This window comes from Balaenoptera musculus, chromosome 5 (genome assembly GCF_009873245.2).
Source record: "Balaenoptera musculus isolate JJ_BM4_2016_0621 chromosome 5, mBalMus1.pri.v3, whole genome shotgun sequence".
Lineage (NCBI taxonomy): Eukaryota > Metazoa > Chordata > Mammalia > Artiodactyla > Balaenopteridae > Balaenoptera > Balaenoptera musculus.
In genome coordinates, this window is record NC_045789.1 from 2,976,088 (window position 1) to 3,196,516 (window position 220,429).

The 220,429-nt window shown below is 46.1% G+C and overlaps 2 protein-coding genes across 6 annotated transcripts; one reads left to right on the top strand and one right to left on the bottom strand.

Moving 5' to 3' along the window:
• Window positions 1-27,995: 27,995 nt before the first annotated feature.
• On the top strand, window positions 27,996-117,910 carry FNIP2 (folliculin interacting protein 2). Of its 5 annotated transcripts, none has more exons than XM_036853277.1 (19): window positions 34,665-35,291; window positions 40,736-40,834; window positions 56,970-57,096; window positions 60,375-60,503; window positions 63,170-63,270; window positions 64,243-64,314; window positions 66,023-66,123; window positions 66,291-66,380; window positions 67,991-68,062; window positions 72,883-73,012; window positions 84,194-84,395; window positions 84,694-84,782; window positions 86,945-87,091; window positions 87,210-87,379; window positions 91,704-92,838; window positions 93,520-93,676; window positions 108,730-108,930; window positions 112,596-112,711; window positions 113,557-114,363. In XM_036853277.1, the coding sequence occupies exons 1-19, from the start codon at window positions 35,131-35,133 to the stop codon at window positions 113,576-113,578; spliced, it is 3,321 nt and encodes a 1,106-aa protein (XP_036709172.1). In that variant the 5' UTR covers window positions 34,665-35,130; the 3' UTR covers window positions 113,579-114,363. The 5 variants fall into 5 exon arrangements, with proteins under 5 accessions (XP_036709177.1, XP_036709172.1, XP_036709171.1 ...); XM_036853276.1 differs by lacking the exon at window positions 113,557-114,363 and adding an exon at window positions 114,373-117,910 and having other exon boundaries at window positions 34,671-35,291; XM_036853282.1 differs by lacking the exons at window positions 34,665-35,291; window positions 40,736-40,834; window positions 113,557-114,363 and adding exons at window positions 27,996-28,396; window positions 114,373-117,910.
• C5H4orf45 (chromosome 5 C4orf45 homolog) lies at window positions 114,864-213,819 on the bottom strand. The gene is made up of 5 exons (XM_036853419.1): window positions 213,756-213,819; window positions 163,481-163,713; window positions 153,172-153,230; window positions 124,072-124,261; window positions 114,864-114,977 (listed from the first exon to the last, which is right to left on the bottom strand). Exons 1-5 carry the CDS (start codon window positions 213,817-213,819, stop codon window positions 114,864-114,866), a joined length of 660 nt encoding a protein of 219 aa, XP_036709314.1.
• Window positions 213,820-220,429: the final 6,610 nt, after the last annotated feature.

Here is a 220,429-nt window from a genome sequence, read left to right on the forward strand (position 1 = left end):
TGAGCATCTACTTCCAACTCGGACACTCTCCTGGGTGCTTTTTGGCTAAAATGTCTTGCAGAGGAGTTTATAATTGAAGTCTAGACCCAGGGTACTTAACCTTTCAAAAGTTTCAGGCGAAACTTTGACTGCGTTTTGGGCCAAGTTTTGTGTTCTAGATTTTGCTCCGCTTAAATCCCATTCGCTGAAAGCGCCCAAAGCCCCTCACGGCAGTTACGTGAACGTTACCAGTCTTTTGTGACCGTGGGGTGTGTGTGGGTGTGTGTTGTTATTTGGAAGGTAGGTTGTGAAGACTTGACACACCTTCGTTAAATTCCCGTGTGTTCTGTAGGTGAACTGAATCCTTACAATTCAAGCAGGGAATTCTACTCCTTTCACTGCCTTGGGTACTAGTGATGCTGTGTTGCTTCTCAGAACTCCGTAGAATTACTTCTGGCCCAGGGTGTGTAATTTCTCCTCTTCCCTGCCGGTAACCCAGACTCGGTGGAGGGAACAAAGCCTGGAGAGGACAGGGCATGTGTTCCAGGTGTCTTTGCTTGGGCAGCCCTTGTCAAGGACACAGAGCCCTCTGAATGCACGGTCGTGGTTTCCTGTGCTCTGTTGCTCACTTGCCCACCACCGTTTCCTCCATCTACAACTGTAAGGGAGTGTCTTTTGAACAAAAAAACTGTGGCTATATTTAGGGCCTGGCCATATTAGGGAAACTGATTCTAACTTTGTGGGAACATTCTCAGGGTAGTGTTCTGACTTCCTGTTGGTGTCTAGTGAAGAACACAAAATTGGGCCAGGGAGTGGTTTTGGAGGTTTGTTTTTGTTGACCTCATTAGGATTCTCTGCAAGTTTGGGAGGTAAATGCCCAGGAGAAAATTGGAGATCTCAGGGCCCTTCAGCAGTGTGTCCCTGCTCAGGGTTCCCCTTGGAAAAAGAAATGCAGTAAAGACTCAGGAAGATGAGGGCCAAATCAACCATGACACACCACGTCGACCAAGGGCACCCGGGCGAGTCTTTCTTCCTGCTCTCCTCACCTGGCTGAACTCTCAGATGCTGCGCAGCCTTCCTGGGAGAGCCTCCTGGAAAATTTCCCTCTCTCGCCCTACAGAATGATGACCTCGCGCTTCATTTCTATCCAGATTTAACCAAATAGGAGCTGGCACGTGCTTTGGGGGGAAGGGGGTACCTCAGACAGGCAATGAGCTGCCCTTGGGGGCCCACTTTGTAGTTGAATAGATTTTCAGAAGTTAAGGTGCAACCCTTAGGTTGAACCTCTAGCACGCCTAACGCGAATTTGTATTCTTTTAAATTGTGTCTGTGAAATTTGTCTTCTTTTTCCCCCCTTTGGCCACGCCGCACGGCACGTGGGATCTTAGTTCCCTGACCAGGGATGGAACCTGTGGAAGTGCGGAGTCTTAACCACTGGACCGCCTGGGAAGTCCCTGATTTTGTATTCTTTAGTGCCTTTAAATACAGGCAGTAACTTGTAGGTCTCGAGAATGAAAGGAAGATTCGGGCTGGCTTTTGGGGCGGTTTTGTAGCATAGATCGCCATACATTTTGGGGAAAAGCCTAAGTAAAAATAAGATCCGGTTTGTATATACATCTTTTTGTTTTAGAGCTCTTCTCTCTCTTTCCTCTCAGTGATGGACTTCCACTAGTCATTTTAAGCCCTTCCCCACTTCTCTGCGGTCTCGCCCTGGACGGTGCTCTGCTCACCCTGTGCCCGGCCCTGTCACCTCCCCAACTTCCCCACCGTCCTCTCGCCCCTCCAGTTCGCACTCGCTGGACTTGATTAGAGAGGAACTTTGAGGTCTGGTGGAAGTAGCTTACCTCACAGGTCATTTTCAGATCTTCGTGCTTCCCAGCATTCCACCTGCAAAGAGTCATCACAGTTGGGATTCCTTCTTAAGTGTATTTTTTCAGGATCTCGACAAGAAGCCCTTTTCATAGCTTTGAGGAAAGAGCTTGCTAGGAAAACAGAAAAAGAATCAGAAGAGATTGAATTTACAAGTTTGGGAGAAGGAGTTGGGACACTCTGCGATTATGGTGTTTGTGAAGTGTAAGCTCTAAAGTTATAAAGTTAAATCGTGGTCTTGAAATTTGAGAGAATTCTCTATTTGCTGGTCTTTACAGTGCTTTCACTTTTAACTAATTGATGTATACCTACACATACACACACACATGTATGTGTGTGTGATGTAACTCTTTTTTCCAGAAGGATAAACGAGAACAAAATGAGGTTATTTGTCTGGCGGCTCAAACAAGTAGAATTGGGTTCTTGGTTCCCTTGCATCTCAGGGCAGCATGTTCACTTAGGAACTTTTAAGAGCCAAGGTGTGCCCACTGACTTCTTGAACTGCATGTCTGGGTCAAGTTTGAAGTTTTATCTTAAGGTGTTTTTTTTAATGTCTCTGGTAAATTAGTGGACCAGTTTCCACCTCAAATGTGTATGCAAGAAGGAGGCAGAAGAGGTCACCAGTTAGGCAGTGTCTTATTTGGGACCAGTTAGACGAAGCGAGTAAGCATGCGTGTCGCTTGGGATGTGAGGAGTAAAGGAGAGCATCTCAGCCACTTGGTAGGTGTGGGAAGGAGAGACCCCACCCCTGCGCCTCTCCAGTCCTGAATATCTGAGGCCACATGGCCTAGTTAGTGCTAATCCACATGGTTCTGTTAGAACGACGTTAAGTCACCCGTTCCAGGGTTAGTGTTATATACGTATGATTTAATCCACTTACATTGTTATCCAGTAGCGTCTGATGCTCATCTCCGGGGCTTGTGGCTTTGCACTCCACCCGTACAGACCGAGGTAGGACAGTCTGAGGACAGCAGGTCCTACGCCGAGATGCATGAACAGCAAAGAACACACTGGAAACTATAACAGGAAGGTAATTCAGACGCGGATGAGGAGTTCACCCCTGCGTTAAGTACCACATGCACGTTAAGATGCACCGTTGTCACCCTTGCTGTGACCGAGGGTTTACTCTCCCTCCAGGAGGAGGGCGCCCTCTCCCCCCAGCCCCCACTGCCAGCTCCCACGACGCTAGCATTTCTACTGAGGTCGTCCTGGGGTCGGGGGGATATTCTGGAAGAAACACAGATTAGCCCCACTACGCTCGCGTTTTTACTGACTGTAACATAAGACACGTGACACAGAAATCACAGGTTTGATTTCTTTTTTTGGCTTTGCTGTGGGGATATGTGGTGAGAGCTCGTTTATTTAGTTGCAATACACGTGATAACACAAAAGGTGGTCTGAATTGAATCTGGATTCGTGCCTGAGTTTTCCTTCCCTAGACGGTGAGAACGTGAGGAAAGGGATCATGGCTTACTATCTTAATTAATTTAATTTTTATTTTATACGGGACTACAGTTGATTTACAATGTTGTGTTAGTTTCAGGTGTACAGCACAGTGACTCAGTTATCCCTCTGTATATACACCTTCTTTTTCATGTCCTTTCCCATTACACGTTATTACAAGACACGGAATGTAGTTCCCTGTGCTGTGCAGAGGGCCCCTGTTGCTTTCCTTTTACTACTTCCTAAGTCTTCCTGCAGGCTTCCTTGCGCGCTGCTCTGGATCCGTGAGCACACCCACCCGCTCACATCTCCTGGTCCTGACCCGTGCCCTGGGGCCCGGGGGGTATTAGGGGTTTGGGGCCGGTCCAGCTCACCTCGTGGCTTCTGTTCATCACGGAGGCCGTCGATTTCGTCCTGTCTCGTGCACCATGTTGACATGGGAGAGACCCACATGTCTCTCCATTTCTCTGGGCCTCAGTTTTGGCGTTTGTAACACACCCGTCCTGTGTAATAAGGTTGTGGTGAGGAGGTAATATATTTGAAAATCTTGTGAAAAGAATAAAATGCGGTACAGAACGATTTTAATAAGTGTTACGCAGAGCCTCTTAAGTCATGGAATTCAGTATCATTCATATTGAGGCTTTATGGAAATTGAACTGTTTTCTCTTTCTATAGATGGGAGACTTGAGACAGAACAGAAGCCACGTGATTTTACTTTTTTTTTTTTTTTTTTCACCTGGATGGTGTCGGTGATGAAACAGACTGAGTTTTCAGGGGAGTGTTAAGACTGGTCACTGAGACCCGGGTGGAGGGGCCTGGGTGGTCAGGGATAGTTTTAGGAGTACGGTGTATTTTTCAGAATTATTTGCAAGTTTTTCTTACCAAGAATAAAATCTTATTTAAGCAGCAGGGGGAAACGTGTTAAGTGAAGTGACACAGCTGCACAATGGCTGATACTCTGCAGCCGCCAAATCTTTATTTTATGTCTGTTTATATATATATATATATTTATATATATCACACGTACATGTGTATTTATGTATATACACACATGCACATACACATGCACACACGTGTACATGTGTGCCTGTGTATGTGCACGTGGAAAGGTGTTCTCTAGAAAAAGTAAAAACAAGATGTAAGCTTGTGAATGATGTTGAGGATGGGCGTGTGGGGTTGATTGTGTGCGTGTGTAAGAAGGTGAGCGGCCCTGCACACCAGCATTTTAACAGGGGTGGTCAACCGGCGGGTGAAACTTTCATTCGACCCTTCTGTGTTTTATATTTTGTTGGTATTTTGGATTTTACTCTAACAAATTCGTGCTGCCTCTGTGATTTAAGTTATTTTAAATGTTAAGTAGTCTTTGGAGTATTTTGCATCGTGAGGGAGGGACTGAGTGTAAGGTTGGCGGAGAGACCTGATTTGAGTAACAACTCTCGAGAGACTTCCTCCTCTTTGTGAAAATAAGTGGTAGTTCCTGTAACGGAGAGCGCTATGCTGTGAACTTTAAAGTACTTAACACCGAAGTCCGTGACGACCCTCAGGAGGCCAGTGTAGTGGGGAGGCTGGTGAGCGTGGGCCGTATCTGTGGGCACAGTTCTCATCGGCGGGGCAGGGGCCCGGCCCTCCTCCAGCCTCAGGCGGCCTGGTCTCCAGCAGGGCTCAGGAGCTGCCCCCAGCTCTCCAGTCGGTGGTCGGGAGAGACCTAGGTAAGATTTATTTGAAATATATGGAAAAAGGTGACACGACCTTTGAGATTTGGGGTACCTTGGGTACGCTGAGGGGCTTGGACTGGATACTTTGAAAACTGAGACAGGCGTTTTAATTTTCAGTTCTGAAATCCGAGTCGGTCATGTTCCACGTTGTCATTTGACTGAGTAGGTGGTCTTGAGAGATGGGCTGGCCCGTGGTCTTTCGGTGCGCAGAGTGTAGATGTAGAGAGGTCGCCGGTTTCTGTCGCTGTGGCTTTGGGTTGTGTTTCTCGTGGTCTGCCTGTGAGGCCAGCCTGAGGAAGGCCCTGCAGTTGTGTTTCCTCGGCCAAGGGGGTTGTAAAAGGTCGCCCTCGCGCTCGTGAATTGCTCTGGCTGCCAGTGTGAGCTCCTGGCGGGCGAGTCTGATTCGGGACCTGGTACCGCGCCGATTTCCCCAGCCACTGCTTGTCTTGGTGTGGACGCAAAGGAGCAAAGGTTTCATCGCGCTTGTCCGAGTCCCTCGTGGGCGTGAACGGTTAGGCCCTCAGGGTGAGATCGTGTCCTTGGCTGTAAAAGTCAGTCTTTCCCCTTGCGGGTAAGAGTGCTGAAATATTTAGTGAGTTCCTACTTACCAAGCGTTCTTTTTATCTCTGGTCTGTGAGAAATGATTACTCTGGAGAAGAGGAAAAACAGGATGGGCTTTTCCAGCTTACTGGGCATGGAATGGTGATTTCCCTCAACCCCACCCCGTCTGTAAACGGAACGTCCATGACTCATGGCTCAAACCACACAGGCACTCTTGTGAGGCGTGCTCGGTGGGAGGCCAGGGTGGGGGGGTGGGGGATGGAAGCGGGTGGGCTGGCGACCCTCTGTGTTCAGCCAGAAGCTGTCCAGCTGCCTCTGCGATGGACTTCTGGAAAGGACAGTGCGCCTTCTCACACGTCACGTGCACACTTTTTTCTTACTGCACACTTTCTGTTTGTGCCAAAATAGTGTAATCTATTCAGCGCAATAAACGCAGCCGTGAACTGCAGCCGTTGATGCTCTGATGTTGTGGGTACGGCAGGTGCTTTCTGTCACATAAGATTTCAGTATTAGCACGAGGCTGGGTCCCCGGCTCTCACGTTCCTCTCTCTTTAGCCACGTGCTTCTCATTCATATGTCCCTTTGGAATATTTTCCTTGTTACTTGTCCCTGAATCTTGTTTAATTTGTACATCGCGCTCTAGAACTTGTGCCCAGTGTAGTGTTTTAAAGAGATAAGTGTCTGCTTTACGAAGATGATTTTATCACCACGCCTGAGACCTTTTAATCATAAATAAGAGCATTTCTGTGTTTGAAGTAATACATCTTTAAATCAGTGACCACGGGTGTCTGATTATTCACAGATGTCTACTTGAAAATGACCACCAGTTCATGCAGGGCAGTCACTGGGACAGTAGAAATTCATCCCTCAAAGCCGACGGGGGCGGATGGGAAACCTGCATATCTGATGGGGACCTCACTCTAGTTTCCGGTGAGGATAATGTTGGACGTTAATAATGTAATCATGCAGCACGTGTGGACAACCTAAATATACTGCGTGTTTATGATAGAAAGATTTTTCTAGGAAAATTGATAGTCTGTTTATTTGAATATACCCTAGGTGACATTGTGTAATGGATATCAGTAGAAATGAAACATGTGCCTGAATTTACTTGACAATTTAACACAACCTAAGAAAGGTACTAACTTTAGAAGTATCTGGTTTTCCTTGATTTAAGTATACTCGAGACCCTGTCACGTGAAAGGCCACATTGCCAAGATTGACTTGTCAAACAGTCATTGTTCAATTTTATTTATTTGTGGCTTACTCTGACAAAAAGGGGTGTGTGTTTTTAAACATTTTATCCATGAAACTTTTCACAGAACACATTATCATTTATTCTGATGATTTAACAAACAGAAAACTAGCCTTTGCTTACAAGTACACATATACCAGTTATATGGAATTGAGTGGAATTTTGCATTTCATTGGTAAATTCTGCTCACTAAACTTTTCGTTCAGTTGTCATGGCAACTCTGTTCCTTCACAAGTTGAAGACAAGTTAGACGTTAACCTGCTTGTTCCTCCAGAGATGAAACAGGTGTTGATTTAGGATGTGTTAGGAAGCAGCAGCAGTCTAATACGTTCTGCCTTTAACACCTTATAAATACTTCAGATTGCCAACTGTGGTTCCCTGGTGTACCCAGAAAATTGGACATTTTCTTTTTTCTAACTTACAGTTGAAACCTTTGGGGTGATGGGGAACAAATGTAGTGTATTTGATTCCATTTAGCTCTTAATTAACTATTCTCATTTACTCAAGTTCTCTTATAAAACATGATTGAGAAATAGTAACAAGAATATCATTTAAATTTGCCGCTTTAAGCATACATTTGAGTAACTGAATGAAACAAGAAAATGTCCGTGTTATGGTTAGATTTGGGAATTCTTCTAATCCTAGCCCTCTTGTCGTGGCTGTAGTGCTCAGTGCAGGGCTTGGCAGGAGGTTGCACTTAATAAATACTTGTTCAATGAATGAATGAATGAATGAATACGTTTAAGAGTTTTCCAAACAGATGATCCTTAAAGATTCTCTGGTATTCCAGAATCTGACCTCTTGTTATATTATTCTTTTTCTTGATGTTTCTGGCATGCATATTGTCATTTTTCAAAGGAATCTTGTTATAGACAACACAGTTTCCTTCTTTCCATTAATATGAATGACTTGTTTTTTTGGTATCAAAATCATAAGGTAAATACTCTAAAGGGACCTGCCCTCTCCTCAAAATAAAAAAAACAAACCTAAAAAAGACACTTAAGTAATATATCTGAGACTCAGTTATAAACTCCCACAGCTGTTGAAAGCAAGCAACCTATAGAAGAAGTATTTTATTTAAATAATCTCTGCGAACCTCTGAAATTACCAGCTGTGTGTTGATAACTGTAAAACTGCATTCTATACCTTTTAGATGCCTTGAATTTTTGTGTGGCTTGTTGAACTGAAATACTTGATGGAATGAAATTAGCTAAGCGGTTGTTTCAAATAGAAGATGCAGCTCACTTAGTTCTGAAAACGATGTTGGTACTGCGAATCTCGCAGAGACGGCGTTTGCACGCTACCTGAAGTAAGCGCTTTAGAAAAAGGATGGAATTGTCGCTGCTTTGCAGCTGAGAAACTCACTTAAAGATGGGTTTGTAAATCTGACATGTTCTTTAGGAAGAGATGGCCCAGACCACGTGTCATTGGTGATGGCCTCGGAGGCGAAGAGGGGAGCCACGGGCAAACATCTCCCTGGCGTATCAGCCGGTGACTGTTTGCTTTAGGTTGGCACATTGAGTGAGGGAGTTGCCAGGGCCACAGCAGTGAGCAAAAGGCCAAGAAGGGCACTTGGTCCCTTCCACGCGTGCAGGTTTCCGTGGAGACCCTGAGAGCACGGGCACTGGCCAGTACCACGTGGTCTTGAGAAACGGCTCACAAATTAAGTTATGATTTTGTTCAAGATTATTAACTTTTCAGTGCACCTGATTAAAAAGTCAAACAGTATAAAATGATATACATTGAAACATAAGCCCCTCATTTCACACCCCTAATCTCTCTTCCCAAGGGCCACCCTTATTATACCAGTTTCTTTTAGTGTATCTTTCCAGCAATATTCGATGCACATACAAGAAAAAACATTCTCTTTCATTCACAGCAATGGTAGTTGCTGTACACACCATCCAGCGTGTTGCTGATAGTTGCCCGGCTTCCACTGAGTGAATGTGTGTGGAAGACTAGCTCAGTGGCTGTCAGGTCTGGCTGGACATTGCAGGGACCCAGCAAGGTTTAAATGCCCAGACCATTCTCTGAGATCCTCATCTCATTGATCCGGGCTGCCTACAGGTCTGTCGTTACGAACACCTCCCTGCCACCCCCCAGGTAATTTTAGTGGGCAGACAACTACACGAAGTTTAACCGGTCCCCTGTTGACGGATGTTTAGATTGTTTTCAGGCTTTTTTGTTAGAGATGGTGAACTTCCTGGTCAGAAGATGCTTATTCAGAAGCTCGAGTATATTTCTAGGGTCAGGACCCAGGGTGGCATTTCTGCCTAATCGCTCTTCAGAGACGCTGTACCTCCTTACACGCCTGGCAGCATCACGTGAGTGGCTGTTTAGTGGAGGTGACTTAAAGTGCCCGGAGGAAGCTGTGCTGGGGGGTGGTGGCGAAACCCGGACCCTGCCCCTCGCTTGGTAGCTGCTGACCCCTTGTCTAGCTTGTTCTAGATTTAAAAGGAAAAAGTTCTCTGCATGAAGATGTTAAAAAAAAAGCAAACAAACTTTCATGCATGGAGATGTTCTTTAGACATTATTGTTATAATGATAAATATCTAAAAGGAATTATAATAGTTGTCTAACAGCAGGAAAGTAGCTAAACTGCGATGTTTGCTTCATAGGATACTGTATGATGGCTAAATGATTATGAAGACTGTATTAATATAGTCACATTGTGTTTTAATATAATATATAAAATATATTCATGTATGTTTAATATGTCAACAAGTACATTAAATACTATATGTTAAAATATGTTAATTATAACATATTATATAATATACATATATAATGTAATACATATATACTATGTTATAATTAATATACTCACATTTAATATAACATAATCAAATGTTTGATATGATAAATAAAAAACCCCAAATCAATTGGTACCTACAAGATGAATATGTTAGTAAAGTATATAAATGTATGACCAAGGACTAGAAAGGAAAACAGAAAAATACAAGAGTTGATTCGATGGGGTAATGAACTTGTGGATAAATATCCTTTAAAAAAATTTGTTTACTGTTATAAAATAGCGTGGGCAAAAAATAAAAAATGAGAAAAAATTCTTTTGTAATGCAAGTAGCCATTTGTGACTTAAAAGATGTATTTTCATGTTGTAAACCTCATTAACTGGTGCACGTATTCTGGGCTGTGTATGTAAACAGCGTCTCTGCAGTCTTTTAAGACGCCTGTAAGTAGCTGCTTCTCCGGAGTGTTTACGGAGCCCCTCGCAGTGTTTGTGGAGGAGGGACCTGCACCGCGTGGCATTTGCTTACATCATCTCGAAGTTACCCTTTGAGGGTGGGTGTTTCATTAGTTAATTTATAGATATAAAGTTGTAATAATTTACAGATGAAAACTGAGGCTTGCTGGAGACCACTGTGTGGGTAACTAGTGGTGCCGGGAATTCTAACCCACGTCGGTCCGTGGTCTGTATTCCGTCTCTGCAGGTGAACATCTGAAGTTCCTAAGAGGCTGATGGTCTGTGGGGTTTATAAGGAAGTATGAGGTCTAACTATTATTTCTCGGGGGCTTCCATTTTAACTGTGCAAACGATAGGTATTAAGTTTAAAAAACTAACCGACACTACAAAGCAGTAAGGAGTTCAGGACCAAGTCTCTACGGTCCTGTTGAGATGTCAGGCAGGAGTGAGGGCTCTTTAGTCCGGCTGCTTCAGGGCAGGCTTTACCCAGGAGCTGGGATCTGATGGGTAGGACTCGGGTGGAGAGGATGAAGACGACGCTTACCTTGGAGGTGTTCCTGGGTCAGGGAATGGGCCGGATTCTTTGAAATAAGAGCGCTCCTGGGAGGCAGGGCCCACGGGGGCCGGACTGTGCAGGGCCTTGCAGGCATTATTCCTGCTCGGTTTTAAACTGAGGTGGCCCCGAAGAGTAGGTGAGCGTCCTCGGTCTACACTTTGAGGGTTAATAGAAAGAGTAGAGACTCCGGTAGGGTCTGTATTCTTGAGTCAAAGCCGGCTCTCCCACTTACCACGTAGGGCGCGTCGTCTCTGAGGGTTCTGTTCCGTAAGATGGGTGTAAAACGGCTTTCCTTGCACGGTTCTGAGGGCTGGAGATTACACACGTCAGTTACGCCTGGCGCACAGCGCTCGGGGCCCGCTGGGCCTGGGGTCCGCGGCAGCGCTCGTCACTCTCAGAGGCCCGCGTGGCGTGTCTCTGCCCGCAGGTGGCTTGTCTTCCTCAGGAGGTGGCGTTCCCTCTCGGCGGGCACTGGGGGCCCCCGCAGGTGTCTTGCCTTCCTCAGGAGGTGGCGTTGCCTCTCGGCGGGCACTGGGGGCCCCCGCAGGTGTCTTGTCTTCCTCAGGAGGTGGCGTTGCCTCTCGGCGGGCACTGGGGGCCCCTGCAGGTGGCGTGTCTTCCTCAGGAGGTGGCGTTCCCTCTCGGCGGGCACGGGGGGCCCCTGCAGGTGTCTTGCCTTCCTCAGGAGGTGGCGTTGCCTCTCGGCGGGCACTGGGGACCCCCGCAGGTGTCTTGCCTTCCTCAGGAGGTGGCGTTGCCTCTCGGCGGGCACGGGGGGCCCCCGCAGGTGGCTTGTCTTCCTCAGGAGGTGGCGTTGCCTCTCGGCGGGCACTGGGGGCCCCCGCAGGTGGCTTGTCTTCCTCAGGAGGTGGCGTTGCCTCTCGGCGGGCACGGGGGGCCCCCGCAGGTGGCGTGTCTTCCTCAGGAGGTGGCGTTGCCTCTCGGCGGGCGCTGGGGGCCCCCGCAGGTGTCTTGTCTTCCTCAGGAGGTGGCGTTCCCTCTCGGCGGGCACTGGGGGCCCCCGCAGGTGTCTTGTCTTCCTCAGGAGGTGGCGTTGCCTCTCGGCGGGCACGGGGGGCCCCCGCAGGTGTGAGCGCGGGCGGCTGTAGCAGCAGCGCAGCACAAATGCCTTCCCTTAACTTGGGGGCTGGGACCCAAGTTAGTGCAGTTTTACCGTGTGTGATATCCCTTAGTCTCCCCTCATCCGCAATCCCAGGACTCTCTTATCTCCAAAGGGAAGAGACCAGAACGGACACGAGCCAGCAGTGTCGCCTGTGCTTCCCCTCCCAGCCCGCGGCGGAATCCACACTGGGTAAGCCTAGCACACGTAGGGAGCGCGCTCTCTCTCTTCGTAAATAAAGACTTTCTTGAGGGCAGTTTCAGGCGTCCAGCAGGACTGAGAGGACGGCCCCGGGGTTTCCCCCGCACCCCCTGCCCCGCGCATGCGTCACCTCTCCGGTTATCGGCGTCACTCACCAGCGCGGTCCGTTTCTTAACCGATGACCAACTGCGTCCACGCACCATAATCACACAAAGCCCCTAGCTTACCTTGGGGTTCCCTCTTGGTTCACTCTTGTTCTGTGAGTTTGGACGAATGTGTAATGACACGTGTCCATCATGATAACATCATACGGAGAATTGTCATGGTCCTGAAAACCCTCTGTGCTCTGCCTCCTCGTCTCTCCCCAACCCCCAGATATCTCTCTCTCTAGCTCAGGAGCTCCTTTTTTCCCCCAAAGCAGTTTCCCGGTAGTTCTGCTTCCCGTATTGATGAACGGTTTCCTAAAATGCAGGCCTGCGCCAAGGAGAGGAGATTGCGCTTGAACACGAGTTAGATTTTTACAAGCAGGAAGGGGGAGCAAGGGGAAAAGAGAGAGAGGCGTTTGTCTCAGAAGCTAGACGAAGGGAAACCTTGCAGTTGCCCCGTAATCTCATCGAACTGAAGCGCTAAGCCCTGGTCCTCACTGTAGCGGGCCTCGGGGGTTGCAGTTCGGAAAGCCCGCGCCCTCCGCCTCCTCCCGCTGACGCTGTCAAAGGCCACCTGGCTCCTGCAGATGCAGCCGCGTCCGCATTTCACAGTGCGTTCAGCATCGCGTCTTCCTTCCTCCAAGCCGCCTCCCTTCAGGCCAGGCGGCGCTGGACGTTGCTCTCGCGGCTGATGCCTGCCTGCTGCTCAGATCCCTGCATCGAGGCTGGAGTTTTACAGCCTGGACCATAAACGTCGGTACTGTGTTTCACACGGTGGTGGCCACGTGAGTTGCCCTGAGCTTGCCTTGACTGCTAGCACGTTCAGTAGCTGTTTAACAGGAAGGTTCTTTTCAGAATTACGTCAAAACGAGCACTTGATTGCTGCGGTCCAATCAGCAGACCGTAGTAGGTGACGTCCTGGGGGTGACAGTCTTGCTGTCCATCGTATGTTAGGCCCGAGCTCTCTCCCTGTGTTTTAGAAGCCTTTGTGCGCAGGGCCCTGGGCTTCCAGGACCCCAGAGACATCGTTGCGGGGTGGAGGCACGGTTATCCTCGAGGATAAAGTAACAGGATCGCTGCTCTCCTTCAGAACAAATCCCAAAGTATTGTTAAACTGTCAGCTGTCACCCCCCTGCTCAGAAGACTCACCTTTCCTTCCCATCCTGGACGTATTCGGGCTGCAGGACTTTGGCCACCTCTGCCCTGAGCACTGGGGCAGGCAGGCTTCACAGTTCTTTTTTTTGCCAGCTCACATTCTCAGGGAGGGTCCTTCCTCACCATCAGGTTAATTCCCTGTGCCCTTTAGGGGGGCAGAGGAAGAGGTCTTTGACCTACACTGGTTAGGCTCTGAGATCCTCACGGCTGGAATTCTCCATCCGTTCCGAGCCCGGTGCAGTCCAGCGTTCCAGGATGTAAGGCTGAGACCGGGAGTCAGAGCTCAGCAAGTGATTCTGGGTTTGTCTGTCCTCCCCTGCGTTCTCTGTAGGTAGCTTCCCCGGGGGACCTAACTGGCATGCGTGGAGGACCGTGCGTCAGGCGTGTGTCAGAGGAAAAAGGGACAGGAAGTGGGAGGGACAGGGGATCGTAAACAAAAGGAGTAAAGAATTCTCAAAAAGGAGCGACATAATATATAAAGTAACTTCCAGGGCTTGAGCCAGAGTAACCTGGGCGAACGGTAGCATAGTTAATGCAAGTAGGGCAGTTACAAGGAGAAATGACTTGAAAAAAGGAACGCGCGTGTTTGTTTCTGCGCGTGAATTTGAGGTGCAGCTGGACACCCCAGTAATGACGTTCAGGAGACAGTTTAGGCCGGTATTTGCCAGAGGGCCTAGGAAATCCACATCTCTCTCTTAAGACTGTTCTTCTTCTTTCCTTTTTTTTTTTTGTAATTAAAAAAAATTGAGGGACTTCCCTGGTGGTCCAGTGGGTAAGACTCTGCACTTCCAATGCGTGGGGCGTGGGTTCGATCCCTGGTCAGGGAACTAAGATCCCGCAAGCCCCGCAGCCAAAAAATAAAAAATAAAGAATAAAAAAGATAAAATTGTGGGAAAAAATTGAAGTATAATTGGTATGTAACATTATATTAGTTTCAGGTGTACAACACGATTCTCTATTTATATATGTTGTGAAACAGTCACAGTAAGTCTAGTTACCATCCGTCACCTCACGTAGTTATAAAAAATTTCTTGTCACGAGAACTTTTAAGACCTGTTTTCTCAGCAACTTGCAAATATGCAATACAATGTTAACTGTAGTCACCATGCTGTACATTACAAGACTTTTCTTTTTCTGTTCCCTCCCTCAGAGTTACTTTTGTCCAAATTCTGTTTGCTCTTCCCAACCCAGTTCGGATGCCCCCCAACTGTCTTGAGCCCTGAGAGGGCTCACCCTCCCAGCTCCTGCACTTCCTGTTTCTTTGTTTTGTCTTTATGGCACTGACAGCGTTCTACCAGCTGGTGTTCTAATTATCCAAACACAACCAGATTCTACGGTAAGTGCAGGGAACAGAATATATCGATATACATCCCTGTAGTGCACTGCATAGCATTGAGAACACTGATTGGAGCTCAGTCATGTTTAAATATATTTATTTGAGCCTGTTTTTTTTTTTTTTTTCCTCAGCTAGTATCACTACTTAGAGGAATATAAATTGATTAGCCATTATATAAAGTTCCTTTTTGTGCATAAACTTACCTCTTTAAAGCTTTAAGGACGTCTCCCCGCGCTTACATTGCAGAATTTAACCAGTAAGTGTGTTTATCCCGTCGTGCCTCTGACTGTGTTCACCCCCTTTTTCTTCTTTCTTTTCAGTTACAGGGTTACGTAATTTTTCTTCAACCTTAGAGACTCTTCTCTATAGACCGTTTTATCTTTCTCTATACTAGTTCCAGTTTAGATTTCTAAGGTTCACTGCCAAGAAACATATGATGTATTCTCTTAAGGATATACTTTTTTGAGAGCCTGGGTTTGTCATAAGCATAGCTTGAATGCCGTCATTCTCTAAACTGACCAGACCTTTGCTCAAACTAAAACTCGTGTACCATTTACTTATCTGTTTGTTTGTCCAAAGAACCTGAAAGGGCTTACTGTGTGTTCCCCTTTAGTTGGGCATTTTCCTGCTGGAAACGTTTAGTGCCGTAGATGCACGTGGCCCTACCCCTGGCCAGCCTCTCCCTCAGACCAGCCATGAAAATGTTGAGTTCGCTCTTTGCGCATCACTGAAAAGACCACTCTGTTTATACTGCTCCTTCCAGAGAAATGTTTGTTTACGCCTACTTCTGTTTTCTGGTCCTAATCCAGATCTCTGTCCGAGATAAATATCTTACTGGCTTCACACTGTTTTATCCTCGTAAAAACAAGTGACCAGATACCTGTGGTTCGTAGAGTGAAAATGTTAATGGCAGGTGAGTCTCGGATGAATAAAGGAACGCTTGTTCTGGATTCTCATGGCCACAGTTTAAAAACACAAGCCACCGAAGTTTACTAGTGCATGGATTATATACACTTACAGCTTCAGGAACAGACGTCTGTTCCTCCCATTTGAATTTTGTGGATGTCAGTTTTGAAATGAGTGGGCCAACTAGGACTTGAGAGCATTTTATTTTTTATTTTTTATTTTTAAAAAATATTTAATTAATTTATTTTCCTTATTTTTTTGGCTGCGTCGGGTCTTAGTTGCGGCACACGGGATCTTCGCTGAGGCATGGGGATCTTTCATTGCAGCGCTCGGGCTTCTCTCTAGTTGTGGTGTGCGGGTTTTCTCTTCTCTAGTTGTGGCGTGCCAGCTGCAGGGCGCATGGGCTCTAGTTGAGGTGCGTGAGCTCAGTAGTCGTGGCACATGGGCTTAGTTGCCCTGTGGCATGTGGGATCTTAGTTCCCTGACCAGGGATTGCACTCGCGTCCCCTGCATTAGAAGGCGGATTCTTAACCACTGGACCACCAGGGAAGTCCTGAGAGCGTTTATTTCACCCATAAATTGTGGCTGTCTTCACATAGTGGTGAGAGTTGACAGTGGTTTTTACTTCCCAGAGAACACATCTTTGTTTGGGAAGAAGCTCCGATAGTCACCCTCTGTAGCCTTTATTCCTTGAGAGTCTTGTTCCATCTCCTAAAAAAGTAGTGACAAGTTCCCTGGTGTCAGAGGTATTGCAGTGTTTTTTTTTTTAAATTAATTTATTAATTTATTTATTTTTGGCTGCGTTGGGTCTTCGTTGCTGCACGTGGGCTTTCTCTAGTTGCAGCGAGTGGGGGCTGTTCTTCGTTGCGTTGCACGGGCTTCTCATTGCAGTGGCTTCTCTTGTTGCAGAGCACGGGCTCTAGGCGTGCAGGCTTCAATAGTTGTGGCTCGCGGGCTCAGTAGTTGTGGCTCGCGGGCTTAGTTGCTCCGCGGCATGTGGGATCTTCTCGGACCAGGGCTCAAACCCGTATCCCCTGCATTGGCAGGCGGATTCTTAACCCCTGCGCCACCAGGGAAGCCCCTGGTCTTGCAGTTTTGATCTCTGGGGCTTTCCGTCTCCTTTTGACTTTTTGTGGTTTCCTCCTCATGATGCTATACCCTTAATTTGCCATGTTATCAACTCGGATGAGGTAACTTCTCAGTGGGTTGTGGGCACAGGAGACACGAGGGGGAGAGATGATTTTCTTAGCACTGCTTCTCAAGGCCCGAAGGTTTCTTTTAATCCCCAAGTCTGTGATTTGATCTTTACATCTGACACAAGAGCACCTGTGGCTCCAGAAACCTGGAGGTGGGGAGACCATCGGGCATTGGAGCATCTTGTACTTCGACGTTGCTGCGAAAGCCCCACCCTGAGTGCAGCTGGCCCAAGGTCCTCTTACTCGAATCATTTCTTTTCCTTGGCAAAGACAAAGACACGGCTTATTTAGCCCTGGAAATGTAGTGGTGATGGTTTCAGAGTAGAAACAAGCCGTGCTGGAGGTTTAGAGTGCTGCAGTTAGGAATCACATTGCCATGTAAACCGATTTCCCCCATGGGTTTCTTTTCTAAAAATTGGGGTGAGAGAGAGGTGCGTATTGGTTACGTGTGCTGCTGGGCGTTAAAGACCAGTGTTTCAGAGAGAGTACACTGATGAGACGGACTTAACTGTAATAGTTCACATTACGTGGATTTTGTTTTCCAAAGTGGTTACATTTATTTCACACAGCAGGTCACAGGCCCCCTGACCAGGGTGCTGGGTGCCCGTGCAGGGAGAGCCGGGTCGGGAACACAGACCTCTGGGCTCCTGCATTGCACTGTGGCCAGTTTTCGTCCCTACAGATTTGGCCGGGTCCCTTTTTTTTTTTTTTTTTTAATTTTTATTTTATAGTGGAGTATAGTTGATTTACAATGTTGTGTTAGTTTCAGGTGTACAGCAAAGTGATTCAGTTATACATATACACATATCCATTCTTTTTCAGATTCTTTTCCCTTATAGGTTATTACAGAATATTGAGCAGAATTCCCTGTGCTCTACAGCAGGTCCTTGTTGATTATCTATTTAACACATAGTAGTGTGTACATGTTAATCCCAACCTCCTAATTTATCCCTCCTCCCCTTTCCCCTTTGGTAACCATAGTTTGTTTTCTATGTCTGTGAGTCTGTTTCTGTTTTGTAAATAAGTTCATTTGTATCATTTTTTTAGATTCCACGTATAAGTGATATCATATAATATTTGTCTGTTTCTGATTTACTTCACTTTGTATGATAATCTCTAGGTCCATCCATGTTGCTGTAAACGGCATTATTTCATTCTATTTTATGGCTGAGTAGTATTTCATTGTATATAGGTACCACATCGTCTTTATCCATTCCTCTGTCGATGGACATTTAGGTTGCTTCCATGTCCTGGCTATTGTAAATAGTGCTGCGGTGAACATTGGGGTGCATGTGTCTTTTCAAATTATGGTTTTCTTTGGGTATATAAGCCCCGGAGTGGGATTGCTGGATCATGTGGTAGCTCTATTTTTAGTGGTTTAAGGACCCTCCATGCTGTTCTCCACAGTGGCCGCACCAGTTTACCTTCCACCTACAGTGCAGGAGGCTTCCCTTTTCTCCACACCCTCTCCGGCGTGTATTGTTTCTAGCAGTTCCCTTGTTTTGCACTTGTTAAAAATTGTTATGAGTTTGTAACTAAAATGCATTTTATAGTTTTTAATCATCGTAAATATGCATGCTTTTGTGCGTCATTGAACGTGAGGTCTGTGCTCTCGTCTGGCATTGAGGTGCTCAGTGCTGTAACCTGTGACCCTCAGGAGTCAGGCCTGGACTCCTCCACGTGGCTGGGCCGGTCTCGCTTCTCCCTGCTCTTCCCCCTCCTTCTTACCTGAGTCAGAGTGGACCTGTCTCCGTTCCTCCAGCGCTTCCGGGTGTTCCCTTTGTAAAGCGCTCCTTGCCTGGGCCTGCCTCGTCCTCCTCCTCTAACCCACCGGCTCCTACGCAGTACGGGGCCGGAGCGGGCGTGGGCTCCACAGCGAGACCTCGGCTTTGCAGTCCTGCTGCCGTCACCGTCAGGCAGCCTGCGTGCGATCCTGCGCGCGTTCCTGAGCCCCTCTGTGCTGGGCTGCTGCTTTCTCGTCGGTATAGTGGGAAGCATAGCGAGCGCTTGGTGGCGCGGCCATGAGGTTGACGTGGGGTTGCCCCTGCAGCGTGAGAGCAGCGCCCGGCCCTTGGTAAGTGCTCCGGGGCTGGGGCACCCGCTCCCCAGGGGACAGGATAGCCCCGGCTGCCTTGTGCTCTTCACTGCGCTCAGCACCCCGTCCTGCTGGGTCATCGTTGCCTGTGCCTGACTCTGCCACGGCCCCGCAGGGTCAGGGGGGACGTGCCGCGTCCGTGTGTCCATGGGGGGATACGGCGCACGACACATATGTGGGCACATTTGAATAAATGAATAAGCGACGGCCCTGTAAGCAGAATGCCTTCGACTCAGCTTTCCTTCCCTTCTGTGAAGAGCTTCTTAGCTTTCGTTGGGGGCTTTGGATGAGGAGAGACATGATAGAAAAGACCGCCTCCTGGTTGGGCCTGGGGTTCTTTTGGGAGCTTCTGGGGTTGGGACTTTGCTGCTTTGGGCACTTCATCCCTGGGGAAGAGGTGGTGCATACGGACAGGCCCCTGGGAGAGGTGCCGTGTCCTCGGAGCCGAGGTTAAAGTGGGCTCCACTCACGGGGCTGGAGCAGGTGGACTCGAGGGGAGCGCCAGGGCCGCGCTGGCGGGGTCTGGCGTCCTCTCGTTGCGGTCACGGCCGCCCCACCCGGCTCTAAACACGTGCTCGGGGGGCTCTGTCGGCCGTCCGGCACGCTCTGGGCACCGTGTAGCCTGGAAGCCACTTGGCCTTAGTCAGGAATGAAGACAATGGAGAAGGAAAAGCTGACGCAAGAGGAGAAGAGTTTCTGGCCGGAAGTGACGAGAGAGAAGTGTTTTCTGCTCCGGGGGCGGAGAAGGGGCTTCGCCCTGGCAACCACCTCGTGGTGGGGTGTTCTCGGTGAAAGTAATGCCTTTCTTAGGGGCAAGGGGGCGAGGAAGGGGCTCGCTGGGCCACCGTGATCCCTTTGTTCAAAGCCCTTGGAGGTTCGGCGCACTAAGAAGAGTGATACCGGCGATCAATTGCTGTGAGATCTCTCGGATCTCAGGGGCGGTGGTGGAAAGCGAAGACCGGCTGCAGGCTGGGCTTTCCGGGCAGAGCCACCGGTAGGACAGGGTCCGCTTCTGAGTGTGTCCAGCCTTCCTCCACCTCCCCCGCCCTGGTGGAGTGACGGGCCGCGCACGCCCACTGCTCTGAGCACTGTCCGTGTGGCTCGCCGGGTGCGATGACGAGCGTGTGCGTGCCTGTGTGCATGTGTGTGTGCGTGCGTGTGCGTGCGTGTGCGCACGCGCATGCGCGCCTGTCCCACCTCTTCTCATCCTCCGTGTGACTGTGGGTGGGTTGCTTTCTGTCTCTGCGTATCTGCAGGTGGAGATACAATCCCTGCTGATGAGACGGTGGGAGCATGGTACCGTGCCAGGCCGGGTTAGTGCAGCGAGCGGTCCCCACGTGCGGTGCTGCCCCCCGCTGGGCGTGACCCTCGGCTGGGACTGGTGTCCCGGGAGGTGGACGGAACCCCCCAGAGCCCCTGCCGGGAAGCTCATGAGGGGCGTTTACCTGCGCCTCTGCCAGTAGGGGCCGCGAGCGCTGTCCCTCTGCCGTCCCAAGCCCCTGGCCCCCTTGTCACTGCTCCTGCGTCTCTGTGTGTGTCTCTCACACCTCGCTGAGCTGCCCCCAGAGCTCGAGGGACCGGACGCGCTCACGGCAGCCCAGGTCCATTCACGCCTCTTCTCTAAGCCGCGCCGCCTTCCACAGGTGCTCCCAGCCCCGGGGTCTGAGAGTCTCTGCCACCCTGCCCGGCCCTCAGCCTCCAGAAGGGCAGGACTGGGGTGGGTGAGAGAGAGAGAGGCAGCAGGCTCTTACCACGTGGACGTGACTTTCACATAGTTAAGATGGTAAAGATGCTGTTCTGTTACGGAGAGCAGCTAGTTCATGCGTTTTTAGAATAATGGGTGTGTCACAGGGGGGTTGGCAGGATGGCCAGTACTCTGACCACCTCTTATAATGATGCCTCTGGCGTGCGTTCTGAGCTCTGAACGTCATGGGTGAACTTACAGGACCCTGCACAGTAAATCTGCATTCAGAAGCATCTGTTGAACGTCTTCCATATTCCAGGTACAGCGACCTCTTCAGACACAGGGGTGAATGAGGCACAGCACGGCCCTGAGCAGTTCAGGCCACGAAGGTTCACTCCATACGGTTCCTTTGTAACAGGTGTAACAGGAGTTAACGGTGTGCCATGCGGCAGAGGCCGCGGGCCTTACAGAAGCGCCCAATAAATGTCTCTTATGTGACCAAGGTCTCTAAGCTTGGTAGACGCGTTCGTTTTTGAGGGTTTTTTTTTTCCCCCAGCACTTTCTTAGATTTTTTTTTTTTATCTTTCCGTTGGGAGAGTTAGATACTAAATATATATATATAAGTCGTTTTGATATTTGAGCTCATAGTTTTTAAATCCTTGTTGTCCTTCCATCTCATCTGCAGATGATTTACTAAAAGTGAAAGCCAAGTTTGCGTGACTCAGATGTGTCCGCTAGCTCCCTGCAGACCTGACTCGGGGAGCTGGACAGTGTGGGGGGAGTGTTAGGTGGGAGGCAGTGGCAGTGGATGGGACGTGGCCTTTCCTGCAGGACTTGGCGGTTCCTCCCCAGACCCTCAGGCTGAGTTGCTTCCACTCCCCTCTCTGACCTCGCTTTCTGTTCAGGGTCCCCAGATACTCCAGGCTTCAGACGTTTCTTCTGCAGCGAGAGCCCGTAGGGAGTTCTGGTTGTTGGTGCGTTTGCAATACTAGGCGTTTTGCCAGTTGTAACCAGCGACGGTTCAGATGCAGGAAATGCTTTTGGAAAGTCACCGCCTCCCGTCGGCTCACAGGGCGCCGCAGGGCCTCCCAGCCCTGCCCGTCACGCCGACCTCGGTGGTGACCCTTTGTGCTCCGGCTCCGCATCCCACGCTCCCCCTGCGTTGTGTGGGGTGAACCGTGAGGGCCGCGCCCGTCTGCCATCTTCTGTGCTCCGCGGGCCTTACACGGAAGTGTTGCACGTGGGTGACAGGTGTGTGTGTGGGCATCTGATGGGGCCTGAGCAGGTCACAGACACTGAGACCCAGGTAGCAGGGGCTGCTGGTCCGTCTCCTTCGCCAGAGGAGGCGCAGGGGACTGTGGGCAGGGCTCTGGTTAACTGGCACTCGCCCCGCACCTGGAGGGGGGGGGGGGTCTCTGGGACCCCCGGAGGACAGAGACAGGAGCTGCGTCGCCGGAGCTTGCGGAGGGCAGAGGGAGTGGTCCTGGAAGCCAGCCCGGGTGCCAGGCGGTCGTCCCCCGTCACTCGTGGATTCCGTGTGCGCAAGCTCGCCTACTCCCTGAAATTGGTTTGTGACCCTCAGATCAGCGCTCGGGCCGCTTTTATGGTGGGTCAGGGCCGCGGGCAGGCTGGCAGAATCCCGCCACCGCCTGACGTGCACCTCCCAGGCGAGGGCAGGGGGAGCGCTTGCCTTCGCTGCAGACACACGCCCTCTTGGCAGCCTGTTTCCTGTCGAGGTGGGTTTCTCTTTGCATCGTTGTGCTCTTCGCTGGTGACGTGGCTGTGGAAACGGCCCCAAGCATGGTGCCGGCGCGCTGTCCAGTGGGCCCAGGCAGCACGGCCCGGCGGAGAAGGCGTGCGGATGCGCTGCGAGCCGGCCTGCGCTCTGGCGCTGTGGGCTGCGAGCTCAGTGTGAAGGAAGCAACGGCGCCTGTGCAGTGACAGCACCGCACGTGAAACAAGCCTAAGTGCTCATGGGCCGCTGAAAGGCCTGTGGCCAGAGCCTGTATTTCCCCCGAAGCAGCGGTTCCCGCTGGCGAAGCCCGTCCTCCTGGGGCGTGTAGAGCGCGCGTGCACCGCGGAGGACGCCGGCCGGCGCCGGGAGGCGGAGGGTGGGCCGCGGCTCCTGGAGTGAGCCGTGGGGTTGTTCCGGCTGAAGGACTGACGAGGTGGCGTCAGAGCCAAGCCTGGTAGGGCTTGGAGGCAAAGAAGCGAAGCCCGGAGGGACCGGCACGGGAGACCGCGGCGGATGCTGTCGACGGAGGGTGGGCCTGGACGGCTGCGGGGCAGACGGGGAGGCAGCGCCCGCGGCACAGCACGCCCGGCCCCGCCGGCTGCCCGCGGGTGCGGAGGCGATGCCAGGGCCCCCGCGTGCGGCCGTGGGCGCCTTCGCAGAGGTTCCCCGCGCCCCGAGGCGAGATCGGGAACCGGGGAAGTCGCGGCGTAGACGCGGCTGCGCAGAGGCCCCTGCAGGCGTCGGGGGAGGGGCGGGGTCTCGCTGCACAGACGCGCGTGCTGCTCCGGCGTACGAGCCCCGCCCCCTTTGCCGGGGACCCAGCGTCAGCCAGGTGTGCGGGTTAGGCTGGGGGGGCGGGGCGGGGAGGGAGGGAGTGAGGACCGGTCTGGAGATGCTCCGCCTTCCGCGGAGCGCGGGGAGCTCTCGCTTGCAGCTCCCTCGTCCTCTGCCGGCGCCCACGGCCCCTCCGTTCCCAGTTCCCCGGTCCTGCGGCTGCTGCTGGCCCAGCCCGAGGCTGGCCAGGCACCCTGTGGTTCGGTACGGAGGGAGCAGCCCCCCTGGGTTCTCCTGCGAGGGGTGGGGCTGAGCAGCTTCCTCTGATGCTCTGAGAGGTTCCTGCGCAAGCCCGGCCTTCCTCGCGTCCCCCCTGCCCTGCGCCGGGTTTCCTGCCAAACTTTGCTCCGGGCTGGAGGTGGAGGAGCCGCCGGTGGGACACGTCCACGCCGCTGGCATTCTCCTTCGGGGATGTCTGGAGCCGCGGCCACCGGCCGCCTGGGGCCAACCCGAACGGAGCTGTGCTCCGAGGGTAAAATTCACGTTTGGTCCACTTCGTCTTTGTGCTTTTTCAAATGTGAGTATTAGAAAATTTTAAATTGTACGTGTGGCTCCCCGTAAATTTCTGCGGGACAGTGTTTCATTGCCCCCTTTGAATTTCTAGGAATAATTTGAAAACGCAGTTCCATGGTACTACTTCTAAAGACCAAATTCTTAGGTCCACTTGTGTTTGTAATTCCGTGGAAGTTGCCAGTGTACCTGAATGTAGCTCTTGTAAACAAGAGGAGTACTGTCGTGAAGACGAAAAATCTCTCTGCGGAGAAACAATTCTCCCTAAGAACTTTGCTCTTTTCTTGTGGAAATTCTTGTGTAATTCGGTGTCACAGTCAACATTCACTTGTACTGAGGGGACCGCAACTGAAATAAATGTTAGCGTTAGCTCATGTTTTGGACTAAGTCCAGTGGGATTTTTAAATGCGTAATTATTTTTCACAGGAGCATTTGACTCTATGCCGCCTTGAGCCATAATGAGGTTTCCTTGTCCCTGAGAGACTGTTTTCGGAACCTGGGAGAACAGCTGTGTGTGATGCAGCCTTAGGGAGTATGACTGAAGAGGGGTTATTTCTAACTTCAGAACCGCTTCCCGAGTGCCTTCTCTCTGCTGGGCGTTAGCTTTTAGCCGCACAAGCGAAACACAAAAGAAATGAAAGCCGTGGTGCTCACGTCCTCAAGAAGCTCATCATCTGGTTCAGAAGCTCGTAGCGGACGTTCTAACATCCTGCTGGGGAGAGATTAATACCTGACGTGTAGCAGCTAAAGCACTGCAGTCTGACAGCTGTTTATTACCAGGTGCAGATTCAGGGTCACTCTGAGTAAGCACCACTTTCGCGTGTGTTCTCTCACGGGGGTTGTGCGTGGCCAGCAGCGGGACCATCGCCCTGTGTGAGACGCAGGGGCCGTGGCTCAAGGTGCGGCCGAGGGGAGGTTACAGCAAGGTCGTCGGAGGGATTCTGAGCTGCTGGAAACAGACAGCCTCCTTCGGGGCCTCTGTGTGTCTGTGAGTCCTGTCTTCCCGTTGTAGATGTTGGAGCATCTTCAGGAGAAGGGTCCTTGTGGGGAGCGTTTACAGGATAAATGGCCCTGGGTTTGGGTCCTGGAAGAACCCGGAGGCTTTGACTCGGAGAGTTAGGCACACAGGGTGTTTTAGGGGGGGCAGTCGGAGTGGTGGAAGGGACCCAGGAGCTGGAAAAGGAACTGATCCGTGGAAGAAAGAGTGCCTTACGTTCGCTGGAAAGCTAATGATTTCATAGATTTCACTTCCCAGCTGTTGCAGTAATTTGTTCTAGAGCTTATCGTTCCCGAGGGGCTCTGCAGTGAGTTTGCTTTGGAAAGCTTAATCGCCTGCAGCTTCCAGAGACTTGGCCCTGTTTGAGGAGGCGGGTGGGAGGCGACTGACTGTCTCGGATAAAATTATGATTTGCCAGATGTCATTGTGGCCGAAGTTATTTGTCTTGGCTTCATGTTGTATAAATGCAGTGCAGTCATCCGTGAGCTTAGCCGCTCAGACAGGACAGCGAGTGCTTTTGGACGGGTGTGCAGAACATAGGACGCACCACCTCTGCCTGAGCGGTACGGCTTCTCAGGGGGCTTTCGCACGCTCACAGCGAGCGGCCTTAGCCACCTTCCTGGCGGGCACGGTGAGTTTCATCATCACCATTTATTTCCAGTTGAGGAGACTGAGGCTCAGAGTCACACGGCCCCTGAGCGATGGGGCTGGAGCCGGACACAGCCCCCTGCCCCACAGGCCGCGGTCCTTACCCCCGTGTGACACCCACTGACCGTGATGGGTGCTGGGCCTCCCGGTCCCCAGCCTCGTCGTGAGGAACTGACTCAGAGGAGGGGCGCGTCTGCTGACTCAGAGCTCGTACCCTTTCCCAGCTCTCCCTGCCCATAACTGACTGCTGTCGACTCCCAAGCAGCCCTCTCAGCCTCTGTGGCTGGGAGAGCTCTCAGAGCGCTTGGGGACCCTGGTGCATTTAATTTGCCAGTGATGAACTTAACATGAGAAGCTTTTCATTTTAGCTCTGTTATGGTGGTATTGCTGCTGGGTCTCTGTTAAACCAGACCGAAGCAGAACAGGCGAGAAGCACCTTCTGTCACTAACTTTACTCTTAACCTAACCTCTAGTAGGGTTCCTTGAATTACTCTCATTACCTTTACTCTGCTGGGTACGTCGACTATGCCATTGACTGGATTTGTAGCTGGCCAAGAATGGGAGGGATGCCAGTAAGGAAGCTGTTGGAATAGTCCTGGCGGACCCGGGGCTTGGACGAGGTGTAGCTGGGGAGGTGATGCAGCTGCCCTGTTTCCATGGTTGGGGGGTGAGGGGGGGACGTCAGGAGGGGGCCAGGAGCGCCACATGCGGCTCCCTCCCTCCCTAGCTTCCGTATCACCAGTGGGGAGGGGAGAGCGGGCCTGGGTACTCCGGGTACTTCTAGGAAGACCCTCTCTCCCCCTCCCACCCCCCAGGACACGGACGGCCCCGTCACACCTGCTTCGAGACTGTTCCCACACTCATTCCACTTTCCTCTGCGTCGTCAGCATCCTGAACGGGGCCTGGCGCGTCCGCGTCTGGAAGGGTGAATGAATGGAGCCCTCGTCTTTAGACAGCGTGTTTCCAAGGCAAGGTCACAAATTATTCTGCAAAGCCAATGAGATTATCTTTATAAATTGTAGAAGAGCGTCAACTGCTTTTTATTTTTTTTAATCTCATTTGGTGGTTCATTTCATTACAGCACAGTTTAGTAATTCCAGAATTACCCCAATGGCTATAATAGTTAGAATAATAATAGTTGTTGGTGGTGTGATACCATTAACAGTAATTTGATTGAATTCTTTATTCCTCTGTGAGATAAATAGCTGTATCCCCATGTTATAAATGTTTAAAAAAATTATAAATGCTTCAAAACATTTTTAAAAATGTTATAAATGTAAGAGAGAGTGGGCTGGGGGAAAGTCCTCTTCACCACAGAATTCTTCTCCAGGGAGATCAGAGACCAGTCCAGTGTGGGACACAGGCGTGTAGTTTACCTGAATCGAACAAGGCCTGTGAGGAGCTCCAGAACGATGGGAGGGCTTACTGCAGGGGGTCTGTGTGCTCAGCCAAGGGGGCTGGAGCTTCGGCTGTGGCTTGGGGGTGTGAGCTGCCGTGTCTCAATACGGACAGCACCTTAGGGACGTGCCTTTGCCCGTACAGCTCTGCGTTGTACCCTGAGCAATTTAGCATCTGCTTCAAAGCATCAATGGAGAAGTTTAATGATGTTATAGCTATATGTTCAATGAAGAGAGACAGAGACAGACGGGGAGCCCCTTCCTAGGTATTTCTCGAAACTTACTTCTTGTGTTACACAGTTTGGGTGAGAATTAAGGCAGTTTTGAATGGAGAGATGGGACCCCTGAAAACTGGCCGTCCCGCAGAGCTGCTTGAGGTCTAATAAGTCGAGTGAGGTGCTGTGCTGGACAGGAATTTCTGCAGCTGCTCTTCAGGGCGGTGTCACCGTGTGCCGCGGTGTCACGGTGTCACCGTGTGCTCCGGTCACATGCTTTGCAGAGAGTGATTCCCGGGCCGACGCCCCAGCCCTGGAGCTCAGCCCCGAACCTGTTCCCCGACCTGGACCGCTGACACTTTGCTCAGGTCCACATGCTAGTGGCAGCCTGGCCCAAAGTCAGAGTTAAACTTTAAAAGTTGTGTAATCTGGTGTCGCCAGTATGTTTCTAACTTCTGGAAGTCTTAAAAGTAATCCTGTGTGTGGGTGTCGTGGTTGTCATTAATTTCTGAGAAACGGGGTTGGTGGGGGGCGGGCCGGGCTGTAAAAGTCATAGGGAGGGAGGGTTGTAGATTGAGGTCTGATACTGGGCCTAAAAAAAGTGATGAAAGCGTTTATCTAAATTGCCGGTTATCTGGCTGACTCCAGAAAGAGTGAATCACTTCACTGGGCTGGCAAAAGAAGCAATGCTCCTTCTTGCGGGTGGAGAGTATTACCCCAAAGAGCCTTCTGACCTGGCATTAGCGAGCCTGGGTGCCCTCTCTCCTCCTGTTAAAGTTTAGATACGAAGCAGTTAGAGCCCCAGTTTTACTGTGATCCCCTCCTCAGAGCCGCCTTTTCACTTAACAAGGTTGGGGATCTCCTGGAGTCTCACCTTTCCTTTCCTCGTGTGCAGCTTAAAAATCCTCTCATTGTTAATGCACGTTGTACTGCTGCTAGGTACTAAGCTGAGTCTCCAAATAAAGGGAAATTGGGGAGTTTTGTTTTTAGTTAGGTGTTTTGAAAGAGTCTATAGCTGCAGCTCTCTACTTTTGCTGGCTTATGTAAATATTAGCGGTAGCAATCACACAGAAGGAAGAGCTGTGTGAGTAGTATAGCAGTCTCATGGTGCACGTACTTTGCTTTTCCTTCCAGCCATCTGAAATTGTTTTGACTCTGACAATTTCCTTACAATAAAGCCCGCAGAATTGTTGTAGAACAGAGAAGTGAAGTGATCATTACTGGTTTGGCAGCAAGAGTTTAAAAACGTGAAGTCGTTTTCCCCATGGTTTGTGAATCATGCGTAGCTATTGTTGGAGAATGGTAACAGGAAAAGCATTCTGAGTCTCGCTACGCACAGGCGTTCTGATGTTTCTTTTTAGTTCCTTCTTCTGCATTTGGTTTTCTGAACTCACGCTAGTTACCAGAGTGCCTCCACCGTTTTGTGCTGTATCCTGTTCTTTTTATTCGGCTTTGTAAGATAAGAATTTTTCTGTGTTTCACAGATTTCATGAAGGCGTGACACATGCGTTCATTCTTTCCGTGGCTGAGAGCCTTTTCCATGCAGGGTGCTGCGTGCTCTGTCCTCAGAGTCCGGGGATGCGGGAGTGGGAATGATCCGGATCATGATCGGGACGGCACAGGACTGTGGACTTTCAAGTAACTTTTATCTGAATCCGAAAGCTCAGTTCTCTCTCAGCTGCTTCCTCATGTTAAATCAAAGCAGCCATATTGGTTGATTTTATTGCCCATTCCATCTAACTTGGTATGGACCAAAGTCCCTCTGTTTAGGAGTCGAGTCCGAGCCTCAGCTCGTAGGTCGGGAGAGGAGGACGGAGCAGTGCCCGGGAGGGGGGCTCCTGCGCGGGGGCTGCTCTCGGGGCAGGGTTCACTGCCGGCAAGGCGTCCCACGAGAGACCTGGTCGCCGCAGCGCACGGACCGGGACTGAGTCAGTGAGAATCCGGACGTGTCGGGGCCGGGGTCAGAGCTGGAGGAGAGACACTCGGACGTGACTGTCGAGCCGGGGACATCCAGCCCCCTCCTGGATGGAGGAGGGGGCGTCCGCCCCGGAGGACCGAGGACCGAGGCGGGGTGGAGGGAGGCATGGCACCCCCGTCACTGGCGAGGGTGCCCCGAGTCCCGGCTGGCCCGTCTGCTGCGGAAATCAGTGCCGCTGACTCCCTGTGGCCGGCGACACGCGAGCCGGCGGGTTGTCGCTGCCCGAGCGCGAGCTCGTCCGGTGGGCGTCCGCAGGCCCGGGGGGCGCCGCACCCCGACTGCCGTCCTGAGGGTGGCCCGAGGCTCAGGCAGCCACGTCCGCCAGGACGTGGTCTTCGTGCCGCATCTGTCTGCGAGCCCGGTCCCCGGAAGCGTGCTGCCTCCCCCTGTCTGAGTCCATAGCTCTAGCCCGGCAGGAGGCCTTCTTTTCTCAAATTTGATACTTTTATTTAATTTAATTAACTTACTGTTTCATTGAAGTGTCGGTGATTTACAGTGTTGTGTTAGGCTCAGGTGTACAGCAAAGTGATTCACTTATACATACACATATGTATTCATTTTCAGATTCTTTTCCCTTTTAGGTCATTAGAAAATATTGACTGTAGTTCCCTCTGCTCTTCAGTAGGTCCTCATTGTTTATTTTATATGTAATAATGTGTATCTGTTAATCCCAAACTCTTAATTTATCCCTCCCCCACCCTTTCTCCCTTGGCAACCACCAATCTGTTCTCTATGTCTGTGAGTCTGTTTCTGTTTTGTAGACAAGTTCGTTTGTGTCATATTTTAGATTCCACGTATAAGTGATATCGTATAATGTTTGTCTTTGTCTGATTTACTTCACTTTGTATGATCATCTCTAGGTCCATCCATGTCCCTGCAAATGGCATTATTTCATTCTTTTTTATGGCTGAGTAATATTCCATTGTATATATGTGCCACATCTTCTTTATCCATTCATCTGTCAGTGGACACTTAGGTGGCTTCCATGTCCTGGCTCTTGTAAACAGTGCTGCAATGAACGTTGGGGCGCATGTATCTTTTAGAATTACGGGTTTCTCCAGATATATAAGCCCAGGATTGGGATTGTTGGATCATATGGTAGTTCTATTTTTAGTTTTTTAAGGAACCTCCATACTGTTCTCCGTAGTGGCTGCACCTGTGTGCAGTCCCACCAGCAGTGCAAGAGGGTTCCCTTTTCTCCACACCCTCTCCAGCATTTCTTGTTTGTAGACTTTCTGATGATGCCCGTTCTGACCGGTGCGAGGTGGTACCTCATGGTGGTTTTGATTTGCATCTCTCTGATGATTAGTGACGCTGAGCGTCCTTTCCTGTGTTTGTTGGAGGCATGTTTTTAACTTCATACTGAACGAGAATATACGGACAGGAAAGCTACGTGTTCTGCTGGTTGCATGTTCACAGCAGCAGTGCCCAGATCAAGAAAGGGTTGACCAGCATCCTGTAACTTTCTTGGTGTCTCCTGCTGGGGACCGCGCTTCGAGAGCCACTGGTAGGAGGGCTTGCTCTCAGTCGTTCCTGGGTGTGGGAAAGGCATTAGGGAGGGAGGGGATGAGCCCATCAGAGGGTCCGCTGCCGCGGCTGTGGGTCCTGAACCCTGCCCGCCGCCCCTCCTCTCCGTTTATGCTTCCCTTCTTGTCATCAAGGTAGTGTGAAGAGGCAGACGGAGAGTCGTTCGATAAGACTGATGAGACTGGACTTTTGGGGGCACTGTGTCAGGCCTTCGTTTTTCCTCTCTGCAAACCCACGTCTCAGCTGTGGTTTCTGAGTTGATTTTTCTTTACACACAGTGATCACTTTTTTGTCACCTGAAAGGTGAAACTTTAATTCTCCCAACTCTAAGTCAGGGATGCGGATGGAGTCGTCCTTAGCCGCCACGTCTTGGGGGTTGGAGGTGGCCCCGGAGCGCCGTGCTGGAAGGACTGGAGAGAGATCCTGGCTTGGACCAGGATCTTGAGTGCCAGGAACCTGCCTCGCGTGGTCTGAACGGCGCTTCTGCTCTTCTCCGGGACCATTTGGTCCAGTCCTGGGCTGTGAGGTTGGAAGCAGGGCAGATGGGCAGATGCAGCTCACAGACCTGAACCAGGAGCCTGCCTTCTGCACACCTGGCCCGTGGGTTCACACTGCCACGCTGCTGCATCCTCCCTTCCAGCCTGCGGCACAGCTCGCCCGTCGGGGGGGTGTCCGTGAGGGCGGCAGCTGCTCCAGCCAGCGTGCAGAGCTGCAGGTGGGCTGCCAGGGCCAGCGGGTGACCGGGGACCCTTCTCCCAGCATGTGAGCCCGGCTGAGCCGCGTGGGGAGATGGAGAGCTTGACCGTGAGGAGGGGCCGAGGTAAATGGTCGCGTGCGTGTTACCCTCTGTTGACAAGCAGGGGATCCAGCGTGGTAACGAGTGATGGAGCCCGTAGGAGAGGAGGATTCCGTTTCGGGAAAGAGAAGAAGGAGGTCACGGGAGGCGGGGTCAAGGTTGACCAGGACGTTACCTTTCTCTCACCTACTCCATGCACTGCTCTCGTGTCTCAGAACAGTGGATGTGACAGTATCATTATTACTTGTTTCTCCATTTACTGAAGAAATTATAAAGCTCCCTTTTAAATGTAAAGAAGTTTAGAGCCACATTGTGGCATCCCCTTTGAGTACAGTGGTAGTGGTTTTGATGTACATCTCTACTTTATTCCATACAATCAGGTTTTGGACTGTGGAATTAGGGTTCTTAAGGGGGAACATTAAACGGAAACGTTAAATGGTAAAATAGCACGCGTCACGTTGATTGGAGTGAACGCAAGATGTTAAAGCTTCTAAAGGAACTTTTGCTGCGCTAAGTAAGAGAGACAGGGAGAGTTTGAGCGCAGGCGGCGCCCTCTGGTCAGAATACACTGCCAAGAGGCAGGCAGCTTTTTGTGGCTCGATTCATGCCCTAGTTTTAATGTAAATACTCAGTGGTGCTGACCCAATTAAAAGCTCACGTGTGAGACCTGCACAGAGGGAACGTCAAGACCCAGTTTTTATCCTCAAAGAATGTATGATCTGGGTAGGATCATAAGATGCATACACTTCTCTACTGCCAAGCAGTTATGTGTTAAGTGTTAGAAGCGTGTTTTTAGAAGGTCACGGCAGAATTCAAGCCCAGGACGTCTTCACGGGGAAGCTGGGATGTTCACTGGGGAAGTGGTTCTTCAGCAGGTGCTTCCCAGGCCAGGAGCGGGAGCTCCTAGGAACTAGTTAGAATCACGTTCTCAGATTCCACCCGGGATCTGCTGAATTGGAAACCGGGGGTGGGGTTGGCCCAGCACTGGGCACTTAGGAACCTGTGAAGTTTGAGTACCACCTACGAGGGAAATGGAGGCGAAAGCTGTGCCGGCTGAAGTTAGGGAGAAACACTGATGAAGAAAGGAGAAGCACCGGTCGCTAAAACACCGCTTAAGTCTCGACACAAAGACTACAGGGGACCGTCCTGATTCCTTCCCTTGCTCATCCTTGCGTGTTAGTTAAAGGCTGAGTTTGGGCTAGAGTTTCCCATGCCACTCAGCTCAGTTTCTGTTTAAGGGGATTCTTTCCCAATGCAGTTCCATCCTTATTTCATCCAAACGTCCTTTGTAACCATGTTGTCGTTTTCTTATTATTCTTGTCGTTTAAAAGTGTTCGCATCGTCTGGATAGGGGATACAATTGCATTTCTATAACAGTGTTTGAAGCCTTGGAAAGATGTAAAACGTTGGAATGATTGAACAGCTTTGCGGCTAACTGCTAGGAAGGTGTATGTCCAGAGTACATATTTAGAAAGGGTTTATGTCCTTTCATCAGGGCCTGGATAAATAACTTTTAGAGACTGAAGTTTTAAAAGTGAATTTGTTTTTTTACACATAGAAAGTGGGATGTGTTCCCCCAGTGTTTCCTCTACAGATTTTATAGAACCTAGCTACTTGGGCATTTTTAAAGGCCCTGCCCCATCAGCGTGGAACGATGCTTTCATTTCTGCCGTGATTTTAGACAAGGCAAGCCGGGCCCTGGTGAGTGGGAGGCATCCGCCTGGGGCCTTGCTTGGGCCGCCTGTCAGGTGGGCGTGATGGTGCAGGGACTTCCTTCTGGCCTCTGCTTCCTGGGCTGCCTGGGCCGAGGTGGGCAGGTTAGAGCTGCTTTAGGTGCTCTCTGGTGTGAAAAGGCGAAAGTGGTTTTCCAGACAGTTCAGAGGAAAGAAAGAGGAACCCGTGAGCTCACCGTGGCCGCTGAAGTTAAACCTTGAGCTCCAAATGTGTTCCCTCCCTGGAGAAACGGATTCACTTCCTCCTAACCTGGTCCTGTCTGTCATTTGAGCCTGTGCCGCAGAGGAGCTAGTCACCATCGTAGGTGCGTTGCAGTCTTTCTCTCTCCGAGGAGGGTGTGGTTAAGATCTTCTGTGGGTTTGTTACAGAGGAACTTCAGGGTCACATGTACAATAAAGTCTTCAGGTAACTGCGGCTTCTGCCACAAGGCCGTTAGACCTCGTCACGCTTGCAGAGTGAAATATATGCAGCTGCCATGTGTCGATGCACTTAAAAGCCCTCTGAAGCCTGTCGATGAAAAATTAGTCAATAGTCGATCTAAGAAAGAAATAGAAAATTGTATTCGAGCCAACCTGAGGATTATAACCCCGGAGACGGCCTCTCAGAAAGCTGTGAGGACCGCCCCGCCCGTTAGAGGTCACGGCACAGTTAGATACATTTGTGAGACAAAGGGTTACACGTCAGATGAGGTATAGACAGTTTACACAACCCAGATCCGCACGCAGAGTTAGTAGTGCGTCATCCAGACCCCGCGCGGGATTATGAAGGAATGTAGCCTCCTAAGGAGGTGTGGTCCGTGCAGACACACGGCGCATGCTGGCGGGGAGCAAGGAGGCCCACACGGGCAGAGGAACATTTGAGTTTAAATTCTTCTTGTCTTGCCATGAAGTATGGATTTTATTTCCTCAAACTAAAGACCCAGCCGAGGGTTCATCAGATTTTAGGGCTCTGTTAATATTTTCTTCGGCCAGATTCCAGGATGACAAGAGGAAAACAAGTTGGGACAGTCCCTTGTAGTTTTTTGTATCAAGACTTGGCCTGTGTTTTAAGGACCAGTGCTTCTTATTTCTTCTAAAAGAAAAATTATTTTTTCCGTGAATTCACAATACTATGGAAAAATCATATTGGTATGTATGATATATCAATATGTGTCATATAAAATGTGTAAAATATAAATGTATATCATATAAAATAGCATATATATCACAAAATATAACAAAAATATAAAATATGTATGTATCATATAAAAATCATATGGAAATATGTAATATATCATAAATTCATAAAATATAAGTATATATCATATAAAATATATTTCTTAAAATATAACAAAAATGTAAAATATGTATCATATAAAGTATTGAAGTATGTGATATATATCACAGATATATCATATTGATATATAAAACCATAGTATTATTCTCATTTTACAGATGAAGTATATTCATGTCAGAAGTCAAAACTGAACTGCTTTTGTTCTTGGGTTTTGCTAGTTCAGGGCTCTCTCAGCTTGAATATGCTTAGGAATTAAGAATCCAGCGCAAGAGTTGTGAGGGTTTATGGCTTCTCAGCTTATTATTACTCTTCTTGCATAAATAAATTAAATTCTATACTGGTATTAAAGCCATGATGCGTCCCTGCCCGCCCGCCCCCATGTCACCCCCTGTGCCTTAAGCCCTACATCCGTCTGCTGAGGGTAACCATCTCTCTCCCTTGCTCTGGGTCATTCTGCAAGGTTGCAGAGTAGGACCTGTCAGCTGACACTTGGTCACAGGAGAGCCATTCACAGGGTGGTGGCCAGTGTCAGAACAACCTTGCAGCTGAAGGCGAGTCACTGCATTTCGCTTACAGCCCTGTGAGCCATAGTCAGAGGTCTTGTGATGAATTAATTGGCTGCTACGTCATCCCCAGCAGGGCCACAGATGGAGTGAGTCAGTCCGAGCCGCTCAGCCGGTTGAGTGTTTTTGTCTTTTGTAACCGGAGCACAAACCCAGGAACAGAAGTAGGAAGTGGGACTTGGACTTGTCAGATTGTGATGGCTTTGCCGGGAGCGTGTTTTACAGTGTGAGGGATGCGTCTGACTTCCCAGATCATCGGAGGGCTTAATTTACGTTACCAGCGAATGTTCCTGTTTTGTTTTTGTTTTTGTTTTTTTAACTTCTGGAAGAGGAAATTAGTAGGCTGCAGCCGGGGAGCTCGTGTCACCTCCCGCGTCTGTACGGGGAGCGCAGGGATCGTTTAGCACAGCTGGCCACCGCGGAGATCCTCCAACAACGGGACCTTCCAGGTCCACGCGGAGAGTCAGGGCCACCCAGAAGAGGGCTGGCCTGCGGGGAGATGTGCGGCTGCTCGGCCAGGACCACAGCCCGGCCGGGGGGCCGGCGGGACGCGGCCGGGGGTGTGAGCGATGGGCAGACGCACGGGGCACTTGCGCGCTCGAGGATCTGGAAGTGTGCCAGGGTGGGAAGGGACACCGATCCCCCGGAACACGACCACAGGTTTGAAACTTCAGTTCTATCCCAGAATCTCAGAGAAGTTCTTCTGTAATTCACTGGGCACCCGGGAGATAAAAGCATGCGGATGGGAAACTGGCGTTTGCAGACAGGCCCGGGGTGGCTGGCAGGTGTGCAGACACGTCCTCTCCTTTGTGGACGCAGTGGAGGATGGGCACTTCCTAGCGGCTGTTTGGACTCTGCCGCCCCTGTGCTTCCCCCTGAGGCTCCCTCTGCCCCTCCCTGCTGGAGCCACCTGTGAGCAGTGGTGCCGCCCGTCCCGCGTGGAAGCTTGAGCGGCGCTCTCACGGGGGCTGGCGGGAGACGGAGGTGCAGCCCCGCAGGGTCAGCACGCTGGCAGATGGGGCGCGGGGCCAGGGGCCTCGCTTCTCAGCCCGGGCCGTGCGCGGAGGGCTGCGCGTCTCCGGCTGCAGGTGGGTGGTGACGGAGAGCCCGGGCTTCCTCTTCTGGAAAACCCTTTCCGCGGGAAGGGAGGAAGGCGCTGGGATGCACCGGGGCCCCTGATGCAGCCCATCAGAGGAATAGCATTGTGCCTGCTGTCTTCTTTTTTTTTTTCTGATGTGCAAATAGTGGTTTACTCCAAACTCCTGCTAATTCTGTGGTACATATCTCTCAATTACTTCACTCTAAATTTAATAATACCTTCTTGGGGAAGAAAAACACGTTGTTTTTCATCGTTGGTAATTAATAATTGCATACTTTTTTTTTTTTCCCATATAACTTATTTATTTAGTTTGGTTTTCATTCTGTACTTTTGTTGATTTTTTTTTATTATTATTATTTTATACAGCAGGTTCTTATTAGTCACCCATTTTATACATATTTGTGTATACATGTCAATCCCAATCTCCCAGTTCATCCCACCACCACCACCACCCCCCCCCCCCCTTCCCCGCCTTGGTGTCCATACGTTTGTTCTCTACATCTGTGTCTCACTTTCTGCCCTGCAAACCCGTTCATCTGTACCATTTTTCTAGGTTCCACATATGTGAGTTAATATACGATATTTGTTTTTCTCCTTCTGACTTACTTCACTCTGTGTGACAGTCTCTAGGTCCATCCACATCTCTACAAATGACCCAATTTTGTTCCTTTTTATGGCTGAGTAATATTCCATTGTGTATATCTACCACATCTTCTTTATCCATTTGTCTGTCGATGGGCATTTAGGTTGCTTCCATGATTTGCTGTATTCTTTTAGGTTGATTATTTCATCCATTTTGGAAGAATTCATTAATTTTATTAATAGTAGCTCTTAATTGAAACACTGCTTGTAAAGAATTTTAGTGCATATCAGTGAAACAGAAAAATCCTTTGGGAAGTGCATTTCATTCCAAAGTTTTAGTTAGATAGACAGTGAGGAGGGGCAAAGAGTAAGCTCTGATTCTCGTGATTAGTGTAAAAGTAAGTTTCTAAATTTGCTTAAATGTTTCTACTTTTTTCCTGGTAGAAGTTTTCTCAAAATTATTATGACTCATAAACTGTTTATCCCATAAAGGTAGTTCTTGGTTGACAGATAATCAGGATATGATTTCTGGCAGGTAAAAATTGTTGTGTTTCTTCAATGGAAACTTAGTAAAATGGTATATAGTCCCCTGCAGGGTAAGCGCTCATAGGTTGAAAATCCCATGCTGTCCACTCAGTTACAGAGATTCATGTGAGTGTTCAGATACGAGTTTCACTTTTATACTCTCTGCGTCTGTTTCTTATCTAGAAAGGACGGCTGAGAGGCAGGAGGAGCCGGTGGTGGGTTGACACTCAGTCGTCTCGAGTCTTGATCTGGATCCGATCCTGATTCCAGCTCTGCTGCCCGGGAGCCATGTGACTGTGGCGAGTCCCCTTCTTTCCTGGGTCTCACTCTCAACTGTTCCGCTGTGTACCTTGTTCAGACTACTTTTGAAATTCTCTCCTTCTCTGAGATTGTACAGGGTAACATCAGGACCTTCTGGATTTCCTATTTCTGCTGTTCAGGCAATTCTGGATTCCCCAAGTAGGTATTTGGGATGCCAGGGGTGGCACCGACATGAGCAGATGACATGCAGGGCCACACCAGTTCTTACAAAACTTCTAAAGTTTTCGGTATGAACTTCTGCTTCTCACTTGCAGTGAATTTGCTCTTTGGGGCAGGATTTTAATCATTTTTATTTAAACAGTACTTTAAACGTAACAAAAAGTTTCCACCTCCATTAGCTCCTTTCCTTAGTTTAATTTCCTTTAGATCTACTTCTCAGGAGCTGAGACGTTTGTAGACTTCTGTACAGTGGTGACGTGTGTGTCATTTAGTTGGAATTCATCTCTCGTCGGACCGGTTGTCTTGGTCCCTTTCCCACTTTCTCTTCCGCTTTGTGCAGTCTTGAAAAGGTGTGTGTTGTGTGCAGGACTCGGGTCGGTCTCAGGGTGGAGTGAATTATCGTTCGGAGCTTGTGCCCTAAGGATCTGGCTCCAAGTGCTCACGAGTTGTCCGTGTGTCCAGGTCAGGTGGCAGCCAGCCAGGTGTGACTCCCAGCGCCTGCTCTGCTCTTGGGTTACCTTAAATCCACAGTTTCAGGTGGTCATCTTAGCACACTGATAAGCAGTTTTTTCTTTTTGCTGTTTCTTTCTCTCCTCATGATTTTCCAGTTAGGCAAAGGTGAAGAGAAAGATTCCACAAACACAGTGGAGAGGTTCCAGGTACCTAACAGTGGCACGGTGTAGACCTGGCGCAGTGCAGGGCAGAGAGAGAAATGTTCGACCTTCCCACTGTGGTTCTTGTGGAATGAAACATTTCAGACCTGGGAACTCTGAACTACGATGCTGGGCTTCAAATGTAATTGCTTCCAATCTGCTTTCTTAAAGCTGCTAATAACTTCATTTTCCCAGCTTTCCCAGCAAGTTAGATACACCCATAGGGCTGCTTATATGCGGACTCTGGGAGGACTTGCCAAGGTTATCCGTGAACTGCTGCTTCTCTGATGGCAGGAGAAAATTCGACACAACTTGGCCCTGAAAAGTGTACCCCACACATGCCGAAGAGGAACTGAAACGGCCCTTCAGAGTCAGTGGTGCCTGGAGTTTCACATCTTGACATTCAGATTCGGAAGAGATCCGTTGTACCGCTTTACAGTCACCAGGACGGAGGGGGCAGAGGTAATGAGTGTAGATCTCTGATTTATCTATGATTTGGATGAACTGATTTTATTGAAAAAGGTAGAGCCTTCGCTTGTTTGTGGAAGGAGCTTAAGGAGAAGACAAGTACAGAAACCAGGGTGTGTTTTCCCCAGTGCATGCCTCACGGAGATAAGCTGGCCGTGATTGCACAGCCGTCTTGGTTTAGGGTACTTGGGGTTCTGAAGATTTTAGTAAAAGGCTGCTAAAGGGAGGGTCAGGCAGGCTGGAGTGGGGAGGGGCGGGGGGTGTTCATTGTGCTTTCCACCTGGAAACACCATGAGAGCCTTCCTGCTTAGGAGCTGGAGCTGCCGGACAGGTTGCCTGAGCCCCGCCCGGGCCAGCTGGCAGCCCCGTGCTGGTGACCCGCTCCACAGGGGGCTGCAGACGCGGGGGGCGGGGGGGGGGACTCTCCCAGATGCCTGGGCATTGCCCCACAAGTTCCCTGCCCTCCCTGCCTGCCTTCCCTTTTCGCCGACTTGCTGTGCCACGGGGAGTTTTCTCTGACGCGTTAAGAGAGTCTGTTTCCACTGGTCGATGGATGGGATTTCGAGGTGTCATCTGGGGATGAGTGAATGGTTGCAGGAATGCAGTATAACTTGGTGTTGCTGCGGAGCCCTGCTGCTTCAGGTTCAGAGAACATTCATCTTTCCCCTGAGGCCGCATCTCTCGGGGGGGAATCAGAGCAGCCTCGGTACGGGGGCTGCTGCATGGAAGCGGCCAACTGGCTGCCACCCCGTCTGGCTCTTATTCTGATAAGTATCGACGACACGCAGGGTGGAGCCCTTGTTACTCGTCACCACAGAGAACTGTGGGGGGGTGACAGTGCCCCAGGCAGGAGGCAGGTCCCTGCAGCTCTGGGGTCCACAGCCAGGCGCTGGGCGGCAGCCGGAGGCTTCTCCCCGAGCTCCGCGCGGCCGCGTGAACTGGCCACGGCTCCTGGGTCTCCGGGTGAGCCCTGTTGTGGGTCAGGCTGAGGCTCAGCCTTATCGCTTCCCTGTTACAGTAACAGAAGCTGAACAACCGCTGAACAAGGGGAAGCAGGCCTCGTGGGAGTTGTGAGAGCGATAACCCGTGACCCGCCTGAGGTTGTAATTAGCCTCCCAGCCAGAGCTCACCAAGGGGGACCCGGCCGAGGGATTCCCGGCAGAGCTCCTCCCCTTTGTGGGGTCCCGGGTTTCTGTGGGATGTTGCGCATCAGGTGTACATCCATCCATCCATCAGACGTTTACGTCTTGAAGGGTTTGCTCCTCCTCTTACTCTCTGACCTTTCTTAGTTTAGGAAGGTTAAAAAAAAACCCACTACTGTCAGGTCTTTACAGAACAGATGTGAATTGAAATGCGGTCTTTTTTTTTTTTTTTTCTCGCACTCTGACATTTTCTTTCACTTTCATGCCTCCCCCTCCCCAAAGGCAAACAAAAGAAAAAAATAAGAGACCAAAACCTTGGTAGAGCTAAGCTAGTTTCTCCACTTAGTGATTTTTTTAAAAAAAGTCACCCCTAACACGGGAGAACGTAGAAGGCGGCACCAGATTTAGGGAGAGCTCCTCTGATGGGGGATCTTCTCTGCCCTGATCTCACGATCTCAGGCTCATCTCCCCCTGGAGCTCGCTGTGTCTTCGGGGTGGTCACCTCATCTCTCTGTACTTCTGTTTTCTCGTCTAAAATAAATTAAAGTGGTAGACCGGGTGGGTGATCCCCAAAGATGTGTTCTTAAAAATGTAGATTCCTGAGCCTCACTTCAGATCCACTGGACCAGATTCCTGGAAGTGGAGCCCGGGAAGCTTTGTTCATTACAAACACACACACAGAGCCTCTGGGGTTAGGCCTAGCGAAGAGTCGGGTCTGGGACCACCAGATGGGGTGTCTGAGCCCCTCCAGCTCCAACGTGCCGACTGTCTGTCAGGAACCGACGGGGCCCAGGGATGTCAAACAGACGTGAGGGCCTTGGCAACCGAGGCAGTCATCAGTGTCTCGTCTGGAGAGCAAGCCACGTGGGTGTTTGAGGAAGCATGTTCTCAGGAGAGGGCGGAGCGAGTGCAAGCTCCTAAGGCAGGAACACGCTTGGCGTGCACCCTAAAAAGCGATGCCCGAGGGCCGCAGACAGTGAACGGTCCTCCGTGGGGCCGTGAATGGGGGGTCGGGCCCGCAGCTGTGCGCTGTGGCGTGAGCGGAAGGTGCAGGTTGCCGGGACCCCCAGCCTCTCGCCCACTGGCCTTTGCTTGATAACAGACATTCCCGCCGTTGAGCCTCTTTTCTTTGTACCTAACCCTTGTTCTCTCCAGGCGGCGACTACTGCCTCAGTTTGAACTGCTTTTACAAGAGCTGATGCAGGACCACCGGGAGGCTCTGCACAGCCCGGTGCGAGGCCCCCCTCCTCCCAGGTGGGCGCACGGGCCCCGGGGGAGGTGGCCTGCCCTTCTGCTGGACAGGGGCAGAGGCCTTTGGTGGCCGCATCCAAGCTCAAGTAACATGTCCTTGGTTCTCGTCTTCACAGGGAATTCTCTAGCAGTCTAAACGATCTTCAGAGAATAATCCTATTGCAAACTTAAAACCAGTGCTTATTACTCAGAGTTCCTATATTTTAAAAGTCCCCTTGACCACTGAATTTTTTTAAAAAATAGACTCTTATGTTTTAGAGCAGTTTTAGGTGCCCTGAAAAGCTAAGCAGAAAGGACAGAGCCCCTGTCTCCTGCCTGCCCCTCACTCACCCCTCCCCTACTCTCAGCATGTGTTACAGCTGACGAACCTGCAATTGACACATCATCATCACCCCAAACCCTGGTTTACGTTTGAGGTTCACTCTTGGTGGTGTTCATTCTCTGGGTCTGGACAAACGTGTAATGAAACGAACCCATCAATAGAGTGTCATACAGAGTAGTTTCACGGCCCTAAAAATGCTCTGTGTTCTGCCTGTTCATGCGTCCCCTAACGCCCCAGCAGCCCTGATCTTTTCAACTGTCTCGATAGTTTCTGCCTTTCCTAGAATGTCATTTGGTTGGAATCATGCAGTACGTAGCCCTTTCACATTGGCTTCCCTCACTCAGTCATATGCGTTGAAGTCTTCTCCATGTCTTTTCATGGCTCGATAGCTCACTTCTTTTCAGCACCGAATAACGTTCCATCATCTGGATGTACCAGTTTATTTATCCAGTCATCTACTGAAGGACGTCTTGGTTGCTTCCACATTTTGGCAGTTGTGACGAAAGCTGCTGTAAACATCCATGTGCAGGGTTTTGTGTGGACATAAGTTTTATTCCTGTGGGTAGATATCAAGGAGCATGGCTCCTGAGTAGATATCAAGGAGTATGGCTCCTGAGTTGTCAGGTAAGAGCTTGTTTAGTTTTGTGAGAAACCACCAAACTTCTGGAGTGGCTGCACCGTGTTGCGTTCCCACCGGCAGTGAGCGAGTTCTTGTTGCTCTGCGTCCTCTTAGCATTTGCTGTTGTCAGCGTTCTGGATTTTGGCCACTCTAATGGGTATGTGGTAGTATCTCGTTGTTTTGGTGTGTATTTCTCTAATGACATACGATGTGGAGCACCTTTTTCATGTGCTTATTTGCCATCTGTATATATTTTGTGAGCTGTCCAGGTCTTTTGCCCATTTTTAAATTGGGTTGTTTGTTTTCTTATTGTTGAGTTTTACGAGTTTTTTGTATATTATGGATACCAGTGCTTCATCGGAATTGTCTTTTGCAAATATTTTCTCCCAGTCTGAGGCTTGTCTTCTTCTTCTCTTGATGTTGTCTTTCACGGACCAGAGTTTTTAATTGTAATGAGGTCCAGCATATCAGCTGTTTCTTTCATGGCGCGTGCTTTTGTGTGGTCATCACCATGCCCAAGGTCATCTACATTTTCTCCTAGGTTATTCTAGGAGTTTTATAGTTTTGCATTTGGGATCTGTGATCTATTTTGAGTTAAAATTTTGTAAAGGATTTAAGGTCTGTGTCGAGATTCTTTCTTTTGAGTGTGGATGTCCACTTGTTTCAGCACTGTTTGTTGAAAGACTGTCTTTTCTACAACGTGTTGCCTTTGCTCCTTTGTCAAAGGTCAGTTGAGTGTGTGTGACTCTGAGTCTGGGTCCTCTACTTCTCTTTGTTGATCTATTTGTCTGTTCTTTCACCAGGACCACACTGTCTTGTTTACTGTAACTGTAGTAAGTCCTGAAGTTGGGTAGTGTTATTCCTCTGACTTTGTTCTTCTCCTTCAATGTCCTGTTGGCTGTTCTGGGTCCTGTGCCTCCTCTCCATGTGAACTTTAGAACCAGTTTGTCGATATCCACAAAATAACTTGTTGGGATTTTGATTGGGATTTCATTGAATCTTTAGACCAACTTGGGAAGAACTGACGCCTTGAGTCTTCCACCCATGAACATGGAATATCTCTCTCTCCATTTATTTAGTTCTCCTTTGATTTTCTTTATCGGAGTTTTGTAGTTTTCTCCATATAGATCTTGTACATGTTGTGTTAGATTTATACCTAACTATTTCTTTTGGGGGAGGGGATGCTAGTATAAGTAGTATTGAGTTTTAATTTTAAATTCCACTTGTTAATTGCCAGTATATGAAATATTTAAAAAATATTTTAACAGGTATATTTTTCAGAGCATGGCTGCATTCATGTCAGGCTAGTTGCATTCTCCTTTTTAAACGCCTCCATCTTTTTCTTTTATATTGTTACTAAACTTCTTTTTATTATTTTTCTTAAATACTTTTTCTGATTATCAAAATGGTACAATTTTGTTACAAAGCATTTGGAAAATGCAAGCAAATATAAAAATGAAAACCTAAATTACTAGCAGTGCTATCACACAAATTTTTACTCCTATTAATACTTTGATTTATTTCCTTGCAGTCCTTTTTGGTACATGGATGTAAGCTGCACTGTATTAACTAAACCATATATTGATATATATGTATTTTACATGTATATATGTATTATATATATATAATACATATATATATATAATCTGCTTTCTCACTCACTATTTTTTTTTTTAATAAATTTATTTATTTATTTATTTATTTATTTTTGGCTGTGTTGGGTCTTCGTTTCTGTGCGAGGGCTTTCTCTAGTTGCGGCAAGTGGGAACCACTCTTCATCGCAGTGCGCGGGCCTCTCACTGTCGTGGCCTCTCTTGTTGCGGAGCACAGGCTCCAGACGCGCAGGCTCAGTAGTTGTGGCTCATGGGCCCAGTTGCTCCGCGGCATGTGGGATCTTCCCAGACCAGGGCTCGAACCCGTGTCCCCTGCATTGGCAGGTGGATTCTTAACCACTGCACCACCAGGGAAGCCCCTCACTCACTATTATGCCACGACATTTTCCCCATGTCATTAAAACGTTTTTAAGACAATTTTTAATGACTTTGTAGTATCTGAAATTGATGGCCTCAAAAATCTTGGGTATGTTCTGAATGGATATTAAGGTTTCCAGTTTTTGACGTTACAACCCTATTTGTGTTCAAACATCTGATGGTCTCCTTGGGAGGGCATTTTCCTTGGAGATTTTCCTTGGAGGAAATCTGAAGGAGACCCATTTTCCTTCCCCAACAGAATTTGAAAATTGAGACACAGAAATTGGTCAGGCAGGTGGGAAACAGGCAGCGCGTGTTGCAAGGGGCCGTGGCCTGTCGATGCTCAGAGTCAGCACCGCTTGCTCACCTGGCCCTCAGCATCCTTGGACGCCCCGGCCTTGCCACGCGGGACGCGCCCCGCGCACCTGAGGCCAGGAGTTGAGGACCAGGTCAGCATGTGTGCGCTCCGCAGGCAGGTAGATGCCGAAGAGTGAAGGAAAGTTGTCCGTCAGAATTGATTCCTCTTCCCCGGGAGGCCAGTGGCCGGGCAAGAGCAGTCAGGAGCGTGCCGCTTGTCAGAACTGGCCTCTACTGGGAACCTGGAGGCAAAGATAAGCAGGCCTCCAGGCCTAACATCTTCTGTAGGTTAAGTCACTTCGTAAAGGGTACGAACGTGAGGGGTTTTCCTTAACGTTTTGAAGAGCGTTTTATCTCTGTGTCTTCAGAGATAATACATTCCCTTGGTTCAACAAAAAAAAAATATACACCTGAATCTTGTTGTTCCTACCTCTTTTTTCTTCCCCATCCCATTCAGGTAATCAGTTTTATTAGTTTGCTATAAATTCTTTTTTTTTCTCATTTTAAAAGCCAAGTAACGCTTTCATTTTATTATGAAATATTCGTCATACCGAAAGTGCAGACTATGCTATATTGACCATATGTGTAACCACAACCCAGTTTTCTTAAATCTTAACATTTTGCCACTTTTGCTTCACATGTATGATTTTTTAAAAAAAGAACTAAAACATTAGGGAAGTAGATGATGCTTCCTGTATCATCCTTCCTGGGCCCCATCTCCCTCCCTTCCTTCCAGAGGTAACCACGGTCTGAATATGGTACTTCGCATTCCTCTGCATATCTGTCATTTACTGGCTGGGATGTATCCATAAATCATAGTGGGTTACACGTATTTAACATTTTAAAGTGGACATCATACTGTACCTGTTATTTTGAAGCTTACTTTTTTATACAGCTGTATGTTTTTGAGATTCGTTTGTATAACTCCATGTAGCTCTAGTCTGTTAATTCCAAATTCAGTATAGCATTCCATTGTGTGAATATGCTACAAATTATGTATCTGTTAGTCTATTAATGAACATTTCATTTTATTTTTACAAATTTTACTATTATAAACAATGTTGCAGTGAATAGTAGTATCACATGTGTCTCTGTCTGCACATCTGCATGGATTTCATAGGGTGAAAGAAATGGAGTTTAAGTTTTAGGAAATGTGACCTTTGGCTTTACTCAATATTCTCCGAAGTGAGTGCCCGACTCCTTTCCCACCAGCAGTGCGTGGTCGCCCTCACTGCACACCACCCTTGGCACAGGGTCGGGGAAAGGGGAATGTAAGTGGAATCTTGTTTTCTTCTAAGACAGCTTTATCGAGATGTCATTCACGTACTGTACAATCCACCCATTTGAAGTCTATCCATACTTAAGTGGATTTGCTGTGTCCTCAGGATTATACACTCATCACCACATCAACTTCGGGACATTTTCATGACCCTTGAAAGAAACCGCCTCCCACAAAAGTTGGCTGTCATTCCCCAGTCTCCTCTCAGCTCTAGGCAGCCACTAATTTACTGTCTGTCTCTGTAGATTTGCCTGTTTCTGGACATTTCCTGTAAGGAGCAGCATACAGTTCATCATATCATATGTTCTTTCGTGGTTGACTTCTTACATTTACCATCATGTTTTCAAGGTTCACCCGTGTTCTGTGCATGTAACGGCACTTCATTCCTTTTTAGTGCGGAATCATATTCGATTGAATGGGTAGGCCGGATTTTATTTATCCAGTGAGGGACGTGTGGTTTTTCCCACGTTTTGGGTCTCGTGAATAGTGCTGTTATAAAGATTCCTGGACAAATTTTATATGGACTTTTTCTTTTGGATGAAGAGATGATAGTTTGGATGCTGGGAACAGCAGACATAGGTCCCAGGCGTCCCCCTGGTGCAGGCGGGCGGGTGGGTGAGAAGCGGCAGGGGGCCATTTCTCCAGCCCCCTTGGCCAGCGTGGCTCGGGGCCTCCCCACCGACGTCGTGGAGTCACGGAGACCTCGTGGCGGCCCGCGTGGAGCACAAGCCCTTCCTCCCCCTCCCCCCGCCAGGCCTTTCCGCGGCGGTCACGCATGTTCCGGCCTCAGGTGCCGACTGCTGGTCTCTGGAGGACGGTGACCCAGTGCTGTCTTTTGCAAGGCCTGTCTTCTCCACCCAGCCAGGGAGGGTATTTCCAGGCCAGCTCATCCACCGTCTTGGCCGTTTAGTTAAAAAGCCAAGCTTAGGAGGTGTGGGACCAGCTCGTGGCCTTGTTTTGTTGGCTTCATCCCACTCCTGGCCGTGGCTGGCCGTGGACCACAAGGTCTGGAACTCCCTCTCAGAACCAATGGAGCAAAAACCCACTCCTGATAAACTAAGGTCGCTTCTTACCTGGGGGTGCTGAATATTCTTGTGACTTTTGCAATCAGAGGTCAGAACTCTTCTTCCTCTTCCTACTTTTTAAAAACTCAATTTGCTTAAACTGAATCTTTTTACATTTCTTTGGTGCGGAAGTAAGCGAATACGAATATGTATCCTTCCTTCTTCCACAGGAGGAGGAGTGCATGCCCCAGGGTCTGCTCCCGCTGTGTGGAACTGGCCGTGGGACACGGCTCTCCCCACCCCCCCCCACCCCCCCCACCCCCGTGTCCTGCTGGGTGCATCGAGCAGGAGGGATTGAATTTGCCCCGCCCGTGTTCTCTCCAGTTGTTTGTAGTTCTCTGCTTTTAGCACACATGCTACAGTCACACGTTTGCGTCTGTTTAGTTCCAGAAGCGGGATCGGAGTTCCAAGGTTAACGACACTGGTGACTCTTAAGAGCTGTGACCGGTCACCCTCCGTCTGAACTTGCACCGATTCGCACCTCTGCCTGCATTTCTCTCGTGTGGGCAGTCTTACCTTTTGGATCTTTGCCAGTCTGATATGGGCATGACTTTAATTTGCTTTTCTCTTTCCAGGACTGAGAGCATCTTTTCCTGTGTTTAAAGACCATCTTATTTTTGTTTTTCTGTGAACTATCTGTATCCATTGCCCACCTTTCCATTGGTTTGCAAACCTTTATTGATTTCTGGTTGTTCTTTATCTATGAGGGAGATTAATCCTCTGTCTGTGATACGAGTTGCTGAGGTTTCTGTGAACTTTTCAAAAAGCGCTTGATCACATATTTTCTACACAATTGAGGTCATACTGTATACATAATCCCGTGTTCTGTTTCTCAGTCTTAACACTGTATCATCAGTATTTTTCTTTTTCAAATGTAGCGTTTCTTTAAACCCTGAGACGGAAACGCAGAGGGAGGTCTTAGGGTGCAGAGCGTGTGACGCTGAGTGGTTTGCTCGTGATGATGGCCCAGCAGCGCGGAGAGAGCAGAGTTTGGGGTCAGGAGACATTGGTTCGAGTCCCGCCTTTGCCACTTACTGGTTCCAACCTTATTAAGGTCTCCAAACTTCTGCACAAAATAGGTGGTGTAGTGCCAGCTCTCACAGGGCATCTGTGGACGCCAGCTCAGGTACTTTCTGGAAAGGAGTTAGGTGGGTATTTCTTGGGCGCCCTGTGGCTCTCACCACCAGCCTCCCTGCCTGCACCCGGACGTCAGGCCTTCTGGAACTAGTGTCTCTAGTCTCTGAGATTATGCAGTAAAAATGGACAGTTACTTAATGCGGTGGAAACCAGTACAGTCCTGGAATGGTAATCACAAACTGAGAGCTGTAAATAGGTTGGATAAATGAGAAAGGGCGTCACTTTCTTAGAAACTTTGTCCTGTCTTTGGGGGAAGGAAGGGGGTGAAAAGGGGCAGGAGAATGTGGTGTATGGACGCTGAGAAGGAAGCTCAGAAAATGTCATAGTCTAAGGCCGAACTACGGGTTTGAAACTGAATCTGAAGGCCTTGAATTCATTAAGGTCGTTTCCTTGAGGGAGTTCACCCACTGCCTCAGGCTTCAGCTTCAGAAGCTTCTTGGAGCAAACTGTCATTGAGGTTGTTTGTCTTAAGACAATAGATAGCTAGTGGGAAGCAGCCGTTTAGCACAGGGAGATCAGCTCGGTGCTTTGTGACCACCTAGAGGGGTGGGATAGGGAGGGTGGGAGGGAGGGAGACACAAGAGGGAGGAGATATAGGGATATATGTATAGCTGATTCACTTTGTTATACAGCAGAAACTAACACACCATTGTGGAGCAATTATGCTCCAATAAAGATGTTAAAAAAAAATAAAAATAAAAATAAATTTTAAAAAAAAGACAATACTTGAGTCTGATGGATTTAAAGAAAGAGTGTTCCTGCTGTATCCCTCAGTTTCATTATTTATTTTTAATTTTTCGAGAGAGAGTACAGTCATATGGTTAAATATTCAAAAGCCACAGTGTCTTTTTTTTTTTTTTTAACTCTTTAATTTTTATTTTTTGGCTGCGCCAAGAGGCAGGCGGGATCTTAGTTCCCCAACTAGGGATCGAACCCGCGGCCCCTGCAGTGGAAGCTCAGAGTCTTAACCACTGCACCGCCAGGGAAGCCCCCAAAGCCGCAGAGTCTCAGTGAATACCCGCAGCTCGCTCACCGGCTTCCTGGCTCTGCGATAGGCACTTTGCAGTTAACCCTCAAGTCAACGCTCATGAGGAGGGTCCCACTGTCATTGCCATTCTGCAGGTGGGGATGCCGAGGAACACAGAGTGGGGTGCTTGCCAGGCCGCACGGCTGGGAAGAGGCAGGGCTGGGGCGCCAACGCAGGCTGCCCGGCCCCGAGCCTGCAGCTCCCTTGCTGTGCGGCCCTGGCAGACGGGCATCAGGTGGTGTCAGGAAGCCCTCTCCCTGTGCCCTGGAACGAGGGGCCCACTTGCTTCTCTCTCCCAGCAACCCAGCCTCCTGCTCCAGATGCCCCCCGTCTTACAGCTGCATGTCTTTCTAGACATACTCTGTGCAAATACAGTAAAATCCAGAGTTTTTTCCTTGTGTCTCCTTTTCAAAAATACATACGGTAGCTTTCTATACACAGTGTTTTATACTTCTTTTTCCCCAGTTAAAGTGATGTCCTAGCGCGAATTCTGTCATCACATGAGGAGAGCTCCCCATTCGGGGCTGTATCCGTGTAGCACCCCGTTGTAGGGACGTACCATCCCATGCTGACGCTTAGCTCCAGTCCTTTGCTGCTCCAAACGGTGCTGCAGGGGATCCCTTTTTGTGCGTAATCAGTTTGGACCGATGTAAGTTGATCTGTCGGATTAATTCCTAAAGTGGAATTGCTGGGTCGAGGAGTATGTGAGTGTGTGTGTTTGTACCCATCTCTCTCTCTTTCCCACGCTCTCTCTCTTTTTTCCGTATTTTGGCCCCAGCCCTGCAGCACTGCACTCCCACTCCTCCCCCACCCACTCGCCTGTACCCATCTCTTCTAGGGATAATATTTTACGACCAAAGGTAGGTACAGCTTTCCCGTTTTGCAAACAAAAGATTTATGGAGAGAATCATGCTTTTAACCTCTGCAAACCTCTAGGAAAACTGACCTCTAGAAACCTCTAGGGAAAAAGAATTATTACCTTATCTGTGTGCAAGTTAAATGGATCTAGAATTAACTCATGTATAAGGCTGTGTCTTGAATATTTACTTCGAAGTTCATTCACTTACCTGTTATGAGTAAGACAGTTTCCCTGGGTGGAGGGGAGGATGGGAAACCTTCCCTTCAGGAAAAGCTATGGAATCATGTTGATGCAAGTTAGCTTTGAGCAGAGGTGAAAATTACATCTCAGCCATCCTGGGATACAGGGATGCACGTTGATGGTTTGGGTTATGCTGACAAGAGTGTGAAAGAATTAGCTCAGGGAATTAATGCATGCGTGGAGGTGGATCGCGAAGCTGCTGTTTAAAAAAGTAGTTTCTAGCTTCTAGATACAAGAAAAGAATTAGTAGTGCTCTTTTAAGAATTAAAGGAGCCCTTTTGGAAAATATGAGCTGCATTTAGAAATTCCGTAAGTTTTTAAAGAGGAGAAAGGGAAGAACCTGTTGATAACCATAAGGGAACCTGGGAAGCCCGCGGGGGCGGCAGCCTGCCTGGTGCACTGCCCCCCAGGGACACCTGCCCACTCAGCATCACTCGTGCCTCAAGAGAACTGGCGCTTTTCCCCTTCAGGCTTTGCCAGCAGTCTCTGAACGCTCTGTCGATTCGAGGTGTGTTTGTGCTGCTTCTGTATCGCAGTGCAGACTCCTTCTAGGAAGGCGAGGGGTACCATGCAGGGATGGAAGTCAGTCCGCGAAGGTGGCTGTCCTCTTCGTACCCGGCTGGGGTCACCTGTTCTGAGTTGTTCTTTGCACACCTAGTAGATGGTTTGTGTCAGAGTCAGAAGGCTGAGGCCTTGGAGGTCATTGTGGCCGCAGTCCGTCACTTACGGAGGAGGGGGCGCTGGGGTCAGATGCTCGTCCGGGCAGGGGGCCGGGCGTCTGGCACGCGGCCTGGCCCCGGCCAGGGGCTGTGGGTACCGGGAGCGCCACACAGTCTCCACCTGCTTCCGAGTCCTACCCGACGTCACCCCGAACTCAGGAAGGATGGACGGCACTTGCCTTTCCTCTTCGGTGTTTCACAGTTCCCTGTTCGTAGCTCCCAAACCTCAGGCCGGGTGGTGACTCATGCTGTTCTGTCTTTGCTGTGTGCACATATTACGTGAAGGCTGTGTGGTTTGAGCTTGTGACCGGCGTGGCCATTCATAGCGCTGTCTCGGCGGGAACCGCACTCCCAGCCGCCGGCGGCCCCCCTACGCGTCTGCCTCCACCGCCAGCTCGTTAGGACCGCTCATATCTGGGGTGATGTGGACGGGACTTCTGGCCTTCCCTCAGACATAGCAAGCAGGACACTGGGCAGCAACCTCTTACCCTACAGTCCCCAAATCCTAAAGCCTCTGGAAAAAAAGTTGAAACTGACCTGAACTATTTATAAGACTATTTATAGTCTCTTGATAATCGTTTAGCATAAATATTCATCACTTGGGCTGGTGAGATTCTAATTTGTTCGACGTTGGGGTTTGATTACACCTCAGGCCCTAAAGGAGCTGTTATATAATATGTGGTATAAGCTTCTTTCTAAAATAAAAATAAAAATAAAAATCTGAATTCTGAAACATCCGGACCCACGGATCTCAGTTAAGGGACCGCGTATCTGAACTCACCCTTGAGGTCTGCGTTACAGTTACAAAAGTACTTTCATCCTTATTCTCTGTCTTTCCCAGCAGCCTGCTGAGGCAGGTAAGGGCTGCATTTGGGGAAAGCTGGGCTTTGGAGTCGGTGCCTTCCCAGAGTCACCTGGGGTGAAAGTGGCCGCGCTGGAGTTGGGAGCTCAGTCTACCCGAGAGGGTCACCTGTTTCCCGGGTGTCACGTCGTCTGTGACTTCGCCCCACGCTTCGCCCCCGCTAGGCGGACTTGACCTCTCCTTCCTTCTGTAGATGTTTATCTCCATCCCCGTGACGGTAGCGTTTACTGATTGGTCTGTGCGTTGGCCCTTCCGTGTCGGGTTGTAAGCATTTTGAGGTAGGCACCGATCTCGTTGATGTCGCTTCCTGGTGTCTTTCATGGCACCTGGTCAGGCCGGATGCAGGCGCGGTCACTGGGGCTCAGGTCACAGCGCTCTTGCCAAGCCAGGCTGCCAACAGTGGGGATTGATTCTTTCAGTCCACATTGCTTTTACAAAAGCAATAAAGCATTTACCTTTATTTATCACCTGCTTTCTTAAAGACAAAAAAAGTTGCAGCCAATATCCAATATAAATTTCTTCAGGGAAAATAATAGCGGGGTACGTTTAATTGGAATCGTTTAAAAACTGTATCTTTAGGTTTATATTATGTATTAAAGCTCCTGATGAGAATCTGAACCTTTAAGTACCTTTTCACTATGATCTTGGCCCCAGGACAGCAATTCAGAGGTGAATTTTTATGTAGCTCTTCTGAAAGTAAAAACCAGGCAATCTGTGGAGCTGAAGTTGTACCAGTGCAAAATAGAGGAAGAAAGACAAATCAGCTAATTTGCAAATTACTTTTCCTGTTAGCCATCTTCCTGAGCTACTAACCTAGCAAAAACGAAACAAAGAATTCCAAATATGTTACTGCCCTGTACTTACATAATTTTTTTTCTTGCAATAAATAGCTTGCTACTGGGCGGGAAGTAGCGCACATTTGTGCTGGCACGTTTGTGCTGACGGGGTGGGCTCTGATCGCCATCTCAAGCACAACCTCCCTTTCTCCTCCACCCCGCTGATGCTTTATTTCATGGCGGGAAAATGTGGCCATGAGCGCAGTGAGCTCACGGGAGCAGGGGCCGTGGTTTGCTCACGGCCGTACCCAGGGCCTGGAGCTGCTGGGCAGATGGGTGGGTGGTGTTTGCCAGTCTTTGCTGTGATCATTGTTGGTTTTGTTGATTCTGTGGTGTTCCATATTCCTTTTTCTTGGACCATTTAAAGTTCCCTATCATACCTGACTCTTTAAACATTCACAGTCTCAGATCACAAGACCGTCTTTCAACTCCGCCCGAGAACTTGACTTTGACGATTTTTGTTTCCTTGCGTGAGAGCCAGAGGAAGAAAATTTTTGAGGTCTTCTTCTCTCATAGACCGTGGTTCCACCGGACATACTGAGCCCACTTCCAGCCTGATTCCTGCAAATGTTCAGGGGAGGAATCAGACGCCCACCCTGCAGGTCCCGGAGGACAAATCACTGCAGCAAACCTGACACCTCCCGGCCTGGTCCTTGCCAGCTTGAGGCCTGGAGACCCTGGGTGCGCAGGTCAGGGCCCCTCTCCGTTTCCCAGAAGATGGTTTCTCAGCAGCTTCAGTCCTCTCCTAGCACGGGTCTGATGGCGTCAGTCGCTCCCTCAGGAGGCTGGAATGTCACACACCCCATTGCTTGTGGAGCGGACACACGTTCCTTGACGTAGCAGTCAGGGTCCTGCTCCGGAAGTCCTGAACTTCCCAGTTCTGTGCAGTCCTGCTGCAAGAGCCCTAGCCTAGCCGCCCCAGCCCTGGGCGCCGTGCCACTCGGCCGTGGGCCTGTGCCCTGCCCTCGGCCTGCAGCGACTTCCCGCTCCCAGCACGCCCGAGCCTGGCCACCCTTCACTCCTTCCAGCCCAGACGCTGCTTCTCCCGGGGACGTCTCCTGTTTCCTCTCCTGCTTGCTGCGCTCTGCCTTGTCCTCTTGTTTCCTCTGGTTACCCGCGTGCCTGCCTCTTCAAGTTCCTTAGGAATAAGGACATTTCTTATTTGTAGTATCCACCCCCTACCCCCCGAGGGCCAGCATTCCTTGGCTTTCCTGGGCTTGTAGCCCACAGCTCCGATCTCTGCCCCTGACATCACACAGCCATCTTCCAGATGTGTCTGTGTCTGTGTCCAGATTTCCCTCCTCTTAGGAAGACACCAGTCCTTGGATCAGGACCCAGCCTGATCTAGGATGGCCTCGCCTTGATGACATCTGCAGAGGCCCTGTTTCCAAACAAGGTCATGTTCACAGGTACCAGGAATCAGGAACTGGACATCTCGCCTGGGGGGGACACAATTCAGCCGCAACACATGGTTATATCTACCTTAAAGACAATTCTGTTTTCTCTACTTCAAGTCGTTTGAACTCTTATTGCTTGTCACCTTTCAGGTAAGTGATTGAGACTTTGGTCCCTCGCTTCCCGCTCTTGATGACCAGTTCCAGAAGTCAGATCTGGTTTAGTTCCAACCGGGCAAATCTTCACATCATGGAATTTTAAAACTGGAAAGGGTCTATCTGAGTACTTCTGTTTAAATTTTACAGTAGGGAAAGGTAGACAAACCATCTTCTTTTCCTGTGCCTCAGGTCGTACAGCTGTGACCATAAAGTAGACAAATAATTCCGTGTCCCCCGATGCCAGGGGCAGTATTCTTCCCTCTCCTTCAACAAAAGCCAAGACACAGGGTGTTTCTGATGAGAGTAAGTGTCTTTACAGCTGTAGCGGGATATTTTACGGCAAAGGCCCCAGGCTTGTTCTTCAGCCTCTTGCAATCCTGCAGAGTGTCGCCCTCAGCAGAGCTCCGGGAACCGTGGCTGGGGGTTGGGGTGAGCGTGGGCACGAAGGGAATACGTATGGCTGTGGTCACGGGGGACTCGAGGGTGGCACGGAGGAGCCCGCGGCCTGCTGGGCGTCCGCACCTGAGCGCCTGTCGTCCTCGTGACGCGCGGCGGGACCAGAGCCCAGGCGAGGCCCAAGCTTGCTTCCTGCAGAAGCATCGTTTAACCGCCCGCATGTCCTGTCCCGGGTGACTCGACTGTGACTTCCCCTACTAAGGTCAGAGACGGGGGACGCCAGAATTACAGTCAGGTGTTAAATCAGTGACGCTATTCATGTGCAAGAAGGGGAATAGAGTTTTCCTCGTATTTTAGAAAATGCTTTTTAAAGTATTCGGGTCAAAAAGTTGGACCATCTGACATATGTGGTTTTCCTTTCCCATGTCTTTTCTTTTCATCTTTTTAAATTGAAAAATAACATGAAATGTTTTATAGGGTGTTGTGATCATTATTAAATTTTAGCTCTTCCGGAGGGGCTGTCCTCAGTTTGACTGGCATTGGGTCACCGTTAGCCCTCAGAAATAAGGACTGAGCAGGTGCTTTGTAAACGATAATGCTGTTTTGACAAAATGTCATCGTTGGGGCAAAACAGATTGAGCATGAAAACAAAAAGCCATTCAATCTTTGTCGATTTTTCGCTGTCAATGACTTCGACCTGTGTACTGTGTTTTAGTAATTGCAGAAGGTGTTTTTAATGACCTGGTGTAAAATGTCATGGTTCCGGGCACAGGCTTCGGGACTTGTCGGGTTGGGGTGGCAGAGAGCTGGCTCCGGGGCTGTGCTCCCCGGGAACGGCTGGCTGACGGCTCCCCTCTACTTCCTCTGGTGACTCGGTCCTCAGGTCAGCTGTCAGCTCGTGCTGGCAAAAAACAGGCCCCGGCTGCACAGCCCAGGTGGGGTTAGGGGGACGTGTCCAACCAGCCAGGCCTGGACCGAGAGCAGGAGACAAACAATTTCTGAAACAAACTTGCCGAGTTGCATCAAAACTAGCACCAAGGGTGCTGGGCCTGGCAGCTTAGAGCACAGGCTGTTGAGAAGGTGCAACCAGAACTTGATGTTTTGGGGGCCAGGATTTAAGACAACAGATCTGCTCCCCGAAAAGCATGTGTTCAGTGTTGACTACCACGGCCTGAAAAGGAAAGGACCAGTGTTGCGCAATTCGTGGCTGGGGACCAGATGCTGTAGCGATGTTTCTAACAAACCGTTAACGTGACCAGTTCTTTAGCTAATTATTAGCATTCTGGAGCACTTGCCTGTGCCCACCGCTGTGCGAAGCACTCTCATTTAATCCCTGCGGCAGCTTTGTGAGCTCGGTGTTGATACTTCCGTCGCGCTGCCGGAGAAGCGGGATCTCAGAGGCTCTGGGTCGGTATCCCCACGTGTCTGACCTCACTCTGTCACTCCGTCTCTCAGCTGTACAGTGTGACGTTGTCTGCCGGCTGACTCTCCGCCTGTCGCCACCTTCCTCTTCTGTGCTCACAGCGCCTGGCACCCGCTGGTCTCCGTCCGCACCGGACCTGCCGCCGGCACCTGTGCCCTCTCCTCCCCCTCGGTTGCTGTCACTCTAGCCTTGGTTTGAAGGGCCCAGACTCTTAAGGGTAAATTCTACTTGGCCTTCCCGCTCTAGTCTTAATCCGCCCCAGCCCTGTTTTCCTTAGGGCTGCAAATTGACCTCTGGAAAGTGCGGGCTGAGTTTACCGACCTGCTCGGCTGCCCTCAGGGATAAGCTGGCCCCGGGCTTCCGCCTGCCCACCGCCCTCTGCAGCTCGCCGTCTCCCTCTGCCCGTCTCTTCGCGCATCTCCCCCGTCCCTCCCTCTTCCTGCTCTGTTCTTCATTCCCACACTTTACCTCTCCCTAACTCCTGCTGCTTCAAGTCATGCTTAAATGTCGCTTCCTTAAATCCTGGGGACTTCCCTGCCCCTCCCCGCCACCGCTTAAACCGGAAAATATGAGTCTTACCACATCCTTTTCTTTCTTGCACTTGGACATCTGTAGTTACCCATGACGACTCGCCCAGTGTTCCGCACTGAACTGTGTCCTCCCTGAGGGCAGGGACCAAGTCTGCTTAGTTAAACAGCTGCTCAGTCTCTAGCTTCGAGCACAGTGACTGTTACACAGCAGGCGCTCAGATCTGTGCTGACCTGGTTAGCAGACACATAACTGAAGATGCCCAAAGCAGCGCATGTTGACGGTTGCCCTTTCTTAGTCCTCGTGTCCTGATTTCACTTGTTGCTCGAGAACGAACCTGCGTTTGGAGCACTTTTGTCCCAGTGGCTTTGGGTTGGCTTTATTGCTGATGGTCATTGTCAGCAATTCAGACGCTGTACCGTGATGCGCTTGGTTTTCCAAACTTGCATGTCAGACCAGCCACAATACAAGAAAAGCCTAAGTTTCAGGAGATGTGATCTCTCTCTGTTTGTCCTGAGCCTGGGTGGGTGGGAGAGGAAAAGCGAGGGCTCTCCTGATTGGCTGCAGATTCCTGGCCCGATGGCGCAGAGACGTGAACGCTCCAGCGCCTCCGACCTCAGCTGTGACGCCCCCAGAACCCAGGCGCCGGGTTCAGCTCCCTCCACAGCCCTGGCCGCTCCTGCCTGACGTCTCTGCCCAAAGTTGCTTTGGAAGGAGAAGCTTTCTCTCCAGTGGTTTATCATCTCAGGAGCCTTCCCAGCCTTGGTCACGGGCACTGGCCCATTGGAGTCCACGGACAGGGCCGTGTGCCCAGGCCTGTGGGGATCGCGCCTTCCGCACACGGGGGCTTCCGTGTGCAGGCGCACGCCGGCTGGGAGACTTGTCTCTCCGCGACCATCCCGAGCGTCGCGGCTAACACGACTTCTTTCTCTCTTGTGAATCCACAGTTGGTCCTGTTCGGAGTTGGACCTGAACGAGATTCGCCTGATAGTTTACCAGGACTGTGAAAGGAGAGGCAGACAAGTCTTGTTTGATTCTAAAGCTGTTCACAAGATTGAGGAGGTGGCAACTCAGGTAGGAAACATGGATTTGCTTTCCTCCTTCGTGTTTGTTAGTGCATTGCCCGCTCTTTGGGCTGAATCGCACGGCGCCGTTAGTGGTTCAGAGGAACCACGGGCAGAGGTCCCTCCGCCCGCCCCATTTGCATTCTTATTAATACACAGGTGAGACTGTTAGCAAGTCATCGTGCAGATGCTAAGCATCGTACTTTAGATGTCACCAGAAGCGAATGTGCTGGTAAGTTGCAATCCGGGAGGATTCTGATGCCAAGTGTGTGCCGTTAATGGGAAAACTGAGAATGCTAAGATTCATGAAGCGTTCGCCTGAAGGGAAGGTCTGGTATTACCCATAGGTAGTGAGAGGTGATACATAGCACTGGGTTAGACAAAAGTGGAGAGCTTTCCTAGCCACGGGGCTGCCGGGTGCTAACATGCACTGTCGTCTGCAGAAGGGCCTGCAACCCAAGCCTGTTTGACCAGGGAAGTTTTATTTCCTTTTTATAGTGGAGGGCGCTGTGGGGGTAGTAGTGGTGGTGATGGTGGAGGTGATGGTGGTGATGGAGGTGATGATAGTGATGGTGATGGAGGTGATGTGATGGAGGTGGTGATGGTGATGGAGGTGATGGTGGTGATGGTGATGGTGGTGATGGAGGTGATAGTGATGGGATAGTGGTGGTGATGGCGATGGAGGTGGTGGTGATGGAGGTGATGGTGATGGGATAGTGGTGGTGATGGAGGTGGTGGTGATGGAGATGGTGATGGTGATGGTGATGGAGGTGATGACGGTGGTGATGGTGATGATAGCGATGGAGGTGATGATGGTGGTGATGGTGATGGTGATGGAGGTGATGATGGTGATGGTGATGGTGATGGTGGTGATGGAGGTGATGGTGGTGGTGATGGTGATGGTGGTGATGGAGGTGATGATAGTGATGGAGGTGATGGTGGAGGTGATGGTGATGGAGGTGGCAATGGTGATGGAGGTGATGGTGGTGGTGATGGAGGTGATGGTGGTGGTGATGGAGGTGATGGAGGTGGCGATGGTGATGGAGGTGATGGAGGTGGTGATGGAGGTGGTGATGGTGACGGAGGTGATGGTGGTGGTCGTAGTGCTGGTGGTGGTGGTATGGGGCGTGGGGGTCTGAGGGTGGGTAAAATGGGGACAGAGCAGCTCTCGATCCCTCGGAGCCAGAATGGGAAAGGTAGAGTGATGTGTCCAGGCAGGAGCAGGGTCTGGTCCTCCCTGTGAGTCTTCAGGATGGCCATCAGGTGTACTTCTGACTTGTCACCTTTCAACAGTTATTCAGATGTCTACGAATTAAATAAATCCCTTTGTGTTCCTTCTTTTCATGTTCAGTAACCTGATACCTGTACTGACCGAATCCTGGCAGTTTAGAGAATGTGCAGCTAAGTAGCTGAATGCTTTATGTCAGGGTGTCTGTCTCGTCAGGGCTGAGATCTCGTCCTGCTTCTGATAAGGTCGTTTCTGCAGGAAGGAAGTGTCTGGTTAACTGCGGTTTAGCTGGGCGGAACCCGTGGTGCTTTCACGTGGAAGCTGGCCAGGTAGCTAATCATTACAGCCGTTGCTGGGCTTGTTAGGTGGGTGGCTGGAGCAGGGGGGATGAGAAGTCTCTCGGTGATTCCCCGAAGGCGTCCACGGTAGATTGGTATTAGTTCAGGTGAGCCAGCACCCGGCCCTTTGTTTGGTGGACAGCACACGGCTTCCCCCTGTTTTCCCACATCACTTCCTGTCTCCCCGAGGCCTTGCACAGATGGTGTAGTTGCACACCCACGCTCCGTCACTAGGGTTCCTGAAGGTGGTAGCAGGTGGAGGGAAAAAATTCTCACCGGTTTGCAAAAATAACCGGAATCCTGTCTGTAGGAGCAGTGGTGACCCCGGAGTCTGGGACAGAAGCTTCCTGGGACGCACTCATTTCCTCACAGAGGCAGCGGGGCCCGGGGAGGCTTGGAAACTGCCCGAGGCTGCAGAGGGAGTGCAGCGGGGGCTCTGCTCACTGTACCGGGGGCTGTCGCCAGCCGTGGACGGCGCGGCGTGGGCCCAGCGGTGTGGGGGCGGGTGTGGACCGCGTGTCACTCCGGGCCCTGCAGGGCCGTGGATCGCCATGCCGCCCCGCGACCGCTGGGGACAGGCTTCCTGTTCCCCTTCTGTTCTTCCCCCATCTTCAGCCCCCCACCCCCCGGGCAGGCACGAAATGTCAGGAGTCAGCAGCAGGCACGTGACCGCAGGCATTTGCATTCGACCACCAGCGTGACTGTCACACTGGAGGTTAGATAAGCTGCACTTGCATTCATGTTTTTCCGAGCAAAGCTGCACACAAAAAAGCAAAGAAGACTCAGGATAGAAACAACCTGTCACGGAGGGTACAGGCTGCTTCTGTAGGGAGTAGTGTATCTCGGCCTAGGAGGAAGGGAAACGTCAGTGAAGGTGTATCTTTATGCCTCTGTGTCACTGTCATAAAAATCTGCTGTGAACTCCATGTAGGGAACGTGTAGTAGCTAATCCTCTACAAGCCGTGACCTCTGAAGGCCGTGTTGCCTCACATGTTGTGTAGTCACAGGAACCCCTGTTCCAGCATTTTGCCCTCATCTTTCACAAGCTTGACCTCATGACTTTCTCTAAAGCCCTGCAGGGGGAGGTGTGTCATTAAAGCACATGCTGGTCTTTCCAAATGAATAAATACTTCTGCCTTCTCAATTCTGTTTGCCTGGGGAAAATTTACATTTGAGGCAATGTCTGTACCCTCATCAATTTTATAGATTATGACTCTACATAGTACTAAAAAACCCTCTAATAACCAAAACAGAGATCAGATCTCATCGATGATTTTAACATATGAACTGAAACGTCAGTAATCGTTGAATTATTTAAAGAGAGTGTTCCTGGGGACTTCCCTGGCGGTCCACTGGTTAGGACTCCGCACTTCCACTTCAGGGCGCCTGGGTTCAATCCCTGGTCAGGGAACTAAGATCCTGCAAGCCGTGCGGCCAAAAAATAATAGTAATAATAATAAAATAAAGGGAATAGTCTTAATACATAACCCACCACCTCTATCACCCTTCTCAGCATCTGCCTCTTCCAAATGTTATAGATTCTCAGGAGCCACTCTTTTGTCCTCATTAAAAAGAAAAAAAACAACACTCCGGTGTTTCTGTGCAGCTGAGGCTCAACAGAACAGAACGATGGAAGAAAGGCGCCCCCAGTGAGCGTGTGCTGGGGAGCCTGGTACGCTCAGCGGTGGTGGTTTGTTTACCCGCCTCTCCCTCTTCACCCAGAAAACGGAGGATGTCCCCGCGAAAACGCCAGCCAGGTGCTGTCAAGGAGGTGGCAGCGGCAGCCTCTCTTCCCACGGCTCTTCCGGGGGATCTTTACCGCATGCCAAGGAGCAGCTTCCAAAGTACCAGGTACAACCACCCTTGCATGCGGAATACCCCATAGGCCGAAGCCACTTACTGTCATTTCTCCTCGGGGATAATGGCTGCTCGAGGGCCCCGTCCCTGGGATAGGAGACTAAGTATCCAGAACCCTTCTCAGTGCTCTGTGATGGGCCTCTATGGGAAAAGAATCTAAAAAAAGAGGGGATATGTGTATAGGTGTAGCTGATTCACTTTGCCGTACAGCAGAAACTAACACAACATTGTACATCAACTCTACTCCAATAAAAATAAAACAAACAAACAAAAACCCCCCGAAAACGTGCTCTTAGGCGTTTCAGGCCAGGCTGTGCTCACACTTCGGCTTTGTCTCTTGATAAAAACTACAGTGGGGCAGCGGTGACCCAGTGTAACACACACCGAGTGAAGAGAAATCCTGCGAAGGGGGTAAACCCTCCTGTTTTGCTTCCTTGGTGGTCAGGACCAGAACCAGATTAACGCACGTGTGTTTTCCAGTTTTTTTCTAAGAGCTCTGAGGGTTCTGGGGATGAATACCGTCATCCTGAGAAAATAGCACTTGCCAGTAGAAGGAAGGAAGCCTCGTATAGGAGCAGGTGGAAAGGCAAGACCTGACTTGAATGTGAAGTGTGAAGGGCTGGTATATTGAGAAATATTGGCCAGCTGGGCACGAGGAAAGAGGTTTCATAAATATCGAATAGCAGAAGGGTACTACTTGATGGAGGATATACCAGTGTTTGTTTTTATTTTGGGAGCTATGAGGAATTTTGTCTACCGTGTTGCTGGCACAGCAAAGCCAGGGAGGTTACCAGCAGCCACAGGTGTATAGCACGTTGTTCGTTTCACGGTCGGGATCTCTGCTGTGCGTCTGCCCTTATTCCACAGAGCTGCCGGCTCTCAAAGCAGTATGTGGCCACAACAGCATAGAGTGAAATTTTCAACGAGTTGAGAATCGCAGTTGGCACGTAGACCTTGTACCCCAAGAAAAAGCAGCTTCAGAAATGGAGGTGGTGGGTGGAAGTTATTCATAACGAACGTGAAAGCCTGTGAGTTTCTGTCTGCAGGAAGCGAGAAGAGGTTGGTGGGAGGCTCGCTAAATCAGGAGGATAGATGTCTGTTCCTCTTTCCCCCTTTGCGAGCAGGTGTAAGTAGGTGTGCATATGTGTGTCTGTGTGTGTGGATATATACGTGTATGTGTGTGGATTTGGAGTTGCAAGGCTGATTGCCATGGTTTTGCTTGGGTAGAAAGCGAGGCAGCAGAGAGTCTGCCTGGTGGCCTGGGTCACAGGAGATGGGGGTATGGTTTCGGTCAGGCCGTGCCGGTGTCGTGCGCACTGGTTTGGTTGACGCTCACATCCATCCTCAGCATGTGTCACCACCGCTTACAGTGGGAGCTGAGCATCCTGTATCCAAACGCATGCACCTGTGTGTCATCATATGTTCATAATACGCACAGTGTTACGTCATGTGAGTGAGGGCGTTTGGCTTCCAGCGCCTGAGCTCCAGGGGAGTCCGGGCCCCGAGATGAAGGTATGGGGGTTCCCGTCGGGAATAACCGGAATCACAGCGGCAGTTGAGAACGCAGACAGTGATAGGAGGGCCCTCTGAGGAACAACCCTGTCCAAGGGATGACTTGGGGAGGAAGAGATTTAAAAGGGAGAGCAGGATGTGAGGGCGATCTGGCTGCGACATCTGTCACCCCATTGATCGCCAGGGTTGATTCAGCCGATCGGGCTGGCTAGGCGGGTGTCCCCTTCCTCCCTCACCGTTCCAGGTGCGTCCCTGCGCGCTCGGTCGGAGAGGATGTCCTTCCCCGATAGAGGAGGACCGTTCTTCGGTCAAGGGTATACGAGTAGCTGCGCTCCCCTGCTAGAACCTCCAGACAAGCTCTCAAGGTCCATTTGTAGGAGAACGTAGGGTAGTCGAGCTTCCAAGACTCCAGACACATCCAAATGAGGCGCTGCACGTGGCAGTCTGCCTTTCTAAAAAAAGTAAAAAGTAATTTAAAAAATATAAAAAGGAGAGCAATTATGTGCATCAGATACTGTGAGACGTTTAATAAAGCAAACTGGGAAGCGCCCATTGGCTGTGACAGGAGCCGTTTGAATAGAGGGGGACGGGGGAAGGTGCCGTCCCCCCTCTGCGGTGACAAAGGGGACGCCGAAGACTGGTCAGAAGCTAAGGGGTCAAAAAATTTTTTAATGTTTCAAACTTTGGGGTGACCAGACTGTCCGTTATCTTTTGGACCCACGAAACCCTGCCCACACCGATGGGCATTTTTGTTCCACACTGTTGATTTTGGTTGGATAACCCTGAGCTATATTTCATTTCAGGATGTGTTCTTAGTATCAAGAGGAGTTACTCTGCCTCTTCCATCACTTGATCTTTCTATTTAGACTTTGTAAATGGAGACGATGAAAGTCGTTGTTTCTCATAACCAGATTAAAAATGAACCCTGGTGAAGCGCTTGCATCCTGTACGAGGATATAGTGTATAAAGAAGAAATCGTGAACATCAGTGATAATTCGGGGAAAAAAGTAGGCAGTCACCATTGTAGATTAAGATTGTAAAATGATCAGTTGCTGCTTTGAGAAATGGTTCTAATTACCGACAAAATTTCACATTGTTTTCTATCGTGTTGTACTCGACACGATTTTGGTTTCTTGCACGTCGGGTAGTACACGCGACCCGCCTCTGATGTCAACATGCTTGGGGAGATGATGTTTGGCTCGGTCGCCATGAGCTACAAAGGCTCCACCCTGAAGATTCACTACATACGGTGAGTTCGGGCCACTGCTTGTGAGACGTGGCTTGGGGAAGATGACTCCGTTCAAACATGCGCAAAAAAGTTACGCAGTAAAATAATAATCTAAACTTTGTCACCTCATATTTGCTAGCACTTGATATCTTTTATATATCTTTAACAGTTAAAATAGTCTGACATTTTCTACATCACTCTGACCTTGAATCAGCTTAGCAGGACAAAATCCTAAGCTTTAACTAAGTACTGTAAGTGAAAAATGCATACCAAAGCATTCTGAATATCTGCTAGCTTAGTAATAGCAATACTTTTAATCAGAGTTACTCAAATATTTTAAGTTTGAAGTTTCAAATTTTCACAAATTTTCCATTTTCAGATGAAAATTCGTCATGGTTTTTTCTTGTATGGAGATACATATTTTTTCCTATTTTTTAAAATCATTGAACGCCTGCCGAGTTTTGTTTTTGTTTCTAGGGAATGGTGTCTAGACTGAAAGTTTCTGCAAAAGGCAGAATGTGACGACATTAAAGAACACGCTCCTTATCTGCATGTCAGAGTAGAATTTAACTCACTGAAGGCACAAGCTATATGATGTGTGAAAGGAAGCCTTTTCCCCATCCTGCGCTTATAACCTTCTATCTGTTCATCTGTGCCACGTGGCAGGTGAAAAATGTAACCTGAGAAAAAAACGAACTTCTGCTTTGCAATATTTCTGCTAAGCCAAGTTTGTTCATCTGAAATATTTGCTCCCAAGGAGAATGGCCCCGGCAATGTCTCCATAGCTCTCTCTCAGGGTTTTAACATTCTTGGGATTTTAAAATGATAAAATTAGAAAAAAATCTGGACACCCCACTGATACAGTGATTTGAAAAATGCACGTCTCATTTTCTGTAAAATAAGATATAGAAATGAATAAAAGCTTCAGAAAAAGTTAAAAAAAAAAAACCCCATGCATCTCTCCCTCTTCTGTCCCTTTGTTTTTTTCTCCAGTTCTCCGCCACAGCTGATGGTTAGTAAAGTCTTCTCCGCCAGAATGGGCAGCTTCTGTGGGAGTACAAATAAGTAAGTGCGGGATTTTCCCCCTCCCCTCCCCATCCCCGCAATTTTCCACGTGGCTGTTTCTGGATAGAGTCGTTCTTTGAGGGCCATAAGGCTTTTCGAGGTGAGAAGCAGGATGAGTCCACATTAACAAAGGGGTTTTCAAGGTGGCCTTTGTCCAATACATAGTGAGTATGAAAAGGCCTTGGACCTTATCAGGTGGCCTTAAAGACAAGGGATGGTCTACATACATATATTGGGGGTCTTCACCTGTTAACCCACTCTGTTCCTACTGCCAGTCACCTCGTTCTCATTCCCTGGAAAATGAAAAGTGAAGGGGAAAAGGATAGTATTTCATCTTATAAAAAAAAAAAATCTTGGGAATTCCCTGGCGGTCCAGTGGTTTAAGACTCCAAGCTTCCACTGCCGAGGCCCGGGTTCGATCCCTGGTCGGGGAACTAAGATCCCACACGTGGCACGGCCAAAACCAAAACAAAAGCAAAACAAAACTAAACCAAAAAATCTCACCTGTCAGCCTGCTCGTTTATTTATTTCTGAAGGAATGAGGCACAGGGCGAGTTTCCCAAGCTGAGAGGCACCTGAATGGCAGGAGGGATCGTCTGTCTGAGCCATCCGTGTAACCCCTGTGGTCCGTGGGGACTCAGGCTAGGCAATATTTTGATTTTCACTCCCGAGTTTTTTTCCCCCTCTTAATTTTACACTTCTGTGTAGACAGAGAATACTTAAATGTCTAACTTAACTCTTACTCTGGCACAATTGCTCATATATTTTGAAATTTTCAAGCAGAAATATTTCATATACTTCTTTTTTGAATAAAACAACAGAACATTTATTACACTTGGGTAAGTTTGGAAGAAATGTTTATTGTAAATTAAAGGGGTATTCTTAGGGGTCAAATGAAGGCTGTTATTTTTTACAATCCTAGGAAATTAAAAGTATGTTTCTCTGCAAATTTGGGTACCTTTGAGTAAGTCTGCTTACTTTTCAACAGAATAATGAATTTACTTTTTTGAGCATTTAACGCTGGATTGTCATGACTTAAGCCAGTATAGGAATTGATATTTATTTCTTTGTGAGGTATTATTTTTCTGACCCTTGGTATTACCTGAACATTTATTATACTAACTCCCTCTAATAAAATATCAAGCTCAGATTTAAGTAAAAATTATTTCGGCTTCATTATGCTATATTATCCTCGAAATCTTTATTTCATTTGTTAACACATACGATAAATTATTAAAAGCTGCTTCTCTCACGTGTGTTTATGAGTAATTCTAACGTTTAAGAAGTTGTGAAATCAAACTCCTGTAAGAATCATAATTTCTGTTATATGCTCCTCCTGAAAAAGGTTGCTGAATTGCTCATGAATGTTAACTAGGAGTTAAAATGAATTGCATTTTGAGGGCTTATGTAAAATTACCCTTGAAATGAATAGCCATAGCCTAGGTGTCAGTCACCAGAGGAAGATTTTAGAATTTGGTGTCCCTTATTACATAATATTGTGAAATTGTTTGGAATGTGTCATTTAGTTTTATAGGTTGAACTACCTCCCAAAGCCTCTCTTGTCTTTTCCTGCAACAAATTCCCCTAAAGTTTAAGTCTCTTCGGTAGATGTGAGACTTTATTAAAAGTTGTCTGTTAGCAAACAGCTTTGTTCGTCCCTTGATGTTCTTCTCCTCTCTCTTTCCTTTCCTTCCCTCTCTGGACTTAGCTTGCAAGACAGCTTCGAATACATCAACCAAGATCCTAACCTGGGGAAACTGAACACAAATCAGAATAACCTGGGTCCCTGTCGTACTGGAAGTAACCTAGGTAAACTCCGCCACGTAAGCGGGGTCTTGCTTTCCGGGTCCCGCCGTCGTGGGTGTGCGTTTTGCTTTCTTTGAGTTTGTGGTGTTGTTTTGTTTGGGCATTATCTTTAATCTGTGTTTATTTCTGTGTGTGTACTTTGTCCGCCCCCATGTGTGTCTCCGCCCCAGGTGTGCTGCAGGGATGCGGCAGCAAACTGCCCCCGGGGGCGGCCGAAGGAGGACCGCTCCGGCTCAGCCGCAGTGCCTCTTTCTTTGCAGGTTTGTGTGGAATGCTGAGCACGGTGCGACCCCCACACGTTAGGTTCTTAGAAACAAATCTGTTGGGCGCCTCTCTAGAAATCCAAGGGGCTCGTGAGATGTTTAGTTCCAAATGCTGCCGAGCGCTTGGCGTTCTGAAACCTCCACCCCAGAACCCCTGTTGGAAACGTCTCTGCTCATACCCCCGCGGCGTAAGCCAATTTGGATCTGAAATGAGCCCTTCGTGTTTCTAAGAGGATAACATCTTCCGATTTTCCTCGGCCTCTTCCGCTGCCGTGAACTGTTTCTCTTTGCCGTGGTATCTTTGATCCATTTTTCACCTGCACCCTTGCCTGCACTGTGTCTTCAAAAGTCGCCCTAACAAGAGCATGGAAGACCGGCCTCTCCCTGTCTCTGTCCGTAGCATTTAAGTAGTTCAAATGTACTTTCCAGCTTCTTTACAGGTGTAGGCACCTCCATCTCTGGGTAGGTACGTTCTGAGACCGGCCCGGCCTTCTAGCCCAGGCTGTCGAATGTCTGCCGCAGGCTGGCGTGATTAACTAGCGTGGGAGCCCTCATCGCTAACGTTAGGGGTTGTGTTTACCGCAGACGGTGTTCTGCATTGTGTTTTTCACCGTAGCCGAAATATGCTAGGCACCCTAGTTAACTGACTGACGCCCTCCTGCCTACTTCCGGGTGAGGATAACATGTTTATATACTCTCCTTAAAATTGTGAAAATTAACACGCTTCACAAAATAGCTGGCAAGTGTAATAATCAGGCAGAGCAGCGGGCTTCTCGTGCACCGTAAAGCTTACGGTAGCGACGTGTGAGCTACCGTGTAGCTCAACAAGTACACAGTTGAGACCAACGTGAAGCATTCCTAGAAGTCTGCAGTCCTTTAGAGTGTTTTCTTAGCAGCTGTACAGTAGTATTGTGTACGGGTGTGTACGGAAAAGAGGCGGAGGAAGAGATATTTGAAAGTGAATGTAAGTGTTTCTATCTGCCAAGAGAGGGGTTATAAAACACAGAAGGGTTTTTTAAATTCCTGAAACGGTTTTCAAGCCTTTCTCTTCTCGAGGTTGCCTGTAGTTACTACTGAAACTGATTATAAAGCATTGTGAAAGCACTTAATATTTTGCAGTATTTCAGTGCATTGAAACCACTGAAAACACTTGAATGCTATTTAACCGCTACTCACGAGGGAAGCGGCTGAAAGTACTGAAAACACTTGAATGCTATTTAACCGCTACTCACGAGGGAAACGGCTGAAAGTACTGAAAACACTTGAATGCTATTTAACCGCTACTCACGAGGGAAACGGCTGAAAGTATCTGCCTGAGGACGCCGGCCCGTCCGTCGCACGAAGTGTCCTCACAGCTGCAGGCTCGGCTTCTTTTAGAGGCGCGCGTCCCTCGGAAGAGCCTCTGCAGAGCTGCCGGGGGCCGGGCATGGGCAGGGCGCCACTGGCCTCTGCCCGCGCCTTCGCGCGTCTCTCCGGAACCGCGTTCTGCTTTCCCAGCCCCCCCTGTGCGCGCTCGTGCGGTCACCGCAGCAGTCGCAAAGCGGTGCAGGCGGTCGGAGCGGCCCGCCTGTGCGAGCCCCGTGACCCGGTCTCCTTGCCCCCCGCAGTGCACAGCACGCCGGTGGACATGCCAAGCAGAGGGCAGAGCGAAGACAGGGACAGCGGCATCGCCCGCTCAGGTACGTGCTTCCCTCTGGCCGGCGGCGCCCGTGGGGCGAGCCCTCGGAGGTGTGGGTGGGACGCGCACCGGGCCGGCTCCCGCGAGCCGAGCGTACGTCGAGCAGCGCCCCGCTGGAAAGAGGGGAGCCTCCCTGAGCCAGTGGCCCCGGGGCCGGCTGAGTCCTGAGCGTCCAACCCGGGGAAAGATAGTGTCCCCGGGAACCCCTCTGGCTGTGACCAGGGGGGCTGCCCGCCGACCTGCTCGCTCGCTCTTCTGTCCTGGAGTCGTGATGGGCCAGATTTTGTCTCCTGTACCCCTCCTCTCCTCATGTCAGGTTGTGACTGACCGGGGTTCTGGGCCTCCTGGATCGATAGAAACTGACTAGGGGCCAGACAAGAAATTGAGGCAAGGCTGTACTGGGGCCCCTGCTGCAGCACGAGGGAAGGAGAACAAAGGACAGGTTCCCTTGCCGGCTCGCTCCCTGAGGGGGGGGCGAGCTGGTTCCTTATAAGGGGTGAGGGCAGGGGTGTGTCCAGGGGTCCGGCCGGAGGGGTGGCTTAGGTGGTCTGCCCGCCCCTTAGGTGGTGCTGAGTGCAGGCGGCGTGTGCAGCGCCCTGCTTTTGCTCCTGAACCCCTGTTTTTGCTCCGGGCTCCTCAGAAGTGGCGGTTGGGTTTTTTGGTCTCTTTGTATCTTTTGTCCATAATGTGCCCCAACTGCGCCTGCACCCAGTTATTTTTAGTTCCTTATCGTTTCTCTGTATCTGTGGGTGGAGGAGAGGTGGGTCCAGGTGCAAGCCCTGCAGCAGAGGGTCCCAGGTCCCAGCCTGTTCATTCCAACTCCGAATTGCTCCCAAGACGCGTGTCCCTCGCCCTTTGAGAAGCGGGACAGTTGAGGGCCGCGTTTGCACTGAAGTGAAAGGTCAGTAGCAGCCGGATCTGAACGCCTTCTCGGGAGGAGGGGGCAGACGTGAACCTGATGCAGATGAGAGCTCTGGCTTCGTCGGCAGCTGGGCCCCTGAACCCGCCGTCTCTCCTTGGAGGCTCCCGCCCTCCTGTTGGGGGTCCGGGCAGATGGGGGGGCTGCTGCTCCCCTTCCGTCCTGCGAGCTGCTCTGAAATCCCCGCGGCAGCCCTGGGAGGGTCGCCCTCCACCAAAGGCCGCTCGTGCCGCCGCCGGGGTCGCTTCCTCCGGCCTGCGCTCCTCACGTCGCCCGCACTGTGTGGCCCAGGGTCCTCGTCCCGGAGCAGGGCGGCAACTCCGGCTGTTTGACCTGCACTAGCAGCGGAAGATGGAGAGAACTTACAGGCGTCGCTTATTCCTGTTTTCTGTAATTTGTAACTTCCCGTCTGAAGAGTTGAGAGCTGGGGAAACGTCTTGAGTAGATTCATCTTTCAGAACAGTTGCAGGTTTGCAGAGCAGTCGACGCGGCAGCAGGGAACTCCGGTGTAGCCTCCCTGTCGCTAACAGCTCAGCCCGTAAGGCGGGGCGGTTAGTTGTCACGTCCGTTCGGCTCTGCTTGGCTCTGGCAGCTCCTCAGGCTTTCTGCGTTTTGTGACGACCTTGACGGTCTCCAGAAGTAGCAGCCGGGTACTGCGTAGAATGCCAGCTGTTGGCATTTGTGTGATGCTTCGCCCGTGAGTGGACCGGGTTTTGGAAGAGAGGTCACGGAGGTTCGGTGACATTTTCATCGCCCCCGACCAAGGGCATGTGCTGTCAACGTAAGTTATGACCGCTGGTGGCGGCCTTGGTCACCTGGCTGGCACAGGGTCTGGCCGGCCTCTCCCCGTCTCCTGCGGGCAGGGCCCTGCGTCAGCTACTCGGAGCTCTGCTGCGTGGCCGGCTGTCCTCCTTCCTCATGCGTCCTGTCGTCAGTCGTTCATGTCAATATGGACTCAGAATGCTTACTTTACACTTCAGGTCACCCCACTACTGCTTTATTTTGTCACTCACGTGGCTCCAGCTTTGGCCATGGAAGCCGTGGAGTGCTTTCCATTGGCTCCTGTGTTTGTTTAACCTGTCCCACTCACTCTGTGTGTGTGTGTGTGTGTGTGTGTGTGTGTGTGTATGTGTGTAGCGCTTCCTCGCTTTCTGGCACTACAGGATGCTCCAGACGTGCCTCGTATATGTCCTGCCCCATCCCTAGAATCAGTCGTGTCTCCATGTTGCCCTGTCCTTTCACTGGAGACGGAATTAGATCCCAGGGTCTGGACACCAGATACGTGGGTTTGTGCCGGCTGTGTGTCTGCGTGTCTCTGTGCGTACTGCTGTCGGCGACGCCTGCACCTGTATTCAGTGACGCGTGAGTGCTACTGATTTCTCCATTGCCCGCTATCTGTGAGCCCGTGGACCGTCCCACCCTCCCCGCCCGGCTTATCTGCAAACCACCTCCGATGGCGAGACACCGGCTCCCGGCCTGCCGTGCATTTAGTTAATGGCTTCCTTGCAGGGCACACACAGCAGCGCCAGGGTGCTTACCCCAGTGCTCCTGTGGGAAACGCCTTTTTGAAACGAGAGCGCAGGGCTTGTGTGCAGTTCCTCTGACCTTCCGTCCCCCAGACGTCACTCGTTGCCAAGGTTACCTAGGCCGGCGCCTTTGGAGACGGGGAATGTGTGCAGCTGTCAGTACCAGGCCAGCAGAAGCTCTGAGGTCACAGCTGACACCAGTTCATCTGCATGATGAACTGGCCGCATGACGGCTGCGCCAAAACTCTGAACACACAAGTTACATCTGAAGGGTGACTTACGTGTCTTTTTTCCCCCAGTAGTTCAGTAAAGAAGTAAGTTTAGAAACGCTTCTTTGTTTGTTTGGTTTTTGCTTTTTAAATCATCCTCTACAGAGAGGAGCTTGATCCGGATGAGGAGTCTGAGCGCACCCAGTACGGTCCCCCGGCAGAAAGACAAGACACCGAGGGTCTCTGTCGCCTCCGCCAGCCCCTTCCCCGCACCTGTCTTCCGCCCGCGTCAGGGAGGAACGTCGTGGTGCTGACCGCGTGCCCCTCGTGCGCCGTGTGCCCCGGGGGTGCCACGCGCTGTCTGGGTTGGCACTCCCGAGGGCCCTCTGTCGTAGGAGAGCTCAGCTACCGTGGTGGCTTCCACAGTTGGGCCAGTTTGCTACAGTCGAGGTGAAGGGAAGGAGTCGGCCGGGTAGCCCTGAGTCAGGCCGTGAAGCCACATTTATTATATTTATTGAATAACAATCTTGTACCCCCGAGGCTGGCCAAGAAGAAGCTGATGTGCCCAGCATAAGAACTGGGCGAGAGACAGGGGACCCTGAAGATTTGGGACTAGGGAGTGAGGACCTTCTGGTCTTATAAGGGATTTTGAAAACTTGGGGGTGAGGCAGACATGTCTAATTAGGATTTTTTTTTATTAAGTAGTATTGTGTGACTTTGAGGAAAAACTCTCTTCTATCTCCCTTCAAAATTCTCAGTAAAATTACCTACTCGCTGATATTTGAAACGGGGATTTGATTTTGGAGGTTTAAGTCCAGCCTCAAGGCTGAAACCAAGCCAGCCTCACCTGGTAACACTTCGGTGCAGAAATGCCGTACGCTCAGCCAACATTTATAAATTGTCCGTCGTGTCTCAGGCGCTGTCCTGGGTACAAGGAATCACAGATGAATAAGGGCTCCTGGACACGTTTCCTGTGCGTGTTGACGGGCTCAGAAGAAAAGCATCTTGTGGGTGCTCGCAGCACCTCTGCGGTGGACAGAAGGAAGCCTGAGTTGTTAGCGTCTCACCTTGTGGCTGGGCGTTCCCTGGTCTCACAGCCGTTCAGCTGTGTGGGATCCCTGTGCGCTGCACAGCGCCTGGCACGTTGTAGACACTTGACTCGCAGCCAGGCAAGTCAAGGACTTCAGAACTCATGTCGGGGACTCAGCTTATTTCCATCTGCCTGTGAAAGTGTGAATAAAAGTACGACGGTTCACGTGGAGAAGCTGCCTTCCGAGGGGTGCCCATGAGCATGGTATACTGCACTTGCTGAAGTCAGCCCGGTGCCCTGTGATCCGCCTGTGCAAGCGTCAGCCGGCCGACTGGCACATTCCACTCCCTTCTGCCCGCGACTGAGTGACATTTCAGTGTCCTGATTCCTCAACCCTGGGGGGTAAAGGGGAAAACATCTGTCTTCTCCCTCTGTTCTTCCAAGCCCGTAGAGCTCCTCCAAGCCGCCGGGGTTTGAAAGAAGCCCTTTGCCTGCCTGACGGGGACCCGGTGGGGCTGTGCGTCGGCCACACGCAGGGACGCGCCGTGACGGGGCAGGAGGCAGCAGAGAGGCTGAGGGCAGCCGAGTCACCCGGGCAGAAAGCACGTCTAGGACCAGATGTGCCACCTGCAGGGCCGAGGGGGTGGCGAGGGGCGGGAGCGGGAAGTGCCGTGTATCTGGAGGTGGCGGCGGGAGAGGGTGCTTTGCGGGGCAAGTCCCCTTCTGGCTGGATTTCACCTCGAAACACGGGGGGGGACGAAGCAGTCACGGGGGGACACGCGCGTGAGTCGGCTCCGTGTGCGGCACCGGTTCCCGGGCAGCAGTCAGCAGTACTTCCGTGGACTCTTCGTTGTATCCGAGGTCTGCAGGCTGCCCTCTGATTGGATGAGTAATGTCTGTTACGTTTGGAACGTGGGGCTGGCGCCTGGTCACCGATGCCCGTGCCGTGTGGGCGACCCCTGTTCGTTTTAAAGGGTGTTTTCTTGGCTGTACCGCAGCCTTCGAGCGGCTCCCCCTGCTGGCTGTGGCCGGTAGAGCCTGAACGGTTAGGTCCCTGGGCTTGTATGGATGTTTTCCACGTCGGTGCACGTGGGCTCCTGGAGCCCAGCTCTCAACTTCCCAATCTTCTTCCCGCAGCCTCCCTGAGCAGCCTTCTCATCACACCCTTCCCGTCTCCAAGCTCCTCTACGTCCTCCTCCAGCAGTTACCAGCGCCGCTGGCTTCGGAGCCAGACCACGAGCTTGGAAAACGGCATCATTCCCAGGAGGTGAGCTGGGTTCCCCCGGCTGTGCAGGGCGCTGGGGCGGGCGGCCCGGGGATGATGGCGGACAGCGCGCTCACCTGCTGTCGGCACAGACGGGCCGGAGCTTTCCGCTCGGCTTCAGCTCAGCCTGGAGGTTCACAGGTGAGAGGTTCCGGGAGAGACACTGGGACTACCTGGGTAGATTTGGCATTGATTTAAAGTGAGTGTGTGCTCTCTTTGCACTGGCTCCCTTCCAGGTGTAGCCTTTGTAAGTTAGAAGGCTGGAATAAATCTTTCCTTGGCTACGGTGACACCAGTGTGGTCTTTGAAAATATATGAACTCAAGGATGGTTTGTTTTTGGTGAAACAAATTCTTAAACAGTCAGCAGTCTGATTATGAATAGAGACAGCATCGAGATATTCTCTGCCTTCGTTTCAGTTGGTTTTCAGATCTAAAGTTTAGTTATGTTGCAAAACGCACATTTTTGGCTTATGATGATGTTACATCAGTACCTTCCTACCTCTTCTTCCTACAACCCAAAAACTTAAAAGGGAATTAAGATCGGTTGTAACTATTAAAAACCCACATGACAGTTGGTTGCCTCAGTAAGTGAATAGAGATCGGCATGTGTCAGCTCTGTGAAGGGGTAAAGACTTGGCTGCAGGCCTGCACTTCAGGAGCTCGCAGAGACAATGCTCACATAAGCAGTGGTGTGAAGGAGCTAAGTGCTAAAGGCTCAGAGAGGCTGGGGGTGTGCGGCTCGGGGGAGGGATGCAGCCTTGTGGGAGGTCTTGGGGTTTGGGCAGCCTTCGTGAAGGGGGGGTCCTGAAAGCACAGGCTGAGAAACTGGGGGGGCCAAGGCGTGTGCAGGGCATCAGGCTGCTGGCCCCCTTCTCCCAAAATTAACATCACGTGTTAGTTTTGTTTGTTTTTTAAAGAAACGTTATGTTCCAGGGCTTCAGGCATTTTCAGAGTAATCTATAAAATGAATGTAAGGCTTTTCCATTAAAAATATTTTACTTACAAAATATAATAGAAATAATAGTGATACGTGACTATTATCACAAAGTTATAAATCACTAAAATGTTTTGGTGTAATAGTTTTATATAATATAATCAATAGTAATACTTCACGCACTATCTTCATTCATCATAAGGTTTTCCTGGCTCACTTTTCTGCACATTCATTTGTTTAGGTCATCAAAATGTGTACGTCATTCGGCATCATTGAAAGCAGCATTAGTCACCCCTGGCAAATGCAAGATGACAAATAATTTTTCATAACTTTTTTATTTTGGGAAAGCTCTTTGTGCACATTGCAGCTGTTACTGGAGCTTTATAGGTTATAACAACATTGAGATAAATTTGTAATAAACCTTAAAAATATAAATTTCGGGTTGTTTGGTCTGAGGTGATCCAGCCCTGGAGGCTACAGGCTCTTTCTTGGGGCTAATGGCAGACTCTGGGAGGGCTCACGCCGAGGAGTACTTCCAGAACTTCTGCTGCCAGAGTCCTTGTCCCTGCAGTGAGCCACAGCCACCCCCTGCCTCTGCAGGAGACCCCCCAACACTAGCAGCCGTGGGGCTGACAGGGTCTCAGTGCTCTGGCCAGGTGTCAGGCCTGAGCCTCTGAGGTGGGAGAGCTGAGTTCAGGACATTGGTCCACAAGAGACCTCCCAGCCCCACGTAATATCAGTGGGTGAGAGCTCTCCCAGAGATCTCCATCTCAACGCTAAGACACAGCTCTACTAAACGACCAGCAAGCTCCAGTGCTGGGCGCCCTATGCCAAACAACTAGCAAGACAGGAACACAACCCCACCCACTAGCAGAGAGGCTGCCTAAAATCATAATAAGGTCACAAACACCCCAAAATACACCACCAGACGTGGACCTGCCCACCAGAAAGACAAGATCCAGCCTCATCCACCAGAACACAGGCACCAGTCCCCTCCACCAGGAAGCCTACACAACCCACTGGACCAACCTTACCCACTGGGGACAGACACCAAAAACTACAGGAACTACGAACCTGCAGCCTGTGAAAAGGAGACCCCAAACACAGTAAGTGAAGCAAAATGAGAAGACAGAGAAACACAGAGCAGATGAAGGAGCAGGGTCAAAACACACCAGACCTAACAAATGAAGAGGATATAGGCAGTCTACCTGAAAAAGAATTCAGAGTAATGATAGTAGAGATGATCCAAAATCTTGCAAATAGAATGGAGAAAATACAAGAAACGTTTAACAACGTTAAGGACCTAGAAGAACTAAAGAGCAAACAAACAGTGATGAACAACACAATAAATGAAATTAAAAATTCTCTAGAAGGAATCAATAGCAGAATAACTGAGGCAGAAGAACGGATAAGGGACCTGGAAGGTAAAATAGTGGAAATAACTACCGCAGAGCAGAAAATAGAAAAAAGAATGAGAAGAATTGAGGACAGTCTCAGAAACCTCTGCAACAACATTAAACGCCCCAACATTCGAATTATAGGGGTGCCAGAAGAAGAAGAGAAAAAGAAAGGGACTTAGAAAATGTTTGAAGAAATTATAGTTGAAAACTTCCCTAATATGGGAAAGGAAATAGTCAATCAAGTCCAGGAAGCACAGAGAGTCCCATACAGAATAAATCCAAGGAGAAACATGCCAAGACACATATTAATCAAACTGTCAAAAATTAAGTACAAAGAAAAAATATTAAAAGCAGCAAGGGAAAAACAACAAATAACACACAAGGGAATCCCCATAAGGTTAACGGCTGATCTTTTCAGCAGAAACTCTGCAAAGCAGAAGGGAGTGGCAGGACGTACTTAAAGTGATGAAAGGGAAAAACCTACAACCAAGATTACTCTACCCAGCAAGGATCTCATTCAGATTTGATGGAGAAATTAAAACCTTTACGGACAAGCAAAAGCTAAGAGAATTCAGCACCACCAAACTAGCTTTACAACAAATGGTAAAGGAACTTCTCTAGACAGGAAACACAAGAGAAGGAAAAGACCTACAATAACAAACCCAAAACAACTAAGAAAATGGTAATAGGAACATACATATCGATAACTACCTTAAATGTAAACAGATTAAATGCTCCAACCAAAACACATAGACAGGCTGAATGGATACAAAAACAAGACCTGTATACATGCTGTCTACGAGAGACCCACTTCAGACCTAGGGACACATGCAGACTGAAAGTGAGGGGATGGAAAAAGATATTCCATGCAAATGGAAATCAAAAGAAAGCTGGAGTAGCAATTCTCACATCAGACAAAGTAGACTTTAAAACAAAGAGTATTACAAGAGACAAAGAAGGACACTACATAATGATCAAGGGGTCAGTCCAAGAAGAAGATATAACAATTGTAAATATGCGCCCAACATAGGAGCACCTCAGTACATAAGGCAAAGTCTAACAGCCATAAAAGGGGAAATTGACAGCAACACAATCATAGTAGGGGACTTTAACACCCCACTTTCACCAATGGACAGATCAACAAAAATGAAAATAAATAAGGAAACACGAGCTTTAAATGATACATTAAACAAGATGGACTTAATTGGTATTTATAGGACATTCCATCCAAAAACAACAGAATACTTTTTCTTCTCAAGTGCTCATGGAACATTCTCCAGGATAGATCATATCTTGGGTCACAAATCAAGCCTTCGTAAATTTAAGAAAATCGAAATCGTATCAAGTATCTTTTCTGACCACAATGCTATGAGACTAGATATCAATTACGGGAAAAAAACTGTAAAATATACAAACACATAGAGGCTAAACAATACGCTACTAAATAACCAAGAGATCACTGAAGAAATTAAAGAGGAAATCAAAAAATACCTAGAAACAAATGACAATGAAAACATGACGACCCAAAACCTATGGGATGCAGCAGAAGCAGTTCTAAGAGGGAAGTTTATAGCAATACAATCCTACCTCAAGAAACAAGAAAAATCTTAAATAAACAATCTAACATTACACCTAAAGCAATTAGAGAAAGAAGAACAAAACCCCCAAAGTTACCAGAAGGAAAGAGGTCATAAAGATCAGATCAGAAATAAATGAAAAAGAAATGAAGGAAACGATAGCAAAGATCAATAAAACTAAAAGCTGGTTCTTTGAGAAGATAAACACAATTGATAAACCACTAGCCAGACTCATCAGGAAAAAAAGGGAGAAGACTGAAATCAACAGAATTAGAAATGAAATTAGAAATGAAAAGGGAGAAGTAACAACTGACACTGCAGAAATACAAAGGATCATGAGAGATAAATTACTATAAGCAACTATATGCCAATAAAATGGACAACCTGGAAGAAATGGACAAATTCTTAGAAAAGTACATCTTTCCAGGACTGAACCAGGAAGAAATAAAAAATATAAACAGACCAATCACAAGCACTGAAATTAAACTGTGATTAAAAATCTTCCAACAAACAAAAGCCCAGGACCAGATGGCTTCACAGGCAAATTCTATCAGACATTTACAGAAGAGCTAACACCTATCCTTCTCAAACTCTTCCAAAATATAGCAGAGGGAGGAACACTCGCAAACTCATTCTATGAGGCCACCATCACCCTGATACCAAAACCAGAGAAAGATACTACAAAAAAAGAAAATTACACACCAATATCACTGATGAACATAGATGCAAAAAGCCTCAACAAAATACTAGCAAACAGAATCCAAAAGCACATTAAAAGGATCATACACCATGATCAAGTGGGGTTTATTCCAGGAATGCAAGGATTCTTCAATATACGCAAATCAATCAACATGATACACCATATTAACAAATTGAAGGAGAAAAACCATATGATCATCTCAATAGATGCAGAGAAAGCTTTCAACAAAATTCAACACCCATTTATGATAAAAGCCCTGCAGGAAGTAGGCACAGAGGGAACTTTCCTCAACATAATAAAGGCCATATATGACAAACCCACAGCCAACATTGTCCTCAATGGTGAAAAACTGAAACCATTTCCACTAGAATCAGGAACAAGACAAGGTTGCCCACTCTCACCACTATTATTCAACATAGTTTTGGAAGTTTTAGCCACAGCAATCACAGAAGAAAAGAAATAAAAGGAATCCAAATCAGAAAAGAAGAAGTAAAGCTGTCACTGTTTGCAGATGACATGATACTTACTATACATAGAGAATCCTAAAGATGATACCAGAAAACTACTGGAGCTAATCAATGAATTTGGTAAAGTAGCAGGATACAAAATTAATGCACAGAAATCTCTTGCATTCCTATACACTAATGATGAAAAATCTGAAAGAGAAATTAAGGAAACACTCCCATTTACCACTGCAACAAAGAGAATAAAATAGCTAGGAATAAACCTACCTAAGGAGACAAAAGACCTGTATGCAGAAAATTATAAGACACTGATGAAAGAAATTAGAGATGATACAAACAGATGGAGAGATATACCATGCTCTTGGATTGGAAGAATCAACATTGTGAAAATGACTCTACTACCCAAAGCAATCTACAGATTCAATGCAATCCGTATCAAACTACCAATGGCATTTTTCACAGAACTAGAGCAAAAAGTTTCACAATATGTATGGAAAGACAAAAGACCCCAAAGAGCCAAAGCAATCTTGAGGAAGAAAAACGGAGCTGGAGGTTTCAGGCTCCCTGACTTCAGACACTACTACAAAGCTACAGTAATCAAGACAGTATGGTACTGGCACAAAAACAGAAATATAGATCAATGGAACAGGATAGAAAGCCCAGAGATAAACCCACGCACATATGGTCACCTTATCTTTGATAAAGGGGGCAAGAATATACAATGGAAAAAGACAGCCTCTTCAATAAGTGGTGCTGGGAAAACTGGACAGCTACATGTAAAATAATGAAATTAGAACACTCCCTAACACCGTACACAAAAATAAACTCAATATGGATTAAAGACCTAAATGTAAGACCAGACACTATAAAACTCTTAGAGGAAAACATAAGCAGAACGCTATATGACATAAATCACAGCAAGATCCTTTTTGATCCACCTCCTAGAGAAATGGAAATAAAAACAAAAATAAACAAGTGGGACCTAATGAAACTTAAAAGCTTTTGCACAGCAAAGGAAACCATAAACAAGACGAAAAGACAACCCTCAGAATGGGAGAAAATATTTGCAAACGAAGCAACTGACAAAGGATTAATCTTCAAAATATACAAGCAGCTCATGCAGCTCAATATCAAAAAAACAAACAGCCCAATCCAAAAATGGGCAGAAGACCTAAACAGACATTTCTCCAAAGAAGATACACAGATTGCCAACAAACACATGAAAGGATGCTCAACGTCACTAATCATTAGAGAAATGCAAATCAAAACTACAATGAGGTATCACCTCACACCAGTCAGAATGGCCATCATCAAAAAATCTACAAACAATAAATGCTGGAGAGGGTGTGGAGAAAAGGGAACCCTCTTGCACTGTTGGTGGGAATGTAAATTGATACAGCCACTGTGGGGAACAGTATGGAGGTTCCTCAAAAAACTAAAAATAGAACTACCATACGACCTAGCAATCCCACTACTGGGCATATACCCGGAGAAAACCATAATTCAAAAACAGTCATGTACCACAATGTTCACTGCAGCACTATTTACAATATCCAGGACATGGAAGCATCCTAAGTGTCCATTGACAGATGAATGGATAAAGAAGATGTGGCACATATATACAATGGAATATTACTCAGCCATAAAAAGAAACGAAATTGAGTTATTTGTAGTGAGGTGGATGGACCTAGAGTCTGTCATACAGAGTGAAGTAAGTCAGAAAGAGAAAAACAAATACCGTATGCTAACACGTATGTATGGAATCTTAAAAAAAAAAAAAAGGTTCTGAAGAACCTGGGGGCAGGACAGGAATAAATACGCAGACGTAGAGAATGGACCTGAGGACACGGGGAGGGGGAAGGGTAAGCTGGGACGAAGTGAGAGAGTGGCATGGACATATATACACTACCAAATGTAAAATAGATAGATAGTGGGAAGCAGCCGCATAGCACAGGGAGATCAGCTCGGTGCTGTGTGACCACCTAGAGGGTTGGGATAGGGGAGGGTGGGAGGGAGACGCAAGAGGGAGGGGATATGGGGATATATGTATACATACAGCTTATTCACTTTGTTATACAGCAGCATTGTAAAGCAATTAGACTGCAATAAAGATGTTAAAAAAAAAAGAACAAGAAAAACATTTCAGTACATCTGGATCAGACGATTCTTATGGAACAGTTTTGCTAAAGATTCAGGTCTTCACACACATCCATTTTAAGTCTGAATGGAATTTTAAATGTATCTTTATACACAGTTATTTTAATGTTTCCTCTGCCATTTCCTGTGACTTACGGAGTTCTTACAAGAAACTGGAAGTGTCTTCGTGGACTGCATATAATTCAGAATGCCTGTTTACGCATTGTGTCACTACATCGTCAATTATACAGAAAGTTAATTTTAAAATGGGCTGCATTATTAATCATTTCTTCTTCTGAAGCTTCATATGAAAGTTGTGGGTATTTTCTATCCAATGCAGCAATCTCTACATTCAATTTCTGTTTCTGTGCCTGTGGATATTTGCTTTGCAGTGTTGCTGCAGTTTTCAAAACGAGATATTAACAAACTCTGTAAAGAATTCTAATAAGTCCCTGATGCACTGTATTGCGTTGTGCACTGTCGGCTCTTACTGTGTGATAATTTACTGCCCTGGGCTCAGGACGAAGAGCCAAGTGTTGTGCGGCCTCCACAGGGGCGGGGCTCTGATGATGGACAGGCGGGCTGCGTCCCCCGCGGTCCGGGCCTTGCCCCGGCCCTTGCCCCGGCCCTTCCCCCTCCCATGGCCGTGCCCTCTGCCGCCGCCGCCGCCCACCTGGGCCCAGGTCCCAGCCTTGGGGCCTTGTGGCACCCCCTTGGTTCTGGACTCGTGGGCGTGTGCCTGATCCCCCGCCATCCCCCCCCCCCGACGTGCGCCCGGCCGCCTGGCGTCTGCACTGCCCACGCCCGTGCGTCATCACCCCATCAGACTTCACTTACAGAGCGCAAGTTAAAGGTGACACGGTTAAGAATCAAGGTAGCACCCGGAGAACGTCGCCGTGAGCCTGGGCCCTCCTGAGAGCAGCCCCGCAAGGCGGGGGGCGCAGGCTGTGAGCCGGTCCTGGACTCGCCCTTGCCTGACGCCCAGGACGGAAGGGCCGCGGGCGCTCAGCTTCGGTCACTGTGCCCGTGAAGAGCCTTCAGCTACCGGCGTCGCCGCCCGTCTCCCTCGTGGCAGGGTCGTGGGCGGGGAGTAGTTTCTGACGCTGGACCGGAGAACGCTGGGTACCAGGGATGCGATTGCCTCCGGCTTTGAGAGGAAGTCACAGCACTCGGAGACCTCGCTCCTGAGAGGGTTCAAGGTGGCCAGGGAGGATCTTCACAGTCTTACGGTTGGTTGCTCGCTGACCCCCGTGCCACGTGGGGAGCGTTGGCGACCAGCGGGTGGGGGGAGTCGGCGGGGGCAGTTCACCCGCTGGCGCAGAGGTGCTGCCCGTGGAGGAGAGAAGCTGCGGATTCCCCGCTTAGTGCGGCTGGTGAAACCCTAAAGAAGCAGGTAGGACGTCCCAGAAAGGCTTCGGCCCGGAATTGTAAAATGAATAACCAGACAGAGTCGCTGACGAGATGTCCCTTGACCTGCAGACACGGTGATTTCATATGTTCCAACGTGACCCATAGATTCCGCCTAAATTCAGAGCTGACATAGCCAGTCAGACTGAGCAGTCCTGAGGCCAATTACAGGTCCCTGAGATGTACTTGAAGAGTCACCGTTTTTGCTTTATTTAGGATCTTGAAGTATTTACAATGTATGTAAATGCTCATTCACGTGTCAACAAAATTCTATTTGAAAAATCCAGTGTGTAGCGTGGTCTTCCCGTGACTTGAAGGCCTGTCGGCTGGTGTGGTCGCTCCCGGCCCGTCCCCCCAGTGGGTGGGTCCGACGTGGCGCCAGAGCCCCTGGTCATTCCCAGTGTCCGAGCAACGGGCCGGCGCTGGCAGACAGAACCCCTGGGCTCTGACTCCGGCGTGGTCACCGAAAAGCTTTCTGTTCTGAAGCCAGTTGGTTTGTCGCTCTGCCCCGGTTTTCACATTTGCAGAATGGTCTGTGTGTCTTACCTGTTGCCTTGAGGGGAAAGCTAGGATGAAGTATTTGTGCTCATACTTAAATTTTTTAAGACATTCTAAAACATGCTTTCATTGTAGATTGATCTTAAAAGTATATTTACAAATACCGCATGACCTGATTTATTCCAGTTTGCCTGGTTGATCCAAGACGACAGATTGAATGAAGCTCAGCTGCTTTAGAATTCAGCAGAGAGACATAGGGGAGCGAGTAAGAGCCATGCACGCTATTAAAGCTGCGGGTGTTTTTCAGAAATTCAGCAGCCGGCACCGTCCGCTGTGCTAGGTGCAGTTGGTTACTGTTTCTAGGGTGCAGCTGAAGCTGACACACATCTGCAGAGGGCTCAGTGGTCACTGCAATCTGATCATTAAGGACCACACTGGCCAAAGATGAGTGGACTGATGTAGTCATTTTACTTTTGCCAAAGGGGGGAAATAGGAGATAACGAAGAAGAAAGGGTTGTAAGAAAGAATTGGTGTAACATAAGCTCAGAATTTCCTCTACAGAATAGGAGTAAACTGGTGCAGAAAAACAAAGTTATAGGACGAGTACTTTGGAAAAGAAGAGGGAGCATTGTTTGAAATTAAGTAAAATGGTAAGAGCGCCTCGAGAATTTCTTTCTGGCGAGCAGATGATTAGTATCTAGGGATTTCTCGGAGAAAGCAATTGCTGGTTTATTTTAACGGGCAGCATTTACAAGAGCATCTGGAAACTGTGTCCTTCCCGCGCCATGTCTGCCGGCGAGGACTTTTACTGATTTACCAGCCACACCTAAGTCTCCGGGATCTTGCTTAAAGTCGAGCAAAACAATGACGTATCCCTCTGAGGTTAGAGCAAGATGTCTTCTCCTTTCCTTTAAAAATAAGATAGCTTTCCTGACCATAAAACTTCTGATGTGTGTATGCTTTTAAAACGCGGGTATGTTGGAAATCACGGGAACATTACGGGCTGTGAGCAGAGCACGACAGAACAAGCTAAAGACCAAGAAGGAGACTGACTGCCTCAGGCCCCGTGAGCAGACGTGACCGTTAGGGTGTAGTTTGTAGTAAAGGAGGTGGAAGAGGTGGTGTCCCAAGCCTGGTGACAGACAAGGCTGAACGGTGGAGCCCGTGAGAAAGAGAAGGGTCCCTGCACACCCACCATGTGCCAGGCTAGGCGCTTTCATTTGCAGTGTGATGTCCTTTGCTTTGGTGTCTTTGTAGGGGAAAAACCAAACTAATTAAAAAAATTTTTTTCACTCTTGCGGTTAGCAGCTATGTGGTCACATGCTGGTTTTTCAGACTAGTTAAAGTAGAGACATGGATTGGCCGTATTTGTGAGGCTTACCCCTTACGACAAATTGAATACATATTCAGAGTTTATTGGCTTCTCTTGTCCTAGAAGCAGAGTCTCTGCAGAGAATCTTAAGTTGGTCGAGGATCTGACTGTAGCAAAAGAGAGGTGGGTCTTTCTGCCCGGGGGGTTTCCCAGAGAGTGTCCTCAGTCGCATGGTTTAATCTCAGCATTTATAGGAGTAACTTCATCTAATGGTTTTAATAACCTTGGGAAAGTAAGCCTCAGCTACTAGTAAATGTCCACACGTGATGCCCGGGTCACACAGAATACCACAGAGGACCATCTCTCCTCAGGTGTTCTTATCCATCGGTATCTGTCAGTCAAAACAAAGGGCCTGTGTTTTGAGCCAACGGGTGCTTCACACCCCTTCCTAAACGCGGCCAATCTGCTGTAACATAGTCCAAGGGAAAAGGACTAAGAGTCTTACAAGAGGGCCTTTGAAATTACTTTCAGTTCTCACTTAAGGTTCTTTTTGTGTTAGGCCAACACTGAGCGTCAAGCGGAGGTTTTCATTTTCACCACGGAGTCTGATGCGGGAGGACGGCCTGGCGGTAGACACGCTCTGAGTTAGGACCGCGTGCCCGGGTCGGCCGTCAGGGTGTCGCCCCGGCGTTACGGTCCGTCCTCGGTGTGGTTCACTGACGCAGGGTGTCTCCTCAAACCCCTCCTCCTTCCAGGTCAACGGATGAGACGTTCAGCTTGGCCGAAGAAACCTGCAGTTCCAACCCGGCCATAGTGCGGAGGAAGAAGATCGCCATAAGCCTCATCTTTTCCCTGTGCGAGAAGGAGGAGGCCCAGGGGAACTTCCAGGACTTCTTTTTTTCTCATTTCCCCCTGTTTGAGTCTCACATGAACAGGCTGAAGAGTGCAATTGAAAAGGTACTGAGAATGCAGTCCGTTGTCACATGGGGCCGTAAGGGTGGAGGGGTCTCTGTACCAGATCACTTTCCCAGGGCATGTAGATCAGCTGCAGCAGTGGTAGGAAGTTCCCTAGGCACACGGATGTCAGGTACCGGATCCTGATTGCTTTGGGAAAGGGAATTACTGCCCCCGACGACTTGGGTCATGTCTAGATTGAGTGTGAGCTCTAACATCGTCTCTTATTAATAAAGCCCAGTAGATGGTTACGAAGGAATTTCTCCTCCGCGTAATGTGGCTTGTTTTCTTTCCACCGAAGGCCATGATCTCCTGCAGGAAGATAGCGGAGTCAAGTCTCCGTGTCCAGTTTTATGTCAGCCGTCTGATGGAAGCTCTGGGGGAGTTCAGGTAAACTGGCAAGGTTTGGCAAACGCAACAGGGGAAGTTGGTGAGTAGCTGTAGCAGCGGCCATGGACCTCGGGATGCGTGGAGACCACAGCTCGGGAATGTTGGCGGCCGGCAGTTACTAGTCATTTTAGCAGCTCCTTCCTTTGAAGTTAAGGCCCAGTGGAGCAGAAAGTTTAAGCCACCAGCACTGAGTAATCCTCACGACTGCCAGATCTATGGTCCCTGATGTGATTGTTCCTAACAGAGTGAATGGAGAAAACTAATATTCATACATCTCATACCACCTCCCAAAAGCCCTAAGAGTAAGCACTCTTAGCCCATTTTACAGATGTGGAAACTGGAGGTTGAGATGCTTGTCCACAGCGTAAGTGGGGAGAGTATGCACGTCAGGGAGGTTACACTCCAATTTGCCAGGACAGCCCTGTGTACACCCGGTGTCCTCCCGTGGGTGTCCTGGTCAGGACATTAAATTGCATGGTCACCCTAGCGTGTCCTCACTGTCAGTTCCTAACTGTTGATCTCTGTACCCTGGAGACCGGTTTTCTGGAGGTCTTGCCCCTTGTGTCTGGGCTGTAGCTGGGATCCACGGTCACCATGCTGAGCGGGGCTGTTGCAGTGCTTCTTAGGGCCAGTTTCTGGGTGCGGAATGGAATCGCGCTTCAAAGCTGTCACGAGCTAATTAAGAGTCCAACCGTTCCTCCCTAGCCCAGGGATAAAAATGTTTACGATTCTTAGAATGTTAGAACGTTTTTGTGATGCTTAAGGTAGAGGCTGGTGAACTCTACTGCTGCTTGGAGCCAAATCCCCAGCCAGCCTTAGTTGAACCCTGGGTTATGTGTAAAGTACTCAAGTAGCACGTTAGTCCTTATCTGGGGATTGTTCAGACCCAAGTCGCACATTTGAGAACTAGTGTGAAGCTGTGTGTTTCGATGGCAGTGTGGTGACTAGCGAACCTTCTATGGTTTGTGTGGGCAGCGCCGGGCGGGCTGTGGTCAGACTCGAAGCTGGCTTGTGCGGGAGGGCCTGGACGCTCATTTAATAGAAGGTCCGGAATCTGAAAGGACAGGACCTGAGGCCTCACTGTGGATAGACGGGTCTCATCCTCACCTCAGCGACCTGCCGCTCCAGAAACAGCGACAGGATCACGTGTTAGCGTTTGGAAACCTTGGCGTCAGTAAGCGAAGCCCAGGTCCACGTAGCTGTCACTCGTCACTGCCGGCTGCTCAGCAGGTGCTCTGCCTTGTGCCAGGGCAGGATCCTGTGTGTCCCGGCTCTTTGATGCACACGGCCGGAAACTCAGGTCAGAACATGCCTCGTGTACCTCCATCCGGGAGGAGGCGGTGTCTCCTAGACGCAGAGGTGCCAGTGGAGACCCTAGGCTCGTTGGTGCGCTGCCTGGAAGGACCGCCGCGAGCCATGTGGCCTGGATCAGAGTCCCCGGCACCAGGCGCGCTCACCCGGACCTTGTCATTCAGTGCGTGCGCGTCTCCCGCAAGGAACTCCTTTACGCCTCCGGTTTCCTAATCCGTAAAGTGACACGGCCAGACTCGTCGCTTTCCCTGGCAGCTTACAGTTCTAAGAATTTGATTCTATTAGCCCGTGTAACAATCTAGTATGTAATATGGTGAAGAAGAGCCATTTATGTTCTTCTTTCATCTAAAGTGAATAGGGCGCTTTGGTTCAAAGAACGAAAGCACTAACCAGAAATTGGGAGACTTGAGTTGCCTCTGGTCACATTTTCAGTCTAGCATGTTCATTCTTTCTTCCTTTATTTTTTTCCTATGAAAATTGGCATAAATTCTGACACAAGGCATCGTGCAGATAAATTTTTCTAAGGATGACTATTTTATGTCAGTGGTTAGTATACCTTTCCTGTAAAGGGTCTCTGCCCCACGGCTGCTGAGCTTTGCTGTCGTGCAAACGCAGCGACAGATAACACGGAGATGATTGAGCATGGCTGTGTGCCGATAAAACTTTATTTATAAAAACAAGGTCAGATTTGGCCTGTGCATCGTGTCCTAGTTTACCCCCCTGTTTTACATTCTGCTTTGGATGCCTTAGGGGCTACCTAGATCCAGGTGACTGTTTTCTTCTGGATTCCTTTACACAAAGATCATCCGCTGTGACATCTGTGACAGCTCCGTGTACCTTCTCTTCTGTAGAGGGACCATCTGGCGCTTGTACTCCGTCCCGAGGATAGCCGAGCCCGTGTGGCTGGCCATGACGTCCAGCACCTTGGAGAAGACGCAGCTGTGCCAGCGCTTCCTCAAGGAGTTTACGCTCCTGATAGAGCAGATCAACAAGAACCAGTAAGCAGCGGCGCTCTGGAGCCTTGAATGCCACTTCCGAGGCTGGTGTACGCGCCGTAGGCGACAGGCCTCTTCCTGCATTGACTCACCCCGTTGTGTCTTCTCCCGTTTCTCCAAGGTTTTTTGCTGCCTTGCTGACCGCAGTCTTAACCTACCACCTGGCCTGGGTGCCCACCGTCATGCCCGTTGACCACCCTCCCATCAGAGCCTTCTCCGAGAAACGCACCTCTCAGCTGGTCAACACGCTGGCCAAGACGCACCCGTACAACCCTCTCTGGGCGCAGCTGGGTCAGTACCGCGCGCGACCGTTCAGAGGCCATGTGGGACAGAATAGGAAAGACGGGGGCCTCTTCAGTTGCTATCCGCCATCCAGCCCGGCGATCCCCGGTTGTCGCTGGGCTGCAGGGAGCGGGGGACTGGCCCACGGATTCTGCCTGTAAAGCAGCCCCCGCCCTCCCCTCCCCCCGCCAGAGCCTTGCTCTGCTCTTGAAAGCCGTGTCGGTCCGCAGCTGCTCCTCCAGTGGGGCTCCTTGACTTCGGCACCGTTGGCATTGGGGCCGGAAAATTCTTTGTTGGGTAGCGGGGAAGAGGACCGTCCCGTGCCCGGTCGGATGTTCAGCAGCGTCACTGCCCTCTGTTCACCAGCTGCCGGTGAAAACCCCCCTTCCAAAGTTGTGAGGATGACACATGCCTCCCGGCGATGCGGAATGTCCCCAGCGGGACAGGAGAGCCCCTGGCCGAGGACCACTGCCCTAGAGGGTGGACCGGATAGGAGGGAAGTCAGAGAGAAAAAGAGAGTAGCACGCTCTAGGATTTGGCCGCCTTTTAAGTTTGAGCTGAGGTCAGAGCCCTTGTCTTTCTCTCCGTTGCCCCCTCAGCTGCTTCCTCCGAGCTTTGTGCTCAGGCCCGGCGCAGGGACCTGACACGCCGCGTGGCAGCTCGTGCAGCGTGCGCTTGCGAGCCCGGGGCTCGGGGATGGGAGAGGCGCGCTCCAGGGCCTGTCACTTGGCCGAGTCTGCAGTGACCCGTCAGGCCTGCACGTCCGCTCTGCCCCAGGCCCCGTCCCTCTGCGGGACCCAGGGCCCGGGTGACACGCAGCTCAGCCTTGGGCAGCCTGCTGCCCGGTGGGGGAGAAGGGCCGTGTTCAGAACGCCCCGATCACTCCCTCGCTGGGGTGAGAAGCCCGCGAGGGACACAGTGCAGTGCAGAGGGTGAGGACGTGTGCAGGCGGCTGGACCAGACCCCAGCCTCCGGGGCAAGCGCCCTGACCCTCTGTGCCTCCGTTTCTCCGTCTGTGAGATGGGTGGTGATGGCTCATGGCTGCCGTGGGAGTTCCACCGCTTGTACGTGAAGTCCCCTGTTACCGACACTGCTGTTGCAGATGTTGATACGGGGGAGGCACCAGGAGGGGGGGCATGGGGGGAGGGGACCTTCAAGGAAGACACACTTGAGGAGTCGGTAGAAGGGCAGCATTTTCCAGAAAATAACGGCAGACCGGGGAAAAGCACGGCAATCTCGGGAAACACCGTGTTGTAATAGTAGTGAAAGCTGCCTCCGTGAGCCAAGCGCTGTTCTGGGCGCTTTCTGCACGTGTTAATTAGTTAGACTCTCATTCTAACCCTGGTACTGCGTCCTCACCGTATCAGAGATTATAAAGCTGTCTTTCCCTGTGCCCGGGGTCATGAGATACGGGAGATTACGTGGTTAAAAAAAAGGCACAGACCCTAACATTTATCACCTCAGCCATTTCTAAGTGTGCAGTTCGGAGCGTTAGGTCTGTTCACATCATCATGCAAGCTCTTCTTCATTTTGTAAAATTATACCCGTGCAAAACAAAGGCATCCACTCTAACATTAGTAGCTTCATCAGTCCTGGACTCCAAGGTTGCCTTCAAGGTCAAGGTCCAGTAAGTCTGTTACCTTAGTGATGCGTCCTGTGGAGTTCGGCTCTGAAGTAGCAGCAGTGTTTCCATACACAGCTCTCCACTTCGTACAGGTTAAACTGTTGTCAACTGTGTTTTAATAGCCTTCTTTGTTTTTACTTTTTCCCATTTATGACTTAGTTATTATAATGCACAACACCAAAAGTTAAATGCATTGCTAAAAACTGTCATTCTGAGTGGACCTTCCAAAGTGTTTTTTTTGCCAGATTTTGGGTATGTAAATCTCTTCTTCTTGATTAACACTGGGGCTGATTTAACACGAGTGTGTCATGAATTCCTGATGTGGCCGTGACACCCTGCAGCCATGGGCAGATGTGATCACAGGAGGTTAACAGTAACGCTCTTAGTCAAGAAAGTTTTCTCAAACAGAGGTGCTTGTGCTGACATCAGACTACAGTTCTGAGTCGTTTTTCTGAAATCTCACATGGTTTCTCAGTCAGTTGCAAAAGTCTCAGAGAGAAAGTTCTACTAGGCCTTCGCCTAGCCCCTTTTTTTTTTTTAATTAATTAATTAATTAATTTATTTATGGCTGTGTTGGGTCCTCGTTTCTGTGCGAGGGCTTTCTCTAGTTGTGGCGAGCGGGGGCCACTCTTCATCGCAGTGCACGGGCCTCTCATTGTCGCGGCCTCTCTTGTTGCGGAGCACAGGCTCCAGACGCACAGGCTCAGTAGTTGTGGCTCACGGGCCTAGTTGCTCCGTGGCATGTGGGATCTTCCCGGACCAGGGCTCGAACCCGTGTCCCCTGCATTGGCAGGCAGATTCTCAACCACTGCGCCACCAGGGAAGCCCCACCTAGTCCTTTTATAGAGAGGATTGTGTGATATCACTCCTGTCCTGCCCTTTAGCTGTTCTCAGGAGTCTTACCCTGGAAACCCCCTCTAGAGGGGGCACCTGTGATGCGTCCTGTCCCTTTTCCCTCAGTCTTAAACCTAACAGTGTGATTAGTCCTGTCTAACAAATGCCTCTCCTCCTCCCGCCGGATGGAGTCCAACTTCCTGAGTTCTTATTTATAGCTGCTAACCATGCCTCTCCTCTCCTTTATTTAGGATCTTTTCACATTTTGATGTATTCCAACATCCTGATTATTCCTGCCATGCTTTCTGACTTAGGGTTGCTTATACAGATATGTAAATGAGATAGATCCATGCAAAACACTCAGCACTGTGCTTGCACAGTCAGTCAGTGTTGGCTTTTTGTTGTACTTGTCAGTAATACTATTATCAACATATGGAAGGTGCGACTTACCCAGTGTCGCCGGCAGGTTTTATCACATGCGATAACTTTCATAGGCACTGGGCAGACCCTTGTGATGAGGAGCCTGACACGTCTGCCTTTCTGCTTCCACCTGTAAGCCAGATGCTCGTGCTGCATTTGCCGGCTTTTAATCAGCGTGTCAGGATATAAGTTATGGGGCATTTTTCTCCAGTAGGGTTTTCATGTGAAGTAATAGAAAAAAAATGAGATTCATTATTCATGAGCAAGTGATTTTCTTCTTGTTAATCAAATTGATTCTTCTTGGTGCCTGTGTGTATTGAGCGGACCATTTCATTAAGCGTTTTGAATTGATTCACTTGCACTTTCTGTTCAGAGATCCCGGAATTTCACCCCAGGGCCTTTTGTCCTGGGATTCTTCAAAAAGATCTCACCATTCTAGTTTCCAAGATAAATTATTTGGTTTGGTCGCATATTCAGGGCTCTGGCTTTAGCCTTACCTTGGGGAGAAGGGATCAGCCAGCCCACAGAGCTGCCTGGAAAGGCCCAGCAAGCACCTCGAGGGACTGTGTACACAGCACTGCACCCTCCGTACACTGGCACTGCACTGCCCCCAGTATACTCCAGCACTGCACCCTCCGTACACTGGCACTGCACTGCCCCCAGTATACACCAGCACTGCACCCTCCGTACACTGGCACTGCACTGCCCCTAGTATACACCAGCACTGCACCCTCTGTACACTGGCACTGCACTGCCCCCAGTATACACCAGCACTGCACCCAGTATACACCAGCACTGCACCCTCCATACACTGGCACTGCACTGCCCCCAGTATACACCAGCACTGCACCCTCCGTACACTGGCACTGCACTGCCCCCAGTATACACCAGCACTGCACCCTCCATACACTGGCACTGCACTGCCCCCAGTATACACCAGCACTGCACCCTCCGTACACTGGCACTGCACTGCCCCCAGTATACACCAGCACTGCACCCTCCGTACACTGGCACCGCACTGCCCCCAATATACACCCACACTGCACCCAGTATACACCAGCACTGCACCCTCTGTGCACTGGCACCGCACTGCCCCCAGTATACGCCAGCACTGCACCCTCCGTACACTGGCACCGCACTGCCCCCAGTATACACCCACACTGCACCCAGTATACGCCAGCACTGCACCCTCTGTGCACTGCACCCGATACACACGGGCACTGCACCTGAGCACCCAGAACAGGGCTGATCCTGGCAGGCCTTCCAGGCAGACGTTAACGTTGCAGAGGAAAACTGAAAGATGGTCCTTCTAGGAATTACCCTTGTGCCTCAGCCAGGCGTGTGAAGAAGCGATGTTGGCCTGGGAATAGGTCACCTGTATTCCTCCTGTTCGGGCTGACATAGCCTTGGCACGCTCACCCAGACAACTTGTCTCTCTGTCCACTTTGCCTCTAGGCGACCTTTACGGGGCCATCGGCTCTCCGGTGCGACTGACGCGCACGGTGGTGCTGGGGAAGCAGAAGGATCTGGTGCAGCGCATACTCTATGTGCTGACCTACTTCCTGCGGTGCTCGGAGCTGCAGGAGAACCAGCTGACGTGGGGCGGGAGCTGGGGGCCGGGCGAGCGGGCGCTGCCCGGCGGCAACATCACCACGGCCCTGGAGAGGGGCGAGGTGGAGGAGTCCGAGTACGTGGTGGTCACGGTCAGGAGCGAGCCCGCCCTCCTGCCGCCCAGCCTGCCCGCGACGGCGGCCGAGGGGCCGCACGCTGACACCGGAGACCTCTGTCCCCAACTCGCCGGACAAGGAGGCCGGGGCCCGGAGCAGAGCGCCGCGGCCCACAGCATCCGGAGACCTCGGGGCGCGTCGTGCGGGGACGACGAGAGTACGAAGGAGGCGCCCCGCGGCGGCTCCGCCAGACTCCGCAGCGGCGCAGGTGCGTGCGTGGGGCCGGCCGGCGGGGAGGAGCCGGGAGGGGAGATGCCCAAGAAGCGGCCCGAGCGCTCGGCGGCCAGGCCCTGCCCTGAGGGGCGTCCCTGGGACAGGCCACCCTGGGAGAAGGTCACCTTCCACATCGGGAGCTCCGTGTCTCCGGACTCGGACTTTGAAAGTCGCACCAAAGCGATGGAGGAGCGGCTGCGGGCCTGCAGGTGTGCGGAGCCAGCGCGCCGACCCCCCGCCGGGCCCGAGGCGGCCCGGGAGGCCCGGGACCGGCGGGCTCCGAGGTGCTCCCGGGCCCCCGAGGCATCTGCGGGGGCCCGCGGCGTCAGGACCGGGGCCGCCCAGGAGGCTGCGCAGTCGCCCGGCGCACCTGCCGGCCGGTGCGCACCTGCCGACCCCGCGCGCGCGCCAGGGAAGCCGTGGGGTCGGGGCGGGGAGCACGCGGACGGGCCTGCGCGGAGCGGGTGCGTGGCCGCCGGCTTCAGGGCGGAAGGAGGCCTCCCCAGGAACGAGAGCTCGGACAGCGCCCTCGGCGACAGTGACGACGACGCGTGTGCGCCGGCCTCGCCGGACCTGGGCCCCGGCAGTGACGGTGACAGTGAGCCTGACCGGCCCGAAGGGGCGCCGGAGGTGGAGCTGCCGCTGCCCAGGTAAGGCCGGCGTGGCGGGGGGTAGGGGGGCGGGTGGCGGGGAGGGGACAGGCCGGGGAGGTGCTGTCGGTCCAGCCGGCACCCACCGGCACCGCCGCTGTGGGCTGCCGCAGGGCAGGGTTCTGCTCTCCGAGCGTTAGTGCCCCCCGACCGGCCTGCCCTTCCTCAGCGCAGCTCTGAGCCAGGAGCTGGCGGTGCCTTTGCAGCCCCGGGGACGCTGGGGGACGCTGAGGGGCGCGGTGGCGGTGGGAGCGGGGGTGTCATCTTGCGTCGTCCCCGCGGCAGATCTGTGGCCGCGGACACGCAGCCTGCGAGGTGGTGGGTGGCATCCTGCGGGTCTCTCCCGCCTGCCGGTCAGAGCAGCTTGACGCGCTCAGGAAAAGCCCCTCTTCCTGAGGCTCCGTCCGTTGACGCTTGGTCCGTGAAGCAGTACCTAGAGATTCCTCCTGTCCTTCCGCTGTCCTGGCTGCGCTCTGAGCAGGTGTGCTGAGTTCCTCAAGCCAGACTCGGCCAGGGCCCCCTCACCACGCACACGGACTTCCCCTCCACCTCCTGGAGGATTTGTGATTCGAACCGCCCCGAATCCGTTCTTCTCACCTGGGTCCCCGGGGCTTTGTTCCGGCGGCAGTGCCAGAAGGCAGCGCGTTTTCGCGTGGGTTCTGACGGCCGGTGTCACCTTAGGTCTCAGAGCATCAGCAGCCCGAACGTGAGAAACTTCGGCCGCTCCCTCCTGGCGGGTTACTGCCCCACGTACATGCCGGACCTGGTGCTTCACGGGACCAGCAGCGATGAGAAGCTGAAGCAGTGCCTGGCGGCCGACCTGGCCCACACAGTGCAGGCGAGTGATGCCAGCCGGCGCCTCGGGCTGCTGCCCGGGCCGGGGGGCGGCCAGGGGTGTGCTTGGCCACGGGTGCGATCGAGGGATTGTCGCTGGAGCTGCCGGCAGGGTTGCAGGGACCCGCGGGGCTGGTGAGCCAGCCGGGAGTTAGCGGCAGCTGGAGGCTGTGAGCACACCGGGCGGGCAGCAGTGGGGGAGGGAGGGGCTGCCTGGCTGCAGGAGCACGGCCGGGCCGGGGACCCCACCTCTCTCTCCTGCAGCCTCTGAGCTCTCGTGGTGGCCCCCGTTGGCTGAGCCCAGCCGGAAGCCACAGGGCAAGGTCGCAGCTGATGCAGACGCGGTCCCAGGGCCCACGGAGGTCACCTCCCGAGCCCCCCGAGCAAAGGGTGGATCTGGGGGTGGGTGGGTGGGGCAGACAGAACAGTCAGCACAGATGGTGACAATGGTGTGCCTTCACGGGGAGGACCAAAATGATGTCACATATGGTTTGCCTTTAGGCCGCTCCTTGCAAGATCCTAGAAGTAATTTATTTTAACTGATTTGTCATTAAGTTCGCTTTGATGGCTGCATGAGAATGACTGTACAGAGATTAACAAGTCTTCCTGGAAGACTGCCTTCTGTCTGCTGCTAAGGGCTTCTCCGCTCTCTGCAGCGTGACAGGACCTGAGCAGCGATGGAAATGATGTCGATCTGACAGGCCTGTTTTCAGTTGAGCTGCTCTTGGACAGATGTGCAAAAATAGCTGTTTTGCGTTGGAAACATACTGTATCTTGGGCAATAGGGAAAGTCCTCATCGCATTAGGAAAATTGAAACTTGGCTAGTTACCTGTCTCCTCGCCCAACAAATCCTTTTCGAGGCTGGACAGAAGGCAGTGCGTACTGCCTTTGACCTTGAGCTTCTCCTCTGCGAAGACCAAACATCCAGCAGGCACAGGCCAAGCAGACTGGAGGTGTTGGTGTGAAATGGGAGGAAAAGCCCGGTGATGAAGCAGATGCGCTCACCCCCCTGAACGGGGAGGGAGGGAGATGGGGAGAGGGCGGCCTGAGGCTGGGGGCCCGCCCGGTGTGGGCGTTGCTACCACGATCCTGACCCGCCCTGCTTTGTGCTTGGCCGCCACCCTCCCCAGGCTGGCGCTGGAAGGAAGCAGTGCCGTTAATATTCTGTCTTCATAGTTGTCACGAGCACTGTGTCCTTGCCTGTCACCTCAGAGGCCCGCACGTCGGTGACCTCGGAGAAAGGAGATACCCTCCTTGGACGACGCTCTTTCGGGGTTGGCTGAACCACACGTGGAGGCTCAGTGGTTCTAGGGCCATGCATGTGTTTAGTGCCCGCCCCACTGTGGACACGCATCTATCGACTGATAGCCCGTTTTGCCCTTATTATCTGCAAAACCATACGCGACGCTTTTTATGTCTTCCATAGGCTGACAAGTTCAGAGGTTTGTGTATTAGGTTTTCATGGTGACCATCTAGCTCTCTAATTCTCATATTTAGGAAAACAAAACCATGTTTCCTCTGTTTGTACTCTTAAAGACGTGTCATCTCTCATTTTCTCTTCCTTGCAGAAGTAGTGTTTTCACACTGCAGCTGTTCTCACCTCTGTAGATTATGCAGTCAGCCTGAGAGATGGAAAGTTGCTGACCATAAAAGCCTGTATGGTGTCAGATTGTGGGGACACGCCCCGTGCAGCCGGCCTGGGTGTTAAGAGGAAACTGTGAAGGGGCATAAACGATGTTCAGAAGTGTACTGCATTCAGGATGTGTCTGATTAGCATTAGTGGAGTTCTCGTGTCACTTTGGCACGTTCTTCTTAATGGATTTGGCTTTTGAAGTAAGCGTTCCATTTAAACTGCTTCTCAGACTGGGGCCCTGCTCTGTGGCAGAGTTTAAATAAAAATTGCCATTGATGAATATTTGTGGAAAAGTAAATTAGGAGGTTTGGGGGGGGTGCGTTATATTGAATTTACTGCTCCCTAAAGCCTAGTAATTATTTAAATTCTAGAGTGTGTTATCAGAGGAAGACGCAAAGGCCCAAGAACAAGTACATGAGCAGAGTTAGGGCTGAAATAACAGCTTGCTGAGGAAGAGGGGCTCGGGATACATTGCTTTACTGTAATTTGCTTCTGAAAACCTGTTTTTCGGACGTTAATAATTTCTAGTGTTCATGCCAGACTTCATCCAGCTTTGAGATTCATAATTGTTTGTAGAGAAGGGTTTTTAGTAACTGTTTAAAAGCAATTGATTTACATTATTGATCTGTTCTCTAGGCCTGTGCACGATTGGATTGTAAAATCTGTCTTACGTAAATGCGTACTTTTGTAACCTTGGTGGACCAGCTTGCGGAGTGTCTTCTCTCACTGAGGCATTGCATCCGGAGCTTCCAATACTAAGAATTTCTTTTTGTGCATTTCCTTACCCTAGTCTCTTATGAAAGAAAGATGTATCGACTTTATTTCACTCATTTTGATTTTTATTACTGGCTTCCACGTGGTAAGATTCTGATGGTCTTTAAATATTTAAACACGTGTTCTTGTTTAATCCACATACCACCTCTGTTCTGTCATTGGAACTGTCTCTTTGCCTTCTAACATGTAGATTATACAGCTGCCTTCAATTAGGCTGAAGTCATATTTAGTTTCATTCTTTTCCTGCCGCATCTAAATGCGAATTCTTTCTTCTGTTTTCCTTTTGGCTTTAAATGGTGAGGTGGGAGAGAGAGGGTGAGAGAGCAGCTTCACTCTGCACCTGTGACTGTCAAGGAGCTTTTTCTCTCTTCTTTTCTCACGTGTCCTGTCCGCCTGTGGGTACTGCTGACGGGGGCCGGGGCAGGCATTAAGTTACGGGGCAGTGGAGGTGGCAGAGGAGACCGACTTGACACTGATGCCTTTGTGCTGCCACTTGTTCGCCGGTCGTCAGGTAAATCCCTTGGCTTCGCTAAGCCTCAGAAAAATGTGTTTAGAGGAACAGATAAAACGTAACCCAGCAGTTAAGGAGTTTGGCTTCTAAAGGCAGACACACCTGAGATTGACCCGTGGCTCACCCCTCGCGGCTTCGTGGCCTGGCGCAGGATTCTTTAATCGTCTCAGCATCAGTTTCGTTTTCTAGAAAATGACTGGCGGTTAGAGGTCTGCTTGAAGACCGTGAGATAATGCGCATCCAGTGCTGGACACAGCGCCCGGCACGTTACCGAACGCCCGACAGACGGTAGCTGTTACAGTGACACCCGTGCACGCGCTTTGTAAGCGAGTTTGCCAAGACGCTCCCGCTGGGGGGGGTGGGACAGCAGCGGGACCCACCCACCCGGCGCTCAGGGCGGCCGCTTTCCCTCCGCTGGTGGCCCCACGAGGCGTGGCCAGGCCGCTCCAGCTCTGCAGGGTCGGCTCATCGGGACCAAAATTAACAGCAGGTATTAGTGTTTCTTTTAACAAAAACTGTGTGCCAGGCCTTCGGGCGTCTTCCGAGTACTCTGCGAAACGAGGTGCCGGTTGGATACGGCAGCCGCTCTCGTTTCGTTTTAAGAGTAGCGACAGGCTGACTGCAGACGTAGGCGGAAAGCCGCAGCGCAGCGGAGCAGCTTCGCCGGCGGCTTGGCTGGGACGCGCGCCGCGAGCGCCCGATCGCCCGCGCGGCACCGTCAGCCAGGGAGCCGACGCAAGGACAGGGAGTCACAGCGACCGACGGGCATCGCTTTAGCGACGCGGGCAGCACGGGGGTGGCCCGGAGTCAGCAGCGGCCTGAGGTCCGTAGTGCTGAGGAGCCGACAGGCGCCCGTGCCGGGCAGACCTGCTGCTGGCGAGACGGAACCCGTCCCGGTGCGGGGGGGCGTGCGCAGCGGGGCGCGGGCCTTCGGCACCGTCTGGCTCTTGGGGGCTGTGCGTGTGGCTGCACCTGTACCAGCGTGCACCCTGGGTTACGGCGTCAAAAGGCGTTTCTTACTGCAGATGGGGGTTTTAAAAATACCTGAAAAAACTACCCATCTCCGGGTATCGCAGACCCCAGTCTGAGATCTCGGTGAGCCCTCCCCTCCTACGCTGCCCTCCGCCTTGCAGCCTTGCGCGTGGCCCCGGAGGCCCCTTCTCAAACGTGGGGTCTGTCGGTTCCTCTTCTGCTCTCGCAGGGGCCTGTCTCTTTGCAGAGTGAAATCTGGGCTCCTTGGCTGGAACTGCCCCCCGTACGTGTTTCAGATACACACGCACACACGCAGCCCTGCTCTCCCGTGCGGCTCGGTCACACCGTGTGCCAGCCTCTAACGGCCCGCCCCCTCTCTCACCTCCTTGCCACGTGCGTCGCTCCCTCTGCCTCAGGCGCTGTGGAAGCAGCCCCAGTGCCTTTTGCAGGCCCTGTCCCAACGTTGCCGCTTCTCTGAAACCGCCCCAGGCCCTTTGCACGCGGTGCTTGGTTGCGCCTCCAGTGTCTTTCTTCCACCAGGCCTGCGGGCGTCTCTCCGTCCAGCGCCTGGCCCGGTGCCCGGGGACGCTGCGCGGTCCCCCTGCGCTGGGCGGAGGAGCGTGTGTTCCTGCAGGTGCAGCTGTGCCCCGAGTGTGACCCTCCTTCTAAAGGAGAGAGGTGTGGCAGAGAGTCTGCCTTGAAGGCATAAAGGGGAAGAGTTCTGTGTCGGGACATGCCGCCTTGGGCCCTTTGTGTTCTTTTTCTTTACCTAAAGGAGAATAAAATGCTTACTATACATCTCAAAGGCATCATTGCTCTTGCATCTTGTAAATATCAGGCGCATGGCTAATTTTGATGTTTTCCCCAGTGTTTTTCATTACATGCGAAATATTTGGACGTCTGTGCCATCCTCTGCAGAAAAATCTGTGTACCAGCCTTCTTACGTTGTATTTTGGCGTCATGCACATCCTCCCATCACTTTGTTCTGATGACCCTTTTTGACCTTGAGCACCTCTCCTCGACTTTAAACTCTTTCCTTCCTCAGCACGTGACCGTCCCGACATTTAAGGCGTCCCTGAGGCTGTGCCCTGTGTCCACAAGTCCGCAGGCACAGACACACAGAAGGTCAGGTGTTTCCTCTGGACCCTGCCCCTCAGCCGGACCCTCCCCGCTCCCGCTGCCCCAGGTCCCGACGCCCTCACGATGCCTGTAGACTTCCCCAAGCCCTCACCTCCCAACCTCCCAGGACCCCCCAACAGCGCCCGTGGTCCAGAATGATCGATTCGCTCTCCTTCTCCACCTTATCACAACTCCGAAGCCTTTAGCGACTGACATGGAGCCTGTTTCCGAGAGACGCATAGAGCACATAAAACAAAACGACTCCAACACGGTGGGCTCGTGGTCAGGGTGAGGGAGAGTGGGCAGTACAGGCAGGGATGTTAGCCCTCCTCAGTCTAGAGTAACTGTTGAGCAGGTACGTTTAAAATGGTTACGGTGAGAAAAGAAGGAATTGGAATCTTTAAAAAGACCGTCTGTTATGATACACGACTATTTAGATTTGTAAAAGAACCGAAGAGAGATGCTGAAATGGAAAAATGCAGTCATGGAAATTAAAACTCGGGGGTAGGTGAAAGAGCAGAGCAGATTACATACAGCCAGAGAGGATGAGAGTTCGTGAAAGAGTGACCAGATGCAGAACTACCGCTTTGACTGCAGCTCAGAGACAGAGGTACCTGAAAAAATACGGAAGAGCAAGTAAGAGACCTGGAGGCTTGAGTGAGGAGGTTCTATCGCGCCTACAGAAGGCGGGAAAGAGAAACAGCATTTGAAGGAAGAATGGCTGCGATCTTTCAGATGAAGTGAGCCCACTGACTCCCGAGTAGGGTAGATATAAACAAACCCGCGCTGAGCGGCAGGACATCAAAGACAAAGGACGCTTGTCAGCAGCCAGAGAGGAGGCATGGCCCCTGTCCTTCAGGAGGTTGAACTCCAACAGGTGATTAAAGACATAAGCAGTGAAAGCAGAGCCCACAGCAGGGGGAGGGGGGCAGGGAGGCACGGGACAGCCTGGGGGCTTCCTGGAGGAGGTGACGTCTGCAGTGGGGATGAGCGGAGAGAGGGCGAGGGGGCCGGGCTCCCCCCAGGGGCTGCAGACCAACCACAGGCAGAGCCGGCTGTGCCGCCACAGGAGCTTCTGTCTGTCTGTCTCTGTGACTGCTGTCAGGAGAGCCCAGGTGCTGAGCATTTAGTGTTTAGTAGCCTGGATGACTCTGTAGGCTGGGGAAGTGTTGGAGGACGGCGAGTGGCAATCAGGTTCCTGTTCTCTGCGCGGATGTGAGACTGCAGGTTTTCAATAAAAACTGTCCAGCCATCCACATGTGTCCGCGTCCTGAAGGCGCCCTCGGCCGTCCAGAAGTGGGTGGACTGGCTCAGGTTGCTTAAATCCTCGGTTCCGAGGACGTGGAGGGGGCTTGGCCCCTACGGAGGTAGAAGAATAAAAACGGGGTCCAAGGACGTTTAACCCAGAGCAGGTGCTGAGACTGTGGCCCTCAGGGCACTGATCGTCCATTTTCTCTCTGTGACCAATTCAGGGATTTACTTGAAGCCATGTAAGGGCTGCTGTTGTTAAGTCATGGGACTATAACGTAACGGGTGGGGGGGGATTTCTTTGAAAGGTGTTTTGTCCTGTCACATTCTCTGACTCAAGTTCAGTTTAATAAAGTTATAGAACTTGACAGAAATATCTTCTAGGAAATGATGAAGAAATTGACACTCAGATAATACCCAAGAATCTTATAATTCAGAATGTTTCAGAGGAAAATAAAAGAAACAGAGAGGTTCTTCCCATTACCTGAGTCATAAATCACCGGCTCCCCTTGTGTGTGAAAGAGGCCACCCAGTGGCTCGTCCTGGTCGCTGAATCTGCACTGTTGTAATCAGTGAGCAGATTCTAGAGCTGGTTGTGGTACCAGCGTCCGTCTGCACACCTGTTGCCTGCGATCCACATGTGGGCTGGCATCTTTGAGGATTCACGAAGGATCGGTTTTTTTTTAATTAATTTATTTTTATTTTTGGCTGTGTTGGGTCTTCATTGCTGTGTGTGGGCTTTCTCTAGTTGCGGCGAGCGGGGGCTACTCCTCATTGCAGTGCACGGGCTTCTCATTGGGGTGGCTTCTCTTGTTGCAGAGCATGGGCTCTAGGCGCGCATGCGGGCTCAGTAGTTGTGGCACGTGGGCTCAGTAGTTGTGGCTCATGGGCTCTAGAGCGCAGGCTCAGTAGTTGTGGCACACTGGCTTCATTGCTCTTTGGCACGTGGGATCTTCCCGGACCAGGGATCGAACCCGTGTCCCCTGCATTGGCAGGTGGATTCTTAACCACTGCACCACCAGGGAAGTCCCGAAGGGACTTTTAGAGTATGTACTGGGCAGTACCAGCAGCTAAATATGGGAAGTTTCTTAGCAAAGTCATAATAGAGGTGACCGTGTTTTCTCCTCTTGTCATTATGTTGCAAGTGTCATTCCCACTTGTTGCAATCTTGTCTTCCGAGGGATTTCCACTCTGACAAGGTCCTAGGGTTTCAAAGTAGAGGGCTTGGCAGGTTCATTGAGCTATGAGTCAGAAGCACTTGAATGAGTTCCTAGATCCTCTTTCTGACGTGCCGAGATACTTCATGAGCTCTTGCACTTCTTGTCCTCGCGTTCCTCTCTGTAGAGCAGGACTGCATCCTGTGTACCCACGGCAAGAATGGCTTGATGAACTCATCAGTAGTTGAAGGAAGCATACATGGGAGCTGCTACTTTCCTACTCTTGAGTTAGAAATAGGTAACCACCACCCAGTCAAAAAATGGGCAGAAGACCTAAATAGACATCTCTTCAAAGAAGACATACGGATGGCCAAGAAGCACATGAAAAGATGGTCAACATCGCTAATTATTAGAGAAAGGCAAATCAAAATTACAATGAGGTATCACCTCACACTGGTCAGAATGGCCGTCATCAAAAAGTCTACAAATAATAAATGCTGGAGAGGGTGTGGAGAAAAGGGAATCCTCCTACACTGTTGATGGGAATGTAAATTGGTGCAGCCACTATGGAGAACAGTATGGAGGTTCCTTAAAAAACTAAAAATAGAACTACCATATGATCCAGCAATCCCACTCCTGGGAATATATCTGGAGAAAAACATAATTTGAAAAGATACATGCACCCCAATGTTCACTGCAGCACCATTTACAATAGGCAAGACATAGAGCAACCTAAATGTCCATCGACAGAGGAATGGACAAAGAAGATGTGGTACATGTATACAGTGGAATATTACTCAGCCATAAAAAGGAATGAATTAGTGCCATTTGCAGCAACGTGGACGGACCTAGAGATTATCATACTAAGTGAAGTAAGTCAGACAGAGAAGGACAAATACCATATGATATCATATATGTGGAATCTAAAAAAATGATACAGATGAACTTATTTACAAAATAGAAATAGACTCACAGACATAAAAAACAAACTTATGGTTACCAAAGGGGAGGAGAGAGGGATAAATTAGGAGTTTGGGGTTAAAATATATATACTATCGTATATAAAATAGATAGGCAACAGGGACCTACTGTATAGCACAGGGAACTATATTCAAGATCTTGTAATAACCTATAATGGGAGAGAAGGAAAAAAAAAAAAAATATATATATATATATGTATAAATGGGTCAATTTACTGTATACCTGACACTAGTACAACATTGTAAATCAACTATATTTCAATAAAAATTTTTAGAAAGGAAAAAGTTAACCATGTGAAGTGTTAGTCATTTAAGTGCAATACATGGAAAAGAAGTATGTTAATAGTTGTGTGGATGACTTAATAGGAACTGGATTGAATCTAAAAATAAAGAAATAGAGAATCGTTCAGAAGAGCCGGCACGCGTTAGACATTTAGCACATGCCTTGCCTTTTGTTGTGCTCATTTCCGAGACTACGGAAGAAAAACGTGATTTCTCTCCTTGAGTTACTTATGAAATCACTGAGTAGACAAGCAGATGTGAAGTCCAGAGCAAGTTGAGGCAGTGTGGTTCGGTGCCAGACAGTGGACGCGGGGGGTCCTGTTGAGGGGTGCAGGGGCGTGGGGACCCAGGCTGGGCCCCTGAAGAACTGGAAGACATTCTGGGCCCAGCCCGAGTGACAGGTGGGCCACCTCCCTGCCCAGAGCAGGGAGTTCTCCTGAGGGCGCCCCGGAGGGGAGCGTGTGCACGTGACGGTGGGCCCAGACGGGAGCTTCCAGGGTGGAAGGAGACAGGTTTGAGCCTAAGCGTTGGGGTGTCCGTGCTGGAGTAGGGTTCCGGGTTGGGGAGGGAAGTGGTGCTGCGAGGGTTTGGGGGACGTGGTTACGTGGAGGTGGTGGTGTAGGGAAGCAGCCGAAGGCCCCCAACAAGCGGTGGGCGCTGCACTTCGTGTTCCACGCTCATTTTTCTCACAGACACTCTCAACCAAGTACGATCACACTTGGCAGACGTAGACCCTGAGGCCCAGGTGAGTGGCCACTGAGGCCCCAGGGCTAGTAAGTGATGGAGGTGAGAGTTAAGCCCAGTCGCGCCCAGCTTCGGAGCCTTGGCTCCTTGGTGAAATATCAGATCCAAGCCCTAAGGACGGAGCTGGAGGGATTGGGCTTCTAGTAGGTGTTTGAATCATTCAGTCTTAACGTTTTACAGCATTTGTTAAAGTACTTGATTTCTCAGAAGCACCGCACCATGTATGTTGTTGCTGATAAGTGTCTGTATTTGTGTGTACCCTGGTGTGTACGTGAAGTTGATAAAATCGTGAACTTAAGAGACCCCCCGCCTGACAGATTTCACTATTAATTACTTCTACGGTTAAGATACGGCTCATAAGGAAAAGTAATAAGAAGAAGCATCATATAATTCAGTGTTTCCTTTGTTTATTGTGGTTCTCTGTATGCCTTAAAGAGCCTTTGGACTTCCCTGGTGGTGCAGTGGTTAAGAATCCGCCTGCCAATGCAGGGGACACGGGTTCGAGCCCTGGTCTGGGAAGATCCCACATGCCGCAGAGCAACTAAGCCCGTGCGCCACAACTACTGAGCCTGCACTCTAGAGCCCACAGGCCACAACTACTGAGCCCACGTGCCACAACTACTGAAGCCCGTGCGCCTAGAGCCCGTGCTCCACAACAAGAGGAGCCACCACAATGAGAAGTCCGCGGACCACAACAAAGAGTAGCCCCCGCTCACTGCAACTGGAGAAAGCCCACGTGCAGCAACAAAGACCCAATGCAGCCAAAAGTAAAAATAAAATAAAATAAATAAATTTATTAAAAAAAAAAAAGTAGAGCCTTTTCTAAGAGGAATTTTCCATTGAATACCAGGCAGGGCAGAGGGCGTGTGTGGGTGAGTGTTCCTGTGGTAATCCAGGCGTGGTCTTCTGGATCATGGAGTTCTTTAAATTCTAAAAGCTTAGACATTGACTAATAAGCCACACCATGATACGGTTGAAGTGCCCTGTCTTTAGTGGGGTTGTGTTTCTTTGGGGAAGATATGTATCAGAAATCTCCAGAATCACCAGAACTTAAGCTTCTCTGACCTTAGAGAAGTTTAAACCAGATCAGAGCTGGGCAGCCAGTCACCCTGGTGCCCCTTAGATTATAACTTAATCTAAGTTATAGACATCTTTTCTCTCTCTCCAGGATTCATTTCTTTTTCTTGACTATTTACATTTTTTCTCTCTCTCCAGGATTCATTTCTTTTTCTTGACTGTTTACATTTCCCTCTATTTCCATCTTCCTTTTAAAAGTGTTTGTTCTTCAGGAAATAAGTGAGTAACTGCTAGATGGTGTACTTAGAGGCAGTTGGGTGTGTTCAGGGAATTACGTGTTAGGTATCTAGGAGTCCGAGGATGTGTAATTCTTGTTTCTTCGTTTCACTGAAGTAGGGTTGATTTACGGCGTTGTGTTCATCTCTTCTGTGCAGCACAGTGACCCAGCTGCACACGTATGTTCTTTTTCGTGCTCTTGTCCACTGTGGTTTGTCACAGGATGCTGAGTGTCGTGCCCTGTGTGATTCCTTTTTAAAGTGCTCCCCTGACAGCTCTCCGTGGTTCTCTGTGCCCCTGGATCCTGCACACGTGGTGGCACCGCGCTGTGTTGGGGCTGCACGTGCTTGCCTGCCTTGTCACCGCTGTGCTTGGCCTGGGCCCCTTTCTCGAGGGCCCGGTCCCGGGCTAGGAGCTGAGAGTCCAGGGAGAGAAGAGTCGGCCCCTCCTTCAGGGGACGGGCTCTCGACCTCCTGTCCGTTTGTCCCAACCCTCGGACCTAGCCTTCTTCAGTCTGTGCTCAGGTTTCCGCCAGTGATTTAAAAATGGCTCACGCGCACTTTCTTTCTTTCACAGTTTTCTGACCCATTTCGTTCTTCCTCGTAAGATACCTGAGCCAACTCCTCCGTCGCTCCTCTGCTGTTACTGCCCCTGGGCCTGCAGCCTCCTGGGGTCACTGGGACCTGGGCAGCCTTCCATCCATCGCTTCCCCAGTGAGCCTCGCCGCCCTCGTGCCTGCGGCTCACTTGCGAAGGCGGAGCTCTGTGTGTGGTTATGGGGCCCCGTAACCTGCTGTCTGTGTGCTTTCCTCGGGCCCACACGCTGCTCCCTCCCCTGTCACGATGCTGGGGAGATCATTTCGGAAATTGAGCTGAGTTGGAAACTAGGGCCCACATTATCTACTGCAAACAATTAATCCAACAAAAGCTAGATTTTTACCCCAACCCTTCTCAGCCTCCTGGGCCCCCTGCTCACAGGGAAATCTCAGGGGAGGAGCATCTGATTGGCCTGGCTTGGGTCCTGTTACCACACCTTGCTAGAGGGAGGTGATTGAAATCCAGGTGAAAGGGAACTGGCATGCATTCCACTCACTGTACGTACGTTGGCCTCTGGTCTTTGATGATTATATATATACTTTCGGAACGTAAGTCCCTTGAAGAAAAGGTCTCAGTATAGATCTGTTTTGTGCTATACCCAGCACACTGTGAATTTCTGATAAATGCAAAGCATTGAAGGAACTTGAGCTCAAAATACAAATCTTTTCAATTTCCAAATTTCCATTTCCTTTGCTCACAAGGACCAGGTACACTGATGGCAAGTCATCGTCCTCTTGCTGCGAGTTTGTGACACACGGATTGAGCAAGAACTTGCAGGAACTTGTAAAGGGAAGTCATTGCAGCCCTGTCTTTACTTTCTGTTTTGGAGAGTGTGTGAGGAAGGTAGGACTGAGGGGTCACAAAAACCTGCGGGTGGGAGTGGGAATTTAGGGTCATTGTGTGTGTGAGCATTTCGACTGTTTGGTGAGCAAGTCTTAAAAAATGAGAGCCATCCTTGGGAAACTGGGCTTCATTAATTCAGGAATCTGCTTTGCCACGTTCTTTATTTCTCACGTTTAACCTGTGCTTAAATAAATGTTGGGCCGCTAGACTTTGCCTGATTTGCTATTCTTTTCAATGGGGAAAATATTCTAAAACGTGAAAGTTTCCGTCCTGGATACAGTTGAGGAAAAAAGTTCTCATTCAGCCCACCAGTCACTTCCCCATCTGTGGGAAAGAGCGCAAAGATTGAGTGGAAAAGCCGCAAACGAGGGAGCCAGACCACCTGCTGAAAGTACAGCGTGACAGCAGACATTTGGGTTTCCATCATCGGCCTTCCCACTACTAGTGTTAAGTCGTAAAAAGCTCAGGTCCCGGTCACCCGAGACAAGGTCGTGTACCTGTGGGGGTTCTTTGCTGCAAGCGGCAGAAACCGACTCTTGTTAATTTAACCGGAAGGGACTTCATTGGAGGGATAGTAGGGATCCTTAGAAATGGTAAGGAGACCGAAGAATTAGGCTTGGGGTCGGCAGGAAACAAGGCCCCTGTGGAAGTGCAGGAACCAAGCATCGCTGTGGGTATTCGTGGTGGCTTTTGTCGAGCAGGAGCGCGGTGACCCCAGCGGCTCCCGGCCTCCTGGCCGCGTGCTCCGGGCAGGCGGCCGGGAGGGAGAGTCTGATTGGCCCAGCTTGGGCCCTGTTCCCACCCTGTGACGGAGGGAGGGGCCTCCAGGATTTACCCGGGAAAGGTCCTTCTCCAAAGGGGAATCGGGACGAACCTAGCGCGAGGGGCCACCACAGGGCAGCGGAAGGAGCCGCGTGACAGGAGGCCAGGCCCGCTTTGCCTTCAGTGACTGCGGGTCAGAAAGCTGTGCTCGAGGACGCCGGCTTCGAGGTGCGTTCCGTCTGTCTCCATCTCACTGCGTACCTGCCCACCCCCTTCTCTCTCCTAGTTTGGGGCTGGAGGGCAGTCCTGTTGTGCCCTTGATTTGCTCGCCTGTGGGATCCTGAACACGTGTGTCAGAGGAGCTGGCGGTGAAGCAGTTACACTGTGATCAGTTTTGAGAAATTCAATTTTTTAGGCCGTTTTCCTTTCTTTAATTAATTTTTTGGGAGTATAGTTGATTTACAAAGTTGTGTTTCTGCTGTGCAGCAAAGTGAATCAGTTATACGTATACACAGATCCACTCTTTTTTAGATTCTTTTCTCATACAGGTCATTACAGAGCATTGAATAGAGTTCCCTGTGCTGTACAGTAGGTACTTATTAGTTACCTATTTTATATATAGCAGTGTGTATATGTATCCCAATCTCCCAGTGTATCCCTCCCCCTTTCCCCCACCCCGGTAGCCATAAGTTTGTTTTCTACATCTGTGATTCTATTTCTGTTTTGTAAATAAGTTCATTTGTACCATTTTTTTCTATTCCACATATAAGCGATATCATACGATATTTGTCTTTCTCTGTCTCACTTACTTCACTCTGTATGACAATCTCTGGGTCCATCCATGTTTCTGCAAATGGCATTATTTCATTCTTTTTTATGGCTGAGTAATATTCCATTGTATATATGTGCCACATCTTCTTTATCCATTCCTCTGTCGATGGACGCTTAGGTTGCTTCCATGTCTTGGCTATTGTAAATAGTGCTGCAGTGAACATCGGGTTGCATGTGTCTTTTTGAATTATGGTTTTCTCAGGGTATATGCCCAGGAGTGGGATTGCTGGGTCATATGGTAGCTCTGTTTTTAGTTTTTTAAGGAACCTCCACACTGTTCTCCATAGTGGTTGTACCCGTTTACATTCCCACCAACAGTGCAGTGGGGTTCCCTTTCCTCCACACCTTCTCCAGTGTTTATCGTTTGTAGACTTTTTGATGATGGCCATTCTGACCAGTGTGAGGTGATACCTCATTGTAATCTTGATTTGCATTCTCTAATGATGAGTGATGTTGAGCGTCTTTTCACGTGCCTCTCGTGGGCCGTGTTCCTGGACGGCGTCAGTGTTCACCCCGTTGGCCCCGTGGCACAGTTTCCTAGTTAACCTGCTCCGTCCATCACTGCCCAGTTACCGAGGATTTGGTATTTTAAGTACGTTCATCAGTAGCCGCACTTGTGCCTTTTGGCCTCATCTCGATACACAGCTCCCTGGCCAGTCTGACTTTAGTTGTCCTGGAGTTGATTTATGCGTGTAGCACATGGTTTCTGAATAAATATTGCCTCGTGATTAAAGCTATGCCTTTCAGGGGCTGTTAAGCTACCCAGCCAAACCTTGTGATGGGGAAAATGGCAGTAGACTCCTACACCTTATTCTGACTGTCTCCATTTTAAAAGGAGGGTGCAGAGACTTCCCTGGCGGTCCAGTGGTTAAGACTCCACGCTTCCACTGCAGGGGGCCCGGGTTCGATCCCAGTTCAGGGAACTAGGATCCCACAGACTCGTGGGAAAAAAATAAATAAATGAAAATAAAAAGCATAAAAGGAGAGTGCAGTCTTCCAGAAGGAAACGGGCTTTAATGTCCTGGGATGGAGGGAAATCACAGGCCGTTTTGCTTACCTCTGAATGTTTGGTGACGTTTATAGTGTGCCCCCTGGATGCAGGAAGGAAATAATGACGGGGTGCAGTTTTGTCAAGTTAACATTTAAATGACTATGGGATGACACCCCAGTTCGGGTCCCTGTAGGGCTCGGGCCTCCCGGGGCTCCCGCCATCACCTCTGCCCCTGAGTCTGACGCTGCACAGAAACTTCTGGACGTGCCGATGTCACCGGAAGCATGGTGAAAAGTTGACCCCCTGTGTCTGTCCCGCAGCACCCTGTGCTCGACGAGCCCATCGCCGAGGCCGTGTGCATCATTGCAGACACGGACAAGTGGAGCGTCCAGGTGGCCACGAGTCAGAGGAAGGCGGTGGACGGCACGAAACTCGGCCAGGACGTCCTGGTCTCAAGCCAGGTGTCCAGTTTACTTCAGTCCATCCTGCAGCTTTATAGGCTTCACCTCCCCGCCGACTTCGTAAGTATCGTTCTCAGACCATCAGAGAAGTGAGCTAAGAAAGCATTTTCCGCAGCATTGCGGTTATAAAGTCACGCATTCCCGTGTATTGATTTTAGTCTAACTGGATGGTAGCATCAGTGAAAACAGAGCATGTGACACAAAACCAGCACACAGGCTGGATTCAGTGACAATAGTCCTTCTGGAGACAGCACAGAGTGACACAATCTTTTTGAACAAGTTACGTGGAGAAACAGGGAAGGTATGGGGGCAGGGATCGAGCATAAAGGGAAGTTTAACATCCTCCTTTGGGGGACTCATCGGTTTTCCCGTCATCGGGTCAAATGCAAGCCAGCCAGCTTCCGAAGGGACGAGTGCCATCAGTTCAGGGACCATCCTCCCAAAGCTGTTATGGATACATAGAATATCGTTCGTGTAAACGCTTAAAATGTTGAAGCACCGTAGCCACAGGGGATGGTATCAATTGTTCCTTTTCGAATGGGATTTTAAAATCACTTTGATAACGTTACATTAAATACGAACAGCAGACAGACCCCCTGAACTCCGAGAAAATGATCAGCAGCTCTCCCTGAGTCCCTGGAATAACATGCAAAACAAATTCCTGTGTGTCTGTGTGCAGAGAGATCAAGAGAAAATACATTTAGCCAGGAAGGGAGCAAGGTTTCCAGAGCACAAGCGCAGCTGAAGGGCACGTACAGGGCAGAGCCCCGCGAGCTGGCGGGGCTGCAGCTGGGATGAGCTCACCAGCCTTCTGGACTCCTCCTCCCTCAGCCCCAAACCAAACAGCGTCTCCCTTCCAGCCTCCGGCCTCCGCAAAAGATGCAGAGCTATTGACAACCAAGTCGGAGGCTGAATGTGAGTCACCTCCCCGATTGCTCGTGGCGGGTGTTCCCCTGAGCTCTCGTGGCCGGATCTGCAGGCGCACCACACCCCTCGGAAGGTCGGGACTCCTCTGTCCTTGGAGGAGGTGCTTTGAAACACTGGCTGTCACCTCAGGTGGCAGCACAGCATCACGGGGCACCCCTGGGCGTCACGGGGGCCACACCCAGGCTTGGCCGTTGCTTCGTCGGGCATCTCAGGGCCGCAGCTTTCTCCTCTGCAAAGTGAAGACGGTACCTAGGCAACAAGCATGTGTGAGAGTCCTCCAAGGGGCTGCTTTCTACCTGTCCGAGCTCAGGCGAGACGAGATGCCCTGGCAGCCAGTGGACAGTTGTGGCCAGTCCGTGGGCTTTCAGTGGCCTGGACTCAGACCCAGGCGCCTCTGCTTCCGAATCGGGTGCCTTGTCGAAGCTGGGGCAGAGCAGCACCTGTCCTGTCTGGTGATAAAAATTAAGTGAGATAATTCGGGTAGGGCACTTGAAGTAGTGCTGGATGTTGCACACACTCAGGAAACAGCTACTATTAGTGTAACTGTTAGTAAGAACCAGTTGCGTGAAACAGTGTTCATGGCTTTGAAGACTGACACCACCTTTTCACTGAAACCTTTATTTGGGCTTTAAACTGTAGGACCCCTGTTCTCAGGGGTAACACAGAAGGCCCCACCTGCGGCGTATTACAACCTGATTCCTGTTCTACATTTGTAGGCAGTTTTTCCTTCTAGTAGCAACTCGCATCATGCTGATTCAGAGGCCGAAGTCTGCTTTTCTATAAGGGAAGAGAGAGATATTTGATTTTACAGTTTTTTACTGTTGTATTTACCAAACTTTTATATTTTATTCTATAATCCATATCTCTTGCTACGTTTGAAATCTTAGTTATCCCAGCAGTAAATTACCACAGTTAATTCTTTTTACTTCATTTAGACATAAGTTACATATGACCACTTAATAATATGAATGACTTGACAAAATCAGGATCAAAGAACATTTCATCTGCAGTTTAAAATTCTCCTTAAAAGTCACTCGAATGAAACACGTGATTAAAGGCCTGTTAGTACCTTCAGTGTGAAAAGAGAAAGTAGCTATTTTAAATTTCAGAAGTTAAAGTTGAAGAAATCCATCTCAGAAAGGAGGGAGGGGAATCCCGAAACAGTTCAATTTCATAATCAGGCTTTTAAAAAAATTTCTAAGTGCTTTGACTGCAAGTTCCGTGCACATTCCATATGAACCAATGTTCTGTTTATTTCCGCACTGCAACACACAGTTTTCCTGGGGACTGTGAAAACACAGTAAATTCACTGTTTTAAAACATAAAGGATTCAACGTTAATGTGAATGTTCTTTTTGATATTTTACAACACTCTTACTAAAACTTTGTATTTGCTCCACAAGGAACTGACACTGAACAGGAGACCTTTCCGCACTTAACTCTGTTTTCCTGGGGGAACATTTTCCCCCAAGAGAATTGGCGAAATCCTCCTTGCTTTGATTATTACTCTTACTCACTTACCAGTTGTGTTTCGTCCACACAATACAGTGCACTTAAGGTTTTAAGCCAATGAAAAATGGAAAAGATTGCATCTCGAATGGATACTTTTTCCATGTCACTGATCAGCCCAGGTGGTCAAGGTCAACGTTTTCAAGTGCATCTGTTAATCTTTCTACCTTGAAAATAGCAGGCCTAAAGGTCTAGAAGAAGATCACGTCTGATGGAGTGACCCTTGCCAGAGCCCTCAGGTGACTTACTGAGCTGCCTGGATCAGTCTTCCTGCCAGATGCAAAAGCATTTGCCTCTGGTGCAAGACACAGGTGACTGCTGCTCTCTAAAAACGAAGCTGGACACAGTTCCAAGGGTAGAGATGTTCTGAACAAAACTGCCCTTTCTTCATTGTTACTAGAGACCTAGTTAAAATACACTCTCGAGAGCAAAAAAAAAAAAAAGGTTCAGAATAACCTTGTTCCAGTCATTCTTCTGGGAACGAATTGCACCAAAATAATCTGAGATACAGGAAAACAAGAAAGGTGCTCTTTACAAAATTATGTATAATAACAAAAATGCAGATGGCTATGTGATTTTAGTCATGGTAAATTCACATTCTGAAAAATCTCATAAAAATTATATTGATAAAGAATTTTTAATAACATGGGAAAAGGATTATTAGAAAGTTTTTTGAAAGCAGGAAATAAGTGTACTTATAGAATGATTTTAACTATGTAGAAACAAATGCTTTTTTAGAAAGACCAGAAAATATATATGAAGATCTTAACAGTCACTGGAAAAATTAAACTTTATTGTTTTACAAAAACCTATTCTTTTTTATTTTTTATTTTTTTAAGTTTTTAAGTTTTATATTGTTAAGATCTTAACAGTCACTGGAAAAATTAAACTTTATTGTTTTACAAAAACCTATTCTTTTTTTTTATTTTTTTAAGTTTTATATTGGAGTACAGTTGATTTACAATGTTGTGTTAATTTCAGGTGTACAGCAAAGTGATTCGGTTGTACACACACACGTATCTATTCTTTTTCAGATTCTTTTCCATATAGGTTATCGCAGAGTAATGAGTAGAGTTCCCTGTGCTTTTCAGTAGGTCCTTGTTGATGACAAAAACCTATTCTTATCCCTGCTCATGGTAGGGTTTGAGCTGGGTTGTAATTCTTGAAGTATATTTTAAAGAGATGAGATTACAGTAGCATACTTAGAAATGAATTGAGGGAATTGCGGCTCTTAGACGTTGGCAGAGATCTGAGTTCTTGCCCTCATCGTGAGTGTAATTGTCTTTGCAGTGCATCATGCACCTGGAAGACAGACTACAGGAGATGTACCTGAAGAGTAAGATGCTGTCTGAGTATCTTCGTGGACACACACGCGTGCACGTGAAAGAATTAAGTGTCGTTCTGGGGTGAGTTCTGGGGAGTGCTGGTGTCTGCGGGGGGCTGTCCCCTGCGCTCTACCCACTGACCTGTCCAGCCTCTGGGGCTCCCCAGTGAACGGCATGTTTCTTGTATCTGATACTGGAGTTTCACACCCGGAAACACATGCAGACCTTGAAGCTAGTGGTACCTTGTTAGTCTTGCCCCTGGATTATTTTATCCTTGAAAGTGAAGAGTGTAATCCTCCTCCATCTGCCCATTTCTAGTCATTTCAGTAAGATGTGCGAGTCACGAGCTGTCACACACACGGCAGCAGCTGTGCTTTCCGTGCTTTTTCTGGAGGAGGTGGGGAAGGCCATTCTCCTGGACTTGGGGGCCCGTCTGCACGTCCTGGGGTGACCGTACTCTCCTCCCTTTTATTATGAGCCCATCAGAAGAGGGGGCGTGCATGCTATCGATAACGTGTATCATTTTCCAGAGGCTCTTGGTCCTGACTTCTCTGGGGGAAGACTTGTGTTTTACTGACTTGTGTTTTACTCTCTGGTTAATTTTCCACAGAGAAGTAACAAAACCTTGTGTAGATGAGGCATTGTCTCCCTTACCTGTGATGATAACCTCCCCGCCCCCCAGTTTGGGGCAAGGAAATACCGGGTATCAAACGTCAACCCTGAAATTCTCTGTTAAGCCTGCCAGTCAAAGTATTATTTCAAGGCTCAGGCCTCTGCATTCTTGTCGGACTTTCCATCTTTCACACCCAGGATATGACTTATACTGTATTGTTTGGCTCTTAGCGTTTCCTGTCACTTTTTTTTTTTACATCATTTAAAAAATATTCTCCCCGTTTGAGGCATTTGCTTTTACACTTTTTACTTAGATCTCTTCACCAGCCTCACTAGTCCTGCCCCATCCGGTTTCCGATGCAGGATGTGCAGCTTTTATTTCCAGGACGCTTGCCTGGCCCCTGACAGGTGCCCACCCATCAGCACCCCCAGAAGGATGGTGAGGGTGGATTTACCTCCTCGTCGCCAGGCCCCTCAGCGCCTTGTTAGTGGGGGTCCCTCCAGCCCCTCCTTAGCCCCTCCCGTGCTCAGGCCAGCAGCACTAAGGTGCTGGGAGCTCCCCGTCTGCCCCGAACTGAGATCCGGAGGGGGCATTACTGGAGAAGGCGTGGAAAACTCCACGGGGTCATGCCAGCTGCCTTTTTAGGTTCTATTTTTAATTTTTGGTTTTGGGAATCAAGGGAGAGCGTTAGGACGTATTTCAAGGACCGAGACCGGCCTGACTTTTCCAGGACGCGCGGCCTTCTGCCCATGCGCACCTGTGAGTGTCGGGCACGCGGTCAGTGGGGGTCTCGGTCACGTGCTCAGTGGGGGGTCTCGGTCGTGTCAGCCTTGAAGGAATCCCCGGGGTTCTGGAGACGCTGCCACCGTCATGCGTTCCCGGAGACGAACGTGAAGCCGGTGCAGACCCGGGGTGCAGGCCGGGAGGGCTGGCCGGAGGGGGAGTCGCACAGGGGCCGCGCGGGGATGCGGGGAACGTGGGGTCCCAGGGACAGGCTCCCGTGTCGCCGCCTCGTTCACTCCGTCATCGGTTCTGGGCACTGACCGGGCAGCCCTGGGGTCCGGCGCCGGGGCCCCTCCCGTAAGACCTGCAGCTTTAAAGCAACGTCCCCTCCTCTGTCCGCCCTCAGGATCGAGTCCAACGACCTGCCCCTGCTGACGGCCGTCGCCAGCACTCACTCTCCGTACGTCGCTCAGATACTCCTATAAGCCGACGCTCCGGACAGCTGCCCCGTGGAAGGAGGGAGGACGGACGGCCGCTCCCCAGGACCGCGAGGCCCGAGCAGGACAGACGGAGCCGGTGCTGCCGCGCTGGGCCGGGCCGGGCGGGGCCGTGAGCACGTCGGGGCCCAGCAGCGGGGCTGGGACGTCTCCGAGTTCCAGCGCGAGCTCCCCAAGCCGGGGAGAGGGGTCCCGCCGTCCTGACCCCGGCTCAGCGGCCGAGGGAAGCCCGCGCGTGCCGCCCTCCGCTCCGGTGCCTGCGGCGTCACCGTCACCGTCACCGTCCGGCGCTCGGCACGGGGGGCCGGGAGCTCCGGGGACCCGCTGCTCCCCGTCTTGTCCCAGTTTACCGCGTTCGAGGTGCAGCCGCGGGTGGGTCCGGGACGGGTCGCCGGTGCGATCAAGGCAGGAGTCGGTGCGGCGTCCTCAGCCCGTCCCCGCGTGGCTCCGTGGCAGCGGCGAGCTCGGCCCGAGCCCGCCCGGCTTCCCCGGACCCTTCGCAGCTCTGGGCAGCCTTTTAAGCGGGGCCGTTCACCAAAGTTGGTTCCGTAAGCCGGCGAGTGGTTCTGTGGCTGAACTCCTCCCGCGGAAGCCACCTTCTTCCTATACTAGTTAATACCAAGGACTGTTCCTACTTTACAAGGCCCAGCTGTCCTGGTGGGAAATGAACGCTGCAAGAGTGCAGGGTGACTCATGAATTAGTGTGAACGTTTATAAACAATCCCGATGGGAGCTGAATTTTTACACTATCATCTCTGTGCCTTCCAATCCCTAGGTCCTTTTCAAAACAGCTTCCCAGAAATTCACTGCCCCGTAGTATAAAACCTGCCAAAATGAAGCATTGTTTATTTATGAGCATAGTTTGCTTTTTAAAAACCCTTAATTTTCTGTGGACGTTCACTTTAGTTTACTGACCGTGAAACAGACGATGTACTGACATCCAGGGTAAAGGAAAAGCCTCTTGGGTAAGTGGATGGTTACAAGGCGGGGGGCTAACCCAGTACAGCAGAACTGTTAGTTCCTGCAGATCTTGAGGTCGGTTCGTTATAACCAGGCTCTGGTTTCCTTCTCGTTTATGAATTGATGCCAGTCCTTTCCATGTAGCCTTTGCACCTGAGACTATGAAACGACTTCCCTTTCAGGAGTTAAAATGACTTCGTATTTTCTACTTGATAAAATCCTGATCCCAAACCCCAAGTTACATACATCTGTGTCTTTACTCTTTGACAAATGCACGCGAGTTACTTGTTTGAAAGAGGAGAGCGGCAGGACCAATGGAGAAAAACAGGTGTGTGTTCTTTCTTTCTTAGGAATAGTCAGGACTGCAGCCTTCCCCTCTCTTTTTTAATGTCATCTTTCTTTCTTTCTTTTGGCTGCTCCAGGCGGCCTGCAGCATCTTCATTCCCCGACCAGGGACTGAACTCGGGCCCTCCGCAGTGAGAGCACCGAGCCCTAACCCCGGGACCCCAGGGAATTCCGCCCCCCCTTTTTTTTACGATGTGAAATGCGGAGAGGTGTGTTGAGGCTCTTAAGATCTTGGATTTGTATTGTGTGTCTTTCTCTCATAAAAGTGACGTTGTCCATTCCTTCTACGTTTTCCGTTTCCTCTTGCCTGATGTCTGGCACGAGACGGGTGTCCCGAGTCCTTGGCGCCGTGGCATCGCGGCGGTTGTCGTGGACCTCAGCCGTGGCCACCCTCTCCCCGCCCGTGCGGAGTGAGGTCCCAGCATCCCCTCTGCACCGGCTTCGAGCACCCGCAGTCTCGGTTTCCTTCTCCTCGTTGACACGTTCTGGGCGCTTCCCCTCCCTCCTCCCCGCCACCCCGACCCTCCAGGGCTTCACAGACCATAACTAGGGACAAAATCAGTGCACGTAGCGGCCCGGTGAGCAGTAGACCCGGCCCGGGGGACGCTGAGCTTTAAGCGGCCGATGCTGAACTCCACGCAGTACAGATGCGGCCCAGCCCCTGGAAGCTGAGGAAACTGGCTTTGCCTCCGCATCTCCTGCCCCCCGCCTCCCCCGGGAGAAGGTGACGGAGGGACAGCGCTCAGGACCCTGGGCGGCCCCGACCCTCAGGGCTGCCGCCCGCACAGCAGACCAGGGCTGTTGCTGCTCGTTCACAAACCCTCTCCTGGAGAACGTCCACCTGTGCTGTCTCCTAAACTCACCCTCCTCCCAAAAGCGGAAAAGAAGAGAATCTCATGGAACTGTGTTGACACACACAGCGGACCCCACCTGGTGGCTTGGGTCTGTCTTAGCCCAAGAGGGCAAGGAAGGGACCCGCCCTCGCCCAGGCCCACCTCAAGAAAAGAAACAAAAGTAAAAAAAAAAAAAAAAAAAAAAAAAAGTACAAATAGAGAAAACTACCTCAGTTGACAGGATTCCACCTTTAGGGTTTCTTCAACTTTGACGTCTTACCTGTTGAGTGCACCTTTTGTAGCATCTTGCTTTTCCACGCAAGCTGGGAGGCAGGACAGAGCAGGTGTGCGCCCGCGTGACCGTGATGGGCCTCTCTCTAGCATGTCGCGGTTTTATTTTTCATAGACTGACGGGTGATATGAATGTAAAGATCATTGTGTACGTTTAAACATGACAATGAAAACTTAAAATGTAGCTTCCATACTTGTGCATAATTCCAAAGTATTTTATTTTTATCAGTGTTAAATAGCTTTTTGTACAGGCTTCAATCCATTTTTCTGAAGTGTGCTGTTTTTTAATGAAAGTAACTCCAAACTTTTCACATCCCATGGAACTGCCGTTTACACATCGCAACTTTTTAAACTTTCCATATTTTTCAAAGTTAACTTTTTTCGAGGGAGGAAAATCCCTGCCTGCTAAACGATACTAAACTGTTGTTTAGGCCCTTCTGATTAGGTCCTGAGATTTTATAAAATTCAGCCTGTAGCTTTTTAGGTTCCTCACTAGAGTTGGTTGTACATAAAAATAAAGAATATAGAGTGACCCCACGGTTCTTTTAAATATCTGGATTTTTCCACTAACAACACATACTTTTGAAAGTATTTTGTTCATGCATACTTTCACCAATAAACTGAAAAAGTCTTTAGCTTCTCGGTAAATGTGAACCATTTGTTTTCTCTCGTGCTTTGGGGGAGGGGACCTTTTAATATACTGTTTGCCTAAATCAAGCAGCCCCCTCTGAATGTTAATTTTTAAATGTCCATCTTTGGTGAACCGTATATCTTGAAAGCAAGACTGCAATGTGCTTAAATTTAAGTGGTGTTTGTTTAAAAAGGAGAAAATTCTGGGATTGATTTGTTACTACTGAAGTTCCATTAAGACAAATTGGTAGGACTTTATGTTTTTGATCAGTTAAATAGATATCAATGTCAATGTATGGAAATTTTTTTCTTCAAACTTGTTCACATATCATTTTGATCCATTTTTATGTGGCATTTGGTGCAATAAACCTTCTGAATTTATCTTGAACATTTTCCTGGTACTGCCTGTGATTTGTTTGTTGCGTTTAATTACACTTAGACGTCTCATTTCCAGTAATTCATGCTGAAACAAGCCCACTGTATATGTCAGTGACTTTCAGCAGGGCTGTTTGGGAAACGTAGGGCCTCTCTGGTGAGCAAGGTGATGGGCGAGGGCTCCTGGCACAGGATGGGCAGGGGCGGAGGGTGATAGGAGAACATCTTGTCACGTGCAGAGCACCCCGGAATGAGGAGTTATCCCACCTCCCGTGTGACTCACAAATATCCTGCTGACGTTCAGGTGGGTGAAAGCCTTAGTTTATAATGATCTAAGCTGAGAATTTAATTTTGCGTTACTTACAAGCACAACGCATTTCTCTCACGAGCTTACTATACGCTGAATTTTCCAGGAATGCCACTGTTGTATATAAACTGAGGCGAGGTTTTACTTTGCAAGGTTTAGGATTTCAGCAAGAACTGACACACATTTGGAAAACCCTGTTACCAGTAGCTGTGCTCTTCATGAAGTCTGTCATCAGCGCAGTGTTCTCTATCATCTCTGCTTGTAGCTGTTGCCTTCGTGGAGATTCCATTCAGGAGCAAGTATCTGCTTTGTTCATTATATTTTCTAATCTACTAGTGCCCCAATGTCTGTGTATTAAAGTATATATTACTGTAAGTTGTAAAATAGTACAACGAGGGCATTATAGTGGTTGGTTATAAGTTATGTGTGTAAGGTTATTCTGTGGATGAATCTTATGAATTTTATTTTAGGAAAAATAAAGGGCATTACAAAATATTTGCTATGAAATGTGTCACTGATACACACGGCCTCAGGAAGCATATGCTATGAAGTGTAACTTTTGTAGCTACCTAAGACCATATTGAATCCTGTTGTTTTCAGAGTACAGGAAGGAGTCATATTAGGTATTGCTAAATCCTTTTTGGATTAAAGGTAAATTTCAAGTGTTTTTCACGTTCCCTTTAAAATCACGCCATTGAGAAAGCCCTGACACACACGTACACACCACGTTGCTTCTTGGTTCTGTCGGATGCCTGATGCATGTCACCTCATTTGATCCTCACACCTGGATGAGGTGGGTACTGTGACAGCTAATCTTATGTGTCACCTCGGTTAGGCCACGGTACCCAGATACCTGGTCTAACACCCGTGCGATGTTGCTGTGAAGGCTTCTGAGACGACAGCAGCACAGATGAGTCGGCTTTGAGTAAAGCAGGTCACCCTCCATACGGTGGGGCGTCTCCCCGGTCAGGTGAAGGACTTCAGGGAAAACAGACTGAGATCCCCTGAAGAAGAGGGAATTCGGCCTCCCCACGGCCTTCACACTCGTGCCTGGGTCTCCAGCCTGCTGGCCTGTGTGCAGATTTGGGATCTGCCAGCCTCCACAATCATGTGAGCCAATTCCTTAATTCCTTAAGAGAAAGCTATCCATCTGTCTGTCTCTATGCATCTGTCCATCCATCCATCCACCCACCCACCCATCCATTTGTCCCTTTATCCATTTCATCTATCTCTCCATCCATCCATCCATCCATCCATTTGTCCCTTTATCCATTCATCTATCTATCTGTCTGTCTCTCCATCCTTCCATCCATCCATCCATCCATCCTGTTGGTTCTGTTTCCCTGGAGAACCCTGACTAACATAGGTACTTAAGATATCTTATCGGTCCAGTGACGTCCATGAGGACCCAACAAAGCAGTTGGGAGTCAGAATATTGTCACACCGGGTTACTGGAGGTTGACTTTGAAGCAAAGATCTTTAACATAGTGAAGAGTACAGACTTCAGAGTTTCCCCTTAGATAAGTCATAGTCTCTGAACATGGGATGCAAAGGGGGTGCTGGAGAACAGGAAGAGCCTAAATTAGGACAACCTCTGGGACAGCAGAGGAGGAGGCACCAGCTCATTCATGGTGGGAGAGAGGAGATCAGTCCCCACGGCTGTGCCTCGCCCTCTGTGTTCCTGGGGACCTCAGGCCAGCAGTCATCTTCCCTTTCTCTTACCTTCAAGCACTCGGTCTACCGACCTTTCTCCTAGGCCCCTGCCTGCACCCCTCACCTCACAAGTTCAGGTCTGTCAGCCTCCACTGGCTCCTCCCATGGTTACTGAGGTCTCTCCCAACGTCCAGTCAGTGCCCAGAGCTGCTGAACTTGCACGCTTTGGGTGCCAAGTGCATCACCTTTTCTCCTTGTTCTTTACCTTCTTTCAGTCCCTCCTCATTCTCAGCCGAGTTACCAAAATGCCCTCCAAACTCACCACCCTTTTGTAGCAACACTTCTCACCAATCTTCCTCCAGGCTGATGTCTAACTAACCTTCCCAAAATGAAAGTTTAATCCTGTCACTTTTGTTTAAAAGTTGGCCCAGGAAAATCCAAGCTCCTCAGCACCTGAGCCCCCTCCTGTGGCCTCACCACCAGACACCCACCTCTGCAGGCGGCTGTTAGACCACACTCCCTCACCTAAAGGCGCTAGCTGATCACTGCCTGTGCCTGTCAATCCTTCGTCCTGGTTTCCCACTTGCGTTTGCTCCATCAAGGCCCCCCTGTTCTGGCTCAAAATGCAGCTCGGGGCGAATCCTCCAGCGCCTTGCTACCCAGCATCCCTGGATCAACCACAGCTGCCTCACCTGGGAGCTCGACGGACGTGCAGAATCTCAAGCCCTGTCCCAGACCGACGGAACCAGGATCTGCACCTTACTACGATCCCCAGATGACACATATGCACATTAAAACCTTGAGAATCGCTACCCCCACACCCAGTGTGAGTGAGTGGGTGAGGGAAAGAACGTATCAATTACCGAGATTATGTCCATATTTTGGAAGCAAGGGGGGCAATGAAGATATTTGCAAGCAAAGAAATGAAACAGAAATGGATCACGATGTTGAAACTGTCTCACATACACATAAATTTCACAACACTTAAGTAGCTATTATTTACGTGGAGAAAAAAAGGTCAACCAAAAGAAGGGAAAACAAATGTAATAGAAGATAGAACTTGAGAGCCATTTTGTGACTTAAAAGAAGAAATTTGGGGAAACGTAGAAAAACAGTTTAGAAATTTGCCCAATTGATTTCCAAAAATATTTCTAAGAGCACTTTGGGTAATGTATACAAGAATGATACATACTGTTAAATACCATAAGTTGCATTTCTAGAAAGTTTTAGAAACTTTTAGAAATTAATCTCTAAACTTAGGTTTATAAGAATAAATCCAAACTCAACAGCGTGAATATAAAATATCCCCATTTTCAACTGTCTATCTTGATGAGAAAGCATTGTGATATTGTGGGTTGGTTTATGTGCTTAAAATTTTCCCCAAACCCCCCAATACCACTGGCAAAGTTTTGTTTTTCCAAGGCTGTTTCCAGTGCATGGTCCTGATTCTCGCAGCGTGAGCATGGCCAATGGGCTGCATCTCAGGTGAGCACAGTAACAGGAGCCACGCGTAGGTGGCTGGCGTGAGGCTTATGCTGGAAGCTTGAATTTATCATTTGCTCCAAGTTATCTTCCCCGGAGAGAATTTATGTGAAGTGGCGGGTGGGGGTGGGGGGGCTTGAGTACTTAGTGAAGTGTCAGCCCCAAGAACCCTGTGGGATGATCCAAAGGATGGATGGACTTGGGGAACAAGTTTCTAAGGTATCTCTGGAATTCAGAAGAAAGCCTGAGCTGATAAAAAAGATTATTTTGAATGATACGGTATTTTGTTTATCTCTGAAAGGGAAGAGGTGTAACCAAGTGATCAGTTACCCTCACCAATGATGAGTTAAACTCACGTCAAGTGCCTCTTTGATGTGATACCCTGAGGATGACACGGCATCACTCACCTTGGGATTCCTGCCCAAAACACATCACCCGAGGAAATAGCAGGTAGACCTGAATTAAGAGGTATTCTACAGAACTGGTCTGAATTGTTCAAGAATGTCAGTGTCACGAAAGACCAAGACTGAGGAGCCATTCCTAACTGAAGGAGACTAGTGAGGTTTAGGACTAAACGTAATACCTGGTCCTGGATAGGATCCTGGATCAGGGAAAGTGACAAAGGACATCGTTGGGTCAATGAATAAAATTTGCTTATAAACTATAGATTAGGTAATATCGTATCAGTGTTAAATTTCCTGAACCTTATCATTGTACCATGGTTATGTGCGAGAACGTCCTTGTTCGTAGGAAATGCACCCTGAATATTTAGGGGTAAAGCAAAACCACGTCTGCAACTTACCTTCAAACGGTTCAGTAAAAACCAATGTGTGTGTGTATGTGTGTGTGCATGCACACGCGCATGTGTGTGTGTGTGTAGAAAGAACGCACTAGAACAAATAAAATGAACAACTGATGATTCTGAGTGAGGAGTGTATCAGTTCACTTAGTACTGTTCTTGCGCCCCTGTAAATTTGAAATCATTTTAAAATCAGCCTTTTAACAGATTTTTTTAATGCACAAAGACATCTCAATTGTATTTAGTGAATGATAGGTAGTAGGAGGAATTTGGGATGGTTTAATTCATGATCTCTCTAATCCTACACAAAATTAGTTCAGTGGTAGAAAATAACTAATCCAAGACTCCTTCACACACACTGCAAAAATCTCACGTGGACCCAGCTCAAAATTCAGACCACAAAGGAATGTCAGCAGCTGAACGCCACCTTCTTCAATACAGAGCATCCCTGGGGCAGGACCTACCAAGGAGGACTTCCATGGCTCCTCGCAGAGTGTCTCAGATGGATATACAATTAACTGTCAAACAGACATCTCCTGATGAACAGATCTCTGGTGACAGAGGGTAAGCAGTATTCTAGGGCAGTGGCAAGATTCTCCAGCGGAGCAAGTGGCCTCTCTCCATGTAGGGAACAGGAGTCTCTGAGTGTATTCCCTTTTCTGTCATGGAAGCTTGTTGTCACACTCAATATTGAAACGCTGGATGACTACAGAGTGGATTCGCTGTGGTATTGTGCAGAAGGACCTCAGGAAATAGTTGTTCATTTGAATACATGCTTACACACTCTTTACTTGATTCTCATGATAACTCTACAAAATATTCAGGACAGATACTAACATCCCCATTTTACTAATGAAAAAACCCACATCGGGAAATTATGCAACTTGTTCAAGATTCCATAGATAGTAATGGGGAAGAAAACCTTGAATTTGAACTGGTATATTCTTAGTCTGTTAGGCAGTATGTGGGGTATTTTTTTTAATAAATTTATTTACTTATTTATTTATATTTTTGGCTGTGTTGGGTCTTCATTGTGGTGTGTGGGCTTTCTCTAGTTGCGGCGAGCGGGGGCTGCTCTTTGTTGAGGTGCGTGGGCTTCTCATTGCAGTGGCTTCTCTTATTGCAGAGCACGGGCTCTAGGTGCGTGGGCTTCAGTAGTTGTGGCTCGCAGGCTCTAGAGCACAGGCTCAGTAGTTGTGGTGCACAGGCTCAGTAGCTGTGGCTCGCGGGCTCTAGAGCGCAGGCTCAGTAGTTGTGGCGCGCAGGCTCAGTAGTTGTGGCTCATGGGCTCTAGAGTGCAGGCTCAGTAGTTGTGGCGCACAGGCTCAGTAGTTGTGGCTCGCGGGCTCTAGAATGCAGGCTCAGTAGCTGTGGCACGCAGGCTTCAGTAGTTGTGGCACGCACGCTCAGTAGTTGTGACTCACGGGCTCTAGAGCGCAGGCTCAATAGTTGTGGCTCACGGGCTTAGTTGCTCCGCAGCATGTGGGATCTTCCCAGACCAGGGCTCGAACCCCTGTCCCCTGCATTGGCGGGCAGATTCTTAACCACTGCGCCACCAGGGAAGCCCAGTCTGTGGGGTTTTAGGAAGGGTTATAGATTTACCTCCATCTCACAGACTGAGAGTTTTCTCAGGTTTTGGAAACTGAGCAGATGTCTGTGCTCTCCAGGTTAAACCATGTGATAAATACGTGGTTCTGAGGACTGATCCCCACACCTCCTGTTTTCTGCAGCTATAAAATGGGAATAATACCCACCCAGTCACTATATGGACATCACTGTGGAAATCCAATATGAATTACAAAACGTTCTGATAGGTTGAAAGGAGCTATTAAACAGATTATTCATAGTATTGCTATTAAATAGCATTCTCTGATTCACACGTTAAAACAGGTTGACTTTTTCTATGATGATTCCGAAAAGCAAATGATTGTACCTCCTGCTCTTTTGGTAGCTTTGGCAGCTTAGGTGGTCTGGAAACTCTTGGCAATGCTGCCTGGCTCTGCCGAAGGAGGACGGCCCGTTTGGAGTTTCTTTGATTGGTGTCCTCGTAATCACCCATATGCCAGGCAATAAAACCACGACTGAAGCTTCCTTCTGCCTCCATAATAGAAGGATTTGGTTGCCTGAAATAGGAACAAATTGGTTGGTTCTCAAATTGGAAAATTGTTAGAAATAAGGCCACCAGTTTTCAGATAGTTGAGATTTGTCTGCGTCTGTTGTGATTGTGATGATTTCTAGCCACGGAGCTTGGGAAAACTAAGGCCCTGAGCCCTCAGCCAGTGTCCTGAGAAGCTTCCGGACTCTGCCCCTCCACTTCCCTGGACATCCAGCTGCTGGAGATGCAGGGAACTACATGCCCAGGTGGACACTTATCCAAGAAGCTTGTTGATGACGTCACCCTGGTACCACGACTGCTCCTGGAATCCTTCAGAGCCGAGTAGGCAAGATGCTGGGAATTTGAGGGCAGGCCGAGGCCTTGAGTTCTCCTGCAGGACACACCTGTCAGGTTTGAGACTTCGGGGGATTCAGGGAAAAGCCAGCTTGGCAATGACAGACTCTGACTTTGGACAATGCATGGGAGGAAAGATCCAGGCTTCACTCTCTTTCCCCAGTAAAATCACGGTCTCCGTTCCAACGCCCCTTAATTAGAGTATTATCTGAGGACTGCTTCCCCATTGTAAAGGGCCAGGTCTGGGGGAAAGGACAAGAAGGACCGTAGGATAAGGGTGTGCCATCTCTTCTGGACGCTGCTGTCACCCGAGAGAGCTCGTGGGGCTCCTTACCTTCTTACCTACATGTAAGAAGCAGACCTTCATTCTGTTTTATGGCCAAGTAATATTCCATTTTGTTTATCTATTCACCAGTGGATGGATATTTGGGTTGTTTCCACCTTTTTTTCCACCTAGGACTAGAGTTGTGGGGTTGTATGGTAATTCTATGCTTAGCTTTTTGAGAAACCACTAAACTGTTTTCCATAACGGCTTCACCACTTTACACTAACACCAGCAACGGATGAGGGTTCTAATTTCTCCACATCCTCATCAACACTTGTTATTGCCTGTCTTTTTTTTTTTTTTAAGGAATTCCTTTATTTTTATTTTATTTATTTATTTACTTTTGGCTGTGTTGGGTCTTCGTTTCTGTGCGAGGGCTTTCTCCAGTTGCGGCAAGTGGGGGCCACTCTTCATCGCGGTGCGCGGGCCTCTCACTATTGCGGCCTCTCTTGTTGCGGAGCACAGGCTCCAGACGCGCAGGCTCAGTAGTTGTGGCTCACGGGCCCAGTTGCTCCGTGGTATGTGGGATCTTCCCAGACCAGGGCTCGAACCCGTGTCCCCTGCATTGGCAGGCAGATTCTCAACCACTGCGCCGCCAGGGAAGCCCCCAACACCAATTTTTGAAAAAACTATTTTTCCATATTGAATTGTCTCGGCACCCTTGTTAAAATCAGATTACCATAAATGTAAGGGTTTATTTCTGGACTTTCAGTTGATCTATATGTCTGTCTTTATACCTGTACCACACTGTCTTGATTACCCTAGCTTTGTAGTAAGTTTTGAAATTGGAAAGTGTGAGTCCTCCAACTTTATTCTTTTTCAAGATTGTTTTGGCTATTCTCAGTCCCTTGCATTTCCATATAGATTGTAGAATCAGCTTGTCAATTGTACCAAGACAGCTGATATCTTGATAGGGAGGGATTGCATGAATCTGTAGATGTGTTTAGAAGATATTGCCATCTTAGCAGTATTAAGTCTTCCAATCCATGAACACAGTGTCTCTCCATTTATTTGGGTCTTCTTTTCTTTCTTTCAATGATGTTTTGTAGTTTTCAGTTTATAAGTCTTACACTTCTTTTATTAAATTTATTCCTAAGTATTTTATTCTTTTTGATGCTATTATGAGTGCAATTGTTTCTTAATTTCAGATTATTCATTGCTAGTATAGAGAAATACAATTGAGTTTGGTATATTTATCTTTTAGCTTGCAGTTTTACTGAACTCACTTGTTAGTTCTAATAGATTTTATGTAGATTCCTTAGAATTGTCCATATACAAGATCATGTCATCTATGCAGTTTTACTTCTTCTTTTCTAATCTGGATGTCTTTTATTCCTTTTCCTTACCTGAGTGCCCTGGCTAGAATCTCTACTATAATGTTGAATAGACATAGTGTGAGCAGATGTCTTTGTCTTGTTCCTCATCATGAAGCAAAAATCAACTAGTTTTTCACTATTAAAAACAATGTCAGCTGTGGGGGTTTTTTGTAGATGCCATTTATCGGGCTAAAACTATTTTCTTCTATTCTTAATTTGTTGAGTGTTTTTATCATGAAATAGCGTTGGATTTTTAGTCAAATGCCTTTCTGCATCTATTGAGATGATCATGTAGTTTTTATCCTTCATTCTATAAATACAGTGCATTACATTGATTGATTTTCATATGTTGAACCAACCTTGCATTCCTGAGATAAATTCCACTTAGTCGTAGTGTATAATCCTTTTTATATGTTGCTGGATATAATTTGCTAGTATTTTGTTGAGGATTTTTGCATCTGAATTTATAACAGATACTGGTCTGTAGTCTGGATCATTCATTTGCTAATCTCTACCTTTTGATTGGAGTGGCTAGTCCATTTACATTTAATGTAATTATTGATAAGATAGGATTTATATCTGTTATTCTGTTATTTGCTTTCTATATGTCTAATGGTTTTTTTGTTCCTGTTTCTCCATTACTGTCTTCTTTTGAGGTGAATAGATATTTTCTAGTGTACTTTTTTAATTCCCTTGTTATGCCTTTTATTGTATGTTTCTGAGGGGTTTTTTAATGGTTGGCATGGGGATTACATATTTCTAAATTATAAGCCCATCAGCACAGTTTTATAATTATATAATAATTTTATGCAGTTGTTTTTTAAATCATATAGGAAAAAAAGACTTAAAAACCAAAATACATTAATGCTGACTTTTAAATTTACCTATGCAGTTACCTTTACCACTGGCTTGTTAATTATTTTGTGTATTTGAGTTACTGTTTATTGTCCTTTCATTTCAACCTGAAGGACTCCCTTTAGCATTTAGTGTAGGGCAGGTCTGCTAGGGACAAAAATCTCTCAGTTTTTATCTGTAATGTCTTAATTTCTCCTTCATTTTTGAAGGATAGTTTTGCTGGATATAGAATTTTTTGGCTAACTTGTTTTTCTTTCAGCACATTGAATATATCATTCCACTGCTTTCTGGCTTTCATTATTTCTGCTGAGAATTTAGCTGTTAATCTTGAAGATCCCTTGTATACAATGACTCATTTTTCTTCTGCTACTTTCAGGATTCTCTCTTTGTCTTTGCCATTTGACAGTTTGACTATGATGTGTCTAAGTGTGGGTCTCTGAGTTTATCTTACTTGGAGTTTGTTGAGCTTCTTGAATGTGTCAGTTATTGTTTTTCATCAAACTTGGGATGTTTCTGGCCATTATTTCTTCAAATATTCCTTCTGCCCCTTCCTCTCTTCCTCTTTTCCTTCTGGGATTCCCATTATGCTATGTTGGTACACAGTCTCAGAGCTCTGTTCCTTGTGCATTTTTTTAAAATTCTTTTTTCTTTCCATTTCTCGGAATGTATAATCTCAGTTGATCTATATTTAAGTACACTGATTCTTTTCTGATAGCTCAAACCTGCTATTAAGCTCCCATTGTGAATTTTTTATTTCAGTTATTGTACTTTTCAACTCCAGAATTTCTATTTTTTTATATGTATGATTTCTATCTCTTTATTGATATTCTGTTTGTCAAGACCTTGTTCTGATATTTCCTTTAATTTTTTAGACATGGTTTCTGTGAGGGGAGGGTCCAAGTTCAGTCCATCCCTTCCCTTCTGTTCCCAAGAAACTCTCTGTGCTCAGTACAGGACATGCTGGCAAGCTCACAAGTCGCACTGCATGAAAAGAGCTCAGAGCGCAGTCAGTCCGTACCTGTTCCCTTTATCTTGAGCATGTGTAAACTTTCTCAGAACTGCTTAGCTATGCATGCGTAAATGGCCCACAGGTACATCCCCAACTTTGTGTATTTCAGACTCTAAGGGGTAAGAGTTGGGGTCCTTCTACTATGACACAAAGTGAGGTGAATGCAGCCACGCTGCCCCCTGCAGCTGCCAAATGGACCCACGAGCCATGGGGGTCTGCCACACTGCAAGGAGATGGATCTTGTGTACTCTCTCCTCTTGAGGTAGGTAAACAATGTACCATTTGAGCCTGGATGCCTGTTGTCTGCTCTCAGTGACCTTGAGTCATGCACTGGTCTCTTCCCTGGCTGACACTTACCTGCCTGTTAACTTTGGCCACACTCATGTTCTATTCTATCCTCTGGCACAGCCTAACCACCTACGGAAGCAGTTTCCCTTAGTATTTTGAGCATATTGAAATAGCTGACTTAAAGTCTCTGTCAGCTAAATATATCTGTGCTTCCTTGGAGACAGTTTCTACTGACCGCTTTCTTTCCCTGTGTATCAGCCATACTTTCCTGTTCCTTTGTTTGTCTCATAATTTTTCTGTTGATAAATTGACATTTGAAATAATATACTGTGCCAATTATGGAAATGAGATTTTCTCCCTCTCCCCAGGACTTGTTGTTGCTGCTTGTTTTTTTTTTGTTGTTGTTGTTTTTTGTTGCTTTTTGTTTGTTTGTTTTTGGTGGTGGTGGTGATGTTGCTGTTGTTTACTTTCCTGGACTAATTGTTTAAAGTCTGCCATGTGTGCCCCCTGAATTTTCTGCTTGGTTAGCTTAGTGGTCAGCTAATGATTGGATAGAAATTTCCTTAAATGCCTCAAATCCATGTGTTTTCTGGTCTTTGTTTGTGTCTAGGCATACCTTCAATGCCCCAGCAGACAGTTTACAACTCTGCCTTAGCCTTTGTTTCCTGCTTTCATGGAGCTTCAAGGTCAGCCAAAGGTCAGAGATTAGGACCTTCTGGGGCCTTGCTTGGGCATGTGCACAGCACTGCACATGTGCACAGCCTTCTAGATTTCTAGGCATCTGTTAGAGCTTTTTGAAATCCTCTAGAGACATGTCATTTCCCAGTTTTTTCCTTAAAGATTTTTGGTCAGCTTCTTGTTTGCCCCTATTTGTATTGCCCTCCTCCCCCCAGGCAACTGTGATATTAAATGATTATTGTTTTTGACGGGTGCTTGTGAGATAGAGATGTTCACACAGAGTCAGGTCAAATAAAGCCCTGAGAATGGAGCTTTTCCAGGGGTTTTCAAGACAGATTGAATAATGAAACAAAACAAAAAGATAATCTACTGAATGGGAGAAAATATCTGCATATGATATGACCAATAAGGGATTAAAATCCATCATATATAAACAGCTCATACAACTCAACATCAAAAAACAAACAACCTGATTAAAAAATGGGCAGAAAACCTGAACAGACATTTTTCTAAAGAGGAAATGCAGATGGTCAAAGGGTATATGAAAAGATGGTCAACATCCCTAATCATCAGGGAAATGCAAATCAAAACCACAATGAAATATCACCTCACACCTGTCAGAATGGCCATGATTAAAAAGAACACACTAATAAAGATGTTAAAAAAAAAAAAGAACACAAATAACAAATGTTGGCAAGGATGTGGAGCAAAGGGAACACTGGTACACTGTTGGTGGGAATGTAAATTGGTGCAGCCACTATGCAAAACACTACGGAGGTTCCTCAAAAAACTAAAAATGGAGCTACCATATGACTCAGCAATTCCACTCCTGGGCATATATCTGGAGAAAACTATGATTCAAAAAGATACAGGCACCCCAATGTTCACAGCAGCATTGTTTACAATAGTCAAGGTACGGAAGCAACCTAAGTGTCCACTGATAGATGAATGGATTAAGATGTGGTGTATATATACAATGGAATATTACTCAGCCATAAAAAAGAATGAAATTTTGCCATTTGTGACAACATGGATGGACTTGGAGGGCATTATGCTCAGTGAAATAAGTCAGACAAAGACAAATACTATCTGATATCACTTATATGTGGAATCTAAAAAAATACAAGAAATTAGTGAATCTAACAAAAAAGAAGGAGACTCACAGATATAGAGAAGAAACTAGTGGTTACCAGTGGGGAGAAAGGGAAGAGGCAATACAGGGGTGGGTGGGAGTGGGAGGTACAAACTATTAGATGTAAGGTGGGCTCAAGGGTGTATGTACAATGCGGAGAATATGGCCAATATTTTGTAATAACTGTAAATGGAAATTAACTTTTTAAATTGTATAAAAAATTTTAAAATTAAAGTTAAAAATATAAAGAGCTTGAGTTGGGATTTGAACCCAGCCAGTTACACACACACAAGCACAAAATCAAATATAACATTTCTCTGAGTAGGAAGCTTTTCAAGGCGCTTCAAACTCGTGTTTCCCCTTCAGTGACTGGTCGGCTGCTAGTTTTCACAGCTACCATGGTTGTGAGGCTATTGGTTTTTTCAAGGCTACCTTGAAGCTGGAAAGAGAGGATGGGAATAGAGCAATTTTAATTTCAATTTAAAATGTCACAAAGATCGTGTTTCTTTCTAAGATTTAGCCATTTTTCTTCAATACATGCTCCATGGATTATTGAAAGCATTTGTTCATTCATTTCCAATGTTTTGAAAAAGGTGATTTTGACAATTTTTGCCACCGTTCTTATTTCTTTTATGGAGGAAATATATTTTTGGAGGTCCTTACTGCACCATTCCTGAAGTGGTTTCCAAACCGAATTATTTTAAAATGAAACAAAGACTCACTATTTAAGGAAAAATCGTCTGTGCCTTCTGTTTCCACTGCATTTGCCCTGCTCCAAATGCTGCTGGGTGTTGCTGTTACTTCATCGTGATGGTTCTGACCCCAGCCGACAGCAGAATAATCTTTTATTCTTTTGGCTCCTTTATCACTGGTATTCCCCAGGATTCCATCCTTGATTCTCATCTCCCAATATACAACCACCCATCTCCAAATCAGGAAATAGCCTTTATATCTGACGATCCAACCAACATCAATATACTGATGTGTAAATTTTTTACTTTCAGCTCTAAAAATCTAAGTACAAATTCCCAGCTTCTCACTGAACATAGTACCAGGAATCTCATTACTAATAATGATAACTGTTTCTAGCATTCATTGAGATACATGAGGTTCCAGACACTATGCTAGTTGCTTGATATGTATTACCTCTCTCTAATCTTTATTATTGTCCAACGTGATAGCGTCGTTTCCTGCTTTTTTACCTCTGAAGTTAGACTGACTAAGTAATTTATCCAAGATCAAACAGTTAAAAAGCAGTAGAGCTGGGATTTGCACTCAGAGTTGTCTGATTCTAAACGTATATAATTACCTCATCTGTAAAATGGGGATCATATTATAATACCTACTCTTTATAAGGACTAAATGAGTCAATACCTAGAAAGCACTTAGTATCTGGCCCATAGTAACAATTCAATAAAATGTTGGCCATTTGTATTTTTATTATAGGATGCTGCCTCTCAACTCATCTTCCCATCTCCCTGTTTTCTCTCTTCCCCCAAATAGACCCTCTTCTTCCTGCATTCCCCTTTTCGTTCAATGCCATAGCCATTTCCCCAGCCACCCCGAGAGAGGCACATCAGAATTGCCTTGGACTTTCACATCTCCTCCATCCACCCACATTTGGTTGGTTGCCAAGCCTCGTGGAACCTTTCTCTAAACTACCTCACCATCCCCGTCTCTCACTCGGGCTCCCATCGGTGTGATTATTCCAATTTTACTTAACTTGCCTTTCTTCTTCGGGCTCTCCTTTCTCTGCTCTGCCCGCTCAGCGAACAGTTTTCAACAGCTATTACGTGCCATGTATTCTTTCTATCACAGAGATTTAATTATATCGCTTCCTTACTTAAAAATTTAAAACAACGCTTCGTCGCCTACAGAGCTAAGCACAAAACCTTCGTCGGGAATTCGAAACACGGCGCCATCCGGCCCCTGTACTGCACCCCAGTCTCACCTGTCACACCCCAAACCAGCGCCCTGTGCTCCAGCCACGTGATGGTCTTCCCTCTGCACACCAGAAAGGCTCACTCCTCCGGGCCTTTTTTTTTTTTTATGGTATGATTGCTTTTATGTAAAGAATAAAAGATCCATGCATATAATAGGTTGGTATACTCATATTTTTTCACAAGTAGGATACATACAAAACTTAAAGGAAAGAAATTGATGGGAGTGGGGTGAAGAGAGATTCAGCTGTTCATTTTACTCCTTTGTGTATTGTCTGAATTTTCCTACCAAACACATCTATTAGTTCCATTTATATTTTTTTAACAGCTTTATTGGAGTGTAATTGTTTTACAATGGTGTGTTAGTTTCTGCCGTATAACAAAGTGAATCAGCTATATGTATACATACATCCCCATATCCCCTCCCACTTGCGTCTCCCTCCCACCCTCCCTGTCCCACCCCTCTAGGTGGTCACAAAGCACCGAGCTGATCTCCCTGTGCTATGCGGCTGCTTACCACTAGCTATCCATTTTACATTTGGTAGTGTATATATGTCCATGCCGCTCTCTGACTTCGTACCAGCTTACCCTTCCCCCTCCGCATGTCCTCAGGTCCATTCTCTACATCTGCATCTCTATTCCTGTCCTGCCCCTAGGTTCTTCAGAACCTTTTTTTTTTTGTTTTTTGATTCCATATATATGTGTTAGCATGCGGTATTTGTTTCTTTCTTTCTGACTTACTTCACTCTGTATGACAGACTCTTCCTTATGGATGGGATTCCTTCCGTGGTTCTACCTCCAGGCTCACCTTTTGATTTCCCACCCAGCCTTAAAAATGCAGCTCAGGCAACGCCTCCTACAGAACATTCCTGATTGGCTATCTGACCTTCAACACTGTTCACACATTGTTCACTCCTACTTTACTTGGCGTCTTCTGAAAGGGAAGGAATCCTGTCGTACTTTTTTGGGTCTTCAGTGTCTAGCAGAGTTCCTGACATAGAACACGTTCCCAGTCGAGTTTGCTTGCTTCTCTCAAGGTACCCAAAGATGGTCTGTTGTTACCTCAAGGCAGAGAGCCTGTGACTGCATGGGATGGAGGGTTTGCAGAGAGGTGGGATTGAGTTCAAGGTCACACTCTCTTTTGCTAGTTGAATTTTTTAAACTGTGAGCATGTAATTTTTTTTTTATAATAAAAGATGTCTAAGTGTTCCTTAAAAACTGTTGGTTGTTTGGAAAATGATCAAAAATTTCCTAGCAGGCTGGACAACACAGAAATAGGGTCAGAAGATAAAATAGACTCCAGCACCGAGTTAGGAAATGACTGGCTGGGACTTGCTTATAAAACTGTCTAAAACCGATGGGACAAACTGGAACGTTGATGTTGACGCTTGTGCCAGAAAACACACTCTGGGTGTCTGAAGAGCAGCCCTTCGAGGGCAGTGCTCTGCTTGGTCTTCTGCTTCCCGCCTTTTTGTGTGAGCTGGGCCCGCAGCAGACTCCACGGCCAGCCACCTGGATTCATGACCCGACCATTCAATGAACTCTCAGTCTGTTGGCGAAATAACCGGCTTGAATTAATATGTTTACTTAAATTGATCAGAGCAGCTGATTCTTCTGAAGATTGACCTCCCGACAACAGTCTTGTCCAGGAGCAAAGCTTTTTCTACTGTTTGGACATCTGGGTTCCCTCTGGTTGAGTGAAAACTGTTCTAGTAAGTGGTAAAATTACTGTCTTTTGGATTCCAAAGTTAAGGAAACAAATCACTAACTGTTTAAGCCCCAGTGAGTCAGTCTGGTTGCCTTACACATACCTGGCGACAGTTATTCACTAGAATAGATTTAGTGAGATTTATCTAGTGAGATAAACTCACTAGAGTTTCAATAGAGAAAGATGTGGAAACTTCCCCGCTGGGCTCAGCATTTTCCTTGCAGCATCGTAAAGTGATGCAACCCTGTGCATTTCTAGCCTGTGAAGAGGCCTGGGGCTGTATCTGTATAGCGGCTTAAAAGCACCACTACTTATTTCCCCAGCAAGCCAGTTCCCCTAAATGTTTGCTTTCTTGCAGGGTCATTGATTCCTGCTCTTTCCATTTCCGGAAGTACTCAAAAGCCATTGATGGCACAATGGAAACTTTTGAGAAACACATTCCGAAACCATTTGGCAGGATCCCTGCTTTCTTGGAGAACAGGCCTTTTATAGAACATGTGCAGGAAAATAAGACCCCAGTTTTTTAAAGATCTCTGCATTTACAGTATAGTCTACGCCTAAAGTCAGAATCTGCCAAGAATACAGTTAGGGCTTTAATGATGTTTAAAATTGTGTTTTTCTCTTCTGAACTGGCCTTCTGAACTGGCCTGTTTTGGCACGGGACCAAAACATCAGTGCATGAATACACAATTGTTTGTTTACCTCTGTACCTGTCAACAGCTACTAAGAAGTTATTGGATTGCAATAAACTTCCAACGTTAATCATTCATGATGAAATGCAGAAGAACATTTTTATGCCTGTTTGAATCTTTTACTCTTGTTTAGTAGTTCTCTCCTTACCCAAATAACAAAAATGCCTATGATCAGTTTTACATCATTAACAATTCAAAAACAAACTTATTAAATGGGTCTGCATATCTACGGGCACAAACTATTTTGCAAAGTAGATAGAATTATTTATATTTATAAACAAAACTGTGTGATTCACATTAGCATGAAACAAACATACCACCTCAAGGATGAAAATGAAATTGCTTCCCAAAGAAATGTTGGGGAAAACACAAGAGACGCATCCCCAAATTGCCAGTGTAACTATTTCAGACATAAGAACATTGCTTGAATGCTATTTTTAAAAGACAGAAAGAGATAACTAAATGTAAGAATATTTATTTTTCCTTTAAGTAGAAAAATGCCCACTCTCTTGGGCTCTCTTCAAGAAGGAGAGCATCTAAGGCTTGTGCAGTTCTGTAAAATTACACACACCATATGCTTCAGACCTCGAATTGTGATTATTTTGATTTGATTTATTGCTTTTATTCCATAGGAAACACAACCACTTTATTTGAAAGTCTTGTTAAATATTCTACCAGTTGGCTGGAGTAAAGAATTTATTGAAACAAGAGAGGTCTTGCATGACCCTCAGTGGACAAACACTTCTTCATTGCTTTGCCAGATTGTCTTCCCCGAGCTCCAGAATGTGCAGCTCACGGCTGGTTGCCCTTACGGATGCCAGCTGGGCTTCCAGTCACCGGGTCATGCCATCGAAATCAAACACGTTGTCTTCCTGTGCCTAATAACACACTCCTCAAGGTTCTTGTCGCCAAGAGTTGGTCCACAATGTGGACATACACAGAGGAGTTTACTGATTTTCGTTCAGTATTTTCAATGATTTATATGAAGTGACTATCACTTGTGCTCACTCAGAGGCAGCTGTCCAAAAGCTTCCAGCAATGCAGCATGTTAGACTGTCTGGGGTCACCTGTGAGGAACGCTGAATGGAATTCCGGATGTTGCTGGAGATATGGGCGATTTTTTGTAGGACATCCAGGAAGTCCTGCCAGTTTCAGCAGCACGGGGCATCTCTCCATGCTGGTGCTTCCTGGGTGACACTTGCTTTTTTTGCATCCAGATCAGAAAACCACAAGGGGAAGAAAGGGCAGCAACATGTATTTCAGCTGCGTGGCAGCAATCCTGGGGAAGGCTGGTAGGGAGAATATAACAGTATTGACTCAGTTTAGTTTTGGACATGCTTATCTATCCAGATGGTGAAGCCTGACCTTCATTAACTAAGGATAAAGTTGATACAATTTCGTCTTAGTTCCTTTGGAATCTAAGGATATAGAAAATTAGACAAAATGGTTCAAAGAGCCTCAAGGACCCATCACCATCTTCAAACGCTATCAACTTATAGCCAGTCTTATTGAATCTCTATCTTACTTACTAATCCTCCCTCGGCCAAGACATCGACTCTCAAAGATGTAAAAACTCTTTTTGCTAACATCATCACAATGCCATTATTTCTCCTAAAATTTTAATACTTTCACCAAATATTCAGCATTCAAGATCCTGGCCAGCTCATCAATGTTATGACTTTTTTATCAGCCTGTTAGAAACAGAATGCATGTAAGCTTCACACCTGTAATTGCTTAAGGCTTTCAAGCTTCCTTTAATTCATAGGTTCTCTTCCTCTCTATTCTCCTCTACCTCCCCCTCCTCCTCTTCCTCCTCGTCCTTCTCCTTCTCACTATTTGTTGAAGAAACACAATTTCTATAAAAATGTTGTTTCCATTTGTCCTATGAAATTTCCCACATCTGACATCTCCAAGTCGTCATTTAATGTTTTCTGCCATCATCTTATTTCCTATACAGTGTTGGTTGGATTTAGAGGCTTGATCTAAGTGAGGCTGGGTTTTGGGGGCAAGACCACCACGTTAGTTTGCTAGGGTTGCCATCACACAGTGCTGCAGACAGGCGGCTGAAGAGCAGAAATGTACCGTCCACCATTACAGAGGCTGGAAGTCCGAGTTCTAGGGGTCGGCAGGGCTGGTTTCTCCAGAGGCCGCTCTCCTTGGTGTGTAGACGGCCGTCTTCTCCCTGTGTCTTCACATGGTCTTTTCTCTGTGTGTGTCTGTGTCCAAACCTCCTCTTCTTATACAGACACCAGTCAGATTGGATTAGGGCCAACCTAATGACCTCATTTTAATTTAATCACCTCTTTGAAGACACTTTCTCCAAATGCAGTCACATTCTGAGGTACTGGGGGGTTAGGACTTCAACACAGGAATTTTGGGAGTGAACAAGTCAGTCCATAATAACTTTCCAGGTAGTTGTGTGCCCTTCCATCAAGACGTCTACAATATCGGATCGTTTGTCTTTTTGTGGGTTTGGCAGCCGCTCATGATCAATGTCTAGATTCATTCATTTGAGTTTGCAAAGTGGTGATATCCTAATTCTGTTGTTACTTCTTTATGTATTAGCTAGATTCCTTTTTTTTTTCTTTTTTTTAAGTTGATTCATCTTCTCTTTGGTTTGCAGTGACACAGTTTGTATTAGAAAGGTGGAATTAATATTTGATTCTTTTCATTTATTTACTCATTTTCAAAATAATAGGTTGGTTCATTGGAATCCTCCAATGTGATCAGTTTGTTGACGCTTTTTAACTGACACTGTGAACTCATGGATGTTCACGTCTGTGTATATGAAGGTGTGATGTATATTAATCCACTGCAGTTATTACCTTTCCCTCAAGTTGTCCTGTATTTGGCCAGTGGGAGTCTCTGCAAGCTTGGCTCCCAAGTCCCTCAGACAGGACTGCAGTAGTCTTGGAGAGCTTCCTCATCTGGTATGCATGATGTGCCAGGATCCAAGAAGCTCCAGTTCCTTTTAGTGGAAAAGGTGTTTGAAGAGCAGAACCTGAGCACTAGGGGAGCTCACAGCTACTGAGCTGATTTCTACATCCAGGCCTTTATAGTGAGTAGAACTATGAACCAGATGTATGTAAACATCCATCATCATACATATATGTACATGCATATATAATTCCAGTCAAATTCAGGGTTTGTTTTATCTTAACATCTGTCTTTCCTCTTTCCCACTCCAAGAATCCTGGTCTCAACCACAGCAGGAATGATTAAATAAGAACCCCACGTTGCTGCCCATTTGCTTTCAGACACGACACATGCACAACAAAGTCAGACTCACACAGCTAACACGCCCACCAAGCTTTTTGCAGCTCTTTTTGTCCTTAGATTTGTACTCAAATTACTGTGCTTTAAAATCCCTGGGAATATTTCCTCTCTGTGGGTTAAACCATCAACTGGGTACATATTTAGGGTTTTTTTCATTTTATATTTAAATAAATTTATTTTATAAATAAGAACTAAGATATAAGGAACATGTCTTATATGTCTTACATAAGGTAAGACACGCACATGGTTTCAAAGCCAAACCAAGTGTGGCGCCAGCAGTGCTTTCCTGTTTTTCTCGTCGCCCTATGTGTCTAAGCCAGAGAAAGGGTTGGGTTTGTGTGGTGGCGGATTTGGAGGAGGAGGTGATGCCTGAATCGTGTCTTAACTGAACAGCTGCAAAGAGTGACTCTGATTCTGGGAGAATCTGTCTCGAAGGCCTTAGGGAAGAAAACATTTGTTCTGCCACCCACCATGTAATTCTTCTTTGAATTTTAATGAGTTAGCCTTTAGGCTGCTAGACAGAAAACAGCCGCTGTGTTCTGTTTAAACTCTGCCATCTTTCTACTTTGCTGTAGAGGCTAGAAATGAGAAGTTTTTGTCAAATATATGGTTATGTGCTCCAAAGTAGCTCGTCTGTATCTGTGAAGTTCCATCTCGTGATAACATCTTGGAATCTAAATATAGCAGTATTATCTAAAATAGATAAGCAACAAGGATGTATTGTACAGCACAGGGAAATTCAGCCAGGGAAATTCAGCCATTATCTTGTAATAACTTTAAATGGAGTATAATCAATAAAATTTTGAATTACTTTGCTATACACCTGAAACTAATGTAATACTGTATATCAACTATACTTCAATGAAACAATAAAGCATAGTGTAAAAAAAGAAAGATAAGCATATTTTTTAAAATAAAACAAATACAGGAGTTTTAATGGAAACAAAATTAATTAATTAATATAACTGTTCTAGTAGCCAACTGCCACCCATCCTTCAAGCTCAGGGGACCTTATGGAGCCTTCCTGAGGTCTCCTCAAAGTTTAGATTCCCCGACATCTGTTTCCATGACACCCGCTAAAATACTCCTATTGTAATAGGCATCGCACTTAGTTGTTAACACTTTAAGTATCTAAAACACCAAGCATGGTGCCAGGCACAAACACGTCATCCACAAATATTGGTTTATTTAATATTTCTATCACTGCATCCAAATATACTGTAGTATAATTATTCATTTAGGTGTCTCTTTCCCCCAACTATTCGATAAACTTTTTGAGGGCAGGAACAGTGTCTTCCTTCCTCGGTGCCACACTTGTCCATAGTTTGGATGGAATAAAGAACAGAAGTGATACTATTGAACATAGAATTAGAATACTAGAGGATAAACCCAGTATCCTCTTGAGGATCATATTATAAGGATGAGGCCACCTTTGAAAGTGATGAATAGCATCCTCATAAACTCTCAACTGCTGCTGAATGCTACAGTCTGACCTCTGTACCCTCAGACCATAAAACATAATGTGAACGCTTCACTATATTCTATACATATTTTATCTATCTATTTATTTTTCTCTTTTGGCTGCATCGGGTCTTAGTTGCAGCACGTGGAATCATCGTTGAGGCATGCGGGATCTGTTGTTGCAGTACGCGGGCTTCTCTCTAGGTGTGGCATGCAGGTTTTCTCTTCTCTAGTTGCGGCGCACGGGCTCCAGAGTGTGTGGGCTCTGTAGTTTGCGGCATGTGGGCTCTCTCATTGAGGTGCGTGAGCTCAGTAGTCGTGGTGCGCGGCGGGCTTAGTTGCTGTGTGGCATGTGGGATCTTAGTTCCCCGACCAGGGATCGAACCCGCGTCCCCTGCATTGGAAGACGGATTCTTTACCACTGGACCACGAGGGAAGTCCCATATTCTATCCATATTTTATTATTTCACTTTTAAAGCAGTTAATTGTTTAGTCTACCTGGAATTTATTTCATTGTATGTTATGAGAAATAGATGTAATTTTACTTTTTTCTAACAAGTTAGCCAGTTGCCCCAAATCCGATTTTTTCTGATCCAGGCAAATAACTCTTCTACGGAACGACCGGATAACCCTGCTGATATGAACATGTGGTTTCCAGCCCCAAGAGGGTCTTCTGTACTCAGAACAGCGATCTTCTCACATATCCTTGTGCACGTCCTTCTAACGCCTCCAGCAGCTACCCTACACCTTCCTTGCTTCCTCAAGACCTACTCACATCTCACTCCCATAACTTTCATTTGTCCTCCTAGGACACAGCCTTGTACAATACTTCATGGACCACTGAATGGTACACTTAAAAGTGATTAAAATAGTCATTTTAATGTTACATATATTTTACCATCATAGAGAAAAACCCACACAGAAAGACTTCCTGGAGAACACCGAGGCTGTCAGGCCTAAGCTCCTTCACTCACCACCACCAACGCAGACCACACACTTAGGTACAAGCACATCCCCAGCTGTGTAGACAAGGAAGTCCATCTCCTTCCTCCTGGCCTCTGGGAGTGAGGGAGTCTTCCTCCTCCTCCAGGGCCTCCCTCGGGCCCACGGCTGCATCAGCACTTACCTGAGGCCAGGGCCCCACAGCCCTCAGCCCTTCTCTGGATAACGTTTCTCACATCCTAAAAAAGCCTACCCTTGGCCCCTCATGCCACTAGTTACTATTCACATTTTCTTCATTTCTTAATCAAAAATTTTCAGAACTGAAACCGTGTACAAGCTCCTGTGTCCCCATCCTTTGAAGTAAAAGGCTTTTGCTTTAGTCTCCCAGGTCTCCCCTGAGTCTCTAAAGGCTGCTCCAGAGTTAATGATTAGGAATGTGAAGATGTAGAAACAAAGAATAGCTGTTGGGCCGGGGAACTAGCAAAAATTTAGACTGTAAATCCACCACATGGCAGAATCACCGAACTCCCAGTTCCTTGAAAGATACAGATAAAAGCCTGACACACAGTCCTCAGTTGTTTCTACAGGAAGCAGACCCACCAGATGAAAAGTGCTGACCGCAAGCACATAGACCCTAAGCCGTTTGAAACCAGAAGGTTACTGATACTTGAAACTTCACCTTGATGCCAACCAATCCGAGAATTGTGCATGAACTGACCACACACCCTGCAGGCCCCTCCCTTACACTGCCTTTAAAAACCCTCCCTGAAAGCCATTGGGGAGTTGGGGTCTTTTGAGCATGAGCTGCCCATTCTCCTTGCTTGGTGCCCTGCAATAAATGCTGCACTTTCCTTCACCACAACCCGGTGTCAGTAGATTGGCTTTACTGCATGTGGGCGAGTGGACCCAAGTTTGGTTCTGTGACAAAACGATGGCTTGTACTTGTGACTCCACTCCCCCACCCACCCAATCACACCCCACCTGCCATATCTGAGCTTCTATCCCTCGTTTCCTTCTCCATCTCACAAATCGTTCTCATTGTCCTATTCTCACCTAGATCTCTGATGACTCCCGTCTACTCTCTTCGTGGATGTTTTTCGGGTCACATCTCCTTTCACTCAGCATGGTGCTCCTGGCTCTCCGCTGCTTCTGCCCGTCTTCTTTCACAGACCTTCTCCTTCCTTCCAACAATCAGAGTCCCAACGCCCTACAATTCTGCTCTTATTTCTCTGGTCTTCTCCCTTCTCATCCACACCTGTATTTTTGAATACAACCCAACTATGATGACAAACTCCCAGCACACATTTCACATGTTTGTCTCTCTGCTTGTTACTGTCCCATGGGGACTTCAGATCCACCTGAGCTCATCACCACATCACTGTTAAAGGGACATCTTGCTCATGTGTGGTCTCAGTCGGTCCACTATCCATCCAGTTATGCATGCAAACTGGAGATTGGGAATTTCCACTGCTTCCATCCTTAGGTTCATCCCCCACACCCAGTACCTAAGTCCTGCCAAATTTACACTCCTTGATAATTCTGAAACCTGTTTCCCCTGTCCATCATGCCTCCCATTCCCCGAGATCACCACCGTTCTCCTCTAATAGACACCTGCCTGTCCCCCTGTCTCCACTGATTTCCCCGCTCATGCCCACCCTCTACCCAAAATGTAAACCCAACTTCATCACTTTGGGTACTGTGTAGAAGGGTGGGTGAGTAAACTGTAAGTCCCTTCTTGGGGCTCCCATACTCTGGAGGTCAGAACTCAAGGGTGAACTCTTCCTGGTCTGGCTCCTGACGACTACTCTGGTCTCACCTGTCCCTGGACCATCCACTACACTTTTGGATCCAGCAGCACTGCAACATTTACTGCATCAATCACAGCTATTTATCACTTCTGGACTTTGGTACTGATGCCTGCTCTTATTAAAACACTCCTTCCCTCCTCATCCTTTGTTACCTAACCTCACCTTTTCAGACCCCTCTACAGAGAGCCTCCCTGCCTCTTCTCCTCACCCCTGTGCTTGGTTATATGCATAATACCCGGCGTGGCTCTATCATTCCTCTGTCCATGTGTCAGAATTATCGATGTGTCTGTTTTCCCCACTACACTAGGGGCTGCTTGATGGAAAAGGATGGCACTCCAAAAGGATTTATTGATTTACTGACTCAATAAACGAGTGGCCCAATTAAAGGCTATAAACCAAAGTGGTCAGAAAAGGGTATTTCCTCTTCTTGGAATATCAATGGGACTATTTAATTTGGAATAAAATGAATTTCAAGAAAAATGCCAATGCTGAAGAAAAACTTTCCTTCTGACTATTAATAATTTCAAAACACACATGCTACAGGGACTCCTGGATTTTTTTTTTTTTTCATAGTCTTCAAATATCCCATCTGAGCAGTGCACCTCTCTGCCCCATCTCTGTGCTCCATGAACGTTTGGGGAAATGCCCCAATCATGAAACTAATGGTAACACTGATGAGAAATGATGTGGCAGATGATAAATCCACCACCACTAAAAGCTAAAGTCTTTCCAAACTCAAATTGTTTGAAGTGGTTTGACCCTTACCAGGAAAACAGAAGGGAAAAAAGTTTTTAACTGATCATTTTTCTAAAGCAGAAGGCAAATAATATATCTCCAAAGAGTCCAGTGCCCTTAGACAGAATTTTATGGAAAAGGATAGAATTAGAAGTAATCTATTTTGAGGTGACAGTGTTAAAGAAGGAATAGAAGCCTTAAGAAAGTGGCGAATCCTACGATCATTTTGAGACTTTCTTAAAATGGGGAAAGAAGCTACCCTCTTGTGTGTCAGATCCATGCTGGATGCCTTATACACTACACTCACACTTCATCCTCAAGACAGCCCCATGAGACAGGTGTTACTATTTCCCCTTTTACCGCGAACTGAGGTCCGAGAGCATCTATGTATGTTTCACAAGATGGAGGAATTTTGCCCAACTCTGTCAGCTGCAGAAAACCTGGCATTATGAGCAGGCTTAAAAGAACAAATGAAAGAAATAGTGAAAAGCAGAGAGAATGGTAAATAGTGCACGTCAAATGGACTGTGTGATTATTGTTCTCTTGCTTCATCTGGTCATGTGGACAGATGGAAGCCACATGATGTCACTGATCTTTTGTAAACCACTTCCGTAGATGTTGGTAATGAGGTAAGAGATACAGGGGCCTCGGGTTAACCTGCTGCAGCCAGTTTCGTGCTGACCCTTTGAGATAAACTATCAACAGGAACGACACGCCCTGATCGGGTGAAAGACAAAGCAGCCCACCGCAGCCTCCTCATTCTTGTGGTCGAGAGGACTTCCCAGCCCGACACATGCGCAAAGGGGGTCCCAAGTCATCCTCTAGTAATCTGGGCTGCGTTGTGACATCATTATAATACCATTAGCATTGCGGTTTTGACCCCCTCCCCACATGGGTTTCGCTTGGACGCTCACGGGAAAGGTTCAAAACGGTGCCTTGTGGAAGCCCAAATAAGGAATTGCAGATGATGTGATCATAGGGGAGGGAAAGGGGCCATCCTCATCTAAACCCCATATTAACAACCTAAGCTGCCCCTATAAGGTGCACCTCACTCTGCAAGTCTGCCCCTGTGCTCTCCCACACGTACTGTGCTTCTAATAAATGCTGGGCCTGCTTTGCAATCTTCGTGTCTTTGTTGAAGTCTTTCTTCAGAGAAGACAAGGACCGAGTTTCACCAAAAACAGTAATATAAGCATGTTTGAAATGACCACGGTTGGGGCATGTTTATGGCTTTGAAAAATTGAATCTAAAACAGCGAAATAAAACATTCCAAACACCTGTAACACACCTTGTCCTTGTTTTTCTGCAGTCTTTTCAGCACATAAACTGCCTTTGCCTGGGCCTAACATCTGTATTGGATTGCAGGCCGTGCTTGGATTTCAAGACCATAACCTATTCCTTTAGGACCAGCAGCTGTTCCTTCGGAGACCCTGTCTCCTGAAACAGGCCCTAAGAGCTACCGTTCTGACATCTGAAATGCTGAGAAAGGGAAGATCATAGGCCAGTGAATTGCGAGTGCCTCTTTCTTACACACTTCAGGCTTCAGTAGTGTTCGGAAGTTCCATGGAGGGTACTTTGTCGCGAAGGGCCCCATTCTGACATGAACTGAATTTTCCCCACCTGGACATCAAGTGATCAACCAGGAAGTTTTCTTCTTAAAAATAACAGCACTGACTCTTTTTCCCCTGGCTTTCCTTTCAATAACAGCTGTATCGTATCCCTCTGCTATAAACGCTCCATCCTGGGACGAGGAGTATCTACTCAATCAACAAGAAACATTGACGCACAGCCTGTGTTTCTCCATATGGCACCTCCTACAATGAAATGATCAGTCAGACATTAGGCTGTTTCTGTCCTGTCTCTCCTGATGGAATATGAGGAAGGCAGGAATTATCTGTCTTGTTCACTCCTGAATCCCCAGGCCTAGCACGGTGCCTGGTATGGAGTTGGCAGTTGGATATTTACTGAAAGAATAAATGGGCCTCTGCTATCTGTGTGGCACCACAACAGTGACCAGCACGGGAGCTCTGCACTGACCCTACTGCACCTGAGCTTCCTGAGAGCCCTCCCCTGACACTACAATGATGGAGAGGCGGCTGGAAGGAGGCTGGGGGTGGGTGGGTCCAGGGAAGGAAGTACAAAGGCAGTTTTTAGGTAACTAGCCAAAAGGAGGAACAGGTGCTGATGATCTCAAAAAATACAATGGAATACTACTCAGCCATTAAAAAGAGTGAAATAATGCCATTTGCAGCAATTATGCCAATTGCAGAAAGAGATTATCATACTAAGTAAAGTAAGTCAGACAGAGAAAGACAAATACCATATAATATCACTTATATGTGGAATCTAAAATATGACACAAACGAACTTATCTATGAAACATAAACAGACTCACAGACATAGAAAATGGACTTCTGTTTGCCAGGAGGGAGGTAGGTAGGGGAGGGATGGCCTGGGAGTTTGGGTTTAGCAGTTGTAAACTATTGTATAGAGAATGGATAAACAACAAGGTCCTACTCTACAGCACAGGGAACTATATTCAATACCCTGTGATAAAACATAATAGAAAAGGATATGAAAAAGAATGTATATATGTGTATAACTGAATCACTTTGCTGTACAGCAGAAACTACCACAACATTCTAAATCAACTATACTTCAATAAAATAAATTTCTGAAAAAATTGTAGCATTTTGCTCCTTAATGTTCACTGGAATCCCTCCAATGTGCCAGTCACCGACAGCCTTAAAAATAGAAAGTTGTCAAGATTTATGGATGTTTTGAGGAAAACAACTCCAAGAAAAAAGCAAGCATTTATGTACCAATATATTTTTAAATAGTGGCTGTCATTAAGTCTGTGCTAGTTCAACAACTGGCTTTGGCAGTATTTCATTATGAAATAAAACAGGCAATTTTCTACACAACCCTTAACTAATGCCAAATACAGGCACACCTTCTACCTTTCTGAATAAACAGAAAGCCCAGTTTATTCAGGTCTGTGCATATTTCTTTAGTACTGAAAGTCCTAGTGTTAGAAATTTTTTAAACTTAGGACCCTAACTACTAAAACTCTAGTTGACTGAGTTTCTATTTCTCCCACTTTATAATTAATTTTCATTTTTATCAAGATAAAGTGCTTGTACATTTCACATAATGTAGTGCTAATTTTTTTCCATTTTAATGCAATCATTTAGGTACATGTACATAATACATATAAATAGTACTAAAGTGAATATTGTGAAGAGTACTCTATATAAGTACACCTGTAACTTATATAATATTGTACAGCAACTATACTTCAACAAAATATATAAATAATAAATAAATAAATAAATAGTACTAAAATGCTTATAATTAAAAATACTCCCTGTCTCTCCCTGCTCCCTGTCCCAATATCCTCTTCTCCAAAAGTACCCACTTTTAGCTCATTTGCTTCTTCTGGAACTTCACCCAATATCCGTACACAGTACATGCCCCCTGGAGAGATCCCACTTGTCCTGTTCCTCCTCTGGGCCCCTGTACAGCCACATTCCTGGTTCTCTCCATTACCATTTTGGGAATGCCCTTTTCCTGTCACCTTTGTTAGGTCTCTTGTTTCTTGGATCATGTTCCTTTCTCTTTCCTGGATTTCCCCCTATTGTCTTGCTAGATAATATTCTCCAGTTGCTTCTTAGGGAAAAATGCATTTTTTTGAGTACATACATACATACATGAAAATGTCTCTTTTCAACCTTCCCACATGATAATTGGGCTGGGTATAGAATTCCGGGTTGAAAGTCACTTTCTTGCAGACAGGGAGGTCATTGACCAGTGCCTTCCAGAGCCCAGTATTGCTGTCAAGAAGTGTGATGCCTTATTGATTCTGGATCCTTTATATATGTCCTAGTTTTCCTCTGGAGGGCTTGACAGTAGTCTTCATCCCAGCAGTGAAGTTTCACAGTGACATGCCTTAACACAGTTGTTTTGTTGTTGTCATTTTGCTTTGGTGGAGACTTCCAATCTGGACATTCATGTTATTCCCTTCTGAGAAATTTTCTTATTGATTTTCTTTCTTCTGTTTTCTCTGATCTCTTTTGAGGTCTCCTATTAGTCAGATATTTGACTAATTTAATTTTAATTGATTTCTTACTTTATTATTTTTCACTTTCTTCTTTTCTGTCTCTTGGACTTTTTGTTCTACTTTTGTGAGATTAACTCAACTATATAGCATGAAATTTCTCTCCTATACTGAATCGCTATACTGATTTTTTTGCTAACAATATAATAGGAATTGTAATAAATGCATTTTGTTACATTATTTCAATGTACTTCATTTATTTAACTAATTGATAACATTTATTAACAGAGTGACCTGATTTGTTCAGGATACCTTCAGGTTAGTCTCTTGTCCAAGTGATCAGTTCCATTAGCTTCCTGTTTCACTCTCAAAAGTGTTCTATTTTGGGTGATAAAATATATGGTCACACTATTTACTGAGCACTTAGTATGTACCAAGTGCTGTTCTAAGTGCTGTATGTGTAACAACACATCTGTACAACAACCAGCGGAGTAGATTCTAATCATTTTACAGACTGGGAACCTGAGGCATAAATAGTTTAAGTAACTCATCCAAGGTGTCACAGCTACCAGGTGGTAAAGCGGGGACTTGAATGCAGGAAGTCTGCTTCAGAGCCTTGCACTTTTTTTTTCTTTATCAGCTATATTTGTTTGTTTGTTTAATATTTGTATTTATTTATTTATTATTGAGGTATAGTTGATTTATAATATCATGTTAGTTTCAGGTGTACAGCACAGTTTTATACATATATGTATGTATACATATATATTTATATTCTTTTCCAGATTCTTTTCCCTTATAGGTTATTACAAAATATTGAGTATAGTTCCCTGTGCTGTAGAGTCGGTTCTTGTTGGTTTCCTATTTTATATATAGTAGTGTGTATCTGTTAATCCTAACCTACTAATATATCCCTCCCCCACTTCCCCCTTTGGTAACCATAAGTTTGTTTTCTATGTCTGTGAGTCTATTTCTGTTTTGTATATAAGTTTGTTTGTATCATTTTTTTAATATTCCACATATAAGTGATATCATATGATATTTGTCTTTGTCTGGCTTACTTCACTTAGTGTGATAATCTCTAGGTCCACCCATGTTGCTGCAAATGGCATTATTTCATTCTTTTTTTATGGCTGAGTTATATTCTATTGTATATATGTACCACATCTCTTAACCACTATAGAGCCCACTTCATCACTTCTTACAATCCCTTACCTGGGGGATATTAGGTTATTTCTGAATCTGCATTACTGCAAACACCGTTGGACTCCTTTCTAGCTAAACCTTTCTGTACCTCCTTCATTATTTTCCTGGAGGATAAATTCCTAGTGAAACCAGCTGTCTTGATTCTCAATTCACACTCTTTAGACCATGCCGTGCTGTGCACCTCCTGAGGATGGGAACTGGCTAACAAACCCCTTGATTATGAAAAGGCAGAAAACAGGAAAGCAGACTAGGAGAGCCAACACTCTGAAAAGAGATGTGATCCTCAAGTAAACGAAACGTCAGGGGAGGTTGTAGTTCATTCTGATTTTTAAAACTCGTGGTGCTCTTCTCTGCATGGCTGACACCTAGGCTGATCACTCTCACCTTAGAATCTGCAGCCTCTTTGACACCCACACCCTGCCCCCACTGTCTACTGACAATGGCTGTCCATGGGAACCTGAACCAGTCCTTAAGACATTAGTGCTAAGACAAATCTATGCATCAGCAAATGAGTGGCAAAGAGGCAACTTTGTAGTGACATTAGGGCAGAGTCATATCAGCAGCTCCTTTCTGGAAGGAGGTTTGCCTGTGAATGACTGTTGATTTTATAGTTCCAGCAAGACTTTCATTTGCATGGATAACAAGTTTACCCAGGTAGGCAGTCATAGATTTCCCTAAAATGCTCCTTCTAAATCCAGCTTAAATTTCATCCCTCTCAGGAAGTCCTCACGACTTGAAGTTCTCCAGCTTTTCCGGCCGGAGCTATACCAATTTCTGCCATTCGGAGTACAAGAAGAACTGGTATTTGTCTTTTACACCGATTCAGCAAACATGTATTGAGTACCCATGTATGCCAAGCTCTGTGTTAAATGTAAGGAAGAGAAAAAGAAAGCAAGATATTTCCATGCCCCACAATTTTCAATAATGTGTAGCTTCTACAGATTTCACTTACTCCTTAAACAAAACGAAAAGCCCTGCCCATTCACTATTTGCAGTGCCTTCTCTTATAATTTGACTCTTTTAATTCGACTGTAAACTGTTCTCCCATTTCCTATCTGTGCTTTTTATTCTTCTTATTGAAATTAAACATACTGTTTGTATATATTGGAAAACACCCAACTGCAAACAGAAGAGACCACATAAAAATGAGTTAATCATCAGGTCACATGTCTCGAGAAACTTCTGTATTTAAAGCAAGAGAATGTTTCCTTTAATTCAGAAGAAAAAAAATAGAGTCAACCCACACCCAGTTACTGCAATCGTTCTCCATCAATGGATATTGTATTGAAATCTGTTTACATCTATCTGTCTTGAGAGTCTGTCAGCTACTTGAGAGCAAGGACCCTGTTTATTAATTAAGGTCTTCATCTCAAGCCTGTTGAAGTATATCTTTACTGGTCTTTTAAGATGCAATAAACAGGATAACACACCACTGATTTAATAACAGCTTTACATGGGAAGAGAAAAAGAGGCCCTACCTCTATAAACAATTATTATAAAACACATCCTGATTTCAAGAAAGTTAAATTTTAAGAGTATGCCCCAGAATGGAGGAAATCCTGTCATTGTCCTCGACTGGACTTCTGGTCTCGAAAACAAGGTGGACTCTTGCCTCTATTAAGTCAGTGGACAAAAATTCTTCAGTGTTGGTTGTATTGACTCAACTCATCCTCCTCTTCCTCCAGTGCTTTTTCTGAGACCGCTGATAGCTTCCAAATATTTGTCTGTTATTGTTTTCTGGGATTTCCACTTCCTCGTATGGAACCCTCCTCTTTGAATTCTTCGCTGGTTCTTACAGCCTCCTACTGTCCTCAGGGTCCTGCCTCTGAGGCTCTGTGGTCCCTCACTCACCTTGTCCTCTGTGTGGGCGCCCCGGCCCCCCAGGCTCTTCCCCTTCCTCTCTCAGTCCTCACGAGTGGCGCTCAGCCCTGGATGATCATCAGAATCGCTTGGAGAGCCCTTGGGAAAGGTCCAAGCCCAGATCCCCACCCAGATCCACAGCATCAGTCACCTTGGACTGATATATCAGCTCTGTGCCCTTGTGCATGTACCTTAGCCTCCGAAGCTCAATTCCTTCACCTGTAAAATTAAGATAATGCTGAAATCTGCTGCATCCCATCGCTGAGTACATTCTCGCTCCCCATCGTCACAGCAAACATCATCTCTTCTCTTTATTTAAAGCCTGCATGTCTTTGAAAGCTCAGCTCAAATCCTTCCCTTCTCACAGACTCCATCATCACAATTTATTTTGGATTGTTTACAGAGCACAGTGAAAACTCAAGAGGGACCTGTTGAAAATGAAACTGTCTCTTGGCTGAGCTTCCTACAACTGTCTTGTCACTTTTCAATTTTTTTCTCCACACAGCACTCCAACATTCCAGAGGGATCTTTTTAAAAAATTGGATTACGTTGCTTTCTATTTTAAATCTTCCAATGAATTCTCTTTGTTCTTAGGTTAAAATTCAAATCTTCTAACCTGGCCACAAGGTTCTACAAAATCTGACCTTCATCTTGCTCCCCTCCCATTGCCACCCTGGTCCTAACTAGATACATTCTTTCCATCCTCTGAGCCCTGTTCAGGCCGTTCCCTGGGCCAGGAATGATCTTATACTCACCTTTCCAAGCCAACTTAATAATTACTTCTTGGGTGAACACTTCTCTGACCTTCAGTCCAGGTCGATGTCCCTGGTAAAACCTTCTCTTTCCATCCCATAAACACCCTTTGTAATGAAAGGTTTTATCGTGAACTGCACGGAATAGGGCAGGATATTAACTTTTCCTTAATATACCACTATATCATTTGATTTGTTGCCACAGCATGCATTATATTTGTCATTTAAAAAAATTATTTAAAAGCATGAAAGACAGTATGACATAGTTGTTCAATGTTTCTCCCCTTCCCTAGAATACAAATTCCAAGAAGGGCATATACCGGGCTTGTCTTGTTCAGCACTGTGGCTGCAGGATCTAGCAGTGCTTTGAACAAAGGAGGTGCTAGATTTATAGAGTGAATGCAGTTGACTGAGAGGACAGAACATGAAAACGGTCAGGGAGGCTAAGCACGAAACTTGCCCAGGATGGAGATGACCCTTGGTCCAGCTGAGGGAATGCAAGCAGGTGGACACACGTGGGCCTGTCAGAGTCAGCATTCTCTTCAAGAGCCTCTCCCCAGCCTGAAGGTGGGGCCCGGAAGGCTCTTAAGCAGCAGTTGTGCTTAGTCTCGAGAGGGCAGCGTTCAGGTTACTGGCACCTGACTAGTTAGAAACAGGACCCGAGCCAGAGGCTGCGGGCAAATCTAATTTTTAACTTTATATTTAAATTTTTTATATTTAAAAAATTTCAACTTTTCTAGTTATACTTTTCTAATTGTATTTAAGTTTTTAAACTTTTCTACTTATAATTTTCTAATTACATTTAAATTTTTAAAACTTTTCTAGTTATAGTTTTCTAATTATAATTATCTTCATTAGGAATTTAGTACTCACCATATGCAGTTTGGTTTCATAATTTTGATATATATATTTATCTACAATTTCCCAACTGAATCCACAATTCCCTAGGTACAAGGTCTTTCTCATAAACATTTTGCATCTTCATGACTTGGTACAATCCATGTCATATTCCCTACAAGTGAATGTAGCCAACATTCCTTCATCCAAGGAAAATGCTCAAAGTGTCAATATTTCTCAGATTCTTTCCAACAAGTTTTTTATGTTTAAATAAGTTGAGCAGATGTTCACACTTGTATCACCAATGCTTGTTGAAGTTACTGTGATTTTCAATGGCCTTTCATTATTTTTGTTGTTTTTGCTTAGAAATATTTGATAGGGTATTTGTAAATAGGTGCTTGCAATGTTATTTGAACAAATGAAATGGAATATTTAAATGAGAACATGTGCTCTGCATGCAATAATTGTAACTATTTCTCCATGGCTTTAAACATAGGACATGCTTTGTAAGTTGTAGGAATTGTGCAGTGATATCTTTTGTTGTCCTGGATCGTATCGTAGTAACTAATAGACATTTGACATGGGGTTTATGGTCTTGTCTCTTTTTGGTGCAGCTTATGCTGTGGTGATAGAGCAGAAACAGACTAAAATCCACTAATTCTGTACATGCTAATAACGGGAATCTTCAATGTTTAAAAAGGAGGTGAAGTCGGCTCCAGAAACTGATCTCCAAAAGTCTATGGAGAACAAAGACATCATTGAATCTGCAGTCTTTAGGAGCAACGCTGATTGATCCCTTTCGCTCTCAGAAATCTGAACTATATGTTCCATCTAGATGACACGCCTAGGTTTTGCTTTTCCCGTAATTGAACATACCTTGCACTAGACATGTTTAATTTAGGTTACCAGCTGCCTTAAGAGAGTGTCAATTCAAGCCATGGTGTGACTTCAGTAGGACTATGTTTATTAACCAACATGACCTGTTATGATGGTTTCTAGGACAACGGCATGAAATGAGGGTTTTAAAATTTTTATTTTTATTTTTTTATTTACTTTTAAAATTATTTTTATTTATTTATTTTTGGCTGCATTGGGTCTTTGTTGCTGCACGTGGGCTTTCTTTAGTTGTGGCGAGCAGGGGCTACTCTTCATTGTGGCGCGTGGGCTTCTCATTGCGGTGGCTTCTCTTGTTGTGGAGCATGGGCTCTAGGTGTTCAGGTTTCAGTAGTTGTGGCGCGTGGGCTCAGTAGTTATGGTACACGGGCTTACTTGCTCCGTGGCATGTGGGATCTTCCCAGACCAGGGCTCGAACCCGTGTCCCCTGCATTGGCAGGTGGATTCTTAACCACTGTGCCACCAGGGAAGTCCCATAAGGGTTTTTTTTAACCAAAAAAATTATATTCTTGTTCTTCCACAAAAAGAATTATATTATATAGTTAAAGCTACCACACCAGACCCGTCCAGTGGCTGTTCTTAACAGGCTGGTTCCTTTTTCTCCACTGTGCTCTCACCATGCTTGCCCCACCTCTTTCCTCCCCTTAATGAAAACCTAGTAGATAGTGAACATTTTGTTTATGAGGAATAAAAATTCATAATTATACAAAGAAACCTATAGGACATAAAAAGTTTTAAAATATTAACCCTGTTCCTAATTTAGAAAGGAAACACATTAATTAATTGATGTAAAACGTATTAGTATGTGCTTACCATGGGTTCTGGTATCTGTGGCTTAGTTTCTCAACAGCAGCTTGACTGAACTCTTCATACTGTAAAAGGAAGAACATGAATCAAGTCCAAGGTCACTGGGCACAAACATGTCTGAGAGTCTGGGTTCCTGGTCAAAAAGGAGGTCAGGTTGAGCAATTAAACAGGAAATGCTAAATTCAGTTGAAAGAAGATGGTCTTTTGATTTTTGAACTGAGAGGAAAAGGCACAAGAGGTAAAATAACTCTGAGCCTCTGTGCTTTCCCTTCCCTCTCTGTCAAAGGACAGGTGTTGGGTCCCAAGAAGAGTGTCATCCACAATCTCTAAGCTCCTAATGATTCTGTGTCTACACCAGCAGGCATGCAAAACCACAATTTATCATTTAGATTCAAAGAGCTCAGCTCTTTTCACTTCACCTTGCCCTCACAGAATTAGGAAATGTGCTGGCTATAGCACAGGAAAGAGCTGGGGGATAGACTGCCTGTGGTGCAGTCTAGCTCTGAACGTTCCTTGCAGAAAGCGTCACAGAACATCGATAAAATATTTGGTTGCTTAGAACCAGTTCTCACATGAAAACATAATCCCCGTGCCCTTTCATGTGCATAGAAATTCTCTCTCATAACTGAATAGATGACTATAGACTGGCCTCTTTTCCCCAGGAACTGTCAATTGAGGGCACATTTTAATGCATAAACATGGGAAATGGGGGTGTCAAATTTATACTGAAAAGGGTTTGGGGCCTTAATCATTTCTCGATTTTCCATACTAGGGTTGTGAAACAGTGATAAGGATTATCAAAAGTACTTCACTTCAGTTTTGGAATGCATTTTTACATCGATGCAGGATGCTATATTTGTAACATATCAAAAAGTAGCAAAATCAAATGAGGCAACTGACAAGGGATACATTTCCAAAATATACAAATAGCTCATATAGCTCAATATCAAAAAAAAAAAACAACCCAATAGAAAAATGGGCAGAAGACCTAAATAAACATTTATCCAAAGAAGACATACAGATGGCCAACAGGCACATGAAAAGATGCTCAAAATCACTAATTATTAGAGAAATACAAATCAAAACTACAATGAGGTATCACCTCACACCAGTCAGAATGGCCATCATTAAAAAGTCTACAAATAACGAATGCTGGAGAGGGTGTGGAGAAAAGGGAACCCTCCTGCACTGTTGGTGGGAATGTAAATTGATACAGCCACTATGGAGAACAGTATGGAGGTTCCTTAAAAAACTGAAAATAGTTACTATGTGACCCAGCAATCCCACTCCTAGGCCTGTATCTGGAGAAAAACATAATTCGAAAAGATAAATGCACCCCAGTGTTCATAGCAGCACTATTCACAATAGCCAAGACATGGAAACCCCCTAAGTGACCACTGACAGATGATAAAGAAGATGTGGTGTATATATACAAAGGAATAGTACTCAACCATAATGAAATAATGCCATTTGCAGCAACAAGGATGGACCTATAGATTATCATACTAAGTGAAGTAAGCCAGACAGAGAAAGACAAATATCATATGATATCACTTACATGTGGAATCTGAAAAAAAAAAAGATATAAATGAACTTATATACAAAACAGAAATAGACTCACAGACATAGATAACAATCTTACGGTTACCAAAGGGGAAAGAGCGGGGAGGGATAAATTAGGAGCTTGGGATTAACAAATAAATACTAGTTTGTATAAAATAGATAAGTAACAAGGATTTACTGCATAGCACAGGGAACTATATTCAATATCTTGGAATAAGCTATAATGGAAAAGAATCTGAAAAAGAATATCTATCTAGCTACCTATCTTCTATCTATCTAACTATCACTTTGCTGTACACCAGAAAATAAGACAACATTGTAAATCAACTATACTTCAAAAAAGAAAGAAAAAAAAGTAGCAAAATCATATCCTAATGTTAATATCAGAGGAATCATCTTGTACTCTTTTTTATCTTCCCTGTTTTCTTCCTTTCTTCTCAAGCTTTGGTTTAGAATGACTTTCCTGATCAAGTGCTTCAGAGTTATTTGTGTTGGGAAAGCAGATCTATTTACTTAGGTCGTCTTCTCAGCAATGAAGACCTGAAAATTGGTCACTTCTAGAACTTTAATGTCCATGTATAAAATAAACAAACAAAGGAAGGGACAAAATAAACAAGATTTAAATGCCAGGTTGACCCACTATTCCATAGAAAATTTGAAAAGTGATTATCTGTATGTAATGGTAAAATCCTTGTTTCCCAATTGATTTCTGACACGTGATTCCCTAAATATTGACCTTATCAATGGACTTATAAATAATTTTATTATCAGCTTTTTGACAAATTTCCCAGGACTTGGACAATCTTCTTCGATCTTTGTTCCCATTTTTAATAACCAAAATTTCATTGTCTTAATTTGGAAAGACTGTTCTTAGAAACATACAACAGATTCATTTGCCCCCCACCCCTCTATTTCTCCTACAGTTATCAGCATATAATATCATAAAAATTTATCTAAAATAAGATGACCCTTTTCTATCTTAATTAATGAAATTCATCATGATTTATTTGGACGGTCATGCTCACTTTGCTATTAAACCTAATGAAATTCAGAATCAAAAAATCTTTTTTTTTTTTACTGGTCAGTTATTCATAAGAGTAAAGCAAAGACTGATTCAAAAACTAATTAAACATCTTCACAGAAACAGATAACAACTGATTAGTATATTCTCTATCTTAAGGAAATCAGTGAGAATCTTCACAGTTATTTTGCATGTTTTCAACTAGCGAAAATAATCATAACTTGAAATTGGATATTCCCTATTAAGCAACCTTTAAATAAGTCTAGGTATTAATTTAAAAGGATATGTCTGGTAATTACATTCAGGTACTGTGAATTAGACACAATTTCTGAAATGAGCTGTTAAATTTGAGTTAAATTAATCACAGACATTGGGGCCCATTCTAGTTAACAATGAAGATCATTGCTTAAAAATTTCATTTTTAATCCCAAATCACCTCTAGTCTAGAACTGCCATCACTGAGGAATCCTCTTGCTTTCTTGCTATATTTAGCTCAGGATGTTTTTCCTAATATATCCAATTTTGACTTTCCTTACTAGAAAGGACCGTTTTCCATCTCTGTAACTATGAGGTCTTTCTCGTCAGCAGAATGAGTACAATGGCAATGCGTTTCAAGAATGTGTGGATTGGGCTTCCCTGGTGGCGCAGTGGTTGAGAGTCTGCCTGCCAATGCAGGGGACACGGGTTCGAGCCCTGGTCTTGGAGGATCCCACGTGCCGCGGAGCAACTGAGCCCGTGAGCCACAACTACTGAGCCTGCGCGTCTGGAGCCTGTGCCCCGCAACGGGAGGGGCCGCGATAGTGAAAGGCCCGCGCACCGCGATGAAGAGCGGTCCCCGCACCGCGATGAAGAGTGGCCCCCACTTGCCGCAACTAGAGAAAGCCCTCGCACGAACCGAAGACCCAGCACAGCCAAAAATAAAAAATAAATAAATAAAAATAAAAAAGTAGCTATAAAGTTAAAAAAAAAAAAAAAAAAAGAATGTGTGGACACTAGAGTTTCTCTTCGCCATCCTCCTCCTTCATAAGGTGGAGCTCTTAGTACCAAACATTGGAGTGGAAAATCCCCTAAGGCTACCTTTTCTTATGCTAATGTAAGTTTTTCTTCACTTGCTTCCATTTGCAAAATATTACTGTTAACCACTTAGGTGTCTTTCTTCCCACAGCCAGTGAGAAGCATTCTCATTGCTGGTGCTGGGTCACCAAATTGCATAATGCTGCCTATTCTAGACTGGAACTATTGAAGTGAGAAAGGGGGGCTTCAAGCCTTTGTGTACATGGAGCATTTGAAGCATTCATTTTATATTCAGAGCAGGAGTAGAAACAAAACAATTCTCTCTGAAAAATGTCAGTGTTCAAGGCATGGATTCCGTGATGCCTTTTTCTCACTAAAAAACAAAAATTGAACAATGCAGAGGCTCATACTTCATTTTATGCCACATTATATGTGAGCTTGAGTTGAGTACCAACATGAATTATATCCTGGTCTCCTTTTTTTTTTTTTTTACTGCACTGTTTATTTAATTTGAATTAGTACATCAACTTTCAGCAAACAGACTAAACATTAAGTTTCATGAGTTCCTTGACTCTGGCCCCAGTATATGTTTTCTGTGGAGTATCCAAATAATGAGAAACATATTCCATTATGTTTCTAATGTGCTTATCATAATATAATTTAAAAATCCAGGACTTCCGTGGCGGCGCAGTGGTTAAGAATCCGCCTGCCAACGTACGGGACATGGGTTCAATCCCTGGTCCGGGAAGATCCCACATTCCGAGGAGCAACCAAGCCCGTGTGCCACAACTGCTGAGCCTGGGCTCTAGAGCTTGTGAGCCACAACTACTGAGCCCGCATGCTGCAACTACTGAAGCCCACGTGCCTAGAGCCTGTGCCCCGCAACAAGAGAAGCCACCAATGAGAAGCCTACGCACCGCAGTGAAGAGTCCCCCCGCTCACTGCAGCTAGAGAGAAAGCCCGTGTGCAGTAATGAAGACCCAACACAGCCAAAAAATAAAAAAACAATAAAGTGAGCTAAGAAAAAATCCATGAAGGCAAGAAAATACAGTATATAGAGACATTAATAATACTAGATCCCATTTCTTGAGACTGTACTAGAGTCTGTACTAGATACTATGCTAAGTGCTTTACACACATCTCACCTAATCCATTTAACAACACTCTAAGTTATTGTTATTATCCCTGTGGAAGACAGAATTCTAAAGACCCCCAAGATTCTCACTCCTTGGTATATACACCTTCTCCCAGATATTCAACCAAATACTAGGTACTGCTGTGAAGGGATTTTGCAGATGTAATTAAGATCCCAAATCAGTTGACTGTAAGAAAGGGAGATTATCCTCAGTGGCCCAAACTTCATCGGGTGAGCTCTTGAAAGGATCTGCGCTCTTCCAGGCAAAGGGGATTTGAAGCGTGAGGGGGATTTGGACATGAGGGAGAGCGTCTGTTGCTGGCTTTAAAGATGGAGGGCACCACGGCTATGGTATGTGGGCGGCTTCTTGAGGCTGATCCCTGGCTGACAGCCAGCAGAGAAATGGGACCTCAGTCCTACAACCACAAGGAACTGAAAGCTGCCACAACCCCATGAACTCGGAAGAGCCTCCAAGCCTCAGGTGAGATCACAGCCACAGCCAACACCTTGCATCCAGCCTAGTGAGTGCTGAGCAGAGAACCCAGCCAGACCTTCCCGGGACTTCTGACCTATAGAACCGTGAGCAAATAAATGGTGTTGCTTTAAGATGCTATGTGGTATGAGGTTATGCTCAGTAGGAAACTAACGCAACGCCCGTTTTATAGGTGCAAAAACTGAGACGTTATAAAGAATAGTAGGCAGACTAGCATGCAAAGAGAGAAAAGGGGGAAAACGAAAATATCTTCAGCTGGCTACTTGTGCATATTCGGTTTTTCACTAAGGCCCAGATTTGCCCTGAAAAGCACTATGAATCCTCGCTGCCTCGTTTACTCTCAGAGAGAAGGCACATTTCTATTATTTTTTCTGCACTTCCCCAGAGAGATTAATGTTTTCCTTATTCACGTGATAATTCAAGATACACTAGAATTTTATTTTAAAGCAAGACTAGAACTTATTCTGTTGGGAATTGTTAGGATTTGTGATGAGTAACCAATCATTCTGCTACCAGCCCTTTATCCAGAGTTAGCAGAAGGTCCCTACCAGGGTCTGAAATACGAGTGGATTCAACTATTCAACCTACAGAAAAGCGACATGGGAGCTTCCCGCGTCTCTGCTTGTGCCCAGTACACAGTTTCTGAAATATAATCAAGTGCCTGGTTGGTGACCGTTCTTACCCTTGGAGTTTCCTAATGTGCTGGCACTGTTGTCAGTTCAAAGGTTAGGAAGAGTGTTCCAAGTTTACTGTCCAATTAGCTCTACAACACAGAATTACACTGGGGGTGGTAGCTCAGGCATTGTGAACATAACAGTATAACTAAGTTTCAGTTAAAAAAAAAATATAGGCTAAGTAGTTCTCAAATGACTATTGAATAAGCTAGGAGGAAAATAATTCTCAATCTCACACACGCTTAAAGGCTCATCTCCCCCCTTCTGCAACTTGGTCTCTTAACAAAGACTCTGAATGAGAAAAGAATGGGATTTCAGTCTCCGTCTCCCATCATTTCTTGACGATCACGTGCGCTGTGCTAAGCGCTGCACGGAGGGCTGCGGATGCTGTCAGTACAAAGCCAAATAAGACACAGCTCTCAGGCCTCAAGGTGCTCACAGCCGTTTGGGATGTGGCTGGCACTGTGGAGACCAACTGTCTCACCAAAAACTTCAACAACCATCACAGCACAAAGAAACTTCCTACGAATTCCTCCCTAGCTGCAGGAGCCCACAAGGCTTCCAAAGCACTTATTTTCAATGCCATTTTCTTTGTGCCCAGAGACAGTGGGACCACATACCAGGGGCCCCTCTATTGAATGGGTTGTTTTCAATTTGCTCAATTAAGATTTCCTGGATCCTAGGTTCAGTCCTGGGAAGAGAATAGAGATCTCCAGATTGCTATGCATTCTATGCATTTTTGTCAAAGCAGCGGAGGTACCCCGGAAGTGTTGTATATGAATAGTAGGGAAAAGTATAATCCTAAATTTATAATGATATTAGAATTTCTTCCAAAGATCTTAAAAAGCCAAGATTTAGAAAACATATGTCCAGGTATTTTAGCCACCTGTGCTTGGGATACTAGATCACGCACAAGTTTCCAAATTCTTGACAGTAAATTTAAAGGACCCTGGCTGTGGAGCCAACGTCAGGTTTACTAGAATCCATTCTAATTTATACAACTTTTTCTTAGCTTTCTATCTCCCTATCATCATCAGATACTATTCGTTGAAAACCTATGGCATATGCTTAATACTAACTTTAAGAAGTGTAATTTTTTTAAGAAGGTGATGTTTACATTGAGATGCATACTCAAGATGCGTGTCAAAACTTACAAAAGCTAGTAACCACCGTGGTGTATTTTTAGCCTTCCTTAATGAAGCATAAAATCACCTGCTGGTCTTACTGGAACCTAGAACAGGAAATTAGGAAGAGCAGCTATTCTGCCTATAAAAATCCACTAGGTGAAGGTTTGTGCTTAAAATCAAAGTTCTGAGTTATCTCGGTGGGAGCCACCGAGGAATCTCTGCGGTTAGACAGAAACAAAGTGCCACCTCGGTGGGACTCTTACAGACACAGCCGTCAGGGGGATGGGATCGAGGGCTACCAAGGACAAGGAGCCAGAGAGAGAACAGGACGCGGATGGAGACGTTGCCCTGGGTTACATCGCACTCAGGAATGGACCAGCTCCCTATCGAGGAGGCGTGAATTCATGGCACAGATGCTCACGTGTTATTTGTGATTAGGGGCTTGTTTCTAGGCATGGAGTGTCTGTGTATCTATCAGCTCAAATGTCACTTCCAGCCAAGTCTCATTGCTCGGAAGGGGCTGCCTGGAGCTCTGCGTTGATAAGGTATCCAAGTCTGGGGCTTGACTCAGAAGCTGACCTTGGGGGGCAGGGGATGGAAGCAGGTCCTGGGTGCGGGGGTTGGGGGAGGTTAGCAGTCTTGGTGACAAATCCTAGGCCTTAGCTGGGGGGTAAATCATATGTGGTTCTTGACCTGTATCTACAGTCATTCTCAGTGCATCTTTTTGTTCTCATGATAAAGTTCTAGTCCAAGGAATCCTTTAAGGCTTGTTTAAGATCGTTACCTGAGATAAGTACATCTTCGAAAACAATTACTGTCAAAATGCTGGGGCCAAGAGCATGCACGGATGACAAGTCCTCACAGCCTATGCCAAACAAGACCAGCTTCTGTGTGAGCCACGGGGTTGGGCGGCGGGGTGGAGACCTCTGTATGACTCACACTCAGTCCCACCAGGGTTAAGAGGACCGTGCTGTCACACAGAGCGGGGATTTAGAGCCGTCTGTGAAATTCCATCAAAAGAAACCGAATAAATCCCTTCCTGGAAGGCTAAGTCGAGGCTGACGTGAATCTTGCATTCACAGCTACACACACTCAAGATGGGCAACAGATCAAGGGCTGTGCACAAAAGCCAGGCGTCACTGGAGAGAAGCAACAAGGCAACAGATGTTCTGGACTCTGTTCAAACTGGCTGCCTTGCTTTGCGTTTGTCCTCTTCTCGCTGGTGGTCGCTTTTGATATCGAATCAAGTTTCTGATCTTCATCTTTATTGCCTGAGTGGAGTAAGACCCAGTTGAGGAACCTGAGCCCTCATTCTGTGTCACTGGCCCTGAGTGACATTAAGTACAAAACCACAGTCCCAGTCATTGAAATCGGGGTGTCAACCGCGTGCCGGGCACCGTGCAGAGCGCGTTCCTCATGCCCTCGTATTTAGAAGTCGCGACATAACAAGAATCATACTAAGACACAGTCTTTTTTTTTCAGAAAAAAAAATTGTGATTTTTATTGTAATTGCATGGGAATTATTTTTATCAATCTGATAGATTTGACATCTTTATGATATTGAATCTTCCAAGTCATAAACATGATATATCTTTCCATTTATTTAGATCTTGTTTCAATAGTTTTATCATTTTTCTCCATGTGTTGAACATCTTTTTTTTTATTGAGGTATAGTTGATTTACAATGTTGTGCCAGAATATCCTTTTTTAAGATCTATTCCTACATACTTTGTATCTGTTGATGACACTGTAAGTAGTATCCTGTTTTATTGCATTTTCTGTCTGTTTCTCATATATAAAAATAAAATTGATTTTCGTACCTGGATTTTGTATCCTGTTGACTACCAAATTCTCTTATACTTTGAGGTATTCTATGTGGACAAGCATATTATAAGCAAATAATGATAGCTTTGCTTCTTCCATTTCAATCCTTACACATTTTATACTTTTTTTCCCCCTTATTGCCATGGTTAAGACCTCCAGTCCAAAGTTGAATGAAAAAATCATGATTTTGGGGAATCTGTGTCTTGTTCCTGATCTTAAAGAGAAATGCTTTCAATGTTTTATCATTAAGTATTGCTATTATTATAGGTTGTTTTTTGGGTGTTTTTTTTTTTTTGTAGATTGTCAGATTAGGGAAGTTCTCTTTTATTCCTAACCTAACCTAAAAGGGTTTTCCCTTTTTGGGTTTTGTATGTAAGTAGGAAAACCTTATGCTGGGAAGCTAAGAAACATATATGACATAGAGCCTTGATGTGTTCCAGGCATGGTGCCCAGCACTTTACAAATGTTTCTTTATGACAGCCCGACAAAGCAAATGCTCAGAGTCATGATGAAGAGGCACAGAGATCAAGGAACTGGCCAAGGCCACTCACAGCTAGCAGGTGGCAGGAGTGGGATAGGAATTCAGGTGGTCTTAGGAAGTGGGCACTCTAACACTGCCACGGGGCAGAGGAGGCATGGAGACCCAGGGAGGTGAACTCAAGCCCAGGGTCGCAGAGTTGGACCTGACTCAGAGGCAGGAGTGGAACCCACGTTCCTGACCTCAAAGACTGAGCTCCCAGCTGCTCTCCTGTACTTGCCGAGGGTTGGCCAGAAAAAGGCTTTTTCCTTTGTTAACCTTTACTATATGAGGCTGTACTATATTGCCTTAAGAAATCCAGTTACTGCGTCATTGATACATATTTTCAGGCAAAGTCTCGCCTGGGAAAAAAGTCTGAATTCTCAGATTTTGCTTCTAAAATCACCCGTGCTCTCTCCTGTTTCAGAGGAGAACATTTGGGGTCGTGCCCGCATCCACATCGCCAAGCGGAGATAGACAAGTCTTCTGAGAGCCCTCCGACTACGTGCCCTGGACAGTCTGATCTAAAGGCATGATCCACACAGTGGGTTTTAAAGCTCTGGGGCTGGTTTCGAGGTTGGTGGATGAAGTCCAGCACAGGCTGCTGCTTTAACACCACCCACTCACCAAGCCTTGCAAGGACGGGGGAGCGTGTGTGAATGTCACAGCATAGATGGGAATCTGGATGCATTCCAAAGCCAAGTGCAAATGCTCTCGGATTGCCCTCGGCTTCATTCCCTTCACACCTCTCCTTGCCGGTACTAAGGGATGAAGGGAGTGATAGCAGCAAGTACATTTATTCACACACTCATTTTTCTGCAAAAACTCCAATGCCATTGCTTCTCAAGGACAGGTCGAGAACACGACGTTTCCTACGGAAGCAAACTCAGAAAGCATTCAAACCAGGAAACAATGTGCAAGGAGGAGCATAAATTTAAGAAAAATACCTTAACGTGAAAGCCAGTCTGAAGCCTTGTTTTGTTGATAAAATCATACGCTGGTATTCCCCAACCAATTTCACCAACATACTCAGGTTTATATTTGGCCGGCAAGCTTCTCTTTGAGGCAGGCCTCCGTAAATATCTGAGATCTCCAGTTTTTTCTAATGCAGGACGCTTTTCTCCTATATAGGAAGTATGCTGAACAACTTCAGGGAGATGATCCTTTACATAATCTGGGCCTTAAAACAGAAAGAAAAAAACACTTTAAAAAAATCTCCACACTTTATTCTAAGATGCTTTATTCTAAATGGTGGAAATAATAATAGCTAATGCTTGTATGTCATTGACTATCTTCTAGGTGCTCTCATAAGCCTTTTAGATATGTTAATTCAATTACTCCTTGTAATAACCAAATGAAGTTGGGAGTATTATTTCCCCCAGTTTATAGGTGGGGAAAACGAGGCCCAGAAGGATTGGTTACTTGTCCAGAGTCACAGCTAATGAGCCGACAGGCTGTCTCACGGTTTTCTTTATAACCAACTTAATACAGACACGTTCTTTTTTTAAAGTTTAGTTTATTGAAGTATAGTTGATTTACAATGTTGTGTTAATTTCTGCAGTACAGCAAAATGATTCAGTTATACATACACACACACACATATATATGCATTCTTTTTCAGATTCTTTTCCACTATGGTTTATCACAGGATATTGAATATAGTTCCCTGTGCTATACAGTCGGACTTGGTTGTTTATCCATTCTCTATATAATAGTTTGCATCTGCTAATCCCAAACTCCCAATCCATCCCCCCCAACCCCTCCTCCTTGGCAACCACAAGTCTGTTCTCTATGTCTGTGAGTCTGTTTCTGTTTCGTAGATAAGTTCATTTGTGTCATACTTTAGATTCCATATATAAGTGATATCATATGGTATTTGTCTTTCTCTGTCTGACTTACTTCACTTCGTATGATAATCTCTAAGTTCATCCATGTTGCTGCAAATGGCATTATTTTGTTCTTTTTTATAGCTGAGTACTATTCCATTGTATATATGTACCACATCTTCTTTATGCATTCATCTGTCAATGGACATTCAGGTTGTTTCCATGTCTTGGCTGTTGAATAGCAGACACAGTCTTTACACTAAAACTCCTCACTAATACCACATTTGCAGGATGTTGGTCTTTAGACATTGAGATGTTTTATCTAGAGAGATAAAATCCTGAAAAGAGGATTAGAAAATCCCCCAAATGTATTAGAAGCCATGGGAAGATGGAGAAAATTGTCAGATGAGGAAGACAGCTCATAACGGATGATGCCCAAAGGCAGGGGCATCTAATAAACACTGGTATTTTAAACGTAAGACAATGAACAAAGGAATCAATGAATTGTGGAAGTGCGTGAAGCAAAAATAAGAGGAGGTTTGGGAAAAGACGGCTTACATACACTCGGTGCTGAAAGTTGATGATGTGAACATGTAAAGAGGAGCCAGATGGTCCTGATTAGAACAGACAATGATCTGCTGGCCCAGGAAGAGTTTCAGAAGTCCCGGAACCAAAGTGGCTGCAGGATTGTCTGGGCAGATTGGGGAACACAAAGAAGAAACGTCACTCCTCTTACCCAAGGTGAACCCCAGACCTCGGAAGCGGAGGCTGTGCTGTGGTCACGGTGTCACCTGGCCCTTCCTGACCCCGTGGCCCCTCTCGTTTTGTCTTGGGTCGTGGAGCTCAGGGTTTGCAGGGAGCACAGGTGGGCGGGGTTTGGCCACATGCTCCGATGCAGTGGTCGGTGTGGTTACAAGTCTGTGCCTGGAAACACCATCCAAGCTTTCCAAGGGAGCTGAAAATGTGAGAAATCGCTCCCCAGACACAGGCTTTGGGCAGCTTTGGGCCCCAGCTTCCCAATCACCGCGGTTCCCGCAACGCCTGCGTGTTCACTGTGCCTCATTTCCCGTGATGGACCCATCGTGGCCCCAAGCTCTCACTCAGGTAAAGTATAGGATGGCTCAAGCGTGAAAACCTGTTTTCTCTCCCAATTTGACGGGTGTGGAGGGCTCACCTACAAAGCTCCTGCCATAAGGAAAAGTTTGCAATCTCCTGCAAACAGGATGAAAGTACAGCTGTATTAGTCTTGCTGGAATTTCAGGGCATTTTGAGGCTGGTGTTTTCCCAGATGTTCCCCTAATGCTGCTCCCGCGAGTGACCATGACAAAGCCTGGGCGTGAAGTGGGGTTCTCTATTGTCAAATACACTTGAGAACACTATCCGTTTGCCGTTGAGAGGGTCCCAGCATATGAAAGCGTGTTCATATGCAGGGGACAATGCAGGGGACACGGGTTCGAGCCCTGGTCCAAGAAGATCCTACACGCCGCGGAGCAACTAAGCCCATGCGCCACAACTACTGAGCCTGTGCTGTAGAGCCCACAAGCCACAACTACTGAGCCCGTGAGCCACAACTACTGAGCCTGCGCTCTAGAGCCCGTGAGCCACAACTACTGAGCCCATGTGTCACAACTACTGAAGCCCACGCGCCTCGAGCCCGTGCTCCACAACAAAGAGAAGCCACGGCAATGAGAAGCCCATGCACCACAACGAAGAGTAGCCTCCACTTGCCACAACTAGAGAAAGCCCGCGCGCAGCAGTGAAGACCTAACACAGCCAAAAATAAATAAATAAATTTATTTAAAAAAATAAGTTCTGAGAAATCCTGCGGTGAATTAACTTGTTTGCAATTATGTAACCCAGCGTTTCCCAAACTTATCTAAACATGGATCCTTTTCCTCGTTGGGTCACCTGTGTGCATCCTGCAGACACCAGCAGATTTGGGAAAATATTGATCCTCCATGTAATTTTCGGTTGTTGCTAAAATTTTGTCATCACCTCACGCTATTGCAGAAGTGAGAGCAGATGTATATCTATAGTTTTTCCTTGTCACTCTGCAGACCACAATACATTTTTTAGAAGAGCAATTACTTGACAGCTGAGTCTAAACACTTCATTTTAGACAGAATCGTAGAAAGTGAACGTGCTTTACAAGCCAAGTGTGGGGAGAGGAGCTTCCCAGAGAATCGAACTTCTCTGTGGCATTTCAGTTGAGTCACTGGACTTTCCTGAAACCCCAAGTCCTCATGTGTGCTTTAGAAATAGCGTGATGCAGCGTGAATGGCACAGGAAGTTCTGGGACATCCCTCCCTGGCTGCATAGGTGACGCAGGCACCCGCCTGTACAGCAGGGGCAGCTGGGCGTCACCGTCCGCGGTGGGCCAGGTTCACAGCCGTCCCCTGCAGCCGGCCCGATGCTCACCTAACCAAAAAATCCACTCTCACCACCAGCCAGCAACGCAGACATGGGGTTTCCCTGATGGGCAGTTCCACGGGTGTTTGGCTTTAAATGACCCATATTTTCCTCCCCTAACCCTCATCCTCCAGAGCCGAGACTCTCTGCTGGATCCGATTCCCTGCTTCAAGGTCAAACTTCCAACTCCTGTCCAATCCACGGTCGCTTTATTTTTCCTTTAACAGCTATCATCTCTGTTCGACAACTGTTGCTACGTCCCTTAGGGTGTTCCTAGTTGCTTTTCATCCTATGGCAAGTTTTCTTGGATCGTTCATTGTTTTCCCCAAAACCCCGGCCCTCATTTGCCAGCCATGAAGTTGACAGCTCCTGGGTTAATAAAACCCTCATGTGCCCATCTGCTTTGGAGTTCTTGTCGACACCTGAAGACCAGCTCCAGGGGGACAACCCGCAGCTGTAATCCTGAAACAGAGCTGCCCAGCATTGCTCTACTGCCAGGAGAGCCACGTCACGATGGGGGAAGGAGAGGTACTTCCATTTACACCTGTGCCAGGCTTCATGAGTCCTCATTTCTGCATCTTCCTGCCCTGGAGAAACTGTGATCTCAAGGTCAGTGGGTAGATCCTGTCTCCCCTGTATGTGCCCAACGTGACTTGTTCATCAGTGTCTGAAATTCTCAAGTTACAGTCAAAGATGTGTTTTTGAAGCTAAACCACCGCAGCGTCAAATCCTGGCTTTGTCTTGTGCTTTGTGACCCAGGGAACATCATTCGGCCTCTGAGTTTAGGCTCCTCATCTCTAAAATGAAAAAAGATACACGCACCCCAGTGTTCATTGCAGCACTATTGACAATAGCCAGGACATGGAAGCAACCTAAATGTCCATCAACAGAGAAATGGATAAAGAAGATGTATTATATACATACAATGGAATGTTACTCAGCCATAAGAAAAACAAAATAATGACATTTGCTGCAACATGGACGGACCTAGAGATTATCATACTAAGTGAAGTAAGTCAGACAGAGAAAGACAAATAGCATATGATATCGATTATATGTGGAATCTTAAAAAATGGTACAAATGAACTTATTTACAAAACAGAAATAGACTCACAGACATAGAAAACAAACTTATGGTTACCAAATGGGAAAGGGGAGAGGGATAAATTAAGAGTATAGGATTGGGCTTCCCTGGTGGCGCAGTGGTTGAGAGTCTGCCTGCCAATGCAGGGGACACGGGTTCGAGCCCTGGTCTGGGAAGATCCCACGTGCCGCGGAGCATCTGGGCCCGTGAGCCACAATTACTGAGCCTGCGCGTCTGGAGCCTGTGCTCCGCAAGGAGAGGCCGCGATAGTGAGAGGCCTGCGCACCGCGATGAAGAGTGGTCCCCGCTTGCCACAACTAGAGAAAGCCCTCGCACAGAAACGAAGACCCAACACAGCCATAAATAAATAAAAAAACAAATACTTAAAAAAAAAAAGTAAAAGTCTATAAAAAAAAAAAAAAGAGTATAGGATTAACAGATACACACCACTATATATAAAATAGATAACCAAAAATGACCTACTGTAGAGCACAGGGAACTACATTCAATATTTTGTAATAACCTATAATGGAAAAGAATCTGACAAAGAATATATATATATGTGTGTGTATATGTATAACTGAATCACTTTGCTGTACACCTGAAAGTAATACAACATTGTAAATTACCTATACTTCAATTTTTTTTAATGGTTAAAAAAAAAAAGAATAGTGATGCCTGTCTGGTAGCCTTGCTGGAAGGAGAGGAAATAACTTTATTGAAAGAAGTGCTTATCTGAGGATATGGCACATAAGATACAGCAGTATTATTATTCGTGTCTCTTCCTCTTTCTTGTCTGTTCGCTTCTTGTATTAATTTGATGCTTTGTCTTACCTGTTACATTTTTAAAAATATATTTTAGGAGCTTTCACTGATAAGCGATTTCTTTCTTTTTTTAAAAATTTATTTATTTATTTATGGCTGTGTTGGGTCTTTGTTTCTGTGCGAGGGCCTTCTCTAGTTGTGGCAAGCGTGGGCCACTCTTCATCGCGGTGCGCGGGCCTCTCACTATCACGGCCTCTCTTGTTGCGGAGCACAGGCTCCAGACGCGCAGGCTCAGTAGTTGTGGCTCACGGGCCTAGTTGCTCCGCAGTATGTGGGATCTTCCCAGACCAGGGCTCGAACCCGTGTCCCCTGCATTAGCAGGCAGATTCTCAACCACTGCGCCACCAGGGAAGCCCCCGATTTATTTCTTACTGTGAATAAACTTCGAAGCCTTTCCTGAGAGCTCTTCTAGATCAGGGGTTGGCAAACTTTTCCTGTAAAAGACAAGAGAGGAAATATTTGTGGCTTTGCATGCAGGGCATACAGCCTCTGTCTCAACTACTCAGCTCTGCCCTTTAGGGCAAAAGCAGTCATGGACACTATGTAAACAAATGGGCGTGGCTGGGTTCCAATAAAAGTTTATTTATAGACATTGAAATTTTAATTTCATGTAATTTTCACATGTTACAAACCATTATCCTTCTTTTGCTTTTCCCCCCAACCATTTGAAAAAGTAAAAACCATTCTTTGCTCACAGGGGGCAGGACAAATTTGATCCAGGAGCCATAGTTTGCCAACCTCTGATGATGGTGGACAGAAAGGCAGCAGCAGATGCCATGGAGGCTGGGAAGAGCCCAGACCTGCGAATCCTGGCGGCTTTCCAACAAGCATCACCTGCTGCCAACACTCGGAAAGGCCCGGCCGTGGCATGTGTCAATAGAGAAAGAAAGTTCCATCCTGAGGCAGATGTCTCTTTCTGACTTCTCTCCTCTGCATTTGCAGTGTTTCAATTAATTAACGAACTCATTCCTTTATTCTCTCACTGATTGATTCATTCCTTCAACAAATATTTATTGAACTGTACGCCAGGCACCGTTCCAAGTGCTGGGCATAGAGCAGCGAACAAAGCCAAGACCCTGCCTTCAAGGAGCTTCTCTTGTGTTTGAGGGGCAGGTGATACTTGTAAACAGTCCTTCAGCATCTTTCATCTGGCTTATCGCAGTAACCTCCTAACTACTCTTGGCTCTAGCTTCTCTTCTATCCAATCCATCCTCCACACAGCTGCCAGGAGGAATCTCAAACGGAGGTAAAATAACGTATCTCTTCGCCTAAAAAACATGAAATGGTTTTCTATAATGGTGCCTATAATTTTTTTCATCCAGATTTCCTAGGATTTCTGACTCGTGTCTTCATGTACTGAGCCAAGCCTACTGATGGAGTCTTACCTTCCTTCACCTTTTCTCATTATCAAAACTCATCTTTCAAGGCTTATTGTGAGTGCTGCCTCTTCTGGAAAACATCCCTAATCCCACCAAGTCAAAATTAGACACTCAGCATGCTGCGTTCACAGGAGTTTCTTTATTTCATCTTTAAAAATGTCATACTTATTGGATCTACTCCATTTGTAACCTCCTAGAGGGTAAAGGGTATATTTTATTTATCTCTGTGAACACTTAAAAAATTTTTTTTAATTGAAATAGATTTGACATATAACATTGTGTACATTTAAGGTATACAACATGTTGATTTGATACATTTATATATTCTAATATGATCGCCATTGTAGTGATAATTAGCACGTCTATCATTTCTTTTTAGTGGTTGGACTAATTAAAACTAGTCTCTTAGCAAGTTTGATGATAATAATACCATACTGTTGTCCATACTCACTCTGTGGTGCATTAGATCTCTAGGCTTATTTGCTACTCTTTGCAAGTCTGTACTTTTAAACAATATTTGTCCTATCCCACCAATTCCCAGCCCCTGGTAACCACCGTTCTACACTTTAAGTGTGTGGCTTTTTGAGATTCTACACATAACTGATATCATACAGTATTTGTCTTTCTCTGTCTGACTTATTTCACTCAGCATAATGTCCTCAAGGTCCATCCGTGTGGTCACAAATGGCAGATGTCCTCTTTCTCATGGTTGAATTATATATATATATATATATATATACGATATATATATAATATATACGCATATAATCTCTGTAAAGTCTTAATTGCCAGCACAGTGCTTGGAACATAGTAGGTCCTCAAGAAGCATGTGTTGAATGCTGAAGAGAATTGTTTGTTGAATAAGTGAATTAAAGAATATGAGAGGCCCGCGCACCGCGATGAAGAGTGGCCCCCGCTTGCCGCAACTAGAGAAAGCACAGAAACGAAGACCCAACATAGCAATCAATCAATCAATCAATAAATCTTTAAAAAAAAAAAGAATTCCATCATAAGATGGGAAGCATATATAAAGTCATGCTGAGGGAGAAACAAGCAGTTCTTTAAATATCTATAAGCAATCTAATTTCCAGAACTGCCTTAGACCCTCCTAGTCTGGACTTCATGATTCGACAGTTCAGGGTAAGGTCAGAGAACTGCTTTTCACAACATTGATTATGAATAGTTGGAGGCACAGAGAAGGATGAGTGCTCACAGCAATATCACTTCGCCCCGTAATATGGCCTCATGAGGCCAATTCTCCACTTCAGTGACCAAAATGAAACACACCAAGGAAATAAATCGAAAGGCATCGAGTGGAACACGGAAGTGAGTGTTTTAACACGTATATTTGAAAATATGTTGACAATACGGGTATAAATTGGCCATTACAGATGTGCCATGCAGAACAGCAGGGTTTGTCGGGGGAAGCAAGCCAAGGCGAAGGTCAGAGGGAGGGATGTGAAATATGAAACAAACTCTAAGGGACACATCTGACATATGCACGTGGGGAAAGGAGAGGAGATGATAATTGTTATAACTGCTGATGTGCACAGGACTCTCCTTTTCTAACAACCGGCACACAGTGGGCTCATGGCCAGGAACAGTTTTAAACTCTGTATTTCAATGCAATTCGTGCAAGTATTCAATAGGTCTAACCATCGGATGACCTGGAAGACTCAGTTTGTCGATATGCGTTTGGAAGATGGCGGAGCAGGAAGGCCCTGATCTCATTCCCCTCCCGCCACCACCGGCACACCAAAATCACCACTATTTACAGAGCAACTATGGATGCAAAAGACCAGAAGACTAGCTGAAAAGATCGTCTACGACTAAAGATACAAAGAAGGAATCTCAATCAGACGGATAGGAAGGAAGGAGACACAGCATCCCCAGGTGGGTGACCCATAGATGAGAGGGTGATCCCCAGGAAGGAGACACAGCATCCCCAGGTGGGTGACCCATAGATGAGAGGGTGATCCCAAATGGACAGGCGCCCCATACAGTCTAAAGAGACCTTGTTCTCCTCCTTCAGCAGCACTGTCTGCTCTCAGGACAGACATTATTATTCCCTGAAGCGGTAAAGTACAGCTTGGTCCGTGTTTCATGTGTGAGGTCAGGGTCCCCAGCTATTTTAGGAGCGTGTCTTGTCTCTCTGCTTGTCAAGCAGCCCCGGGTTAGTTCCCTTAGAGACTCAAACTGTCTTCTATTTGCTTCAAACTTCCAAAGCATCCTGGGCGGTGCAGTGAGCTAAGCAAATGCTTGGTAATATTTGTTGAAGGATTGACTACTTTAACATTAAGTTCCTGATGTAATCCAAAAGTATAAAATTCCGTGCTTTTCCATGTGAACACAGCAAAAAGGCAGGATCAAAAGTTTTGTAAACATCTCTGGACTCTTACTTGGAAAATAAAGCTGACAGACTCATCTTGACAAAACTGCAACCAAGTGATTCTCTACACGTTTATCTCACCTGAAGGCAAAATCTAAGTAGATAATAATAAATAGGTTTCAGACTTCCCTGGTGGCGCAGTGGTTAAGAATCCGCCTGCCAGGGCAGAAGTTGAGACACAGATGTAGAGAACGAACGTATGGACAGCAAGGGGGGAAAACCGCGGTGGGGTGGGGATGCTGGTGTGCTGAATTGGGCGATTGGGATTGACATGTATACACTGATGTGTATAAAATTGATGACTAATAAGAACCTGCTGTATGAAAGAAACAAACAAACAAACAAAAACAACTAATACTAAACTTTCTTTGGGTTATTTGTATAGAAATATGTTAATATAAATGTTTCAGACATTACATGAAATTTCTAAAAAAAAAAAAAAAAAGAATCTGCCTGCCAATGCAGGGGACATAGGTTCAAGCCCTGGTCCGGGAAGATCCCACATGCCGCAGAGCAACTAAGCCCATGTGCCACAACTACTGAGCCTGCGCTCTAGAGCCCGCGAGCCACAACTACCGAGCCCGCATGCCACAACTACTGAAGCCCACATGCCTAGAGCCCATGCTCCACAGCAAAAGAAGCCACTGCAATGAGAAGCCCGTGCACCGCAACAAAGAGTAGCCCCTGCTCACCACAACTAGAGAAAGCCCGCGCGCAGCAACAAGGACCCAATGCAGCCAAAAATAAATAAATAAATAAATTTACAAAAAAATAATAACAAATAGGTTTCATTGTTTTGGTTTGGTTTTGACTTGGAATTTTCCCGTATAAATGTGTGTAAAATAGTCAATTTATTATAAGGAACTCTTTACCATTCACGGAGACAGTCCTCAGACGTTCCCATGAAAAAAGATACTAAGATGTACGTATGTAAAACTAATAAAAACCCACCAGAGCACTGCAAGTAACAGGAGGTCATCACAAATGAATTAAATAATAAGAGAAATCAATGTGTCATATTGTAAGATCTGAGGTCTGAGGAATCTGGGCTTGCTTAATGCCCAGCGATGTCCTCTGAAGAACAGACTCTTCCCAGGTCTGTGCTTTGCATCCTCTGGGTACCAGGCCGCCTTCAGGTGTTCTGCATCCTCAGGGTACCAGGTTTACCTTCAGGTGTTCTGCATCCTCAGGGTACCAGGTCGCCTTCAGGCAAGCTCCCCTTGAGGCTCCAAGGAGGCTGTCACAGCTCCAGGTATCATATGCATGTACCATATGGTACCTGCATAATATTATGCAGGTACCATAATGCCCCAGAGGGGTGTGTGTGTTTCACCAGTGGAGAAGCCCTTCCTCGAAAACAGCAGGTGAATTCCTCTCTCATTTTATTGGTCAGAACTGAGTCATTTATCTCCTCCTAAAACCAAGCACTGGAAGAAGACTGGGGTTTCAGCGCCTGGCATGCATGAATCAGGGTTTAACCCTGAGTCATATGAGGCCAAATTATGCAACCAAACAAAACGGTGGCTCCCTGGAAAGAAGGAGGACGTGAGGCCCCTGACTTGTCTGCTACAGAGCACATAGGGGAACTCCTCACAGAAGAAAAGGAAAGCACACACCCAATGCGACTTTTTTTTCTACTGCTTTACAATCTACTTTTAATACCACATACAATGATTTAAAGTCACTACCATCTGGTTCTCGATCACATGCTGAATTATAATTCATTTGGTGTTTATGCTCTCACGCATGAGGATATGACTTTACACGGAAACAGAGAAATGGAGGCCAGCCAGGGGCCCCGTCAGAACTCACCTTCACGAAATGCGGGGGAGAGAGGGCCGTGTCCCTCTCAAACCCTCTGAGCTAGAGCAGAGGTGGGCAAACTGTGCTATGAAGGGCCAGTGAGTAAATGTTTCAGACTCTGGGGCCTTAGCATGCCTGTCACCACAACTCAGCTCTGTCTTTGCAGCACAAAAACGAGCCATAGGGACCTCCCTGGCGGTCCAGTGGCTAGGACTCTGCACTTCCACTGCAGGGGGCACGGGTTCGATCCCTGGTCGGGGAACTAAGACCCCGCAGGCCACAGGGCAGAGTTGACTATCCTCTGGTCTGGAGTGTGTCTCATATTTGCCTTTTATTTGACACTTTCTCCATGCGCGTTTTAGACAGAAAGCTTCTCCATTTGTTAGAGTCAAATAGCTGAGTACATCACTGCAAAAATAAGTATTTCATTGAAATGCACTATTTTGCATCAAAGAGGCTAAATTTTATTTGTACAAAAGGTCCCAGAGAAAGTGTTGCTTTATCCTACTCTGCTGGTGTCAATTTGGCCCATCTCATTTCTGACTCTGTGATCATGATTCACTTATTATTAGAGTTGTGTAAGTGACCAGTGAGGAGATGCAAATATAGTTAACATGCCAGTGCAGATAAAAAATAGAAAAGTGGGTGAGATGATAAATGATACAGATACACCGGAAATAATAACACGAGGTAAGAATGGCACTGGTTTACCACTAAACAGGTATGCGTTGCTCTGTTTGTGCTCTGAGTAAAGATGGTAATTACCACCTAACCCAGAGAGGAGAGCTTAACTAACTCTGGGCTGGGTGGAAACAGCTGCTATGGATTGTAAAATGTACCATCGACTTAATACTAGGTTTGCTTCAGAAAGAGAAAAGAAAAGAAACTTACTACTTTAAATGTAGGCATTGATAGCAAGGCACATCACAATTACAGACAAGTTAAAATGTAATGTATGAAAATAACACTTCTTAGCCTTCATGAAATATGGCCTTTCCTTCTCTATCCCCTGGATAAACAGGACATCAGGAAAGGATTGTTTATTTCTAGATGGCAGTAAGTGACTTCAGTTTAGACCAGGGCAATTTAGACTAGTAAGTGCTGTTTCTCCACCTTGTAAATTATATAATAAATGAGTAAAAATGGCTTTAAAATGGCTGAAAGTGGGTTGTAAGAAAAACATGGGAACTCGCTATTGGGATTATTGAGAAATGTTTAATTGTAAAAAAGCAGGTAAGCAGTAATCAACAGATAGGTACTCTTTACACTTTTGTATCTTTTAAAAAAATTTGTATTGAAGTACAGTTGATTTACATGTGTTAATTTCTGCTGTACAGCAAAGCGACTCAGTTATACATATAAATAGATTCTTTTTTATATTCTTTTCCATATGGTTTTTCCCAGGATATTGAATATAATTCCCTGTGCTATACAGTAGGGCCTTGTTAATTACCCATTCTATACATTTTTGTATCTTTTTAATTATACCTTTACCCTTTTCTACTCAGCCAGCCAGGGAACTGGCTGTGATCCCAGATACTAGTTAAGGGGATTGAAATGAAACAAGTCCTCATTTATTCCAAGAACAGACTCACGACATTGTGGCACTTCGCTTTTAAAATGGGTCTGTGAACAGGTGAAATATTAGACTCACAAAGCCACGTGAGAGCAGAGATTATACATTAAAAACTAAGTTAAGTTTCCTTATCAGTCCATATCTGCACGTCCTTACTTTGGGGATCTACTCTCCCCTCCCTGTGAGCAAACGTTTTCTTCTCGAATCAACTTGGCGCAGCAGGAAGAGCCCTTGGGCAGGAGAAGAACGACATTGGGACTTTGGTCTTGGCATGGCTGCCACGCTGAGAGGAACTGGGAAAATCCTCACATCTTCCTTGGTTAATACAATTTCTTCTTCTTCTTTTAACAACTTTATTGAAGTGTAACTGACATGCAATAAACTGCATGTATTTAAAGTGTGCAATTTAGGTCTTACAAACATGTACACACATGAGCAGGGTGCCACATAAATACAGAACACCCAGTTAAGTTTGAATTTCAGATAAACACTAAGTATTTTTTTTTAGTAGAAGTATGTTCCAAACATTGCATGGTACATACTTATACTAAAAATATTCTTTATCTGAAATTCAAATTTAGTTGGCGCCTTATATTTTCACTTGCTAAATCTGGCAACCCTATCCATGAAACATCACCACAGTCAAAACAAAAAGCAGATCCATCACCCCCAAATTTTCTCACCCGCCTTTGGAAAGTCTACCTTTTCCCACTCCCTGCCCTTTCCTACACCCAGGCAGCCACTTATCTGCGTTCAGTTCCTATAAATTAACTTGGATTTTCTACAATTTTATATAAATGGCATCATATAGCATGCACTCTTTTTTAAAATTTTTTTAATTGAAATATAGTTGATTTACAACATTGTGCCAATCTCTGCTGTACAGCAAAGTGACTCAGTTATACACATATATACATTCTTTTTTTATATTCTTTTCCATTATGGTTTATCACAGGATATTGAATATAGGTCTCTGTGCTATACGGCAGGTCCTCGTTGTTTATCCATTCTATATGTAATAGTTTGCATTGCTAATCCCAAACTCCCAGTCATACCCTCCCCTGCCCTTGGTAACCACAAGTCTGTTCTCTATGTCTGAGTCTGTTTCTGTTTTGTACAATAGATAAGTCCATTTGTGCCATATTTTAGATTTCACATATAAGTGATATCATATGGTATTTGTCTTTCTCTGTCTGACTTACTTCACTTAGTATGATTACCTCTAGTTGCAACCATGTTGCTGCAAATGGCATTATTTCATTCTTCTTTATGGCTGAGTAATATTCCATTGTATATTTGTACCACATTTTCTTTATCCATTCCTCTGTTGATGGACGCTTAGGTTGTTTCCATGTCTTGGCTATTGTGAACAGTGCAGCTATGAACATAGGGGTGCATGTATCTTTTTGAATTATAGTTTTGTCTGAGTATATTCCCAGGAGTGGGATTGCTGGGTCATATGGTAATTCTATTTTTAGTTTTTTAAGGAACCTCCATACTGTTTTCCATAGTGGCTGCACCAACTTACATTCCCACCAACAGTGCAGGAGGGTTCTCTTTTCTCCACACCCTCTCCAGCATTTGTTATTTGTAGACTTTTTAGTGATGGCCATTCTGACCGGTGTGAGGTGGTACCTCATTGTAGTTTTGATTTGCATTTCTCTAATAATTAGTGATGTTAAGTATCTTTTCATGTGCCTACTGGCCATCTGTATGTCTTCTTTGGAGAAATGTCTATTAAGGTCTTCTGCCCATTTTTCTATTGGGTTCTTTTGTTGTTGTTGTTGAATTGTATGAACTGTTTGTATATTTTGGAGATTAATCCTTTGTCAGTTGCTTGGTTTGCAAATATTTTCTCCCATTCTATAGGTGGTCTTTTCGTTTTGTTTATGGTTTCCTTTGCTGTGCAAAAGTTTGTAAGTTTGATTAGGTCCCATTTGTTTATTTTCATTTTTATTTCTATTGCCTTGGGAGACGGACCTAAGAGAACATTGGTACGATTTATGTCAGAGAATGTTCTGCCTAACAGCATGCACTCTCTTTTGTCTGGCTACTGACGCTAAGCATAATTATTTTGAGATCATCCATATTATTATAACATGTACCAATAGTTTATTCTTTTTTACTGCTGAATAGTATCTTCTTGTATGGATATGTAGTAGTTAGTTTATTCATTTTCCTGGTGATGGACTTTTGGGTTGTTTTCAGTTTGGGGTGGTTACAAATAAAGCTGCTATAAACATCTGTGTGCAGATCTTTGTGTGGACATATGCTTTCACTTCTCTTAGGTAAATACCTAGGAGTGGAACAGCTGGATCACACAGTAGGTGTATTAACCTAAGAAACTGCCAGACTGCTCCCCAAAGTGGTCATATCATTTTACATTCCCACCAGCAGTGTTCTACCGAGAGCTTTCTCCACACCCATGCCAAAACTTGATAGAGCTGGTCTTAATTTTTGCCCTTCTAATAAGTGGGTGGTGGTTATCTCATTGCAATTTTAATCTGCACTTCTCTTATGAGTAATAATGTTGAGCATCTTGTGCTGATTTGCCATCTGTATATCTTCTCTGATGAAGGGTCCAACTCTTTTGCCCATTTTTTAATTGGGTTGTTTTCTTATGGAGAGTTTTGAGAGTTATTTACATATTCTGGATATAAGTCTTTTATCAATATGTACTTTGCAAATATTTTCTTCTAGTCTGTCATTGTATATTTATCCTCCTAACAGTGTCATATGATATCACTTATATGTGGAATCTAAAAAAAAATGATACAAGTGAACTTATTTACAAAACAGAAACAGACTCAGATATAGAAAACAAACTTATGGTTACCAAAGGGGAAAGGTGAGCAGGAGGGATAAATTGGGAGTTTGGGATTAACAGATACACACTACTATATATAAAATAGATAAACAACAAGGACCTACTGTATAGCACAGGGAACTCTGCTCAATGTTCTGTAATAACCTAAATGGGAAAAGAATTTGAAAAAGAATAGATACATGTATATGTATAACTGAACCACTTTGCTGTACACCTGAAACTAACACAACATTGTAAATCAACCATAGTCCAATATAAAATAAAAATTTTTTTTTAATATTTGAAATGGGGGACTTCCCTGGTGGTCCAGAGGTCAAGAATCTGCCTTCCAATGCAGGGGACGCAGGTTCCATCCTTGGTCGGGGAATTAAGATCCCACATGCTGTGGGGCAACTAAGCCCGCACACCACAACTACTGAGCTCGTGCTCCTCAACGAGAGAAACTGCGTGCCTCAAACTACAGAGCCTACATGCTCTGGACCCCGCACGCCACAACTAGAGAGAAGCCCGGCGCCTCAACGAAGACCCAGTGTGCCGCAACTAAGACCCGACGCAGCCAATAAAGTTAATTAAATAAATATTTTTAAAAAGAATGTAAAAACTTATTTTAAAAAAACAAAAAAACTTTAAAAAAATATTTGAAATGAAAAAATAAATAAAGACTGTCCTTTCTCCACTGAATTCCCTTTGCACCTGTGTTTTAGTGGTACACACACACACACACACACAGTGTTAGTTAACTGGGTCCCTATGTAAAATATATTTCTTACTCTGGGCTGCAGTCAGAAAACTTTGAATGCCACTGATGTAAAGGTCACCCAAATTACTTTTTTTTTTCTCTCTGCTTTGGTCTCTTAATCATACTTCTCACTTGTACACATTCAGTCCTTCCTACTTCTTCCATTTTCACTGTTCCTCTGAAACTTCATTTTCTTTGGAAGCGTATTTGTCATCACCTCAGGACACCATTGCTTTCACTGCCTCTTCAATTGTTCCCTCGTCTCTGTCGTTCAGGAAGTGATGAAATGCTTTATTTCTCCCACCAAGTTTATATCATGCTCTGTGTAATTCACACTCTGCCCTTTCATTCAATACGTCTTATGGTTTGCAGTTGGTTTACAGCAAACCATTTCCTTTTTCATTTCTTTTGCTTTATTGGGAGGCATCATGGTGTGGGGAAAAGAGAACAGGCCATACTTCATCTGAATTCTATTTCAGACTGGGTTTGTCACTTTCTTCAAAAGACTGTTTCTCAGGCTCAGTTTCTTTATCTGAAAAATGAAACTACATCTGACGACTTCGTGCAGTTGTTGTAAGAATTCGGAGCTATTGTACGTAGGCTATGTAAGCCGTGTCTATACGTGAACCTGGCACATAGCAGATGTCTGGTGGTGGCTATTATCATATTATCCACCTTCTACCCATTTCTGCTATTTCCATCACCTTCTGCCCTGCCCTATCTTCCTCTCTGCTAACGCTAATATACAATATTAGGCCTGAGATAACTAAATGCGATGCCCTGAACTATTATAGTGAGAAATGTTTAATGATATTACACAAGAAGTATCATGGTGTCAAACAGATGGACATCAGATTTAATCTTACTCTAAAAAAGAAAAAGACTCTTCTTCCACAAAAGAGACCTTACAATCTTCCTCCCATTGTCAAGGTGGACAGAAAAATACTCCTCTCTAAAGAGAACATGGGGGGAGGGAAAAATTAGGAGTTTGGGATCAACATATACACACTACTATATATAAAATAGATAATCAACAAGGACCTACTGTATAGCACAGGGGACTATACTCAATACTCCGTAATAACCTATATGGGAAAAGAATCTGAAAAAGAATATACCTATCTATCTATATAGATAGATAGATAGATCTGAATCACTTTGCTGTACACCTGAAACTAACGCAACATTGTAAATCAACTATACTCCAATATAAAATAAAAATTAAATTAAAAAAATAAAGAGAATACAACTACTAGAAATGCTAACCATTCAGCTAAGAAAGCTGAAGCTATAGCTTAAATGACCATTCCCCAGAACCTAAAATCTCAAGAGCACTCTGTGATTGCTGATGGGGGCAAGAATATTCTAACTTATTCCAGATAAGAAAATGTGGACATGGAAAAGAGATTCAGACTGGACACTATTTAAGAGCCATCATCTTTTCAGTCCTTTGTGAAGAGGAACAGGAAACTGGGAACCTACTCTATATGTGTTAGGTTTTCTGCATTAACTATAAAAATAATCAAGGAGCCACACTATGAATTTCTAGGTTCCTAGCCTCGGCAGACCCTACCTGATTATCAATAATTGAATTTCTGGCAGCCAGTATGGTGGTTCTATTTTTGCACTCTATCACCACTTTAATAAATTTATTCATTTTCATTTATACACAGTAAGCATCTAGCTGTTCTTCACCATAATTAATTTATTATTATTCATCCTAATTACAAATGGTGACCTGGTATAGAAGCTACAGGTCAAAAGCGTTTAGTCAATACCTCCTTGCAGAAACTTAGTTAAAAACCCATCAACTGGGTATTTGGATATTTGGATGTTCTAAGAACATATTCATCTGAGTTTCAGCAAATGTGGCGCAGCACTTTTCAGTAGTAACCACTAGCCCAAGTGGCTTTGGGAGCTTGTTAACGGTCCAGTCCAAAGTGAGACAGGCTGCGAGTTACAGACACATCTCAGATTTCAAAGACTTAGTACCAAAGAAAGAATGTAAAACATTCCATTCATAACTTCTGACATTGATTTCATATTGAAATGATAACCATGTGGATTGACTGGATTAAATAAAATTTGTTATTAAATTGATTTCACCTGTTTTAACTTCTAAAACATGGCTGCTAGGGGAAACTATACTCAATATCTTGTAATAACCTATAAGGGAAAAGAATCTGAAAAAGAATAGATATATATGTGTGTGTAGAACTGAATCATGTTGCTGTACACCTGAAACTAACACAACATTGTGAATCAACTACACTCCAATTAAAAAAAACAAAAACAAAATTGTGGTTACTGGGACATTTTGAATTACATATGTGGTTTGCATTTGATTCCTATTGAACAGTGCTGGTGTGGCGTTTGGAAACCTGTGAAATTCTATGGTATGTAAGCTGGTGGATCATTATAAGCGTGGCTCGTGACGATTGGGGAAACTGTTGCAATGTTTGCTAGGGAGGGCGAGGTCTTCAGGGCACATAACTGGCTGAAGAGTCAGACAGACGTGGTCCAGAAGGGTCTATTCAGACGACTAAAAGGAAACTGCAGTGAGCAACCGTGTTTCTGCAGGGGAAGAGCTAGTGGCTTGGCTGTGCGGCTATGTGACCACGCCCTGTCCCTGCAACTACTGTTAAACTTGTTGCTCATCCCTCAAACCTGTTGCCCGGGTTTCTGTGTCTGACTGCTCACAGCTGGATCCTTTTAAAGTGGGATTACACTCCCGACAGGACATGTTGTACATGCTCACGGCCTGAGAGCATCTACGTTTTCACTCCATGTAATACCATGTTAGGTCACATGATGCCTCTGAACGAAGCAGTGAGCACGACAGACGGATTGTAGGCAATCTAGGTGGTGACAAGCAGAAATCCCCAGGATCTGCAGTCGTTGGGATCAAACAGACACAAAAGGATCTTAAAGACAGAAGGTTTTGAAGTCAGACTGATATGGTAACATCAGTCTATTATCATAGGCTGATAATAACCTAAGAATGATGTAGAAATAAAAAATGTGTCAGGCATAGCAGGTCAACCTCCTGGAAGCATAGAGATACAGGAGTCAGAGTGGCAAACTTTGATGCTGCCCACGCACCACAGAAGAGGGCTGAGGGGTCTCCTCTTGGGAGGTACAGCTCTTAGAGGAGACGTAGGATGGTCAGGCTATTATGGTTTAATGCCATTTAGCCCATGTTTACATTGTTTTCCCTGGAATGCCAGGGTTCTAGGAGTGTGTTGTGGAAGCGTTGATGCTAGCAGTGTTTTCTTCTAAAATGTATTAAAAATATATTTAAGGACATAGTGATTGGATAATAATAATATAGTTGTTGCCAGTAAACTGTATTTGATAGACTCACAGACAGAGAGAACAGACCTGTGGTTGCCAAGGGGGAGGGGGGTGAGGGAGGGATGGAGTGGGAGTTTGGGGTTAGCAGATGCAAACTAGTACATATAGGATGGATGAACATCAAGGCCTACTGCATAGCACAGGGAACTATATTCAATATCCTGTGATAAACCATCATGGAAAAGAATATGAAAAAGAGTATATATACATATACATATATATTATACATATATAACTGAATCACTTTGCCATACAGCAGAAATTAACACAACATTGTAAATCAACTATACCTCAATAAAATAAATTTTTAAAAATTTCATTAAGTCACACACACACACACAAAAGAAATGCTGTATTTGAGATTTCCAGGACTTTCCATGTGAGATCACCTGACACACGACTGCCTGATGCGCCACACACACTGGTACATAAGTATCATGGGCCCTTTGCTGTGACTCGGGTTTTCATCTGTACAGCGGGTTTAACAGTATCTACGTGACAGATTTTTATAAGAATTAAATGAGATCATCGTAAACTTAGAGCAGGTTATGAGTCTGAGCCAGTAAGTGTTAGATGGTGATGATAATGGTGAATCGATATGTACATTTATTTAAGAATCACTAGTCTATGTTCATTTTCACTTATAATTTTAATACACATTTATGAAATGGATCAAATGTTGACTTTTTCTTACAGCAAGTAATTAATATATGAAACCATATTTCATTGTTTTAATCCAAGAGTACGCTTTATTCCATGAACTCCATTCTTGGTAAATCCTTGCAACACATTATAATTGAAACAATACTGCTTAAAAAAAAATATTGCTCTGGTTACGTAGCCAGGGCTCAGGGAACCTTCATTAAATCCATGAATGAAGTGAATTGAGCGGTGTTGCGTTAAGACATTCGATCATCCTATAATTTCTGTCTGCTCTGAGTCTACAGGGATGGTTTACTGGTAAATGTTGAAATACCAGCTCTCAGAATTTATACCAATTCCCGCGGTGTAAATATTGCCACTATGGCCAATTTCAAGCTACCAATCTGATGTCACTGAATGCAGAGTTGGAAAGAACAGAAGCATCACCTGTGGACTTATTAAAAATGCAAAATCTCAGACCCCGCCTCACACGGTCTGAAACAGAAACTCCGAAGGTGGTGCCAAGCTCTCCGTGTCCTAGCAACCCCTCCAAGCCTGTCTGACGCCTGCTGGGGTCTGAGAACCACTGCCTTACACCAGAGTGTTGTTTCTGAAGGGGCAGAGGAGCTCAGTAACTTCTAACATATATTAGCTAGTGTGCTGACACTAACGATGTTGGTGATTTGATTCTTTTTTTTTTAATTTTAATTTTATTGGAGTGTAGCTGATTTACAATGTTGTGTTAGTTTCAGGTGTACAGCAAAGTGATTCAGTTATACGTATGCATATATTCATTCTTTTTTTAAGATTCTTTTCTCATATAGGCTATCACAGAATATTGAGTAGAGTTCCTTGTGCTATATAGTAGGCCCTTGTTGATTAATTATCTTATATATAGTAGTGTGTGTATGTTCATCCCAAGCTCCTGATTTATCCCTCCCCTCCAAGTTTCCCCTTTGGTAACCATAGGTTTGTTTTTGATATCTGTAAGTCTGTTTCTGTATTGTAAATAAGTTCATTTGTATCGTTTTTTAAGATTAGATTCCACATACGAGTGATATCATATGATACTTGTCTTTCTCTGTCTGACTTACTTAGTATGATCATCTCTAGGTCCATTCACTTTGTTATAAAGCAGAAACTAACAACAACAACAACAACAAAAAGATGTGGTACATACATACAATGGAATATTACTCAGCCATAAAAAAGAATGAAATGGTGCCACTGCAGCAACATGGTGTTTTGATTCTTAGGGGCATCTAAGAGCCTTTGAGCTTGTAACATATATTCCTGGAATCAAGAAAGGACCCCAAGCTACTGCTCCCATGGGAAGATGGGAAAGGTAACCCATCTTCCAGTATTTCCATGTTTCAGCTGCTGTTCAGAGGCTCTGAGAATGAATCGTTAAGTGCTACTGGTTGTGATTTCTGGTGGCTTCTGCCGTGGAGACCAGGGCAAAATTCCCGTGTAAAATAAAGAGATGTCCTGTTGCACTAGTGCATATATCAATCCACTTGGGCTGCCCGTAGCTTTGGCAGTCCCATTACTGCAGCCCCGAAGCCAGCTACTGCACCCACAGTATTGGCCGAGAGGCACACATTTCCAGAGAGTTCTGGGGCTTGGGACTGGTCAGCAGGTATAACCTTGTACCCTTAGGTAGGGCTCCCTCCCACTGCTGGTGTTCATCCAACTGCCAGAATAGTCCCAGCAACAGAAGCACATTCTATTTTTGGACAGGTCTAATTATTCCTTCTTCTGTTGAGCTGAAATCTGCCTTTCTGTAACAGTCCCACATTGGTCTGAAATCTGAATCTCAGTTACGAATCCCTCTCTCAGGGGACCATCTGTCAGACACGGGAAAAGGCTCATACCAGGTTCGTTTGCAAATCGGGCTCCCCAGTTCCTTCCGGTGTTGTTCGCGTGACACGATGCTCAGATGCCTCCCCACCCGTTCATTAACGTCTCCCTTGAGACGTGGTCCTCATCACTGAAAACGATGCTGCGTGTGACCCCCTTGTCTGTGGAACAGAGCCCTCCGTGATTACGCCAGCTTTGTCGGCAACAAGGCTCACCTCTGGGCTCACCCTGAGTTTACAGTCAGCTACGAACTCTGCACCAACCAATCACACCACGATTTACCGAGTCTTTACCTGTGTTACTGAGGTTTTAACCCGAAGCGCAAGGTTCATATTTCTTCCTGTCAAATTACCGTCTTGTTCATTTCAGCCCTAATTCTAAAATATTATCGTTTACAACCCAAACTGTCATCTGATTTTCACTCCCTCTCTCTCTCCCCAGGTTGATGCCTTCTGCAAACCTAACAGTGTGCTTTTCCTCTATTCAAATCACTCAGAAGACTGTTGAACAGAGTGAGCTAACACCTACCCCCTCCCTCAATCAATTATTAAACATCACAGCTTGAAACTAGAATAAAATGTCCAAGTGAAGAGCCAGTTAAATATTCACTCTCGCTCGCCAGTTTTACCTCAGTGTGTTTCAGCTGAAGCAATCTGAGAAATAAAAATGCTGCAGTCACTGTAAATAATTCCTAGGGAACATTCAGAATCCCTAGCAGCTATTAAATATTTGAAATACATATCCACATTCTTCAATGTGTGCAGAAAAAGACAGTTTAGGAACAGCATAGAATACTTAAAAGCTTTAATCATGATCCCAGATTCGTTGAAGGATTTAGTGGGTATTGATACTATACTAGAAAACATGACTACAAAATTTTGGTTTTTTCAATTTCCTTCGAGTTAATTACTTTTGTGTTTGTGAAAATTACTCCTCAAGTGGCCCCTTAGATCTATGAAAATTGAAAATTATAAAGAAAGATTTTATAAAGACATTCTACTTAGCATAGAGTTTACGGGTTACATGAAGAAACATATTCCTAAATTCTATTTATGAGCTACATAATCATGTGAAATGTGAAGCTGAAAGCAAATAATATCAGGATCACAAATACCATCATTCAGTTCGGGGGATGGTTTCTGAAATGATATCTGATCTTTTTTTTTTTTGGCCACGCCATGTGGGATCTTAGTTCCCCCACCAGGGATTGAACCCACGCCCCCTCCAGTGGAAGTGCGGAGTCCTAACCACTGGACTGCCAGGGAAGTCCCAGATGGTATCTGATCTGATACCTTTAGACCACCCAGAGAGGAAAGATTAGAAAATAGGTTTCTGTTGACACGGGTGAAGCCACTGCTGGGGAAGGGGTGTGTGTGTGTGACTTTTTCATTTTTAACATGAACGACCCTGGTGAATCTAGCACCGCAGAATTTTGCAATAATTTTTGATGAAGCAGTGCTGACGTAACATGGCACCAAATGTTCCTGTTTATTTTGAACCCTCCCTCGAAAGTAATATTGTGTACTGTTGCATTACTTCTTCTAGGAAAGCAAATTAACTGACACATTTGAATAGGTGGTGAGTAGTCCCAGGTCTGTGATTATTACTGAGTGGTCACAGGTTCTTCCCAGTAACCAAAATATCATACTTAAATGTTTTAAAAATGAGAGATATAGAGAAATTGGAACACTGTGTATTGCTAGTGGGAATGTAAAATGGTGAAGCTGCTGTAGGTAACAGTATGATGATTCTTCAAAAAATTCAACATAGGGCTTCCCTGGTGGCGCAGTGGTTAAGAATCCGCCTGCCAATGCAGGGGACACGGGTTCGAGCCCTGGTCTGGGAAGATCCCACATGCCGCGGAGCAACTAGGCCCGTGAGCCACAACTACTGAGCCTGCGCGTCTGGAGCCTGTGCTCCGCAACAAGAGAGGCCGCGACAGTGAGAGGCCCGCGCACCGCGATGAAGAGTGGCCCCCGCTCGCCGCAACTAGAGAAAGCCCTCGCACAGAAACGAAGACCCAACACAGCCAAAAATAAATAAATTAATTAATTAAAAAAAAAAATTCAACATAGCGATTCCACTTCTGGGTGTATACCAGAAGTGAAAGGAGGGACCATAACAGGTGTTTGTACACCCGTGTTCATAACAGCGTTATTCACAACAGCCAAAAGGTAACGTAGCTTAAGTGTCCATCAGCTGCTGGACAGATGGACAAAATGTGGTGTGTATATATATGTGTGTGTGTGTGTGTGTGTGTGTGTGTGTGTGTGTGTGTGTTAGCCTGCCAGGGCTACCATAACAAAATACCACAGGCTAGGTGGCTTAACCAACAGAAATGTGTTTTCTCACAGTTCTGGAGGCTGGAAGTCCAAGGTCAAGGTACCTTCAGGGTGGGTTTCTGGTGAGATCTCCCTCCTTGGTTTGCAAGGCCCCTTTCTCTGTGTGTCCTCACGTGGTCTTTCTTCTGCACACACACAGAGAGCTCTGGTGTCCCTCTTCTTATAAGGACACCACTTCTATGGGATTAGGGTCCCACCCTACAACTTCATTTAACCTTAGTTACCTTCATAACGGACCTGTCTCCAAAGAAGGCTCATTGGGGATTGGGGCTTCAACAAATGAATTTGGTGGCGGAACAGTTCAGTCTATAATGACACACGAAAGATTATTATTCAGCCTTTTAAAAAGGGGAAATCCTGACGGAAGCTGCTATATGGATGAACCTTGAGGACATTATGCAAAGTGAAATAAGCCAGTCAGAAAAAGACAGATACTATCTCATTCCAGTTACATGCGATTACTAAAGTGGTCAAATTCATTGAAATAGAAAGTAGAACGGCGGTTGCCAGGGGCTGGGGAGGGGGAAACAGAGCGAGTGTTTCTTGGGTACAGAGTTTCAATTTTGCAAGATGAAAACAGTCTGAAAATGGATGAGGGTGACCATTGCACAACAGTGTAAATGTACTTACTGCTGCAGAACTGTACATTTAAAATATTTACCTTTTTTTTTTTTTTTATTTTAAGGGTACCATTTTATGTTATGGTCATTTTATCACAATTTTTTAAAAATAAAAAAAATGAGAAAAGTACTCAAACATTCATGCTTTAGTGTGTGACCCCAAATGGCACTCACTCTTGGTGGGTCTCTTTGTCCTGAAACACACTGAAACACACACACTTACTATGTTGCCATGATGTGCCTTCAGTCTATCAGCTAGTGGTCTAATTATGTGTTTATGCTTTTTTTCCACATTGTCTTTTCAAATGTAGAGGATGGGCATTTCATCTCTATGTCGACCTCTCCATAAAATCTCTATATTTTTAGTATGAATTGTGACTTAGTTTTTCTCAAGTGTTGGCATCACAATGATGGTAATAAAATGATATATTTACTGAATTATGGGAAAATCAGTTTGGGGACTTCCAAGCCCTACAAGAATGTAAATAATTTAACAATATTCTTTGATGTTAGTTGACTGTAAACTAGAAGAATTGGAAAGTCCCAGGCTTGTTTTGCACTTGGTCTCTTTCCCTTCCTCAACCAATATACAAATGCAGAGAATGCCTGGTTCCTGACATACAGTAAATATTTGTGGACTAAATGAATAGTGTGTGATATGCAGGTTACAGAAAGAATTCCCTTACTGAAGGAAGGGAGAAATCCAATGTCTCTTGCAAACCAGTGAGGTGCGGACTCCAGAGCAACACATTTTGAAATAGTATCACACTCTTGCTGGAATAATGCAATTTTTGTTGTAAAGTACAGCTGATAATTTTCCATTTAGAAAGAATTTTTTTTTTCAAGTGTAGCAAAGCCTTTAGAAATGAAATTTAGTTCAGTATCACTTAGTCCCTTTCATAAAGCCAAAGCCAAGAACACTGGTGCCACTTCTGGGTATGTGTCTTAGAGTCTCTGCAGATACTATAATACAAAATTTCCAAGTTTTGCTAGACTAAGGGAAGAGAAATAATCTATTAGAAAGAAAAGAATTGGAACAAAGAAACTTAGCTTTTTATAATGCTTTGCATTGTAATTTACATATAAATATGAATAATGTATATTAGAATGCTGACAAAAGATAAAAACCTACAATTTTGTGTGATGAGACTGATTAATGTTTAAAAATTATATTGAGTGCTTACTACGTGTGCAATGTTATGTTGTCTGATGAGGAGAAGGCAAAAGGCTAAGGCTCAGCCCAGCCCTCAGAGAGCTTATAATCTAAGAAAGGAGTGGTACCCACTCAACAACCAGAGCGAAGCTGGGTGATACTGCCTTGCAGTGAAAGAGAAATTCAGAGACGGGCAGGAACAGTGAGAAGTAGTCATGATAGGGATAAAGCAGGATAATTAGTTAGTTTAGAAATCCCACTAAGGGATTAAAGACAGAAAGGGAATTTTAAGGGAGTTTGGGAGACTACTGTAAGCTAATGACCACTCAAGGAAAGAATCCAGTAACCTAGCGGCTCTACCTTGAAGGAAGACCAGGTGCATTCAAGTGCCAGGCACACTCAAGCCACAAACCCTGATAGTTAAAACACAAGACAATAGACATGGGGTCTGAATCTTGTTACATGAAGTCAGGAAGTTAACGGTCCTTGAAGAGTAGCATTTCTGCATGTAGCCTAGACAGGAATACAGGTGAAAGGGGAAAGAAACTAGGTGAAAGTGACATTACACCGAAACCTGAGGTGAATCACCATGTTTTAGTCTATGTCACCATCCTTCTGCTAACATACATATGATTTAAATAGTGCCATGACAGTCCCACTTAAACCATATAGGGCCAACGGAGGAACTAATGATGTAAGCCTTGACGTCTACCCAAGAATGAGGAAGAAGGTGGTCCTCTCCCCTCCCCACATTTTCTTTGATTATGAAAATGTAGCCCCCTTTGTTCTCAGGGCTGCGATCTCTTGCCTGTCTGCTTGTATCTTTCACAAGCATCCTATGCTAATAAACTCACTCTTTACCTATCACTTTGCCTCACGCTGAATTCTTTCTGCATCGAGACAAAAGAATCTGAGCTTCAGTAAGTCCTGACACCAGGTGAGCGGTTTCAGTTAAAAGGTAGAGGATTCGAGTCCCCTCCTAAGTCAGGGATTGTGGGTTCAAGCCCCAATCTGAGTTTTGGTTGGGTTCAAGTCCCATCCAAGAAGGAGTGTGGTTTCAGTCAGGGGGAATGTGGGTCTTGAGCAGGACTTGTATAGGTTGATGAAGTCGACATAAAAGTTTGAAAAATTAGAATTTGTAACTTTTAAAAATATATGTATACAATCAAATACATGATGAATTTGTTCAATGTTCCTGCTGCCTGTGTAAGAGAAATGGGATGGAACGCAGATTCCAGCATCACTGCCAATCACCTCCATTAACCAGACCACTACAGCATGAACAGGTTCATATAGAACCACCTCGGAGTTTTCCACCCTCGGCAAACGCTGGTTGTTCCTTCCAGCAGATGAAGAAATTACATCGATACCACGGACCAGTTAGCTGAACTCTCTTCAGCCCATGTGTTACTGCAGTGTTCAAATTACAAAATAACATTACTTTTGCACCATCAGGTGTTACTTTTTCATGTTAATTATTATTGGGGGAAATGCAATAATTTTAAAATGACAGCTCTTTTTGCTAGTTTCCGATTTTCTAGTTAACAGAAGAGGGGAGGGGATTCATTCTGTTATTCTTTTTTTCTTTTCCTTTTTGTTTAGGGAGGCTTTCTAGATTGCCATCTTTTCTGGTTTATTTTCCTACCTTTTCTTTAGGAACCCCTTGCGGTTGCAGCCTAGCTACTTCATGCTTGTCAGTTTAAAAAGCTAAAGTAGGGAGTCCTGCTGGGCTCCCACTTTCTCATTTTTATAACAGCCCGTTCCCCACAAGAAGACACTGGATGAGAAGCAGCTGGGCCACTGGTAAGAAGAGGGGCTTAAACACGTTTGCTGCCTTTGAAGCTGTGTGATTTCTTCCCGTTACGGCCACCGTGCATCTGCAGTACCTTAACTTCTCCATTTCCACTAAAAAGCCAATCTCTCTCTCCAAAGGCGCATGAACAGAAGTAACCACCACCCTGGAAAGGTCTGGGGGTGGAGGTGATGGGTGACCAGCGTGTACGTTGACGGGAGCAGGTGGAAACTCTTTGTCTGAAATCTGATGTTGGTCTCAGCAGTGCTTGATTAGGGACCAAATCGTATAAATCACGGAGGAAGGAGAGTTAGAGACATTCTGGATGAGAGAGGTAGGAGATGCCGCGGAGGACTCCTGTGCTTTCTACAAACACACGTCTACTCCAGGCAGAGAAGGGAGCACAGAGAGGAGACAGCAACGTGTTCCCTCTGCCTAGTCCTTTAATGCTGACATCATTGTTGACCCCGGTTAGGGATTAAAAAGACATTCAGAATGACTCTCTAGATAGGAGAACGATTGGTCAAACGTGTAAGTTAGTGCCTGGGAATAATGTGATAAAGGAAAATGCCAGACTGTAAACTTCTCAAGGATCTGTCAGTTCATTGGTTCATTCACGCCTTCCTTCTAGAAGCTTTTCCGACAGCATACTCTGCATTGGGCTGCCCTTGGTGCTAAGACAATGTCCTGTCTGCTTATCCTCTGAAGCCGGAACCAGGAAGAAGGTGAGTCCCGGAAGTCCTGGTCCCCCAGCTCCACAAGAAAAAAATTCTGTGTGTGACCCACCCACAGTGGAGGGTCGGGAAAGTGATTCAGACGCTGGGAGACAAGCAGTAGATCAGAGGCTGTGGTCAAGCCAGTGTGGCTTTGGAAACGGTAACGAGGGAGTCTTGGGGCCAGAAGACACACCGGGAGGCCAGGCAGAGCGGGGCGCCGGGCACACACAGGAATGAGTCATGCAGATCCAGGACGCCGGCCGCCGTGTCCAGGGGCGCTTCGGGAATGCTCCCGACCGCTCAGAGTGGGCTTTCCTGTTGCAGGATAAACCAGAACCTGACAGAGCTGGCTGGACCCCAGCGGGTCTCTCACCTGGCCCAGGTCTCTCACCTGGCCCAGGTCTACCTCACCTGGTCTACGTTATATATCATCACACAAAAATGGCTGGAAAAACTCCCACCCAAATTTGGAGATAATGTTTAAAGATAGACTTAAAATAAAGCCTGGTTGTTGTGTATGAATATCCGAGTCTTCCAAAGCCATCCTCCAAGGCCACTAAGACAAGAGTGTAACAAGAGGCATGTGACTCTCCGTTGAAGAAAGCCATACGAAGATGCTCAGACCCCAAATCACAAAGGCAGAGCCTGTCAGTCTCCCGCATCGACTGTGGACAAGCTGCGTCCTCAGAGCCCTCTGCGTGGGGAGCAGCAGGAACTACTTATTTAACAATGATTAGGGCTTCCCTGGTGGCGCAGTGGTTAGGAATCCGCCTGCCAATGCAGGGGACACGGGTTTTGAGCCCTGGTCCGGGAAGATCTCACATGCCGCGGAGCAACTAAGCCCGTGAGCCCTGAGCCCACGTGCAGCAACGAGGACCCAACGCAGCCAAAAAAAATATATATATATATATAAAATAAATAAATAAATTTATAAAAAATATTCTTAAAAAAAAAAACAATGATTAATGGGGTTCTTGACCAATATATAGACTAGTGTAAATAACTTCCTACTTTATAGTTCTTACACCAGAAATCCATACAGTCAGACGGTATTTCCACAGCACTTCTCCTCCAACAGAGTTGGGGATTTACCGCAAACTATCATTTCAATCTTTTCTTCTGAGTAATTATATGCCAAGGTCAATGATAAGCTACCATTTTGGGGGGAGGGGGGCATTTCAAGGAAATCTAAGACATCGGAATTGAGAAAAGAAAAGAAGAAAGAAATTGCTGTGATCGGGAACTGGTAACTTGTGTTTAATCCCTGCAGATAAGAGGGGTTGACACTCCTCGGGTGATGTCTGCTGAGAATGTGTGTGTGGGAGTCGGTGTGCACCCAGCCCCCACATGTTCCAGAGGAGGTGATGGGGGGGAGTGTGGTCCAGCAGTGCAGCCCACGTCCTAAGTGGCTGCACAATCCCCAGACAAGGAAATGAACGAGATCTACCACGTCAGTTCCTAGGATTGCAGAATCAAAGGCGTGTGCTTTTTAACATCTTTATTTAGCCCACGTGACTGGCACGCCTACTTCATTCTGCTTCCACATTGTGAAAAGAGGGTGGCTACTCTGCTTGTGAATTGAAGTTTGAAAGAGTCTGGATATCTCTAAAAGGAAGAGACATGGGAGGTATTATTTCCTTGCTGTGAACAAAGAATTCATCTAACCCGATTGCCATCAGCATTTATTCACTAATCTTGACCTCGGATAGCTTTGTTTGCATAAGTTTTGACTACTCAGATTCCTAATTATCCTGTCAACAGTGCCATAATCCACTGGGCTGAAAGACATATTTTGTTTTATATGATCATTTACAGAATGATATAACACACACTAATTTGAATTATACAAATGTTCCCAACCTTTTTAAAAAAAATTACGAGCCTTTAAATTACATTTAAAAACTTTTAGATTACATTGTAAAAACATATATCTGAGAGTAGATATATGTATACGTGACTGAATCACTCTGCTGCTGTACACCTGAGACTAACACAACACTGTAAATCAACTAACTATACTCCAATAAAACAAAAAACAAAAAACAAAAAAACACAACAATGGGGCTTCCCTGGTGGCACAGTGGTTGAGAATCTGCCTGCTAATGCAGGGGACATGGGTTCGCACCCTGGTCGGGGAAGATCCCACATGCCACGGAGCAACTAGGCCCGTGTGCCACAACTACTGAGCCTGCGCGTCTGGAGCCTGTGCTCCACAACAAGAGAGGCCGTGACAGTGAGAGGCCCGCGCACCGCGATGAAGAGTGGCCTCCGCTCGCCGCAACTAGAGGAAGCCCTCGCACAGAAACGAAGACCCAACACAGCCAAAAATAAATAATAAAATAAATAAATTAAATAAATAAATAAATAAATAACAAGTTTAAAGAAAAAAACACAACAATGTTCGTGAGCTGAGTCTTCTGTTCTGACTAGAGTCCAGTTAGACCTTCCAGCCTTGGAGGACCTGTGACCTTCCTGGGGTAGGACAGGAACAGTGCCTGCTGCCCAAGGGTCTACGTGTTTCCCACAAAGTGTCACGTGGACCACCTGCGTCATAGTCTCTCCACGTGCTTCTTTAAGTGCAAGTTCCAAGGCCCCAGAAAAACCATCTCAGAATTTGGGGCATTCTGCATCCTTAAACGTCTCCATAAGCGGTTCTTCTGCACATTACATTTTGAGAATCGGTGCCCTAGATTTGGGACTGGTTAGTTCAGAGTCCTCAGCAGGGAGGTCTTTGTACTGCTGGCAGAGAGCGGATTTGCTTCTTATTTCCAGGCACACTGTTTCTCCCCGTTCCTCAGTAGCCTACTCCCTCCCCCAGTTACGGGCTGGTGAGTTTTGATCGTTGTTTAGTAAACCTGGGAGGTGCTGCACTCACTCCAGCCACTCGGGGTTCCCCACCTCCATCCCCAGTGCAGTTCCCTTGGTTGACAAGAATAAGACTTGGAAATAAACCAGAGCTCGCCTTTCCTCCACCAGAAGCTTTCCTCAGGCTGCTCTAGGTCCTTGCCTGGGAAGGTCAGTCCTGCTCAGCCCCTGCTTGGAAGTGGGGTGCTGGGGCTCCTTGCCAGGTCTGTCGAGTTCAACCCCAGATACAGAACTTCCTCTTCTCAAATGACTGCCCCGCCTGCAATTCTGTAGCTTCCAGAAATTATTTCCTTTATTTTAGAAAGTGCTGCCCCAAAGAAATGATTTGGCCACATAAGCGTTTTGAGGTTTCTTTCAGTGCTATTATTCTTAAAAGCGTGGATAATCTTCAATCTGTCTCAGACTCCTCCCTGGAGTGTATTTTTCTCAAAGATGGTATCTGTGGTCAGAAGGGCCGTTTAGTAGGTTTCACCTTTTCTGAGATAATTGCTGGCAGCTGGGGTCAGCTAGACAGCAGGCACTTTACCCTTTCTCACTGGCTGTGAGTGAAATCAACGAGGATCACACAGCGCAGGTGCCTCGAAGGTGCTTTTGCCTCTCCTGCAGCAGACAGGAAAGGGGAGCGGGACGGACACAAGGGAGACAGACAAAGGTTAAGACTTCCCACCCAGGGTCCCGAAGGGGACCTTTCTATCCTTCCTGACGACAGGATGCTGGGTTGTTTTCCGAACCAAGATCTCGTGAATTCATGCGGTTTAAGGTAGTATTCCAAAATCTGCCATTCTATATTACACAGCATTGTAAATCAACTATGCTTCAGTAAAATTAATTAACTCATTCATTTTTTTAAAACCTGCCATTCTATCACAACATCGTTTTAATGGAACTTGTTTTCCTTAGTATTATTTAGATCAGGTTTATAGGAAAATCCAAAAGGCCAACAGTTGGCAGCTTAAAAAATATATTTTGTGTTCTGGGCCCATAGCCAGCAGTTTACTAGTTTATATTGCTAGTGATCTACGTCACATGGTAATAGTTCATGCGGATATGGAGCAAACCACGTGCCAGACACTGGTCCAAGTACTCTACGGGCACTGACTCACTTAAAACTCCCAGAAACCCTATGACCTAGATACGAATACTGCCATTTTACAGACTGCGTAAATGGTGCACAGCGTCCAAGGTCCTAGCCCAACACCTAGTCCAAAGTCACAACAGAAAGAGCCAGAAGAGCTCAGACCCTCACCTCTCAAGGTATGGTTCCCAGACCAGCAGCACAGGCATCACCTGAGAGCTTGGCAGAAGTGCAGACTCTCAGGCCCACCCAGACCTTTGGACTCGGAATCTGCATTTTAACAAGACTCCCCACGTGATTCGCATGCACTTTGAAGTTTAGAAACCATGGGCTTAGACAGTCTTAGATTATTTCTCTCTGTGCCCATTAAAAACCCACCTATGGGGCTTCCCTGGTGGCGCAGTGGTTGAGAATCTGCCTGCCAATGCAGGGGACACGGGTTCGAGCCCTGGTCTGGGAAGATCCCACATGCCGCGGAGCAACTGGGCCCGTGAGCCACACCTGCTGAGCCTGCGCGTCTGGAGCCTGTGCTCCGCAACAAGAGAGGCCGCCATAGTGAGAGGCCCGCGCACCGCGATGAAGAGTGGCCCCCACTCGCCGCAACTAGAGAAAGCCCTCGCACAGAAACGAAGACCCAACACAGCCAAAAATAAATAATAAATTAAAAAAAAAAACAAACCCACCTATGGCTTAAGACTTTAGGAAATAATGTGTCCTTGGCTGGTTTGTTATGAAAAAAAAATAGGATTCTAAGATGATTGTTGTGTCCTCCCCTAGCTCCTCCCCCCTTCAGATAATCAGCTTCTCAAGAAAATAAATAGGATAAATTATTTTTTTTAAAACTTCAAAAAAGTTACTGAATTCTTATTATATGCAGGCACTTTCATTTCATTAAATCATCATAGAATATGCTATGAAATAGGTACTACTAGCCTCAAGTTACAGATAAGAGGACCGCGGTCAGAAGGATTAAGAGGAGAACACAATGCATGGACTGGGAGAAAGTTTTTGCAAACTATGCGACCAACAATACACAAAACAGCTCAGACGAGTCAATATCAAAAAAAAAAAAAGAAAGAAAAAAAATCAAAAAATGGGCAGAAGACCTAAATAGACATTTCTCCAAAGAAGAAATACAGATGGCCAACAAGCACATGAATAGATGCTCAACATCACTAATTATTAGAGAAATGCAAATCAGAACTGCAATGAGGTATCACCTCACACCTGTCAGGACGGCCATCATTAGAAAGTCTACAGGGACTTCCCTGGTGGCGCAGTGCTTAAGAATCACCTGCCAATGCAGGGGACACGGGTTTGAGCCCTGGTCCGGGAAGATCCCACAGGCTGCGGAACAACTAAGCCCGTGCGCCACAACTACTGAGCCTGTGCTCTAGAGCCCGCGAGCCACAACTACTGAGCCCATGTGCCGCAACTACTGAAGCCTGCGCACCTAGAGCCTGTGCTCTGCAACAAGAGAAGCCACTGCAATAAGCCCTAGCTCCGCAACAAAGAGTAGCCCCTGCTAGCTGCCAGTAGAGAAAGCCCACGCACAGCAACGAAAACCCAACACAGCCAAAAAAAAAAAAAAAAGTCTACAAACATTAAATGCTGGAGAAGGTGTGGAGAAACGGGAACCCTCCTACGCTGTTGGTGGGAATGTAAATTGGTGCAGCCACTATGGAGAACAGTATGGAGGTTCCTTAAAAAACTAAAAATAGAGTTACCATATGATCCATCAATCCTACTCTTGGGCATATATCTGGAAAAGACGAAACATCTAATTCAAAAAGATACATGCACCCCAATGTTCACTGCAGCACTATTTAGAATAGCCAAGATATGAAAGCCACCTAAATGTCCATCGACAGATGAATGGATAAAGAAGATGTGGTACATATATACGGTGGAATATTACTCAGCCACAAAAAAGAACGACATAATGCCATTTGCAGCAACATGGATGGACCTAGAGATTTTCATACTAACTGAAGTAAGTCAGACATAGAAAGACAAATATCATATGATAACACTTACATGTGGAGCCTAAAAATATGGTACAAATGAGCTTATTTACAAAACAGAAACAAGCTCACAGGCATAGAAAACAAACTTATGGTTACGAAAGGGAAAGTAGGGGAAGGAAAAATTTAGATACACACTACTATATATAAAATAGATAACCAACAAGGACCTACTGTATAGCACAGGGAACTCTACTCAATATCTTGTAATGACCTATATGGGAAAAGAATCTGAAAAGGAATATATATGTATGTATAACTGAATGACTTTGCTGTACAATTGAAACTAACACACCATTGTAAATCAACTACACTCCAATAAAAACAAAGAAAGAAAAAAGGTTAGGAGAAGCAGCTGAGATGACAGCTAACCTGACAGCCCTGCTTATTTATTTGTTTATTTATTTATTTATGTGTTGGGTCTTCATTTCTGTGCGAGGGCTTTCTCCAGTTGCGGCGAGCGGGGGCCACTCTTCATCGCGGTGCGCAGGCCTCTCACTGTCGCGGCCTCTCTTGTTGCGGAGCACAGGCTCCAGACGCGCAGGCTCAGTAGTCGTGGCTCACGGGCCTCGTTGCTCCGCAGCATGTGGGATCTTCCCCGACTAGGGCTCGAACCCATGTCCCCTGCACTGGCAGGCAGACTCTCAACCACTGCGCCACCAGGGAAGCCCCAGCCCTGCTTCTTGAAGCGGCTCCTCATGTTGATTTACTCACAGGTGGCACATTAGCACACAGAACTATCCACTAATCTTCGACAAAATAATTTTTTCAAGCCCTGTCTCAGAAACAAAAAACATTTTTTGCTTAATCCTGAGCATTTCTTCCTGATTTAAGGAAGTGATACTAATGTAACCTACAAAGTGTCAACTTTGGAAAATCAAATCAAAGCCCAGAAAGGCTAATCAATTCTTCTCCTTTCCCTTAGTTCATGCAATAAAGGTGTATATTGTCTTAAAAAAAAAAAAAAAAAAACCAAAAACCGAAAACATAGAGTATGAGACAAAGCTTGTCCTTAGATGTCCTCTTCTAATGGCTTGGTTTAGATGCTTTTCAAAGTGATGCCAGCAACTAATGTTTTTTTCCTGCGAGTCACATTGGTGATGATTCACAAGATCAGTAATTTAAGGTAGGATTGATTTGAAACTGCTTCACTCGTAGATAAACTTTGATTCAGGCAAATCACACACTATGACTACAGAGTAAAACGCAGATTAGCCAAATGTGTCAGGCCCATTAAAATGTGTAAGCTTTTGTCATGAATTAGTTTTTTAAAATGGGACATATTTGCTTCCTGAATTATAGTGATGAGACTTAAGCTGAATTCGCAGGAGGACTATTTAGTTCTTTCTTCAAATAGGAAACCACTGGCATTTCTGTGTGAAGTCATTTTCTATTTTTAAAATAATTGAATTTGAGACATGACTATGAGTGTGGCAGTTTCACAAGGCAAAAACCACGATGAATAAATGGGTCTGAAACCCAGGCTGTTCATAATCACATACATGTTTATGTACTTCTCCCATCACTAAAGCTTCATTCATCATACTGGTTTTTGGCCATTTCCTAGACAGTATTTCCAATTCTAATATATTTTTAACAGAAGTCCCATGGTGTGATCACTCCTTCATAAGGTGGAATTCTGCAATATTCCTGGTTTACACATTCAGATATCCAGTAATCTGGATATCCAGTAATCTGGATATAACACACATAAATACATCATATAAACAAGAAGCAGGCAGAGGCTTCCATCCTTCTGATCAAGGCTGTGTGACCTTGACATTAAAGCTGCGTGACCTTGAGCAGGTCACTTACCCCTCTGAACCTCAGTATATTCTCATCTGAAAAATGATAGGTTAAATTAGATTATCTGTTATGGTGCCATTTTTTTAAACACCTTTATTGGAGTATAATTGCTTTACAATGGTGTGTTAGTTTCTGCTGTATAACAAAGTGAACCAGCTATACATATACATATATCCCCATATCCCCTCCCTCTTGCGCCTCCCTCCCACCCTCCCTATCCCACCCCTCTAGGAACGTGCCTTTTTAATTTAACATCCCATAGTAATTATCCCATCAATCTCTCAATTTGGACCAAGTGGGAATTCATTTAAAAATCTGAATGAAAAAATGTATTTTTTAAATGTAATTTTGTAACTTTAAAGCAGCATGGGGGGGCTTTCCTGGTGGCACAGTGGTTGAGAATCTGCCTGCCAATGCAGGGGACACGGGTTCGAGCCCTGGTCTGGGAAGATCCCACATGCCACGGAGCAACTAGGCCCGTGAGCCACAACTACTGAGCCTGCGCGTCTGGAGCCTGTGCTCCGCAACAAGAGAGGCCGCGATAGTGAGAGGCCCGCGCACCGCGATGAAGAGTGGCCCCCACTCGCCGCAACTAGAGAAAGCCCTCGCCCAGAAACAAAGACCCAACACAGCCAAAAATAAATAAATAAATAAATAGATAGATAGATAAATAAATAAATGCAGCATGGGACCTGGAATTGGGTAAGCAGTATCATTTGTTTGCAAACAGATGTTGTAAAAATACATAACCATGCTCTAAAATACTTTAAAATCGCTTCAGAATTTTGTTTATGATATTAGTTTGCATAGTAAGACCTTTGTAATGCCAAAATAACATTATCTATAAAATCTCTTCACTATGTAGTAAAACTTAGCAAAGTGATAATAAAACTTACATGAAAGAATAAGCCAGCAAATAAAATGTTTTAAAAACACAGACAATCATTTACCTTTTATCAGATTAAACTCATAGTTACCAAAAACATTTGCACTATGAAAACAAAAACAGTGTTTGACTTTGGTGGGCTTGGCTGGGAAGTGACATAAAGGAACATTTTAGGATGATGAAAATATTCACGATCTTGATCTAAAAAGTAAATGCATCAGTGTGTTCACTTTGTAAAATATTATCCAGCTGAACACTAGACGAATATACTTACTAGAGTATATGTTACATATCAACTTTTTAAAAAGTTTTCAAAGTTGGACCCACTGACATTTGAATCTCTATCCCTTTATTAGTTGCAAAATAAATACAATCTAAGATCCATCCATCATGCAGGAGACAATTTGTGCTCTAATTATGACAGTCAAAAGAAATGAGTAGGAGACAAAACAAAACAAAGCACAGGGCGTAGTTTGTGGAGTGTCCAATGAGGTAATGGGCCTCCATCCCCACTTCTCCTACTTGACTCCTCAAGGCCTTTGGAATTGGGTTTGTGTTTCCTTTCAATGTCACACTACACTCTGGGGACACCTGTGATGGATATTTAGATTAAGTAAGATAACAGGATAACCTATAATGCTCTACATGCTTCTAGAAGACAGAAAACATCTTATTCCTGTTCATTTTTGTATCCTCCAAATCTCGTGGCCAACTTTTTAGTATTCAATAGGGATTCAATTTCTATTTGTTACACTGGATTTCAAATCTCTATGATAAAAATTTAGAATCAAATTTTTTTCTAAAATATGTTTTAAAGGGAAAAATATTAAAATGGGGTAGAAAAATAAAACTTGATGAGTGGTCAAATTAATTCGGTAGTCACAGTACACTAAGTAAATACACACTGTGAATGATCTCAAGGAATAATGGAATCTCACTAGAAATGAAAGAACTTGAAATTAAAACAATTATAGCTACCAATGATAAGTATGAGGAGTGTTACACTTATGGCAAAAAAGGGAAAATTTGAGTTTAAAATTAAATTAGACATTAATAAAAACACTATAAAACTCTTTAAAGTGCTCTGAAATCATCCTCAAAGTTGCTGCAAAATTTCTCAGCTATTTTCTCATCCTCTTATAATCTGGTTAGTTTTTCCTTACGTATCAGCATTTGAGATAATTGTTTAAACGATTTCTCATGATATTTTATTGTTTTTACATTAGTTATTAATAGTGACAAATTATTTTCTATGTTTTTATTGCAACTGTGCAATATTTGACGTAAAGTATGCAGCAAATCAACTTTTCATTTGCCTAACCAGGGTACATACCCACTTTTGCCAACACTTTTATAAGAACATGGACTTTCCATTGAGATCAGTTCCAAACTTGGAGGGAAAAGAGCTAAGTTCCAATAACTTAGAAAGGTCCTAAGTGATGGGCCTTAGAGAAACTGACGTTGTAACGTCTGACCTGCGTAAAAGTTAATGTGTGATGTGTTGACCACAGCAGCATTCAAGAAACGAGCTTCCCTAAAGAGTTGAACCTACTAAAATCAAGACTCAACAGCCAAATTCAATTTTCAGAAAATACAGAGGATAGAGGAACACGTTAAATGACATGACAATAGCCAAATCCAGAATGTTGGGTATTTCTACTGGATGACTGACACAATTTCTGCAACAAGAAAAAAAAGAAGTCTATACCAGCTTACAAGACACCAAAAGAGACAACACAACCAAATGCAATGAATGTGTGGACCAAGCTCTAATCTGTATTTTCACGATCAATCATAAAAATGCATTTTAGAGGCAATGAGGGAAATATTGCCATGGACTAGTTACTACATGATGTCAGAGGATAGTTGTTAATTTTGTTAGGTGTGCTAATATCAATGTGGCTATGTAAGAATATGTTCTTTTTTTTTTTTTTTTAAGAGATGCACAGTGAAACATATAGGAGTGAGATAATATCAATAGAATATCTGGAATTCACTTCAAAATATTTCAGCAAATGAAAAAGAAAAAAGCTATGTGATCAAATGTGGAAACATTTTGATAAATTGTTGAATATAAGTAACAGGTAAGTGGGATATATTTTAGAAGAGTCATAACAAACTTTTTAAAAGTTGAATCAAAAAAAGATTGATATATACCTCTCCATTATCAGAACAAAATAAAAATGGGGAACTTCCTTGGTGGTCCAGTGGTTAAGAATCCACCTTCCAATACAGGGGACACGGGTTCGATCCCTGGTCGGGAAACTAAGATCCCACATGCTGCAGGGCAACTAAGCCCACGCGCCACAACTACTGATCCCACGCGCTCTGGAGCCCACATGCCACAATTTGAGAGAAGCCCGCACACTGCAACTAAGACCCAATGCAGCCAAATAAATAAATAAATATTTTAAAAATAAATAAATAAACAAAAGTGATTTTAAAAACTATTTGCAGGCTTTAAATACAAATACATTGTTCATAGTATTTTATACAATCCTCTGAAGTTCGTGGCCTCAATAAGAGTCTGTACCTTTCACCACCTAATTCCACTCTCTGTAAATATACCACAAGAAAATAACAGAAAGGGAAAAATAATTTACCCAAAAGTTTTCATGTAGCTTTACTGTAACAGAGAAAATTTGGAGATTAAATATAAAATACAGGAGAATATGAAGTTAATTATTTTGTATCAATATAATGAAAAACCTTAAACCTATCAAAGGTGACAAGAATTTGAGCTACGTAAATACATGAAACTAAGTACACACTGACATAGATTAGAAGAAATTTCAAGTATCAGTTAAGACTCTTTCACAGTTGGAAGTGACAGAAAAGCCAACCCAAACCAGCTTAAAGCAAAAAGGAAATCAACTGGTTGGCGGAAATGAACAGTTTAAAAGACAAAGGTGACTTCCTGGGTGGCGCAGTGGATAAAACTCCACACTCCCAATGCAGGGGGCCCAGGTTCGATCCCTGGTCAGGGAACTAGATCTCACATGCATGCCGCAACTAAGAGTTTGCATGCTATGACTCAGGAGCCTGCAAGCTGCAACTAAGGAGTCCACCTGCTCAAATAAGACCCAGAGCAACCAAATAAATAAATAGATAGTAAAAAAATAAAAGACACAAAAATCACCTTGATGGATCATAGATATAATGAAAACACAAAACAGTAGAAACTTTTAGAAGAAAACAAGGAGAAAAATCTAGGGGACCCTGGAATTGGTGATGAATTTTTTAGATACAACATCGAAAGCACAATCCATGAAAGAAAAAATTGATTACTTGTGCTTTATTAAGACTAAAAACTTATGCTCTATCAAAGACTATGTTAAGAAAATGAAACGACAAGCCACAAACCAGGAGAAAATATTTGCAAAACACTTATCTGATAAAGGACTTGGATCTAAAATATATACAGAGGAGAGGAGGAGAAGATGGCGGAAGAGTAAGACGCGGAGATCACCTTCCTCCCCACAAATACATCAGAAATACATCTACATGTGGAACAACTCCTACAGAACACCCACTGAACGCTGGCAGAAGACCTCAGACCTCCCAAAAGGCAAGAAACTCCCCACGTACCTGGGGAGGGCAAAAGAAAAAAGAAACAACAGAGACAAAAGAATAGGGAAGGGCCCTGCACCAGTGGGAGGGAGCCGTGAAGGAGGAAAGGTGTCCACACACTAGGAGCCCCTTCGCGGGCGGAGACTGCGGGTGGCGGAGGGGGAAGCTTCGGGGCCACGGAGGAGAGCGCAGCCACAGAGGTGCGGAGGGCACAGCGGAGAGATTCCCGCACGGAGGAGCGGCGCCGAGCAGCACTCACCAGCCCGAGAGGCTTGTCTGCTCCCCCGCCGGGGCGGGCGGGGCTGGGAGCTGAGGCTTGGGCTGCGGTCGGATCGCAGGGAGAGGACTGGGGTTGGCGGCGTGAACACGGCCTGAAGGGGCTAGTGCGCCACAGCGAGCCGGGAGGGAGTCCGGGAAAAGGTCTGCAGCTGCCGAAGAGGCAAGAGACTTTTTCTTACCTCTTTGTTTCCTGGTGCGCGAGGAGAGGGGAGTCAGAGCGCCGCCTAAACGAGCTCCAGAGACAGGCGCGAGCCGCGGCCATCAGCGCGGACCCCAGAGACGGGCCTGAGACGCTAAGGCTGCTGCTGCCGCCACCAAGAAGCCTGTGTGCGAGCCCAGGTCACTCTCCACACCGCCCCTCCCGGGAGCCGGTGCAGCCCGCCACGGCCAGGCTCCCGGGATCCGGGGACAACTTCCCCGGGAGAACGCACGGCGCACCTCGGGCTGCTGCAACGTCACGACGCCTCTGACGCCGCAGGCTCGCCCCGCCTCCTCCGTACCGCTCCCTCCCCCCGCCTGAGTGAGCCAGAGCCCCCGAAGCAGCTGCTCCTTTAACCCCGTCCTGTCTGGGCGGGAACAGACGCCCTCAGGCGACCTACACGCAGAGGCGGGGCCAGATCCAAAGCTGAACCCCGGGAGCTGTGCGAACAAAGAAGAGAAAGGGAAATCTCTCCCAACAGCCTCAGAAGCAGCGGATTGAAACTCCACAAACAACTTGATGTGCCTGCATCTGTTGAATACATGAATAGACAACGAATCTTCCCAAATTCAGGAGGTGGACTTTGGAAGCAGGATATATTATTTTTTCCCCTTTTCCTCTTTTTGTGAGTGTGTATGTGTAGGCTTCTGTGTGAGATTTTGTCTGTATAGCTTTGCTTTTACCATTTGTCCTAGGGTTCGGTCCATCCGGTTTTCTTTTGTTTTTTTTTTTACTTAAAAATTTTTTTTTCCTAATAAATTTTTTCTTAATAATTTTTTTATTTTTTATTTTAAAAAATTAAAAAATTTTTTCTTAATAATTTTTTATTTTTTTATTTTAAAAAATTTATTTTAATAATTAAAAAAAATTTTTCTCTTAATAACTTTTTTCTTATTTTTTATTTTAATAGCTTTATTTTATTTTATCTTTATTTTATTTTATTTTATCCTCTTTCTTTCTTTCTTTCTATTTTTTCTCCCTTTTATTCTGAGCCGTGTGGATGACAGGCTCTTGGTGCTCCAGCCAGGCGTCAGGGCTGTGCCTCTGAGGTGGGAGAGCCAACTTCAAGACACTGGTCCACAAGAGACCTCCCAGCTCCACGTAATACCAAACGGCAAAAATCTCTCAGAGATCTCCATCTCAACATCAAGACCCAGCTTCACTCAATGACCAGAAAGCTACAGCGCTGGACACCCTATGCCAAACAACTAGCAAGACAGGAACACAGCCCCATCTATTAGCAGAGAGGCTGCCTAAAATCAAAATAAGGCCACAGACACCCCAAAACACACCACCAGACGTGGACATGCCCACCAGAAAGACAAGATCCAGCCTCATCCACCAGAACACAGGCACTAGTCCCCTCTACCAGGAAGTCTATACAACCCACTGAATCAACCTTAGCCACTGGGGACAGATACCAAAAACAACGGGAACTACGAACCTGCAGCCTGTGAAAAGGAGACCCCAAACACAGTAAGATAAGCAAAATGAGACGACAGAGAAACACACAACAGATGAAGGAGCAGGGTCAAAACACACCAGACCTAACAAATGAAGAGGAAATAGGCAGTCTACCTGAAAAAGAATTCAGAGTAATGATAGTAAAGATGATCCAAAATCTTGGAAATAGAATGAGGAAATACAAGAAATGTTTAACAAGGACCTAGAAGAACTAAAGAGCAAACAAACAGTGATGAACAACACAATAAATGAAATTAAAAATTCTCTAGAACGGATCAATAGCAGAATAACTGAGGCAGAAGAACGGATAAGTGACCTGGAAGATAAAATAGTGGAAATAACTACTGCAAAGCAGAATAAAGAAAAAAGAATGAAAAGAACTGAGGACAGTCTCACAGACCTCTGGGACAACATTAAATGCACTAACATTCGAATTATAGGGGTCCCAGAAGAAGAAGAGAAAAAGAAAGGGACTGAGAAAATATTTGAAGAGATTATAGTTGAAAACTTCCCTAATATGGGAAAGGAAATAGTTATTCAAGTCCTGGAAGCACAGAGAGTCCCATACAGGATAAATCCAAGGAGAAACATGCCAAGACACATATTAATCAAACTGTCAAAAATTAAATATAAAGAAAACATATTAAAAGCAGCAAGGGAAAGACAACAAATAACACACAAGGGAATCCCCATAAGGTAGATCTTTCAGCAGAAACTCTGCAAGCCAGAAGGGAGTGGCAGGATATACTTAAAGTGATGAAGGAGAAAAACCTACAGCCAAGATTGCTCTACCCAGCAAGGATCTCATTCAGATTTGATGGAGAAATTAAAACCTTTACAGACAAGCAAAAGCTGAGAGAGTTCAGCACCACCAAACCAGCTTTACAACAAATGCTAAAGGAACTTCTCTAAGCAAGAAACACAAGACAAGGAAAACACCTACAATAACAAACCCAAAACATTTAAGAAAATGGGAATAGGGACATACATATCGATAATTACCTTGAATGTAAATGGATTAAATGCTCCCACCAAAAGACACAGACTGGCTGAATGGATACAAAAACAAGACCTGTATATCTGCTGTCTACAAGAGACCCACTTCAGACCTAGGGACACATACAGACTGAAAGTGAGGGGATGGAAAAAGATATTCCATGCAAATGGAAATCAAAAGAAAGCTAGAGTAGCAATTCTCATATCAGACAAAATAGACTTTAAAACAAAGACTATTACAAGAGACAAAGAAGGACACTATATAATGATCAAGGGACCGATCCAAGAGGAAGGTATAACAATTGTAAATATTTATGCACCCAACATAGGAGCACCTCAATACATAAGGCAAATACTAACAGCCATAAAAGGGGAAATTGACAGCAACACAATCATAGTAGGGGACTTTAACACCCCACTTTCACCAATGGACAGATCATCCAAAATGAAAATAAATAAGGAAACATGGGCTTCCCTGGTGGTGCAGTGGTTGAGAATCTGCCTGCCAATGCAGGAGACACGGGTTCGAGCCCTGGTCTGGGAAGATCCCACATGCCACGGAGCAGCTAGGCCCGTGAGCCACAACTGCTGAGCCTGCGCGTCTGGAGCCTGTGCTCCACAACAAGAGAGGCCGCGATAGTGAGAGGCCCGCGCACTGCGATGAAGAGTGGCCCCCGCTTGCCGCAACTGGAGAAAGCCCTCGCACAGAAACGAAGATCCAACACAGCCAAAAATGAATAAATAAATAAATAAATAAATGTACTATTAAAAAAAAAAAAGTCTCTAAAAAAAAAAAAAGAAAAAAAAAATAAGGAAACACAAGCTTTAAATGATACATTAAACAAGATGGACTTATTTGATATTTATAGGACATTCCACCCAAAAACAACAGAATACACATTTTTCTCAAGTGCTCATGGAACATTCTCCAGGATAGATCATATCTTGGGTCACAAATCAAGCCTTGGTAAATTTAAGAAAATTGAAATCGTATCAAGTATCTTTTCCGACCACAACGCTATGAGACTAGATATCAATTACAGGAAAAGATCTGTAAAAAATACAAACACATGGAGGCTAAACAATACACTACTTAATAACGAAGTGATCACTGAAGAAATCAAAGGGGAAATCAAAAAATACCTAGAAACAAATGACAATGGAGACACGACGACCCAAAACTTATGGGATGCAGCAAAATGCAGTTCTAAGAGGGAAGTTTATAGCAATACAAGCCTACCTCAAGAAACAGGAAACATCTCAAATAAACAATCTAACCTTGCACCTAAAGCAATTAGAGAAAGAACAAAACAACCCCAAAGTTAGCAGAAGGAAAGAAATCATAAAGATCAGATCAGAAATAAGAAAAAGAAATGAAGGAAATAATGATAGCTAAGTTCAATAAAACTAAAAGCTAGTTCTTTGAGAAGGTAAACACAATTGATAAACCACTAGCCAAACTCATCACTAAAAAAAGGGAGAAGACTGGAATCGATAGAATTAGAAATGAAAAAGGAGAAGTAACAACTGACACTGCAGAAATACAAAGGATCATGAGAGATTAATTATTACAAGCAACTATATGCCAATAAAATGGACAACCTGGAAGAAATGGACAAATTCTTAGAAAAGTACATCTTTCCAGGACTGAACCAGGAAGAAATAAAAAATATAAACAGACCAATCACAAGCACTGAAATTGAAACTGTGATTAAAAATCTTCCAACAAACAAAAGCCTAGGACCAGATGGCTTCACAGGCAAATTCTATCAAACATTTAGAGAAGAGCTAACACCTGTCCTTCTCAAACTCTTCCAAAATATTGCAGAGGGAGGAACACTCCCAAACTCATTCTACGAGGCCACCATCACCCTGATACCAAAACCAGACAAAGATGTCACAAAGAAAGAAAACTACAGGCCAATTTCACTGATGAACATAGATGCAAAAATCCTCAACAAATACTAGCAAACAGAATCCAACAGCACATTAAAAGGATCATACACCATGATCAAGTGGGGTTTATTCCAGGAATGCAAGGATTCTTCAATATATGCAAATCAATCAACGTGATACACCATATTAACAAATTGAAGGAGAAAAACCATATGATCATCTCAATAGATGCAGAGAAAGCTTTCGACAAAATTCAGCACCCATTTATGATAAAAGCCCTGCAGAAAGTAGGCATAGAGGGGACTTTCCTCAACATAATAAAGGCCATATATGACAAACCCACAGCCAACATTGTCCTCAATGGTGAAAAACTGAAACCATTTCCACTAAGATCAGGAACAAGACAAGGTTGCCCACTCTCACCACTATTATTCGACATAGTTTTGGAAGTGTTAGCCACAGCAATCAGAGAAGAAAAAGGAAAATAAGGAATCCAAATTGGAAAAGAAGAAGTAAAGCTGTCACTGTTTGCAGATGACATGATACTATACATAGAGAATCCTAAAGATGCTACCAGAAAACTACTAGAGCTAATCAATGAATTTGGTAAAGTAGCAGGATACAAAATTAATGCATAGAAATCTCTTGCATTCCTATACACTAATGATGAAAAATCTGAAAGTGAAATTAAGGAAACACTCCCATTTACCATTGCAACAAAAAGAATAAAATATCTAGGAATAAACCTACCTAAGGAGACAAAAGACCTGTATGCAGAAAATTATAAGACAGTGATGAAAGAAATTAAAGATGATACAAATAGATGGAGAGATATACCATGTTCTTGGATTGGAAGAATCAACATTGTGAAAATGACTCTACTACCCAAAGCAATCTACAGATTCAATGCAATCCCTATCAAACTACCACTGGCATTTTTCACAGAACTAGAACAAAAAATTTCACAATCTGTATGGAAACACAAAAGACCCCGAATAGCCATAGCAATCTTGAGAAAGAAAAACCGAGCTGGAGGAATCAGGCTCCTGGACTTCAGACTATACTACAAAGCTACAGTAATCAAGACAGTTTGGTACTGGCACAAAAACAGAAACATAGATCAATGGAACAGGATAGAAAGCCCAGAGATAAACCCACGCACATATGGTCACCTTATCTTTGATAAAGGAGGCAAGCATATACAGTGGAGAAAAGACAGCCTCTTCAATAAGTGGTGCTGGGAAAACTGGACAGCTACATGTAAAAGTATGAAATTAGAACACTCCCTAACACCATACACAAAAATAAACTCAAAATGGATTAAAGACCTAAATGTAAGGCCAGACAGTATCAAACTCTTAGAGGAAAACATAGGCAGAACACTCTATGACATAAATCACAGCAAGATCCTTTTTGACCCAGCTCCTAGAGAAATGGAAATAAAAACAAACATAAACAAATGGGACCTAATGAAACTTCAAAGCTTTTGCACAGCAAAGGAAACCATAAACAAGACCAAAGACAACCCTCAGAATGGGAGAAAATATTTGCAAATGAAGCAACTGACAAAGGATTAATCTCCAAAATTTACAAGCAGCTCATGAAGCTCAATAACAAAAAAACAAACAACCCAATCCAAAAATGGGCAGAAGACCTAAATAGACATTTCTCCGAAGAAGATATACAGATTGCCAACAGACACATGAAAGAATGCTCAACATCATTAATCATTAGAGAAATGCAAATCAAAACTACAATGAGATATCATCTCACACCGGTCAGAATGGCCATCATCAAAAAATCTACAAACCATAAATGCTGGAGAGGGTGTGGAGAAAAGGGAACACTCTTGCACTGTTGGTGGGAATGTAAATTGATACAGCCACTATGGAGAACAGTATGGAGAGTCCTCATAAAACTAAATATAGAACTACCATACAACGCAGCAATCCCACTACTGGGCATATACCCTGAGAAAACCATAATTCAAAAAGAGTCATGTACCAAAATGTTCATTGCAGCTCTATTTAAAATAGCCAGGACATGGAAGCAACCTAAGTGTCCATCATCGGATCAATGGATAAAGAAGATGTGGCACATATATACAATGGAATATTACTCAGCCATGTAAAGAAATGAAATGGAGGTATTTGTAATGAGGTGGATGGAGTTAGAGTCTGTCATACAGAGTGAAGTAAGTCAGAAAGAGAAAAACAAATACAGTATGCTAACACATATATATGAAATCTAAGGGAGAAAAAAAAAAAGGTCATGAAGAACCTAGTGGCAAGATGGGAATAAAGACACAGACCTACTAGAGAATGGACTTGAGGATATGGGGAGGGGGAGGGGTGAGATGTGACAGGTTGAGAGAGTGTCATGGACATATATACACTACCAAATGTAAAATAGATAGCTAGTGGGAAGCAGCCGCATAGCACAGGGAGATCAGCTCGGTGCTTTGTGACCACCTAGAGGGGTGGGATAGGGAGGGCGAGAGGGAGGGAGATGCAAGAGGGAAGAGATATGGGAACATATGTATATGTATAACTGATTCACTTTGTTATAAAGCAGAAACTAACACACCATTGTAAAGCAATTATACTCCAATAAAGATGTTAAAAAAAATAAATTTAAAAAATGTAATTTGAAAACTGAAAAAAAATAAAATATATACAGAACTGTTAAAACGCAACAATAAGAAAAAAAATTATAAAATAGGCAAACACTACAAACAGACATCTCATCAAGGAAGATATACAGATGGAACATAAGAATATGATCATTCGTCATTAGGGAATTAAAACAACAGTGAGATGTAATTACATCCAGTTAGACTGGCTACAGGTAAAAAATGAAAAACACCAAATGCTGACAAGGGTGCAAAGCAACAGGGATTCTCGCTCACTGCTTGCTGGTGGGAACGCAAAATGGTACAGCTGCGTTGGAAGACAATTTGGCAGTTTCTTACAAAGCTAAACATAGTCTTACCATATGATCCAGCAATCACATTGCTAAGTAAGTGTTTACCAAACTGAGTTGAAAACATATCCATGCAAAAGCCTCATAGAAGTTTTGTTTTCAGAATTGCCAAAAACTGCAAGACACTAAGATGATCAGGTAAACAATTACGGTACAACCATACAATGGAAAGGCTATTCAGTGATAAAATAAATGAGCACTCCAAGCCATGAAACGACATGGAGGAACCCTCAGTGCCTACTGACAAGTGAAAGAAGCCAGTCTGCAAAGGCAACACACTGTGTGGTTCCAGCTCTAGGACATTCGGGAAAAGGCACAACTATGGAGACAGTAAGAGATCAGTGGTGCCAGGGTCTCAGGGAGAGAGAAGTGGGGAGTGTGTAGGTGAAGCACGGGGACATTTAGAGGGGTGAACCTGTTCTGTATGATACTGGCATGTGGGTACACGGCCTTACCAAGTTGTCGAAGCCTGGAGACGTCACAGCACAAAGAGCAAGCCTTGATGTATACAATTTAAAAAAATCATTTAGGGAACTTATCTAGGAAACAGAAACGGACTCACAGACATAGAGAACAGACTCGTGGCTGCCAAGGGGGTGGAGGGATGGGGGAGGGAAGGACTGGCAGTGTGGGGTTAGCAGGTGCAAATTATTACATACAGGATGGGTAAACGACAAGGACCTGCCGTACAGCACAGGGAGCTATATTCACTATCCTGTGATGAACCATCATGGAAAAGAATATAAAAAAGAATATATATGCATATGTGTAACTGAATCACTTTGCTGTAAAGCAAAAATCAACGCAACATTGTAGATCAACTATACTTCAATAAAATAAATTTTAAAAAAATCATTTAGGAGTTTAGGGAATTCCAGGACAATTCAGACAGTGACAGGAGAATCTAACTGCATTACAGATGTATGAAACAGCCTCACTGGAGGGGCTGGGGAAAGGTCCTGACCCAAGTAACTTTGGAAATGAGCAGAGCCTGTAAGCCCAAGGGCAAAAGAACGTCAAGGAAGCACCCTACTCTAGTTGATAAGGTTTTCTCCCCTGGAGAACTGGTGAACAATTCTGATATGTGTATATACATATACTGAAAATTAAACAATTAAGTAAACGGGTGCAAAGAGTGGGAGCCAGGCTTCTCATGACTGGGGGGGGAATTTACAGATAAGCAAGCGATGTGCTTAAAAATAGGCTTGTGATTTTAAAATATAAAGGAAATAAGATAAAATGTGGTTTATTTCTTACAGACATCACAATTAGTCATATTCTATTTAACTACATTGTTTTAACTGAAGTATAGTTGATTTACAATGTCGTGTTAGTTTCAGGTATACAGCAAAGTGATTCAGTTATGCACATACATAATTGCACACACACACACCACCCAAATCACTTAAAGCAAGCTGAAGGAACAAAACGCCAGCCAACAGTTTTACTAAGCTTACTACACGTCTTGCTCAAATTTTTATCAACCAAATATGTCAAGTTTATAAAAATACAAGAAACTTAAATCAGTAAAAATGAAAATTTGATCACAAGTATACTTTTTATCAACATCGAAGCAGCCCCCATTACACAGAACATAAACTTTATGATATAAAAATATTCCTTTGTGGAAGTTAGCTCAGATGTCGTGAGGACGGAGACGTCACAGAGCTGTTCATGGCAGCTTGGTGTCGACGCCCAGACTGAGTGCGTAAGAGTAGCAGAACCGTGTAAAATAAACCTGTGTTGTTCTTTCGTTCTCATGTCCATTGTCATGTGAGCATCATATAGGCGAGGGGTAAAGAAAGCTTAGCTCTCCTTGTGAAAGATACTCAAAAGCCCTTTACCTGTAAAAACCATCCGCTTCCCCACCGTGGTCGATACTGGCTCTCGAAAGGATACACATGCCATGGTTGTAGCTGTTGCTACTGGATTTTCTGTCTCAGCTTCCTCACACCAGTTTATCTGCACCAGAAAGAGCCAAAGACTCTGCTGTCTCTCCTCTCCCCGTCTGTGACCCGACCTAGGTGGTTGCTAGGGACTCTTTATGACAGGAAGGCAGGGTGGTGCTTCTAACAGTTCAGTGTTCCGGCCTCCAGGAACAGACCAGACACAGCTGCAGCGTCCCCAGGGACGGCATCCAGTCTTTTCCTCACCTGTCAACATCAAGTCCAGAACAGACCTGTTCAGGTACTAGATCTAGAGCAGCCTTACATCCCGAAGACCTGGCAGCGCCAGTCAACGCTGTCTTCCAACACAGCCCAAGGAATGTTCTGCAGAGGCCTGTTATTGCACAAACCAAACAAACAGAAATCACAAACCACGGTTAGAGGCATTTGAGAAGCCCTGGCTAGATAACACACAATTAGAAATTATATTTTAAATGAATAAGATAATTGTTTATGTGTTTTTCCCAGCCCCGTATTTCAATACTTCCTTAAACACAATCTGTGCCTTGGTCATATCAATCCATCTGTGGTTCCCATCACATGTGATGTTCTTTCGTTCCTCTGAGCCGCTACCCATTCATTTGCTCTTGCGATAATGTTCTTAGGTGAGTATTTCTGTCCTCTGACAGTCAGAGCCCATGCCTCCTCTCCCAGGAGGATGCCTGCAGACCCAGCTGACCACTGGCTCCTTCCTGCCCCTTTAACTTCTGTGGCGTCTTGTTTATACCTATCTGTTAAACTCCTACCACTCTGTTTCAGTTGTCTATTTTGTCCGCCTCCCTACTAGAATCCAACTCCCAGTTCAGGGGAAAAGCATCTTTATTCATATTTCAATTACCAGAGACTGTCATGCAATAGATACTTAAGAAATGTTTGTGAGATGAATAAATGAACAAACAGCTAATTCCAGCCTGCCCAGAAACATAATATTGACCACCTGATAATCCATGGAATATAAATGCTAACAGCAATTTTGAATTCAACCTTAAATATATGGAGTTCTTTACAGAAAATGTAATGCCTTTTGTTTGTTGAGAGAAATGACAGTAAAAACACTCTACATTAACTGTGGAGAGGATTGCTAGCCTGGTGGCAAAGGGATACAACCCCCAAGTCCCCCTTCAAGGAAAGGCTTGTTGTACCCCAGCTGCAGGAGATACCATCAGTAGACAGCCTGCAGCTATCAGCTCCTTCCGGGGCTGCTTTAGCTGCAGCGGGCTGTGTCCCTCTCGTGGTGTCTGTCTCCGAGGCAAGCCCTCTCGGGGCAGCATGGTCAGAAGACTCAGTAAGGTGAGGGGATAAAGTCCAGATGTTTCCACCTGCCATGGGACCATTTTTCACCCGGTGAGCCGAGGCTTTGTTGAGCCCTCACCACAGTTCAGCGTCTTCCCCTGCCCAATCCTGCTTCAGCCTCTTTCTGTTCACAGGTATAGATCCCAAATAACCATCTTGCCCCCCACCAACTTCTGGAGGGCATGACTTGTGGCGACCAGACAGCACAGATGTGCAACAGGGAAGAACAAACCTGCTTCCGTATCAGATCTATCCCTGTAGCTCTAAGCCTTGTGCGTTGTTGCCTGTGCTGAGTCCAGCTGGCTCTGCACCTTGTGAAACAATGTTGCCTCTAGCCTGAAATATACAGGAGAGCCTATTCTCAAGGCTCTGACCTTTAAGGGTAAAACACTCTTCCATTCATACAGAGATAAAATGTTGCAGAACAGAGAATAATATTTATGAACAAAGGATTCCCGGCACCAAGAAGTTTCCAACAACTGCCACGCCCACTCCCATTTTAGTATAAAAGCAGCCTGACTGCTAACTTGGGGCAGGTGGTTCTTGGGGACACTAGTACCCCATCTTCTCCCGTTTCCTGAACAAAATCTCTATTCCTTGCCCCGACACCTTGTGTCTCGATTTCTTGGCCTGTTGTGTGGCGAGCAGTACAAGCTTGGACTGGGTACCTGATGTACAGGCACAAACGTGTTATACAGGAAGGCTTCGTGTTTTAACTCCTCAACCTTGTAACCAGAAGCTGATTCTATTTCCCCAGCGTGGGCAAGTCTACTGGTCTTCTTTGATCTGCCCTGCATGGCACTCTTCTTTACCTCTGCAGTGTCAGAAGCTTTCCTGCCCTTTCTGAGGTTAACCAGTTCTTGTTACTATGGTCGAGGGCTCTCCAGCCCCAGCCTTAGGCTTCTCTCTGAAAATTCCCTATTTGTGTCCTCAGAACTACCACTTTCCAAGTCAGCCAAGTTTGAAACCTCCTAGTGGAAGTCAGGAGCCCGCCCATTTGGTTTCTCACTGCAGTTTTTGTGATGCTGAGAGAGAAGGAAGGAGGAACCTGAGTGACAAAAAGAAATTCTTTAGTAAAATAAGCAGGAAATAAAGGAGATCTCGCTTTTGGCCGAGGACCTCCCCTTAACCCATCCTGAGGAACGCAGGCTTCCACTTTGCCTCAGAGACTGTTACAAATTTTTCAATCTGTTGTGGGCTTAGGGTCAGTGATTCTGATGGCAAAAGGCTGGAGGGAAGGGAAAATAGAGGAGAAATAATCAGAGTTAGTTCTTTGTGAGATCTTTCCACCGACTCAGTACATATTTAGGTTCATTTGTTTAGCTTTTTTCATTTTTTAGGGATTAAAAAATTCTTGTGTAATTAAGTAAAATATTTACATGGTTTCAAAGTAAAATTCTTAAAATAAGGGATATTTAGAGAAGTCTAGCTTTTATCTTTGTCATCTACATCTTGTTACTTCTTTTTCCTTATAGGAAAACTTGTAAAAACTAAAAGAAAAATATATTTATAATCACACCCTCCCCTTTCTCAGAAAAAGAGTAGCAAACTAAACACGTGTTCTTCCACCTCCCCTTTATTCAACGAGACCTCTATTAATGGTTATATGGGCTGTTTCCAATCTTTTGCTCTTATAAAATGTGCTATAAAATATAGGTTTCTGCAAACATGTTCTCATTTATTTTGCAGTACCTCTTTGGGATAGATTCCTAGAAGTGTCATTCCTGGACCAGAGGGTAAGGCATATATAAGTTAGCTTGATATTGCCAAGTTCCCCCCGCCATAGGGCTGTACCATTTTGTTTTCCAACCAGCAATGTCAGAGAATGCCTATTTCCACATGACCCCACCCACAGAGTATGTTGTCAAACTTCTGGATGTATGACAGGTAAGAATTGGTCAAATAGTAATTGACATTCCTCTTCTATCAGCAAGACTGAACATCTTTTCGTATGTTTAGGAGCTATTTGCATGATTTTCTAAGACCCTTCTGGTCATCCCTCTTGTGTAATTTACTATCAGGCACTGAGCTTTTTCTACTTTTACAAGAATGAGCTAACATTCCAAAGAAGGACAACAGACACACCAACAGAGAATCACAGTAAAGTGTCAGAAGGGCAGTGATGGTTACGGGAATACATTTAACACCTAGTTTGTTCCTGGAGACATGAGGACAGAGGGGAGGGTCACCTGCCATTCCTAGGACAGCGGGCAAGGCTCTCATCTGAACGTGTCTCAAAGAATGACGAGGAGCCAGGCAAGGGATGGGAGGCTGGGGGATGGCAGGGGCGGAAAGGGCATTTTGGACAAAGAGGACAGCTTGAGCAAACGGCCCAGAGGGGAGACGCAGCCCACAGAACTGTACCTGGCAGAAAGACAAGTTCAGCATTGCTGAAGGTCATGGCTAAGAGGGGAGAGGGGAGAGGAGGCCCGAGGCGCTCTGCCAGGCATGCCAGGAGCAGGGACTCTATTCTGTAGGCATCGGGGACCCCTGAAGGTTCAAACAGGCAGAGACTGGTCAGTCTTGGGTTTAAGTGGAAGATGCTTGGCTGGGTGGAGACCGAATTGAGGAGAAGAGCCTGGGGACGGGGGCCCAGCAGGCAGGGCCATAAGTGGTCCAGGCAAGTACATGTGAGGCTAAGGCAGAGGTGATGGGAGCGGAGAAGAGATGCATTCGGGAAACGTGCTGAATCTAGGTGGTGAGGAATCAGGAGGACCCCGGTTATCCAGCCTGGGTGACCGTGAGTAGTAGGGTCACAAAATAAAACACTGAAAACAAGAGAAAGAGAAAAAACCAAAGCCAGTAGGTAAAGCGATGGTGTTAACTCGATGTGGACCCGACAGGCTAACCAAGCAGTTAAAATGAAGTCCACATTGTCATCAAAAGTTGCGACAAACACACCATTGTAAAGCAATTATACTCCAATAAAGATGTTAAAAAAAAAAAAGTTGCAACAGCTTCTGAACTCATTAGAGGGGATTAAAGACCATCTCCTGTGGCCACCAGATGCTCTTCTATTAGAGAAAATCCCTATTGTTTACGAATCAGCCGCAAACTCCTCTGACGAAGCTCAGGGTTTACTGCTCGGCACAAATGAAATGTTGGCTATTGTCTTGCTTTGCTAATGTAACAGTTACTTGAGAGTTGAAAACTGCTTCACGGTACAGCTGTGGAGGCCAGTGCCCGGTGCTGAGGCCCTGCAAAAACGCCTGTTCCAGTGTTTGGGAACGCATCCAGCTACACAGTTAATGATGGAAAGTGATACAAACTAGAAACTCCCAGCAATGGAACCTATCTCCAGGTGAATATAGGTCAGTACTTGCTAAAATTAATGCTCAAATACCCTATTACTAAGCACACTTTGCAAACTGGGGAGCTTTGCCACCCCTATACTGGTAAATCTTTCTTTATACTTTTAAGCGCCAAATAATTTTAGGTCCTTTCCCTACATTCCTGTTTTTAGGCAACGATCTGGAAAACTCACAGAATAGAGATACAGACCTGGCTTCAAATCCCAACAGTCTTCTGTGTAACACTGGCAAGTTGATTTTCCGTAAAATGAGAATAATTGTGCCTCCCTCCCTATAGGGCAAAGGGGATAATGTATATAAAATGCTTGTCACAATACCTGACACACTATGTAGTATGTATGCAGTAAATATTCGCTGTAATATTAGTCTCATCACCTCCCCCTTACCTTGGCCTCTCCCCTTTCTTCCCTTAGAAAATACATGTGACTAATATACATTTAAAGTGTGACCATCATGGACCTCAAGATTATCACATTAAGTGAAATAAGTCAGACAGAAAGACAAATATCATATGATATCACTTATATGCAGAATCTTAAAAGATGATACAAATGAACTTATTTACAAAACAGAAAAAGACTCACAGACATAGAAAACAAACAAAAGGGGATAGTAGGGGTGGGGGGAAGGGAGGAGGGATAAATTAGGAGTTTGGAATTAACAGATACAAACTACTATATATAAAATAGGTAAACAATAAGGACCTATTGTATAGCACAGGGAACTCTACTCAATATCATGTAATAACCTATAATGGAAAAGAATCTGAAAAACAATATTATATATATAAATGCATAACTCAATCACTTTGCTGTACACTTGAAACTAACACAACATTGTAGATGTATGTATATGTATAGCTGATTCACTTTGTTATACAGCAGAAAGTAACACACCATTGTAAAGCAATTATACTCCAATAAAGATGTTAAAAAAAAAACTATACTTCAGTAAAATAAATAAATAAATAATGAAAATAAGTAAATAAAACAATAAAGTGTGACCATCATAACCTTTCTTTTTATATTTGGGTTTTCAAGGCCAGCTCACGTAAGTGCCTGTATTCTTCGTCTTATTCATGTAGCTAGAATTCGGGTAAGTTGGCACCAGCGATGCTATTCCCTGCCCGTCTAATCAACCTGACCTCCCACGGTTGTAGTTAATATAATTAGGGATTATAGTATACATGCTTTTTCTATAAAAACACCGTTTAGAAAATTAAAACCACAAAACATTAGAATTGCCATCCCCTAATTGCTATACTCTACATGGAGAAACAATAAATAATTAAAGCAAGTGCTTTAGCAACCATAGGGTGATATCTTACAAATGTGTGAATTGTTATTGTGATAAGGGACCTTAGCTACTCCTGAGACAGAGCCCCTTGGCTTCCGCTCGAGCAATCTGATCGTGGGAGAGGTCAGCTGAGGAGATAACCCAAGGCCCAGGGGAGCCGGAAGGAGAGCCAGGACAAATCCACTCTCCGGGGCCTCAGGTCAGGGTGCTCTTCTCCCTGCTCTCTCTTGTACAAGAATCTGTCGTCCCTTTTTCTCATGCGTGGTACTGTGGATGTCAAAAGCCCTTGGCGTTCTGCTCTAATGGTTTACGTGGTCTTCATTCTGCCACTAGTTGAACTTTCTGGTGAAGACTTTTTCACTGAGCAATGAACAAATATCACTGGACACTTACTACGTGCCAGATACTGTGCAAAACACTTTCTCCAAAGTTTTTTCACTGTCTGCACAACAGTGCTATGACACAAAATTAGTATCCCTGGTTTATTGTTGAGGTCGGTGTGTTCCAGAGAGTTTAGGGTCAAAGTCTGGTCTCATTGTGCATAACAGAGAATGTGGAGTTCCAAATTTGGTTAATTATTTCTGAGTTGTAGAAATGAAATCTAATTTTGATCTTCAATAGACATATTTGTCTCCCGTGATAAACCATAATGGAAAAGAATATGAAAAAGAA

What these genes read in the sequence shown, in the direction of transcription:
- C5H4orf45 (XM_036853419.1), bottom strand. Translation starts at nt 213,819, where the DNA reads ATGGCATGTGTATCCTTTCGAGAGCCAGTATCGACCACGGTGGGGAAG. An exon ending in GAAGCGGATGGTTTTTACAG is followed by an intron (nt 163,714 to 213,755) that starts GTAAAGGGCTTT and finishes TTCTGTTTTAAG; the next exon opens with GCCCAGATTATGTAAAGGAT. An exon ending in CACAGATACCAGAACCCATG is followed by an intron (nt 124,262 to 153,171) that starts GTAAGCACATAC and finishes TTCCTATTTCAG; the next exon opens with GCAACCAAATCCTTCTATTA.
- FNIP2 (XM_036853276.1), top strand. Translation starts at nt 35,131, where the DNA reads ATGTGCGGCTGCTCGGCCAGGACCACAGCCCGGCCGGGGGGCCGGCGG. An exon ending in AGCAGCTTCCAAAGTACCAG is followed by an intron (nt 60,504 to 63,169) that starts GTACAACCACCC and finishes CACGTCGGGTAG; the next exon opens with TACACGCGACCCGCCTCTGA. An exon ending in GAAGCTCTGGGGGAGTTCAG is followed by an intron (nt 84,783 to 86,944) that starts GTAAACTGGCAA and finishes TCTCTTCTGTAG; the next exon opens with AGGGACCATCTGGCGCTTGT.